At 38.8% G+C, this 276,576-nt stretch overlaps 7 protein-coding genes across 17 annotated transcripts; 2 read left to right on the top strand and 5 right to left on the bottom strand.

The window, feature by feature from the left end:
• Window positions 1-4,075: 4,075 nt before the first annotated feature.
• GTF2H2 (general transcription factor IIH subunit 2) lies at window positions 4,076-33,004 on the bottom strand. 4 transcript variants are annotated; one of them, XM_072606297.1, is made up of 16 exons: window positions 32,888-33,004; window positions 25,212-25,307; window positions 24,904-24,981; window positions 23,598-23,634; window positions 23,297-23,383; window positions 20,627-20,677; window positions 20,164-20,218; window positions 17,697-17,802; window positions 16,161-16,251; window positions 15,938-16,025; window positions 15,490-15,597; window positions 10,588-10,651; window positions 9,744-9,847; window positions 8,843-8,945; window positions 6,669-6,708; window positions 4,076-4,392 (listed from the first exon to the last, which is right to left on the bottom strand). In XM_072606297.1, the coding sequence occupies exons 2-16, from the start codon at window positions 25,265-25,267 to the stop codon at window positions 4,273-4,275; spliced, it is 1,188 nt and encodes a 395-aa protein (XP_072462398.1). In that variant the 5' UTR covers window positions 25,268-25,307; window positions 32,888-33,004; the 3' UTR covers window positions 4,076-4,272. The 4 variants fall into 4 exon arrangements, with proteins under 4 accessions (XP_072462398.1, XP_072462400.1, XP_072462399.1 ...); XM_072606299.1 differs by lacking the exon at window positions 32,888-33,004 and adding an exon at window positions 32,693-32,758; XM_072606298.1 differs by lacking the exon at window positions 32,888-33,004 and adding an exon at window positions 32,235-32,298.
• A 9,711-nt stretch (window positions 33,005-42,715) lies between these two features.
• OCLN (occludin) lies at window positions 42,716-98,238 on the bottom strand. Of its 3 annotated transcripts, none has more exons than XM_072606293.1 (9): window positions 98,007-98,238; window positions 86,537-86,660; window positions 84,150-84,834; window positions 82,068-82,229; window positions 60,799-60,944; window positions 50,913-51,122; window positions 46,944-47,115; window positions 46,340-46,381; window positions 42,716-44,326 (listed from the first exon to the last, which is right to left on the bottom strand). In XM_072606293.1, the coding sequence occupies exons 2-9, from the start codon at window positions 86,584-86,586 to the stop codon at window positions 44,225-44,227; spliced, it is 1,569 nt and encodes a 522-aa protein (XP_072462394.1). In that variant the 5' UTR covers window positions 86,587-86,660; window positions 98,007-98,238; the 3' UTR covers window positions 42,716-44,224. The 3 variants fall into 3 exon arrangements, with proteins under 3 accessions (XP_072462394.1, XP_072462395.1, XP_072462396.1); XM_072606294.1 differs by lacking the exon at window positions 98,007-98,238 and adding an exon at window positions 97,833-97,927; XM_072606295.1 differs by lacking the exon at window positions 98,007-98,238 and adding an exon at window positions 97,382-97,469.
• Window positions 98,239-140,794: 42,556 nt separating this feature from the next.
• On the bottom strand, window positions 140,795-167,029 carry MARVELD2 (MARVEL domain containing 2). Its single transcript, XM_072606286.1, has 7 exons — window positions 166,813-167,029; window positions 163,056-164,207; window positions 160,170-160,205; window positions 147,722-147,870; window positions 146,312-146,483; window positions 143,778-143,828; window positions 140,795-142,761 (listed from the first exon to the last, which is right to left on the bottom strand). The coding sequence occupies exons 2-7, from the start codon at window positions 164,190-164,192 to the stop codon at window positions 142,639-142,641; spliced, it is 1,668 nt and encodes a 555-aa protein (XP_072462387.1). The 5' UTR covers window positions 164,193-164,207; window positions 166,813-167,029; the 3' UTR covers window positions 140,795-142,638.
• Window positions 167,030-167,233: 204 nt separating this feature from the next.
• On the bottom strand, window positions 167,234-190,020 carry RAD17 (RAD17 checkpoint clamp loader component). Of its 5 annotated transcripts, none has more exons than XM_072606277.1 (17): window positions 189,936-190,020; window positions 187,618-187,721; window positions 185,900-186,160; window positions 183,278-183,361; window positions 181,576-181,732; window positions 180,385-180,521; window positions 179,840-179,892; window positions 179,629-179,754; window positions 179,463-179,532; window positions 176,684-176,795; window positions 174,666-174,860; window positions 172,160-172,245; window positions 171,918-172,064; window positions 171,277-171,426; window positions 169,883-170,003; window positions 168,860-168,917; window positions 167,234-168,200 (listed from the first exon to the last, which is right to left on the bottom strand). In XM_072606277.1, the coding sequence occupies exons 1-17, from the start codon at window positions 190,018-190,020 to the stop codon at window positions 167,927-167,929; spliced, it is 2,220 nt and encodes a 739-aa protein (XP_072462378.1). In that variant the 3' UTR covers window positions 167,234-167,926. The 5 variants fall into 5 exon arrangements, with proteins under 5 accessions (XP_072462378.1, XP_072462380.1, XP_072462382.1 ...); XM_072606279.1 differs by lacking the exon at window positions 189,936-190,020 and adding an exon at window positions 189,529-189,650; XM_072606281.1 differs by lacking the exon at window positions 189,936-190,020 and adding an exon at window positions 189,438-189,553.
• Window positions 189,917-197,772, top strand: AK6 (adenylate kinase 6). 2 transcript variants are annotated; one of them, XM_072606284.1, is made up of 6 exons: window positions 190,247-190,542; window positions 191,141-191,233; window positions 192,505-192,563; window positions 192,984-193,129; window positions 195,028-196,728; window positions 197,593-197,772. In XM_072606284.1, the coding sequence occupies exons 1-5, from the start codon at window positions 190,341-190,343 to the stop codon at window positions 195,215-195,217; spliced, it is 690 nt and encodes a 229-aa protein (XP_072462385.1). In that variant the 5' UTR covers window positions 190,247-190,340; the 3' UTR covers window positions 195,218-196,728; window positions 197,593-197,772. The 2 variants fall into 2 exon arrangements, with proteins under 2 accessions (XP_072462386.1, XP_072462385.1); XM_072606285.1 differs by lacking the exons at window positions 190,247-190,542; window positions 197,593-197,772 and adding an exon at window positions 189,917-190,031 and having other exon boundaries at window positions 195,028-195,636.
• Window positions 197,773-197,890: 118 nt separating this feature from the next.
• CCDC125 (coiled-coil domain containing 125) lies at window positions 197,891-258,181 on the top strand. Its single transcript, XM_072606283.1, has 12 exons — window positions 197,891-201,984; window positions 220,941-221,269; window positions 226,974-227,035; window positions 227,793-227,879; window positions 228,910-228,987; window positions 229,698-229,783; window positions 231,121-231,203; window positions 240,332-240,444; window positions 242,261-242,368; window positions 248,223-248,397; window positions 251,906-252,024; window positions 253,352-258,181. Exons 2-12 carry the CDS (start codon window positions 220,981-220,983, stop codon window positions 253,709-253,711), a joined length of 1,560 nt encoding a protein of 519 aa, XP_072462384.1. The 5' UTR covers window positions 197,891-201,984; window positions 220,941-220,980; the 3' UTR covers window positions 253,712-258,181.
• Window positions 258,182-266,936: 8,755 nt separating this feature from the next.
• LOC140502013 (cytosolic non-specific dipeptidase) lies at window positions 266,937-269,182 on the bottom strand. The gene has a single exon (XM_072606276.1). The coding sequence runs from the start codon at window positions 269,121-269,123 to the stop codon at window positions 267,699-267,701; it is 1,425 nt and encodes a 474-aa protein (XP_072462377.1). The 5' UTR covers window positions 269,124-269,182; the 3' UTR covers window positions 266,937-267,698.
• Between the last annotated feature and the right edge of the window lie 7,394 nt (window positions 269,183-276,576).

Below are 276,576 nucleotides of genomic sequence, written 5' to 3'. Positions count from 1 at the left end.
AGCTGCTTACGTTGCTCATTTTTATCAGATGAGGAAAATTCAAGGTTTCATAAATCAAATCCAAGTAGATTAACTGCTATGACAGCTCAGAGACTTTGGAAGGGCATTGTAATGAAATAGCAGCAGTGCTTAAATCCTAGTGTATAAATCTTTGCTTCTAGCATGAAAATCGGTTATTAACTAATGTCCCGCACATTTCACTAGTCTAGGTACTAGGTGAAAATGAATTTAATAGAAACAGTTTAAAGGCTATATTTTAAGTCTGGTACCAGAAATAGCTTAGCCCACTGGTTACCTACAGGAAAATGCATCAGAGAGATTCTTCTGGAATCTAACATTAACATCTATAATTAGCTGGGATTAGCAAAACACCTTAGTTCCTTAGCTGCTTCTCATGGCTACATTGTTTTACTTAGAAACATTATAATCTACCGCTTAAGACAGAAAAAAGGCTTTGATGAGGAGAGTGGAGCAGAACAGAAAGAGTGATTCAAAATATATACTTAAATGTTCTACATAATAAAAGTTCCTAAATAATGGAAGAAATAATGCTCAAAAACTGTGTACCTGCTAAAATTACATAAAATGAGTCTTCGTTATACTCTTTTTCTCTCTGACTAGAGAATATGACAGTGTCCATCTCCAGGAAGGTATCTACCATGTTTTTCTTTAATAGCACTGAGCACTTTGCTATCTTCATCAATGAACCATCAGTATAAAACAAGATCCACAAGTACAAGGAGTATTGACACACAGATTTAAACGCTTGAAAGTTGAGTGAACTTCAATAGAATTTGTGAAGAATTTGTTGATGTCCAACGAAATTAAGTTTAGTATGTTGTCTAGTTTTTGAAAATTTCTCCATCCAGCCTCTAACATCGTGAGTCAACAAAAGAAAAATTTTCAAGTTTTTGGAAACCTCCATTGATTGGAACCTTGGATAAGAAAAAAAATTTCAAGACCATGGGGATACAAAGTGTTGAAAGAAATAACTTGCATGAGGAAATATAGTACAGGGAAAAGAACATTGACAGGAGTCAGAGGACCTGCCACTGCCTCAGCTGTGTGACCACATATAATATTAATAGAATAGAAATCTTCTCTGCCCATTAATAGGCCTGACATGGAGCCTGTGGTCACATGGATCTCAGACTGGGAGGAACTTGCCCAGGGGAGAGAGCGAGGAGCAGAAATTGAGAGCAGGCAGAGCAGAGAGAGAAGCAAGCTGTGAATGGACAGGGAGGAATTTGTCTAGGGGACCTTGTTTTTGTGGGGAGGCCTGACAGGTTTAAGATGTCTGCACTCCCTGGATTAGTGGTAAGTACTGTGTTAAATCTTACCTCCTGGTATTTAATGATGTCCTAGATATTTGGGGTTTGCCTTTGAGGAAGAGTTTATTATATTTTGTGAATTTACCCTGGAAATACCCATACATATTCATAGCTGCTATGGGTATCTCATTGACATTACACCACAGCCAACTCACCCTCCCTAGGACTTGTTTCCTTATCGACAGTGAAGGGATTTGCACTAGATGATCTCAAGGGGTCTTTCCCACCCAAGGATCTGTGATCCTGAGTGCAAAGTAACATTTTTGGTGGTGGGCACTGGTACCTTAGCAGGATCAGGAAGGGCCTCATGTAGGAGGTGGTACTTGAGATGGATGTTTGAAGGGAAATAGGGTTAGGAAATACATTAGGCATGGAAAGGCATGAAGATAGATACAAGAGGGCCAGCTACTAATAGTCAGCGTGCCAAAGACAGACTGAAATGGTTTTCATGCCAGATGGCTTATGTTTTATCTTGGAGGTAATAAGCTACCGAAGCTTCCGTCATACATTTATGAAATTGTAACTAATTAAAAAAGATGGCAGTCTGTTGTAATAGAGTCAAGGCTAAAAACACGAAAGTCAGACCAAAATGGAAACATGAGGAAACTAGCCATGTGCAATTTCACGGAGGGTTTTTGAAGCTTTTGTCCCTCAGGTTCTTTCCTTGTAGACAGATTGGCCGCCAGCTGTCCTGCTCTCACCATAACCAGGAGTCAGATTTCACTGGGATACATGTTCTTATGACCCAGACCACATAGGGAAGAGCTATCAAAAGTGAGTGATCTCCAGGGCTAAAGAGACATGGGGAAAATTAAAATGTGATTTTTTTTTTCAGTCTTTCTCAATGTTTTGTTCATTAACAGAAATGAAGTGCTGAGAAATATTTATATGCATATATGAACAGTTTTTCTATAGCTTATAACCTTTGTCCTTAGATATACCTTCCAGCTTTACAACTTTACTATGGAGAAACCCACAAGTCATAATTAATAGCCTTTCGTCTTCACAACTGCAGCACCATTGAGGATAAGGGGCTAGTTTCTCTCTGAAACCATTACCCTTAGCTTTTGGCTTACCTCGTGGACTTGCTCATCTCCAGTCCTTCTTGTAAGGTGGCTGGTTAGAAACGTTATTTTAAGGAAGGGATTCCATTTGCCCCAAAATGTGATTCCCCTTCCATCCCAAACTCAACAATTTTTCATTTTCTGTATGACTAGGTGACTGATCGCCACAGATAATATGTAAATACACCCTGATCTACAGATACAGGATTTGGGGAATAAAGCACACACCGGTCTTGCTCCAAATTTTGTCCCCACACACATATTGCCCATAGATTGCTGGGAACCTGAGCCCTTGTGAACAGGGCATAATCATCTAATGCAGCTTTCTCTGTGTAATCAGAATTGGTGGGACTGGAAAGGGGTGGGGAGATAGATAGGTATCAGTCTGAGAAGCATTTCATGGTAAAGACAAAAACTTTTTTATTCATCTCTAGAATATCTCCTTCAAATGGGGACAACATCCTTCATTTCCAAAACTGATCATGCCAGTTTCCATTGCATACAATATGCCTTGGATTGTAAAGCAACATAACTGGAAATAATCAAAAAAGGAAGTTTAGAGAGGGAAATGGTTTTCTTATAAACCATAGGACTTTATTTCTGCACTGTGTAAACTGGAAGCACTACCTCACATTCAGGCTAGCAGAGCAGATTTGTTTTAAAGCAAACTTCATTCAGACTTTATAAAGGGAAGAACTTGGAGATGAGGAAGCTTCAAGGACTGCTGAGTAATCTGTTTTGCTGCATAGTGTACTCCTCCCTCCCTAATGAGGTAGGATGAGTTCTTCTAGATTGTTTGAAAAAACTAAAGTCTGTGCTAAAAAAAGGAAAAAATTGTTTTTAATGCGCTTGTTCTCAGACTCTGCCAAAAAACCAATATATAGTGCTTCCCTTTTTCCCCTCCAAAATACTCTAGACTAGGAAACATAAGATGTTGTCAGACAGGTTCAGTAGTGCCAGTGGTCATGGCATGAATGGTGGCAGTCAGGAATGGAAGCCAATAGGAAATGGTATTAAATGGGCCACCATTAGGCATTTGTAGAAGTAGCCCACCTTCAACAGCTTTTTGAGCTTTGTCCCCCCAGATAACCTGTCAGTGAGATATTTGGGAGAGTTTAGAATTTCATCCATGTTGTTTCCCATCACCACTGTGATTTTAACCCCTCAGTAACTCTTCCAAAGTTGCTGTGGCCAGGAAAATCATCCTGTAGCAAATTAGGCCTTTCTGAACTGGCTTACACTTGTCCTTGGGCAGCAAACAGAGTGATTAGATGTGACAGAATCACGACACCAGAAAGAACCTAAGCAGCCAAACTCTAACACATTGTCCATAAAAGAATTCCCACAAAAACTTCCCTGACAAGTGGTTATCCAGGCTTTGCTGGAGGTCCCTCAGCAATAGGGAACTAATTTATTCTGAAGGCAACCTATTCCACTTAGAGGCAGCTGCTTTTACCAATCTTTTCCTTACATCGGAGCTTAAATATACCCTCCTCTGAACTTGTAACCTTAAATTGAGGTTAATGGAGCACCAATATCAAGTTAGCAATATTGGTAGTATTTGAACACAGGTCCTTTGATGGCAAATCTAATGCTTCCCCCACTGACACCAAGGTCTTCTCTGTGACTCAAAAGAAAGCAAATGAAATTAATTTAAATGGAGCAAAGATGAGTCAGAAATCATATAACAAGTAAAAATTTATTAAAAATATTAATTTCTGAACACAAAAATATTTTCTTTAAAAAAACTTACTTTATTTTCAAATTGTTCTTCACATTTTACTACAATCCATCTCAGAGCTACTTCTTAAGTCATGCTATAATGGACTGTAGTTTTCCTTTTTATGTAGAAACAGAATATGTAGAAAAGGATGATGTCATACACCAGAAGGAACTGGATTCTTATGAATACAGCCAGGGCAGCAATGCAGAGAGTCATGAATAAACAAGTCGCAGTCCACGCAGAATGCACTGTGGCACACAGCGCAAATGTAAACCTGTAACAAAGAGTGGGAGGAGGGGTGGAGAGAGAAAAGTTAAGACTGTCAAATGTTAAGTATAACACAACAAACAATTTAAGAGATAATTATGCAGAGCTAGCTGGGAGTGCTTCTCCCCAGAAGGGCACCAGTTATTTCACTCTTTTTATTTTTAATTCTTCTCCTATTTTAACTCATTCATTTTATAACAGTGATAATTGTTTTGCAATGATGAAATTACAGACAAGACTTTAACAGAACTCTTGCTGTAAAATTTTTCAAATGATTTTTTTAAAAAAAGTTTCCTACTACAATGTAACACAAAATAAGGCTGATTTTAAAAATCTTTATACTTTCAAACCAATTTTATTCCAAAGCTAACATTACAAAAACATGCTAAGAGATGGGGACCATTATCAATAAGTTTTATAACTGGGACCAATATTGGACTCAATAGTTCATCCAGAAAGCACCTCAGAATAATTTTCACTTCCTCTTTACTTGCAAGCCAATACTTTGCAGCTGGGTGCTAGCTATGAATTCAGAAGACAATTGTTTCAGCTGATCACATTTGCACTTTAAAAATGAGTATCTTGTCCGTCTCTTGCCCTGCTCCTTTGCAGAGCTGGGGGAACGTGGATATGCAAAACTGGATAGAATGTTAGCCTCTTCAATATATGCTGGTTTTGATAAACTTTCTTCAGCTCTTTTTTTATTCTTTATCATAAGGGATGGCTCTCTGGGAGGGGAATTCAGTGGGATTTAGGTGATATGAAAAAAGACAGCAATAAAAATTATTTTTAAAAAATGAGTGTCTTGTGCCTAAATTCAGTGTTTATTGTATTTCTATTTCGTCCTCTTCCCTGGCAGAGAGGCAGGGGACCACGGGGCAGAACATTACATTCAATGTCATATTGAATTACTGTATCAACTGTTTTTGATTTAATGTTTTTGTTACAAGGGGAAGGATAAGAATGTCCAAAAATGAGTGATATACAAATAAAAATATCAAATAATAAAGCTTACAAAAATAAATTCAATGGATTTTTTATGTAGTTAATGTTTGTTTTATAAATTGGCTTCAAAATTGTGTCAGAACCATGAAATCATTTTTAAAATTTGGTAACAGTATAGAAACTAAAAATCAAGACCACTAATGTGAACCTAAATTAGGGATCATTGCTGTCCTGTTTAAGTATTCAAACTAGATTCATACATGTTTGTTTAAACATTAGTTTTAATTATGAAAACATTTTTCCATTCTTAAACTGAACATACAAACATGTATATATGTGTGTGTGTATGCCTCTCTCCATCTTTGCCCAATTATCCAAAATGAAAATTAATACAAAAAACTTTATAACAAAAAAAAAATCTAAGAATACAAATACATTTATTATTTCACAAGGACTTTGCCAAGACAGACTGACAAACTATAATGCTTTCTGCATTAATAGGTGTATTCATTCAATGAATGAATCTATATCACTAAGAAAACCAACTCTGCAGTTCTGTGACTGATTCTTACCAATCTGTGATGGCAGCCCACATCAGACAACCTCATCCATTGTACTTGACTGACACAGAGCAAAAAGGATGGTATATTAGGCATTCTTATCTAGTACTAGAATTTTTTTTCTCCAGAGGCCCCTTAGATTACTTCACAGAACCTCAGGATTTTAAAGCACGTAGTCTGAGGAACGCTGGGGAATACTATTAAAATTCTCTATTTATGACTTTAAATAATTTTATAAGAGTCCTAATATGTAACATGAAGTAGAGCCTTAAATCTTACAAATTAAATATAAAGAAACCTTATTATACAAATTATGTAATAGCATAATTAGAGAATACTGGCAGCGTAAATCCCAAAAAATTAAACATGTAAGAGGCAATTTGTGAAATTTTTGTCCCATCTTTAAAAAGTAACTAAAGAATTCTACCATAGTAAGTAGCCAAATGCCATGAAAGTATAGCTCACTGAACCCTCAAAAATAACACACTTTTCTTCATCCTCTTACTAGTTAGTGCCACTTCAAACTGACATAAGAAATAGAAATCCCAGGTTTAAGCCTTCTCCTATAAAAATGATCAGGCCTCACTTCAGGAGAAATAGCTAGAAAGTCTTCAATGAGAGTTTAACCTCTGAAATCTCCATCTCTTAATTATGACCTCATGTCTGTTGAGGAATGAATCGTTAGCTCTGAGAGCTAGCTGGCCTTTAAGCACTTCTTTATCCTTTAAATGTTATCCTAATAAGAGAAGCATTGTAATTAGAAACCAAATGAACTTACATGCTGGTCTTTTAATTCTCCTAGGCATCCCTGACAAAATCTGGGGAAAAAAATGTTCTTAATTACTTTTTAAAAATATAATTATCTCTAAGAAGACATTTTCTACTAAGTTCTGTTATGGCAAAATTCTAACCACTGGAAATAGTGCCAGAAAAATACAATGAACTATAATAAATTGAGATCCACAATTAACCAGATTTTGTTGCACTTAGCTTTTAGAACAAAAACATGAATGGCGTCACTAGTGTCTGTCAAAAAATAAAAATAAAGGCCTTGATGTTGTTCTTTAAGGCTGGCCAAACGCATCACAAATCTTCACTTTAACCTCACAACAATGGTTAAGTACTATTATTATCCCCATTTTCCAGATGAGGAAACTTAGAAGATAAGTGATTTGTCCAGAGTCATCCAGCTACGAAACATCTGTGGTGAGACTTGAGCCCAGTCTTTTTCCAGGTCCAGCACTATCCACTGAAATACTCAGTGGTCTCGATAAGCAAGACACCCAGTCCCTCAAGCTGCAAGAACTACTTAGTATATGCCAGGTACTGTGCCAGGCTCTGCAAGTAGAAGACAAAAGAGAAGTAGTTTCTGCCCTAAGAAGCTCATATTCTAACAGGTGAATCAATATGAACATATATAGAAAGACACAAAAAAGATTGGAGGGAGCCAGCTAGGGAAAAGAACTAGCAAATGGGGAAGGGCACGCACAGAAGGCGGAACCTGAGCTGGGCCTAAAAGGAGGCCGGGGATTCTAACAGATCAAGTGAGAAAGGCAACAGTCCATACAAAGATACAGAAAACAGATGAAGCAGGAGGGGACGGCAAAGAGAAAAGGCCAATTTGGCTGAGGCATAGAGGGAGGGCACTTAACGTGTAATTAAGGCTAGAAAGGTACGCTGGGGCTAGGCTGTGATGGGAAAGTAATAGCTGGGAGAGGAGGAAGTTATGTTTGACTCTACAGGTAAGAGAGTATGACTGAAATTTATTAATTCATTCCATCAAAAAACAATCCCCAGGATTTTCAGCGTTATCACAGGTGGAACAACACAGCAGAAGGTGTGCAGCAACAGGAAGAAGGGCAGGTGATGCTGAAAATCACCTAAGAAAGGTACCAGGGTCAGGAGGGAGGAAAGGAGAGAATGTGGAACTCAAGTTTTTGAAATGGATGTTAGCCACCGTGTCTGGGCCTGGCTTCAGAAGGCTTAGAACAACCTGACTCTTAGGAATCTGAGACTCTCCTGTACTAGCTACAAATCATTTTTATCTAAATTTTGGATTTTCCCAGAACCTAGCATACTATTCTGTATACAGTAGGTGCTTAAAAAATATTTAACTGAAATCTTACCTATTCTTTAAAGGAGAACCTTTGAAGTCCTAACCAGGACTTGCATACTTTATGTTCCATCTATAAACATTTCTGAAAATAATTAAGCTAAGGTTCTTTTAAAATACTCCAAAATTCAGATTGACATTCCCCCAAATAAGTAAAAATTATTGAGTTTTTAATCACAACAATCATAAAATGTAGTGTGGAAAGATACAACAGCGATACTGTCATGACTTCGATATTTATTCTGGATGAGCAGACTTGGCAATCGCTATATTCAGATTTTTGAGTCTCATGCTGTATTACAGCAGTGTTCCAACAAGAATAGTATACATTAATTTAATATGTTATGGTACACAAAGCCCTGGCCCATGCAAGCTTTGTTAGATAATTAGTGCAACTGTTCAGTGAAAGAGTGTAAGCCTGAAGAAAGAAGGTGACTTGACCAGAGTGTATCTGTGTGTGAGACAGACAGACACACAGACACACAGAGGCACACACAGACACGCACACAGACTCAGACACAGACACACACAGATCTAAAGGTTCCTGAGAACATTTGATCCAATACTCTCTTTTTAGAGATGAGGAAAATGAAGCCATTTACATTCTTTTGAAACAAATCCAGCAGTCTTTCCACTGGACTCCACTCTCCTCATGTGAAGCATCTTATTTTCCTTTCACAAGAATTTAGACAAAGCTCACCTTCAGTACACCAAAATAAAAGGCTGGCCCTCCAAGGCTAACCTTGCTGTCTCTTCTTAACTTTAGGAATTAACAACCTATCCAAATATTTTTAGATTATTACAACTTGCTATATATTATAGTTATAAATCAACTTTACCTCTCCCCATTATATTCTTCCAAGGAAACTTCTTGAAAAGCCTCCAAAGGAAACAAATGATGGTAAGACCGTGCCAGATGAGGAGCAGATACCAACGTTAAACCTAACATTGAAAAACAAACAGTAAGTTTAATCACTGAAAATAAAGGACGATGACCAAAACCCAAAGTGATAAACTTCAACTAAGATCCTCCCTATCAGTTCCTGGGAACATCAATGGGCACATATCATAAGGCTTAAACAAAATCCTTTAACTGTACACAATAAATTTTTTCTATAGCCAGAAACTCACCATTCTTTACAATATTCCTTTTAAGAATGAAAAATCTGAAGATTTTTTTAAAATTCAGGACTATCTGACCATCTTCCAGAGCTGTCAGTTCCTTAGGTAGAGAAGAAAGGAACTTTCATTTCAAAACCTAATTTACACTTGAGCTCCAGGGGAGTCACCTCTTGTGACTGGTAGCTTTACTTTGCATATTTTTCTGTAAGTCCCTAAATCAACGCACAAAACCATTATTGGACCAAACCTTTAGGCAATGCTGGTTCTTCCCTGAGATAAATAATCCACAGGGAAATGCTTGACTCCACATATAACAGCAGATGTCAGGAGCTAAGTGATTATTATACAAGCAGGGTAGAGAGGAATCCTTTCTGCTGGGTCAGAGTAAACTCAAGAGATACAGTGAAGACTGAAGTTTGAGATTTACTTAAAACAAAATGACAAGGTAGTCTTAGAGCTTACCTAGTCCAATTGCTTCAATTTATCTATAAGGGAAGCAAGGTCCACAAAGGTAACTTTGCTTATTCAAGGTCATCTAAGAGGTGAACAGTAGACCTATGATTGGAGATCATTCGGATCATCAAAGTAAATAAAATGAAATGAGTAATGGTGACTTACCACAAATTTTGCATTCAACTGGAAGTTCAGAGTACTTTGCTCGACACTGTGGACAGAAGTACCCTCCTAAAGTAAGGCCGGGCTCAGCGCTGCTATCCAGGTGCCTTTAGGGAAAAGGTGTGAATGGTCACTTTTTTGAGTAACAAAGAAATTTTTGAATAATCAAACAAATGAATGTGAATGTGTGTCTTTTAAAAACTTTATTGCTAGCTTCTTTTTTTATATCATCTGTATTTCCCAATGCATCTTCCCCCTTATTTCTCCCTGAGTTAACTATCCTGAATAACAAAGAATAAAAAAGAGGGGGGAAAAAAGTTCAGACAAACTAATCAGCATGTCAAAAAACTCCAACATTATATTTAGCATTTCACACACACGGGCCCCCACCTCTGCCACAAACTTGGCCATTTCACCGAATTCCGTTTTGATAGTTTCTTATTATCGTTCTTTCCATTCATGTTGTTTTAGTTGTGGTGTATTTTTTCCCTGGTTCTATTTACTTCACTTTGTATCAGTTCATACGCCTTCCCATATTCCTCTGCAGTCCTCATGTCATTATATTGATGAATTATAATTTGTATTGGCCACTGCCCAACTGATGCTGCTGCTTGTTTGATGTAAGACATTTAAAAATGATGACATCCTTAATGTTCAGCTACTCAGATTTATCCACTTCAATTCCAACAGCAGCCAAGTATTTAGTAGCAAAATTAACAATCTGGCCAAGAAACTATTTTACATTAATCATTTTGTTAACTTTCATTGTCCCTTGTTCGTAATACATCACAAAGGATAAAATAAACTGCATTTCTGTCAATGAAAACATTTGTAAATCTTTACTTACGCCATGCTGAAAGAAGGTTTAGCATCCTGATCGGACAAAGAGGCGATGGTGTGCTGAGGGAAACCTTCAAGAGAGAAAACGTATTCATTTCTTTCTCTGAATCAAGCGACAAGTCTATGATTTACTTCCGTACAGCAGAACTCTGACAGTTTTAGTAAATTTCATTTCTCTGCCTCCTAGAGATCACGTCCTAGTAAACTGGGTCCATTTCTAACAAAACTGCAAATAAATCTAAGGCAAAAGGAGCAGGGGGACAGGTGTGATTCTGGACCCAAAGAGGGGAATCCTAGCTCCTAGGATGGGGGGAGCGGGCTAACAAAGGAAAGAGGCAAGCAGTTGTTCAATAATGAGTATGAATGGAATGGAAACTCATTTATCAAGCACTCACTATGTGTCACGGACTGTGCTAAGTTCTGAGAATAGAAACAGAGTGAGGCAAAATGAGACAATCCCTCTGAATTAGAGACACAACCCACAAAGGAGAGTTCATTTCAGGCTGATAAAAAAGCCAAGGGATATTTAGGTTCTGACTGAAGGAGCAAGAAAAATGGAAAGACTCCAAGGACTTTAAGAAGCAAAGGCCCAATGATCAAAAAAGGAGTCTAGACATCATCTTTCATGAAATTATCAAGGAAAACTGCCCTGAGATTCTAGAACCAGGGGGCAAAATAAATATTGAAAGACTCCACCAATCACCTCCTGAAAGAGATCCAAAAAGAGAAACTCCTAGGAATATTGTGGCCAAATTCCAGAGTTTCCTGGTCAAGGAGAAAATATTGCAAGCAGCTAGAAAGAAACAATTCAAGTACTGTGGATTTCAGGATAACACAAGATCTAGCAGCTTCTACATTAAGGGATTGAAGGGCATGGAATATGATATTCCAGAAGTCAAAGGAACTAGGGCTAAGACCAAGAACCACCTACCCAGCAAAATTGAGTATAATTCTTCAGGGGAAAAATTGGTCTTTCAATGAAATAGAGGACTTTCAAGCACTCTTGATGTAAAGACTAGAGCTGAAAAGAAAATCTGACTTTCAAACACAAGAATCAAGAGAAGCATGAACAGGTAAACAGCAAAGAGAAATCATAAAAGACTTTGTAAAGTTCAACTGTTTACATTCCTACATGGAAAGACAATATTTGTAACTGGAACCTTTTTTCAGTATCTGGGTAGTTGGTGGGATATCACACACACACACACACCTGCACCCCCCCACCCCACCCCCCACGGTGAATTGAATAGGATGGGATCATATCTTAAAAAAATGAAATTAAAGGGTGAGAGAGAAATATATTGGAAGGAGAAAGGGAGAAATGTAATGGGGCAAATTATCTCTCATAAAAGAGGAAAGTAAAAGACTTTTCAGTGGAGGGAAAAAGGGAGGAAGTGAGACAAAAAACATGAAGCTTACTCTCATCAAAATCGACTAAAGGAAGGAATAAAGTGCACGCTCACTTTGGTATGAAAACCTATCTTACAATACAGGAAAGTGGGGGAGAAGGGCATAAGGAGGGTGGGGGGGATGACGGAAGGGAGGGCAATGGGAGGAGGGAGCAATTAGAAGTCAACACTCTTGGGGAGGGACAGGGTCAAAAGAGAGAGTAGAAGAAAAGGGGGGCAGGATAGGATGGAAGGAAATGTAGTTAGTCTTACAGAACACGACTATGATGGAAGTTATTTGTAAAACTACACAGATATGGCCTATACAGAATTGCTTATCTTCCCAGTGGGAATGGGTGGGGAGGGAGGGATGAAGAGAAGCTGGAACTCAAAGTTTTAGGAACAACTGTTGAGTATTGTTCTTGTATACAAGTAGGAAATGAGAAATACAGACAATGGGGTATAGAAAGTTATCTTGCCCTACAGGACAAAAAGAGAAGATGGGGATAAGGGAAGGAAGGGATGTTAGAAGGGAGTGCAGATTGGTGACAGGGGTAATTAGAAAGCTCAGCGTTTTGGGGTGGGGGGAGGGGAGAGAGGAGAGATAGGGAGAAAATTTGGAACTCAAAATTTTGTGGAAATGAATGTTGAAAACTTAAATTAAAAAAAAAATATTAAAAAAAAAAAAAAGCAAAGGCGCATCAGATGGTCCCCTGATCAACAGGAAAGCGAGTCCTAGGGACAAAACTGAGATGGGCTCTGGGAAATCTCTGGAAAGATGGAGATGGAAGTGGGTGGTGTGTATGTGCCAGCATCCACCCAGAAGCAGACAATTAGTGCATAATGGGAACTGGAATATGAATTCTGGGATACGTATACTCTAAGGATACAGGGAATTTAATCCACATGTCAAAGAACAATCAGTGAACCATACATACAATTATTAGATGACTTTACTGATAACTAAAATAATTCAAGCAAAAATTGCTTGCCTTTCTTTGAATTATCTGGTTTGTGGGACACTAATGCAATACTGGTGGAGCTGTGAGCTGATCCAACCATTCTGGAGAGCAATTTGGAACGAAGCCCAAACAGCTATAAAACTGTGCATACCCTCTGATCCAGAAATCCCACTGCCAGGTCTATATCCTAAAGACATCCAAAAAAGGGAAAAGGATCTATAAAATATTTATAGCAGCTTTTTTTGTGGTGGCTAAGAATTGGAAATCAAAGGGATGCCCATCAATTAGGGAATGGCTAAACAAGTTATGGTATAGGATCATAATGAATATTATTGTGCTATAAAAAATGACAGGCAAGACCAATTTAAAAAAACCTGGACTTACATGAACTGATGCATACTGAAGTGAACAGAACAAGGGGAATGTTGTACACAGTAACAGCAACATTATAAGGTGAATAACTATGAATGACTTAGCTATTCTCATGCAATGATTCAAGATAATCAGAAAGGACTAATGATGAAGTTTACTATTCGCCCCTAGACAAAGAACTGATATTGCTTGAATACTGATGGAAGCATGCTATTTTTCATTTTTTCTTTCATTTTTAAATTTTACTTGAGGCTTCTTGTACAAAATGAATGATATGGAAATGTTTTACATAACTGGACATGTATAACCTGTATCTGACTGCTTACCATCTCAAGAAGGGGGAGGGGAGTTAGGAGTGAAAAAATTTGGAACCCAGAACTTCAAATAAAAATGTTAATACCAAAAAAAAAAAAAAAAAAAAGAATTCTCTAATTTGGCGAATAAGACCATCAGGAATTCACAAAACATAAAATGTACAAGTTCACTTCACTTTAGCTGAGTGAATATAAGAGGTGACGAAGCAAAAGTGATTATTACTTATTTTCTCAGAAAATTCTGTCAAAATTCCCCTATTATATTTCACTATCTTCATTTGAAGGCATATTTATGTAAAGTAAAATTTAAACCTCATATATAGTACAACAAATTAAGATTTTAGTTGTAATTTTTACTTAAAAATCAATATGCTACTACATTCATGCTTAATGTTTTTTAAATAAAGGAAACCAAAAAAACTAAAGCTCTTAATGAAATGTGTTAGCAAATGAGTCTGAAAAACAGGAAATTTGAATTTGCAAATTACTTGAGGGCTATAATATCACTTTATGCAAGTGAAAAACTAAATGGCTATTTTGGCCAGAAATACATTGGGAAAGGCATGTCACAACTGAATATTCTATAAAAGTGTTACCTTTACATTAGAAATCAATTTCATCAATGTGATATTATATTACTGTGCTGTCAGAATTAATAAAGATGAAGAATTCAGAAAAATAAGAACACATAACTCATACAGAGTGAAGTGACCAAAATCAAGAAAATATACACAACTATTTAAATGGAAAGAAAAAATACATGAAACTGAACATTATATTTATAATGACCAAACTTGGTCCTGGAAGAGCTGAAAATAGAACTTGCTTCCTTTCAATGCAATTATGAATGGGGCATACTGCAAATCCTGTCAAAGTTAGCTCTTTTCCTTAGCTCTGCTGAACTACTTTTTTATAATTCTTTTTAAATCTGTTACAAGGATGGCTTGCCGAGTAGGGGAGGACAGAGGAACAAATTTGAGGTGATGTAAAAATAAAATAAATCAATAGGAAAAAATTTTTTTTTAAGTTAAAACAATCTTTTGTTAAAACAAAAACTAAAACTGACATTTAAAAAATTGCTCATTTTGAAAAGTCAGTGTTAGATGGATTGTGGGACAGTAAGCACACTATTCCATTGTTGGTGGAGCTGGGAATCAGTATTAGCCTTCTGGAAAGTAATTCAGAATTATGCAAATAAAGTCAATAACACAGCTACACTTTGACCCGGAGATTGTACTGTAAGGACTGATCTATCAATCTCACTAACAGGGAAATATCCCACGGAAGCATAAAGTCCTCGTTACATCAAAATATTTATAGCAACACTTTTTGTAGAAGCAAAGAACTGGAAACAAAGCAGAATCCACTGACTGGGAAATGGCTAAACAAACTGGTGAATTAACATAATGGAATTTTTACTGTGCTATAAAAGATGGTAAGTATAATGAATACAGAGAAGCATGGAGAGGCATGAACTACGAGTGAGACAGGCAGTCAAGAAAACAATACGCACAATAATTATAACAATGTGAATGAAAAAAGTAACCATCATAAAACGATCTAAAATCAGTCTTGCAAAATTACAAAGAAAAAGCATGGCCTCAAAGGAGAGACGAGAAGACATCTCCACTCCACTCCTTTACAGAAGGGGAGGAGGTCTACTGGTTTGGAACACTGAATAGATTTTCAGAATTTTCTCAAGTGTTTATTGGGTTTGATTTTTTCCCTCTTTTTCCTCTTTTTTCCTTTAAAAAATATTTGTTTTATAGGATAGCTCTGTGAGAAAGGGTAGGGATACTGAGAAATTTTGGCAATGTAAAAAAAGATCAAAATTTATTTTTAAAAATAAAAATAAACTGAGAATAAAACTTACCCATACGAATAAGAGAGCATTCAGAACTTGAACTGGCAGGTGGAGGACTAACATGATGTGTCAGAAGTTCTTTATAATGACTTTCATCTAAAATAACATGGTATGTTCCTAAAAATTGGGAGAAAATATATCGCTACAATTATAATTTAGAAAGATGAAAGTTATAAAGAATCTTTTTCAATGACTTTACGTGGAAATTTTTCTTTTTATTTATGTATTTCAGCTTCTCTGAAAAATGCAAATTAATTATGAAAGTTTTTGCAAATGGATGATACATGATACCTCCACATATAAACCAACAATGGTAAAAATAAGATGGCTGCCAATATTTTCAGCTCAGTGCTATCTTAAACTGAATATCCATAAAGTATTGAATGACTTAAATAATGTAATTTAAGAAGTCATACATCTTAAATGGGAGGAGATGGTGAGTATTCTACATACTTACCACCAGTCTCACGGGCAAGTACAGTGCAAACCCGAACTTCTGCAGACAAGCCGATAACAGACACTCTAATTTTAGCTGCTTTTAAAGTCTTCATAAGAAACAAGAAAGAGGCAGTAGTAGAGACATTAGGTTATCACTTAACAAGTATATCAGATGTACAGAATACATCAATATGTCTTCAAAGCTGTAATTTTGTTCTACTTTTAAAGCAAATGAGAGTCACCTTGATTAGATCGTATATGTTAGATGGATCACAGGTGGTGAGACTGCTAAAGATGATCAGGACTTCTCTACTTGTGTGCCCTGGCATATGTCTAAAGATAAGACAAAATACACCATGATTAGAAACAGGAAATCACATTTCCATAACCTACAGCCAGCTAAAAGAGTATAGTTTAAAAATACAGCCACATTAAGGAATGAGGCATTCACTATGCGATGATGTCTCAGGGAGACACTGACATGGTTTCGGTTGTTCTGCTCCAGCACCAAATGGCTCCAAATTAATGTTTGTTTCTTAGGAGCTTTCTTTCTAATGCTTTGAATTCAGCTGTCATTTTATAGAGTCAATGGACCTACATATCTATTAGATTATTCAAATACACCATTTCTAATTTGCTGTACGCTGAGAAACCAAATAACCACACTTGTTAGAAAGGTTTGTAAAACAAGAAGATGTTTCAAGCAACATGTAATAACATTTATAAGGAATTCTGTTTCCAAAGTGATTTCCTCACAATAACCCACTGAAGTACTCCGGTGTTATTATTCTCATTGTACAGATGAGAAAAAGGAGGCTGGTGGTCACACGGCGAGTATATTAAGTGTCGAAGCAAGGTTAAATCCAGGTCTTTCTAACTCAATCCAGCATTCTATACGTTATACTGTAACGCCTATGGAATAAGGTCAGATGATTCCACAAGGAACTCCAACTCAATTAAGAGTAAACAATGATAATAATGATATTTCCAGAGCTCTTTAAGATTTAGAAAGCAATTTGCAGAAATTATTTGACAGTTAAAACAACCTGGCATAGTATGTTTTAGGTATTACCAGCCCTAATTTATGAAGGCGAAAACTCCGGCCCAGAGAACTCAAGTGAACTGACAGTGGCCACACAGCTGGCAGTGATGGCTAAATTCTGAATCCAGAATCTGTTCTTTCTGTTCTGTCACCAAAGCTTTAACAAACCTTCACTCGCCTGCTGCCTGCAGGGCACAATGCCCCAGGAATTAGCTTTAGGAGATGGCTTTTGTGAAGCCTATTTTGGTCATTCAGGGATATTTCTTACTGCCTGATAAATGGAAGACTGGACTGTTATGGACAGAGATGATGCCAGATAAGGCAAGTATATATGAGTTCTAGGCAAGGGCATTAGGGGAAAAGACCCATCCTATATTCAATGAAAGTGAAATCAAATCACCAATTCTTACACTGAATTTCTTACACCAATTGTTTTCAAGTAGTAATTACACTAAATGCAATTATTTTGAAATATAGTTAAAATAGTTAATAATTATCCACACATCTTTACAATGTGTCATTAATAAAGTGCTTGCCTCCTGAAACCTCAAGTGAAAGAAATAAAAATATTTTCTAATATCACCTCCAAATAGTACTACATAACACAAACACCCTTATGGTTCCCCTAGAAATTAACAATATTGTTACAACTATGATTTTACAGACCCAGTTTATCACTTTAACGTCTTTAATAATCTGCCCTGAAATTTAAATAATAAAACAGTAAAACACTGACTTTAATGTCTGCATGGCCAGGTTTAAGGAATTGTAGAGAGACGGTTCTCCATGGCAGGTCATATCTACTGCTTTCTTGAGAGAGGCTATATGCTTCCTTGGATTTCCTAAAATGTAAATGAAATTTTTTTATTTTGTACGCACACACACACGCCTGCCTATATACATCTACATACATATAGATGTGTGTATAGACACATATCTGTCTATATACATCTACATACATACATGTGTGTGTATACACATACACACACACATATTCATGTTTATTAGTTACACAATGAAATTCTAATAAGATTTCCCCCCCTAAATATCTATGTTGGTATATATGTTACTAATATGGCAAAGTCTTACAATTAACACTTTTCTCAGAAATGATCAACAAAATCCCATTTTTCTTTTACTCTGAAACTAGTTCAGGACTATTCTATTGGAAAAGCTGATCCCTTTGCCTGTCTATGCAAGGTCTTAACAAATATTCAACACTTGGATGCTGCTGAGCTGATGCCTAAACTGATGCTGAGGAGTTGTAATAAGTGGTTCTTTGAGCAGGTACTAAGGATGCTGAGGATGAAGGAAGTCTCGTTTGGCCAAGTTAGCCCAGTGTGTGGCACAGTTCCTTGGTATTCAAGTATTACAAAAAACAGCCCAGCTAACTTACTCATTAAGGATTTGTCTATCTCTCACAGCAGCTAGAATAGTGCTTTGTATTAAAGTCATCCAATAAATATTTTTGTATCTTCTGTCACTTTATCATTTCTAGCTTTTACAACACTTCACCTCTCAGAAAAATGTAAATGAATGGTGTTAACATAACAGAGTTCCTAGAATCATATCAGAAGAAAATTTAGAAATCATCCAGCCCAAGACTTCTTAACCTTTTCTATGTCATGCACCCTTTTTGGCATCCGGTGAAGCCTATGGATATCTTTTCGAAATGATTTTAAATGAATAAAACAGAATATATACAATTAGGAATGAAGTCACTTATACTGAAACATAGTTACTAAAATATTTTTTAAAAAATTAATGGGGACAGTAGGTGGTGCATTTGATAGAGCACAAGCCCTGGAGTGAGGAGGAACTTGAGTTCAAATCCAGCCTCAGATACTTGACACTTACCAGCTATGTGACCCTGGGCAAGTCACTTAAACCCCAAATGCCCCACAAAAAACAAACAAAAATTAATACATGCCAGATTAAGGATCTTTGATTCTACTCTTACGCACTTGTTTTATAGGTTAAAAAATGAAGACAGAAGAGTTAAGAGACCTGATATAGGTCTAGAGCTTAAGTCTCCTCAATCACAAACCAGTGTATACCACTAAAGTTACTATCCCAAACTGATCCTACAGAAGCTTTGTCAAGAAATATTCAAAAGTTATGTCAGAGAAACTTACTACTTAAGTGGATAGTGCATTTAATCCAAATAAAGTAGCTAATTACCAATAACTGCTGGTAAGTGCAATGAAAGGAGTCTGCATACAACACATAATTTCATCCACTCAAACATTCAAAGGTACCCAGGGTTCAACAGCGGGCAACCTGGTTTTACATAAACTGTGTACTGCATAAATATTCAATTCAGAGTCAATTCTATTATTCAGAAGTTCAGCTGCCAATCTTCTGAAGACATCACTGCTCTTTTTTCCTTTTTACCAAGGAAAGAGAAGAAATAATAGCATATTGGCCAATTTAAATGTAATTTAATGTAAAGAGATCTTTAAAAAATAACAACTAAATGTAATGCCTGTGATTTTTCCTGTGCTCTCTAACTCAAAAGGTAGATTATTTAACATTTAATTGATTTTTGAGCAGTTCTGCTGAATTTCTTTGCCTTTACTTAAAAAAAAAATTCTTTATTATACAGGAGATGATGTATACAAGGGGAAATGTAGGTAATCTAAAAACAAAACATGCTGATACAAAATCATAAAAAAAAACACAAAATTTCATCAATTTCAAGATAAGCAGTAACTCAAAAGTTCTTTCATATATACAAGGTTTCAGAGAACTTGAAAAAATGCATTAAAGTCACTATACGATCATAGTGACCAATGAGCACAATTCAGTCTAAGAGAGGCTCACTTAAGTATTTTGTCATAAAGTAGTTTCAGAGGGTACATTAAGGGCATGAACATAGCAAATGAGCAACGCCAAAGAGCAGGTAAATAAAGAAGCAAAGAACTTTAAGGTTGGAAGGAATCCTACAGTTCCCACAGTCTAATCTCTTCATTTTCCAGATGAGTACAGTGAAACCTAGGGAAACGGTGCTCTTGTCTCAGGTCATACAACCAGCACAAAAGCAGGGCTAGAGTTGGAATCCCAACCTCTTGCCTCTTAAACCAAGGGTCTTTCTACAGTATCATGCAAGAGAATGCTAGTTAATGAGTATGGTGCCTGACGTCTCCAAGCCCACGACCTAAACTAAACAGCAGTGACCAACACACGTGTAAAGCAGGACGTACCTGAGAGTTCTGTCAGCTTGTCAGCCCTCTTACTCTTAGTTACGATTATCCCAATCTCAAAAATAAATCAAAACCTTCTATTATTCTTACATATTAAAATTTTAGTAAGAACTCAAATAAAACAAGCAATTAATAACCAAGAGATCATGATTCATAGTGGGCATCTGCTTATAACACTTTAAAAAAATTTTCTGACATAATCAGTTATAAGACTCCACTCTATTTACTGTTTAGTTCCTAATATGCATTTTTTTCTTGTATTGCTCAGCTTAAGGCAAACACTTGGGATATTTACTAATCCAAGAAAACACAACTTAATTCATAATTGATTTTTTAATCCTATCAGAGTCTTTAAAAAAACACTAGAAACAACTGATAAACATGGAACTGATTTCATTTTGTCAAATACATTTGGCTACATTAATAGCAATCTAGTTTTACTTTCTATCACAGAGGTACATACCTGACTAATAGGATTCTGATCAAAATATTCCTCTACAAAGTATTCTAATAACTGTAAAAATAAAAAAATTTGCATATTAAGTAAAACAAATATTTCTCATCAAACGACCTTATACAGAACTTAATAAATGCTCACACTTTCTCGTCTAGTGTTCTGAATTACATATCACTACGTTCTTCAAATTTTTCAAATCGCAGTAATGTGATTTTTAATTCTAGTAGATTTGAAATACTGAAATATTCATAACTAATGTCAAAAAAATCATATTTACTAACTAGCTTTATTGTAAAGCCCTTAATTTTTTTGGCCCTTAATTTTTTAATCAAAACGAAATGCTACAAAAATATAATAAGGAAGCCTTGGCCCCAAGGAGACAAGAAAAACACTTCCCCAAGTTTCTCTGCAGTCGTTGGTGACCAAGAATATAGAAATTGAAGACAGACTCGCTTAATAAATTCAATTATTTTGTAGAACTTTTTCCCCCTTTCTTCTTTTAAAATTCTTTATTATATAGGATAGCTCTCTAGAAGGGGTGAGGAGAGCAATACATTAGGAAATGTTGGTGATACATAAACAAGAGATATCAATAAAACCTTATTAATGGGTCATTCCTTAAAGAGTTGCCCTCTGAAACAAAGAATAAGAGAGAGAAAAAAGGAAGAAAACGAGCGCACATATCAACTGAGTCTGACAACACATGTCATGTTCCCTACTTGGCAAGTACTACCAAGTACTTGCCACTACCCCCCTCCCTCCCCACGACTGCACAGAATTCTGTATAGGTTCTACATATACTTTCCTATTGAGTACATTTTCACTATAGTCATGCTATGTAGTCAAACTAAAATAAATGGAAGAAATCATATAACAAATCAAAACATGATACACAAAAACACTCACACACACAAACATGATTTGCTACAGTCTGCAAATGTGGAAGGCATTTTGCCTTAGAAAACCACCATTGGGATTTTTTTTTTAATAAGTTCTTGCGTTATTACGAAATACCAAGTCTACCAAAAAAAACTCTTGCACACTGCGGTCGTTGCTGTGCACAAAGTTCTCCTGGTTCTGCTCCTTTCACTCAGCATCAGATCATGTAAGTCCTTTCAGGCCTCCCTGAAGTCTTCTTGTTCATCATTTCTTATGGCACAATAGTACTCCATTACATTCATATACCATAACTTATTCAGCCATTCCCCAATTGATGGGCATCCCCTTGACTTCCAGTTCTTGGCCACCACAAAGAGTGCTACTATAAATATTTTTGTACATGTGGGACCCTTTCCCATTTTTATGATCTTTTGGGGATACAGTCCTAGTAGGGATATTGCTGGGTCAAAGGGTATGCACATTTTTGTAGCCCTTTGGGCATAGTTCCAAACTGCTCTCCAGAATGGTTGGATGAGTTCACAGGAGCTGATTTTATTAGAGGAACAAAACCCAACTACTCAAAACATAAAACTAGCTAAAGGGAAAGAAATTTGCAAGCACAACATTCCTTAATTACTGGGAGTATTTGACTCATTTGTCCTTGGCTTTCAGAAAGTAATTTATCATTTCTCCTCACAAAAATGAAAGGCTCTCCATTCCATGATTCTGTGTGGTCTACTGCGAACTGCTAAAGACTAAATTATATGGATCCTAACTTTCAAAGAAAATCAGATTGTGTACTTAACGGCAAAGTTTGACGCAAGACATGTTTCTGTTTGATTATATGAATCAGAAATGCATTATACTTTATTCATGAGCTTTTTAAATACTAGGATATATAATAGTATTATTTGCTGGGAGGCAGTGTGGTAATGAAAAGAACACTAGATATACTTATGTATGTGACCATAAGCAAGTCACTTCACCTCTTCAGGCCTCAGTTTCCTCATCTGTAAAATGGTAGTGATGACTGTTTACACTGTTTCACTCCCTGGATTATTCTGAGGAAAGCATTTTGTAAACTTGATAAAACAATACATGTGTTTTATCATTATTAGAACCCACGAAGCAACTCAGGGTTTGCGCTGTCAGGCTACCACACCAAGACATTCAATAAAATACTTCACGTTAGAGTTAGCAGCATCAACTCTTCCTGAATTATGAGTTTAAATCAAAATTGTGAATCCAAAAGTTGGTAAGCTTCCTTTGATTTCTCTCTTAGCACACAATATAGCCCTCCAGTATTTTAATTTCTTGAAAGGTTATTTCCTCAGATGAATAAAGTCTTATTAATTGAGGCTCTACTAATTTGGAATTCTGGATAAATTACATAAGGGTCTTACCTAACTTTACCTTTGGACTACCAAATACTTACTATTTGTTACCAAATATTACATTTAGCAAATATTACTGTGTTACCAAACCATTACATTACAATATTTACTAACCAAACAATTAAACAGTAATGCAACGGAAAAGTTTAGCCTCCTTCAGATAATAAACTACTTTCAATCAGGTTAAGAACACATATTTCTATACTAATATTGAAAGTTCTAATTAAAGGTAACTTTATCTTTTGATTAAAATAGGGTGACCTTCACTTAACAACAATGCTAACCATAAATTCAGTTGCCATATATACATAAAACAATAAAATTATATTTATTAAAAATAGTGAGCAATTAAAACTGTGTCTAAACTCTATCTTTTAATCAGTTTAAATTAGAGATGTTCTACCTTTAAAGTACATGTCAGTCTATTAGGCTTCAAGTCTTGGTCCTCCATAGTTCTTGAACCGTCTACAACTACATAAAGGTGTCTCATCTGCAAAAATAAATGGAAAATTTTTAAGGATAAATTCTTAGCTTCAAGAAAGTTGGTATTTGATACTCACACTAATCCCATAGAGCATATGAGAATTGTACTTTTAAAAAAACATAACTTAAAAAGTTTGTGGCCATGTTGCTAATTCTACAGGACCATCTGTATATTATAGACAAAATACCTACAACAGTATGAAAAACAAATAAAAACATACCATTCCAAGTCGAACTTGTCCATGGTGTTCAAATACTCTGTTAAAATAGGTATTTCAGTAGAATACAATGCATTACCGTAACATTAATACTGTAATTCTATGAAATCACAAAGAAATATGCCATATTTTAAAAATCAAATAATGTATAGTTAACACTTTTATGACCTCTCATGCTAAAGGAAGACAGAATATCATAACAGGAAGAAATACTGTATTTGGTATCAGAAGAAAAGCTATGTGATCTTAGGCAAGATGCTGAGGTACACACTCTTTGAGCTTTATTTCACTTATCTGTGAAATAGGGATAATATTGTACAACAAACCTACCTATCTACTACTATACTAAAGTTCTTATGAGAATTAAAAGAAATAATGTACATAAAGTTATTTTATGACTAAAAAGTACTATTTCAATGAGAGCTATTACTCCTATTATGTCCTCATGTTAGGATCCCCATTCTAGCTTTGAGGGTTCACTGGGTCTTCCCCCTTGCTCAGTAGGCCCTGCAGTGGCTTCTTTGAAACATAACAGAGGTTAAAAACAAAAGATAGAGGAAAGAAGAGGACCTTACTTTAGCATATTCCCTTGAACTCAAAAGAATAAAGAGGAAGTAAATTAGAGTTAAATGAATTTTAATCTCTAGATGGTCTAATTTCCATGCTTTAAAGTTAACAAACCAGAATAGTTCAGTTCTGGCTTTAAAAGAATTGAAAAAAAAAGGAAAACATTAAGAGCAATTTGCTAATATCTTCTGAAAAAAATCTGCCAAATGGAGTATGATGCAAAGGCAAATGCCTATTTTGTAACCTTACGTTTATTTTAGCACCACATTTAATAGCCGAAGGGTCAACTTCAGTAAAACACAGGAGCAAACGAGTCTTAGCTCATCTAGGGAGCTCTTTGCAGACTGTTTCTCTAGATGCTAAGAGTCAAAGCAAAAGGCTGAAAATAATGGAAAAGAGTTACAAGAGGAAAGAAAAACACAAACACAGGGACAAAGATTTTATGAAGAAAATCTTAGAGCCCAGAGAAAAGCCTTCTGTAGTACTGAACATCCCTTTATCTCCTCCCAGAAAGAGATCTCAAAATTCACACACTGTCTCCAAAAATAAATCTAGGTCAGTAGCAAACTGCATTACAGATACATCATGCAGTTCGATTTTACACAAGGTCATTTTTAAAGAGAAAACACTGACTCCAGTGTCTTGTAAGGGACAGTAACACTTGCTTTCTTAGCTATCAATAAAAGGATGATCTAGTAACTAGACTCTAAGCTGAAAACTTTTAAGTCAACTCTTGGCTTACCTTTTTCTCTTGGCCTTGAAGAGAATGTCTTCGATGGTAGCTTTAAGTGATCCAGACTCATCTTCTTTAAGAATTTCCCTAAAAGCAATAATTAATTGGATTATTTGGGGGGAGAAAAGGAAGAAGGAAGGAAAAAAAGAAAGGAAAAAGTTGAAAGGAATAATGATGCTTTCACCAAAAACAGATTAAGATTGCTTGCCGTCTTGGGGAAGGAGAAAAAATTTGAACTCAAAATCTTATAAAAAATGAACGTTATTTATTTTTTTCAAAAAAAAAAAAAAAGCAAAACTAAATGATATTGTATTTACCATGTTCTCTCATAACCCCCTTCCCAGCGTTTTGTTTTTTCAGGTTCTTCATCCATTTTTCCTTTTGTGAGTTTCAATTATCAAAAAGCAAATATCCTATAAGACAAAAACATTTAATTTTTATTAGTACATTTTGGATGTCCCAACACTATTTGCTATTAAATACATCCAAATGGAAAAAAGATATTCACAAAGAGAAAAAACCTAGTAAGTCATATTTAACTGAGAAAATTGAGGCCATCTGAAATAAGGTCAGCTTCCTTCCTTTACAACCCAAAAGCTCTTTTATTTTCATTTCCTCCTCTTTTTGTCTGCTTTCTGAAGTTCTCTTGCGCACCTGATCCCATCTCAACTGAGACACTAATTTGTCAATCATCAACTTTTTCTCAAGCACATTAAATTTCCTTCTCTCTCTAGGCTTCTTCCCTTCCAGCCACAAATCTGCTCAGGTTTCCTCCTGGAAACAACAGAAACCTGCCCTTCGCTCCTCCACCTCCTCATGCTGTTAGTCTCTTCCTCAAACTAAACCTTTGATCACAGATTCGAGGCCATCTGGACGAAGGGTTCTTAACCTGGGATTCCATGGAGAGATTTCAAGGAAACAGATTCAGGGACAATGTGGAATGGGGGAAAAATGACATCTTTATTTCAATATAACTGGTTTCCTATATAATCCTATGGACTTTATTTTAGGCATTTAGAAATATTATTTTGAGAAATCCATGACACAAAAAAGGATAAAACTTCTCTAGGGCCAATTTCATGTGGCACACAAGAAAAATGTGGTCCTAAGAGTTTAAAGGCTTGCCCAAGTTCACGCAAATTGTAAATTACAGACCTGTGAATGGAACACGGGCCTTCGGACTCCAAATGCCAAGTTCTTTCCAAATGATACTAATAAATAGAATATATACACAATGCTTTTTTTAGTGCCTTTTGTCACTATTTTCCACTCACTTGACAAGTGGCTTTTGTTCTATCATTAGGAAAATTATCTTCTTTGCACCTTTTTTTTAGGCTACTTTCCTTCTTGATGTTTCTGTGTTATTTGATATTGTGGCCACAAAATACTTCTCAATCTCTTCCTCTTAAATCTCTGATCATTCTCCTCCCTGACCTGGAAACACACAGGCACGCTCCGAAGCTTTGTCCTTAACCTCTCCACAACCAACCTCTTTCTTTAGGTGATCTAATCTACAACTCCCAGATTTCTATCTTCAGACCCCTGTGTTAACTCAGCATTTCCAAATGCCATTAAGCATCTTCTTCAACTCAACCAGTTTAACCATGAAGCTCGGTATGGTCAAAACAGAATTTAATCTTTGCTTCACATCTGCCCTCTTTAGAGAGAAAGGGAGAAAGAGACAGAGAGAGAGAAATGGAGATGAGAAGGCCACAAAGAACCACAAGCAAGGTAATTTTGAAAATTACATGTTGAATTTATTATACACTTAAAAAAGGAAAGAAAACTTTATATAGTAGAGATTCTAAGTTTCATATTCAATCCTTTCCTTCTGTTCTATTATATATATGGAACTGATCATTTTTATCTGGCATTTAAGTTCAGAATTTTTAAAAGCTTAAGAAAAAAAGTTTAAAAAAACCCCAAAACTTTGACCCTCTCCTACTTGCCTGACTCCAAACCTAGGAATGATCTTTGCTCTTCTCTCTCCTCCCATCCCTATCAGTTCTGCTAATTTTGTCTCTTCAGTTTCTCTTTAATAATTAAAATTCTCTTCCTGGCTACTGTTTCCTCCTCTTCTAATACATCCTACATTTATACATACATACACATATATGCAATACACACATATATGTGTACACATGTGTTTACACACATGGGATTATATATCGATATATAATATACATATCTATATCTATATATATATCCTATACCTACTGTCAGAGCAGTCTTCCTGACTAATGTATATATGTCTGCTCTAAAACCTTTAATGACTCCCCACATGGCTACCACGGGCTGCACTGGTTTGCAATATAAACCTCATTATACACCATAAAAGATGCAAGATGATTATAAGCAGTACAACCTTTGAAAATAGCTGAACACTGAAGGAGAAAACAAATCTGCAGGAAGCTTGGTTTGAAATCCAAATAAGGTTATCTCAAAACTGTTTACACATCAAATAGGAAGGTTAACAGATGGAAAATATGTAACATACTTGCCAGTATTCTTGCACAAAATTATTTTCATTACTGACAAAAGAACCATAATATTTAGAATAAATCACAAAATAAGGAAGTGCAAATAGCTCTTAATAAAATTAAAGCTGGATTACTCAATACGTCTATGTCACAGAGGAAACCTGTGGCGGAGGAGATACAATTTTAAAAGCACTGAGCAATCAATATATGCGAATAGATTTTTTTTTTAAAGGGCAATATTATCACAGAAAGATAATCTAGAGAACATCAATCACTGCTCTTTCTTCTCCACAGGATTTCAGGAAAATCATTTAAATATAAACATCGGAGTATCCTTGATAGAAATAGGAGAAAAAGCGTGACAGGCATTTGCAACGACTTTCTTGACCTCCGCTATTACAGAAACTGACTGAAGAGTGTAAGGGACGCAAGTTCTCACTTTATTATTACAAGAACTCCCCCACAACAGACTCAACAAAGATAATACAGCCTTAGAGGCTGTCAGCCATAAAAGCAATGATGAGTAATGACGAGTTAAAGGATCAAGCACAAAGCATGCACTGGTACTACACTGAGATCCCCACAAGTCACTTGCAAATGTGAATTCACGTAAGAAACCTAAACCCGGATATTTTATTTAGTTCCAATAATATATGCAGGGAAAAAATAGGTGAAAGCTGGTTTTCTACATTTGCTGTATTAAAATCAAAATGAAAAATACTGAAACAAGCTGAATGTGGGACCACAGCCAAGGCTGAAATTTTCGTTCCTTCAATCAGACTGTAAATACCAGAAAACTGAGAAACACGACCATCTTATCCCATGGGGATGGGTAGAGGAAGGGAGACTGACAGACTATTCCTGGCCCACAGTTTGGGAACTGCTGATGTAGAATGCTGCCTCCAGGAAATTAGGTAGATCCTCTATGTAGGGAGAAAGGATGGACAGTCACACAGACTGAGAAGGAATGTGGATGGACAGGTTGTAATCCACACCACAGAAGCTTTGTAATGAGAATGGAAGCAGCGAGGTGGCACACGGGATGGAGTACCAAGGTCTGGAGTCACGAGGACCCATCTTCCTGAGTCAGAAACTTACTCAGATCCAGGTACCCCGGGCACCTTGATTTGGTCATCTGTGAAATGAGCTAGAGAAAGAAAGGGCAAGCCACTCCAGTGCCTTTGCCAACGGGTCCAAAGAATCAGAAATGGCTGAACTAGAACAGGTTGACCCTCCTAAGTGTATGTTAAGAAGTTCTTTCAGGAGGACGCTACCCACAGTAACAGCCACACGAGGCAAAGACTAACTTTCACAGACTGATCTCTTCTCAGCAACCACAAGCACCTGCAAGGACTCCAAAAGACTCATGAGGCAATGCTGTCCGCATCCAGAGAGAGAAGTAGGGAGTGTGAATGCCCATAGGAGCAGGTTATTCATGGTCTCCTTTTTGTTTCTTCTTTCTCCTGATTTATTCCATTGGTTTTGATTCTTCTTTACACCAGGACTAACAAGAAAACAGGTTTGATATGAATGTGTACTTGAAGTCTATACCAAATTATTGATAAGCTATTTTGGGGAGGGAGGAAGGGAAAGAAGGGAAGAAGATCTAGACTCCAAATCTTATGGAAGTCAATGTTGAAAAGTAAAAATAAATAAATTTATTTTAAAAATTTTATGTAAAAGCAACACTTCATATAAAATAGGAATATTTTAGCAATATCCATAATTTTCCAATTCTCCAGGCAGCTGCTAATATCAAATCAATGCCTAGGTTAGTTTTCCTTTAACAAACAAACTATGGTGGGGCGGAGCCAAGATGGCGGAGTAGATAGACACACATACGCTAGCTCCGAACCCAGCGCCCATAAAATATCTGTAAAAAAGAACTTCCAACAAATTCTGGAGCAGCAGAAGCCACAGAACAACGGAGTGGACAAGATTTCTGTTCCAGAGAGCCTGAAAACCTCTCAGAAAAGGTCCTCGCGCTGCGGACCTGGAGCCCAGCCCTGCCTTGGCCATGCGGTGCCAAGAGGAGCAGATCCAAGCAGGCTTCAGGGACGGGATCTCCAGCAGCCGTGCGGGTCCCTCCACCCACAAGTGACAAGGGTCGGTGAGAGACTCTCTTTGGGCGGGTCGAGAGGGGAGTGGGGTGTCCCCATGGCTCGGGCCCCCTCGGGAGGCAACAGCTGAGGCGGGAGCAGACCAGGGCTCCCCAAGCAGGCAGGAGCCCTGATCCATTGTTGAAGGTCTCTGCATAAACCCCCTGAGGGAACTGAGCCCGTGAGGCGGCCCTGCCCCCCACCTGAGCACCTGAACTTAATCTCACACTGAATAGCAGCCCTGCCCCCGCCAAAAGCCCTGAGGCTGGGAAGCAGCATTTGAATCTCAGACTCCAAGCACTGGCTGGGCAGATCTGGATGCATGGTGGGTGTGGAAAGAAAACTCAGAAGTCAAGTCACTGGCTGGGAAAATGCCCAGAAAAGGGAAAAAGAATAAGACTATAGAAGGCTACTTTCTTGATGAACAGGTATTTCCTCCCTTCCTTTCTGATGAGGAAGAAAAATGCTTACCATCAGGGAAAGACACAGAAGTCAAGGCTTCTGTATCCCAGCCCACCCAATGGGCTCAGGCCCATTGGAAGAGCTCAAAAAGGATTTTGAAAATCAAGTTAGAGAGGTGGAGGAAAAACTGGGAAGAGAAATGAGAGACATGCAAGCAAAGAAGAAAAACAATTAAACACCCTGCTAAAGGAGACCCAAAAAAATGCTGAAGAAAATAACACCTTGAAAAATAGGCTAACTCAACTGGCAAAAGAGGTTCAAAAAGCCAATGAGGAGAAGAATGCTTTCAAAAGCAGAATTAGCCAAATGGAAAAGGAGATTCAAAAGCTCACTGAAGAAAATAGTTCTTTCAAAATTAGAATGGAACAGATGGAGGCTAATGACTTTGTGAGAAACCAAGAAATCACAAAACAAAACCAAAAGATGAAAAAATGGAAGATAATGTGAAATATCTCATTGGAAAAACAACTGACCTGGAAAATAGATCCAGGAGAGACAATTTAAAAATTATGGGACTACCTGAAAGCCATGATCAAAAAAAGAGCCTAGACATCATCTTTCATGAAATTATCAAGGAAAACTGCCCTGAGATTCTAGAACCAGAGGGCAAAATAAGTATTCAAGGAATCCACCGATCACCACCTGAAAGAGATCCAAAAAGAGAAACTCCTAGGAACATCGTGGCCAAATTCCAGAGTTCCCAGGTCAAGGAGAAAATATTGCAAGCAGCTAGAAAGAAACAATTCAAGTATTGTGGAAATACAATCAGGATAACACAAGATCTAGCAGCTTCTACATTAAGGGATTGAAGGGCTTGGAATATGATATTTCAGAAGTCAAAGGAACTAGGACTAAAACTAATAATCACCTACCCAGCAAAACTGAATATAATACTTCAGAGGAAAAAATGGTCTTTCAATGAAATTGAGGACTTTCAAGCATTCTTGATGAAAAGACCAGAGCTGAAAAGAAAATTTGACTTTCAAACACAAGAATGAAGAGAAGCATGAAAAGGTGAACAGCAAAGACAAGTCATAAGGGACTTACTAAAGTTGAACTGTTTACATTCCTACATGGAAAGACAGTATTTGTAACTCTTGAAACTATTCAGTATCTGGGTACTGGGTTGGATTACACACGCACACGCACGCGCACACACACAGAGCACAGAATGAATTGAAGAGAATGGGATCATATCTTAAAAAATGAAATCAAGCAGTGAGAGAGAAATATATTGGGAGGAGAAAGGGAGAAATGGAATGGGGCAAATTATCTCTCATAAAAGAGGCAAGCAAAAGACTCTTTAGTGGAGGGATAAAGAGGGGAGGTGAGAGAAAAACATGAAGCCTACTCTCATCACATTCCACTAAAGGAAGGAATAAAATGCACACTCATTTTGGTATGAAAACCTATCTTACAATACAGGAAAGTGGGGGATAAGGGGATAAGCAGGGTGGGGGGGGATGATGGAAGGGAGGGCAGTGGGAGGAGGGAGCAATTTGAAGTCAACACTCTTGGGGAGGAACAGGATCAAAAGAGAGAACAGAAGTAATGGGGGACAGGACAGGATGGAGGGAAATATAGTTAGTCTTACACAACATGACTATTATGGAAGTCATTTGCAAAACTACACAGATATGGCCTATACTGAATTGCTTGCCTTCCCAAAGAGAAGGGGAGGGGAGGGAGGGAGGAAAAGAAGTTGGAACTCAAAGTTTTAGGAACAACTGTCGAGTAATGTTCTTGCCACTAGGAAATAAGAAATACAGGTAAAGGGGTATAGAAAGTTATCTGGCCCTACAGGACAAAAGAGAAGATGGGGACAAGGGAAGGGAGGGATGTTAGAAGAGAGGGCAGATTGGTCATAGGGGCAATCAGAATGCTCGGTGTTTTGGGGTGGGGGAGGGGACAAACGAGGAGAAAATCTGGAACCCAAAGTTTTGTGAAAATGAATGTTAAAAGTTAAATAAATAAATAATTTTTTAAAAAAAGAATGCAAAAAAAAATTCTTAAAAAAACAAACAACAAAAAACAAAACAAACAATGTGGGACTTTTCAAGAATCATGAGGTTTAGGGTGAGGACAGATCATAGTTCATAGTTTTAAAAGAAGAAGGGACCTGAGCTGGAATTAATTCCCTTATTAAATTAATTAATGATTAAGTATGAAATTCAAGTCCCTTATTTTAGGGATTAGGAAACTCTGGCTAAGAAAGGCGAAGGGACCTGCTCCCAAATCTGAGGGACCATCGTCCAAAACGGTAAACTGAGGCCCAGGGAGGGTAGACACGTCTTCTTACTCGAGGTCGTGGCCCTTCCGGACAGAATGTGCAGCGAAGGTTTACCAGCGGGGGATCCCGGCCCCCTGGGGACACCCCGACCCCCTGGGGACACCCCGCCCAGGGGGCTTCGGCCACAGATGGATGACCCGAAAGAAAAGGAAAGCCTGGGTCAGTCTACAACAACGACGCTAATTAGGCCCGCGCGAGTTCCCCGGATCCTCACGACCCCCCCCCCCCCCCCCGTGTTTACAGAGCGCAAAACCGAGGCTCGGGCTAAGCGCCGTGCCCAGGGTCCCAGTGCCAGGGCCTCAGTGCCAGGCGCCGGGCTGGGCACCGGCCTCCGACGGGCCTCACCGCCCTTACTTGGGGATTCTACCCCAACCCAGTCCTCCCCTGTCCGGTAAGACCCCCCCGTCCACATTTAAATGACCCCGGTTCCCACCCTCTTCCCCCCCCCCCCACTCCTTCAGGCATACCTTTTCCGGTTCCGGGGGCAACGCCCCCTCCCCTCCCCGCCCCGCCCCCGCCCGCCCCCAGGCTTCGCAGTCCTCCGCAGCCCCCTCAGGCCAGGCCCCTCCCCGGGCTCCGGCCCGCCCCCCTCCTCCTCCCCCTCCTCGTGCTCCCGCTCCCCTCCTCCCACGAGCGCCCCAGGCCCCGGCCGGAATACTGACCGCGGCGCCCGGGAAGGTGGCGGGCCCCAGAGCGGCACGGACGGCTCCGGCCGCCGGGTCCGATCGGAGCGCGCCGAGTGCGCATGGCGCAGGGCGCTCGGCCCAAAGCCTTCCCCGCCACGCCGGCTCGGCGCTCCGGCGAACAAACGTTCCGGCGGCGCAGAGAGGGCCCACAACGCCAGGGGGCGCTGCGGCTGAGCGCGGCTGCGCGCGTTGGGGGAGGGGGAACCGGGAGAGCTCGCTCCTTGGCGCCCCCCAGGGGCGGCGGCCTGCCGGTGCAGTGCAAAGCGTTCCGGAGCCGTCACGGCGCCTTCTGCGTCGTTCCTCCTCGGGTCCCACCGCTCGTCGCCTCTCGCCGGGTTTTCTTGGCGAAGATGCTGGAGTCGTCTTCTCCGGCTCAGTTTACAGATGAGGAAACTGAGGCAGACAGGGCTAGCACGTGCCCAGACCGCAAGGCGTCCCCACTTTACTGGTAAGGAAACGGAGGTGGCTGCTGAGCGTCTGCGGCTGGATTAGAACTCCAGACCAAGCCCACGTGCCGTCTGCCCAGACCCAGAAAGCCTGGGCTCCTCCGCCGCCGGGGTGATGGTCGTTTAAGCCGCCGGCTGCGGCCCCCGCCCCTAGTCCTGGGGTGGGGCCAGCGCTTGGTCCAGACGCTGCGCCAGGCCCAGGGAGAAGGAGCGGGGCTGGGAGCGCGCGGACAGACGTTACGTCATACCTATGATGTGTAATATACAAGAGCCTGATACCTGCAGGCTGGAGCCCCCCTGGGGAGAGTGGGGCAGAGTGGAGACCCGGCTCCGCCGCGGGGGATTGCGGACGAGTCACCCACGTTCTGATCCAGGATTTATGTCCAAAAAGGGGGTCATCAACCTCCCAAGCGGCTCAGGAGCAACCGCTTATCCTGTGCGTCCCTTGGCAAGTCACACGGCTTCCGGCTGCCTCAGTTTCCCCAACTGTAAAATGGGAATCATTACAACGTTTCCTTCTAGGGTGGTTGTGTGGATCAAAGGCTTGGCACAGTGCCCGGTAGTGCCAGGAGCTGCACAAATGCTTATCCTCTTCTCCCACCTCTCTCCCAGGATGGTGGTGAGGTACCACATTTGTAAACGTTAAAGAAGCTGATCCAAAGGAGTTTCCAGTCTTTCTCCGCCACCCCACCACCCCAAGGTAGCCATAAATGTTGCAGAGGAGGGTTGGGACCTGCATGGGTGCTACTGGAGATAAAGACAGAAATAAGAATACTAGACCAGCCTAAGGCATGCCCAGACTTGGGGTAGGTTTGGGGAGAGTGTGTGTGTTCCTCCCTCCTTGCCAAAGAAGACCATGCCATCAGAGAAATGAGGACATGACTTGCACCTGACTTTGTTTTGAGTGAGGGAGGGCTGTGCAGGTCACCAGCCTCACTTCTCCTCCAGAGCCATCTGAATCCAGTGACCAGATATTCTTCAGATGACTAGAGATGACCCAGGATGAGGCAGTTGGGGTTAAGTGACTTGCCCAAGGTCACCCAGCTAGTGAGTGTCAAGTGTCTGAGGTGAGATTTGAAGTCAGGTCCTCCTGACTCCTGCACTGGTGCTCTATCCACTGCATCACCTAACTGCCCCTTTGGGGAGAGGAAGAGTAGGGAGGAGGGGAAGACAGAGCAGAAAAGGAGATAGATACCTGAAGGCACTGGGACTTGAGGATCTTGGGCATCTTTGCAAGAGCACTGCTTTGTCCACCTCATCTCTTTTCATCTGTCCTCCCTCTCATGTGTTCTCTTCTTGCTTTTCCATATCCTTTCCTTCCAGAGCCTGGATCGGTTCCATGGATGTAGCCTTAAATGTGTCAATTCTGTCTCATATAAATTGCTATTTTTTACATAACATGACCTTGTACATTTATGGTTCCTTCATTTATGAACACTCAGTTCCCCATAACCTCTTTCTATTGAAGTCTTTTACCGGCATGGATGTCGCTGAAGGAATGCACCTCTGGTTCCTGCTGCCATATTTAGGATAAATGTGTTCTTGAGATCTTTTCCCACAAAAGCAGTATTATAAATAGAGTATCTAGCCAGTATCTTGGATACTAGTGAATCAAGAAGCATCAGGAATCAGGAAATGTCTTCTGTTGGGTCAGGCAGCCTGCTTCGTGATGGGGAATCAAATACAAACTTGAGGTAATCAGTGCTCAAGAAGTTTCATATGATACTAGAGAGCTAGATGGTACAACTGATAGATTGCCAGGCCTGGAGTCAGGAAGAGTTTAAATCCAGTTTCAGACAATATGTGTGATCCTGGGCAAGTCACTTAACCCTGTTTGCCTCAGTTTCTTCATCTGTAAAATGAGCTGGAGAAGGAAATGGCCAACCACTCCAGACCCCAAATGGGGTCACGAAAAGTGAACAGGGAATTACATGCTCAGTTAAGTAAATGTAAGATACTATATTTAAGTAAACATAAGAGACTGTATAAAATACATATGTGTAAACTAAACATGAAGTGATGGGAGTTAGGGTGGGGCACAACTGACAGAATGTGGAAATGCCTCTGAAAGAAATGTAGCTTTAGCTGAATCTTGAAGAGAGCAAATAGGGTATTTTGTTTTGGTTTTGAGGCAATCAGGGTGAAGTGACTTGCCCAAGGTCACCCAGCTAATAAGTGTCTCAGGTCAAATTTGAACGCAGATCCTCCAGATTCCAGGACTACTGCTTTATCCACCGAACCACCTAGCTGCCCACAAAGCTAGCAGTTTTAAGAGACCAAAGTGAGAAGGGAGAACTTTCTGGATGCGCACAACCTGTGCAAAGGAGCAGTAGCTAAATATTTATTACGGAGTCAGCAGATTTTTGTGAGCTCATGTGGGAACCTCATCACTATGGACAACCTTCTTTCAACAGGAAGAATCATTTTCAAAGCCCAGCGATGCCTTCTCCGGTCTTCCGTGATCTTGGGGCCTTCCTTCTGAGATTCTCTCCAGTTTATCTTGTATCTGATTTTACCTGGTTGTTTCCATGTGTTTCCCCATCAGACTGAGCTCCTTGAAGGCTGTGACTGGCTTTGGTTTGGTTGGTTTTGCCTTTTGTTCTATGCCTGACACATTTTATTGTTGTCGACTCATTTCTGCACTTGTCCCATTCTCTGTGATGTCACTTGGGGTTTTCTTGGCTTGGCACGCAGTAGGCACTCAATAAATGCTTGTTGACTGACTATCCAAACAAACCAATTTATAAATAAACTTGCTAAGTTAGAGACTAGCTATATGCCAAAGTTCAGCTCCCTTGGAATGCCAGATGCTTCCCCCCGACCCCTTCCCTCTTGGTCATCAGCACCAGATGCATTGCAAGTCTCACCTAGGAAGAAGTCCTTCCTGACCAGCAGTGTCTCACACCTGTCACTCCTCAGTAATTGTGCTTAAAATGGGCAGGACTGAGTAATGAAAAATATGATTCAGTCGAAAGGACTTTCAGCTTGTGAAATGATTCAGACAAAGTTTGGAAAAAAAAATGTGAGTACTTTGTCCAAGAGACCCAGCCCATGAAGTTGAGAAACTTGAGGGACCAGCGTTACAGAGCCACCACCCAAGTACAGTCCTTCTTGACAACTAGCCCCCTCCTCTATGGTGGCTCTGCCTCAATCCTCTCCCAACTCCAGTCTATCATACACAGCCACCAAAGCACTTTTCCTAAAATGCAAATCTGACCATGATTGCCCTATTCAAGAAATTCCTGGGATTCCCTGTTTTCTCTGGGAACAAATATAAAGCATGTATTTGGCTTTTAAAGTCCTTTATGACCTTGTCCCTTGTGTTGTTTTTCAGCCATTTCAGTTGTATCCAATCCTTTGTGACTCCACTGGCAGTTTTCTTGGCAGAGATGCTGGAGTGTTTTGCTGTCTCCTACTCTAGTTTATTTTACAGATGAGGAAACTGAAGCAAACAGGGTGAAGTGACTTGCCCAGGATCACACTGCTACCAAGTATCTGAGGTCACATTTGAACTCAGGTCTTCTTGACTCCAGGTCCTGCACTCTCTCCACTATGCTACCTTGCCCCTTCCTACTTTTTTCTTGTTAGATATTACTGCCTTCCATCAACCTGCCCTCTGCTCTATCTTCCTGCCATATTGGCATACTTGCTGATTCTCCCAAATGTCATCATCTCTCCCTTCTCTGCCCTTTCACTGGTTATCCCCCTTCCTTAGAATCCCTGCTCCCCCCAACTGTTAGTGTCTTCCTATCCAAGGTTACCACATGTTCCCTTTGTACATATTACATGTTACATAGACATGTCTCTTTGTAGTAATGCAATCTCCTTGAGGGCAAGGACTGTTTTCTTTGTAGGATCAGCCTGTGCTTGGTACATTGTAAATGCTCAGTGAAGGCTTGTTAACTGATTGATGGCTTAAATACTCAGTCCCCTTTGATTTTCCTTCTTCCTCATTCCCAACATCCAGTCACTCTCAGAGTAATCTTTCTAATGCACAGGTCTCTCCATGTTATTATAAAACCTTCATTGGCTCACTCCCTATCACCTATAAAAAAATAAAACAGGAACTCTGTGATCTACCATTTGAAGGCTCTTTACATTCACTAATCAAATCTCAGTCCACCAGTTGTGTGCATAGGCATGTTTATTTGCTCACTGTCCCTGATACCCAGAATAAATTCTCCATCATCTCTGCCTGTTCAACAGTTCAACTCAATACATATTTAGTAAGCCTTTATTATATGTAAGGCATCTTGCCACAAGCTGAGAATACAAAGAAAAAAACTCTATCATAGAATCATAGAATTTGAGTTAGAAAGGACCATGATGGCCCTCTAGGCCAACCCATACACGAAAGGAAACCTTTCTATAACATGGAAATGATACGGTCCAATCTGTGATTATTTGGACAAGACAGATCTAAGAGAGGAGACTGGAAGCGAGATGCCAAATGGATCCGTTGAAATCTCGCTTCCTTTCTGACAGCTCAGATACCCCTTCCTCCATGAAACCTTCCATGAAGGCCCTAACTTAAAGTCGTCTTTTCTACCTCTGCTACTTATTTTTAAAATTATTTTTAGTTTTCCACATTCACTTTTATAATCTTTTAAGTCCTAAGTTTTTCTCCCCCTCCCCTCCCCCATTCCCAAGACAGCCTGCAGTCTGATATAGGTTATATACGTACAGTTACGTTACACATATTTTCACATTAGTCATATTGTGAAAGAATCAGAAAAGGAGAAAAGCATGTCCTAGCTCTGCTTCTTTTTAAAACTATCTAGACCGGGGGTTCTTAACTTGGGCTGTGTAATCGGGATTTTTTAAATAGTTTGCTATCTGTGTTTCAGCATGATTGGTTTCCTTTGTAATCCCATGTATTTCATACATTTAAAAGCACTGTTTTGATAAGAATTTTGCATTCACTTTTGGAAATTTTCATGTCATGGATCCTTTTGACATTCTGGTCAAAGTTCCAATCCCTGAACTTTGCCCTCAGCAGAGTCCATGTACCTTATTTCATTGGTGCCTATCTCATATCCCCTCTATTATACTGTTTCTTGGAGGAGGGAAATACTGTTCCCCCAAACCTTGCACATAATCAGCACTTAATAAAAATCTGTTGAAATAATCACATGTAAAATATTGTATACACAACCAAATTAGCAAAAAGAACTTAAGAAATTATTACATGTTGATAACTAGCTGGAAAAAAGCACTCATGATGGTACAGAGTGAAGATTCCTTCTTGGGGATCAGTTGAATTAGCCTCTGAGGTTAGGAGATTTCAGAGCAAGAACTAACCTGAAAAACCATCTCTAGCCCAACCTGTACCTGTGAAAGAACATTTCTACAATACAGTCAGCAAGTGAGTCACCCAGCCTCTGCCCGGAAACTTAGAATGAAGAGGAATTGTACCTTTGTGAGGACAGAGCAATAATAATAAAAAGTACTGCATTTTCAGTAAAAAGACCTAGGTTAGAATCCTGTCTCTTCCACTTGGTCTTGTATGACCTTTGGCAAGAGATTTAACCTCTCTGGGATTTCATTTCATTAGTAAGAGGCAAGGTGTTGGCTAGACCTCTGATGGAGGGACTTTTCCTCCCGATCCTTTCATCCAACCTAACCTTCCTTTTTGAAACTTCTACCCACTATTCTTTGTTCTGTCTCCCAAGGTCAAACAGAACAAGTAAAGAGGCTCAAGAGATAATAGTTTCTGGGTTACTTAATCATTTTATTAGCAAGGCCAGCAGATTATTAATAAAGGGACGGTCATTTGGCTGTCCGCCTCAGACGAAAGATTAATGAGGTTGCTGTTTATGTGCCCTTCAAAGAGGAAGTGATCTTGAGAGGTGCCTCTCCACTCTGATTGGTTAATCAAATGAGAAGTGGGCTATCTTGGGGTACATGACCTTGAGTCACTCAGATGAGGTCAGAGACATCCATTTCCATATCACTTATCTTGATCATAGGAAGAAGCAACATTTCCCCAGGATCTGTCTGAGCAAACACAGCAAGCAGTAATACACCCATTGGTCCAAGCTTAGACATTCACTCTAGGCCCCTCCCAAAATGAGGTGCTTATAATTGTACTCCAGACACAGTCTGTTAGGGAAGTCCTATAGCTGAAGACGCTGGGCTGGAATCCTCACCTGTAAACCTGAGACAATTCTACATGGCTATTGTGAGAAGAAAAGGAAGGAAACCTTACAGTGCTTAAGCACAGTTGTAAGGGCGAGAATACAAGTACAAGCGAAGAAGACGACCTACAAATGGGAGCAGAAAGGAAATGAGGCACAGAACGGGGAGGGAAAAGGTCAGCTGGCCTGATCCCTTCCCAAGCTATGGGAGGAACTCACAGGGTGGCTTTGCAGAGGGATATTCCAAGGTAAACACTCTGTCAGAGTGGTCGGGAGGCCCCAGGTGGTGGGGGAAGTTAAAGATAAGACAACAGGAGAGGTTTGGTTTTGAAACCCAAGTTAGAGCCAGGGCCAGAAGAGAAAATGAGGAATTTGGGCTGAGCTTCTTCACAAAATGGAGCTCTGAGAGGGACTCGCCACTGGAAGGAGGTAGAAACCTCAAGAGAGACTTGCCAGAAAGAGCAGACCGCAGGGATGACCAGATGTTTCAGGGGAAGGAGGCCCCAGGGGCTGACGGAATGAATTTTCAGGGTGAGAGAGCAGTAGAGTTTTGAAGTCCAGAAAGTCAGGAACAAGGCCAAGGCTCATTTGAGATTAAAATGTACACTTTTAGTGGCAGTACCAGGCAGGATTAGTCTTGTGACTCCCAGGTGGGAAAGGAACATTGTCCCTATCAGGGGCCATTCTAGGAATGCTAGATCCCTGGATAGGTGACGAGATGCTCTGACTTCACTAAACAGAAACCTTCTAGTTGACAGTTCTGCTTCACTTAATGCTTTGCATTGGTCAAGGATGATACTTCTCCCCAAGTACAGAGAAACATTCAGGAAAGAATTCAGCAAGAAGCTTGCATAAGAAATCTTTCCTTTATAAGGAACTCACTCCTTAATTCTAAGTATGGCTGCATTATTTTCTCTGAAGTATTGGGTGTAAGTTTATTTAAATAGAAACAAAAAAATTAATTTCCAAGTGAAAGGATCATTATCCATAATTCTGGAGTGGTCTGATCATTATTTCATTAGTTCGCATAATTGAAAGAGTTCACTGTTTATGTGAAGTTGGACTAGCTTCGTAAAAAACCCAAATAAACTAAAACATACAAGTAATATTAAAAAATATCATTTTGTGGAATTAATTTATATTCTAAAGGGGAAGTTTGAAATGATGAGGGTTTAAAAACACACTGATGCTACAGTGGCTGCAGAAGTAATCCTCACTTGGGTTGTATGTGTTTGAAAGGAAGAAATGTTCACATCTATGGCTAATGGGTAAAACTGTTAACGGAGAATATAGAAAAAGAAAACCGAAATTTTGACTACATAAAACTAAGTTTTTACACAAATAAAACAAATTTACCAAGAAAAGAAATGGATGGATTGGGGGGAAAGTTAATATTATTCCCCTAAATAATCAAAGAACAAGAATAGTTCTTTTGAAAAAAAAAAACAAAAACAAAGCAAAACACTCTCTCGATTTTCTTTTGGTTTGTTCTCCTCACCTGAACAGCGAGCCATTTCTTGTAATGAACAGAAAAAAGGCAGATCAGAGAACCGTTGTTGTTGATCAGTTATGTCTGCGTTTCATGATCACATGTGGAGTTTTCATGCCAAAGATAGTGGAGGGGTTAGGCATTTTCTTCTCCAGCTCATTTTACAGATGAGAAAACTGAGGTAAAGAAGGTTAAAAGACTTGCTCAGGGCCACACGTCTAGTAAGTATCAGAGGCTGGATTTGAATTCAGGAGGAGACTTCCTAACTCCAGGTCCAGTGCTTTACCCACTGTACCACTTAGCTACCCTCGTAACAAACCTAGTTATGAATGGTTTGATGATATATGAAATGACTAGTAACAGCATTTAAAAGAATTGCAAACTATCCACAACTATCAATAAACTATTCCAAATCACTAATAAAAGAAATCAAAATTAAAACCATCGAAAGCTTCATATTCTTCAAAATGGCAGATAATGTTAGAGGGGCTATGGGAAGGGAGGCATACTATTACTGCAAACGTCGAACTATGATTGGTTTTGGTGGTTCTGGAAAGGTTTCAAATTTTGCAAAAATGTCACCAACACTAAACTGTTCAGACTCCTCAATCCTTCTGTTGGGTATATATTCCAGTGAGGTCCAAGACATAAAAAACAGTCTGATCAACTAAAAAAAATACTCATAGTAGCACTTTTTACAGTAATAAAAAACTGGAAACAAAGTGAATGCTCATCAGTTAGTGAATGGCTGAAGGTGTGCTGTCAGAAATGACAAATGTAAAGAATTCAGAATCATGGGAAAACTTCTATGAACCAGGATCCAGAACCAGGAAACCCCTATAGATATATACAATGACTCTAACAGTGTCAAGTTGCAAATGTAAGGGGGCAACACACTGGACTGATTCTGAACCAGATTCAGAAATAACTGAGAAATATTTAACATCAATAAAAAAAACCCCAGTAAAACATACATGTTAATATGTGGTTTTCTAAGTCAAGATGCAGAGAGCAAGGATCCTTATGTACACTCTAAGGGTTCTATTTAATAATAAAAAAGGGTTTTATTGATAGTCTGTATCATACTTACCTCATGTTTCCTTCCCACCCCTCCCTCAGAGAGTCATCCCATATGACAAATTTTATTTTTTTTAGAGAGGGAAAAGTTAACACAATGGATCAATATGTTGAAAAGTCTGGAAATATATGCAAAAGACCTGGGGCACCCTCCCCTCCTTCATGAAGGGGTAGATGTGAGGTGTCTTCTCATAATCTCTTCATCTGAGTCCTGTTTTATCTTATTATTTATAATTACTTATTATTACTTAAAATTACTATATAGGGGCAGCTAGGTGCCCAGTGGATAGAGTGCTAGACCTGGAGTCAGGAAGATTCATTTTCCTGAGTTTAAATCTGGCCTCAGACACTTACTAGCTGTGTGACCCTGAACAAGTCACTTAACCCTGTTTACCTAAGTTTCCTCAACTGTAAATGAGCTGGAACTGTAAAATCACTCCAACCTTTGACAAGCCCCTCTTCAAAAAATGGGGTCACAAAGAGTCAGACATGTGTGAAAAATACTAAACAGCAAAAATAAAATTATAGGACTAGGAAAATGCACTTTCAAAACTCAATATGTATTAGAACACATGATGTCAAACAAATGTATTATTTTTAAAAAAATTAAGAAAAAGTAAAAATGAATTCAAGAGAAGCAAAACTCAATCCGATATCCAATGCAGTAATACGTTTTAATTAGTGAAAGTTTAAGGTATGGATATACCATTCTTTTGAGGTTAATAGACTATGCCCTTTCATATATATAGCACACAGAAAAATACAAATTTCTTCAATTTGAAGAAATTAATTCAATAACCAATATAACAGGATACATCCATCTCCTTTTACCAATGACTCATATCTTTGGAAATGATACTTCATCATTATCATTAGTAAGTCAAATTTGGTAAATGTCTTGAATGCACCAAAGATTAAAGCTGAATACTTGAGTCTTTGGATAATTTTATAAAAGCACACCACAGGCTTTTTATAAAAGCATTTCTAAACAATGGTAAGATGCACAGCAGTCAGCACCAGTTGAGCTAAATTTATTTGACTACTCATAACTTACGAAGAAATGGAACACACTTAGATGGAATGACACCACTGGAAATTTCTATTACATGAATTGCCATGTTATCTCCAGTTTTCACATAAATCTGTTGCCAATATCCAAAAACTCAACAACCTGACAATCAGCATAATCAACAACCAGCATATTGTGAACAGACCTCCTCACATGACTACCACCAGAATTACTACCATTGAGTATGGAAAGTTTGTCCATTATGTTAATATGATCACCACTCACATAATATCAAAAAAGGGTGAATTATTAACCATTGATTCATCAGTAAAACTACGTAAAGGGCTGAAGAGTTCCAGTAAAATATAGCTCAAGTTATAACTGTATTACAAAAGTAATTTGTTTTATTATACAGACCATCTAATTGGTTAAAAAAACACATGTAAACCATAACAGGTGAATGACAATCATTCAAAAATACATGACAGAAATTCTAACCTACATTATCACAAGTCTATATGCCCTGATTAAAAAAGTAAAATATATACACTTTAAAATTTCATTCACTTGAGATTTCTGCATAATTTTGGTTAAGTAGCATCAGCTGAAGAAAATAGTTCACTCTTATTATAAACAATTTTCAAGCTACTAAGAAGAAATCAATGGAGCTGTGGTTTAAGATGCAGCATACGTAGTATTTAAGGCAAAGACCTTCATTTTAAATATATTCAGTCTCTATATAGAATTCACCTGAACTGTGAGCTAAAACAGTAGCAACTCTATTGCAGAGAGAGCTTTTTAATGAGCTTACAAGTCCAGCTGAGAAGACAAAGGAGACTGGAGTGTATGTCATAGCATTGGTGACATTTGAAGTAGTCATTAAGGTTTAAATCTTCAAAACATATTTAGTCCTTAAACTAGTATGTCCAGATTTAAAAGACTAAAACCCTTAATGTCAGAATGTCAAGGTGAGCTACCACAAAGGATCAACACTGATGCCATCGAATTAGCTTTAGCTACCAAAACTTTATAAAGGTCACAAAGAGATATCTTCTCGTTGAGAGATATTTTGTCTTCAGATAACATTGGTTAAGTCATTTGCAGAGAAGGCAAGGATATACTCCACAGTCTCTCCAACCTTCCAGTCACTGACTCTTATGTTTTTCGTCTATCATAATCTGCAACCATCTTTTTGATATGAGACAATTTGCTTTTCAGCTGCTTGCAGTATTTCTTCTTATTCTTATAATCTGCAGACTGAAAAAAAAGAGGGAAAGAAAGAATTAAGAGAAAAATTATCCCAATGCCTTCTCTTTTTAGAGATCCCACAACATGGTAAGATGAATAGTGCTAACGGGCAAATAAGGATATACATTTTCTCTTTCATTGTTATGACAGTCAGAAATAAGATGTCTATTGTCTTTTGTTTCTCTTGGTCACCTACACTGCCAAAAAATTGTAAATAGTGACAACAACCTCTGATGATTCATATGAGAACAAATGAAACCATCTGAAAGAACCTAGAATGTGTTTCTAAAGATTTGAAAGTCAAAGGAAAGAAAAATGAACATCTTTGAAAAGGGGACAAGGTGGGTAACATATCATCACTATTGCTCACTGAATGTAATGAATTCAAAGAAGATGATCAGATTCCAGAATGCAACTGTTGAGTAAAAAGATGGTGCCTGAGATTTGGAGCCACAAAATTTGGATTTCTGCTGCACAGTTTAGGATCAGTGGATTCTTAAACAGGATGGAGCAAATTCAGCAGGGGCCAATAAGCCATATTTGCCAGTCTTGCAAATAAAATCAAAAGAGAAAGGGGAAAAAAACACTCAAAGAGCTCTGTCAGTTCTATGACAATAACTCCTCCATTCCATGATGCAAGTGCTATAGATAGTATCACCATTTTCAGATGAGGAAACTGAGCCTCAAAAAAGGTAGTGACTTTTCAAGGAGCATACGACTGATAAATGTCTGATACAAGATTCAGTCCCAAGATTTCTCAACTCCAAGTCCAGATATTTATCTACTATGGATACTGTTTCTCATCCAAATGGATTAAAATATATACATATTAAAAATGAAAAGAGGGCAAATAACTGAGGGTAAATAAAAAAATCCTGTGGTCTTCTAAGAATTTCATCAATCCATAATGAATTGGAGGCAATAAATACTAGAAACAAAAATGGAATAGGAAAGAAGACTGGCGCATCACTCCTCTCATCCAGGCAGCCCCCACATAAGCAAACTACTTTTCCTAATACCAGCAGCACCTTCTCTGCAACTTCATAGTCTCAGCCGGTGTGCTCGAGTACAGGGGTCAGATGATACACAATTCTCTAATGCTACCCAAATGAACTGAAAATGAAATTGGAGAATATTTAACAAAAATAAAAATACAGTAGGACGTAATGTTAATATATTTTCCTAAGTCAATATATAGCCCCCAAGGATCTTGATGTATGATTTAGTGGGCCCCATTTTCATGTGAGTTTGATATCAACGTGCTAGAGCCCAGAGAGGCTAAGTACCCAGGGTCACATAGTCAGTATATTCACTTCAAATGGGACTTCAAGCCATTTCTTCCTAGTTGTTAGAAAATGTATTTCTAAAGCTCTGCTCAGGAAAAGAGGAAAATAAGTGGCATGGGACAGTTATTCTAGGAGGACAGGATGGCAACAGATGACTTAAGAAAACTCAACTTCCAATTTCCTTTTGCTTGGGTTTTCTCTTCCACACTGAATAGTCTTTGAACTGGAAAGGGTGGAACATAAAATGGTAAAGAGGGAGAAGAAAACCAAGATAATGGAGAAAATGGTAAAATAACATCTAGTTCTCAGAAAAACCTGGAAAAATTTCCATGAACTGATGCAAAGTGAAATGAGTAGAATCAGGAGAATATTATATACAGTTACAGCAGTACTGTACAATCAATATTATAAGCTTCTCCAAAATGAGTTAGACTAGTGCTGAGAAGATTGATCCTCACTCTTTACTTAAAGCTTCCACCCTAGTTCTGAAGCAGCTTCCAAATCCTACATTCCACTGCAAAGGCATCAGAATGAAGGTTTACCATAATGCTACTGCTAATATGCATATTAAAAAAAAATCATCCCTAATAAATTGCAAGCCACTTGAGAACTGGGATGCTATACAATTTATCTTGTGTATCATACCTAAGGTCTGCAAGTGCCTTGTATATGATAAGACATTTCATAAACGCAGATCATAGAGAAATTAAGAAATTCCGGAATTGATAATACTTACTGCTTTCACTTCCTTTAGTCGATTATATTCATCAGCAGCAGCCTATTAAGGAGAAACACAGGCAAACATATGTTTATTGTGGCTTTATCTTAGGCATAATTATAATTATCCTCAAGCCCTCTAATTTACTGAGGCTTAAAACCCTGTATTATGTTTAAAAGAAAAAAACCCCACAGTGCCATGTTATCTAATGTCATTTCATAGATGGCCACATAGGCAAAGAGAAGCTAAAATGATGCAAACAGACAAATTCTGCTTACTTTATTAATTCCAACAGTCCCTTTTACATTTTACAAAGACCTCATAAGAGACTAGGGATTGGTGTCTAGATTGAAGACTTCTTTATGGAAATACCAGTCTACAGTATGACTCAGTTTTCAGAGGGAGTCATTGGTTTTTGCAAGTCAAGCCTCAGTCTGCTTGTCAAGGTAAAACAAAGGTTCCCAAAGTTTTGAAAAGGATGAATGGAAGATTAAATGTAAACGTTACTAATACCATGCAACTCAATCAGAATTTATTCTGTTCATTATCAAATCAATCTGTAGTTTTTAATTTTAATTTTCTGTAATTTTTGTGAAGGGGCGTTTCTCCTCTGGAAACTCACCATGTATTCCTCACTTTCTTCTTGATAGTCATCTAACTCTTTGTCCAGACGGGAGAGCTCTTTGTTGATTTCGTCAATTTCTGCTTGGAGGCTCTTGTATTCCTGTAGGCCGCTGTCAAAGTCTTTCTTATAAAGCTGTCTCTGCTGGTCTGAAGTTATTGGTGGGTACTCCCTAAATAGTAAGGAGAGAAAATTGTTAAATATCTTTGTTGCTGTCCAGTCATTTTTCAGTTGTGTCCAATGCTTGGTGAGCCCACTTGGGATTTTCTTGGCAAAGATACTAGAGTGGCTTGTCATGATCTTCTCCAGCACATTTTACAAATAAGAAAATGGAGGCAAACAGGGTGAAGTGACTTGCCCAGGATCACACAGCTAGTAAGTATCTGAGGTCAGATTTGGACTCAGGAAGATGAGTTTTCTTGACTCCAAGCCCAGCGATATATCCACTTGCCCACCTACTTGCCCAAAGAGCAGTAAGATGAGGTTCAGTTATAAGGAATGGGGTCCTTACTGTTTTTTCTGTCTATAGCTACCCATAAGCTAAGTTAAAAGAAATTTGCTGGACCCTCAAGACTATATATATAACCTTTCTTCAATATAAAAAGGAACAGTGTAAGTTTCCTCTTCTACCTCTAGCTACAACAATATGATATCTATAACTTCTCTAGATGCAGTTGGTGGAGCAATGGATAGAACTGTGGCTCTGGAGTTGGGAAGACTTCAGCTTAAATCTGGCCTTAAACATTTACTAGCTGTATGATCCTGGACAAGTCACTTAACCTCTGTTTGCCTCAGTTTCCTCAACAAAATGGGGATAATAATAGCACTTACCTTGCAGAGTTATTGTCAGTATTAAATGAAATAACATTTATAAAAAGCACTTAGCACAGTGCCTGGCACATAGTAGGCACTATGTAGAAGCTTATTCCCTCCCTTACTCTACACTGTTTAACAGATGATCTTTAGGAGTTCCTGGCTGAATAATTTTTCACCCTGGGGCCAGCCTGGTGATGAGCCACTCTGAACTTGGGTAACAGCCATACACTTGATCCATGGGTCAGCTCAAAGATACTTTAGTCTAGGAGCATCTGCCCAAACTTGGGCTCCAGTGGCAGGCAGTTGAGAAGGTCTTATATGTATTTCTTTTCTTACGTAAAGAAAATGATCTTCAATGTTTCAAGGGCTGCAATTTCATCAGTGGGGATAGATCACCATTCCTCTATAACCTAGCATATAGTTTTCAGGATGTTATTTCTAAATGATGTTTTTGGTCCCAAAATTCATCACTCTGTAGCCAGACTGGTGATGGTCTTCTCCAAATTTAGGGTCACCAATTTCTGCTTTTATATTCGTGTGATGACAAACACAAGGGCTGTCATCAACCCTGTGATGGAAGCCTTTTCAGTTTATAAGGGCAGATCAAATGTTGCGCTATGCTGGCAAAATCTTTGAGAAGGCAGGATTACCACTTTGCCACAAAGACAGCATCCCATCCTAGGACTCTTGTAAAATATTCAAACTTAATAAAGGACAATCCAACAAAAAGTACCTAAATGCATAATAGTGTACTTAATTTAGGCACGAAGATCCCATCATATGCCACAAACTGTGTGCTAGGCAGTGCTGGAACTACAAATAAAGGGGACAGTGCCTGCCCTCAAGGATCTTACTTTCTACCAGAGGATACAGTATGTTCACATGTCAGTAAATAGTGGAGATAGAAAATGTATTACTTTGCAAGAGAGGGGACATGTACTAAAAGAGGAAAGACTGCACGGTGTTAGCATTTGGGGCTGAGCCTTGAAGGGAGTTAAATATTTCAAAAGGCATGAAGGTGGGAGATGGAATATCTTTCTCTGGAGAATACCAAGATTGTCTTGCTTGAAAGCTTAAGTATGTTCCAAGCAGAATAATTGCCATTGGTAATCACCATGGGAAGTCAGAGGAGGGGAAGGACTTTGAAAAGCCAGGAGTATTTCAACCTCAAGGCCAAATGGAGGATGACAGAAACTGCCTTAGAAAGAGTTACATACTTACAGCTGAGCTTAAGGAATATTAATTTGGCAACTATATGGAGGATGGACTGGCAAAGGGAGAAAGAAACTTGTCAGAATACTGTTGTCGTACTCTGGGCAAAAGATAACTACGTTCTGGACAAAAGTGGTTGCTGTATGAATAGACAGGGAGAGAAGTGGAAGAGATGGGACCTCTTGATGACCAGATGTTGAGAGCAGTGAATTAAAGGGTGATTCCTACAATGATTCAGTACCTTTCAAACCTACATGACAGGAAGAATAATGCTGCCCAAGACAATCCCAAAGGACTCATGAAAAATGGTATCTACCTCCAGAGAAAAAAACGGATGGCATGTGAATACACACCAAAGCATGCATGCATGCTTATTTCGTGTTTTCATTTTCTTCCACAAAATGACTAATACAGAAATGTTTTACAAGATTGTGCATGTATATCATTCTGTTCAGCATCTCAGGGAGTGGGGAGAAGAGGGAGAAAGGGATAGAATTTAGAACCTAAGAAAATATTAAAAATTGTTTTTAAACGTAATTGGGGAAAAAATATTTTCTACAAAGCAAAAAAGAATTGAACTGGGGGGGTGGATTTAGAGAGATAGATAATGAGTACTATTTAAACTTGTTAAGTTTAAGGTGCCTATGGGACAACCAGCAGGTTAAGGTTCTTGATAAAGAATTATCAAGAAGGTGGTTGAAGACATGGAATTACACATCAGGAGAGAGAAGGCTGGACAAGTAGAAATCTGCTTGCCATGGGATTCAGGAATTGTTTGGGGGGAAATTATCTGTTTTCTTTTGTTCAGAGAAAAGTATGCAAGGATAACCTAACCTGCAAATTATTTGGTTGATGTCTATATGCTCAGATATTAAACATATACTTACAGTTTTAGATATTTAAAAAGCTTAAAATATCCAAGACTTCAAATTAAACTTGATAACTGAGTATGAGTGGTAAAAAAAGGGCATTACAGGATTGCAGACAGAGAGTTCTTCAAAGATTATCTAGTTCAACAAGGAGATACATTGCACATATATAACTTATTTCAAAATGCTTACCACCTTAGGGAGGAGGAAGGGGAGGGAAAGAGAAAATTTTAAACTCAAAATTTTGTTGTTTGGAATTTTATTTTTTCCATTATATATTAAAAAAATTTAACATTTGTTTTAAAATTTTGGAGTTTCAAATTTTCTCCCTTCCACTCTACCCCACCGCTCCTCATTGAGAAGGCAAGCAATACCTGTGTAGCCATGCAAAACGTAAAATACTGGTTTTTTAAAAAGAGAGACCATCTAATCCAAACCTATCATTTTAAAAATGAAGAAGCTGTGCCATAAGGAGATGAAACAACTTTCCTAAGATCACCTAGACATAAAGAACTACATCCAGGAATCTTTCCACACATGAGCACTTATATGTGAACAGCTTTTTTTTTCCTGTTTGTCTACATTTAATGAATGTTTGTTGGTTTTTTGTTTGTTGGTTTTTGGGGAGGGGGGTTTGGGGAAGGAAGACCCAGTTCTGTGATTTCCTTCCTATAGTGAATTTCTGGTAAGAAAACTCTCTATACAACAAACACCACTGGCTGTGTTGAACCTCATCAGTCTTAGAGAGTTCCTTGTGGCTCTGCGAGGGTAAATGATTTGTCCAGGGTGTGGACAACATCAGCTAAGCAGGTTCCAAGTGCAAATGAAAACACAGGTGGTCTCAGCTCAGAGGCAGATTTTCAGAAATCATTCAAATACTGCCTTAATCAACATTAGGAAGGTTGTCCTGAAAAAATTCAAAGCAGGCAACTAATTATTAAGTTTCTCCCAAAATATCTGTGGCATCTCTGAGTGAAAGCACCCAGGGCCCTATTTAGCTAACAGCAAGGAGCTTCCAGCATTGTTTTGGTCACCCGTCATGGTCTGTGTTCTACAAATGCTATCTCCGTACCTGTCCCAGTCCTCATCCAGTTCTTCACACGATTCCCCTCCAGTGGTATAGTCGGTTTCATAGTGGTCCTGGTCAGTTCTTTTGGAGGTCCTTCCTTTCCCAAGAGATTTCTTTGTAGATACTGCTAAATTACCATTGCTACTGTACCGAGGTTGCCTGAAATCATCCACGGGTGAAGCTACTGGAACTGCCTTAACCACTTCTGGTGTCCTAGAAGAAAACAGCATCATCAACGTCAGCGGTCAGTGCAGAAGCCAAAACCAGGACTCTACACAGAATGAATGGTCTGCTCAACCAACTCAACCCCAGTCCTTCCCCTAAAATCCAAACAGCAGCAAGAACAAATGCCAGGAGACCACAAAAGTCCTGTGTGCTCACTCAGTCAAGAAATTTATGCACAGTCCACTGGACAGAGCCCTGGAGTTTGGTATGCCCAGTGTGGCAGCCCTTAGGATTTTCTGATGCATGTAATAGTTTTTAGGTCCTGAGTTAAAAAGTCTCTCTTCAGCATTTCTACATAAAATAAGAGCATTTAATCTTAGCAAAATTGAGTTCACTCGAAAGGTTATATGTCAGTCATTTACCCTGCACCAGTCCAGTTGGGGGAAATCTTGGACTTTTCTATTCTACAGGTTTTTAAAGCAAAGTAGGGAAGGGGAATATGTTACATATATCCAACTCTGGATGTTTAAAAATGCACATGAAATTTCTTTGGATTCAATGTAAAAGTATAATTACTCACGCCTCAAGGTACACTCTTTTTAAATCTGGAGGTGATTAAGCTTTAGAACATAAAGATCCTTTCAAACTTTTGGTCACATATCAGAAAGAGTGCAAGGGGGACAATATATATTTTTTCCAAAGGCATTGCTTACTATTGCAAAACTATTTGATTTCATAACCACCACTACCCCCAACTAAGGAAGTAAAATCACTTATTACAAGAAAATAGTAAAACAAGGCCCCTTTATATAAATGCAACTCTGGAGTAGAACTGGGAAAAGGCAATAGAGTATAGTTAGTGGAGAATAGTCAATGGAAGGGAGGAAGGTTTAAGAATACACAAGGAGGGAAATTTTAAAAGGGCCAACAGAGGGCAAGTTAACAGTGGCTTTTCAGCTATTGGCTTTCAATTCAGGGAAAGGTAGGGGATGTGGCCAAAGCAAATAAAACATTAAGCTAAAGAACCCAGGGATCAATTTACATTTTAATCAAAGCTTCCTTAAATCTCATTACTGTAACAAGTGCCTCAAAATGATTTTTGTGAACCCAAAGACTCTTCTAGGATAAGAACTCACTATTTGACAAAAACTGCTGAGAAAACTGGAAAATAGTATGGCAGAAATTAGGCATAAACCAGCATCTCACACCGTATATCAAGATAAGGTCAGAATAGGTATAGTGACGGGTGAAACCATAAATAAATTATGGAGAAGGGAAGAATTTATGACCAAATAAGAGATAGAGAAAATTATAAAATACAAAATGGATGATTATAATAAAAAGTTTTTGAACAAACAAAACCAATGCAACCAAGATTAGAAGGAAAACAGAAAGCTGGGAAACAATTTTTACAGAGTTTCCAATGAAGGCCTCATTTCTCAAATATATAGAACTGAGTCAAATTTATAAGAATACAAGCCATCTCCGAATTTATAAATAGTCAGAGGATATAAACAAGAAGTTTTCAGATAAAAAAATTAAAGCTATCTGTAGTCATATGAAAAAATGCTTTAAATCACTATTGATTAGATAAATGCAAAATAAAACAACTCTGAGGTAACACCTACCAAATGGGCTAATGTGACAGAAAAGGAAAGTGATAAAAGTTGGAGATGTGGGAAAATTAAGAGACTGATACATTGTTGGTAGAGCTGTGAACTGATCCAGCCATTCTGGAGAGCAGTTAGGGACTATGCCCAAAGGGAAATCAAACTACACATACCCTTTGTTCCAGCAATACCACTACTAGGTCTGTATCCCAAAGAGATCATAAAAAAGGGCAAAGGACTTACACGTACAAAAATATTTACAGCAGTTCTCTCTGTGGTGGCAAAGAATTGAAGATTGAGGGAAAGCCCAATGGCTGAACATGTTCGGTATATGAATGCAATGGAATGCTATTGTTCTAGAAGAAACGATGAGCAGACAGATTTCAGAAAAACCTGGAAAGACTTACATGAACTGATGCTGAGTGAAGTGAGCAGAACCAGGAGAAGACTGTACACAGTAATAGCAACATTGTAACAGTAATAGCAACACTGTCCACAGTAATAGCAATATTGTTGGATGAAGGACTGTGAATGACTTTGCCCTTCTCAGTAAGACAATTCCAAAAGACTCATGATGGAAAACGCTATCCACATTCAAAGAAAGAAATATGGAGCTGAATGCTCCATATTTTTTTGGTGGCTCTTCCCTTTGATTCTGAACTGATGGGGAAATCTATTTACATAATTGCACATGTATAACCTGCATCATATAGCCTGCTGTCTTGGGGAGGGAAGATGGGAAGGAGAAGAAGTTTAAAACTTAACATCTTATAAAAATAAAATGTTGAAAACTATATTTACATGTAATTGGAAAAAATAAAATACTATTTACAAAAAAAAACAAAAAACCTCCAACAAACCAAATACTTCTACAGCACCCTCAATAACCAGAAAAATACTAATTTTATAGTTTTTTGTGTAATTTGGTGAAAGGTTTTATATTCTTCCATACAGGGTAACTGAGCTTCCTCTAAAGAAGTCCCTCCTTCGAGGACATCATCACAGGGCTGAAGAGGCCCTGGTTTTCCACAGGCAATTCTGTCAGGACCTACCCCCAGGAAATTCAGAAAGGCTCATCCCTGAGGAGGTGGGCTATGAGGATATCAAATTTTTTTTGCAATCAAACTAATGGCAACCTTCCAGGAGTTATGACCAGACTCAGTGAAGGCTTATTTTCACCTATGAAATCACATATTCTTCAAAGTATGGATGTTCTTCCATAAAAAAGCCAAAGAGAATGTACATTTTATATTTTTATCATGTCTTCTTAAAAAAGTTTGCTGAAACTATTCAGTAAGTTGTTTTCCAGTCATGTCTGACTCTTTGTGACCCCTTTCGGGGGTTTTCCTGATTTGCCATTTCCTTCTCCAGCTCTTTTTACACAAGAGGAAATGGAAGTAAACAGAGTTAAGTGACTTGCCAGAGTCACAGAACTAGTAAGTGCCTGAGGTCAGATTTAAACTCAAGAACTGTTGGGGGTGGAAGCTCAATTCCATGTGGACAGTCTCGGGCGGGTAAAGGTGAGAGCTTCTAAACCTTAGAGTTCTCATGAGGCCCCCCAGGAAACAGCAGGGAATTGAGGAGTGAGATCTCGTGTATTTCCGCCTCTTCCCGTGAGAACGTGATGGGAGAGAGCATCCCCGCCCGAGACTGGCCCGGATCTGGGCACACCTATTGTTATCTAACAGACACGATATTCAGGTGCAAACTACGAGGCAGGAGAGCTTAAGTAGGGTCAGGAAAGCCCGAAGGCGCTCTTAGCGCTGAGGGGCCCTTACAGGACAGAAGGCCCCTCTTCCTTCTCTTCTCTCTTCCCTCCCCCCTCTCTCCCCACTTCCACTTCTGCTTTCATTCTCTTACTGTAAGATCTTTGCCTCCTTGGGAGATTTCTTTCTCTCTCTCTCCTAAGGAAGAGTTCCCCCTGCACATGTAACCAGGACCCTGAATAAAGCCTAACCCTTGTTCGACTCCGGAAAGTCTCTTCTCTCATACGTTTATCCGGTTTGGCCAGCCGAAGACCTGTGATAGGTAAGGTAAGACTCGGGTAGCCCTCAGGCCTCTAGGCCTGGCAAAGAACATAAGTGTTCCTGACAGTCTTCTAGCTGCCTGTTAAGACTATATGGATGATCAAATTTGCTTAATAAGATGATTTATATTAATATAAATTTATGTTAGGGATGCCAGAAATGCCATTCAGTAGAGGTGACATTAAAGGTTGCTTGTAAATAAGTAGCAACAACCACAGTGCATGAGGATTTTTTCTGGGAGACTTAGAATTTCATTGCAATGCACGGACATTATACACAGTAACAGTCACAGTGTGCAAGGGCTGTTTCTGATAGACTTAGCCCTTCACAGCAATGCAAGGACCTAAAACATTTCCAAGAGATTCTTGATGCAAAATGTCATCCACATCCAGAGAAAGAACTATGGAATTGGGAAGACAGAATGAAGCAGACTATTTTCTTTTGCGTTATGTTTTGTTTTTTCTCATGCTTTCTCCCATTCATTTTAATCCTTCTATGCAACATGACTAATGTGAAAATGTGCTTAATAAGAATGTATGAATACAACCCATAAAAGATTGTATGTCATCTTGAGGAGGGAGTGGAAATGGAGGGGAAGAAAATTAAAAGCTTATGGAAGTGATTGTTGAAAACTGTAAACAAATAAATTAATTTAAAAAAAGAAAAAAAACACAAAATAAATAATGAAGAAATTGAAGCAGATGATCTATAAGCATTACCTGTTTGTTTCACCTCTCTCCTCAGAGTTCTGCACATAAAAGACTTTAATAAATGCTTCTGGATGTACGTCCCTACTTGTGAGCAACAAAAAAAACCTTTATCTTTCCCTCCCCCACTCTTCACCTCCCTTGAAGATCTTATTAATAGTCAAAGGAAGTTTTAAATTAAGCTTTTTAAAGGGATGAGTTTCTGGGTGTGTGTGGGTTGGAAATGGATATGATTTGGCAGTTCCTCTCCATTCTAGTTTGTTATCAAGCTTGAACACCTGCTAAGCTTGCTCCACAACTGAATTCCTGCACATTTCAATCACTGGCTGTAGGAAGACGGAGCAGCCAGGTTTTGTCCCAGGAGTCATTAGAAAACAAACTTTCCAGATGCTCTTTCCAAAACTTTGTTAGGGTAACATACAGCATGCCTAGACTCTTGCTTTGAACACAGCTTTGAGGGGCAAGAATGACAACATAAAACCTTCAAAACAGGCTGAGGTTATCAGGGGAAAGCCAACAGAAAAGGAACAAACTCAATCACTGAATTTTCCTAGAATTCTATTTACAAGTTTCATGGAAAGTTCATGATATCAGAAATCTTTAGTATCACAGCTTAAACTGTTCAACATTCATAATGATGAGGAGTTAAGGTTGGCCATCTCCAGCCTTCTTAATCTTTATCTTGCCACTGGACCCAGAAGGCTCTGAAGGAGAAAGTGAGGCTGGTGACTTTGCACAGCCCTCCCTCACTTAAATCCAATTCGCCTGCATGTCATGGAGTCACCTCCCTGATACCATGAAGGGCAAACAGCAGCAGCAAGTTTAGCATTCAACTTCAGCTTGGACGTTTTCCAACTGGATTCTCCCCCACATCTTTTAAATACCACCACACCTTTTTTTTTTTGTCCCTCCAGGACACTTATTCCAAGAGTAAGTGTTGAGTTCATATCCATTTTTCCTCGTACAAAGATTATCCGTATCATCACAGGTGAGTTTAAGCTATTTCATTTAATAGTTGAGGCTTATGGTAAAAACTAGTAGCTGGCATTTATGATGCACTTTGTTTTATCATGCTGGTTCCTTACAACTCTGGCAGGAATTATGCCCATTTTATAGATGGTGAAACTGAGGTTCAGAAAGGTTAAATGACTTGGCTGGTGTCACATAGCTAGTAAGAATGTATGGGTAGCATCTGAACCCAGGTGTTCCTGACTGAAGAGCACTGACGTTATACCACTCAAATGACTGGTTAGCTGACTAAAACAAACTTTCCTCATTTGCTAGGTGATATCACCACCACTATCAAGTTAATAAAAAACTGAATTCATTCTTTCAGTGACTCCAACCTTACAAACCACCATATTTTCTCTCCTGGTAGACTTTCTGTCCTATACACTCACAATTTCCAGAAGGCATTCAATAAAGAGGAGAACTCTTCACCCCCTTTTGCAAGATAGGTACAAAGAGACAGATGCTGATTAGCTGGAAGTGGGAACAATTCTACTTCTGGCACTCCAAGCCTCCCAGTCTGGTTGTAATACGTATAAAATCTCTACAACATCAGTTTAATAATGACACAAGACTTGTGAAGTAGACACTAGAAGTAACATAGTCCCCATTTTATAGATCGAGTTTGGCAGAAGAGAATACATGAAGATGGGAAATAGGAGAAGGCTAGAAGTGGAAGTGAAGCCAATCTAGGGAGAGCCTTGAATGCCCCAATCAGGAAGTTTGACTTTATTTGGTAAGTAATGGTCATTCAATAAAGGTTTTTGAGAGACATGACAAAAGTAGTGAGAGCCATGATAATAACGCTACACTTGTTAGGAAGGACAGACTGGAGAAGAACTAGACTGGATTCAGGAAAACTAGGTCAGATGGGCCCTCATTAGAGAATTTCTTATTTGCTACATCAGCTTTCCCAAACTGCAAGACAATACTGTCATTCATATCCTCACCTCATAAACATCTAGGAGATAGAGACTAGGGACTACCAGGATGCTGCTACCCATGGAAATTTTACAGAGCAACCATCAAACTTTTCCTGTCCTGCTTTTCCCAAACCTGGGTGTGGGGGAAATAACTGGGAGTGAGACCCATTTAAGATACTCTTAGACTCACTTAGCAAAGGTAGAGTCATCTTCAGCTAAACATCTTCCTGTCTCCCAATCAGGGTATTTATTTACTACACTGAGTCCTTGTGTACCTGAGTCCTAGTTCTGCTACTAACATTAACAAGAGATTGTGTGACCTGGGCAAGTCACTTACCAACATTTGTCTCAGTTTCTTCATTTGTAAAATGACCTGGAAAAGGAAATGAGGAACCACTCCAATATCTTTGCCAAGAAAATCCCACATGGGGTCACAAAGAAATGAACACAATTGAAATGACTAAACCACAACAAATAATCAGACCAGTCACTTGTCTTCTTGGGGACTTAGTTTCCCCATTTGTAAAATGGGAAGACTGACCCAGGTGAACTCCACATTGCCTTCCAATTCTAAACTTCTCTGATTCTACATGCCTCAATATCAAGGGCTAGAAGTGTTGTCATTACCTAATACCAGTAGAAATGAAATAGGTGTACAGTGAAAAGGGCACTGGTTCTGTAGTTAGGGAATGGGTGCAAATCCTGCCCCTAATGCTAGCTATCTGTTCTAGAGGAGGATCATTTAACCTCCGTGGGTCTCAGTTTCTTCATCTATAAAATGAAGGAGATCCATGAGGGGCCCTTTGAAGCTTCTTCCAGCTCTAAATCTTTGATCCCACGATTTTATACAGATCCAGAATTCCCCCATCTGATATTATTTGCTCCTGTGAATCCTCCTAGCACTTTGTGCCTCTGTCAGGGCCCTTAACATGTACATCTAAGCTCTACTACTAGACCAGAAGATCCCTGAGGGAAGAGGCAATGAGGTCTTCACTTTTGTATACTCCTCCAAGATTAGCACAATACTTCACACATACTAGGTACCCACCTCCTACACAAAACCTTATCTTGGTAACCTTACCAAGAGGCAGCTAGGTGGCACAATGGATAAAGAACTATTAACATTTAAGAACATTAAATGCTTATGTGATATTACTGTGCATGCTAACATATATGTATACACATGTGTATGTATAATATACATTATATGTGTATGTGCACTTGCGTGTGTGCCCATGCACTTGTATGTGTGTGCTGGACATAATTCTTTAGCTCCATACTGCCCTACTTGATAGAATCTCTTTAGAGGCATTGATTTTTTTTTTCTTTGAACCTCCAATACTCAGCACAATGCCTGGAACACAACAGCTCTTAGTAAATGCTTTTTCCCCCTTAAAACCTTAGAAAGTAATGACATGGTGACTGCTCATGCAGCTGAAGGCAACAGTGACCACATGATGCAAAATAAATGAGCTTTACAAGCTTGAAAGTCATGCAAATGGCAATGTGTAACTTTAAAAATAGGACCAATTACCCCATGCCCTGGTATTAGAAAGTGAGGCCAGAAAGAGGTTTCCTAGGAAAACCTTCTCAAATATGCCTACTTTGGATCAATACAGAGGCAGCTACTGAACTTACAAGTAAGGTCGAATGCAGGTCTGTTTGATTTCCAAATTCCATTCCATTCATTATAATAAAGTTCATTGTTTCCAATTGGACCCCATAATTAAAATCGGCTTGGCAGTGTAGGATTAATGGTTCCAGCACCTCCTGTGCTCTGAGAATGGCCCTTTATATGACTCCTCCATGCTGAATGTGGGGCAGGCCGCACCATGTCAAAGAAAGAGGCTTGAGTCTGGAATCAGAGGCCCCAGGGCCAAACAGCTCCCACCCACCTCCTACCCCAACTATTGTGACACTGGAAAAGCCAATTTTACTTTTTCAAACTTCAATTTTTTCATTTGCAAAATGATGGTGCTAGACTAGACAAACTCTAAGGTTCTATCCGCTTCTAAATCTCTCATCAGTAATTCTGTTAGAAAATTCAAATTAAGAGATGTCAAATATGATTTTTCCAAAGTGAAAGGAGGAAATGTAGGTAAAGTTGGTCATATTAAAGAATTAAATGCAATGAGTCATCTTGCCATCCCCTATGAATATGGCAGTCAATTCCTCAAGGATCTTTTTGCACCACTTGTTTGCACCATTTATGCACACTATTTGCTACATGAGAAACAGGTAACAAAGGCCAAGGTAAAATACAGATAGGTAGAAATAACATAGAATCATTGGACTTAGATCTAGAATAGACATGAAAGATACTCTAAGACCTCTATTTTCACAGGTGAGTCCCAAGAAATCAAGTGACTGGCTCAAGGTCTACACATACAGTTCGGACAAAGATACACCCCAACCCAGTTTTCCTACCCGCCAGGGCAGTGAGCTCTATTTCACACAATTTGGTATCAGGTCTATGCAATAAACACGGCTAAAGCAGAACTCAGTATTTTGAATTTCCTTATCCACAAAATTAAGAGTTCCTTTCCTCTCTAAATCCTATGAATCCTGCGAAGTTCCAAAGGGAAAGAAAAATGAAAAAGAACCTATTTCCACTTATGTGACCTATGTAACATAGGATACAAATAATGATTTCAAAGTCAATTTTATGTTTTAAAAATATTTTTGAAGGGTAGTCAATATACAAATTTCTGAATCTCATTTTCTTCATCTATAAAATGAAAGTGTTAAGATCAGGCGATCTTTAAGGTCCCTTCTCAAAATCTTGTAAAAGGTATAAATCAATAAGATTATCAGTTACAAGTAACCTAACAAGTGAGAAACACTGCCAACAACAAGAATTTATAACTCCATGTGATACTTCACAGAAATTACCTGATCTAATTGTCACAAAAACTTTGTGAGGCAGGGAACAACATAAGTATTTTCATTCTCGTTTTACAAAGGAAACAACTGAGGCTTAAGGAGGTTAAAAATGGGACCTAGCATGGTACAGCTAAAACAGTAAGAACAGTAGACTCGGCATCAAAGCACCTGGGTTCCAATGTTATCTCTGCTACTTCCTACCTGTGTGACCTCTCTGGACTTTAATGCCCCCATCAGTAAAATGAGACGGTTAGTCAGATGATCTCTAAAGTCTCTTCTAGCCCCTTGCATCATGGGGTCCTATGACTTCTCTGAGGTCACATGATTAGCAAGTGGGTACCTGAACCCCAGATTTGTCTCCAAGTGCTCTTTCCTCTGTTCCACAGTGCCATGCAATGGAAAATACATTGGCGTTCATGAAGCCAACATGTGTGTCATATGGTTATACAAAGTCTTTGGAGCCATTATATACACCAGAATTCATTTCTAACCAAAACATCATGTTGATTTATATGGCACAATAGTTAGTGAACCAAAGCTGGGTGTGGCAGATGTTGGTTACTTACGGTGTTGATTTGTAGGAAGAGTCAGGGTATGGTCGTTTGTCATTCATTCTGCCATAAGAGGAATATGCCATGGAACTGTCAACTCTATCCGCATACTCAGATGGAGCTGAGGGTGCTTCTTGTGTATTTACTGACACATTCTTCACCTAAGGGGATAACCCCATCAAGAAATAAGTACGTTAACCAAGTCATCTGAGACCACAGATGTGAAAATGCTGTAATATAAGGTTTTCTTCCTAACAAGATACCCTTGGATACTCAAGAGAAATGGAAGTAAGCCCATCATATATAAACACTGATTATTCTGATACGCTTTGCTATAATAAGCCACGATTAACCAACATCCACTCTTTCAGCTGTCTGCATCACAGGGGAAGGGAAAGGATGGAGAGCTAGGCAAACAGTTCTAATACTGGCTCTGAGCCTTGGGAGCTTGTGTAAGTTAAAGCCTCAGCTTCCTCATCTATAACATGAAGAAGTTCAACCCCATCTCCTTGGAAGCCCCTTTCAACCTGCAATTCTACTGTGCATCCTGGCTCCACTGTAGCTTTTTCCACCTAGGATAAGTCAACCAACTCCTAAGAGCTTGTTTCTTCAGCTGTAAAATGGAGACAGTATTTGTGTTAGTGACCTCTAGACTGCTGTGACAGAAATAATAACAAATAATAAAGCACTTCCGATGTCCAGGTGTTTATTATCTCATTTGATCATCACAACAACCCAGGGAAGTAAGGAGGTGCTATTATTATGCCTCATTTTACAGATGAGAAAACTATGGCAAATGAAGGTTAAGTGACTTGTTCAAGAGTCATACAGCTAGTGTCTGAGGCCACATCTGAACTCAGGTCCTCCAAACTCTAGTCCAGCTCTCTACCTACTGCCCCCTTTGAAAACCTTAAAGCACTATTTAGATGATCAACCTTTATTATTATTCAGGTTACGAGTACTCATGGTATTACTTCATGGTACTCATGAAATTAAATTCAAGAACACTTTTTAAAAAGGATTTAACAAAATGCGAATCAGGAGGAAAAATGAAAAGTTCGGCTTCTCTTTTTACTACAGATTTTAAATGGCTTTGTTTCTACCTATGGTGGGCATAGAAAAATGGTCCCAGTTTGTTTAATTTTCTTTCTTCCCTCCCCATAATCTGGAGGTAAATTCCTTCTATACAGATGTTCTTCACATACCAAGCTTCATTATTATGGAAATCGGCTTAGACCACAGGAAATGGTGAGAGAAGAATATTTACATGTCAAAAGGACAGAGTAGGATCCTCCCAAAGGACATCTGGCATATGGGACAAAGGAATTTCCATGAGTTTTTGAAGACCAGAATTTCCTTTATCATTCTAAGTCTAAGCATTTATCCAATCCATTACTCTTGGGGACACAGAGGTACCAGTTTACGTCTATTTGAGTGCTAAATTTTCCGCTCCACGATGTAAATTCACTCTACCATACATAATTATGTACAGATACGCCAGGGATATTAGTGCTGCCTGTGGTACTGGAGTGGAGGGGAAGGGGAAATCCTTGATTGTTTGCTGTTCTTGAGTCAGAAAGGAATGAAATATTTCTACTGGGAAGGTGGATTTTTGGCAGCGTTTGGGAAATCAGTGGGTGGGAGTTGCCAGGGAGTGTTCTTCCACCCTGCTACAAGGGAGGAGGAATGGGGACCATTCTTGGCTCCTCGTGAATTTCTCAGATCCTATGTTCCTTCCTCTGGGATAATGATTGAGGTCAGAAACCTGCCCTTTCTCTGGAGGCCTAATCAGGGATCAGGAGGGTCTCCCACTTGTTAAAAAACACAAAGCATATTCTCCGAATGTTTTTACTTCCCATAGAGCTACATCTTTACAACTTTATCACAGATGAATTTTTGGTAGGCCCATAATTTTAAAAATCAATGACGCAAATGTCTAAGCACACAGACAGAAAGCAAAATGTCCTTTATGCCGCTCAAAGTCCCCTGGCTCTTTCCCAATCAGAATTTTATCTCTTGGGAGTCCAGTCTGTACAATTAAATGTCTTCCTTACCACTATGGGCCTTCTCCAACATTAACACAAGTCTCCCTTTGATTCAGTCTTTCCATAAGGAAGATGAAATATTATTCAATCCCAGGAGCAATTATTGAGCTCCTAATTATAGGCCAAGCACTGCAGCACAGGAAGACATGCCCTGCCCCGAAAGAGCTTCAATTCTACTGGCCAAAAGTACACAGGCTGAAGTCAATACCAAAATGTATTCAAGGTAAATACAAAGCAATCTGGGCAGTAGGAAGAACACTAAAAACTGGGAAGATGGAGGAAAGAAATCATGGGAGACTGCATCTGCTTGGAAAGAAGAGAAGCACTCTAGCTTTGGAGATTCAGGTGAGAAGGGATCAAACAAGCGAGCCCTAATCTCTACACTCCAGATAAACCGGAGGTGAGATCATGTCACTTCATAACTATATTACATTCAAATCCTCCTTCCCTACTCTGGCCTTATCCTCTCTTTCCAGTCTTATCTTGAATGAAGCTAACCCCTTGAGAGCACAGAGATGGTCTTCTGCCTTTACCCTCAGGCTTAGCACAGTTCATCGTTTTCTCAGTCATGTCCGACTCTTCATGAGTCCATTTAATGTTTTCTTGGCAAAGATGCTGGAGTGGCTTGCCATTTTATTCTTCAGTTCATTTTACAGAAGAGGAAATTGAGGTAGACAAGGTCAAGTGACTTTCCCAGGGTGACCCAGCTAGTAAGTGCTTCAGGCTATATTTGAACTCAGGTCTTCCTGAGCCCAGGTCTGGCACTTTAGCCACTGCACCATGTAGCTGCCTTTGGTATATCGTAAGAGCTAGCATTCCTAAACCATTTTGAATTCAGCATCTGCCTTTAAGAAGAATAATTTCTGCCCTCTTGCTAGGTCACTTATCAACCTCTAGGTTGATAAATACATTACTCCTATGAAGAAGTGAGAAGGAGGGGTAGGGGGGCAAGACTGGAAGGGAAAACAAAAAGAGAAGTTGAATCTGGCTGTCAATGTAAAATTTTCTACCTCTTTATCACAACATCTGATAAGACCGAAAATCAGTACACAGGCAGGTGCTGTAGTGGATAGAACAAGTAATTGTGTGATCCTGGGAAACTCCGTTGAACTTTCAGGGCCCAGGAAATTCTCTGAGATACATGATCTCTATCCCCGGGCAGTTTCCACACTGAAGAGTTTCCCCTTTCTAAAGAAATTATAGGCAGAGCTTTAAGGGCAAGGAATGAAATTCACATCTGAAGGCTGAGTATTCTTAAGAAAGATAATTTATTCCCTTGCAGTCCTCAGCATAGGTTCAGGGAGAGACAGGGTTTTATTTTGTTTTTTTTAAGCATGCTCAAAGGAACCTAAAACATTCTTGTCTTGCCCCTCTGTTGAAAAAATGAACAGATTTTGTTTTCCCATCGTATTCATTTCTGACTATATCCCTACACCATCCAGGAAATCATCCCTTGAGACAAAGAGTTGGAAAAGGGCTGAATTATTTAATAAAACCAAAACAATACAGCAAACAAATCTGATAGAAGCTATGACATTCCACAACACAATTTTTCTTGTGGACAGCTTGGTCATCATACTTTTACAGTATGAAGGTATTTTTTTATATTTTTGCTTTCAGGTTTTTTTTACTACTTATTACTATTAATGACATGTAGTCATTATACTATTTTCCTCAATCCCTTCATCTTTTGAAAAAGCAAATTTTATTTTTTAATATCAATTTTATTTCTCAGTGTATCCCTCCCAGAGAGTCATCTATTGTAACAAATAAAAAAAAGAGAAAATAAAAGTCTAGTAAAAGTAAACTAACACACTGGAAAAAAAAAATCTGTCATTCTATGTAATAATCCATACCTCAGTCGCCTCACCAAGCCCCCAAAAGGAGAAAAAGATTTTTTCTCGTCTCCTCTCCAGGGCTAAGCTGCATGGTCACTAAAATTACTCAGCTTCCAGCTATGGGCTGGTTTTTGTTGCCCATTCCATTTATGCTGTTGTTTTGGTAGTCACTATCTATACTGTTTTCTCCAAACCCTTCATTTTTACCAAGAAGGAAACAGACGGCCAAAGAGGACAGGTGACTTACACAAGGTCACTTTTTTTGGTATACTTCTAAGGAACTTTTTGGATTATCTCAGGAGTGTGAATGAAAAGACCCAAGGAGTCACACATCTCTTGATCTCTGGTTTAAATGGGGAAAACAAGTAAATTGAAAGAACCATAATAATTATAATATTGGGATTATTTTCAGATTCAAGGAGGAAAAGAGACGATGTCTTTGCTTGCGCAACCAAGAGCCTACACATTTATTTTACTTTAGATGAGCATTTTAACATGAACAGCTGTTTTTTGATATATTCATTTCATGTCATATTTTCAATATAGGATTCCAAGAAGTTTACAAATGTTCACCTAAATTTTCAGGTGTGTCAGTTATATTTTTACCTCATTATTTTTAATGGATAATCTACAAATGTGTATTTAATGACAATGTAAAATTTTTATGAATAAAAATGCACTTTACATGCCTATATTATCAAGCTGCCACCAGTCTTCAAGTAGCTGGATTTTCTTTGTCATATTAGCAAATTTTAGTTTCTTCACATCTTTTACTTGAACCACAGTAAAGACACTCCTGGGCAGCTAAGTGGTACAGTGGGCATTCAGTACCTGGCCTGGGGTCAGGAAGACCTGATTTCAAATCTGAACTCTGAGACTGACTAGCTTTATGATCCTGGGCAAGTCAATTCAGCCTATTTGCCTCAGTTTCCTCATCTGTCAAATGAGGTGGAGAAGGAAATGGCAAACCACTTCAGTATATTTGCCAAGGAAACCCCAAATGGGGTCATGAAGAATCAGACACAACTGAATGGACTAAACAAAAAACAAAGACATTCCTAGGTACTACCCTGAATGAATTATTAATGTTCCAAGAATATGGTCTTTGTGGCCATATTTTTATTTCTACACTTCTGAGGCCGAATCCTCTTTTTGAATATTCCTTCCTCCCTCGGTTTCAGAGCTAATGTATTCACATGGGTTTACTCCTGTTTTTCCTAAACATGCTCCTTTTTTGTCTCCTAATTTTCTTCCAGGCCCTCCAGGTTTCTGCCTTAGCCTTGGTCTGATTTCTGTCTATTGGCAGTCTCATTCATTGCCACAGCTCAGCTATAAGCCCTGCTCAGACACTTCCCCAAACTAACCCTAGCCAATCATCTGAGTTCTAGACCCACATCTCCCTCCTTCTGGAGAGCTGGCAGGTGCCTAAAACAGAGCTGGTCAGATCTTTCTCTAAACCAGCTTTGAACTTCCCTTTTTTTCAGGCTGTGGGACTTGTCAGCTTCCAGAACCTGAGGGTTATCTTTGACATTTTTTTACTTCGATTACTCAATCAGTTACCTGCTTTTGATTCCCTTCTCTTTATTCTGATTTTTACCAGCCCAATAGAGGTCTTCATGACCACCACCTATCTGAATTGCTATAATAATCTCCTAGGGAAAACTAGGTGGTACAGTGGTTACAGCACCAGGCCTGGAGTCAGGAACACCTGAGTTCAAATATGGCCTGAAACTTACTAGCTGTGTGAGCCTGGGCAAGTCACTTAACCCTGTTTGCCTCGGTTTCCTCATCTGTCAAATGAGCTGGAGAATGAAATGGTAAACCACTCCAGAATCTTTGCCCCAAAAAACCCTAAAAGCAGTCACTTAGAGTCGAAGACGACTGAAATGAATGAACAACAAACAATCACACACCAAAGTTCACTTTTTTCTATGCAGCCTTGTTTCAAAAATAATTTCTCCTGGACTTAGCTTTGGGTCATAGGATCTATAGATTAATGAAGTGGATAGAGATCATCGAGTACAAGCTTCTTATTTCACATTTGAGGAACTAAGGCCCAGACAGGGTACGTAATTTCTCCAATGTCCCACAGGTAGTAAGTGGAATGTAGTGTTTGAATGCAGGTTCACTCTTTCAAACTCAAAAAACACCCTGTGCCACTATACCAGTGCATACAGGTTGAATCTCTATCACACCCAAGCTATGAAACTCTCACTGAGGTAGACACTAGCGAAGTATTGCCTAGAAATCTACTATTTGAATGGAAAGTTTTCTCCATAGAAAATTACTACTTACATCTGCTTCAAACATTATGTGCCTTTGTTTAGTCTCCTGGGCAGGCCAAAAGGAAACCAGGATGAGCTGCTCAGCTTGGCAATTAAAATAGCTGAGCTTATGGGGTGCCAGAGGGTGGAACACTTTAATCTCAAAGTATCATCTCTAATTTTATAACCTGAATGCCCCAACTGCCTTCAATGTCCTTGTAGCACAAGTTCTCCAACCAGTAAGTAGCTGAGCTAGTTTTTCCAGTTTTTCTGATACTTTACACCTACAGATGCTCAACCTGTAAAGGCCAGGAGTCCAAATTCATTCAATGTTTCCTTCAGATTTTTCTCTTCATAGCAGCATCTTTGGTCAAATAACAAAGTGGTTTTTAAACCTTAAGGAAAGAATAGGCGAATGTCAGCTATTATTAATAATACTTACTGTAAAGGTAGCTGTCTCTCAGGGTCTGCTAATATCTGTCCAGCTACCAGCTTTCTGAGCAGGCATGAGTAAGAGAGCTAACTGAGCTTTCCCATGGAGAAGTTTGTTTCTGACTGGATGTGTAACTTCACCATCAAGGAAGATCTATACTTTCTCTTGATATATTCTTAGAAAAATGCTAGAGGGCACTGAAAAGTTAACTGATTTATCCCGAGTCACAGACAGGAGGTGTTAGAAGAAGTTCTGAGGCTGGCTCTCTATCCACTATATCTCAAAGTTACTGCTAATTTAATCAGGTTGGAACATAGTAAACTATGGGGAGAACTGCAGGCAGATTGGGGTACAGTTAAAATCAATGCCAGATTTCAATAAAAATCAGAAAATACTACATTGATTTATAGCTCCTTCAACCCAAGTAGCTAGGTGGTCAAGTAGATAGAATACCTGGCCTGCAGTCAAGAAGATTCATCTTCCTGAGTTCAAATCTGGTCCCAGACACTTCCTAGGGAAAGGTAGGTGGTACGGTGGTTAGAGCACCAGGCCTGGAGTCAGGAACACCTGAGTTCAAATATGGCCTGAAACTTACTAGCTATGTGACCCTGGGCAAGTCACTTAAATCTGTCTGCCTCAGTCTACTCATCTGGAAAATGAACTAAAGAAGGAAATGGCAAACCACTCCAGTTTCTTGGCCAAGAAACTCCCAAATGGGGTTACTAATAGTTGAACACGACTGAAAAACATCTGAACCACAAGATCCAACCCAATGTGTTTCAACCCAAACATTTTACTCTGAAAAAATGGCAACTAGCAAAAGCAATGACAATGAGTCTTTCGACATCTTTAGAGAAATTTAACTATGCAAAATAGAAGGCACAAAGAATAGGCAGGAAGATCCCAGAAAACAACTGAGCTAAACACACCTGATCTCTCTGGAAAGCAGAGGGACATGGTAGCCAAGGGCAATGATGGTTACAGTACAAGCTAATTTGCAAAACATCAAGGAGAATAACAATAGATAAACAGGACAGCTTTATTTATTTTTCAGAGACTAGAACACTTTTAATTAGGAGCACTCAAGGTGAAGAAATGAAAACAGATAAAGATGCCATTAGCAGGATCTTCCCACAATCCTGTACTTGCAGCACCAAGATGCTTTCTTTCTTTTTAAAGAAATGCTTTATAAAACAATGAATAGTAAATAATAAAGAAAATGAATCTGTAGAGAGTTCTGCTTGAGATCCCGTTAACATAGATCAAACAAGCGAATTTGTACATAAACTGGGGAGGCAAATAACAAATAGGCAAAATGAAACTGGTCTGCCAGTGTTTTCATAGTGATCTAGTCTCATCAGTGATAACAGTAAAGCCAACAAATCTGACCTCTAACTGTACAATATGAAAAGTAAGAAAAATTAATAATGATGCTTAAGAATATGAAATTGGGGAGAGTGGTTGGATCTGACTCAATGGATACAGAAGAAATCCATTCTAGAAGTGGCACAGTTTTAAGGGCACACAGGGATCAATTGTCTTTCTTTCTTAAATATACATTAATCTGTTTGATACTTATCCAACCTTGCTGGGTAGTTATTACAGGTATCATCATTCCCATTTGGCAGATTAGAAAACTGAGTCTTAGAAAGGTTAAATGAATCCTCTGTGGTTATGCAGATAATAATAATGATGCCAAAGGTAAAAATGAATTCTAGACAAGGAACTACTATCTAGAATATTCCCCTAGTTTGTTAGTCTAGTAAACCTATCAACTATGAAAGGGCAGCTAGGGGTGCAGTGGATAGAGCACCAGCGCAGGAGTCAGGAGGACCTGAGTTCAAATCTCACCTCAAACACTTGACACTCATTAGCTGTGTGACCTTGGGCAAGTCACTTAACCCCAGTTCCCTCATCCTGGGTCATCTCCAATCATCCTGAGGAATATCTGGTCACTGGATTCAGATGGCTCTGGAGGAGAAGTGAGGCTGGTGACCTGCACAACCCTCTCTCACTCAAAACAAAGTCAAGTACAAGTCATGTTATCATTTCTCTGATGGCATGGTCTTCTTCGGCAATGAAGGATGAACACACACACATACATACAACAGTGAAATGAGATTGTCTATTATGATGTTTTTAGTTAGGTTTTTGTGACCACTCTTACAGATGTTCACTAAAAATCTCAGGGATCAATTTTCAAAATTGATTAAGTTATTTTCTATAGGAAACCATATTGCCACAGCCATGCAACTGACTGAGAAAGGTGGTGGTGTGTGTATTTTGATTTGTTTTTAAAGCCTGTGGCTCAGGAGAACAAAATCCAGCCTTCCAAGGCTTTCCTGCAACAAGGTGTCTGACTGCTCTTCAATGGCTTCCTCAAAAACACTTCTGTTCTGTCAAGGGGAAAACACACATTGTCCAGATTGTAATAATCTGGCAGCATTTCATGAAGTCCATCAGCATGAATATGCAGGTATATTTGGAGAATGAGAGAAAGACAAAGACAAGAATCACACAGGATGGGAAGATACAGAGGTAGCACTCGATGTTAGTGATGCCACAGATCTAAGCATAAAAAATCAGGGAATTTTATTTCACTCAGCAATGATTTGCTTATGTATCACCCTTCTCTTCAAGACTCATCATCACTCTAGAAACCTCCCTATAACTGGAGATAATATCAACAGCACCAGGCAAAAAAATGGCAATCACCGTAGCGCCACCTGCTCCTACACACCACTTTGACACGCATTTGCATGTCAGCCATGTGGTCATTTAAAAAGAAGGAAGCCAACATGGCAGAGTTCTCGCTTTTGATCTATTTCTGGACATCTACAGCACAGAGCTCTCTTCCATGTTGCACACAGTTAATGCCCTTCCTTGTTTCTAAATGCAGCTATCCCGCATTTCTAAAGCCCTTTTAGGTTTATAAAACACTTTCCTCACTACAGCTATGGGGAAGGATTAATACAAGTGCTGCCATCATCATCCTCACTTTATAGCTAAGTAAATTAAGACTAAGTAAACAAGTGACTTACTCATATTAACAAAGCAAATCTGAGGAAGGGTAGGAACCCAGGGCTCTTAATGCTTGGCAGCTAGGTGGTACAGTGGGTATAGAGTGCCCAGCCTGAAGTCAGGAAGACCTAAGTTCAAATCTGGCCTCAGACACTTACTAGCTGTGTGACCCAGGGCTAGTCATGTTACCTTGTTTGCCTCAATTTCCTCATCTGTAAAATGAGCTGGAGAAGGAAATGGCAAACCACTTCATTATCTTTGCCAAGAAAATCTAAATGAGGTCACTTAGAGTCAGACATGACTGAACTCTTCATGCTGCCTCTCTAAAAAACTAGTGATTCCTATTTTGAGTGGTGGACATCCAAAATGATTCATTTTCATGTAAAATTCTTTAGTCTGACCATGGTTCCTTCCGGCACGTTCTCTCCCTTTTATCAGAGCCCAAAGCTGTTTGAGTTGACATGGTCCGTTGTACTTTAACTGTGGCTATCTGACAAAACAAGCCAAATAAAATAAACAAATTCTGCCCTTTCATTTTGGACCTAAACACAGACGCCAGTTATCTTTTTTCATTAGAAGGAGCGATATGCTAACACGGTGGCAGCCCAAGCCTCAGGAGACCACACACAGGGGAATGGTGGTGCAGGTTCCAAGACAAAGCCAGCCCCACTTCCCGCTGATGTCTCCATTCCCCATCCCCCCAACAACCAGCTCCATCCCTCCCCTGCAGCCAGCCCCGCCCACCCCACCCCACCCCATCCCCCTCTTTGGAGTTTAGGCAAGAATTTGCTGTACCTAAGTTCCTGCATATGTTTCAAGATGAGATAATGTTCGGGGGATGAGAAGAGTCTCAGACATTAATTTTTACTGCTGTTTGTACCTGTCTAGCAAAGGGGCAGAAGGGGGAGATGAGAGAAACTTGTGAGAAACATGGAGGAAGGTTGTTAATTTTACTTTTAATTTTTGCTCCACCCATCCCTCCTGCAAACTCAACACTAATTTCGAAATAGCACCTGGTTTCAAAGGTATAAAACATGATCTCCAGTGAGATAATGTAGGTAAAACACTGTGTAAGTGGTGGCAGAACAGAGCATGGCTACTTGCAGACCATCAGAACCTAAGAGACTTTCTGTGCCCAGCACACCAGGCTCAGCCAGGGCTCCACCAAAGCTTTGCTTTCCCCCAACCTCCCTTTTTGGGGCACTGAAAGTCAGAGTTCCTGTAGCTTCCTGAGCAGGGCCTTTAAGCCCTGGGGGCAGCCACCAGGTAAATGTTGTTTCATACTAATCACAAAAGATTTTGAACTTTCTAGAATGAAATTACTTTATTGGAGAAGCAATTAGATTGGCCACCTGCCACCTACTTAAAAATAACAAGAGGAGCACGTTTCACAGCTTTTATTCCTGGGTTTGAAACACATGGGTCAAGGGAGTCCAAGGCAGGCCACTCACCCTTTTCCAAATGCCACTTGTTTCTCTAGGGAGGGTTGGGGGCTGGCGGCCTCGAGGCCACATGTGTAGTCCTCTACGTCCTCGAGACCCTTAATAGCTCAAAGGGCCTAAAGTGGCCTCCGGGCCGCTGGCTCCCCACCCCAGGGCTAGCTATTTCTGTGGTGGTGGTTTTTTTTTTTTAAATAAACTATGAAGAGTAATAAGAAAGAAGGGAAAGGGAAAATATGAGGAAGAACAAAGAGCTCTGAAGTTGAGATCCAGAGGTTAGAAGGGGCCTGTTTTTTTAGTTCCTTCTATATCACACATTATCTGTGACCCTGCAGACATGAATTCACCTCTCTAGATGGTTTTCTTCCCTCTGTCAAATGAAAGTTAAACCAGTTTATCTTTAAGTTCCCGCTATTGCTGGTATTTTGGAATTCCTTTATACTATGGAGGTAGGTTTGCAGCTGGAGTTTATACATCTTCCCGAATACTACCTAGGATGTATATAGTATGGCTGAATATATCTAACATATGTATAGTATATTAAAATTTAAGGGAGACCTTCCATGCATTTCACCACCTCCTTTGGTCAACACAACAACCACAGGCCAGGAGGCAGTCAGAGCAGATACGATGAATTATCCCCATTCTACATAGCAAGAAACTGGGGCTTTTTAAAGGAGGTGATTACTCATGGCTAGTCGCATAGCTAGCCAAATGGCCAGCATATATTAGGAACTAGAATCTGGGTCTTCTAATACCTAAACAAGAGTTGTTTCCGTTATACCACCTTACTTGTCTTTTAAAAAATATATTCTTTAACATTCATTTTTTAAATTTTGAGTTCCAAATCCTCTCTCTCTCTCACCTCCTCCTCACCCATTGTGAAGGCAGGCAATAGGATATTAATTATATATATAAAGGCAGGCAAAACATTTCCATATTAGCCATGCTGGAAAAAAAAACCACAAGAAATGAAAAAAAGAGCACGCTTTCATCTGCACGTGGAGTCCATCAATGCTCTCTCTGGGGGAGGATAGCATTTTTCATCACAAGTCCTTCTGAACTGCCTGGAATTATAATACTGATTTAGTGCAGCTAAATCTTTCCCCCATGATCCCTGTACAATATTGATGTACTAGGTACAATGTTCTCCTGTTCACTTCATCCAGTATCAGTTCATGGAAGTCTTTCTAGGTTTTCATTTCTTATAACATAATAGTATTCCATCACAATCCAACCACAGCTTGTTCACCATCCCCTCCATTTCCAATTCTTTGCCACCACAAGAAGAGCTTTTGTAAACACAGGTCATTTCCCCCTTTCTTTGTTCTCTTTGGGATACAGACATAGTAGTGGTATTTCTGGCTCAAAGGGTACACACAGTTTTAAAGTCCTTTGGGCATAGTTCCAAATTGAATTCCAGAATGGTTGGATCAATTCACAACTCCAACATGGCATTAGTCATATCGCCTTTCTTAAAGTCATCTACGCATACAGGTTTTATAATTCAAGGATAATCTAACCTGAACCTCTCCTTTTCTACTTAAATGTGTCTGTCACAATTTCAAAATGGTTCTACCCAAGGTGGATGAACTTTCATAAACCTTGATTTTTGAAATATGAAGGACAATCATGGGATTGTTGATTTAGATCTACTTCAATCCTTTCATTTTACTGAAGAGAAAAATGAATTTACGTGACCTGTTCAAGGTTACATAGCTAAAAAGCCCGATGCAAGTGAGATTCAAACTCACATCTCGATTCTGAAACCATGCTTTTTCCACTCTATCATACGAGTTAGCTGGATAGAGCTCTGAACTTGTCTAGTCATTCCAGAAAGTAATTTGAACTAAGATTCCAAAGTCACTAACCTGCGCATAAGCATTTGACCCAAGAACATCATTGCACAACTTATGTTCCCAAAGTGATCAAACAAAAAGGAAAAGGAGCCACATGTAGAAAAGCACTTACAATCCGCCTGTATCATTAGCTACTCATTAAACTTCAGTGCCTCCTTATGAACTCCACATCAGACATAAAATCCTCTCTAGCTTTTAAAGCTCCTTGTAACCTAGTTCCTTCTTACTTTCCTGGTCATCTTACTCTTCTTACACTCTACAGTCTAGCAGCATTGGCCTTATTTGTCATTCCTTGCAAAGGACATTCATCACCCAACTCCATGACCTTTCAGTGGCTGTCCCCCACTGCTGGAATGTTCTCCTTTCTCACCTCCATCTCCTGGCTTCTATTAAGACTCAGATCCAATTCACCTTCTCCCAACCAAGCCACTGGGTACCTTATCCTTCTCCTCCCATTCCCACAAAGCACACACACACTATTACTGTCTTCCTACTAGGATCAGTTCTCATTTTCAGGTTACATATCTCATTTGTGCACCACAAGAAGAGCTGCTATATTCTGTATGTAGTCTCTTCCCATTAGAATGGAAACTCCTGGGGGGCAGGGACTATGTTTTTAAATTTTTCTTTATATCTCTAGCTTTAAGCATAGTGACCAGGACACAGAGAGCACTTAATAAATGCTTGCTGGTTAACTGACTTTGTGAGGGACAGATATATGAATGAAGACTTAAGAAGGGAGACCAATTAGGAGTTTTCTGAATCATAAAGGCTAGAAATGATCAACTATGATGGCTATGAACATGAGATATGTGGTCAGAAAAAGAAACAAGATCTGGCAGTTCTAAAGAAACCACTGAACAAATCTAACAAAAAACTGCATGTTACACAATATACGCAATGACTAAAACAAATAAATCAGCAATGCAAGACAACAAAATTGGTCAATAACAAAGGTACTGTAGTCATATTGTCAAAGTTAAAGGACACAGTCCCCTTGCCCCACCCCCACTCCAACCTCCCACTGTAATAATAACATGGATAAATTAATTATTTTGTCAGGAGCTTTATCTGGCATTTACTGGAAAGTTTGTTTCCAAGCAGAAAACCCCCTGTTGCTCAAAATGAGGTTTTGGTTTTTTTTTTTTAGAGGGGAGAGAAAGTACAGTGGATTTAGCAGGAGATTTGAGGCAATGATGAGAACCAGCTGAGATAAAAAAATTAGTTATTTTATGCAAAATAAATTACAGTCCACCGTTTTTTGCCATCTGTAACAATTCTGAATTTGGGAAAACTCCCTTCAGGTGGTACCTGCAAAGCCAGGAACTCTAAGAGGCTTTCCCTGTTTGGCAACAGAAAAAGAAAACCCTTTCTTACCTCCCTCCCTTTCCACTCTCTAGGGCAGAAATCTCCAGCAAAGACCGAGCAGATAGTTTGATATATTTGGTGGTTTCCTTGTTAGGTAATCAGAACTAGCAAGGTGAGGAAAATAATTTCTCTCTGATAAAGAAAACATACAAAAATGTTTAAAGCCCATAGAGTTGGAAAAGGCCAGTTCACCTGATACTTTTGAGGGTTTCTGATTCTAAAAAAATGTTCAGAGTAGGTTTTCAAACTGATTATGTTTGGGGTGAAGCAGTAATTGTCCTTAAGTATTCTACTTATTTTCACTCTTACTATGAAGTGAATCTGTGTTCACCTCTTGTGGAAAAGAGTGAACTATTTTCCTGCTTCAGTTCCCTCCTCTTTTTGATCCATCCCCCAAACAGATGTTATGTCATTGTACACCCTCTCTGGGCCTTGGGTTGCTCCTTTGTAAAATGGGAAGTGGACCAGATGACCTCTACAATACTATTATGTTCATTTTTCAGATTCTACAACATTTGTCCTTATTCTTCATAGCTGAATACTACAGATGCATTTCCAATAGCACCTCAATACAGAAGAAAGTGTTAAATTTAGAGTTAAGTGATAACTGCTTCTGATACCAGTTGTACAGCCATTTGCAATTTATTTAACCTCTGTGAGCTTCAGTATCCTCATCTGAAAAATCTGGCTAATAATACCTCTCCCTCACAGGAACTGTTGTAAGGAAAAGTGCCTTGTGAATCTTAAAACATCACACAAATATAAACAATTACTCTCATAAAAGGTAGAAAATTAATACCCCTTTTCCTGTACAAACATTCAGGCACTTTGCTACATTTCATTAATCTCCAGTTAATGAATGCATTCCCCACAGTGCCTGTTTCAAACCTTTTCCAATCTCCTCAAGGCCCTGAGTCCACCTCCACACCACCAACACTGCTCACTCTCAAGAGATGGTCTTGTCTTCCACTTTAGTAAAGATACTGAGCTTCTCCCACATTTTTCACATAAAATTTCTCTCCCTCATCAACTCTGAAATCTCATAATTTCCCATGACTTTAATGATCACCTCTGTGTATATGACTTCCCTCCTCTCCAACCTCTTTCCAGAGCACTGGGTCACTGATAATGTTTCCTCAGTGTCAACCAGCGTACCTATTTGTATATGCTGACGAAAGTTGAGCATTTTGGGGGGCCCTCTACCTCCCTTTTCACTCTTTCCCTTTCCCCATTGTCCCTCTCTCTCTCAGACTTCAGTTCTACTTTTCTTATGATGTGATTGACAACTCCACTGGGGTGTCTGTTACTTCAAACTAAGCATATTCAGACCAAAAGCAGTAGGGCACCAACAGCCTTCCAGGTTTACATGTCGGCATCATCCTCAGCCTCTAACTGTTCTTACTATATGCCTATCCATTTGGTTACAATACTGTCCTTTCTTTCTCCACAATAGCTCTTGTACATTTTCTTCTCTCTGATAACACAGCCATCACCCTGGATGAGGTCCTCAAAACTTCTTGTCTGAACCAATAGCCTCTTTTAATTTTTTTTTTAAGATAATCCACTTTAATTGACTTGCCCAGGGTCACATAGTATTTGAGGTTGCACTTGAACTCAGGTCCTTGTAATTCCACTGGTCTATTCACTGTTCTACCTAGCTGCCCCCAATAGTCTCTTATTGATCATCCGGCCTCCTATATTTCTCTACTCCAATGCTTTCTCTACACAGAAGCCAAACAGACCTAATGATCTGATCATGTTACTTACCCACTCCCCTCAAAAACTCCCTATTACTGGCATTCAAGCCAGTTTACAACCTGAACCCTTCCAATCTTCTAGTTTTCTTGTATTTTAATCTTCTTTATGAACTTTATAGTCCAGTCATATCAGCCTAATTTCCTGAATGTTCTTCTCCCTTCTCCCTCCCTCTCAGAATTCCTGGCTCCCTTCAAGAATCAGTGAAAGCAGCACTTTCTGCAGGCAGTCCTCCCAGGGGCTAGAGCCTTTCCCTCTAACGTTACTTTGTATTCCTCTTAACTACACCTAGAGCTATACAACATATACACGTCTTCCCAGAGAGAATGTAAGCTCCTTGAGGGCAAGGACTATTTCTATTTTAACTTGGTATCCTTAACACAACACAGTACGTGGCACACAGCAAGTACTTAACGTAAACGTTTGCTGATTGACTGGTTCTGCTCAAAACCAGTTATTTCTTCAGTTTTAGCTACTTTTTAAAAAATTAATCATGATACTATCTCATCACCCATGCTCAGAACACTGGAGTCACTTTTGATTCTTCTTACCTAATTCCATAGTCAATCAGTTAAAATTTGGGTTAGCCCAGCCTCTGTAATACCTTTCCCACCAGTGGTTTGTTCTCCATCCCCTCGATTTCCCCTATGGCAGTCAGCCATTACTAACTGCATGAACTATTTAAGGGAGCGCTAGACTTAGAGCAGGGAAAATCAAAGGTCACATCTGAGCTGATAGTGTAATCTTAACTCCCCACCTCTCTGGAGGCTCAATGCCCTAATCTGTGAAACAGGTAAATCACTAGCAATAATTAACTCATAAGGTTGTTATGAGGTTACAATGAAAAAATTTATGTAAAATATTTTACAGATCTGCAAACGCTATTTAAATGTCGGCTATTATATTACTGTTTCAGCGGTATCACCAGGCTTTTTCCTTTCTGATATGACCTGTATACTGCTGACAAACTACTCTTCCTAAAGCATAGGTCTTAAATCACACTGGTCACTTCTCCAAACCCTACCCACCAAAGAAGTATCCATTTTAAATGGATCCCCCATGCCCAATAAAGGACCCTTAAGTTCAAAATCCTTTGTAATTTTACACCAACTTACCTATTCACCTTTATCTTCACTTCACATGTCATATGATCAAACAAAACATATTTATTACTCCAAGTCCCCTAACCACGGGGTTTTCCATTTCCATATTTTTGCTTATTCGGTTTCTTCAGTCTAGAATATTCCCCCTTCCTTAACTTTTCATCAGTCTGTTGTAACCAATGCCTAGTTTATATGCTATCTTCTCCATCAGGTTTTCCTTAACCCCCTAAACTCTCATAGCATATTAAAATATTTTTTTAATAATCAATATATTTTTAGTTTTCAACATTCACTCATTTTAAAATTTTATTGCATCATCACACTCTGGTATTAAAATCCTTTTTGTGTGTATGTGTGTGTATATAAATATATATGATATATAATATATATGCATGCACACACATATATACACACACACAATTTCTCTCTTGTACTAGACAGTACTTAAACTCTATTTAATACTCACAACAATCCTTTTAGGTAAGTGCAATTATCACTCCCATTTTACAGATGAGAAAAGACTCAGAAGGATTAAATGACTGGCTCAGAGTTATTCAGCTATTAATATCCAAGATGGACACAAAACTAAGTCATCCTGACTCCACATTTAGCATACTATTGACAAATAGTACAGTCTCTCTTGCAAATATGGAGATTCCCAACTTTATTTTTGTTTTAATAATTACAAATACTTTTCAATACCAATGCAGTAATTTTCATTTAAATGAATTTAAATATGTAAATTTTTTACTAACTTTTCAATAATTTTCTAAATTTCCAACAGTGTGATCTGTCCATTCATTCTCATTCACTTTTCTTCTTACATGATCCTAAAGTACATTTTTTTCCTATTAAGATCTTTTCATAAACCTTTCCTTATTTCTTTATATTCTTATACTTGCTAATCTTTATTGCATTATAGTATTTTATTACATCAAAATACCACAATTTAATCATCCCTCCCATTGCAGGACTTCCCAGAGTTGCTTTCAGTTGTTTTGTTATTACAAATAAAGCTGCAGCAAAAATTTCTGGATAATTACCCTTTCAATACATCCTCAGATTATATTCCCAATAATGAAGCTATCAGATCCCACCGTTCTTATTCATTTTTACATAGTGCCTACTATACCACCTTGCACATAGTATATACCTTTGCCAAATATTTGTTGAATGTAGTATTATTTTCACTTCAGAAACCAACAAGTTGCCTATATCTATTGCAGCACTAGGGCTAAAAGAGGACTCTTCTGCCATTTCAATCTTGTCTAACTCTGTGACCCTATCTGGGTCACATACTGACAAAATACTGTCAATTGTCATTGAAATTTTGACAAAAATAAGGGAGTGGTTTGCCATTTCCTTCAGCAGTTTATTTTATAGATGAGGAAACTGAGGCTAACAGGGTTAAGTGACTTGCCTGAGGTCACATAGTAAGTGTCTGAGATCAAATTTGAACTCAGGTCTTCCGGCCTTCAGGCCCAACTCTCTATCTACTAGGCCACTTAGCTGCCTGAATAAAAAACTAGGCCACATTAACAAAGGAGAGCAATGACCAATCTGAAATTGACAAATTTACAAATAAGTAAAACAATCCAACAAAGAAAAGTTTTGAGTTTAAGGAAATTGACTTAATTTGGATTGTAAACATCTCTCTCAATCAAGATACCTGACACAAAAATTGCAAAGAAACTAAAATGTTTGTTTCAAAGAGGCTTTTGTGAGTGAGCCAATCAATAATCACTTCCCACTGGACAAAACAAAATAGAAACGATTCTCCTTGTGTGTAAAATGGATTAAAACAACAGCCCCCCCAACCTTCATTTCTTGTGCTTGAACCAATCTGCCAGAGTCGTTGTGAAGACACTCACTTAAAATTGCATTTTAAGGTATATACATCGATTTATTTCCTGATAGCCAGGAACTCTGCAGCACACCATAAAACACATTCTCTCTAACGTCACTGGAAACCTATAGCCTACAAATTTGTTAAAAGTAATCTATCATCACATGCAACTTTATATCTTCCTACACCCATCTTTCACTCCATTATCTTAAGCACTTACAATTGATTAAAACCTCAAGACAGTAAAGCCAGGTGAGCGCACAAAGTTCACTGAGACTTCCATGCTCATTATGGAACTGGTCTCCCATACCTCCCGAAACCAACCAGCAGTAAACAAACAAGACACACCCAGAAACTCTCACCGAAACATTGACTTCATACACTCACTAGCTGCAGCTCACAATAGTTCCTCCTATTCCACTTACAGGTGGCCTTTCGTAGAGCTAAAGGGCAAAAAGAAAAGTCCCTGGTAGCTTTATATTAGTTTCTCTATAAAAGAGGATAAGTTTTTATAGCAAATATGAGAATCGAAAGGCAGGGGGAAAAAAAGTGTTTCCAAGTGGGTTTTCAAGTGCTGAACAGAGGGATGAATTAAGAGGGAATTTTTTTTTTAAATGCAGAGAAGAGAGGAAGGGTAAGGCCACCCACAACAGGCTTAGAAGACTTCCTCATTCATGTTGTACCACAAACTAGCAAAATCTCCACTTAGGTTTCAGTCTCCCTTTAGGAAAAAAAAGTTGACTGAATCAAACAGTTTTTGAGCTAGGAATTTACTTCAGTCCAACTCTCTCAGTACATAAAGGAGGAAATGAGTCCCAGAGTGGTCAAGTAACTTCTTCAAGGTGATAAATAGTTACTACCTGGGCTGGACAAGACCTTGAATCTCTTGACTTTCAGACTTCCGTTCTTTCCAATGTAGCATACCACCTTTCTCCGTCCAGTGACAGTTCTCTGCCCCTCTGCCTTTCCTCAGCACTCTCTCTGTTCTTCGCACTCCCCAAGATGCCCAGTTTTTCCTTGTGCTAAAGTTCCACCTAGGTCTGTTCTCTTTGGGAATATCCTGTCCTCCAAACTTTCCTTTCCTCTTCATACTCCTACCAAACCTGACCTATCCTGAATGCCTGAAGATCTTAGTCTTGACCAGTTATGAGAAAAAACATTTCCATATACTAATCCCATGACATCTGTTTCTTAATAATGAAAAAGTTTTTGAATTTGTTACTTTTTACGAAAAGACCGGACTTGAATTCATCTTTATATTGTTCATCACCTGCCAGACTTTTTACCATATTAAAAAGGAACAGGAGGTTCCAGAAAGATGTTATGGCCCTGAATTGTTTAAGCTGTGCCACAGGCTGAAATTCTGTTTCCCAATAAAGCCTGTGCTGGTGTCTGAAGTCTCTGTTAAGACTATAATTCAATGCTAGTTCTTCCTTTAAAAATGGTGACAATAAGACAATAAATACATTTGTGTCCTCGTCTCCAAAACATGAGGAAGGATTCAGGACATTTTTCACTATAATTCCATAATGTTTTACACACCAAGCAGGCCAGCTGCCAATCTGTAGGGTCAACAGACAAACTACTAACTTTTTATTCTGCCCCCCTTCTTTTTGTAGACCATCAAGTTTAGGAAAACTCTACAGGCAGAAAAGCAAACATCTTGGTGCTTAGCATCCAGCAACGCAATCATAAACTTGAAGTTCCAAGAAATATTGTCTAAAAGTGAAATTTCAGGTATCAAAAGGCATAGGGGTTGGGAGGAAAGGAACACATACCACAAACACATACCACATGGTAGCCACCACAGACAAGACAAGCATTGCTGTTCTTCAATGCACCTAGAGGAAAATAATGAAATCCTACCCTCAAAACTCATCCTCCCCAACTCCCATCTGCAAAATGGCAACCAACTTACATGGAGGCCCTACATGCACTGCAGCACTGTTTTTTACACTGCTATGATTTTGTCTGAAATTTGTAAAATTAAATGTTTTATAAGCTGGCAGACATTTTTGCAAATAAAAGGAAAAGAGAAAAATGAAGTTTTCTGCCATGTCCAGATAAACTGAAGTTATCTGTTTCATTTGGAAGCATTTTTCTAATCACTTCATAGATGTATTCCTTTATAAAAGGAAAATGAGAATCTGGATTTTCACATCACAATGAGGTTGTCACTGCCTTTTCAAAGGATAAAAATTAACTTAGGTTTGTTATCTTACACAGGAAAACAAAGTCACACTAAGGGTCAAATAAAACACTGAAGTCAATAGGGTCACCAGAGTAAAAAAAGTGTTTGTCTTTGACACTTACCCATTCCTCTACATTAGGAGGCTGTTCTTCATAGACACTTTTCTTGTCCCATAGAATGTTGGATTTGTCATACATGTCCATCTTACTTCGGGTTCTCACGGCAAAGAATATCATTAAAGCAAAAGCTGCAATAACCAGGAACCCCAGCACAATAGCAATGGCCTGAAAAGGGTTAAAAGACAGTCACACATTAATTGTCTGGCTGTTTAGCAGATTTAAAATAAGCTATTTACTTTCCATAAAATAAGGAAATTCACCTTTATTGATGTGCTAAGAACAATGATAAAAGTCTCTAATTCATACTTACTAGTAAATGTTTGCACATTAATTTCACCTACATTCAGTAACTCATAGGACCTGCTTTAATGAATGCATAAGACTATGTATGTAAGTAGTCCTTTAGTAATTTGTAAATAATCAACAATATATACTTCTAAAGCTTATTTTCCAAGTAAACACCCTTCACTCATAATTTTGTTTATACTGTTTGCTTAATAAAGTCATTCTTTATAGATGACAAAAAGAACCAGCCAATCTATGAATGATCGAGAATTCTTCAACAATATAGTCTCATTTGGTCTTACTAATTAGGCAAAAGTCTATTATATGAAGATCCAAATTTTAAAAATAGAAAGAAAAAAATCTGCCTCATTTTTAAATGGCAGGACTTTCCAGTTTTCTACCTATGGAAAGAGGGTGTCCAATTGGGATAATCTTCCTGCATAAGCATTCCTCCTATTGCAGGTACCCTACACTGAAAAAGACTCAATCTTTTCACTTTTCAAAAGACATGGAAGATATAGCTTAGATTTAAGCAACTGGTTAAAGGTGCCAAGTTCCCTACTCAAAACTCAGCACCAAAAAGGCACCCTCTCACTGGGGAGAGCACTAGTTCAGTACACCTACATGGCCCCATGGTGTCCAATAGATATGTTTTTCAGTGACCTGGGCAGCTAGGTGGCATAGTGGATAGAGCGCCAGGCCAGAAGGTGAAAAGTCTCATCTTCATGAGTTCAAATCTGGCCCCAGACACTGATTAGTTGTGTGACCTTGGGCAAATCACTTAAATGTGTTTGCCTCAGTTTCCTCATCTAGAAAATGAGCTGAAGAAGGAAATGGCAAACCACTCCAGCAACTTTGCCAAGAAACCCCAAATGGGGTCAAGAAAAGTTGGGCAAGACTGAAAAATGTCTGAATGAACAGAGTGGCTATAGTCTTTCAATAACATGTCTGGTTTGTAAAAGGTCAAAGATTTAGAGATGGAAGGGAACTCAGAGGTCATCTAACTGAATCACCTCTTTTTACAATTAAGAAAATTGAACGCTAGAGAGGCTGAATAACTTGCCCAAGGTCACAGAGGTTGTTAAGCATCAAAGCTCGGATTCAAAAAGAGTCAGGGTTTGCCTAGAAGAGAGAGAACTGGCCTCCAAGCCATGGACACTTAGTTTTAAGTTCCATCTATAACACACACTGACAGTGTGACCCTGAGAATGTTATTTAGATGGTCAGTGCTCAGATGGTCAGCAACTCTGTAGTCTAGATCTTAAGTTACAGAAAGGGTGTGTTGATCGCCACTGGCCAAAGAATTCATCTTATCAGTGAAATCAAAGGTCCACCCCCTATCCTTTTCCATTTTACCATGTATCTGTCAAACAAAGAGGCTAGTTACCTAAATAGAGAGATCAGGCATGAGAACTTCTGGGCAGAAAGAATGGGTACTGAGATACTTCTAGGACATCCAATCATCCAGCTGCTCTGCTATAGCAGACCTATTCCTGACTCATAAGCAGCAGAAATAAAACCCCTATTACACAAACATTTTATTTTTGAAAACAATAGGATAATACTGTATAGTTTTGCATGTTCATATTCCCCTCCCTGAACTTCTTCCCTTCCTCAAAGCCCCAAGTAAATAAAAGAGTGAATTATTTAGGTGAAAGGAAAGGTGGGAAATTTCTAACTGGAAAAAAAGAATTGGAAACACTGTATACATCACCCCAAAAACATGCATGTTAATTATGTTTGCTAATAATTAATGACTCATGTAGGAAAAAAAACCCATACACTCATTTGTACTCATACCTCTTGGGGATCCACCACGCAGAAGTGATAGAGATATTGATCCACATAGAGTCCAGTTGCTGTAGGTGCATAATACTGGTTGCAGAGCGCATATATCTGAGCTGAGTACATGGACCCAGAAGGCTGTGCTGTTGGATTGACTGCCATTATGTACACAATGGTGGCAATGAACACCAAAATGCCAAGGATGGCACTTACAATGATCACCACTAAGAAATATGTTCTTGATCTGGATATTCCTGATTTGATAACACTGGTCACAAATATCACCAATGAAGCAATGAAACAAAATGCCGTCATGGCCAGTAAGAAACCTTTGGCAGCCCTTGGGTCAGTATAAGTTCCTCCGTAGCCATAGCCATAGCCATAGCCGTAGCTGCTACCAAAGCTTCCAAAGCCGCTGCTTCCTCCATAAGGATAGTAGCTGCCTATACCGCCTCCCAGAAAGGGGCTTCCATAGCCACTGTCCCAGGCAAGTGTGGAAGCCACACAGGCAAAGATGGCTATACACATCACAATAATGATCACTGACAAAATCCTAATCACTCCCGGAGGGGATGTCCACTTGTAGAAATGAAGTATTTCATCTTCTGGATAGTAAGAGTAGGCTGGCTGAGAAAGCATTGGTCGAACATGCATCTCTCCATTGTATAAATCATTGCTTGGTGCATAATGAGATGGTTTGCTGAAATAATATTTTTTTAAAAAACATTTTTTCAGTTAGAAGATTTATGGCAAGATCCCAGTTAAATCAAACAGGAAGGAAAGGGACTGGAAGGAATACCTACATGAAAACCTAGATCCAAAACTATCAAAGGCAGATTTTTACTGTTCTCTTCAAGAACACAAAGTCTGCTCAGAAAGAGCTTAGAGTATACAAAATATCAAAAGAATAAAAAATATTTCTAGTATTGAAAAAATGGGTACTTTATATATGCATAACCCAGTTGGCTGGCTCACGGTCCTATGGTGACCGATCCATAATAATTCAAATTTTTATAACATTTTCTCTTTATAAATCATTTTGTATAGTTGTTATTTGGTCCTCCCAATAACCATATCTATGAAGTAGGTCATGCATTAGAAGTTCTATATCACCCCAAAGAGATTACCCTAAAGATTTGTACCCATGTACAAAAATTTTTTTTTGGAAGCTCTTTTTGGAGTGGCAAAGAATTGAAAACTAAGGGGGTGTCAATCACCTAAGGAATGGCTAAGCAAATTATGGTATATGAATATGGGAAAACAGTATTATGCTACAAGAAATTATTAAGGGAATGGTTTTAGAGAAACCTGGGAAGACTCAAAGGAAGCATTTCAGAATGAAATGAACAGAACCAGTAGAACAATTTATACAGGAGCACTGTAAAGTCAAATAACCTTGAAAGACTTAAGAAATGATGGATGCAATTAGTGACAATAAGGAGGACCCATGAGGAAATACAAAATGCATCTCCTGAAAGAGGTGACAGATTTGGGGTGCAGACTGACATTTACAACTTCTGGATGTGACCAATGAGGAAATTTGTTTTATTTGGCTACATATTTATTTCAAAAAGTTTGTCTTTCCTTTTCCAATGAGGGCCATGGGGAAAAGGAAGTGGATTTCTGTTCATTTTTTTTTTCAAAATTTCCATTCTAAAAATGAGGCTCACTTAGTAGGATCATACAGCCATTAAATGGCAAAGCTAGGATTAGACCTCAAGTCTCAAGACAAGTCTAAGATTCTTTCAAGTTTAATTTTCACACAAACTGGTACGTTTAAGCAGCCTGTCCGATCTATACTTTTAAATCTACAGCTATTCCTATCACAAACAAGGGTCAATAATCAAATAAATAAAGAGAATCAGGAGAAAAATAAGTAGGGAAAGTTACCTAACATCTGTGGGCCTCAGTTTCTTCACCTGTAAAATGAGGGGGTTGATCTAGTTGACCTGAGATGCCTCTTCCAATTCTAAACTTACAATGCTATGAACTTTTCATGAATAAACCCAAAGGAAAAAACAAAACTAGCAGAAAAAAGGAAATCTTAAAAATTCCACACGTGTTAAATGGCCAGTACAAATCACGAACTATATATTCTCAGAAATAATTTGGGGTATTATCATCATGTTATTGCTCCAGTTTCCATTAGGAAAACTGTGTAACAATCCAATCCCACTCAATGAATAATGATACACTTAAAGTCACAAATAATATAATTAAGTAAATTCATAATAACTTTAAATAGAAAAGTTATTAAAGGTATTATCTTATACCACTGCCAAAAACCTAAGTGCAAGAGGCATACTCTACTGACCAACTATTATTAATCCCATAAACAACTCCATATCCTCACTCTCTATGGAGACCCCAATTATGAAGAAAAAGATCAGAAAGATATTTACAATTCATCTGGTCTGTATGGAGGAGGACTTTCGAATGGTCTGGATGACATTGTTGATATCAATGGTCCAGGAAACTTCAAAATAAAGAATTCTTCGCAGCTTCCTCAAAAATAAGACTAACAACCTGGGAAGAAAAATAAACAAACAAATAAGTAAATGTATAAATAGACAACTTTGAAGAAACTGGGTTAATGTCATTGGCTCACCCTATTGTTAATACCAGAAGCTTAGCTACATGTCCATCAACTGAAGCTAAAGAGCCAAGAAACCAACTATTCTAGGTCTAAGTTTTTTGAAACTGTAATTCATCTGTAACAGCACTGACTGTTAAGAGCGCTCCCACCAAACCCAGCCAGAGACCTGTAAAAAATGGCTCTAAACAAATACTGGAGCTACAGAACCCACACAATGATGGAGTGAAGCAAGACTCCAGCCCAAGACAGCTGAGAAGGTTGCCAGGAAGTGTCTATCACACCACGCTGGGAGCAGAACGCAGTCCTGTGTGGGCTATGAGTGCACAGAAGGGACCTGAGCAGGCCTTGGGGAGACTGAATCTCTCACACCTGTGGTAGTTTCCAGACTTCATAACCCCAAAACGCTGAGGACAATTTGGAAGGTCAGTGGAGAAAGTCTGTGGGACTAGTGCAGGAGGGTGGAGTGGTCTGGCCCCAGACCCAAGGCAGCAGAGAGGGGAAGGGGCAGAGGAACCCTCAGCAGCCACAGCAGGAGCAGGGGCAGCTGCAGCCACTGTTTCTGGAGCTCTAGGCCCACAGACTGTGGAGGAATCAAGCAGCTGACAGCACACCTCTCACCCTCCCTGGAAGCAGAGATCTACCTTGACAAAAAGCTCAAAAGTCAAGTAAATGGCTGGGGAAATGAGCAAAACCCAGAAAAAGAATCAAACTACAGAATTTTACCTTGGTGACAAGGAAGACCAAAACATGCAAACAGAAGAAAACAAATTCAAAGCTCCTCCATCCAAAGCCTCCAAGAAAAATATGAATTGGTCTCAGGCCATGGAAGAGCTCAAAAAGGATTTTGAAAATCAAGTAAGAGAAAAAGGGCAAAAACTGGGAAGAGAAATGAGAGTGATGCAAGAAAATCATGAAAAATGAGTCAACTGCTTGCTAAAGGAGACCCAAAAAATGCTGAAGAAAACAACACTTTAAAATATAGGTTAACCCAAATGGCAAAAGAGGTTCAAAAAGGCAATGAGGAGACGAATGCCCTAAAAAGCAGAATTGGCCAAATGGAAAAGGAGATCCAAAAGCTAACTGAAGAAAATAATTCCTTAAAGATTAGAATGGAGCAGATGGAAGCTAATGGCTTTATGAAAAATCAAGATATTATAAAGCAAAACCAAAGGAATGAAAAAATAGTAGAGAGTGTGAAATATCTCACTGGAAAAACAACTGACCTGGAAAACAGATCCAGGAGAGACAATTTAAAAATTATGGGACTACCTGAAAAGAGCCTAGACATCATCTTTCACGAAATTATGAAGGAAAACTGCCCTGATATTCTAGAACCAGAGGGTAAAATAAATATTGAAAGAATCTACCAATCACCTCCTGAAAGACATCTGAAAAGAAAAAATCCTAGGAATATTGTAGCCAAATTTCAGAGTTCCCAGGTCAAGGAGAAAATATTGCAAGCAGCCAGAGAGAAACAATTTGAGTATGTGGAAATACAATCAGGATAAAACAAGATCTAGCAGCTTCTACGTTAAAGGATAGAAGGACTTGGAATACGATATTCCAAAAGTCAAAGGAACTAGGATTAAAATCAAGAATCACCTACCTAGCAAAACTGAGGAATAGTTTTGAAAAAGAAATGAAATAGAGGACTTTCAAGCATTCTTGATGAAAAGACCAGAGCTGAATAGAAAATCTGACTTTCAAATCCAAGAATCAAGAGAAGCATGAAAAGGTAAACAGGAAAGAGAAATCATAAGGGACTTACTAAAGTTAAACTTTATATTTCTACATGGAAAGATAATATTTGTAACTCTTGAGACTTTTCTCAGTATTTGGGTAGTACAGACAGAGGGTACAGAGTGAGATGAATAGGCAGGGATGATATCTAAAAAAATAAAATGAAGGGGTGAGAGGAATGAATATATTGGGAGGAGAAAGGGAGAAATGGAATGGCATAAATTATCTCTCATAAGAGATAATAAAAAGCTTTTTCAATGGAGGGGAAAATGTGGGAGGTGAGAGGAAAAAAGTGAAGCTTACCCTCATCACATTTGGCTTAAGGAAGGAATAACATCCACATTCAATTTGATATGAAAATCTATCTTACACTACAGGAAAGTAGGGGAGAAGGGGATAAGTGGGGTGTGGGGGGGGATGATAGAAGGGAGGGCAAATGGGAGGAGGGGGTAATTAGAAGTAAACACTTTTGGGGAGGGACAAGGTCAAAAGAGAGAACAGAATAAAATGGGGCGCAGAATAGGATGGAGGGAAATATAGTTAGTCTTTCACAACATGACTTTTACGAAAGTCTTTTGCATAACTACACATGTATAACTTATATTGAATTGCTTGTCTTCTCAGTGGGGTTGGGTGGGGAGGGAGGAAGGGATAGAAGTTGGAACTCAAAGTTTTAAAAATGAATGTTAAAAATTGTTTTAACAATTTTAACAATGGGAAATAAGACAGACAGGTAATGGGATATAGAAATCTATCTTGCCCTACAAGAAAATAGTGGAGATGGGGATAAGGGAAGGGAGGGGTGTGATAACAGGGAGGGCAGATTGGGGAAAGGAGTAAAAAAGGCGTAATGAGAATGCATGATGTCTTGGGGTAGGGGGAGGGGAGAGATGAGAAAATTTGGAACTCAAAAATAAATTAATAAAAAAAAAAGAAAATTCAGCTATTTAAAGCAATACCCAAACTCTTAGCCTTTCTTATTTGAATCTAACAATAAATATGGTTTAGGTACTAAAATGATTTAGAGAAAATCAGATGCATATTCATGTAATCTCAATCAGCCTTTAAGACTGAAGTACTACTTGGAAATATTCTACAACTACGGTTATGTTTTTGTTTGGTTTTGCAGCTGCTTATTACTTAGATGTTCCACATTCACTATTTTGTGTCAATAAAATGTAAGCTCCTTAAAAAAAATGTAATTCATCACCTCCTTTCCTCAACTACTATTAAAGATTCAATGGCAAATTCTAAGTGAACTGTTGTACTTCTTGATTTGCTTATGATTTCACAAAATGATAATAAAAGCTGCACACATTTGTACCATATTTTAAATTACTTTCCCCACAACAACCCTGTGAGGGAGGGAATAAAGTATCATTATTTCCTTATTCTCCATTTTGCCATGGGTTGGGACAGGGCTGGGGACCTTCAATCCATCAACAAGCATTAAATGGTGATAGGCCAGGCACTGTAGACACAATCCCAAGTTCCCTTATCCTCAAATAACTTACACTGTATCAGAAAATGTGAGCATTGTTTTATATTTTGCTGTTAGTGAAAGAAATTGGAAAAAAAAATGAATAAAAAAATTCAATAAAACTTTGAAAATTTCCAACAGATAAAATGCAGTTTTATGCATGCATTATTCTAAATAAATCATGTTTTCAAAAATGTATACTTCTTTAAAGATTACTTAACTTAATCCTAAAAAATCTCTATAACATAATCGACAGTAAAAAGAATGTTTTTCTAAGCAAATGAACAAGCTGGTTAAAAAAAAGAAGCAATGAAATATTTCCCCATAAGTCTGAGGTTTATGCCACAAATAAGCATAGGGAACATTCATGGGGAGGTACGTAAAGAGAGAGCATGTGCAAAGACAATAGATGTAGAGGGGCACACACATCATAAAAGGAATTTTTAATTTTTATTCATGCATTGAGTGCCTAGATGATGCTGTTAGCAATGCTCTAGGGGGCTTCTACCCCATTGGGACACCCACCCCATTGGGACACCCATTCTAGGTGCAAAGACAAAACTAACTCACATATGAAAGAGGAACAAGTAATACAAGGCAGGATGGAATCCCAAAGTGGAAAAGAACATCGTGCTAGTCTAACCCAATCTAAGAAGTGAGTCCTTTCTATAACATGCCAGAAGAGTGGTCTCTTCTTGAAGAATTCTAAATCTAGACAAGCAAGAACCAGAGCAATGGTAGTCCGGTCAATGTTCAATAAACTCAACAACCCAAACCACTAAGAAGATGAGGTAGATTTATTAAGCACTGTCAGGCAAATCAGAAAGCGGTAAATAATTATAATTAAGCGTTTAAATGGCATGATACAGATTCAAAGGATTATGGGAGATCACAACAAGACCAGGTAAATGAAGTTTAGAGTCACCAGGGAAACTTCATGTAAGAAATAAAACAATGGCTCAGTCTAAAAAATTGGGAAAGATTTAATTAGACCTCAAGGAGAGAGAATATTTCCTGGCAGGAGAAAAGAGGAGGCATGATTTGTTTGTGGGGCAACAAGACTAACCTGAAAGAGCCCAGGGTGCATACTGGGAATAGTAGGAAGTAAGTTTGGACAGGGAGGGAGAGACCAAAAAGTCAGGAAAAGGAAGTCAAATATGATGCAACAGGAAATAAAGAAACAGGAAAGGTGTTTGACAAGGGAAGGGCATGGGGAAAGCAGTGATAAAGGAAGATTAGCCTGATGTGGTGTGATGAAAGTGTTGAAATCAGGCTAAAGAGCCTGGATTCAGGGACAACAGGCTGCTGCACTAATCAGGCTGAAGTGTTAAAAGGTCCACAGTGCATGGAGAACAAAGTGCTAACAATGGGAAAGGATAGCTACAAGAAACTTCTTGGGAAAAAAAACTAGTAAGATTTTTTATCTAGGTACAAAGGATGAAAAGTTTAAATTAAAGATGACAATGAGGCTTTTAGCACAAGTGACTGGGAGAAGGGGAGTGTCACAAACAGAGAAGGGGAGTGTCACGAACAGACTCCAAGTAAATAAAAAGGAAAAAAAATAGCATGGTTGGAAGGAATAAGTTCAATTTCAGACATTCAATTTAAGGTGACAGCAAAGCATTCAAGTGGAAACGTCCAAAAGACAAGTGTGTATATGAATTCAAGGTAGGAAGATTTGAGTAGCAATAGGGATGAGAGATAAACATGAAAATAAAGTTATCCTATAGAAAAAGCATAAAAAGAACAAAGCTGAGGGATTGGGGAAAAAAAAAGAGCCAGGATAAGAGGCAGAAGAACAGGAAAGAGCGGAATACAAAAAAAAGTAGTTATAAGAATGGGAACTGAATACAAGGAAGCTGGTCACAATACCAGCCTCCTTCAATAATGCCCAATAATTACTGTTGATCCCAATAATTCAGTTCACTGATCTCCAAGTTTTCTGAATCATTCATCAAGGAGCTAACCAGTGCTCCTCTAGTTTACATCTTGACCAAAACGTTTGAAGTCAAGAGAATTATGTTGATCCATGCCTTGTGAAGGTGGTACTTTCAATGCCTCAATTACTAAGATAAAATATTTGAAGTCAGGTTCACAGCTGGGGACACCCACTTGGGTAGGGATGCCTTTCTAACAACCAGAAGGCTGATCACTTCATTGAAGAGCTCAAATGCCAGTGTATGAATGAAATCTATGAGAACATGAGAACACTGTGAACTCGCAAAGTGTATCGAGTACCAAGGCCAATATCGAGACTGACTCCCCTTATGAAGGTATCAACTTCTTTGCTTCTATCACCTGTGCCAATTTTGAGGAGTTGAATCCTTCCATGGCACACTGGAAAAAGCTCTAAGGGATGTCAAGGCAAATAAGTCTTGTAGGTGTGTAAATAGGTGGTTCCATTCACACTACCAGGATTCAGAAATTTCCACAGAATATCTTCAAGGGCAAAGAGCTAAATGAGACTACCCATCCTGATAAGGCTGTTGTTATGGGCAGCTGTCCAGGACTGGCTGTAGTTGGATGTCATTCTTCAACCTGGTTTTGAAACTGCTAGCAGAAACACAGTACCACCATCCAGGGGTGTGCTGGTAAATGATTAACTAGTTTTTCGTGGAAAAAAATGCTCACAACATATTTTTCAGTTTGATCTACATATTAATATTTTCTTGATGATTTCTTAAATCCAGGCAACATACAAAACAATAAGTCAAGCCCTAATTTGTTGCATTTGCCACTTTAATAATCAGATGCACATGAGAGCTGATCTGAGCTGATTGCAGTATATCCCTGCCACCCATCCGAAGCAGACAAAGACTTTTACACTAGCCTGATGTGCTAATTCAGAGGGAATGATGACAAAGGATACAACCTACTAGGTGAGTCTGAGCTCACAGGAATTTCCCTGCCCCTAAAGCTATTTCTCTGATTGAAATAATCTTTGACATCAATGCAAACGGCATCCTTACTATATCTGCTATGGATAAGAGCGTTATCATCACCTGAGCAAAGAAAACACTGAGCACGTATGGTCAAGAAAGCTGAGAAATACAAGGGTAACAACAAAAAGTGGAGAAACAAGGTAGCACATACGAAAGAGGAATGGAGGGGTCTTTGTTTGTTTTTTTGATACTGGAGGTCATAGGGAGGAGGACTGCTTACGCTTTCAACATGAAGACTATGGTGGAGGATGAGAAACTCCATAGCATCACAAGTGATGAAGATAAATGTAGAACAGTGACAACTGCAAGGAAGTCATCATTAAGCACCTGACTGCTGAGAAGAATGTCTCCAACCTTATCAGAACTAAACTAGACAAGAGTTCAGAGAAGAGACATGCTTGGTGGATGCTCAGGTAGTTTGGTGTCATGCCTAACTCTTCACGACTCCATTTGGGGTTTTCTTGGCAAAGACACTAGAGTGGTTTGCCATGTCCTCCAGATAAGGAAACTGAAGCAAACAGTTGCCCAGGGTCACACAGCTAGTGTAGGAGGCTGAATCTGAACTCAGGTCTTCCTGATTTCAGGCCTGTCACTCTATGCACTATGGCTCCACCTAGCTGCCCCTACCACTCAGGTGGACCCCCCACTGAGGAAGTTCATGCATCCAAAGAGAGGGCATTCCGCAAAGCTTTTCAAAATGGAAAGACTCAAATCTGTACACAAGGCTTAGTACAATAGCAGTTTAACATTTGAGCTCCTGTGCAAACCTGGGCAATCTGAATGCTTCAAAGTGTGCAAAAGGAGAGAAGTCAAGAATACTGTACTTTATCAATGTGGTAGACAAGAGGTGATGCAATTCTTGTCCTGAAGAATAAACATCTAACATCTATTGAAAATGGGCACCATTTTAAAAAAGAAAACAGGTGGAGTTGAGAGATGTAATGTTTTGTGCAAGGAAGCCAGTGTCTCTGGGTCAAATAGTACCTGAGAGGAGAGTAAAGTGGAAGAAGCCTGGAGAGGTAAGAAAGGGCCAGGTGGTGAAAGGGTTTTAAAAGTGAAATCAAAAGTTTTTTGAGGTGGCTTTTTTTTTATCCTCAAATAGAGAACCATACAAGTTTACTGAATACGGAGGAGGACTGACATGGTCAGACCTGGGTTTTAGGAAGATCTCTTTGATAACTGATCTAAAGAGAAAAGAAAAAAGTACCTGAATGCCCTTTATTATCATAAATTATTATTTATTATCAAGTCATCTGGTCCAGGTAAACTACATTCTTGGTTCTGAAACAAATGGCCTATGATATAGCTGTGCCATGTTCAGTGATATTTGAAAACTCAGAGCAAAGGAGAAGTACCACAGGACTGGAGAGACACAAATGTGGCCCAAATTGAGAGAGAGAGAGACAGACAGACAGACAGACAAGACAGACAGAGAGGAGGGGTAGAGAGGGAGAGAAAGAGAGAGAGGGAGAAAGAGAGAGTCTGAAAGAGAGAGTCAGAGACAGAGATAGAGAGAATGGAATCTCTAAACTAGAGGCTAATAATGAGTTTGACTTTAATTCCTAGGAAAATGTAGAACATAATACTAGAAAATTGGTTAGTCACTATCTAGAAAAGGAAGCAGTGATCATCAAAAGCCTGTGCTTCTTTGTCCAGAACGGGCTGGACCAACATTTTTTTTGACACAGTTGCTAAACTGGTAGATCTGGGCATGCTTTTGATAGAAATTACCTAGTTGCAGCAAAGCGTTTGATAAACTATGCCACACTATTCTTATGGAAAAATGGAGAGACACAGGCTAAACAGGAGTACAATTAAATGGAACTGGTTGAAGAGCTGGATTCAGGGAGTAGTAATCTTCAGTGGATTGTCAAGTATCCATCCTTGGCTCTGAGATGACTAATATTTTTATCAAAGACTTTTGAATGCAATTTGATCAACAAACTTATCCAATTTATAGATGACACAAAGCTAAGAGGGATGTCTAAACCCTAGACTATGGAGTCAAGATCTAAAAAGATATCAGGCCAGAAGAGGAGGCTGAATTTAAGAAGATATTTAACATATATACAAAGAAGTTATTTAAGAATTTATTTAAGAAGGATTCCTGCTTGAAATGAGTATTTTTCCAACTCTCTTAACTTATGGAATCACTTCAGCTCCTCTGCCTTCCCTGATCAGCCCTCCAGGTCAAAGCCTAATTCTCAACTTCTCACTCAGATCCAACTGACTGCCCAATCGTATTTCAACTTTCACGCTCCTCATTTCCACCCTCCTCCTAGTTCTGGCCTTCCTCACCTCCCACCTAGACTACAGTAACTGCTTTACCATTGCTATCCCTGCTTTCTATCTCTCTCAACTCTAATTCATTTTTTACTCACTTGACCAAATGACTTTCCTAAAGTGTAGGTATCTGATACTCATTAAACTCCAGTTACTCCCCTTTTTCTAAATCAAATATAAAGTCTTCAGGCATTTAAAGCTCTTCACTACTGGACCCCTTCTCTAACTTTCCAATCTTCTTAAGATTTCAGTCCCCTCCACATTCTCTACAATCCAGTCACATAGGCTGACTAGCTGTTCAAGGGGCAAGACACACCCAACTCCCATTTCTGCCTTTGCTCTGAATGCCTCCTAGGCCTGGAATGGTCTCTCTATTCACTTCTATCTCATGATTTTCCAGACTTAGTAAAACTGTCACCTTTTGCAGAAGGCCTTTTCTGTTGCCTTCAGCAACTAGTGCCCTTCCCCTATGAGATTATCTTTTATACTACACGGACTGATCTATCTCTTGTAAATACATAGTCATTTCCATTTAAGTGACTGTTTTTTGCCTGTGGTTTCTTGATTCTGCCATAAACTACAACTACAGTCGTTAGGTGCTTAGGGTTTTGGTTGGTTTTTTTTTGTCTAGTACTTTTTAAATGGTGATTCAAATCTTCTGTGAAAATTACAGTGAAAACACCATATACCATAATGGTCTATGTATGCACGTAAACCACTACTGAATATTGGCTACACCTCTAAATTGAAAAATATATATAAATACATGTGAATATGCTGAAAAATTAACAGATTAGAACTCGAGTTATTAACATTCAAGTTTTATATCAAGCTACACTTAGTGCCTAAGTTTCTACCAATATAGGTTATTTCTATGTCAATTCGATTTTGGTTTAGAAGAATCTTCTCTGTACCACATTTATAAGTATCTCAGATTTACAGATTTCTGGTGGAGCTAAACTGTTTCTCAATGTTGAGGGATTTAGAAGCCCCAAAGTGTTGAGCAAGAAGTCTTTCCTGATTCCCTCACTTCTAATGCCTTTCCTCTGATACTAACACCCATTTACTATCTATCTATCTATCTATCTATCTTGTATGTTACATTAGTTTGCATGGTCTCTATTAAAGTGCGAACTTCTAGAGAGTAGATACAGTCTCACTGCTTTTCTTTGTACCCTCAGAACTTTGCACAGTGCCTGACAGATAATAAACAATAAATGCTTAAAGGGGCAGACGACAGAGGGGAAACACTCTCCTCCCATCACCTTAAATCAGAAATATCTGAGTTTCCCAAAATTTCAATCATCGTGCCTTAATGCCCATATCAGCAGAGAAAATCTCTTTTCCTTCCACATAGATCATTTTAAAATGCACGGCCATTTATGTGGGGAAGACCATTTAACTGAGAATAGGATTACTACGTGAGTGAAGAGGCCATTTTGGGTAGTACTTAACCCCTCAACCCTTTACTACAAACCTCCTCTGGAAGACAACATGTCTGATGGTTGGTTCAGGGCCCTGACCTAGAAGTCATACAAGAAGCTCTTCCGAGCTAATCCAGCCAACCTACTAGTGAAAGCTGATCAAGGATCAAACTACAACGTTTCTAATACTAGTTCTTCCATCTGCTTTAGAAGTTCTATCTCGGTAACAGAGACAAACGTAATCTTAACCGTTTGTACAAATAAGGTAAAAGAAAAGGTGACTGTCTAATAAAAGATCTTGGTAATAAGTGGCGGAGTATGCATTCCCAAGTCACATGCACATATGTTCCTCTCTGCTCTCCGCAAGAGTTTACTATGAGTCAGGTACTGAGGACACAGTATCTACGCCCAAGTGATCAACTAACTGTATGAAAACATATTCAATCTCCTTTCACACAAATTAAAAACCAACATAGCAATAAACACGCCGGGCTTCAGCAGCAAGGAACCGCAACGATCCCAAACATTCAATTACTAATCAATAGCCTGATTCGATATTTCCGAGGTACTGAACTGGGGGCGAAGCTTTTGTAGGTGCACGCCCCCACCTCCCCTACCACAGCGGAGGGCCCAGGGACCGCGCTCCTCCAAAACAAAAAGCGGACCGACAGTCCACACCTAGTCCAGGCTCGGCAAAGCCCTCCCGGGCTCCTTTCCACAAGTTTGGTCGGCGTCCCTACAAGGGCTGAAGAGAGAGAACCGGGCGCTGTCCCTCAACTCACCCTACACTGCCCCCCTGGGTACCGCGGCTCGGGAAGGCTCCCAAACAAGACTCAGAGCGGCCACAAAACCGCAGTCATCCAGGAGACGCGAGAAGTTTTCGGAGAAAAGACTGGGAGTGGCTTTCAGCCGAACAGAACAGGCTTGCTCTCTCTCTCTCTCTCTCTCTCTCTCTCTCTCTCTCTCTCTCTCTCTCTCTCTCTCTCTCTCTCTCTCTCAGCACCGCAGGGGGCCAACCCAGCGCCAGGTCGGAGGTTCCTCCACCTCCCCGATCCTCTCCCGCCATCCCCACCCGCTCCGTTGAAGCCCCCAGCCTCTTCAGCTCCCCCAATCCCGGCCCCCGATCCGCTCCTCCGCCGGTTCAGTCCCCGCTCCCAGTCCCCGTCCCGGCTCCCAGCCGCGCCGGACGCTCTAGGGGCGCACCGGGAGAGCGAGCGCACTTCCCCGGCGCACCTGACTCCGGCTCGTCCTGGATCTTCCTCACGCTAGGACGCGGCAGGAGAATGGGCTCGGCCGCGGCCACCGCCTCCTCCGGCCCTCGCCCCGCACCCAGCCCCCGGGCATGCGCAGCACCGGCTCCTAACCTGGGGTTCCCCGGGCTGGAGCCCCCCACGGCGCAGTTCCCACCTGTGACCCAGTCTTCTCCGGGCGCGCGAGGCTCCGGGGAGCGTCTCCGCTAATGCAGCAAAAGGAAGAAGGAAGGGAAGGCAAGGGGAAGAGGAGGGGGCGGGAAGGGGCAGGTGTGGCGCCGCCGCCTCCAGTGACCCATTCACCTGAAACTCAGGGGAGGGGGGAGAAGGAGGGGAAGGAGGAGAAGGAGGAGAAGGAGGCGGGCGGGGACGAACAGGTAGCTCTCTCTGCGCATCAATCTGGGAGCTTAAAGGGACAGGGCGGAGTTTCGGCGGGCGGAGCCCATACCCTCGGTCTCGGCGCGTCTAGCTCTGTGGTAGGGGGCTTGGGGTACTGTAGGCATGATCGCCCACGAGCCCTACTTTGCCTGGAAGGGTGTGAGCCTCCAGAACTCTCGGGTCAAGCCTGGTACATGCTTTGGTAGGGAAAGGGCTGCTCTCCCAAAGATTCCCCGAAAGGTAGTCAAAAAATTGTTGGCAAAGACAGAACTATTGAGCTGGAGGCCAACTGTGTGAAAGTGACGCACCACATGGTGGAAGAATCTTGAAGGGAAATTATTATTCTTAAAAATAAGAACGTGATCGCCGTTGTGAGAGGTTCAGCTTTTCTCCCACTTACTGAATTTAGGCAAGTCACATCATTTACTTGTAACTCAGTTTAATAATCTGTAAACTGAGGGGGTTGAACCAAATTTTCTCAAGTTCTCATTCCTGTCTGAAATTCTCTAGTCTGGTATTACCTTCTTCTGAATTGGAGGTGGAGGGTTGTGGGTACTTGGAACCTGGGAAATGAAAACGATTTAACTTGTGTTCGAGTGATACAGTTGTTTTAAGGACCTAAGAGGAAAAAAAAGCTACGATCGTAGACTATTGCTAATAAAAAAAAAGTGAAGTACCATTGGTGCTCCTCCTTCCATCTCCCCAGTTTTTGTGGGTGACACCATGTGTCTTTCTAGGCTGGAAACCTAGTAATTGATTCTTCCCTTTTACTTCCTTTCCCTTGCAACTTGCCAAGTGGCATAGATTTCTGCTTCCACAACCTCTTTCCCATCTGTCCCCTCTTTAATTGCCCAGTTTCCACTCTTGCTCAGTCCTCTCCGTACTGCTTCTTTGGGGCTATTCTAATAGCCTCCTGAACTCCAAGGATTTAGAACTGGAAGAGACCTTAGAAATCATCAACGAGCTCGTTTTAAAGATGAAGAAACAGCCCCAAAGCGGCTTGTCCTGTTCCACACAGGTAGTATAGAAAGGGAGCCAGAATTCAAAATCGAGTCTTTTGACCCTAAATCCGGAGATCTTTTCACTATATTTTTCTTTCCAGTTTAGGATGCTGCTTTCCTTTCTCAACCCTCCGCTCAATCCTTCACTCTGCTATCAAATTATCTTCCTAATTAGAGTTCTACTTTTGATATATTCCCTTGGCTCCAAATTCTTCAGTGGCTTCCCATTACCCATCCCTCTCCCTATGTCTAGCTTTGAAAGCCCTTTACAATACTGGCTCCAACCTACTCTTCCAACATTGCTTCACTTACTCCCCATTCACACACTCCGATCCCTTCCTTCAGTCTTCCACATCAAAGTTTTTAAACCTTTCCCTCCCCACCCCACTCCCCCATTCACTCTGTCTTGCTATGTGCTTGTTGAAATGTGGAGTGGAAAAACTTCGTCACAGGACCTGAATTTAAATGCTCACTGCAGCTTACTTGTATGTGACCTTGAAAGTCATTTAACTTCTGTGGAGCTCAGAGTACTCATCTGTAAAATAAGAGAGTTGGACTACATGATGTGGCTTTGATCAGGACTCAACTCAGATACCACCTTCTTTGATCAATCCTCTCCCCAGATGAAAGTGATTTATCTCTAGCTGTCCTTTGCTCCTATTATAGGGTAACTTTTGTTATTCTTCTCCCTGTTCATATCATATCGCCCCTAGTAGATTGTAGACAACAGGGACTGGGTTGTTGTTTGTATCCTTGTATCAGTACTGGTCTCACTGGTTGGTAGATCTGAAATGATCTAAGAGAAATGGCACTTAATAAATGTTTGTTGAATCTAATAAAGGCCATGGAATTGTATTGAATTACTTCAAGTCCTCCTCCTTTCAAATAAGATCCAATGCCTCTTGTTTGCATTACCAATATTCACCCATGTAACTGAGAGGTCTCAGGTGCTATTTCTTATCCTATATGATTTTACATATTCAGTAACCCTTCCTGTGGGGGAAAAACCCCAGCAAAACTTGGTTTATTACAATTCTTGTCATTTTGCCTGCTTGCATTGAGTCTGGAACTTAAATTTCATAAATTGGGCTTCACTTCCTGCTTCAAACTTTAAGGTTTGTATTGCTAATAATTGTCTTTCCCTAATACCACCTAGAAATATACACATTTCAGGGCAATCTTTATGGCATGTTGTGATCTCTCAGGAAGTATCACATTGTGTAAAATATATATGAGGATCTTTAAATGATGACAGTGTTACTGGGTAATTAATTTCATTGGAAATCTTTTGCATTAAAGTCATTACTGCAATTATATTTTTAATGCAGGTGTGTATTTTTCAGGAAAATGCAGGCTTAATTGTTATTATTAAGCTAGAAACTGTCAAAATAATCCTTGAAATGGTAGCCTTAGGATTACTTTAATCATCTCCCAACATTCCACACAGTTTGTATAATTAAGCACTTGTCTCAGATTTATCACCTGTCTTTTTAAAATCTTAAACTTTAATATTGTAAATACATATGCTGCATAGAGAATAACTAGAGGACCTAAATTGATTTTTAAAAATTTGTATCTTTTTAGGAACAAAAGAATAGTTTGTTAATTAATTTAGCTGTTCTGCTAACATGTTCTATTAATTTAATCATTCAGTAGTCAAAACTGAATTGAATTATGACCCTTTAGAGAGAGGTGTCTAGGAAGATCCTCCCTCCTCCAGAGATCTGTCATTGTTCCTGCTGTTTTGAAATTTTTTATAAGTGCCTTAGAAGTATAGGTATTAGATATCATCCTTATCAACGATGTTGGAAAAATGGAATTAGGATTCAGAAATATGTTAGGCTAAGAATGAGGAACTGAATTTAATAAGATAAAATTTCATAGAGTTAAATATAAAGTTATGTTTGGGTTCAAAAATCAACCTCATAAAGAAGCTATGGCTAAAAATACTTCATGTGAAAAAAAGACAATGGGTGTGGAGAGATAAACATATTGGAAACTTAAAAGGAGTCAGCTGTGTGACACAGAAGCGAAAAATACTGATTTATCTAGGTTACATTATAAAGGCACTGTTATCTGAACCATGGAGGTGATAGTTGCGCCAGTATTTTTGGAGTATTGTGTTTAATTCTGGGTGCCATATTTTAGGAAGTGTTTTGACAAGGCATAGCATGTCCAGTGAAGTGCAGGTTTCAAATGTACCACAATACTCATAGTAACACTTTTGTGGGAATCAAGAAGTAGAGCTAAAGTAAACGCCCATCCACTGGAAATGGCTAAACAATTTGTGTTCCGTGAATATGATGGAATATTTATTATGGCACTGTAAGGCAAAAAGAAGACATAGGATAATAGATTTAGCTCTGGAAGGGACCTTCAGGGTCATCTAGGTTACCTTTCATTTTACATTTTGGGAAACTGAGTCACAGAGAGGTGAAGTAACTTTTCCAAGTGTCCAAGCCAGGATTTGAACCTAAGTTCTAGGACTCCAAATCCAACATTCTTTACACTGTACAGGCTGTATCTTATGTTGTGAATGAAGTAAGAAGAACTAGGAAAACCTTATACACAATGACTAAAACAATAAATGAGAAGAATGAAAATGTCACCTGAATATTGCATAATTATAATGACCAAAGGTTGGCCCTGGAGAAGAGTTGAAAAATACATCTTCCCTTCTTTGTACATGTGAGGGACACGTCATGCGGAATACTGTGTATGTACATCAAGATGTTTGATGGTTTTTTGGTTCTGGTAAATTAGTCTTTTTTTTCCTTTTTTAAATTCTTTGATGCTTGCAAGAGAAGATAAAGGGATGTGTAAGAAATAGAAAAACCAAAAAAGTAACAAAAATAAGTTTCAAAATTCTAAGGTTTTTCTGACAGTGGATCTTTGTAACCTTTTAATGGAGGAAAGCAGAAGATTTTCAGAGGAAAAGAGAAATGTGTTAATAAGTAGCATGTTGTTCCATACTGTTATGGTGTAAAGTCAGGGAGATGAGAAAGAACAGCTTCTCATGATCCCATCTGCCAATGTGAATAGAATGGCTGGTCATTGCATCTCAGTTCATGCATATCTTTGGAAGTCACATATAATAATAAGTAGGGAGTCTCCTGAAATTGTCACAGTTTTGTGCACCTATGTATGGAGAAACCAGGAGGAAATAATTTGTAAGAAAGGGTGATGAAATATGATGAGTAAACTTTAATTATTCTTATCCCTGGGAATAACCAGAATTTCATGACATACAGTAAATGTATAAGGATTAGGATGCAGGTGTAGCCTGTTTCCCATTCAACTCTGGATTCACATAGATTATGGCTCTATTCAAGGCAGTATTTTGTATAATTATATCCTTTGGTTTTAAATAATTTTCAATTTTTACCTAGTTTGCTGAAAACTTTTAGAGGTCATATAAATTCAACTAACCTTTTATTAAAAGATCAAAAATGAACCATACACTGAAATAAAAAAGTTGATCAGGACCAACTTGTAAAGCAATTGAAAAAAAAACACTCCTTGTTTGAGTGCAATTTCTTCACCAGTTCCCATCTGGGAAGAGTAGCTTGGAAAAAGGACTTTTCTGGGACTCACAGCTTTGAAATGAATTAGTAAAAGATGTCTCTGTCTCTTTCTGTCTCCATCTTTCTTGGCCTTTCCCTCTCATTTTTTCTCCTTCTTCCTCTCTCCCTCTTGCTCTCTTGGTGTCTCTTTTTCTGTTTCTTCTTCTCTCTGTATTTCTCAGGAACCAGAATGAGGCAGGTAGCACACTTGAATAGAGGTGTCTTTGATATTCTTGAAAACAGCATCTGCCAGTTATTATACTTTTCTGGTTCATTTCTCCTCTCATTCCTAACAGAAATATGTTAGGACTCCCAAGTTCTGTGCCATCACCATTTCAGTCTTGGAACTCCCTCATTTCAGTTCCTGAACGCTGTGCCTTCCTTCCTCCCAGAGCCTTCCTTCCAATTTCTTCCCATGATATAGTTAGCTGGCACCATGGGCACACTCATGTACAACAGAGCCCTAGGGACTTTTCTCAAATCACTCTCTAAGTGTGAGTAGTTTGGGAATTCAGTCTATTTGCCACCTTGGGCAAACCTGTTAAATGTCCTCCTCTCCGTTGAAAAGAAAATGTGCTGTCCCTGCAAATTATACTGGATATACTTGTACAATTTGAGGCCCATATCTTAAAACATTAATTAATGTGCTTGGAGTGTTGTAAATTTATAGGTTATGTGTAAGTATTTTGTATGTAATATCACAAAGCAAATTGTGGTAGACCAAATAAAGATCATATACTATTATGTAGTTTATCAACATCACATGTTGAGATTTTATACAAACTAACCATTGTGTAATCTCCATTAGTAGGAGTCCAGGAAGGTCTGTTCATATTTCTTGTGCAAAGCTATCCCAGAAAAGTGCCAGAGAGTTCAGTCCTGATAACCCCTGTCGGCTGTTGGTTCTCAAGCTCATGCCTACAGGTGGGATCTTTGAGAGCCTTTTAAATGATGACTTCACAGTTCTTCCCAAGTTTACAGTAGTAGTCATGTGCTGAAACCAGTCCAGTTCTCAGTGATTACAGCCAGGGAGTGAGCGACCCTGCCTGTTCAGGGGCCTTTCCTAATCATGTGCTGTACCAAGTTGCTCTAGAATTGGGACTTCCAATTGGCAACCTGAGGTCAGTGTCTCGTAGCCTTTCAGGTTTCTTCAGTCGCCTATCCACATATCCATTCAGCATCTTTTCAGATAGGATGAGATCGTCCATATGTACTGTATACCGAGAAACGACCAGCATGAAGAATCCACAGAAACATGGTAAGATATATGTAAGCTGATACAAAGTAAAATAATCAAAAGAAAATCATAAAAAGTAACTGTAATATAAATGAACAAAATCATGAAAAGGAAGTGGAACTCTAAGCAAATGAAAAAACATGAGTGAGTGTGTGAATTAATAAAAGAATGATTGAAGTATTTTTTATGGGAAAACACTATGCTAAGTGCTAGAAATACAGATAGAAAAGGAGACAATACAGATAGAAAATGCTCTCAAGGAGATCGCATTCTAATAGGGAGAGACAACACATAGCCTAGGTTTTCAGCTTCAGTCCAAGGGAAGGCCCTCAAGGTCTGTAAGAGGCAGCAGCAAAGCATTTTCTTTCATTTCGTTTCCAGTGATCCAACTGTATCCTTTTCTGATGATGTGCCATTTGGCAGTGCAAGGACTTTTATCTGGAGAAACTTCTTTTCCTGGTCTTCAGTAGCTGTAACTGCTGAGGGGGCAGGGACTGTAGCAGAAGCAAGTTATCAGGTGTCACATCTTCTCTTCTGTCATGGTGGTTGGGGCTGGAAGCAGGGATGGTGATTTGGATACTACTCTTTCTAGGATTCTTAGGCTGTCTTCAGCAGGGTTTAAGGGCGGGTGCAGGCAGTGGTTTGACTCACCTGGTCCACTCTGCCTCATGTTTGATCCTCAGCATCTTCAAAAACTGCCTCCTTTCTGATGACTTAGTCAAGGAGACTACTTGGTTGGAGTGTTATATACATTGCTAAATTTGGCTAACTACATCAAATGCCTGTTTCACTGGGTTTTTTTGTTGTTGTTGTGAGATGAGGTTCTTCTGAGGAAATGGGTATTTTTTTTAATCTCTCCAGAAATAACTGTGATATATGGATGAAAGACAGCAATAAAACATTTTAATTCCATATTGTTAAAATTAAAGGGCAGTGGCCTGCCTTGGGAGGCAGTGGGCTTTGCTGTGAAGTCTTCATTGGAAAGAAGGCCAAAGGAATGCTTCCTGGGGATGCTACAGATTATATTCTTTTTCAGAGGCAGATGAAACTAGATAAGGGGATCTTAATTCTGTGTGTGTGTGATGGACTCCTTTGCATGTAGACATAGATGGTAAAGTCTTTGGACCATTTCTCAGAATGATGTTTTTAAATAATTGAAGGAAATGCTAAATTTTAGTTAGAGGTTAATGAAAGTAAGATATGTTTTCCCTTATTCAAGTTCATAGACCCCTTAAACTCTGCTAACATGACCCCTTAAAGGACCCTGAACCCCAGATTAGTACACCTGGACTTCATGGGCTTGAGGTATCATGGAAAGTAAAAAGAGGATTGGACTCAGAATAAGAAGAGATCTGAGTTGAAAAAATTGTGCTGTTTGACCTGAGCTTCTCAAAGAATCTGTTTCCTTATCTGCAAAGAGGGGACAATAATATCCTCTAGGATTGTTATAGAAACTAAATGAAATCATTTAAGTAAGGATTCTAACTTTGAAAATCTTAGAGCACCTTATAAATGTTAACTGTTATTCTGAATACTAAGGTTGTGGTATAAACGTTCCTTAGAATTTCCTTATTTTCCACCAAATATAACACCATTCTCCTGGGTTTTACAACCTTGGAGTCATCCCTCTCTTTTCCCTCCCTATTGCTCCCTGCCTCCCATCTACGAGCAGTTGCCACATTTGATCTATTCTACCTCTGTGATGCTTTTCCCATTCATCTATTTCTCTCTGCTCATGTTGCCAGCAGCCTCATTACCTCTCCCCTAGTCCCAATTTAACAAACTACCTGGACCCCCAGCTTCTGATCTCTTCCATCTGCCGTTCACATATGACTTCCAAAATAATCACGCTGAAGCATAAGCCTGACTGTACCCTGGCTCTTCTAAGATAAAAATTCCTCACCTTTTCACTTAAAGTCCTTCACAGTCTGGACCCAGGTTTCTTTCCTAGGTTTATTGCTCCATATTCCCTTGCAGAACTTGACATGCTAGCCAGACTGGCCTATTTACTGGTTCTCAAATTCACATTCTGTATGTACCCTGCCTCGGTGCTTTTATATATACTTTTTCCTAGTCTTGGAGTGCCTGGCTTCTCACTTCTGCCTTTTAGAATCTTTACTTTCCTTCAAGTCTCTCCTCATGTGCACCTCCTGTGAGAAAGCTCTACTGATTTCTTCCAACGCTCAAATTATTATATGCATACTTATATGTTTATAGGTTTTATTCTCTTTGTAGAATGTAAGCTCTTTGTGAGCTGGAATTTTATTTCATGTCATCTTTGTTACTTCTTGAAAACTCTTTGCTCTATATCTTTACTCCTGGCACAAGTGTTTTACATGTAGGTCTTTAATAAAACTTCATTCTACTTCTGGGATATGTGACCAACAACATGGAAGACTACATATTTTTTCTGATTCTTAGGACCTCTCAAACTGTTCCAAAATAGGAGTTATACACTAGAAATAAAGGAGTTACAGCTGTCTATACAATCTAAGAAAACAAAAAATATAAGGAGTTAATGAGTCAATGAACTAACAGAGAAGGCTAATCTCTAATTCCTAAAGTACTCTCTTGGTACTGTTTCCTGAGAGCCAACTAGCTCTGGCAGGGCTGCACAAGCCAAATCACCACCTTGCAACAAAACTCAACTCTGCTTTCTCTCCCTGTAACATGGAAAGCCAAAGGCCAGATGTTTTCTCCACCTACGATATGAGCAGGACAGCACAGGTGCTGTAAGAGTGCTGAGGCAGAGAACTGAGAAACAGAGGGCATAGGGGCAGGGTACCAGCATGTGGGGGAAGCTCTATCAACCTAAGCAAATGGGACTGGCATCCAGTTGAGACAAATTCTGTCCCCCACAGAAGTTACTTGTGGAAGATACTGAGGCTGATGAAAAGTGAATTATCCACCGTAAGAGGCGGCAGTATTAGCTGTGAGGTCTTGCCTCTGGAGATCCACCATCAAAGGAGAAGGAATCAGAAATTGAACAATAAGTAAATACAAGGAGAAACACAAAGTTACCAAAAATCTAAGAAGAAAGAAAACTTAGAGACATAGCACAAATAGGACAGAAAAGGAAAATGATAAATGTTGGAGGTTATATGGGAAAATTGAGACACTAACGCACTGTTGGTAGAGCTGTGAACTAATTCAACTATTATGGAGAACAATTTAGAACTATGCCCAAAGTCCTATAAAATCATCCCTATCCTTTGACCTAGCAATCCATTAGGTCTGTATACCAAAAGAATAAAAAACAAAAAGGAAAAGGACATATATGTACAAGAATATTTATACCATCTCTTTTCTTCAGAAAAACCTAGAAAGACTTATATGAACTGATGCTGAGTGAATTGAGCAGAACCAGGAGAACATTGTACGCAGTAACAGCCACAGTGTTTGATGACTGATTTTGATAGACTTAGCCCTTCTCAGCAATACATGATTATTTTGGTAGCCATATGTGAATGGCAGGTGGAAGAGATTAGAATCTAGGGGTCCAGGTAGGTTTGTCAAATTGGGACTAGGGGCGATGTAATGAGGCTGCTGGCAACATGAGCAGAGAGAAACAGATGGATGAGAAAGGCATCACAGAGGTAAAATAGATCAAATGTGGCAACTGCTTGGATATGGGAGGGGAAGTGCAATAGAGAGGGAAAAGAGAGCCATGATTCCAAGCAAAATAATTCCAAAGGACTCATGATGGAAAATGCCATCCACATCCAGAGAAAGAACTATGGAGTCAGAATGTAGAGCAAAGCAGACTATTTTCTTTCTTGATTTGTTTTGTTTCTTCTTTGTCATGGTTTCCCCCATTTGTTATAATTCTATGCAGTATGACTAATGTGAAAATGTGTTGAATAGGAATGTGTGTGTAGAGCCTATATCAGATTGCATGCCATCTTGGGGAGGGAGGGGGAGAAAATTTAAAACTTACGGAAGTGAATGTTAAAAACTAAAAAATAAATAAATTAACTTAAAAAATGACAAGCAGAAGGGTTTCAGAAGAACGTGGAAAGACTTACATGAACTGATACTGAGTGAAGTGAGCAAAACCAGGAGAACATTGTACACAGTTGTTACATCGCCATAGTGTGTGATGATCAACTGTGATAGATTTAGCTCTTCTCAGCAATATAATGATCCAATACAGTTCCAAGACTCATGACAGAAAATGCTATCCACATCCAGAGAAAAAACTATGAAGTCTGAATGCAAATCGAAGCATACTGTTTTCACTTTTTGATTTTTTTTTATTTCTCATGGTTTTTCCCTTTTGTTCTGATTCTTTTTTTCCAACATGACTAATGTGGAAATATGATTAATAAGATTGGTTATGTATAATGTATATCAGATTGCTTGCCGGCTTGAGAGGAGGGGAAGGAGGTAGGGAGAAAAAAAAAGATGTAAATGTTGAAAACTTGAAAAAAATTGTCTTTATATATAATTGGGGAAAAATAAAATATTATTTTTAAAAATAAATAAATTTTCAACTTTCCAAACCAAAAAAAAAGAAAGAAAGGAGTGATAAGCAGAATGCTCTCAGAAAAACCTGTGGAGACTTACATGAGCTGATGCAAAATAAAGTGAATAGAACCAGGAGAACATTGTACACAGTGACAGAAATATTGTAAGATGATCAGCTCTTCTCGGTGATACAATGATCCAAGACAACTCTGAGGGACTTATGATGAAAAATGCTATCCCTCCCCAGAGAAAGAACTGATGGAGTTTGACTTCAGATTGAATCATACCTAAAAGAACAAACAAAAAGATAAACAGGGAAGATATTAGTAACAAAAGAGAGTATGATTTCTGTATCATCTAAATGAATCCAGACATCTGTGAATAAATACTGCAAAACAAAAGAAAATGAATTGGGGGCAGTTAGGTGGCACAGTGAATAGAGCACTGGCTCTGGAGTCAGGAGGACCTGAGTTCAAATCTGTACTCATTCCCTTGACATTTATTAGCTGTGTGACCCTGGGCAAGTCACTTAACCCCAATTACCTGGGGAAAAAAAAGAAAATGAATTGACACTTGAGGAGGCAGAGGCCCCTGCGGATTCCCAAAAGAGCATGGAGCCACAGCAGGATGTTGCTGAATGGTTCATTAAACAAGAATAGTAAAAGCAGAATTTGTGGGATGTGCAAGCAGAAATAATGAGCAGATTAGAAAACATTGGATCCATGTTGGCAAACCTCACCAAAGAAACAAAAGAGAAACAACTGAGTGGGAATGTAAATACACAGAAATAAAGGGCAATATGGAAGAAGAGAAGCAACTCTAAAAAACATAATGGTTAAATTTAACAGTTCTGTTGATAAATTCTGCAGATGAGCAGAAAGAAGACATTGAAATATAAAGGAAAGAACATTCAACTAGCAGGAGACTGTGTTGTACCCACTAGAAACCAAAGAAGAGAATGGAATAATGTGCTCCAAAGGAGCTCGAGAGTGACATAACCTTGTGAACTTGAGCCTCAATGAAAAAGAAAATTTGTGGTCAATAAAAAAAGAGGCATTTGAAGAATTCCCACAAAGAAAATCAGACCTGAGCAAATTATTTGCTTTGCAAACACCCCAGACAAAAGAAATACAAGAAAATTAAACAAACGAGCAACCAAGGAAGACACATGTAATAAAGTAAACTATCCTTCCTAAAAGGAAATGCTTCTTGGAATGGTTTACAATGGGAGTTGGGGGAGGGAACAAACCTTTAGTACAAACATCTTTGACATAAGACTTTGAAGAGTGTCTGTGCCAGGATCAGACTTCTCTTGCTTAGTACTCTCGTCTCAATAGCTGGTTCTTCTTATTCCCTGCGGTCTCAGGAACATGTCCAGGACTCCTGGATTCCAGGATTTTGGCACTGCAGTTTAAGAAACCTCTACACATAGGGTCCTGGGCACTAGTTTTTCCTCTTCTTTTTTGAGTCCTTCCCTTTTTTATCCTACAATAAATCACTCAGTGCTTTAGGCACACAGTTTAATGGGAAATGCAGTGCTTGGGATTTTTATCTTTTTTAAAAAATAGATTTTATTAATATCTTTTGCTTTTATATTAACCAGATTTTTGTCATATATATATATATATATATATGCATATACATCTTCCTACCTCCTCTTAGAGAGCCTTCCCTTAAAACAAACAAAAAAAATTTAAAAGAAAAGAAATTTACTGAAATCAACCAACACATTGAAAAAGATCTGACTTTATTTGCAACCTTCCACACCTCTTATTCTTGATCTCTACAAACTGGTGTGAGGAGTTAGCTTTGCATTTCTGTCCTTTGGATTAAATTTGTTCTTTATCATTTCAGGATGCTCAGTTTCAGTTGTTTTGTGATAGTTAGTCTTTCCATTTACAATGATGTAATCATTGTATGTATTATTTTCCTGACTCTACTTTGTATCAGGTCATGTAAGTCACTGCACAATTCTCTGTATTCATTGTGTTTGACATTTCTTAGAGCACAGTAATATTATATTCATGTACCACTGTTTGTCTAGCCCTTCCCCAGGGATGGGCAACTACTTTGTTTCCAGTTCTTTGCTATCATACAAAGCGCTACCATAAATATTTTAGCTTATATGAAGTCATTCTTTTTGTGAATGACTGTCTTGTGATACATGTCACAGCTGTGGAATCTCTGGGTCAAAGGTTATGGACAATTAATTTGCATAATCCCGAATTTCTTCCCAGAGTGGTAGTACCAATTCACAGGTCCATCAACAATGCACTAGTGTCCTTGTCTTTCCCCAGCTCTTCTAACATAGACTATTCCAGTCTCTTGTCATCATTATCAGTTTGCTGGGGGTTAGGTGAATCCTCAGTTTTTTCATTTGCATTTATTTCTCTTATTGTTAGTAATTTGTAGTATTCTTCTGAAAAACGCTTCTTCATATACTTTGACCATTTCTCTGATGAGGAGAAGGGCCCAGGTATTCTAGAAAATGCAGTCTGTTCCCCTGCTATTCTACTAATAGGAAAACTATTATGATACACCAGGCTTAGATATCAGCAACCTTTAGAGCATAGTCATTTTTTTAAAGTCATTAAGAAGTGTGGTCTTAGAGACCAACCAAATGATTGGAGACCTTATGTTTTAAGTATTTTTGTGCCTTCCTAAAGATAGGTAGATAATCTCCTCATCTACACTTTTTATGGTTTAGTTATTTCAATCACATCCAACCCTTCATGACCCCATTTGGTGTTTTCTTGTCAAAGATACTGAAATGGTTTTCTATTTCCTTCTCCAGTTCATTTTCGAGGAAACTGCATTAAGTGACGCACCGAGGGTCACATATTGAGTAAATGTCTGAGATCAGATTTGAACTCAGGTCTTCCTGATTCCTGGCCCAGCACTCTATTCACTGAGCCACCTAGCTAGCTACCCCACATCTACACTGCAAAAGTAAAAATTGGGGGCAGTTATTTGGAAAATTTTATTACAGGGAAAACCCCCTCACTTTTCTCACTTAGCCGGTTAATCTACATAGAAGGAGTTTTTGCTTGAATTATCTAGTTATTTCTCTCCATTATCCATTTTACTTAGCTGACCTCAGAAGAGTAACTAAGGTGAGACATCTAGAGCTGTGGCTGGGTGAGCTAAAATTTAAAGTGTGCCAAAAGCATCTGCAGACTTTCAGCAGAATATAAACAACAGCACCTAAGTAGCAAGAATAATTAATAGGGAATTCTCATCTGGCCCATTGGAGGGATCTCCTCCTTGCCTACACGCAACAGCCTCCTCAGCGACAACTTTGCACCAGTATGTTGGGATCTCTGTCTCTACCTCTTCTGTCAAAATGGGGTGGCTCCCCCATATACCCTGTCAGCTGAGGACACATTTCCTACTGTTGGCCCCAGCTAAGGTTCATGGTACTTTCCCTGTGTGCAAAAATTCCTAGCTCCAGCTCTGGATCTTCTTGAATGCTCCTCAGATAGAGAAAGGGAAGACTTTCTCCCCATGCTAACCTATCTTCCACTATGCCATTAAAGTAATTTCCCAAAAGTGTAGGTCTGACTGTGCCACCTCTGACCCCACCGCCACTCCCTCCACACTCAGAAAACTCCAGTGGTTTCCTTTAAACTTGAGGTTCGAATATAAATCCTGCTGCTTGTCTTCAGAACTTGACCCATTCTTATTTTTCCACTCTCTTGGCACGTGATTCCGTTCCACACACTCTTCCATCCAGCCATACTGACCTATTTGCTATTATTTACCCATGATGCTCCATCTCCCCTCCCTGCTTTTTCACTGGTTGTTCCTCATGCCTGGAATTTTGCGTCTTAGAATCCCTGGATTTCTTCAAGCAGTAGCTTCTTCAGGAATCTTTTCCTAGCCCCCTTTCTCTCCCAGAGGCTAGTTCCTTCCCCCCAAGGTTACTTTTCATCTGTTCTGTGTTTACTTTGTGCGTGCTAATTTATGTTTATGTTGTCTCCCACAAGCTCCTTGAGGGCAAGGAGCTTTTCCGTTATGTAGTTAATGCTCGCCACAGCAGACAGCAAAGCGCTTTTCGAACATTGAAGTAATAGACAAATGGTTGCTATTACAATAAGGGAGAAAGCAAAGCTGACCCAAATGTCAGCATCCTGTATTGTCTGATCCAATTTTAACTCTCATAGCCCCACGCCGAAAGGACTAAAGTCTCTGATCCCTTATCATTGAGAATCCTGATCCCATCATGGCATTTGAGCTGGGTTGGCTGAAACTGATACACTTTAAGCATATTGTTAAAGCATCTTTATTTTCAGGTTTTTAGGAGGTACTTTCCTTCATATTAGTTATAAATACGCAAAATGAACTGGCAAATATATTTTATTCGCAGATTGACCCAGTGCATACATAGGTAAATACACTGTACAGCCTTCATTGTTTTGTTTATTAATCTATACACTCAGTAAGTGACCTATTTGGAAAGTCTTAGGTTTTGTTTCAGGGCTATTAAGTCGTACCTGACTGCCTGAGGGTTTCCAGTGAAAAGGAAGGCAGTAACATCTATATAACCTTATATGGCAGAGTTTTTCTGTTGAAGATTATAGATTTCTATGGTTTTGTCACCTGTGGATGTCCTCTGTTCCTTTGAAGGATTTTGTAACAGCTACCATTTATTTTAAAATGACTCCGATAAAAAAAAAAAATAGACAACCTGAAGAACTGGAACAGGGGTCACCTGAAACCAAGCAGATAAGAGCCTGAGAAAGGCAAATTACCCCCATATATCCCTATAGAATATTAAATAGAAAGAGCTACCTTACGATAAACAGCCATGGGATGGGGGGAGGGGAGGAGGTTGTATTCTAATTCCTGCTTTGATATTAGAAATTCTATACGTAGTACCCTATCCCCATTAGCTCAGTCTCCTAATCCCTGATCACACTGGCAGGGTGGGTCCCCCGGAAGGTGACTATTTCTTTCCTCAGGATTCTAGGACTAACCCTGAGGGTGTCTTCTAATACTATTACACATTAACCCCATCTGGTATGTTTCCACCAATATTCATCAGCCAGTTGACATTTTTTTATAAAAAGACATTTACTGAGAGGGGATGGCAAGACCAGATATTACAAACCGAGGGCACCTTCTCCCCTCATATACACACATTCTTTGGGGAGAGTGGGCACAAGCTTAATATAGGTAATATAAATATGATGAGGCATACATATAGAGAAAATATGAAACCAAGGGGTAGCTCAAAACTCTTGCTCCTGAGGAGCTTCCAGGTGGCATAGTGGATAGAGCACCAGCCCTGGAGTCTGGAGGACCTGAGTTCAAATCCTACCTCAGAGACTTACTAGCTGTGTGACCTTGGACAAGTCACTTAACCCTGATGGCCTCAAAAAAACAAGAACAACAACAGAAAAAAAAACCTCTTGGTCCTGGAAGTTCTGTTCTTCCTCCACAGAGCCCCACGAAGTTCACTTTGGGGTATATCAGGACATAGATGAGTTGTTCCCTTGCTTAGCTGAGGTGGCTCTTTCTAGGATGTGCTCTGATCAACCAGGTCCCTCAATGGCTATGATGACTGCGGCGATCTCTTCTATTGCTGCTTCTTGTTTAAGACACCTCTGACTCCTCCAACCTGGTCGAGTTCATTAGTTCATAACCTGGCTAATTCCATCCTCTATACTCATTCATTGCTGATCAGGAGAGAATGAACCCAAAAGAAATAGGCAGTGTGCTTTCTCAGATATCTTGTGGTGGGGTGGGAGGAGTGGGTGAATATACCTTGTCAGTTCTTCAAGCTCTTCAGCTGAGCAGAAAATTTTTTGTCACTGTAGTAGTAGCCCCTTAAATCACTTTTAATTGGAAGAAGGCTCACCAAGTCTTGTTGGATGGAAATTAGGCAGGAAGTGTTGCGTATGCTCTGTGTAACCCACCAGATAGGGCATTCATGGCATCCTCTAAGGACCTTCACTGACCAGTCTTCCCATTCCGTGTGGAAACAGTCATATTTTTAATCTCCATAGTCTACTAATGACTTTTGTCTCCCTCTCCAGCTGGCGCAGGCCATTTGGTGTGCCTGACATACTCACTGCTACACTTCTTAGAATCTCTTAGCTTCCGTTAAAGCTGAACTATGACAAACCTCCCCATCCCTTTTGAATACTACTGTCTTACGTTATCTTGCATTTACTTAAATGTTGGAATGTTTTATCCTTCCAGTAACCTATAAGCTCTTTAAGGGACTATTTCTATTTTTGTCCTTTTCTCCCTTGTACCTAGTATTGTGTCTGCCACTTATAAGTTCTTTTTGAATTGAATTGATTAATCCACAAGAATTTATTGAGAATCTACTAAGTGGGTGGTACTATGTAAAGGCTCTGGAAAATATAGAGAATATGTGGGGCAGCTAGGTGGCACAGTGGGTAGAACACTGTTCCTGGAGTCATGAGGACCTGAGTTCAAATTTGACTTCAGATGCTTACTAGCTGTATGACTGGGCAAGTCACTTAACCCTAATTTCCTCCGAAAAAAAAAAAAGATGCAGAGAATATAAGGAGCTGACAATTATATTGGAGAGATGTAGGATATTGAAGTGAAGAAATTAAAAAAAAAACAAACAAATGGTAATCTATGATGAGCTTCCCTAAAAATTGTTTTCCTTTATTGATCTCCATTTTGTTGCCTCCACCATCTTCTAAGACCCAGGGACTCTGGTCCCCTGCATTCTTCCTTCCATGCCTACCATTGTACTAAAGCTGTTTTTCCTAAAGTTGTCAGTGGCCTAATGTGTTAAAAGTGTGTTTTGTTCTGGTTCCTCTGACCACTCTCCTCCTCTTCAAGTCAGTGTAGTAAGTTTATAATTAGCCTGTATAAAGTAACAATAGGAGGAAGTAAAATTGCAAAAGGAAACCTAGAAGTCACATACAAAGTTCAAAGAAATATAATTTGCAAATTGTATCAAAACTCACATCCTGAGAATCCATGCTAAGTCCAGGGAAGCCCTCTGGGTCATGCTGTCAGAAACTTTCAGTCCTATGAGCTGTAGACCTCCCATAAACTCTACAAATCTGTAGTAAGACCAGTAGAGCACCAAATGTTGCTGATGATTTTAATGTGCTGTGGATATATTAACTTTAAAGTTTTACTGACAACTTAGGAATGATTTGCATATGTTAATTAACTAATCCCCAAGGTAGCACGGTTAAGAGTTAGTCTGTCCTGGACTGAAACCCTCTAAATGAGTCTTCAAACTCCTGCCCCATCAGCTCTCCTTCATCTCCATCAAGTCTGCAGCCAAGCGCTCCCCATGCTAATCCATGGTTATGTGAGTGACTTTCTGTGACTTTCCCCCTTTCATCCTCTTCCCCACAATGTCCGCATTTTTCCAGCACCCCATCCCATGTCTCCACGCCTTTTCCCAACGTACCTCGCCTTTTTTTTTGCCCTGCTCCTACTGTGCCTGATTAGAGCATGATTGCAGCCTCACTCTCTGCCACCATCTTGTCTTTTCCAGGGAGTACCCAAAGAACCAGGTGTATCTACCCCTATTTCATAATTCCATAAATTAATTAGCAGCTCACCTATTTACCAAGCCTACTGGCATTTTCTCAGGCCTTACCTCTACCTCTCCACAGCCTTGTATTTATTTATCCCTTTCTCCTCCACAGGTAGACATTGTGCTTTTCAGGGTATCTTCCTATTTAGCTATTATTTCTCTGTCTCCTTCAGTTGCTCCTCTTTTTTCTCCCAAACCACATCTCTAAAGACTTTGCAACCATTTTTCTTCTTTCTATGTAATCTTTGAGTGAGCTTTGAGGGTCTCTGAATCCACAGGCACATTCATCAATTATCTCCTCTTATTTCCCCCTATTTCTGATTTTTTAATCCCCTTTGTTCCCATGGCATCAATGATCTCTTCGGTGCCTGTTTGGCAAAAGTCTTTATCTTTAGCCAGACTTCAGTCCAATCTTGTATCTGTTCATATTTTTTTATATTTTTATATTTATCTATCCATATTTTATATGGAATTTAACAACTGTCATTTCCATAACCCTTCAAGGTTTGCAAAGCTCTTTTCATATGTCATCTCATTCGATGCTCACAACAGCCCTGTGAGGTGGCTTCGTTCAAACCCATCATTTTAAAGATGAGACAGTTGAAGCCCAGTGATGGAAAGTGACTTTTCCAAGGTTACATAGAAAGTAAGAAGAGTCAGAATTCAAACCTAGATTCACTTGACTCCAAATTCAGCCTTTTTTCATGCTATACATAGTCTACATAAGGACCATGTTAATGCTGTTAATAAGGTAAAGGTAATGTCCAAGGAAAGTGGAGATGGGTTGGAGAGGAAAAGTGAGTCAGAAGCTGAAGTCGTTGAGGAAGATGGAAATGGGCCCCAGTGAGTGGTAGTTTACAGCTGGAAAGATGTGGTATTGAGGTAGGAATGAAAATCCTGTCCTTCTAATGGAGTGAGTAGATTAGTGGTCTTGAAGTTGCACTGGGAAGCAAGGAGCAAGCTCCTCTGTGCTAAGTTTAGGGAAGAGAGAAAAAAATAAAAGTCACACTTGTAAAGACCAAAGGGCAGCTGGAGATATGCTATTATCCCTTGCTATCAGGGATGGGATTTAGAGAAAAAAATGGGAAATTATCCACAAAATATGGGTTCAATGTGATGTAGGAGAAGGTTGGAGTAAGGGAACTGGGGAGGGCAGCAGTATGGGATAGGAACAAATTGGACAGGTATAGGAATTCAAGGAAAGTGGAAGAAGCGAGAGATATAGAGAACAGAGAGTAATAAAGTGTAGCACTTTTTTTTTTTTTTTTTTTGCTTACGAGTTAGAGTAGACATTGGAGATGGATGCTCCTTGGTTAGGACAGAAATCATCATAATCTAACTCAAGAAATAAAGAGGCTGTAGCTCCTTAATTCTAAAGAGGAGGGAGGGTAAAACTCTTTTGGGAGGCAAGAAATGAGCCAGTTCAGGGGGTGTCCTTCACCCAATTCTGAGAGCACTGTGGCTAAATTCTCTTAGGCAAATTTATACTCTCTTTCTTACTGATTGTCTCAAACCATGCAACTTCCAATTGAAACCAAGTTTATGTCTCAAACTTAGCAGTAAATATCCCTAAGTATAAATCAAAGGATCATTCCTTGGTCAGTGCCTGGGAGGAGGAGGTTGAGGGGGAGGGCGTGTGAGATGTTCCAGATGGGGTGGGGCCCTTGAGATAGAAGTAACCTTCAGATTTTGGTCGGGGGTGTTTAGTGCTAAGCAGTGCTAGGAGCAGCCCTCAGCCACTTTATTGCCAAGATACCTTCTCACCACAAAGCATTTGGCTTGTTTCTTTATGTCTCTCTATCGCTCCAAGTTCAAAAAAGCAAACAACGGGGTGTGATCTGATTCCTCCAAGCGCTCTGGATTGTTCTTAAGAATGTCAAATAAGAACTCTGATCCATGTCATCCCCAGCCATGATTCCAGAGGACCAGTGATGAAGCATCCTACTTACTTCTTGACAGAGAGGCGATGGACTCAAGATACGGAATGGGATGTAGGTTTTTAGACATAGCCAATGTGGAAATTTGTTTTTGCTTGACTATTAGGCATGCTTATTTGTTAATTTTTTTTAAATAAGGGGGAAAATGACAAATACTTTTTCTGCCCTTTCCTCCATCCCTCTTTCCCCTCTCCCCCGCCAGCAGCCCACTCTGAGAAAAATCTCTCTTCATTGGGTTTTGTTTCCTTCCCTCCATCCCACTCTTTGTGTTCACTTACTTATGTTTGTTAGCCATCTAGGCCTTTAAAAAATAACAAATAAGAATCAGAAATTAATGAATAAAAATTCCAAATATTAGCTAGAACTCCCTCAACACTTGGGGCCTTCTCACCCCAGATTATCCCTCCAGCATGCCAGCTCCCTTCTCCTATTGGTGAGTTTGTTTCAGGGGACCTCCATTTTGGGGGCAGGCCCATGTTGATCATATTTTATTGTGCTCAAGCTATACTTTTAACTCACCAGACTATACCATCATGCCCCCAGTGGGTACCTTTTTTCTCTCCACTCACACCCCATGTTCCCTTTAATATGTTGTTCTCCCTCATTAGACTATAATTTCCTTGAATGAAAAAAAAACAACTTTATTTCTGTTTCTATTTGTATCCCCAGTACTTAGTGCAATACCTGGCATTCGGTAAATACTTCATAAATAAAATGCTTGTTGCCTTGCCCTGTGCTGCTTTGGCTGTAGCTGAGATGGGGGGAAGGACAAGGAGCAGTAGAGGATGACTTTTCCCAGCCAACATACAACCCTTCTCCTACTCCCACTGAGTGGAAGGGAAACAAGAAGTAAATGGTGAACATGTAAGAAGAAAGCACCTTCCTCTCTGAGGATAGAAGGGAGAAAAAAGATACTGTGCACTGAGTTCTGAGTTGGCTGGTTCTGTTTGCTTTTACCCACACCCCCATCATATCATTGCCTTAGCTCTAATCTAGTCTTGCTGTCATCTGGTCACCAACTCTGGTCTAGTCTTGGCCTGTTCCCTTCCCCACTCTTCTGTATTCCTATGTCCCTGTGCATATAGGCAAGCAGGAAAGATCCTATCCACCATGGATACCAACCTATATGGACTTGGCAAACTGCCCCCCTTTTCCTTCGCCAATCTGTCTGCCACCTAGGTTTCTGGGGCAATTGGGAATATTTGTTCTGTCTCCAGGCTAGCCTTCAGTAATTTATAGATGCACAGTATTTACTTTTGTGAGTTAATTAAATTGATCTACCCCTTGTTATGATGACTGAAGATATGAGTAAGGATGAAATCCATAGAAAGCATATTTGGAACTCAGAAAGTAACTTCACTACATGGTGAAAAGCCATGGTAATTGGAGGAACTCAGAATAATGCCTGACCACCTGCTGTTCAACACTTCTGAGTCATCAAGTCTCCATGGGAACGACTCTAAGAGACGGGCATTCTGTGCCAAAGCAAGGTCTACGTTCCAAAAATTTCGTACATTGTAAAGAGAAATATTTTCTTTTTGAGCTCTCAGTGTGCATTCTTGGGCTTTCATCCTGAGATAGTCCCTACTCTTCCTTATCCTTGGCTAGCATAACAAGAAGGGGGCAGAGAGATTTTATTTACCCATAGTATTCAATAAATACTATGCATCTACAAACGCCTACAGGCTACCTCAGCATTCAGAGCAGAAGGATTATTCTAATTTGTCCCAGGAATGTTCCTCAGCAACATAATCTTTTCCCTGTTACTGTATAGGCAGTCCTTTAAACATGTTGTTTATGATAACGAATTAATTTAAAATATTTCCTTAACTTCTCTCTCGGTAAAAATGGAGGAAAAAATAACAGGAAACCACTTCATTGAATACAATGAAGAGGAAAATTATAAATATTCATTCCTTTCTGCACACCTGGGCAGAATCATGTGAAGTACCGTCAGTAATTCCTGTTAGCCATCAAACAAAGCTGAGATTCCGCTCTCCACCTCTGGAGAGAGAAGTGATACACTGAGTGCACATTGGACCATAGTTTTTTCACATTCTTTATTTTTCTTGCTTTTTCTTTTTTTACAACATTGCTAATGCAGAAATAGATTTGGCATGACACTACATGTATAAGGGATGTTTTCTTCTCCATGAGTGGGAGAGGGGCTAGAGGGAGGCAGAGAATTTGGAACTGAAAAGAAAAAGAAAAATTAGAGGAAAGTAAAGACTATTCTTTGAGCTTGAGGTGTTCCTAATATAAGGACTTGGAAAGTTTACCTGTACGCATAAAAGTGGAAAGAAGGTATTCAATAGGCATTTCGTTTAGCTGGACCTGTAGAATAACCAGGAGGTTGCCAGCTAACAGTTTAAAACTTGCTCCATCAATAGTGCTATGCCTTTTGAGTTTTGGGAATGAGGATTAAAATCTCATCATGGTCTCCAGAACCTGGGACAGTAGTTTGATTTCTATTTCACCTTACAACAATTTCCTGTAAAACAAGCCACCCACCCTGAGAGTAGGGTTGTACTACCAGGGCTAGTTCCTAGCAATTTGTGAGAGGTGATTGTTAAATATTAAGTATGAGCAGTTTTTTCCTTGGGAATTGGGTTTGGAATCAGGAAGACCCATCTTTCTGAGTTCAAAACCTACCTCAGACACTTACCAATTCTGTGACCCTAGTCACTTCAGCCTGTTTGCCTCAGTTTTCTCATCTGTAAAATGAGCTGGAGAAAGAAAGGGCAAACCACTCCAGTATATTTGCCACAAAAACCCCAAATGGGGTCACAAACAGGACATGACTAAACAACAAAAAAAAAATAAATTAGGGCTTGATTGTTTAGACTTAAGAGGGTGATGGAAAAAATGTTACATAGAAGACAATAGCACTTCATCACTCACCATCTTTTGAATACACCCTCTTCTTTACTCTGACACTGCCACTACTTTAGTGCAGCCCTCATCACCTCACTATAGCAGTAAACTAGTGCTGAGTCTGCCTGCCTTCAGTCCCTCCCACCAAGATCAGTCCTTCCTTCAGCCAGTAAAGTGATTTTCCTAAAGCTTGGGTTTGATCATATCATTCCCTCTTACTCCGCCCTTCAGTGGCTCCCTATTTACTCCAGAATCAATTACAAAATGTTCTGTTTAGTTTTCAAAGTCTTTCATAACATAGGACCTCCACCTTCCTAGTCTTCTTACACCTTACTCCCTACCTCTTACTCTATGACACCAGCCTTCTGACCAACACATTCCATCTCCGGCTTCTGGGCATTTTATTGGGTTATTTCCCAAGCTTAGAATGTTCTTCCTCTAAGATTTGTACTAATGCCCTGATTCAATGGCCTTCCAAGTGCAAAGTCATAAACCAAGTGTGGGCAGCTAGGTGGTGCGGCGGATGACGCACCAGTGCAGGAGTCAGGAGGATCTGAGTTCAAATCTCACCTCAGACACTTGACACTCACTAGCTGTGTGATCTTGGGCAAGTCACTTAACCCCAATTGCCTCATCCTGGGTCATCTCCAGTCCTGATGAATATCTGGTCACTGGATTCAGATGGCTCTGGAGGAGAAGTGAGACTGGTGACCTGCACAGCCCTCCCTCACTCAAAACAAAGTCAAGTGCAAGTCATGTCATCATTTCTCTGATGGCACGGTCTTCTTTGGCAACAAAGGATGAACACACATAAACCAAGCAAATGGCATGTTTCTTTCATATATAGTTATGCTAATATCTTGTGTAGTCATGAATCTCACTGAGTGGGTTTGACTGTCAATGAGCTTGATTGCTACTAGTTGCCTCAGGAGCTAGGCTAGTCCTAGTCCACCCAGGAGGTCTGAATGTGCTCCACTAAGTTGCCATGCTTTCTATGATTCTGAGATAACTGACATTCAGCATCCCTCAGTCTCACCTTTCTCTACCAGGTGGTGCCAGCTCATTGTTAAAGATGTGTGAACCTACCCATTTAGAACTTAGCTTTTGGGCTTCTACCTGTTTAAAAAAAACACACTTCCTTCACTGATTTCCTTTATATCAGTGAGCATCAGTCAAGTGATCTTTTTTTTTTAATTTTTTTTAATTTTTAATGTTCTACAATCACTACCATAAAACTTAGATTTTTTCCCCCTACCTACTCCCACCACCCCCGTCACTCCTCAAGATGGCATACAGTTCTACATAGGATCTACACATACATTCCTATTGAATACATTTTCACTATAGTCATGCTGTGTAGAAGAACTAAAATAAATGGGAGAAATCATATAACAAACCAAAACATAACACACACACACACACACACACACACACACACACACACACACACACATACAAAATGATCTGCTACATTCTGCAATTGAATTCCATAGTTCTTTCTCTGGATGTGGAAGGCATTTTGCCTTAGAAGACCATTGGGAATTTTTTTTTTTTACGTCCTTGCATTGCTATGAAGATGCAAGTCTACCAGAAAAAGCCCTCGCACCCTGTGGTCGTTGCTGTGCACAAAGTTCTCCTGGTTCTGCTCCTTTCACTCAGCATCAGATCATATCAGTCTTTCCAGGGCTCTCTAAAGTCTTCTTGTTCATCATTTCTTATAGCTTAATAGTATTTCATTACATTCATATACCATAATTTATTCAGCCATTCCTCAGTTGATGGGCATCCCCTTGATTTCCAGTTTTTGGCAACTACAAAGAATGCTACTATAAATATTTTTGTACATGTGGGACCCTTTTCCATTTTTATGATCTCTTGGGGATACAGTCCTAGTAGGGATATTGCTGGGTCAAAGGGTATGCACATTTTTGTAGCCCTTTGGGCATAGTTCCAAACTGCTCTCCAGAATGGTTCCATGAGTTCACAGCTCCACCAACAATGAATTAGTGTTCCAATTCTCCCACATCCTCTCCAACATTTATCATTTTCTTCTTCTGTCATGTTTGCCAATCTAATAGGTGTAATGTGGTACTTCAGAGTTGTTTTGATTTGCATCTCTCTAATCAAAAGTGATTTAGAGCATTTTTTCATATAATTATAGATATCTTTAATTTCTTCCTCTGAAAATTACCTGTTCATATACTTTGACCATTTATCAATTGGGGAATGACTTGTATTGTTGTACATTTGACTCAGTTCTCTATATATTCTAGAAATGAGGCCTTTATCCCCAAGATTAGCTGTAAAAATTCTTTCCCAATTTACTATATCCCTCTGAATTTTGGTTGCATTGGGTTTGGTTGTGCAAAAACTTTTCAGTTTAATGTAATCAAAATTATCCATCTTGCACTTCATAATGCTTTCTATCTCTTCTTTAGTCAAAAATTCTTCCCTTCTCCATAAATCTGATAAATGCATTATTCCTTGCTCCTGCAATTTGTCCATGGTATCAATCTTTATACCTAGATCGTGTACCTATTTGGACCTTATTCTTGTGTACAGTGTCAGGCATGGGTCTATACCTAGTTTCCGCCATACTGTTATCCAGTTTTCCCAGAAATTGTTGTTGAACAGTGAGTTCTTATCCTAGAAGCTGGGGTCCTTGGGTTTATCAAACAGGAGGTTGTTATATTCCTTGCCTACTGTGTCTTGAGTACCTAGCATATTCCACTTGTCTCCCCTTTTGTTTCTTAGCCAGTACCAAGTGGTTTTGATAACTGCTGCTTTATAATACAATTTGAGATCTGGTAGCTAGGTCACCTTCCCTAGCATTTCTTTTCATTAGTCCCTTTGATATTCTAGACCTTTTGTTCTTCCAGATGAATTTTGATATTGTTTTATCCAGCTCTAACAAATAATTATCTGATAATTTAATTGGTATGACACTAAATAAGTAAATTAATTTAGGTAGAATTGTCACTTTATTATATTGGCTTGGCCTACCCATGAGCAACTGATGTTTTTCCACTTACTTAGATCTGACTTTATTTGTGCAAAAAGTGTCTTGTAATTGTGTTCATATAGTCTCTGGGTTTGTTTTGGCAGGTAAACTCCCAAATATTTTATAGTGTCTACCCTAGCTTTAAATGGGATTTCTCTTTCTATCTCTTACTGTTGGACTTTTTTTATTAATACATAGGAATGCAGGAGATTTGTCTGGGTTTATTTTGTAACCTGCAACTTTGCCAAAGTTGTTTATTATTTCAAGTAGTTTTTTACTTGAATCTCTGGGATTCTCTAAGTATATCATCATATCATCTGCAAAGAGTGCTAACTTAATTTCTTCTTTGCCTATTCTTATTCCTTCAATTTCTTTATCTTGTCTAATTGCTACAGCTAATATTTCTAGCACCATATTGAATAATAGTGGTGATAATGGACATTCTTGTTTAACCCCTGATCTTATAGGAAATGCATCTAGCTTATCTCCATTGCATATAATGCTTGCTGAAGGTTTTAGGTAGCAAGTGATCTTGATATAATGGTGCTAAAAGCTTGAGCTCCTCTAGCTCTCTTTCTGTATCTGTCATTTAGTGTTTCTGTTTCTTTGTGATCCCATGGACCATAGCATGCGAATACTGTGCATGAGGTTTTCTCGGCAAAGATACTGGAGTGGTTTGCCATTTTCTTTTACAATGGATGAAAGTAAGCAGAGATTAAGTGACTTGCCCAGGGTCACATAACTAGTAAGTGAGGACAGATTGGAACTAGGTCTTCCTGATTCCAGGCCAAGCACTTTATCCATTGCTCCATCTAAGCGCTTCTTTTCTCTATGTAGGTATAAGGCAAAAAATAACCTCTCTAAGCCCTGAGTCTCCTTTCTGGCCCTTTCTACAGATATAACTGGGATTACCAGAGTCCTGTTGATGAGATTCAAATGGAATGCTCTATGAACAGCACATTATCTCAAGTACCACTTAAAGTTACTTTGGGAGACAATGATATTCAAGTAGGTTGGTCAATGAAATACCAAACTAAACCAGGGCAAATGGGCTGAACAATGGAAGACTCTTGTGCCCTATGGAATACTGTGAAGTACCCTAGCCCCTTTGCCTGAATGTCCTTGATTACCTCACCCTTCCTGTCCATCTTTCTATCCCTGATTACCTCTTCTCCCTGCCAAAGGTAAATTTTCCTCTATAAGAATCCCTAACTGCCAGAGGTGGGGAACCTGCACCCTAGAGGGTACATGTGGCCCTCTAGGTTCTTGGATGTGGCTCTTTGAACGAGTCTAAATTTTACAGAACAAATCCTTTTATTAAGGAGAATTGTTTTGTAAAGTTTGGATTCAAAGGGTCACACTAGAGGACGTGGATGGTCTCATATAAACTTGAGATCACAGGTTCCTCACCCCTGCTCTGTGGAGTCCTTCCTGTAAAGCACTTTTAAAAAATGTTCTGCTATAGCCTGACATTAGAATGACTGAACAATTAATCAACAAGCTTTTTTGTGTCCAGCTCTGCTCTAGGTGCTGGGGATACAAACCTGCCCTGAAGGAGCTTGTGTTCTATTGGGGGATACTAAATGTACACACATAATTACATACAAAACATATTCATAGTAGAACAAAATTTGGTAGAGGAAATGAAGCACTCGCAGCTGAGGGTTTGTGTAAGATGGTGTTTGAGCGAGGTGAGGAGTGGTGTCCATTCAAGGCAGCCACAGAAAGCTTGTGTAAGGGGCTCAGGACAAGGGATAGGGGGCCTTCCAGTTTAGCTATGCACCAGGACACCAAGACCTTAACCAGCAGTGGCATTTTGCCTTCCTGCTTAAGGCTGCACAAAATTCTCATCCCCTTCTCCCACATTTCTCTTTCCCCAATTTCCATCTCTAGCTCAAGGAAAAATAATCAAATAAATTCAAATCAGCATTACTATTGTTGCTGGAAAGGGTGTGACTTTATTTTTTTCATGGAGCTGTGAGCTCCACTCCTGTATTTGTGACTGTTTGGACCAAAGCTCCCTCCCCTTGCTATCACTCCCCAGGGTGTGTTGTTTCCCCTGCTATAACATTAGCACCTTGAGGGCAGGGACTGTCACTTTTAAATTTGTGACCCTAGTGCCTGGCACGGTGCCAAGCATGAAGGAGGCTCGTAATAAATCCAAATTAATTGTTCTTTCTATATGAAGAGCAGTCAGTGGGTCACTGTGACTAGAATGTAAAATTAGTGAAAAGGAGTAATATATAATTAGCCGGGAAAGGTTAGCTGGAGTCATATTGTAAATGGCTTTAAATACCTCAAGTGGTGTTTTTATTTTATTTTAGAAACAGGAGGGAACTCAAAAGTTTTTTCAACAGTGGAGTAACAGAGTCCTACCTCTGCTTTAGGACTCTAATTTTGCCAGCTTTGTAGAGGATAGATTGAAAAGGAAAGGTTTTGAGGAAGGAGACCAACAAGCAGGTTATTACTATAGTCGAAACAAAAGATGATGATCTGAACTAAGGTGGTTGTGGTATCAGTTGAGAGAAGGGATGTGGAGGTAAAATCAATGAGACTTGATTGTATATATGGCTCCAAAGTTGCAAACCTGTGAGACTAGAAAGATGACGGTACCTTCAACAAAATGAAGGAAGTTGGGAAGAGGGATGGCGTGCTTTGGGGGGACATAATTTGTTTTGTTTTGCACACTTTAAGTTTGAGATGCCTACCAGTGGAAGACAGTGAATGAGCAGTTGGTAATATGGAATTGAAGTTCAGGAGAGAGATAGCTGGCTGCATAGGTCTGGCAGCTGACCTTAGAAAATTGACCATTGAACCCATGGTAGCTGATAAGATTCCTGGGAGAGGGAAAGAGAATTTCCACAAGATAGCTTTAGTATACCTACAGTTAGGGAGTGAAAACTGAATAATGATCCAGCAAAAGAACATAGAGACATTGATATATAAGGATAGATATAGAACCTGTGGCTCATGGAGATGAATTGACTTGCCCAAATACATGGAAATAGGTAACAAACATGAGAGAGAGGATTTGACCCTGGATTTCCTCAGTCCAGAGCCAGTACTTTTTCTCTTATACAGTGCTATCTGCTGAGATGAAGAACTAGCCAGAAAGATAGCTAGATAAAAAAGAGAAAAGTATCATGAAATCCCCACAAGGAGAGACTATCCAGGAGAGTGTGGCCACAAGTTGAGCCATTACTTTTACACTGAACGTCCCTTCCTGATTTTCTCTGGAGCCTAGAGGTGGCAAGGATGCAAAGGAAAAGAAAAACCCAGTCCATGGTGTCAAAATATTAAAAACATTTAAATTTTTTAAAAGAAAATTTTAAAATAATATTTGTCCAACTGCATGTAAGACATTTTTTAATATTCACTTTTAAAAATTTTGAGTTCCAAATTCTCTTTCTCCCTGCCTCTTCTCCCCACTCCACGAGAAGGAAGCGATTTGATAGGTTGGATGTGCCATCATGCAAAACACATTTCCATATTAGTCGTATGTAAGAACACACAGACAAAAAAATCCAAACGATTTATAGTCATATGAAAAAATACTCTAAATCATTATGGATGAGAGAAATGCAAATTTAAACAACCATGAGATATCAGTTTACACCTATCAGATTGGCTAAAATGAGTAAAAGGGAAAGAGAAAATTGGGATACTGAGTCACTATTGGTGGAATTGTGAACTGTTGCAGCCATTTTGGAGGAATTATACCCAAAGAGTTATTAAACTGCCTATGCCCTTTGACCCAGCAATGCCACTACTTGGTCAATTTCCAAAGTGAATAGGGAAAAAAGAAAAGAACTTGTATGTTCTAAAATATTGATAGCAGCTCTCTTTGTGGTGACAAAGAATTGGAAATTGTGGGGAGGCCCATGAAAGAATGACTGAACAAGTTGCAGTATGTGATTGTGACGAAATACTACTGTGCTCTAAGAAATGATGAGCTTGATGATCTTAGAAAGAAGTGGATAGATTTGGATGAAATAATGGAGCGCGAAATGGGCAGAACCAAGAGAACATTGTACATAGTAACAGTAATGTTGTTTTAAGAACAACTTTGAACTTTGAAGTCATTTTAACTTTTATAAATACCCACATTAATTACAAAGGACATACGAAGGAAAACGCTGTCTGCATCCAGAGAACGAAGTGACAAATGGAAGTATGTATAGAATGGTGCTTACGCGTATTTATTTATTAATACCTACTTGTGTCTAATGGTAACTATCTCTGGGGAAGGGAAGTGAAGAGGGAAGAAAAAAGGAAAAAAAGAAATTTATATAATAGATTGCTATCTCATGTGAAATCAATTTTTTTCATTCTACTCTGTCACGGAAATGCTTGTTTTATTTCATAAATTAAAAGTAAATAACAATTAAAAAACACATGAAAAATACAGAAAGTGAAAAACAGTATGCTCCAATCTGCATTTAGACTCCAGCAATTCTTCTCTGGATGTGGACAGCATTTTTCATCATGCATCCTTTGGTATCATCTTGCATCATTGTATCACCGAGAATAGCTAGTCATTCATACAATATGTTAATATGTTGCTGTGTCCTTTTTTATTTAAAAAATGCTAATTTTTATGTTTCCATGAAGTACGGAATGAAAAAGCATTTGATTATCTTTATCTGCCTTTGTCATAATGTTTTTCAAGTATCGTCTTGCATTCTTATCAGCTCAGTTTTTATCTTTTTATCCTAGAACCTGGGTAAACCTGAATCCCAACTAGGCAAAAGTTACCTGGAGAATATAAACTCAGCCAAACGTAGCCTCCTATAGTAATCTCCTAGACTCTAATATGGTTTTAAAAGGAATGTTGCTAAATTGACTCTGGCCATGAACTTGAAAAGTCACCTGTCAGGCATTTTGGGCTTCTTCTAATCCAGCAAGTTTCCGAATATTATTTCCTATAACTCCTTTGGACACGATTAAATTTCATGTTCTTACACACAATGCATATATTTTTAAAAATAAATTTTTTTTGTTATTTTCTATTTCTTATGTCACCATAGTATTCCATGCATCCTTTACCCTCTTCCTTCCAGAAAGCTATCTCTTACAACAAAAAGTATTTTTTGGAGAGAGGAAAAAAAAGTCAACATAACTGATCAACACTTTGAAAAAGTCCAAAAGCCTATGCAATATATAACATCTGAGGTCCTGCCAACTGCACAAAACGGTAAATCGGGGAGTGGCTTCTCATATCTCTTCCTTCTGAGTTCTGTGGAGCTTTATAATTTTCTTACATTTACTTTTAATTTTCTGGTGTCATTGTTCTTTCCATTTAGATTTTATTTATTCTGTATATTGTTTCCTTGGCTCTGCTTCCATGCTTCACTGTATTCATTACATACATCAGTTCTTACAGCACAGTAATATTCTATTACATTCATGTATGACAATTTGTTTAGCCATTCCCCAACTGACGGGCATTTATTTTCTTTCTTCTTTCACAAAGAGTGCTGCTGTAAATATTTTGGAGTATATGGGGACTTTTTTCTTATTGATTACCTTCTTAGAGTATAAACCCAGAAATGGCGTTCTGGCTCAAAGGTCATGAATATTTTAGTCACTTGGTTTCCAAAATTCCAAATTGTTTTCCAGAATGGTTGTACCACTTCACAACTCCATCAACAATGTATTAGTGTGCCTACATTTCCACATATTGACTGTTGTCATTTTTTGTCATTTTTGTTCATTTGCAAGGAGTAAAGTGAAACTTTAGGATTGTTTTGATCTGCGTTTCTCTTATTTTTAATGATTTGGAGCATTTTTTTCCCATGTGGTTATGAATACTTTGCAGTTCCTCTTTTGAGAACTGTTTATTCATATCCTTTGGTCCTTTATCTAGGAGGGAATGGCACTTAGTTTTATGTTTGTATGTGTATGCATATGTACACGTACATACATACATACACACACATAGTTTATGCATGTTAGATATGGGACCATGAGGTGGAGCAGTGGATAGAGTACCAGATCTGGAGTTAGGAATATCTGAGTTCAAATGCAGCCTCAGGCATACTTAACCCTATTTGTCTCAGTTTCCTCTTCTGCAAAATGAGTTGGAGGAGGAAATGACAAGCCACTCTAGTATTTTTTAACAAGAACTGGCTTTTAGTTTTATTTAGCACTTCTCTGGTTTATTTTTGTTTGTTTGTTTCCAATTTGTTTCGCCTCTAATTTTTAATATCTCCTCTTTTGTGCTTATTTTAAGTTTGTTTATTTTCAGAGTTGCATATTCAGTTGATTAGCTAACTCTCTCTTGGAATAGTCTGGTGTTATTTAAATATCCTTTCCTTTGCACTTGAAAGTCTTTCTTCAGATGAGTAGGCTTTTTGTTTTGTTTTCTGGAGGCAACATGTGAATTCTTTCAATGAGAGTTTCATCTTTTATGTTCAGAAGTTGTCTGTCATTTTCTTTTATTTCCATCATTTTAGCATTAAAGGTTTTTGAGCTGTCATGTTCTTCTGGGATATCATTAATTTGTCTGTACCCAGCCAGTCTTCTAGATCGGTATATCTAGCGATCCTTTTCTTTTAACATGATTAGTTTTTGCTTCTAGGTTGTCCTTCACTTCTGTGTATTTAAATTCCCAATCTGTTGTTCTTTCTTTTATTTCTTTGGTGAAGTTTGCAGTTGCAGATTCAGGTTTTTCTATTCTGTTCATTATTTTTACTGTGCAGAACATAAATTCTGCTCTCATAATTCTCATTTTTCTTTTAAACTGCTCAGGAATACATGTTGTGGTTGCATATTCTCAAATCCCACAGGGTCTGACTCCTAAAGTGTTGGATCATTTTCTTTTATTTTGCAGTATTTATTCATATTTGCCTGAGCTCGTTTACTAGATCTGGAGGCCATATTTCCTTCTGTTGTTATCATTTTTCCTGTAGATTTATCTGTTTATATTCAAAGTCTTTGAGTTTTCTTCCTGAAATCTTTGGTAACTTTAATCCTTTCCTTCCCTTATTTTCCATATCCCTCACTTCCTCACTCTAGTTTCCTTCCCTGCTTATTGTGATTTCCTCAGGGCTAGATTTTAAAGTATCTGTAATTCATGGTTCACCAGTCTAGATCTCAGTCTGAATTGATTTTTGGGTAGTCAGAACTGGCCCCAGCTGGTGTTGTGCTCCTTCCTTGAGGCTTGGTGGAATGCTGCAAGTCTCCCTACCCCCATCCCTGATATACACACATTGTGTTCTCTCCTGGTGACCTATACCACTCCCTCCATTCCTCAGTGCTTTGACCTGGCACGACCAGTTCAGAATTTTGCAGCACTAGTGCTTCTGGCTTGCAATCCCTCAGCAATCCCTAGAAAACTGTTGCTCCTGAGGGGTTGATGGGGGTTCAGGCTCTGGGAACCCCCCAGAGCTCTCCTTCCTACTTGCTCTGGAGTTCACCTGAGGCCATAAGCCTTTCATTTGCTTTCATTTCATAAACTTTGTCCAATTACCCCTGATTGCTTCCCACCCTTGATCCCATCAAAATCTCACTCTCTTGGTTCTGACCTCTAGCCACTCCAGTCCCATCAAGATCCTCCTTAGACTCCTCCTCAAGACTCTCCCTAGACCTCTCCTCCCAGACTACTAGAGCACTCCTAGATCCCTCCCATAGTCTTTCTATATATAATTCTTTCTTTCTGTATATATTCTTGTCTCCATGAAGGTCCTCAGATTCAATATAGCTCAGATTCTATCTGTCCCGCTTTCTTAAATGTCACAAATGGTGAGACTTCTTAAGAGTCAACCCAAAATGGCGGATCTTTAATTTTGTTTTTCTTTGACTAAAAGAAGGCTTGAGTTGTATTCATCTGAGCAGGACCTAGGGTGTCAGTATTTGGAGGTCCCAAGCACCCTCAACCTCAACAGGGTTGTTGCCAAACCAACTGTTGGGTCTACTAGTGTGGTTTTTCTCTTGGTCATTCAGAGGTGGGGGAGGGGTGCTGAGTGGGCTTGGGTCAGTGAATGCCAGTTTCTCCCCTTTTTTGTTCCTTCCTCTCCCCTCCTCTTTGCTTCCTCCCCTTCCCTTCCTTCTCTTACACCCCGCTTGTCCTCCAGAAGGGTTGCTGCCAAGCTGGCTGTTGGGTCTACTGGTATGGTTTCTCTGCTGGTTATTCAGAGAGGTAGAGGTGCTGAGTGAGCTCCAGGTCAGTGAATGGCAGCTTCTCCTCCTCCGCTCCTCCTCTTCTTTTATTTTCTTTTGGATTGTGAGTGTCCTAGGCTTTAGAGACAACCTTATGTTCCTTTATTTTTATTGAATCATTTCTGTTTAGAAGAAGTTTGAGAGACCACGGGGATTGGAGAAAATGTCTAGTCCACCACTTTGTTGCTCACATCACCCAGAACACTCAATGTGTATTTAAAAAAACTTGTGTTGTCCATGATTCATGATCAACATTTCTAATCCTTGACTACTAATTCCCTTTCACTGCTTCCCTGCTCACCCTGCCCCAAAGTGATTAGAAGTAAAAATTCCTTTTCCTATCTTTCCTCTTGTACTACTGAGACCTCACCAACAAGATCCCTGAATAAATCACCACAAATCATTACATTGTCCGATTCCAGACTGGAAACACAAGTAAAGGGTCTCCAGTTGAAAAATGCCTTATTCGGCCCACCTCCTCAAAAAAAATTATAATGCATTACAGCCCTACTCCTACTTCCTATACAGTTTAAGGACATCTGGACTTCAAAAACATGAACCTTGAATATCACAAAGTAACTGAGGAGAAAGTCATGTTGATGACACGGTTGATTCCCCTCTGCTTTTCCTTGGAATGTTCGGGGAGAATGAACTTTTAGAGAAGAGGTCTTAAGATATGCCTTCTGTGGCTATTGAAGAGTCTGAGTTTTGTCCTACAGTAAAACCTGTTGTTTTAGCCTGATTTAATTTCTCTTGCATCTAAGCCTTTAAGCTTTATTAGGACTCTGACCATTTCAATTTGCAGGTGAGGAAATGGAAGTCCAGAGAGGATAGGAAACTGTAGCTTTGCTGCATCACTCTCATCAGTACAAAACAACTGTAACCTCTGGGCTTTGTTATCTTGTAGTGGCCACTAACTAGCTTTATGGCTTTGGACAAGCCGCTCAAGTATCAGCTTTCTTAACTGTAAAGTGAGGCTTTTGGATGAATTTGTCTACAGGATCTTTCAAGTCTCTCTGGGCTCTAAGATTTTATGATTCTGCAGGTCATTCTCTATAACAATGAAATCACAGGTCCAGTCTATATCCTGTCAGATGAAATAAAGAACAGGGAGACATATTTTCAACCAAGGAGCTTTCCACTGTCATTAAGAAGTTCCAGCAGAGAATCAAAGCTCAAGGGGTATCCTCTGTAGATAGCAAGATCCTTGAGATGCTTCTGTTTATGTTGGATGTCTCCAGTTCTAGGATATTTCAATACTTTTTGCATAAGATCTATTACTACTTATAAAAGTTTGGCTTAACCATCCACATAGGAAAAACCAAGTGGATGAAGAATGCCATGACATTAGACAGATGATGAATACAGCCTGTTCATCAGTATATATATTTTGAGCAAACACTGCAATTGGATGAGTTGAGCCTGGCATTAAACAGAAGGAGAAAAACAGAGTGGGTTACCTTTAGGAAACAGCACAATTCTTTAATAACTCCAAATTTCTCCCTGAAACAGAGGCCAATCTTTTTAATATCTCTATTACATAGGTAATGTTAGTGATGAAATAATATAGTCTTTGAAGAATTAAAGATAATTGGACATTGGACATAAGACAAGACATTGGAAAGACATTATGGTAGGCATAAGCAGGCTACAATTGCTTCTGGCTCTTTGATCTACTTTTATATTTTTAAGTTTATTTGAAGGAATTTCAATGGTGATTATTTTTTATATTCTTCCCTCAAAAATAACAAAATCTGGGAGTTGGAGGGGACCTTAGTGGCTCTCTAGTCCAACTCACCCTGGAAAGAAATCCCCTCTGTAATATACCCAACATGTGGATATCTAGCTTCTACGAGGAGACCTCCATGGATGGGGAACCCAACATGTCTCTGGGCATCCCATTCCACTTTGGGACAGCACTCATTGTTTGGAAGTGACATCAAACCAATTTGCCCCTTTGAAACTTCTGCCCATTGCTTGTGTATAGGAGGGGCAGGGTCAGAGGTGCATTTTGGGAATTTGGAGAGCTGAGGAGAGGATAGACAGTGGGGAGACAACTGAGGCGGAGAGAGCAATCAGAGGGTTACGGCAATGGTCCATGCATAAGGTGATGAGCATGAGCACCAGAGCCACAGCCTGTCAGAGAAGAGAAGAGGCTGTCTGTGAGAATGGCAGCAGGACTTGGGAGAAGGCTTCGCTGACAGACTAGTTATGTCAGGGTGAGAGAGCTGAGAAGTGGAGAAGGACAAGTCCTGAAATGTAACTCCTGGTGATTCCTCCACACGTGATTATGACCTCATTTGCCTAAAATGGCATCTTTGTTGCTACATGCCATCCAGGCTTATTTTAGGAATCCAGAAAACATTAGGATTAAAAGCTTACATACCACAAAATTATCTGGAAAGCAACAGTTCAAGCTGGCAAAGCTGCTGCATTGGGCCACTGAGTCACGTGGTAGATACCTCCTGAAAGCCAGGGCAGATCTGTCTCAGCAGTTCAGCCTGGGCTGCTTATCTCCCTCTGGCCCTTCAGGAACTATAATCCCCTGGTTTAATACAGGCCAACGAGCTGCTTTGCCCCAGGGGCTGATGTGGTAGGGTGGGGCAGCTCTTCCCCACGATGGTTCTTGCTCTAGAGAGAAAAGTCCTCTCTTCTACCCAGTCCGGGACCTGGACCCCAAACCCACGGCATTTGGTCCTAATAATAATAGGATTAGCATTTATGTAGAGCTTTAAGATTTCCAAAATACTTTACATATGTTAACTCATTTGATCCTTACTACAATTCTGGGAGGAACCTGCTGTTATTATCCTCATTTTACAGATGAGGAAACCGAGGCACAGACTTTAAGTTATCTGCTGAAGGTCACATGGTTTGTGGTAGTATTCAAACTCAGATCATCTTGAAGCCCAAATCCTGAGCCCTGTCCTCCTCTTTTTGCCTGCCTCCCCCCACAGACTTGTTGTGGCCATACCCCACTTTGAAAGAGAGCGCCTCTGAGCCTGGGAGGATGCCTGGGATCTGCTGAATTTACTCCTGGTGCAAAAATGTCAGATTATGCCCCGGGATGGGAAGGACTGCTGCTTTTCATGAATCAATGTGGAATTTCTTTCTTCAGTACTTGGGTGGACTCATTATCATTTCATCCCAGGGAAGCCTCCCACTTTCCTATAGTTGATACACTTCCTAGGCTTCCTCATCCTATGCAGGTTTTGACCACGTGTTTCCACAAATCTTTCCTAAGGGATCTTAGAGACACTTTTCTAGGTCTTTTCCTATTTCATGGATACCAGTACACCATTTGGTTTAGCCCTCCATCATCCCTCACTCTTGCTCTGCCCATTTTCTCTAATCTTTATATATAGGTATGTAATCTTTTTATATATCATATATCTGTCATCTTTGATTCAATTCAGCAAATTATTACATAGTTTCTAGGTAGGTGCTGGATCCTGTGCTAAGTGCCAAGAAAGTTTCTGCCCTCAAGGAATTCCTATCCAGCTCAGTGGAATACCACTGCTCAATGCCAATCAGCATGGGTAAGTTGTTCCAGCTGGCTCACAGTCTTTCCACCACCCTTTGGGTCACTGGCAATTTTGATTCACGTGACTGTAGCATTGCACAATTCCTATCTATGCTGCATCATTTGGAAGCTATTGATACTGAAAAGATAATTTTTTAAAAGCTTTCTATGTGTAAGCGATGGAAATTCTTACCTCTATAAGGAACAAGGTGTGGCTTAAGATATTTATACAATACTCATGCTTTATGTAAGACTTTGGAAATCCATTTATTTGTGGACTGTTTTATAAAGGGGAGTGAAATAATGAAGAGGGAAAATCATCAATAAATAACTTATGAGTGTTAGAAACTGGCTTACCAGTGGTGATGGTGTCCTGTCACCCAGTCCTTAGATTAGAACCCAGTCCTTGTATCCAAGTAGATCACCCTATTCAGGACACCGCTGCCTTTCTTACGGTGTCTGTCAGACTAGATGTGAGATGTAATTACAATGTCCAAGACTTGTAAAAAGCACAAGCCCCCTCCCCCTCATCATGTTTGGGGGCCACAGGTGTGGAATACTGCATATACAGCAAGACATAATGTGTCCTCCTCGCTGTCTCCCCTCACCCTCATTTGAAACACCTTTGTAACAAAGGCTAGCTCCCTCAGGACTCAGGAGATAAAGGGAGAGGGCTCTGCTCAGAAATGAACGTCATCCTAAAGCCAAAACAAACAAGAGAAGACTTCAAAAATAAAACTGTAAGAAGGAAATAAGACAGGCTATGCGCCTGCATCACTTTTCACCCAGTCTTCCAGAATGGTTGCGTTTGAAGCAGCACTCTCAACAAATATGGAGAACTGTAATATTACTGCGATAGTTAACATTGATATATGTGCTCCTCAGACAACAGGGTAGTTCTCACTTTATGACAGGACTGCATCCCAAAAGTTGTTTGTAAATTAGCTGTCTGGAATTTGTAGCATATTTTCCCATACAAATAATCTTATCCATGGTGGTTAGGTATCCAGGAAGTCCACAAATGTCCCTTTAGCACAGCAGAGCTGAACTATTGTACTAATAACACTGCAAAGTAACCATTATTTGCAACATTGTTTCTATGAGAAAAAATTCCCATTTCCATTTTGGGATACTAAAAACACATTTTCTCCTGCTTGGGGTAAAGGGTAGGAGGCTGGGAGCCTGTGCATTCTTGTCCTAGTAGTGTGTTCTTCCCCAGCTCACATGTCTACAGTCCCTGTAGTAGCCCGTGCCTACTATGTGCCAGGTACTGTGCCAAACACAAGGGAAGAGATTCAAATAGGAGGAAAGTCCCAGTGTGTATAACTGTCTTGCCTACCAGATGTCCAATAATTTTAAAATTGAGTTTGTATGTAAAAGGTGTGCTGTTAGTATATTGCTTTGTATCAGCAGAGGGAGTTTCCATACTAGGAGTTTCCCAAACCCCCAAAGTACAGTTGTACTCCTCTTCAAAGCCCCCCAAAATTTATATTGCAGAAAAAAAAATTAGTGTAGGTGGCTCAGTGCATAGAGCTCTGGGCCTGAAGTCAGGAAGACCCAAGTTCAAATCCAGCTTAGAAACTAGCTGTGTGAACTTCAGCAAGTGACTTCACTTGTTTGCTTGAGTTTCCTCATCTGTAAAATGAAGATAACAACACCTACCTCCTTGGGTTGTGAGGATCGGATGAGATAAGGTAAAGCATTGAGCACAGTGCCTGGCGCATATGTAAACGTCAGCTATTCTAATTATTAATATTATTTTTGATAGCTAGCATGTATATAGCACTTTGCAAAGCCTTTTGTACATCTCGTTTGACTTTCCCAATGACCCTGGAATAGCTATGATTCTCATTCCAGAGATAAGGAAACAGACAGAGTTTAAGTGACTTCTCCAGGGTCACAGCTGGCTAACATCAGGGGCTGGATTTGACTCCAGGTCCAGGGCGCTATTCAGTTAAATAACTATCTAATTAGCTCCTCCTATAGGTTTTGTTGTTTAGTTCTGTCCAACTCTTTATAACCCCCCCCCCCCCCCGCCCCCAACTCGTGTCCATGCTATTTCCTTGGCAAAGACACTGGAGTGGTTTGCCATTTACTTCTTGAGACAAACAGGTTCAGTGACTTGCCCAGGGATACACAGCCAGGAATTGTCTTAGACTGAATTTGAACCCAGGTTCCCAATTCCAGGGCCAGTGCTCTATCCACTCCTCAGGACCAAGAGTTTTGAGCTATCCCAGGTTCCATATCCACCTAGCTGCCTCTACTATGGGCTTAGTACTATACAAATAACCTTAGTATCTTTAAGACATTTAAGTCAATTTCCATCCATTATAAATAAATGGTTATCTCTTCATTTAAGGCCATAAATAAAATTGCCATTAATGGTAAAGATTATTGGCAAGTAGGGCGGTATTCAAGAAAAGTCACGCACTTGGAAGAGTCCTGGCATTGACATTCATTCTCTCGTTTTAAAAAAAATGTATTTTTATTTTGGGGATGTGATCACAGTTAAGTGACTTGCCCAAGGTCACACAGCTAGTATTTGTCAGAAGTCAGATTTTAGCTCTGGTCTTCCTGACTCCAGGGCTGGTGCTTTATCCACTGCATCATCTAGCTGCCCCTATTTATTCTCTGTGATCAAAATACCTTGAGCCTCAGTTTCTCAGTTAGCATCTGCATTATCCACCACACAAATTTATAAGGAAAGTGCTTGTAACATCTTAAAGCTCTATTAGACAAGTGAGCTAAGATGACACTGATTATCAGCAAATTCTAGAAGTAGTACTTAAAAGCCAATTACATTATGAGTTTAAAAAAATACAAACAGGAAAATTGCATTGTTAGTGGAGTTGTGAACTGACCCAACTGCTGTGCACCCACATGTAAAAAAATTTTTATAGTAGCTCTTTTTGGGGTGGCAAAGAATTGAAAATTGAGGGAATGTTCATCCATTGGGGAATGGCTGAACAAGCTGTGGTATATGAAATACAATTGTGCTACAAGAAATGATGAGCAAGATTTCAGAAGAACCTGGAAATTCTTCTATGAACTGGTGCTGAGTGAAAAGAGGAGAAACAAGGGAACACTGTACACAGTAACAGCCGCATTGTGTAGACTTAGCTCTTCTCAACAACACAAGGACCTAAAACAACTCAAAAGACTCATGATGGAAAATGCTACCCACACCCAGAGAAAGGACTATGGAGTCTGAAGGCAGATCAAAGCAGACTATTTGCTTTTTTTTCCCTTCTGGTTTTGCTTTTCTTTCTTGTAGTTTCTTCCATTCATTCTAATTCTTTAGAACATGACTAATGTGAAAATGTTTAATAAGAATGTCTATGCAGAGCCTTTATCAGACTGCATGCTCTCTTGAATGGGAGGCAGAGAAAATTTAAAACTCAAAAGCTTATGGAAGTAAATGCTGAAAACTAAAATTAAAGAAAAAAAGGTGTAATATTATTGCTTTGTAAGAAATGCTGAAGACGATTCCATCACAGAAACATGAGAAGATATGTATGAACTGATGCAAATTAAAGTGAACAGCCCCAGGAGAAAAAACTATGACAAAAATGTTACAGGACAAGCATTTGGAACGGATGAAAAGAGTGAGCAACCACAATTCCAAGGCTCTCATAATGAAACATGCTGCCCACTTTCTTTCAGAAAGATGATGGCTTCAGAGTGCAGAGGCATCCTTTTTGTATGTGGCCAATGTAGGAATGTGTTTTCTTGACTATACATGTTTGTAACAGGTTATGTTTTTCTTGTTTTCTCAATGGGAAAGGGAAAGGTGAGTGGGAGAAAATGTGGACCTGAAAATAAAACTTTACAAAAAACCACAAACTACATGAAGATGAACTAGTGGAAAAATAAATAACCAAGCCCCAGGCCAGTGGACTGACTCCAGAACAATGCAATGTTTAATTTTAGAAGCCCTTAACATGTAGTTGACGTCTCAGCCACCTTTAAATGCCACACACACTTCCACCACTGAAAGTGCAAGTATTGTATGGTGCCCTTTGAAATGTACAGATTACCCGTAATTATATATAACCATTTGGACAGGACTTGCTCAACTATCGTCCTGTTCCATTTAAGAAAACTACAGTCACCCAGTTTGTTGCACATCTGATAACTTTGATTTCTTCTTACCTAATAAAGTAGATGGTTTAAAAAGATTTGTCGTTAAGCCACATCCAACTCTTTGTAAAACCCCATTTGGGGTTTTCTTGGCAAAGATACTGGAGTGGTTTGCCATTTCCTTCTCCAGCTCATCTGACAGATGAAGGAACTGAAGCAAACAGGGTTAAGTGATTTGCCCAAGGTCACACAGGCAACATCTGAGGCCAGATTTGAACTCGAGTCTTCCTGACTACAAGGATCTAAAAAGATTACAAGTCATTAAAAGTGCTCACAAATCAAGCAATAAAATCTCAAGGGGCTGATCCTTATGCTTTTCATCTTTCGATGAAATTCAGTCAAATTCAGAGGCAGCTAAGTGGTGCTGTGGGTAAGAGCGCTGAGCCGAGAGCTAAGAACACCCGAGACAAAAATCTGGCCTCGATACTTACTGGTGGGACCCTAAACACTTTGTCATTTTTGTCTGCCTGTTTCCTCATCTCTAAAATGGGAACAACAGCGCCTACCTCTCAGAGCTGGAGGATAAAATGAGATATCTGTAAAACACTCTGCAAACCTCAACGAGCGACAGCCGTGCTATCAAGTTTCCCTAACTGTGAAATGGGAATAATGAGAGCATCTGCCTCCCTGGGTGGGATCAAATGAGACAATATTTGGGAAGCTGAGCCCAGTGTGTGGCACAAAGTAGGTGCTTAATAAATGCTTGTTTCCTTCCTTCTGGCCATTGGACGCTATAAATCACTGCTCTAGATAGGCACCCAACAGTCATATATGTCCATGCTCATCCCTCAGACTTTTTGGAGGCAGTTACTACAAATACGTCAGCATGTATTTTAATTTTTAAGTCCTACAACTGAACACTTAGTGGGAGAAGCAGAACCTATTGACCAAGCAAGGTGAAGTGGGAGATGCCCTGATGGAGGAACCTTATTAACAGACAGAAGGTGGTTTTGATGGCAGTTTCACAGGATGATGAAGGCAACAATAAATCTGGTGACGAAATCACGGGAGCACTTCGGAGATTCCTCTTCTAGTTCTTTTTCTAATATACTTGTTTTTCCAAGTAGCAGAACACCCAATAAACAAAAATGTTCTAGATAAACAATGAAAAGGTACACATAATGTAACAGATAACTAACATTTTAATACCTTGAGGTGTGGACGTGTAAAAAAAGTTACAAAATTAAAATAGACTTTCATAGGTTAATATTTACAAGTGTAATAAATTTTTATCAAGTTAATTTTTCTAGTCCTTGATTTTATTATCTAATAAGTTTACATTTCCACAGAATATTGACGAATAAACACTAATGATTACTTTGTTAATAATGAAAAAGGAAACTCTTTAGGACAACTAACACACTTTCTAGATGTGCTTTTTTTCTCCCGGCAGTAATCTTGACATTCAAAGTATAAGGTTAAGTGATAAGCCATATAAAAAATTCAATCTGACTAGTATTTTTTTCAGTGCCTACTCTGCGCAAGGGGCTACTCACACATGGCCAAGTGCATGGGGCAGGTAGGGTCACACTGGACTTGAGTTACTGCTCAATACTGGTCAAATAATAATTTTTAACAGTCCAAAAGCTCCCACGATTCACCTTTTATGCTTTTCCGAAGAATGTCAAAGTTCTCATAAATGAAACAATTTCACTTGTTCCAAGTTATTTCATTCTGACGTACACACACATGTGTCTGAAAGGAATCAGAAGAACCTTTGCTACTTGGAAGATTTCAGATGAAGGTGAAAACATGGACCTTGAGATATCACAGACTACTGGAGGTATATGGAGGGAGGAGCAAAGTATTCATACCCAAAGTCTCTCTTTACAACATAATGCCCATAGGGCCACTAAGGATAGAAAGCAGTCTGAATTGGGAAGACCAGGTGCCACACATCCTTCCTCTTCAATGATTTTAACATCTATGAAGCACCCATTCTGGGGAAGGCACTGTCCTAGGCAGGGGTAATATGAAGACAGAGACCCTGCTCCTCAGGAGATGATTTTCTAATAGGGTGAGAGAACGAGGAGAAGGTCACATGTACACAGACAAATATACTACAACATATACACAGATGAATAAAAGGTAGGACATGATGAGGGCAAAAGAGAGGGTCAGAAAAAGTACTCTAGTTATCAAAGGAAGGTGAGAGAGCACTTTAGCTTGAGGGTAAAAGGCTGGTGTTCCAAACTAGCCATTAAACATGAGGATTCTCGGGGGGATAGGGGAGAGGCACATTACAAGTCTGGGGAATGTCTTGTGGGAAAGCACAGCTTTCAAGAAATAACAGCTGAGTGTGGAGAACGCTATTCCAGTTTGGCTGGCGTGCATGAAGGAGATTTATGTGAAGTCAGGCTAGAAAGAGAGGACCTCGCTAGCTGAAGGACATAACATGAGGGATCTTCTGCATGGCTCCAATGAGCACAGGATCATGGGCCCTTTGTTGGCACCACCCCTAGAGTAGGTGAAAGGTTGTTTTTGTCTCTGCTAGATATTGAATATTTTCTTGATCTTGATATTAAGGCCTAAGATCATAAAATGGGAATTCATAATATTGGAGCTTTCTAGTTGGCTACTTAGGGCTTGCTGATTAAGGAACTTTGTAACAAGGATGCCTTGTATTTCTTCCACTCAGGGAAGCAGATGACAACTTTGTCTAGGAAAAGGAAATTCATCGTTTTAGGGAATAGAAAACCTGAGGGATAGCAGTGTGACAATACAAATACTACTCCTATATCACTTTCTAGAGAAAAATAAGCATAATTTTCTTCAGAAATGATTTCATTCTAAATAAAGGCACATACTGAATTTGAAATTAGAGGTATCTGAATGGAAACAAACCTTTTAGCACTCATACAGATTAAAATGGCCAAAAGCTGGTTCCCAATAGCATGAAATTGGTAAAGATATGGCAGTAAATAAATATTAAACAAATTTCTTTATAAAAATAGTTTTCAGATAAGGTTTAGGAAAAATCTTGTATATTCCAATTCATAACTTTATCATATTCCTGAATTCTTTGTTTTATATGAGAAAGTTTATTCTTCAGGTATTCACAACGTTCCTTTTTTTCCAAAAATGTAGGGTCCTGTAAGAAAGATATCAAATATTTCATGATTAAAGAAATCTTTTTGGCTTCTCTGAGACAAGAGAAGATAAAAGCAAATGGAATCATACAATGATGTGTCTGGAAAAAGACTTTTGAGGACAGACTTCCTAGAAATGCACGCCAATGTCTTTCAAAGACTATTTACAATTTACCTAATAATTTTTGAGCTACCTGCCTTTTGTGAAAGGAGAATATAGTCCAATGCAAAGAACAGCGGACGAGGAATCAGGAGACCTATATCCAAGCTCAGAATTTTGCTATTTACCACCTTATGAGTCTGGATAAGTTATTAACCCCCTCTGGTTCTCAGTTTCTTCATCAATAAAATGGAGATAAGATCATAAAGTGAGCTCTCTATATATTGTAGAGCACCATATGCTTACAGGCTATTATTCTACATATGCCTCAAAAACATGAAGAAATATAAGAGTTGATAAAACTTCTCTCTACTGTACTATGAGAATAAGAAGGGGATAGAAGAAGAAGAATGACTCAGAGCACCAGAACTTCACTCTTTTTAAAAAAATTTTGAGGTCCATATTATATCTCCTCCTTTCAGCCCCTCCCCAACCCATTAGGAAAGCAAGCATCATGAGATCAAACATGTGGAGTCATGCAGATCATATCTCTATATGTCGCGTTGTTAAAAAAAAAAAATCAAGAAAAATAGTTCATCCATTCCCTCTCTGGAGGTGGATAGCATTTTTCATCATTAGTCCTTTGGAACTGCAAGACTTTCATTCTCATAAGGAAGAATGGATAAAGAACTGGCCATCAAAACAAGTTATTCAACCAGGATACGCTAGAATTTGGCTAAGAAAGAGATTAGAAAAGAAGGTATTGAGAATATACTACCTGCTTCCCTAAATAATTTGGTTTTAAACCACATACAAATAATTACTCTACCATATAGCCATTGTTGCCCTAAAAGCTAGGGTACTTGGCTACTCATTAACAGTAAAATTAGAGTAGTTAAAAATTATAGATATACTTACATTCTTTTTCTTCTTAAATTCCTGAAGAATTTTTGAAATTCTTTCATGTTCCTAAAAATATGATTATAAAACTCAATATGGGAACTTTCTTTTACTCAACTCATAAACTTCCCAAAGTAAGGTGGAAATTAGAATTGAAAACATCTTTTTCTACCAAGGTTATATAACAAAAGCAATTGCATGACATCCCTTCCCCCAACCATATAATAACATTAAGTGAAAAAATGAAATATAAACCTTTAGTTTTAAAAGTTTTCTAATTTTCCTGCAAACCTTTATTCATAAAATACTGAACGCATACTGACTGTGGTTAGGGTAAACTGTGCCTAGAAATACACCTAAGAGAGATGCCCTGCCTTTGGAGATTGTTTTGTTGTTCCATAATTTTTCAGTCATGTCTGACCCTTTGTGTAGGGTTTTCTTGGCAAAGATCCTGGGGTGATTTGTCATTTCCTTCTTCCTGCTCATTTTCCAGATGAGAAAACTGAGTCAAACAATGTCAAGTGATTTGCTGAGGGTCACATAGCTAGTATCAGAAAGCAGATTTGAATTCAGGAAGAGGAGTCTTCCAGACTTCAGGCTGGGCACTCTGGGCACCACCGAGCACCACTGAGCTGCCCTTTCGGGAATATATAGTATTCTGTGACAATCTTCTGCTCTGTTGTCACATTAAACTTTTTTTTTCTGCTAGAATTTTATGAAGTAATTTAAAAAAAACAAGGATGATTCATCATCGGTATACTATGTGTTGTGAATTTTTTCCTAAGTTATGTGATGAATTTGATATTTCATACATAATCTCTGGTGTAAAACTTTGTTAAGATGGCTAACTGTTGGTGGTGGGGGGAGTAGGGTGGTTAGTGAAGAGATCAGGGATACTGTCTATGGCTAAATCCCTTGACAAGACTTTCTCCAATTAAATATTTCCTCTAGAGAAAGGCAGAAACAGCGTAAGATCTGATCTGACAAAGTAAGCTGATTTGGAGGAGATTTTCTTAAGTTTACATATGTCTAACTGGGACTACTTTTTAAAAATGATATTTATTAATATTAGTTAGCAGATGGGAAATTATCCAAGTTTAGTAAAAATAAAATAAAAACAAAGCAACTTCTTGCAAAGTGGCTTTTTCTTCAGAGATAATTTTCAGTTTGGTTCCTCCTCTAAGGAATCTTCAGTGACTGACTGCCTTTAGGATAAATGATACACACCTCTGCCTGGCATTTAAAGCCCCTGACAATTAACTGACAGTGTCCAATCTGCTTTTTGAGGCTAATTCGACAATATCCCCTTCATGCTTTCTGTGTCCCAAACTTGCCTCCATGAATGCCATAGATGATAACTGGGTCTTTTTGCCAGCACTCTCCCATCCCTGGAATGTTTCCCCTCTTCATCTCTGCCTTTTAGAAACCTCAGCTCCAGGAACATATCCCTCAAGGTCTTTCCTGATTCCCCCAGGCATTTATGACATTCTGCTTCCCCTCATTATTGTGCATTTATCTTGTATAAATCCTGTGTTTACTGATCTGTAAATATGCCATATGCCATAAGCTCTTGGGCACTAGTAATATCTTAATTTTGAAGGACTAATAAAAGTCATGGAAATAAGCCATGTTATAACGTTTCTTGAAACAGTCATTTCCTGGCGAAAGAGTCTCATCTGTACCCAAAAGCCTTTCCCTCATGGTAGAGGTTACCAGAGTTTCCATGTCCCTGGCACAGCCTTCAAGGCTCCAGGACTCAAAATACTCCCATGATACATCAATATAGGATTTTTTGTGCAAAAAGCATGACTTTGTATCACCTCCCTCCCACCAGGACAGCAGCTGGCACAAAGAAAGCACCTAATAGGTGCCTGGTGATGGACTGATGAGATTATTCTCAATTTTCTCAATATACTCTCCATTTTTCTCCCTTGGTACCTCCATTCACAGAATTTCCTCTAAGCCACTGCTCACCCAATTCCTATCAACTACAATCTCATTCATCCTTTACAGTACAGCCCATATGTGGTACCTTAAAATTCCTTTAAGATTTTTGCTTCTCATTCACAAATGGATGTGACCTCTTTTTTCTCTGTATGCTCACACTACTTCATATCCTTCTCATGCACTTATTATACTCTATTTATAGGGTAGTTATATGGGTACAAGTTTTGTGTCTCACTACTGGACCATAAGCTGTTTGAAGGTAACGATCTCCGCATCTACAACACTAACTAGCAGGGACTTGCACAAAGTAGGCTTTATATAAAAGTTTGAATATTTTTGCAACTTAATTAAATGGAGAAATGAGTGTGAATTACGCTGGATAACTGACAGAAAACATTTTAGTAGACTTGGCTTTGAGGTCAATCTTGCCACGTGACCTTACAATGTAGTTTGAAAACAGATCTTGATTCCCTACACTACATCAAAAAATTCAAATGATTTTCAACTCAGAGGCCAGAACTAGAAATGGAATGTTCCAAAAGTGTGATTTGAATTTCTACCTCTAATCACTGATTTCTTTCTTCAGATTGCCCACACACACTTACCTGCCTGTTTTCTGAGTGATGTGGCAATCTGCTCATCACCGCATCCAACTCGTCAAATTTTCTGAGGACTGCTTGGACTTCAGCAGACAGTTCTTTGTATTCTGAAAACTGGTCTTTGAACACAGCTTTATAGCGTTCTCTTTCATCATCCGACTGAATTGCAGGGTATTTTCTAAGGGAAAAAACCCCATACATCTGTAAATCTACACCAAGACAAGTAAAAATGGTAGCTTCAGCCTGCTCTTTAATAATTTTTATTTATGCACCTTAAGCTTAAGGAAAAAGCTAACAAATTAATATCCAAGTCAGTAAAGAAATGGTGGAGAAGGAAATGAAAACCACCAAATGGAAATTCATCATAATTCTAATATGAAATATTTCCTTTTTTAAAAATTAATTTAATATTTTATTTTCCCTCAATTACACGTAAAAACAATTTTCAACATTCATTTCTAAAACTGAGTTCCAAATTCTCTTCCTCCCTTCCCACTCCCTTCATGGAGAAAGCACGCAATTTGATATAGGTTATACATGCATAATCATGCAAAACATATTTCCACATTAGTCAAGTTGTAAAAGAAAATACAGAGCAAAATAAAAACCCAAGAAAAATATTCAGATTCTATCATTTCTTTTTCTGGGATGGATAGCATTTTTCACGATATATTAAGTCCTTTAGAGTTGGCCTGGATCATTGTATTGCTTAGATTAGCTAAGTCATTCACAGTTGATCATCTTACAACATTGCTGTTACTGTGTACAACGTTCTCCTGGTTCTACTCATTTCACTTTGCATCAGTTCATCTACGTCTCTCCAGGTTTTTCTGACAGCATCTAGCTCATCATTTCTTATATCACAATAGTATTCTATCACAATCATATACCACAAATTATTTAGGCATTCCCCAATTGATGGGCATCCCCTCAATTACCAGTTCTTTGCCACCAGAAAAGAGCTGCTATAAATATCTGGGCGTAGTTCCAAATTGCTCTATATAATGGCTAAATCAGTTCACAATTCCACAAATGATACATTAGTGTCTCAATTTTCCTACATCACCTCCAACATTTATCATTCTCTTTTTCTGTCATATTAGCCAATTAATAGGTGTGAGATAGTATCTCAGTATCATTTTAATTTGCATTTCTCCAATCAATAGTGATTTGGAGCATTTTTTCACGTCTAGATTTGATTACTTCTTATTTTGGATCATTTGTCAATTGGGAAATGGTTCTTATTTTTATAAATTTGGTTCACTTCTCTATTTATTTGAGAGATGAGGCCTTTATCAGAGCAACTTGCTTCAAAAATTTTTTCAGTTATGGATGCTAACTGTAATTCCCTCCATCCTGTTCCCCTCTCCCCGTTTGTTCTATTCTATAAGGGATATTTCCAGAAAGAGAACTCACGCCACATAATCTGGCATCACTATGGGTTTGGGAATGTGTCCAGATGGGATGTGGCCACTGAGGAGCTCAGGCTTTGCTTTGGTTGCTTTCAGTTCTTTGAAATCCACTTCCGAGTCTCTTTGTCTTTCCTCGCTGCTGCGCATTTCATGCTGAAATTAAGATTATGACAAATATTTTCTTTAAAGCAAGAGCACTTAAGGAGGAATTCATGCTCAGCAGAAAGCTGAAGGAAGAGGAAGGGGCAAAAGAAGAGTTATGATGCCTTATTCACTTAGCAGCCAATTGTTCACCTTCATCACAAAACAATCTTGAAGATTTAAAACATAGATCTGTATTAGACTTGAAATTCAGTGAGAGTTCACTGTGTCCCCACAAAGTGACTGTTGAGTGGTAGAGGTGGATAGATAGCTTAAATAATTTTTAAAAATTATTATTTAAGATTTCTATCCTGCCTACCTCCAAAAGAATGAGGCAATTTCCAAGATTAAACATTTAAGAAAAAACAGAGAAAGTACATGTTACCAGGCACTTGGGATGAAGTGATTATATACCTGGGTCCAAATATGCTATCTGCCACCTGAGGTCAAATGGCATACCAAAAGAGATGAGACATAGTGATTTATGTAACTTTTATCTTCTGAGTAAAAGATATATTAACAATCCACTGGATGTTAAATATTTACATATCTGAAGAGAAAGCAATGCTGGAACTCTGCAGGTCAAAATGATGGATGTCTTAATATGTTGAAATATAACAGGTATATGACTCTATTGAGAATGTGATATGGTGTTTGTTGGCAGGGTTGGGGGGAGGGGGAAACCCTTCCCCACCCAAGGCAGGTTAATGCTGTTGGCTCAGAACTGGAGTTGTGAAGAGCACAGTGGTTTGGGTTGGTTTTTTTTAAAGTAAAATTGTACGCTCAGAAAAAGGATAAGGATGGATGGATGGAATGATCCAGAGTGACTCTGGCTGGCAGAAGCAGTTGGCTGTAAAATGATAATAGCTAGGATTATATAATGCCCTAAGTGCTTTATACAATTTCTCTCACAATAATATCCATTTTACATCCATTTGGTCTCAAAATAATATCCATTTTACAAATGAGGAAACTCAGGTGGAGAAAGGCCTTGCCTCTGTATCACACAGCTAGCCAAGCGTGTGAGGCAGGAGTTATGTTCAAGTCTTCACAACTCCAACTCCAACACCTTAATCAAAATACAGCACCTAAGGAGAAGTCTAATTAGAACAAGGAAACAAGGAAATAAAAAGGAAAAGGAAAATTCAGGGCTGTGAAAACTGTAACTGCTGGAAAAGAAGCTTCCATCTAAAACCAAAGGGGTCTGTTAATCTTGAGAGTAAATGACTCTACTTCTACAGGGACTCTGGGTCCCTGAAAAGGAAGGCTCAGTATCCAAGGATCTAGATGGAGGGGAAGGGCTGGCATCTAGAACAAGAGTTCTTAATCAAGAACCTGGTTTTAAATTTTTTGATAACTATTTCAACATAATTAATTTCCTTTGTAATCTTGTATATTTTATTCTACTCATTTAAAAAACATTATTCACCATAGGGGCTCATGATGCAAAAAAAAAGGCTTAAAAAAATCCCTGGTCTAGAAGGTATTATAATGTTTTAAATTTACATCCAGCCTCAGACATTTACTAGCTTTGTGACCTTGGGCAAGTCACTTAACCTGTTTGCCTTAATGCACAGGAGAAGGAAATGGCAAACCACTCTAATATCCTTGCCAAGAGGACCTCATGGACAGTATGGTCCACAGGGTCATGAAGAATCGGACAAGACTGAATGACTGAACAACAAAAATCCACGTCAGGATAAAGGAATCGCTGCAAGCTCACATGTACAATTTATCTCAGGACTAGCTTATCACTGAAAATTTCTTCATACCATATTAGGGATGAACTAGCCACTTGTGCTAGAAAGACGATGGAAGAGTAGAGGACGCTAGAACCTCAGAGGTGACTGTGATTCTCACCTGCTCCTGGGGGAAGACATTCTCCCTCTCTTCCCTACCCTATATTCTTTTAGTGATAAAAGTATAAAGTTTAGTTCCAATTTTTTTTTCTCCCACCCTCTCCAAGCAATAATAATAGTAAGTACAGGTTACACAGCTACAATCATATTAAACATATTTCCACATTAGTGATGTTCTGAAAGAAGAAAAAGTGTAAAGTTTATTGGAAGCCAGGGTGAGGGGGAGAAAGAGTAGTATGATGGAGGCTCAAAGAGCACTGGATTCGACTGGAGTCAAAGACACCATGTTTGAGCTAGGGTTCTCCTGTGGGTCATACCGGGTTATCCCTTAGTTCACCTTTACTTGGCCATAGTACTTTACCTCCTGAGACATCAGTTTGTTCATCTGTAAAATGAATGAGCTGGCCAAGATCATCTTTGCAGGTCAAAATTTTATAAACTAATGTATGCTGGTTGCTTGGGGGAACCTCATACAGATTAGTGGTTATGATGACAGCTGTCTAAAGATTCTGCTCCATGATTTCTTTGTATACCTGATATGTTAACATTAGCTCATTCAAAAAGCCACTAGCTATGACCAGTCAAGAGGCAACACCACAGACTAGATGGCTCAGGACAAAATGCCAAGCTGAGCTCTCAGACTGGCTCAGGGGAAGGTTAGGAAAAGGGGAAGCATGAGTTTTGTGGTAGGGAAAGGGAGGCTAGATCCTTTTGGATGGAAACTGACTGCTATAGCTTATACGCTATGGGCCATAAAGCAGTGGGACGCGATCACAGAGAAGAGGGTGCTCTATAAACACAAGACAGGGAAAGGAACATCACTATAGTTAAAGACTTACAAATCTGGTTTGCTACATACAAGCCATAGAGATGTTCTTTAAAAACGTGTTTTTTAAAATTACTCTCTGTACAACCAAAGGTATAACGATAACTCACTATTTGGTGAAGGTATTTCTCTGGGGAGCTGAGACATTATCATAGGGTTCAAATACATATTTTTTGATAATCTAACTAAATACAGAGATAGGACCTGGTGAACCTAGAGGAATGCAAAGCTGATGTACAATGGCTTGTTTCTCAAATATCAATGTTTTCCCTTTGATCCAGCAATACCACCATTAGGACTGTATCTCAAAATGATTTTAAAAAGGGGGAAAGAACCTATTGATATAAAAATATCTATGGAAGCTCTTTTAGTGGTGGCAAAGAATTGGAAATTGAGGGGATGTCCATCAATTGGGGGATGGATGAACCAACTGTGGTATAAGATGATGATGGAATACGATTGTGCTTTAAGGAATGACAAGGATGATTTTGGAAAAACCTAGAAAGCATTAACTGAACTAATACAAAGTGAAACGAGATTCTGAGATTCATCTACATGAAGATGAGAATTAAAAAAGAGGAAAACTGAACTCATGGGATGATGATAAGGTCACTGACTGAGATGGTACAGAACAGGGTTCTAACCTTTGTTGTCACACGGACCCCTTAGACAGTCAGTGAATCCTATGGAACCCTCCTCGGAATGTTTTTAAAAGGACAAACTAAAAAAAAAGCATTAAAAAGGGAGTTGATTGTACTGAAATACAGTTATCAAAGTACTAAAAAAAAAAAAATAATATCACTGTTCCCAGGAAAAGAACCCCTGGTGTATGACAAAGAAAAGGGACCTGGACAGAACTTTAGAAGAAACCCACAGAAAGAAGGCATGATCTGCTGAAGATCCAGCAAAGGAAAGTGAAAGGGAGACAGGTAGTGACAAGCAGGAGGAAAACCAGGAACCTATACAGCAGTATGATTAATACCTAGGCAGGAGAGATTATCTGAGAGAAGAGGGTGATTAACAACGTCAAAGGTGGCAGAGAGGCCAAGGATGAAGATGTGAAAAGACCAGTGGATTTGTGCATTACTTGATAACTTTGGAGAGAGTATTTTCTTTTTTTTTAATTAATTAATTAATTACTTTAACTTTTAACATTCATTTTAACAAAATTTTGGGTTCCAAATTTTCTCCCCTTTTATCCCCTCCCCCCCCAAACACCAAGCATTCTAACTGCCCCTATCACCAATCTGCTCTCTCTTCTATCATCCCTCTCTGCCCTTGTCTCCATCTTCTCTTTTGTGCTGCAGGGCCAGATAACTTTCTATACCCCTTTACCTGTATTTCTTATTTCCTAGTGGCAAGAACAGTACTCGACAGTTGTTCCTAAAACTTTGAGTTCCAACTTCTTTACCTCCCTCCCTCCCCACCCCTTCCCTTTGGAAGGCAAGCAATTCAATATAGGCCAAATCTGTGTAGTTTTGCAAATGACTTCCATAATAGTTATGTTGTATAAGACTAACTATATTTCCCTCCATTCTATCTTGTCCCCCATTACTTCTATTCTCTCTTTTGATCCTGTCCCTCCCCATGAGTGTCGACCTCAAATTGCTCCCTCCTCCCCATGCCCTCCCTTCCATCATCCCCCCCACCCTGCTTATCCCCTTATCCCCCACTTTCCTGTATTGTAAGATAGGTTTTCATACCTAAATGATTGCGCATTTTATTCCTTCCTTTAGTGGAATGTGATGAGAGTAAACTTCATGTTTTTCTTGGAGAGAGAATTTTCATTTGAATGATCAAGTCTGAATCCAGACTGCAGAGAGCTGAGAAGCCAGTAAGAGGAAAAGAAACAGAGACATCTAGAGTACATGACTTCCTCAAGAAGTTTATCAGAGAAGGGGAGGAGACAGAAACAATGTGTGCTAGCAAGGAAGGCTGGGTTAAATGAAGTTTTAAGCAGGATCCACATGCTTAAGATGTGTATTTGTTAAAGGCAAGGCTGACTGTCCGTTTTGAACATCTAATAACCTAATTCATATTTCTGTCTGGGCAGAAGGCTATCCTTCCAAGAAAAGGCGGGCTAGAAGGGTACTTGTCTACCTTTGTGCAAGAAAGGAATTTTGAATCTGCTTAAGCAGAGAGATAAGTACTCCAGAGTTCTAGACCACAAAGCAGAGTTAAGCCTATAAAATTTCATGAGTAGCTGTTATCGAATTCATCTGCCTTGAGTATAAAAAACCTCTAGAACAGTCTCAATGGAAAGTCTGATTTTATGTAAGACTACATTCTGATTGGCCCACTAGGATATCCTCATTTTACAGATGAGGAAACCAAGGATGAGCAGAGTTAAGTGACTTGCTTACGATCACAAATCCACTCAGTGGAAACCACTTGAACTCAAGTGTTAAATTCCAAATCTAGTCATCAATCCACTGCACCATGATGCAAATGTTAAAGATCGTTGGCCAAATAAACCAATTTTAATTTTAGTACAGTTGATTATAGACTGACTGCCCTGACAATAATTACCTAGTACTTGAAATTATTTCCTTTTTCCTCTTAAAAAGATGTAATTTACCAATGCCTCTTATTTTTACCTCCTCATAATGATTTCTGAGGGAAAAACACCAATTTTTAAATTCCCCTGACTCCAGATTGAACCATCTCTTGGGCAAAAGAGAAACAATAAGCACCACTAATACCATGACCATGACTAATGATGGAAACCACTTTCTGTCCCAGAAGCCTCCATGCCTCCATGCTATGAGAAACAGGATTCATTATCTGTTGCCCCTGACCTTCACTGTAAGAATGACACTTTTCATCCCACTTAAATCCCATATATTAAGCATCCCACCCCTACTACTCCCCTTGAACTCACAAGGTTCAGAGAATAAATGGTACTAGAAAACTTTAGGGAAATCTCTCTTCCTACTTAAATGGTTGTTATTTCATAGTTTCTTTCTTAAACCATACAGCTAGGTGGTGCAGTGGATAGAGGAATGGATCTAAAGTACAACCTGGGCAGGTCACTTATTGTCTGCCTCAGTTTCCTTATATGTAAAATGGGGATAATAAGAGCATTTACCCTCCAGAGTTGTTGTGAGAATAAAATGATATTTGTAAAAAATGGCTCTAAACAAATTCTGGAGCTCCAGAATCCACAGAATGACAGAGTGAAGCAAATCTCGAGCCCAAGACAGCCTGGAGGGTCACCAGGAAGTGTCTATCACACCACGCTGGGAGCAGAACGCAGTCCTGTGTGGGCTGTGCGTGCACAGAAGGGACCTGAATAGGCCTTGGGGGGCCTGAATCTCTTGCACCTATGGTGGTTTCCAGACTTCATGACTCCAAAATGCTGAGGATAAATTGGAAGGTCAATGGGAAAAGCCTGTGGGACCAGTGCAGGAGAGAGGAGTGGTCTGGCCCCAGCCCCAGGGCTGCAAAGGGGGGAGGGAACAGAGGAACCCTCAGCAGCCACAGCAGGAGCAGGGGCAGCTGCAGCTGCAGCCACTGTTTCTGGAGCTCGAGAGGCCCACAGACTGAGGGGGAATCAAGCAGCTGAAAATATACACCTTACTCCCACTGAAAGCAGGGAACTACCTTGATAAAGAGCTCAAGACTCAAGTAAATGGCTGGGGAAATGAGCAAAACCCAGAAAAAGAATCAGATTATAGAATTTTACTTTGGTGACAAGGAAGACTAAAACATGCAAATAGAAGAAAACAAAGTCAAAGTTCCTCCATCCAAAGCCTCTGAGAAAAATATGAATTGGTCTCAGGCCATGAAAGAGCTCAAAAAGGATTTTGAAAATCAAGTAAGAGAAGTAGAGTAAAAATTGGGAAGGGAAATGAGAGTGATGCAAGAAAATCATGAAAAATGAATCAACTGCTTGCTAAAGAATAGCCAAAAAAATGCTGAAGAAAGTAACACTTTAAAATATAGACTAACCCAAATGGCAAGAGATCCAAAAAGCCAATGAGGAGAAGAATGCCCTAAAAAGCATTATTGACCACATGGAAAAGGAAATCCAAAAGCTCACTGAAGAAAATAATTCCTTAAAGATTAGAATGGAGCAGATGGAAGCTAATGACTTTATGAAAAATCAAGAAATTATAAAATAAAACCAAAGGAATGAAAAAATAGCAGACAATGTGAAATATCTCATTGGAAAAAACAACTGGCCTGGAAAATAGTTCCAGGAGAAACAATTTAAAAATTATGGGACTACCTGAATGTCATGATCAAAAAAAGGGCCTAGACATCATCTTTCATGAAATTATCAAGGAAAACTGCCCTGACATCAGGATAACACAAGATCTAGCAGCTTCTACATTAAGGGATTGAAGGGCTTAGAATATGACATTTCAGAAGTCAAAGGAGCTAGGATTAAAACCAAGAATCCCCTATCAGCAAAACTGAGTACAATACTTCAGGGGGAAAAACAGTCATTCAATGAAATAGAGGACTTTCAAGCATTCTTGAGGAAAAGACCAGAGCTGAACAAAAAATCTGACCTTCAAACACAAGAATCAAGAGAAGCATGAAAAGGTAAACAGGAAAGAGAAATCATAAGGAACTTACTAAAGTTGAACTGTTTACATTATATATATATATTTATATATAGAGACAGAGGGCATAGGGTGAGTTGAATAGGAAGGGATGATATCTAAAAAAATAAAATAAAGGGGTGAGAGAGAAATATATTGGGAGGAGAAAGGGAGAAATGGAATGGGGCAAATTATCTCTCATAAGAGACACAAGAAAAAGCTATTTCAATGAAGGGGAAAAGGGGGGAGGTGAGAAGGAAAAAGTGAAGTTTACTTGCATCACATTTGGCTTAAGGAGGAAATAACATGCACACTCAATTTGGTATGAAAATCTATCTTACACTACAGTAAAGTAGGGGAGAAGGGGATAAGTGGGGTGTGGGGGGATGGTGGAAGGGCAGATGGGTGAAGGGGGTAATTAGAAGTAAATACCTTTGGGGAAGGACAAGGTCAAAAGAGAGAATAGAAGAAATGGGGGGCAGAACAGGATGGAGGGAAATATAGTCAGTCTTTCACAACATGACTTTTATGGAAGTCTTCTGCACAACTACGCATGTATAATCTATACACATGTATAATCTATATTGAATTGCTTGCCTTCTTAGTGGGGATTGGTAATGTGTATTTCCTTGTTATCATAGTGGAACTGCATTTATGGCATCTAAATAAATATTTTGGTTCCATCTTTGAGGAAGAGAGTTTATGGCTGCTGTGGGTATTGCACTAGCACTACACTAAAATTTTTTTTTAAATTAATTTTTATTTATTTATTTTTTAATGTTCTACAATCATTACCATAAGATTTTAACGCCCCCCCCCCCACACCTACCCCCACTAATCCCCTCCTTCCCCAAGACGGCATACAATTCTGTATAGGTTCTACATATACTTTCCTATTGAATACATTTTCACTATAGTCATGCTATGTAGATGAACTAAAATTAAAATTTTTTAAAAATACATTTTAAAAATGTCATTTGTCTTTAGTCACTTGAACTCCCCCCATCTTCTTTTCTCATGAAAACAATTAGAAAACAAAACTCGATATAGGGACATGAGCTGATAATGCATACAATGTTCTCTTTCAGTTGCTCCCTAATTCTCTGCAATGAGGTATCAAACTTGACAAATTCTGAGAAGGGAAGGAGGCACTGATCAGGAGCATCTGTCTCTCTTGATCTCTCCTTGCCCCGCCCCCCCCACCGCACACACAATTTTACGGAAAGCTCTTTCAGGCAAGTCTGCATTTAGAGACGGAAGGGACCTTAAAGGTCATCTTGCTCATCTAACATGAAGAAAGTGAGGCTTATCAAGGTTAAGTGACTTGCCCATAGTCACATGGGTGGTGAGTGGCAGAACTGGGATTCCAGCCTGGTTCCACCATTCCAGGCTGCCTTGAACAGGTGTGTCATCCTGTCCATCTGACTTCTTGATTCAATTTTTTTTAAATTAAATTATTTAAAAAACAGTTGGGATGATCTTAAAGACTCAGAATATTTTGTGCACATCATTTTCCTTGACTTTTGATTTTATTTGGTTGTTGTGTCTCCCACATAACTACAAATACATATGTTCTACTTTTCAAGTGCTCCTCGTTTGCTGTTAATTAGGAAGAGTCAAGTATAAAATAGGTCTCCTGAGACCCGACACATACCAGGAAGTTAAAATGGCTTCAAGACCTCTACATAGGAAAATGCTATTTATGAACTCCAGACTCTGAGATATGAAGGCTTAGAATGCACACCAAAAAAATGAACAGGATCTGAACCACAGATGGGAGGCTCGATACCGTGTTTCTTTACTTTAGCAACTCCCTCACAATACAGTCTTGTCAGCAAATACCAGAGGGGCCACATTCTGAGTGGAGACAAGCTGCTAAAAGCAAAGCACTTAAATAAATAAATTCACATCTTGCCTTGTTGGCTTTTTTTTCCTTTCGGAAAGCAGAGGAAGCAACGAGAAGAATGGCTGTTCTGGACTTTACTCTAAGAAGGAAGAGCTCAGAAGCGTACAAGTGAAAGAAACTTCTGGAAAAACTGATTATATAAAATAAAATACATATAATTAAGCCAAATACTGTGCTAAGCATTTTACATACATCATCTCATCTGATCCCTACAACTATCCTGGGGAGTAGGCGCTATTATGTCATTATTCCCATTTTATAGCTGAGGAAACTGAGGCTGGGAGAGTTTAAATGACCTGCCTATAGTAGTCTTTCTGCCTACAGGCCCAGCACTCTAGAACAAAAGGAGATGTATGAAAGACAGAGGGAGGGGCATGGATCAAAAGACAAACATAAGACGCTGGTATGAACTGGGGAGAATAATACTAGGAAACCTAAAGGCAAGAATGACCTGAGGTTTCCAAAATGTGCCAAGAATAACAAGAATAAGTGGGGGCGGGCCCTAAAAAAAATTACGTTTGGCATCCCAAGAACAAAGAAGGGATGAGTTTTCCTGTGTGAGAACAGATAGCATAATGATGACAGAGAACTAATTTTCTGTTTCATTTTCCTCGATGGAAAAAAAGAACTTCACTTCCTGTATAGGAAACAGTAGGACAAATATGGTCTTAAAGGAATGGAAGCCCAATGCAGGTATAAAATGGGAGAAGAAAGTACTTTTCTTTGACTCAGATCCATGACCTCACTGATGCTGGGTGAAGAAATCCCTGTACCCACACAGATAGCAACTGTCCTGCAAGTTAGTCTTTGAGAAGAGGTTTTAACCTGGAATTCATAAAGTTGTCTTAAAAAATATATGTTGATATCTGTTTCAATAAGACTATTTTCCTTTATTATCCTAAGAATTTTATGTATTTTTTCAAAGAGGGACCATTAAAGGCCATCTTAGTCTACACAAAATTCCAAGTTTTATCTTGGGGCATTAACAATGCCACTCACCTTTTAACTTTAATGTTTACACTCTCACTATCCCTAAAGAACATTTTGCCGAGCCCTTTTTCTGATATGATGAATACAACGACAGCACTATGCAGAAGATCTCACACTGTAAAGTTCATCCAGTTCAACTCTCTAATTTTACAAATGTGCAAAGACAACAAGAAAGACTGTGCCTCCCCCAAAGTCACATCATCTAAGTGAAAGAACTGACCCTGGGACCCCAGACTTTCATCTTCTAGTCACGTTTGACATTTCGTACCCTAGAAAGAATGTTAGAACTCAAAAGACCAAGAGATCAGAAGGTATAACAGATAACAGAAAAATCAAGGAAGCAAAGGTGTTGGCCTGAGCCTGTGACCTTCCCCTTAAGTCTGAGTAACTGAATGAAAACTGAGAGAGCAGATATCAGGAACTGTATTCTGATAAAGGAGTAAAATGTTATACATTCAGTTCTGATAAGGATTTAGAAGAGAGAAGGACCTTAAAAGCGAACCAGCTCCTCCCCCTCCTTTTACAAATGAGAAAACTATGACAGGGAGGTTAAGCGACTTTTTCAAATTACTAAGTACTAAAAACCAGAGCAAAGACTCCAATGTGGGTCCTTCTAAGTCCACAGCCAGCATTTTTCCAACTATAGTATGTGGCTTTTAATACAAATAGAAGGCTCTAAGTACCAAAGAGATGGAGCTGAAACAGCAAGTTCTTGCATGGAAGCCCCAGGTCCATCCAAGGCAGCATCACAGCAGTGAGGGCTGAGGGTTTCCCAAGAGGCTTCTAACCAAGAGAAGCAGTCCTATTTTAAGGTTCCATTTTCTCCCAGAAAAAGCGGAGAACTTGTTTAAAGAGTATTTGAAAGTTAATTGTGCACGTATCCAGCAAATATTCTTCTTCACCTTTGAGTTGTTGGGGTAAGTCTGGTTGTCTTTCTGAATTTTATGCATTTAAAAGCATTGTCCTGAGAAGGGATTCACAGACTGTCTCCAGGAGCTTGCCAAAGGGGTCCTCACAAACACAAGGTGAAGAAAGAAGCAGCCTTATCTTAGAAAGCTGCCTGGTGATTCCTCAGGCCAGCATGAGTCAGAGGCAGGGCTTCAAAGCAGGCCTTCCTGATGCAGAGGCCGGGTCTTCAGGTGCCTTTCCTCCTCTAAAAGAGGAGCTAAGATTCTTTGAATGAGCTTCAAGTTTCATGAAAAATGGGTATTATATTTGCTTGCCTTCTCAATGAACGGAAGACAGAGAGAATTTGGAACTCAAAATAAATGTCTAAAATTTTTTTTTTTAATTTAAAAAAATTCTGAAAGTGAGTTTAAGTTTCTAGACCTAAATGAATCCCTCGACTATTAAAGGAACTTGCAAGAAGAAAGTAAGAAACAAGCATTTATCAACAAAAGAAGGAAAGAGGCATTTATTAGGTTCCCACTACGTGCCAGGTAGTGTCCTAAGCACTTTTAAAAAAAAAAATGTTTATTTATTTTTATAATTTCCTAAGCACTTTACAAATATGATTTCATTTGCTCTAGCAGGGGTGATTAGGGAAACACTATCAGTTATCTTTGAGGAATTACGGAAAATAGGGGAGTGTTACAAGACTAGAGACGGCCCAGCAGCCCAGTTTTAAGAATGAGGAAAAGGTGGATTTTGGAACCTAACGTTGATTTCTGGAAAAGTAACAGATTATTAAACTTGTGGAAGAAGATGCAGAGGTCAACAGAAACCAGCAGGGCTTCATGAAAACATAGTTTCCTTTTCAGATAAGGTCTCTGGATTGGGATTGGAGGGAATGCCTTAGTCATGGTGATTTCAACAAGACTTGCTGAACTTGAACCTGATTTCCACTAGACACCTGACAAAAGCAAATGGTGCTAATCTAGTCACTTTCATGACACCAACATTCTCTTGAACACATCAAGAATACAGGTAACACTTTTCTCACCTTTTCATTCCCTTAGGCCTAAACGGATTCATCTTTCAAGTATAATGAGCTGAAGTTAATTCATTTTTGCATTAAAAAAAAAAAAGCTGAGAATCAGTGTTATTGAAAGGATTAAGAATAGAGAAGATTTCAGTACGATCACGCAGGAGGTAAGTTCATAGTTTTTAGAAAGAGCATACTGTATACCCCCCTCTACTTCTGACATAAGACATGAAATAAAGTGATTAACAATTCTTACCGTTGCTCTTTTAGACGCAAGACAGGGTTCGCTCATCTGAAAGGAAAAGAGCAAGAACAATTTTCTAAAGTAATGTGAAGACATTCTTTAAAATGTTTATTCAGAGCTCAACTTCCAGTTACTTAGAGATCAGTTATCTAGTTCAGATCAATCATCTAGTTCAATTATCAAATTCAAGTAGAAATGGATAGCTATGGCTACATACAGACTAAGAAAATCACAAATTAACATTATCTATGCTGTACTGTATTTTCATTTATTTTGTATTATTTCCCAATTACATTTTAATTTGGTTGCCTATGGACTAGGAAGGGTGAGGATAGGGGGCCTTGAGTTTGACACCTCTGATCTAGTTTATGGATTCTCTAGCTATCACAAATTGTAAAAGGCATTTCTTGGGTATTTATTACATGGTAAGTCCTGGGGACACACATGCAAAAGCAAAGATAGTCCTTGTCCACAAAGAGCTTACCTTCTAGTGGGAAGAAACTCAAACAGGGGAATGCAAACCGAAAGTTACAGATAGAGTGAGTAGTCTGATACACTCTATTCAGGAACAAGAACAGAGAGGATCTGATTATGGTTTTCTAACTGGGAAAAGGCTGTGAAGGAGACAGTCTGAGTCAAGTGAAGGAAGCAGAGTATGATGGCTGGATTTTTTCTAAAATAATGGTCAGGGAGAGGCAGTCACCCACTAGGATAGCAGGCATCCAGGGCAGAAGTCTCTGTTAGACTTTAAATTCCTTGAGCATAGGGCCTATGTCCTGAGAGAAAATTTGGGACTCAAAATTTCTGAAAAATCAATGTTAAAAATTATAATTGGAAAATGAAACATTTAAAAGAATTAAAAATGTATCTTTACCTGTTTCCTCAACTCATAAGAGACTGTTCTGTACACAGTAAAGTGCATTTATTAAAATGTTTGCTGGAAATTTGAATAAATGAACCAAGTGCCTTTTTTACCTTTTGGCATTTCATAACTGCTGAGAAAGCTGGAGGGGATGACAGGAGGAAGTTTCCATTTGACTGTTTGTCCTCTGAATCACTGTGTCTGTCTGACGTTAAAGTGAAAATGACTTAGCGGAGACAGCTGACCACATTAACTACATTTCCTCTGAGGTTCTTTCTGGCTATATGTCTAGGATTCTACAATCTTCTTTTTGACTTATAAAAATCAAGTAAATTCTTAGGAAAATACTGATACCCAATTTCTATCCTAAGATTTGAAAATCTAACTTTCTGGCTAGTTTAGGAAAATAATTACTTTGAATAATTTAGTTCAGTTGGGAAGTTAGGAATACTGACAGGAAGGGCGGAACGGAGGGTTTTTTTTAGGATTAACTACAGGCTTCAATGATCAATGCTATTATTGGCTTCCATTACTGCAAATAATTAAGAGTTTGTCTAGATTACACAAGGAGTCAACAGAAAAAAAAATCTTCGGGTCATTCCATACACACATGAGCACAAACGTGAGGGCGAGGCTTAGGACAGTGGAACCCAAGCTTCACCAACAGTCCTGAAACATGGATTACAGGTCTGGTTCTACTGCCTGTGTGACTGGTAAATCCCTTCTGCTTGAGTTTCCGTTTCCTTACTAATAAAATAAAGAGTTCAAATTAGACTTTATCCTCCAGCTCTGTGAGTCAGTATAAAGAATGAAGGTAACAACACTTGTTTTGGGGAAAGTACAAAGTGAGTTCAAGCCCTGCCTCGAAGTAGGAGCCTACACTGTGAATTTTGTATCGATAACTTAAGCAGAATAATCTGGAAAAGAAAATGTATTTTGAGGTTCCTCATGTTACACAGTGATTATTTTCAAATTATTCAATTTTTTTTAGATGAAGCTACAAATCAAATAAGATGTCTGTGCTAGTGTCTTAATGATAACATCCCAGGCATCAATTTTCACTTGATCAGGTGTAGTGTAGCTCTAGCTATACTATGGCATCTTAGTGCAGCAAAAAGAGAATCCAAGGTTTTGTGGCTGATTGAAATGAAGATAAATACTGACCCTTTCATTGGCACAGGAAATTCCACTAAACACACTTCCTTAGCTTAAGAAAGAAAAACAGCAACTTGTTTCAGTTTAAAATGGAATTTATAAAAGTATCCCTTAATATTTTTACTGGGGTTCATTCATTTAAGGTAATTTCAACAAAGGATTTTGCTATATGTTAATTTTCTGTTTTCAAAAAAAGGGCTGCCAGAGTGCCTAGTAGATATTTTCTTAATGTCGTGATATATGAAAGCAGTTAATGGAGTAATAAAAAAAACCCAACAACACATTTCTAAAAGTTTTAGATGCAGCGGCCCCAGTATTATTTCAGTAAATACATCCAACAACTTCATAAACTATAGTTAACTGACAGCACACGCATCGATGGGTTTTGATTTAACTCAATGAAAAGAAAAAGAACTTCCCAATATGAATTAGTTATCAGTATTCTTTCAAGAATCTGATTTTAATAATTCAGAAATAAGATCATAGGTTTATAGATTTAAACCTGGAAGGAACCTCCAAGGGCATATAATCCATTTAGTTAGCAACCTCAAATTCCCCTCCAACATGGAGAAATGACAAACAATATATCAAGAAGTGCTGTCCACTGGTCACAGTGGTACAATGCTCAAAAACAAGAATCAAAGGGAAGTCACGACATTTCAGTAGCACAGGACATGGATTTCTCCACTCTAGAAAACAAAAATGGTTTTCTCCACATTAACAGATTTATTCCTTCTGCCGTGTAGGACAATAAGGAACCGAGAAGTAGATATCTTGGCACAGGAATATTTACTGATAACTGAAACACAAAAGGCAATAAATAAACAAACAAATAAAGGATGACCGTGATCAGGTTCATGGCCAGCGGCTTTATCACTCACCCTCTGCTGCTCCATACACTCTCTGTGTCTCCTTGCCGCTTCATGCCTCCATAACTTCAAGCACACTATAGCACTAATGAGATAAACAATCATGGTGACGAACAAAAATATCATTGCCGCTATCTGTCCTCCTTCCACTCGGCAAAATGATGCATTGATTGGTGTATTAAATAAAGGGTAATAGCAGAGTCCACCCCGGTTGGTGTCGTTGACATAGACTATGGCTGCAGACATATACAAAATGAAGAGGGCGACGTTAATTCCAAACTCAGTTAAAGGCCACCAAGTAGAGTCCAAAAGGATGGTCCGATAATACATGGACATGCCAAGAACTAGAACAATGATGGTTGTAATCCAAGCCAGCCCAGCAACAACAAGTATAAAGGGAGTTTTGGGGCCACTGTAGTAGTAGCCTCCATACATGCTGCCCAGGCTACCAGTGCCCATCCCATATGGCTGTGAATAACCAAACAGGTTATACCATTCATTGTCTTTGTGTATATAGGCTGTGACACAGGCAAAGACCCCTGCCCCTAAAAGCAGCTCCACAACACCAAGGATTCTCAGCAGTCCTGCCCATGACTTCATGTAGGAGTATCTCTGATTGTACTCTTCCACCTTCTCGCTGTAAGTCAGGGCTGTTCGTCCTAGGGATCCATATGAATCCTGAGGGAGAAATGCTTCAGTTTCTTTCCGTGAACTGTAAGTTCCACTGGAGTCTTTGTATGGATCTTTATGGTCACTGGGGTAATTTGATCTTCCTGGTGAGGCTGGTGGGGAACACTTAACACCATCGGAAATATACCGAATGTCAGACGCAGGCCGGTCCCATTCCGGATCGTTCCTTTTCCCTTTGAAGAAGTTCTTCCAGGAGTCTGGAACAAACCTCCTTACAGGTTTGATATCTGGAGCTAGAACTGGTTCTTCTGGGTCACTTGAATTAAAGGCTGGGCCAAATGGTGGCTGTAAGGGGAGAGGTGGAGGTGGCAAAGGATCTGCACTCAGAGCTAATTCACTGTCTCTAAGGCTCTCAAGTGTCCTCATTGTGCCATCTTGATAGGAGGAGTCTACTGGAACATCATCATAAACCCTGCCTGGGTTCCTAGATCGCTCAGACACCACACCATTTGACGACATTTGTGATTCTTACCCCTATTTCAGAAAATTAAAGTTACATATTATGCACAGTTATACTCTTAGGTTACCCCTTCCTCTTATACAAGTAGTAGCCAAATTTCTCTTTCTGTTCATATTTTGAGGATCAAAAATTGAAATGTCTCATTATCAGAACTGAATATCTGGCAATTCTATAAAAAAGACAGCCTGAGATGCAAATTTCATTGCCCAATTTTAAAAGTAGTTCTAAATTTCAAAATATCATTTGAAATATTATTTATTTGCACGTGTGTTCTCTGTAAAACAATTTTAAAAAAAATCTATGTAGAGATTTTTTGTAAAAAATGAAAATAACCTTTCTCAGATGAGCCTTAAATACTACTTTAAAAAGAATCCACAGATAAACTCTTGTTCTCAGATGCTGAAGCAAAATATTGAGAGTATGATTATATCAGTAATTTGATGAGTCAGGAAACAGGACTCTCTTCAGGTGGCTCACATTTCCTGGCAACCTTAGGGGCTATTCATAGTACAAGGAATCAATTTTATCTTAATTAGGAAAGCTAATTATGGGATCTCCCTACCTTAACAGAATCACAGGTTTGGAATGAAAAAAGCTAACTCAGTATAACTGTTCAGTATAAAACAGGAAAGATAAATATTTGACACCTCAGATTTTCAAAACTGTATCTTTGGTGACAAATCACCTCAGAATTAAAAAAAGGTAACAATTAAAAAAAACCAAAAAGCACATCAATCAAAATTACACTTTTAAAAATCCTGAAGGTTAGAACAAATGGGGCTGTGTTTAACCAGGAAAAGGAAGTTCCACCCCACAAAATACATTACTTTCCTAAGAGCTTTTGGTTGATCTTCAAGAATATTGCTTCAGCCCCTCTCTCTAAGCCTGGAAAATGTATTTCAGGAATCAACTGAAAGAATTCACATCAGCATTTAAGTTTTGTTAGCAAGTTGCCATAAAAGTTACAAGGTGGATTATTTCTAAGTAAATTTCTTAACTGAAATTAATCAGCTGGACCCATGTTCAGAAGGAGGAAACTGTCTGCCAAGAGAATGTCTAGGGGAAAACAGTTCAGTTTTTTCCCTCCCAAAAGTCAGCAAATTATTTGTGAAGGCATAAGCGACTTGTTCCATTAGACACTGTACAATTCACAAAGGTTACGTGGAGGCTCAAAGAGCTTAACGATTTTAAATTCCCAAGACAGGTATAATAGATCCATGACTCAATGTTTGCTACGTGCTGTCCCTAAACCACAGGGGTTACTTACTAGTCACTTTCACCCACGCATCTGGTTCTCCAGTAGCAAGCTGTCTTGTCAATAACATCTTACCACCATTAATATAAAAAGTATCGGAGCACCAAGGATCTCCAGAAAGCACCTGGTTTGATCCCCTCATCTTACACAGGGGACAAGGAGACCCAGAGACGGGAAGGGACACGGTCAAATCACTGGGATTTGGAGAAAAGTGGCCCAACATGAATTAAAAGATTTCGCTGGATATTTTCATTGTAACAGAAGTAAAAGATTTAGCTGGATATTTTCATTGTAATAGCTACCAGAGACGTTAATTTCTTAACTGTGTGTATCCCATTTGCTCTACATAAATGAAACACTGTTTCCATTCCAATTTGGTTCAGGGACTATTCTGGCGTTCCAAATGAACATTTTTTATTTTGATTCAAGCTTGCAGTTTAGTGTTTTTAAGAACAGAGTCACTAGGATCCTAGAGACTGACTCGGGCTTTTTGTTTTTGTTTTGGTTCACCATGTGTTCACATTCTCCTCGGAAAGGGAAGGTTGGCTGTGCGTAATAATGATGGATAACTGCATTATCACTTGCTTATCTCACATGAAAGTCTGCCTCCTTCCTCCAAAACAACACAGACAGACCCACAGATTTCAGTTTAAATGTAACCAGGTAGTTTGTTGGTCAATATGAAACACTTCAGACTTTGCAGTGTCCCAGCGTTCCAGGACAACATATTTTGTAGTTTCTGGGCTCAAAGATCACGGCTGGAGGACTAGAAGGACCTTCCTTAGAGGTCATGCATCTAGTGAGGTGGTTCTACAATTGTGGTTGGGGCACGACAGTATTTTTATAGCAATACTTAAGCTATCAAAATTCTTAAAACTAAGTATCAGTAGAGATGATTTGGGGACGTGCAAAGTGGTCTCGAAACCAAAAAAGTCCCATTCCCCTCTTTTTAGGGAGGGGCGACTCGAATCCCAGGGAGGTTAGGAGACTCGCCTAAGGTCTCACGGCCGGGATCGGTGCCCAGGTCCGGCGCCTCCCACGGGGCTCCTTCCATGACATCATCCCCACTCCAAAGCAGGTGTGTTCGAATGCACAATCTCCTTTCTGCCCAACCCTTAGGTCCAGCTTCCGCACGCCCCAGGGGGCAGCGGGCCCCTGAAGGTAACTTCCATCGGAGTCGGGGCCGGGCTCCCCACGCGGGAGACGGCGCTGCCCCGGGCCGACCCTGCCCTGCCCCGTGCCCTCGCCCGCCCTCGCCCCCGGGCAGCTCTGCCTCTCTCCCTGCGGACGCGCCGAGCCTCCCGGTCAGCCCCAACAGACCCTTCTCTCTCCCGGCCTCGCGCCGGCTAGGCTCCCTCACTTACCGGGCGGGCGGCTGCGCGGCTCCGGCTCCAGCGGGCAGCGGCGGCGGGGGTAGAGCGCCAGTCCGGTCGGGGGCCGGTCCCGCCCAGCACGCACACCTGGCCGCCCCGCCCCCTCCCGCAGGGCCTCTCCGGCGTCACGTGACACCCTCACTAGTTTCACCGTGGCCTGGTAGGAAACTCACCTGGGCGGGGGCGGGGGTGCCCGAAACCCCGGGCCGAGTTCCCGGGGCGGGGCCGGAAGTGCCGGAGCGCAGGTGGGGGCTGCGGGGGGCGCGGCCCCGAAGGCTGGGCAGCAGCAGCGCCCCGCTGCCGACCCTCCTCCGACCCTCCCCGCCCCCAGGCCGGCTCCCGGCCCCACGCTGGTCCGGCTTTTAAAAACGGGGAGGAGGTCACGTCGCCATAACGAAACCCGACATAGTGATGAAGTAGAAAGCATTTAATGTTTTGGTTTAAAAGTATTCGATACATTAAAGCAGATATTTGCATAATTTATGGAAAAATCATAACAAGATTTCACGTTTTAAACATTTATAAAAATATAGACAGGTAAAAGAAAATTGTAACAAGGCTCTAAGTTTATTTACATCTGGAATAGTTTACAGGTGAACTGCTTAGTTTTACGACGTGTATGTACAATATTCCCCAATTACGCATTATTAATTCACATTTTCTGTATTCAGCATAACCTTCACATGAACTCGCTCGTAAATGCTGACCTCTCCACTGTACACCACCTATAGAACTAAATAAATACTAGTGGAAAACTCTTTTAAAATAACTTAAAAGGTCTATTTATTTACTAATTGCTTTGTTTCAAAACCTTCATAACTTTTCCATAAAAATACTTGTCTGTCTTTTGATTATCAACACTCCTTAAAAAGGTTCAGATTTAAGCGAAACGTTTCAAGCCTGATTGAACTGATATATTTTCCTTTGAAAGGTACAGCTGGTCCCATAAATGGACTTGTGTAGCAGTACAAGTGGACTTTTCAGAGTACAGTCATCTCAACAGCACTGAAAGCCTATTAACTTTATTCAAGTAACTTCATTTATCACTGAATAAAATTAAAATGAATCTGAAAAACAGCACGTGACCATCAGGTAGACTACTTGGCTACATCTCATCACTGTCATATTCCTCTATCGTGACCTCTTCCTCCAGGAACCCTTGTGCTGTAGCAGGCTGCGGCTGGCTGGCAGGCAGATCTGTTCCACTGGTCTGACTTGAAGGAAGAAATGAGGGGGCTTCTGGATCAGTCTCTGAAGCTCTGATTTTGCCCAGGTGCCCAAGCAGCTTTGTAGGTGGTGCTCCATCAAAATTAGCCTCATCGTCACTGACAGAGTCCGTCATTCCAGAATCTTTATCAGTTAGAGCTTCCATTTTCAATCTGTTAGAATTACATCACATCTATTAATAACAGACTGGTACAGTTCTTTGAACTATGCTATAATTATGATAATTGACAAGACTACTCCCTTCCTTCCTCCTCCTTCTACCCTAAATGTGTTTGAAATTATTTTAGGCAGTAGTCTCCTTTGATCTACCTTCAATGAAACATTTCTCTCCACAAAGAAAAACATGAATGGTAACAAGACAAAACTCGTGGCCATAATGGAAGGAGGTACTGCTGGTAAAATCCCAGTTGGATGTGGATCATATACCCACCAACTGCTAATCAAACAATGACTGAATGCTTCAGGAAACTGAAATCCAGCTGTATATCAGCTAAAGAGTGGGAGAAATTTGACTCCCTTACCCAGGGAGCTTACAATCAAAAGAATTATTAATGATTTGAAAAGTATAAATAGCAGATACTACTAATAATCTTAAAAATCTCAATTGCTTAAATCAGTTTGTCAAGGAAAGGAAATTTATATAATACTGACAGTGACTTCTTATGATAGCATATGACTAATTGCAGATATTAACAGCAATGAAGTGAAATATGATATATAAAATGTATTTCTTGAATTTGATAGGTTTGCTGATATATACTATAGTAAAATTGAAATAAGGCAGGGAATAATGTCCAACAACTCTGGTTACCTTCCAAAAAACCTCCTCAGGGGAAGCCTTCCAACATCCTGAATAAAAGCAATCTGAGCTGAAAAGGGAGAAGAAAAAAGACAATTTCAAACGAGATCAAATATATACAGGGTACACAATTCCTGCTTTTCAATACAATTAAGAAACATTAACCTACATTTATGAATTATCAGCACGCTGCCTTATCTACCCAACAGTTTCCTAAAACTATAGTTAACCCATTTCGTCTTTGCCCCTGGTACAGGCAGAGATTCCTGCTTCCCCTCTCTGGGCAGCACACTCTGCTGGTTCACAGTATGTCTTCTGCTTCAGAGGATCATTGTTTAGTTTTCAAATCACTCCTTATACACTATAAGTAACAACAAGACACCAGAGAACACATGGAGAGTGCTTTCAGAGAAACTCTCTGTCCTTCCAGCCATGGATGTTTGGGTTCTGCTCCAGTCTCAAGGGTACAAGGGAGAGGATGCAGGAGTGTCAATAACAATTTACTGCAGATGCCCAACATTCTATGAAGTGTGAGTCATTCCTAGTTTAGAAGACCACTGGGAAGCCAGTTTTGATTTTAAGGCTAATTTGCAGGTCCTATATACCTATTGTGTATGGTTTCTGATCTGGTTCCTATATACCCCAAATTCCATATCACACCCACAACTTAAACTAGGCACTCTTGGGGTCAAACTTGACAAATTATGATTTCTAGCTGAATTAGTTAGACTGCTTTTAATGCTAGACTATCATTTAAGGGTAAGGTACTATTATTAATATACATTTGTAAAGAAGGGGTTAAGAATTCACTAATAATTTGAGGGGAATTCTCAATAAGCTGCTCCCCTTTTTTATAGCACAGTCATTTTAGGGTATTACCCTACCCCCAGAAATGAACACCCTACCCTTATAACAAATCAGAACAATTAAGGAAAAAACTAACCAACACATCTGATAACGTACGTATGCAACACTGTCCCCTTTTAGTTACCTCTCTTTCTACTGACTTAATTATCTGTTCTCAGGTATTATTACCTTGATTTCTCATTGGATTAGTTAGCATAGCCAGGTATGGCAACAGCTGTGTTTGAAGGCACAAAGGGGGTAAGCAGAAACTGGAAAAGAGTGACTTTGCTGCCAGGCAATTTTCTCGATACTATTTAGCAAAAGGAAGAAAAATAAAAATTATTAAATTCTGCCAAGGAAACTGTACAATTAAGTGCTTCAGCATTGCCTTAAAGAACCCTTAAGTGACTTATTCATGTCATATGTGCCTATCTATGCCTTTTCCATGTATCAAGAGAAGGTCTAGAGTTAGGAAAATATATCATTGTAAAATTAAGGAAATTTTATTTATTTATAAATCCATAGCCTAAATTACCTTAGATCCCAAATCTAAGTACATTATTATACTTCATTTTCTTTATAGCCCCAATGCATAAAAACTTTCAGGGTTTTGTGATGTATCTTCAGGAAGTACCATTTACACATTATTTTATTTAACATATAAAACTCTCTTTAAGTCTGGACTTCAAAGAATTTTCTTGAATCATAAGAAAGATTCATTCTGAATTGTGGTTGCCTTGACAGAGCTATTCTAAGAATTCCTTACATGGATCACAAAGAGGAATTCGATGCAAATGCCTGAGGGGCTCCTTCATTTATAATTTTAAACCAAAAAATGACCGATCTTACCTTTTTATTCAGCCAACTAAGCCTCACATTTTTCTGTGAACGCTGCTTCTTACAATTCCTCATTTCCTTCAATGCAGGGCTCAGATGTCACTTTCTCTAACCCTTCCAGTCATTAGTACTCTCTGTCTCCTGAGATAACTTTGGTGATTGTGTTTACTCATCTGAATACATGACAAAAGACTCACCCATAAATGCTACTTGGGGATATGACACTTATTTCTTCCCCATTAGAATGTCAGCTTCTTTTGAGCAGGCATTGTTTCATGCATTATATTTGGATTTCTAGGCCTAGTACAGTGCCTGGCATAGAGCAGTAATGCTCACTGATTTCTTGATAAATTGATCCTTGTCTCTCTTAGGGGACTGAGAGGTCACTGTCTTGTCACTCCTCCAATGTATCCAAGGTAGGCCCTGAATCTGGGACCTTTTAGGCCAAAGTGGCTGCCAGAACCCTGGGTTCTCCAAGACTGTAAATGGAAGAGCAGGTGTAGATCCGTGCTGGTAAATCACAGGTTGGATACAAAACAAAACCAAGATTTACCTAGGGCCGAGGAGTACGCTACACTGAGATTAAATGAATACCTAGAATAGGCACGTGATCTCAATTAAGGTATTTTTTTTCAAATCCCTTAAAAACTAATGGATTCAACATTCAAAATGGTTGCTTATGTTTTAGTTTGTTTCTAACTAAAGTGGGGGTCTTGACAACTTTTTATCTGTGATTGCAATATTACCTTTCTGTTTATCAGAAACCACTGAGGTTTATGCAAGGGTCGAAAACTTGCTCCTCCTCCGTGGCAATAAGCAAAACCTCTGGATGTGTTGGAATGCATCACACCTCTTGTAGCAACAGATGCACTGTACTCCCCGAGTGTAGTCCTTGACTAAGAAATGAAATGATACGCAATTAAATGAGATAATGGATATAAAGTGCTTTCTAAAAGCACTCATGATATAAAAGATCAATTACTATTGCGGGTGTATGGTATGGCCACATAAAACTGAAAAAAGTTTTCTAAATTCTATAGTATTAAAAAGAAAGAAACCTTCAAGAACCACTTCGAAGCATCCAAAGTAGTTTTTCCTAGTTTTCACCTTATAGTGACATACTTCAAAATAGTTACTGAAATTTCTTCATCTAAAACTGAGATGCTAAAAAAAAATCTTGGTCAAGTATAAAGAAAACAATCACTTGATGACTGTGCAGCTTTCCCAGTTTTAGTGTTATTGTTGTATTTTTGTCACAAATGAAATGAGACAAAATTCTAAAACTACATTAGAGTTTGTTGATGTTTTACTCCAAATGACAAAAACAAAGGCATACTGTACTTTTTCCTACACGTAAGGAAACAATCAAACGAAACATCAGCCTTACATTCCAGTCACCACGAAAGATGTCAGCAACACTCATGTATTCACTGGCTCTCACAAGATCCTCTATTTCAGTGAAGAAATCGACATAGTTCTGATGAAGGTATAAATTAAACAGCTCTCCAGGCATGTGTGACTTTTCGACAACCTCCTAGTCAAAAGAAATACATATGTAAGTACACTAATACAAAGGGAGTGGTCAAATTTTTTTTATTTTAAATCAATAATTTCACAAAGTTTCATTACCTCAGGTTCAACAAGTAATGTGTCCCGTTCATACTCTGACAAATGAGAAGGTAACTGAGGAAATTCTAATTCCGTTAGAGATGTTCCTGAAAATAATTTCCATATTTACTAAAGATGGATTAAAATGGAGCAGCATTTGTTATGTGTCAAATACTGTGCTAAGTGCTGGAAATACAAATAGGAAAGTGAGGCAGTTCTTGATCTCAAGGAGCTCAAACTGTAATAATAGTAGACCTTGGGAACCAAAGGGAGGGCAGATGGTCCCTGAGGCCCATACTGGGGTGAGGCTCAAATCAAAGAGTCTAGAAGTGAGGAATGGAAGTAGCACCTTGTATTCTCACAATTAAAAACACACACACAAAGTCTAAAGTAGAAGATGAAAACTGGGGATCTGAGACAGCTGCCCAGAAGAAAGCATAAAAACCAAAGATGGACAATTAGATCCAAGCTGCTTCTGGGTACTGACATGGTACCAGACTAACATGAAAGCATGTAGCATGTGCCTGCTGTAATTCCCACGCTAGAAAGCAAAGGGTTTGCTTGGCAAGAGGGAATAATCACTTTGGTGGCCCCTGATGGTGCTTGCCCATTGTCTAAGACATACGTCTTAGACCCTACTCACCCCAAAACAACAATCATCTGGACAGAATCTATAATGGTAATTTAGGAGACAGATTGGCAGAACAGACTAAGACTATTCATTAACTGTGTGATCTTGGGGCAAATCACCTCATTTCTCTGGGCCTCAATATCAAATGGCAGAAAAAACAAGTAAACAAATATGTACAAATAGGCTATATGCAGGATAAAGAAATAATTATGAGAAGGAAGGCACTAGAATTAAGAGGGGTTGGGAATGACTTCTTACGGAAGATGGAATTTTAATTGGGACTTAAAGGAAGCCAGTGGAGGAAACAGGTGGAGATGGAATGTGCCCACCATGGGAGACAGCCAGAGAAAATGTACAGGGTTAAGAGATGGGGTGCCATTTTCATGAAACAGCCAGGAAGTCAGTACCACTAGATCAAAGAGTATACGGTAGGGAGTAGGGTATAATCAGACTGCAGAGGTAGGAGGGAGGTTACGAAGAGCTTTGAATGCCTATCAGAAAACTTTGTACATGATCCTGGAAGCAACAGGGAGCCAACAGAGTTTTACTGGAGGGACTGGGAGTAGGGAGATGTGATTTAGGAAAATCACTCTGGTAGCTGAATGGAGGATGGACTGCAGTGCAGAGAGATTTTCAGGCAGGCAGAGCCATCAACGGGTTATACTGTAGTAGTCTTGCTATTGGATGACAAGAGCCTGTACTAGAGTGGTAGCAGTGTCAGAGGAAAGAAGGGAAAGTATTCAAGAGATGGTGCAAAGCTGAAATCAACAGGCGTTGGCAACAGATTGGATACAGGGGTGAGGGACAGTGAGGAGACAAGAATGACCCCTAGGTTGGAAGCCTGAGGAACTGGAAGAATAGTCTGCCTCTAGAGTAACAGGGAAGACAGGAGGTAGGAGAGGTTTTAGGAGGAAAAATAATGAATTCCATTTTGGACATGTTGCTTTCTACAGGACATCCGGTTTGAGATGTCTGAAAGGCAGTTGGAGAAGTGAGATTGGAGTTGGTAAATCATCAGCACAGAGATGGTAATTAAATCCATGGGAGCTGATGTGATTACCAAGTGAAGTAATATAGAGGGAGAAAAGAAGAGGGTCTACGACAGAACCCTAACCCATGGTTAGAGTGGAGATTTCTGTTTATCTGTTAGACATGGGAGGAGGTAAGAGGGGTACGGAATGGGCGAGGGACATTTAGAACCAGGTTCTACCCCCAGAATATCTACCAAGTATAATCTAATAAGAGTTTAGATGACAAGGACTTTTAAATAAATATCATCTCCTTGTAGCTATTATTTATACTGCACTGTCAATTACTTTATTCGGATGTTTAAATTGATATTTTTCCTAAAATGAGAGGCCGGGGAAGGAAAGAAAATATGGGAGGTGAAGAAAGACAAGTCCAAGTAGAGTTCTGAAGTGGTGAGTCTTTGGAAAGTCAAAAAGTGGCACAAGAGCAGTGAATACTGGGCGGCACTGGATGAAAAAGGAGTATAAAACAATCAAATAAGATCATTAAAAATAAATGATGCTGAGGACTCTGGTAGCAAGCCATTTGTCACTAAAATTGCTTAGTTAGCTAAACAAAAACCATCTTACCTAAATGGATGACCATTTAACTATCAAATGACTATAAGCGTAAAGGTCCTATGATCCACTAGGAACCTGTTAGCGTTTAATTACTTTTGCAGAAAGTAAACTATTTTTTATAGCTAACATTAATAAATGTTTGTTCCATAAACAAATGAAAGCTCAGCCAATTCGTATCTGTCCTCTGTCTTCTTGACAGAGACTAACAAGTTCATCTAAATGCCACTGTAATGTGTTTATATAAACCTAGCATTTTATTAAGGAAACATTCATGACTTCAAATAAAGGATAAAAGCTTCTTACTTACTTTTACAATACAATATCTTTCCCAAAGCTCTGAAGAGAAAGAGAGAGGAATCTTTGCCACCAATTGCCTGGACTTCTTGACTTTCCAAAGTACTATTAGGTCTCTTTCTTTGCTTTGCTCTTGACAACAAAGCATCTGATTTTATTGAAGATATACCTTTTTTCCTTGACCAAAAATCAGTGTCCCCTGAATTACCTGCAATGAAGTAACCAAAAACTTTGAAATATGCAGAAATGATAGTCCATTATAGCTGATAACTTTTCAGCAAAAAATAAAAAAATGAATACAAACTAAGCCATCAATGTGAGTACTCCCTCCATTCAACACATCTATAGAACTCTTGTCTGCATCATCTCCCCAAATCACCAGCTGGGGGAGTATTCTTCTAGATCTCTTGATGTTGAATGGACACCAATGGTGCATGTAGGTTGCACAATGGATATTTCTAGTTCTTGCTTCAAGAATAGTCCATTTCCTTTTCTGGTCATATACTTCTCTTAATGTTATTTCTTCTGTACGTTTTTTGGTAGGTGATATACTGCAGCCTACTCACACCCACCGTGAACTTTTCCACTGCCCTTTGGGTGGCCCCCAATTTTTTGGAGACTGATATTTCATAACTCTCAGTCAAAGTATCACCAGAAAATGCTGATGTTAAAAACACTCCCCATCCCCTAATCCCTGGAAAAAGTTTGGGGTCACTGAAAGTACAGCATAAATGACCTAAGGCAATCCATAAGATAAATAAGTTTCTAGACAAAAGGTGTCGTTTCCCCACCCAGCTGTTCCTATATGGAGGATCAGGCTGGATTCTCTTGAATGATTAAGTCTCTCACTAAGGCGATCTACAGTGTAGATCAATGTAATCAGTACGATATCACCTGCAAATAGGAGCATCTGAAGGACCTCACCACCTACAGGGGATCTCTCTTCCATTTGGACTATCTTGCATGGCTCACCCATCCATCTGTTTTTCATACCTTGATGGATATTGAGAATTTTTTAAGTTAACTTTTTATTCCTTCGACTTATACTTAGGAGATACCACCTTTAAGGTGACATTTTTCTCTACAAAATCAAATACTTCTTATGGTCATCGAATAAAAAGGTCAGTAGGGTCTTGTATTTTCTAACATCCTTTAGTCAATTACATATATAACCTGCAAGATCTGTTTGATTATAAAATATCAACGCCCATTTCCTTCTAATCCCTTCATTAAAGATGCCTTCAACCATGTGTATACTTATAAAGATATTCTTTCAGTATCTTTTATCCCCAGACCTTCCTTTTTTGTTTCCTTCTTAAAATATTCTCCATGCATATAAGTGCTACACTCAAAATTTATTTCTCTAAAAGTGTAGAAAGAAAGTCTTTATAGAAAAGAATCAGTTTTATGCTGGAATGACTCTCACTGGGAGGTACTGAAAAACAATAACAAAAACCCACCCAAAAGTTCAATATGTAGAGCTCTAGGATCTTTTCCAATATATTTTTGAGGACTTACAAAATTCTCTAAATGGTAAAGAGTCAGAAAGAAATATGATTTAAGGTAAAAAAGCTAAGATATAATTTCATTTTGCAGTCAAATACTAAATCATTACTTGATGATCACGTGCAGCAGAGATGAATTCAATCCAACTTTCTTTTTCTAGTATGTATAAAATGTGCTGGTATGAAAATACACTAGTATGTATAAATTTTTTTAACAATTCAAAATCATTAGCATTTCTTAAATTCAAAAAGGAATTCAATAAAATAAATTGAAATAAAATACATCATTATAAAAAGTATAGATTTAAATAAAACAATGATTTCATTTCCCTTTATCTTACATTGTAGCTGCACGCTGGACATTTCCACTTTTTAAATGAAAAAACTTTGGGCTATATTTCAGTTGTTTAGGGACTAAACAATACCATTTTAAATTGCTACAAATATTTTATTTCACTTCATTATTGACTAAGAAAAAACCATCTTCACTTACATAAAACAAAACAGATTTATCACCCATATTTACCTTTAAAAGAAGAAAACTGGAGACTGTTTATTGCACTTCTTATATCACCAGAACATCCTTTACAAAGCACTTCTAAAGACGGCTTGTCAGGGACAACAATTTTTCCTCCATCCTTAAGCAAGAAAGTGAAAAACCAACATTATTTTCTGAACTAGTGAAGAAAATTAGGGGCACACTGGTACACTAGAAAAGACTCCATCTTATAGGATTAACTGCCAAGATTTCATTCAAGTGAAAATGCAACAGTGCTTTACCATTAATTAGTAATCATCTATTAAGTTCACATTGAATTTAATATAAATTACAGAGTATGAATTGTATTTATCTTTGTTGCAGTTTCGCTATTTTAAAACTATCCTGCTGCTATCATATGGAATAATAGAATAGATATTAATAATTCCCTACACTAAAGTTTTCAACAAATTTATCTATTCTCAGTACTAAGAAGCCACAGAGTGTAAACTTTTATGGTCCAAAATTTCCTCAGAAGCAAGCTCAGAGCAAAAACCTGAATCAGAGATTCTTAACTTAGTGTGTCATAGGCCCCTTTACCTTCTCAGAATGATTTCTCTTAACTGTATAAAATATATAAGGAAATCAAGTAAACCAAAACAGTTATCAACACATTAAATGGCCATTTCACTCCTGGTTCTACCTCCTCACTTGCAGCCTTTCCATCTCAGAGATGCCCCTATTCTGAGGCCTTGTGATGGCAAGCAAAATAGGGATCTTTTTGCTGTTTTTTAGTATAATCAAGTGCCTCTGATTGAATCTTGCCTTTATCAATCAAGAGTCTTTACTAGCAGTAAAGTACAGAAACAAAAGTAGAAAGAATCTGTGTTTGTGTTGTTAATTTTTTTAATGTGATTAAAGATGTTCCCCACCCATTAATGGGTCTGCCCATTAAGGGGAATTTGATTAGGGAAGATCTGTGGGAAGGCCCATGCCTTTTGTTAATGAGGCACTGGTTCTCAAGGGTTGTGATGCCCTCTGGCTCTAAAACAGGTATAAACACTCTGAGCTGAGGCTTTACTTTAGGGCTTAAGGTTTGAGTGCCCAGAAAGGACTCTGGGAATCTGCTAAAGAAGCCTCTCAGCTTTGAAAACTCAGTGATTCCCTCTGGTAACTATGGTCAGACAGCTGGGGTCCATTTGTCTGTTGAATTCAGGCAAAGGAAGCCATGTCTGTTGATCTTTCGATTTCTCTGTATTTTTTTTGAAGTTCAGGGTGCTGACTCCCCTGAATTAGGTGAATGATATATGTGCTTGGTTACAGGAATGATACATGATTGTTAACCCCTCAAAAGCTGCCTTTCCTTTTATGAATGCACATCTAAGAACCTGTGATAGCAGGCCTCCCTGTGTATGCTGGGGTGCTTACTGATACAGGTTCTCTCCTGACTGGTAAGTCCTTGGCTCAGACCACCAACCAGAATTCAAAGAAAGGAGAGATTAATTCTGGCTGAGCAAATCAAGTATTAACACAGGGAAGATGAATAGTACAGTTTTTCTATCACAGTGTTTCCCAACACAACTTCATAAGAAGATTCCGTCGTAACTTAACCAATTAACTGCTAGACATTCATGTCAATGTCCAAAAGGCATCTTGAGTTTAGCATGTTAAAAAAATGGAACTCATCTTGTTTTCCACAAACCCATTCTTCCTTCTTCTGAACTTCTCTATTTCTGTTGGGGCACTACCAGTTTGCAACCTTGGAGTTACCCTCAATTTTTCACTATTCGTCATTCCCCATGTCAAATTAGTTTCCAAATCTTGATGATTCTACCTTCACAAAACCTTTCATATTGTTCCTTTCTCTCCATACCAGCTACCATTCTAATTCAGGTCATCATCTCTCACTGGGGCAATAGCCATCCAACTGGTGTCTTGTAGTCCAGTATCCCTTCTCCCAATCCATCCTACTCAAGAGTTGCCAAACTGATATTTCTGATACACAATGTGACCATGTCATTTCCCCACTTCAAAATCTTCAACGACTCCTTATAACCTATATGACAAAATTCTCATCCTGCCATTTGAAATCCATTTATTATGTAGTTCTCATCTACTCCTATCCAGTTTTATTTCATAGAATTAATGCTCTTCCCTACAAAACATTTCATCTCTTGCTTCTGTAATTCGTCTAAGTGGTTTTTTTCAAGCCTAGAACATACTCATCATCTCTGCCTCTTAGAATCCCGAGTTTCCTTTGAGCACAGTACAGTCAACCACCCCTCCTAAAAAGAGGCCTTTCCTGATTCTCTTGGTTGTTTATACTCTTTCTCTCTTGGAAATGAATTTCCTTTTTATTTAATTATCTGTTGAGATAGGTAGAATGTAAGTTCCTTAAAGGCAGGTACTATTAAGTTTTTGTATTTGTTTCTTATTACCTAGGATGGTTACTTAAGAAATGTCTGTTGGTTGGCAGGCCTATATGCAAGAGATTGTATGTTACGTTGTGACAGTTCATCAACTAACCTCCAATGTATAGGATTTCTGACACTTTTACTGGTAGAGAGCTGCATTAGTAATCTGTTTAATGGGGTATAAAATGAGTAGTTAAATGACTCTCATATTCACAGAGTATGTTGGCAGTGAATCCAAACTTCTAAGTTACTTAAAAGCAAGTGCTGAATTCATAGTACAATTAATATAATGGCTATAATTTATAACACAGCAGGCCCAGAAAAGAGAAATTTAAATGGGAAATGCAAAGTTTACTAAGGAAATCCTTTAAAATGACATTACTACATAAATGTCATCAATGTTTGAAACTTACCATATTAGCTTCTAAAGCTGCTATTCTACTAAGAACTTTCATCATAATTGTTGGAGCCACAGGGTTGAAACTGTCAGAAATTTATAAAGAAAAACAGTAGTTAATGACATTCTAAAGATGTGATCTTTCTATGAATGCTATAGGAGGTGCAAAGAAATCATCTTACCTAATATTCGATATAGAACACTCTTCTTGAATTTCTTTGGGGAACAGTAATCTCTGACTACTGTCTCCACTGAGACTATCAGAAATTATAAATACAAGAGAACATCGCCCTAGCTGCACAAATCTCCTAAAATGACAGAGAGCAAAAGTTAAGACATTACAATGTTGTCAATTATTAACTTGGAGCTTTAGTAAATGTCACTGAAATTTACCTTAGTATTTCATGTAAAGTACTTGGATCTCTATAAAATTGATTAGGCATATCCTATGGAAAACACAGTATAAAAATTAACATAATTTTAATTGCAGACATACTTTTTTTAAACAGGCAAATTACCAAGTAAAGCCTCTCCCCAACTTAACTTTTTTGTTCCAACTAGGAGAATGCAGGATAATTTAAAGTATCCATCAGTCAACAGGAATCTCATTTATTAACTACTATTTGTAGAAAACTACTAAACTAGATGATTGATAACAAACTATCGTCACAGAAAATAGTAAACTGTTAAAAATGCACATTATGTCTTCCTATAACAAAATTCATTTAATCTTATAAACAAGAGATTTGTGTTTCTCAATCCCACATCAATGATAAATTACTTAGAACTCCTAAGTATGATGTAAGTCTAAGCAATATTTGAATATTATTTCTGAAATATGTCATAATTCCAACATGACAATGTCATCATTATCAGATAAGACAGAAATACCCAAATTTTGGAGGTAGGTATAGCTTTTCAAGATTTTTTTTTTTTACCTCAACCAAAATAATCTTCTTATCAGTGTGCAGACAATCACCAAGCATCTGTAGTTTGTTATATTTATTTGCTCTCAACAGAAACTCTTGAAAAATAGTCACCTGAGATTGACTAGGAATCATATGGAAATCTGATTCTGAAAAAGAAGCATTTTTCTTGTCAACAAGTCAGAAAACACATAAATGATCTGTCTTTTGTTTAGGATGGTTGTTCAAGTGTTCAGTAAATGGCTGTCAAAAGACATTTACTATGAGTCCTAGCTTCTGGTATACTACTTGGCTATATACTTGGGGAAAAAAATCACTTAAATTCTGTGGACTTCAGTCTCTAACCCTGAACATGAGGAGGGGGTTAGACTAAATGATTTTTAAGGTTCCTTTTAGCTCTAAGATTTTCTGTTGCCTCTCCTAAGATACTCAAGTACATTTGAGAACTTTAGCTAGACTTATTCCACCCCCACAATTACTCATTTGTCTTTCTAGCCATCTATTCATGTGGCTAAGGAGGGAAGATTGTTTTTAATAACTGAAAAAAAAAAAGCCTAAAGCAAATCTTACCTATAATGAATAGAAGAGTTAATGCAGGTAGATTTCTGGATATTTTAAAAACAATACTAACAACAGTGAAGTCTTAAATCCTCCAAAAGGCCCTTAATCCCCAGTCTACTACAAGAGAGAAGTTTCTTGCCTCAGTCAAAATAATCTCTTTAGTATGGTGCAATATTCCATCTGGCTGTCATACTACTTACATTAAATTCTATGATCAAATAAATAGTGCTGAGAGAAAGGAAAGCACAACTCTAGCTTGCCCTGGCCATTACTATGATCCTGAATATGTTGGGAAGATAATAGAGTTGGAAGAAACCTCAAAGACCATCTCATTCATCACCCTCTTTTTCACATAAAGAAACTAAGATCCAAAGACAGTAGCCAAAGTCCCACAAGTGAGTCAGCAGTAAAGCTAAGATTTGACCACCTCCCCATCCTCTCTTCCTCTGACTCAAAATTCAAGTGTCTTTGGATTCCAAAGAGGAGTGTGAGCCTAGCTTTGGTGACAACTCCTAACTTCACACCCAAGGAAATTTTTATCCAGTAGCAGCATCAGAGACTATGTGATACAGGATGAACTTCCATCTGCTTTCAATACAGAAGTACCCCTCCCTCTCTTTTTGAAAACAAAATAAATCTCACCATGATTAAATCCATCCTTCATATCATGTTTTCTGGAGTCTAGAAAAACAGGGTTAATCCATTCTTGTACTTCAATACCAAGATCCTTAACTAGTATTTGTAGAGTTGCTGTTTTTCCACATCCAGGAGGACCTGTAATTGTTAGAATAGATCCGCCCTACAACAGACAAATATTATACATTAAAAATGAAAAATCCTAATGAAATATGCCAGGATAACAACTTCGTTAATTTTACTTAGTATTTTTCTATATTAACATAATAGTAGAACTTTCCTATCACAGCAGTTGGTAAAATGAAAAAGTCTTTTAATTTAATAGAAACCTCTTGAATTTTATTAAATAACCCTAGATCAGTTTGAAGACATCAATCCTCTATAAGACTTTTTCCTTCCACTTTTAATCAGCTCCTTGCAACACAGTTCCACTAGAACATGATTAATAGAAGTGTAACTTTACCAAGAGATGGGGATCTCCACGCCTGGAGTGAATTGTCTACATCTCTCCCTCAACAGATAGATACTCCTGGAGGAACAACTGCTATCAACTAGATTATGACCTATGAAAGACTATGCCTATCCTCTTGTCTTTGGAATTTGAGTTCTTACTAGGAAACAGAATATCTATCATTGTATATATGCTAACACAGTGAAATTATAGGACCCCAAAATTGGGCCACCCATTTTATTTCTATTGAGAGAACGACCATCACTCCATGCATTTAGGTTTGCAAACACGGTGTAATCATCCATTCCTCACTCTCCCTCACCTCACAAAGACTTCCATCTCTCTATACACATAGCTACTATATTTCAGACCTTTATCAGCTTACTCTTAGACTACAGAATATATAACTATCCTAAATGGTCTTCCTACTTCAAGTGTAAACCTCACTCCAATCCTTCAATCCATCCATCACAGAGCTAACAAAGTGATTTTCTTACAAACAAACATGTCATTCTCCTACATGATAAATTCCTGTAGCTCTCTACTGCCACTAGGATATCAAATATAGACCCCTGGCTTTTAAAACCTTTCATGATACATCCCCAACCTGCTGCCTTATCAGACATTATGCTCCTTCACGTACTGGAAAATAAACTAATCTTCTTGTTGTTCTTGTGTCAGAAGTGTTGAATTTGGCTAGAAGTAGCCCACAAAACTCCCAATGAAACCCAAACCAGATTAAAATGTAATTGGGAAATGTTTAACAAAATAAACAAAACACAACAGAGCATAGATACTATTAATCTGTGGTTTTCTAAATCTCTATGTAGCCCACAGGGTTGTTTTTATTTGAAACTGATACCACAGTCTCACATAACACTCTATCTCCCATCTCTGTGCCTTTGCATTGGCTGTCCTCCATCCCTGGAATGCTCTCTCTTCTCATTTCCACCTCTTAGAATCTCTTATGTCCTTTAAATTACTTTGTAATTAGTTTGTATATATTCATAAATACATGTTTTGTCTTTCAAGATAGAATGTAATCTCCGTGAGGGCAGAGTGTTTCATTTTTGTCTCAGTCTCTCCAGATACAGCCTTGGGACAAGGTACTTAGTGAATTCTTATTGATTCCCCAGATCCAACAAACCCTTTTCTTCTGAAACAGTGACATATATTTAACTTCTGACTACAAATTGCAAAGCAGTATTAACATTTACAAAGCATTTTAAAATGATATTATGACTAATTTTTAATTACCAATTTTGGTTGCTTCTCAAAAACATGAGCTTTTAACCAGGTTTCAAGTTCTTCAACTTTCTTCTTATGAACAGCAAGTTCATTCTAGCATGAAAGATGAAAGTTTAAGAATTGTTAAAATATATTTTGATTTCAAAGTAATAAATAATAAGTCACATTTATATGGTACCTAAAGATTTTACACTTTCTTACACTGGGAAGTAGTGTATGTACTGAACACTTCAAAGTTAAATGAAAACAAATTTAGTACCAATGCTAAACAGATAACAAAACAGACTAGTAATAAACTGACTAATAAACAAATGGTCAAAGGACATAAAGTTGGTGTTTGAAAATAGGATTCAGAATTCTAGATCATTACTTACAATATAGGGTTGGAATACACCCTACTATCAGGGACAAGAGGAGGATAAGAATTTATCAAGAAGGTATCTTACAAATAGAATCTAAAAAAGATTTTAAGCTAAAAGGGACAGGAGATAGAGAAGAATGCCTATGTCTGTCCCTCAAGATATGTATTAGAGAGAGTAGCCACAAGGAAGAAAGTATAGAGTTGGGACACAAAAATTCACAGGAGACAAAAATCAAGGAGAGGAACCAGTAGTAAAACTCAAGGTGTCAGGTGTTCGTATGCAAATGCCCAAGATTTAGGCAAATATATGAGAGAAAAAAGAGGTCCTACAGGATTCAAAGAGGTAAGTTTGATCTACTAGGTATCCCTGTGACCTAGGCAAACAAAACCCAATGACGGGACAATGAGTCTGAATAAAAATACTTCATTCAAAAGAAAAAGGAGTTGGGAATAGGGTAGCATTATATATTAAGGGGGTATGTACTCAAGGGACTAGGTGTTCTTGTAGAGTGGTTGAACAAATTACGGTATATGAATGTAATGGAATACCACTCTGCTGTAAGAAATGACCAAGGGGCAATTTCAGAGAAAACCGAGAAGTCTTGTGTGTGAACTGATACAGACTGAAATGAGCAGAATCAGAACAATTTTGACAATGACAACACTGTGAAAACAAATAATTTTTAAATACTCAACTCTGATCTAACCAGTAACAATCCTACCTGAGCAGTAATGGAAAATGCTACATATATTCTGAAAGAGAGGTGGTGGAATTAAGTATATGTGTGTATACATATACATGTATACATATACATACACACACATATCTATGTGTATATATATGTATATATATATATATACATATATATACACACACACACACATACATATAGGTTTGGATATGATAAACGTGGAAATTTGTTTTGATTATGAGTATCTGTTACAAGTTTTTTGGGTTTTTTTCCCTGCAATGGCTTGGGTAAGAAGGAGGGAAAGAAAATAAATGGTTGTTAAATGAATAAACAGAACTTAAAGCCATTAATTTAAAAAAAAAATCAGTTATAGTCAATCCAAGAACCAGAGAAGGGAAGCAAGACAGAGAATATTTGAAGGTCAAAGGAGAGAGAAACAAGTGTATTCATCATTGGGACATACTACAGAAAACCTGGATAGAGAAAGGAAATAAAAGAAGAATTCAGGGAGGAGACCACATCTGTTACAGAGGCATGATACAGTGTATACTGATGGAAGAACTTCAATTATCTAGACATCTGCTGGAGTTTTCTCTGTCAAAAGCAAAACAACCAAGAACTCCTTGATTTTCTTTAGTTATAATGCCATCCTTCAAAAAGAACCCCACAAGGGGAAATATTTTTCTAGCACTGGTGGATTAAGTTGAATCCTAGGAATCTTGGGGAAGAACTAAGCCTTCAAACTTAAAAGTTTGTGATAAGGAAGAAACACAGGCATAGTCTGAAATGTGCCCTAGATTTTTGAAAAGTAGATTTTGAAAGAGTTCAGAGCAAAGACAGATAAGATCCCAGGGAATTTTGACTTCATAGGAAGTCAACCTAAGAAGGAGATGAGATCTCAAGAATGAAAATTTAAAAACACAAAGGTAAACAATTCTAATGAGGAAGAAAAATGGAATTTGTCCAGAGACCATTATGGAGACATAGGGTACTCAACATCCAACAATATCCAACTTAGATTTTAAAAAGAAATGTACAGAAAATTCAGAAAAGCCAGTTAACTTATAATTAATATAAAAACAATGATCCTGTGAAAAAAGCATGAGAAGGACTTGCAGATGCCACCAGATGGAGTTCATAGTTTCACCGGTCTGCTGATGCTATTAAATCATAAGGCTTTAAAACAGTTCATAACAGAAAACGCATCACCAGAAATGAATTGAGGTTTTATTTTTTCTTCTAACTCATCATAAAAGTAGTTAAAATTAAAATTAAGTTGGGTGAAGAGGGAGAAAAATTGCTTCTTTTTGTAGTCTGAATAAATTCCACATTTAAGCTAAATCAAGATTCATGAAAAGCACTAAGGAACATATATTGTATGGAATTACTAACTGAAAAAAAAAGGGATAGAGATATCAGTGTGAAAAAAATTATACAAGCAAAACCCATAAATTCTGTAGATCATTTAGAAAAATTAAAAAAAGAAATCACATTGTGAAATGCTTCCACAATCTCTTCAACTGGTGTCATTTTCAGTTCCCTCTTAAATTTTACTGCTTGAAAATAATGATTTTGTACCTGAGTTTCTGGTTTGTATTTATCTACCCATGGTTCATTTTCAGACAGATCTTCATTTAAATTTGATTCAACATTATTCTGTTTTGAGGAAGATGATTTTCCTTTTTTTCTAGTTGGAAACTTGCTACTTTCTAATATGGAAGACAAATCTTTTCTTCTCTGATGAAAATTATTTACTCCCACAGATGCAGTTGTAAGAGCAGAAGAGATGTCTGTGTTTCCAACAAAATCATCAAATGAAGGCTCTACCCAGGTGGTTATCTGGGGGGGAAATCAATGTAAATAGTATGACTATATCATCTTTTCCCATCCCTAACACAGTATATAAGTTTCTAGAACATCTAACAATCACAAACTTACAACACTGACTTGTAACATATTTACCCACAGTAATGAAATAAGGTGGGTTTTTTGTAGCTATGATTTCCATCTAGCAATTATGGTGAGACAAATCAACGTTCTCTGTAGCTGGCATCAATGTTAACTAGAGTAGTATCATTTCAATTAGCTACATTACCTTTAAACTTATGTGAACAAGAATAAACATTTACAAGTTTACACATTGTGTAATTACAGCCTGATACGCCTCTTCACTGCACAGAACATCCACTATTTGAGTAAATAAAAGACAGGTAGAGTTTTAAGGAAAACTGAGATTTACCCCTAATAAATGAAACGTTAAAACAACCCAACAAGTAGTTAGTTAGTTCCTATTATGTGTCAGGCATTGTGCTGGAGACACAAAGACAAAAATTAAATGTGTACATCTGCCTCCTTTATTTCTCTTTTCTGTAATTTTTTATTTATGCAACAAACATTTAGAAATCAACAGTAAGAGAGTTCAACTTGCAAACGCAGCATGAGTATTTCAAGAACTAAAATTTTTAGGATGAATTTCTTACATCCTAATCACAATGGTTACTAGCTATCAATACTTTTAAATGTAGAAAAATCTATCAAAATTCAGCACCTTTGCCACCTTTGGGTAATCTGTTCAAATTGTTTGCCTCTTGAATGCGGAACTTTGTATTAAATACTGGCTAAAAGGAATGGGTAAATCAAGTTTTCTTTAAAAAGTATTTTATTATTGATTCTCTAACATAAAATACAGAATTTTTATTTCCATCTTATAGGAAATATTTAAATGATTTACTTAAAATTACAGTCAGTGGTGAAGTTAAGAGCTAACACTAAACCCAGAAAGATAAGCAGGAATTTCAACAGCTCTACCTCTGTCTTCTCATGTCTTGCTTTGTTCCTCAAACTTAAAGCCAAAGTACAGTTATCCCTTTCACACAGTGACTTTCCCATAAGAAATTAAATGGAAATTTTAAGGGAATTTTGAGGAAGCCAAAGACACATGCCTATGACCACATACTTAACCCAAATTTTACAATACGGGACTGTAAAACATCCCATAAAAGAAAAAGGAAAAATTCAGACTTCTTCTATGGTACAAAGGGAGGGCCAAAAAATTTTATGTGCATTTTCCAGATCGCAGGGGCACTGTACACCTAACGGAGGTGTGAAAGGGATAATTGTATACCCATGCAGAATAAGGTTATGAGATTAACTACCAGCTCTGCTATACAGCTAAAAATCCACATGGTCTCATTTTAAGCTACTTCTGTATTTTGTGAGATGAGCTGAATTACAGCCATTGCTGTATTAGACTTTATTTGTAACCAGTTATGTTTATTTTCAATAATGTTTCATACCTTTGTGGAAGATACCTTTCGTCTAAGGGAAGTTTTTGACATTATAAACCTTGATAGTTCCCATCCGTAGTATAGAACCTGCAGTACGTTAAAGTATAAATCACCTGAAAAAGAAAGAAAATAAATTTATGGAAGGCTGTCTCTTCTCCCAAATTAAGAAAACTACAGACATGAATATTAAGTTATAATTAACGTAGGGCTCAAAACCAGGTATTTATCGTATTGATGTATTTGTCTTCTAAGCTGTGTGACCATGGGCAAGTTACCGCCTCAGTCACATTTTAAAACAGGGATTAATGGTATATACACTATCTACCTCACAGAGGCTTAAATGAGATAATGGATTAAAATGCTTCCTAAAATAAAGACAGTACAGTGGATAATGTCAGACTTGGGAGTTAGGAGGACCTGAGGGTTCAAGTCCTGCCTCAAACACTTGAATAATCCTGGCCAAATCACTCACTCAATTTGTTTTCTCCTTTGTAGAATGGAAGTATCGCCTACCTATCTCCTAAGATTGTTGTGAGAATCAAATAAGAACAAGCCTAAAAAGCTTGGCAAGCTAATGATATAAATGCTCGTTGCTATTATTTACAAATAACAGTGTGACGGAGGAAAGAAGGAAAAGTTACAGATTTTTTTTTTCCGTTGGAGTTAAAAAGCTATATCACGAAATTAATGTTATTGTCCACTGCAGCTGGGCCAACGGATTCATGTGCGGCTTTTCATCCACCGTAAGCAGAACGGCTTTATAAGAAGTCAGAGTTGGTAAACTGAGCGCACTCTCCAACGGTGGTGCTGGAGAAGACTTGAGAGGAGAGCCAATGATACTTCTAAGAAATAATTCAGATTGTGCATCGGAAGGACAAACACCGAAGCGGAACCCTAAATACTCTGGCCACAGAAGGAGAAGACGAGACTCACCGGAAAGGACTCTGGTGTTGGGGAAAGGGGAAGGGGGAGGCAGAGGATGGGAAGGATGGATGGTGTCACGGACACCCTGCAGGAGGCAGAGGACGGAAGGGCCCGGACACAAGAACCATTCACTAAGCACCCCTGGAGCGCCTACAGAGGCTCAACGGGGCACACAAGAGGAGGGTAGTTTCCATTTTAAAAGTCCTGAAGGGAAAATTTCAAATCAGAGTAAAAGTGCTTAACTCCCCGGAAAAACAAAAGCCCATAAAAATCCAACAGACGTGTCTAGGTTATCTACAGGGCCTTTATTCCTTAAGGCATTTGGCTTTCCCATACTTAAAAAAATGCATTTTGCGGAAAACCTGATTTTTTTTTTTCTCGAAAGAGTGCGCAAACATCCTGCAGCCTGGGCCCGGCAAGTCCGGCGGCCAGTCCTGCGTGGGGCACACAGAAGCTCCAAACCAGACCGAACACAGCGGTGGACGGAAATCACACCTGCAGACATCTGGTGCATTTTCCAGCGGGGCGGAACGTCACACTTCCGGCCTCATACAACCTAGACAGCCGGCAGGCACCGTGAAGGCCACCGACCAAGAGACCCCGGGGACAGGGCGCTCACCCCCTCCCTCCACCGGCTCACTTCTCCTGGTGAGGAAACAGACAAGGGCACTTCCGGTGCGCCCCGCCGCAGGGGGCGTGCGGAGTAACGGGCAGCGGGCTTACCGAGAGTACCCCGGATTCCTTTTAAAAGCCCGGGCGGACGAGCCTTCCCCGTCCGCAGACGCCCGGCTCCCACCTGGGGCCGCAGCCCCGCGGAGGTCGCTCGCTCGCCCGACGCTCGCTCCCTCCCGGCCTCCGTACTCCTCCTCCCCCCGCCCCGCGCTAGCGGCCGCTCGCGGCCGGACCTCGAAACGGCTCCGGGTCATCGTGGGGCCGCAGGGAAAGGGTCAGCCACCAGCGCGACGGGCAGGGGCTCCTTCCTCGCGCCGACCTCACCTGCGGGCAGCGAGCAGCGACCCTGCGGCATCCCCCCCCTGCCCGGGGGAGGCGGCGGCTACGGCCCACGTCCAGAAGCGGCAGCCAAACGGCACTCCGGGGGCCAAGCTGGGAGCCCACGCTGAGGCCCCGCCTCTCGGCTGGGGGGGGGCCTCCCACGACTGCTGGCGCCTAGGCGACGGCGCCAGAGGGCGGGGGGAAGAGAAAGAGCGCCGTTCGGGCTGTCCTGGGCATTGCCTGCGCTGGCGGCGCGCGGCCCGCGGACCCCTCGGCTCGGATTGGCTCGAAGGCGCTGTCATAGAGGGGCCGCTGACCAATGGGCGGGAGGGGCGGGGCGCGGTGATGCGTGCGGGAGTGTGCGCTGAGCGGGTGCTCGAGGACCCTGGGCCCGCCCCCTCGCCTCCTACCTAGGCCCCTCTGCCTGTTGCTCCCTCGTGGAGAGCGGAGACCGGGGCGGAGCCGGCCGGCCGCGACCATGAGGCTGCCCAACATCCTGCTCACGGGTCAGGGCCGCGGCTCGGGCGGCGGGGGTCGGGGCTGGCGGGACCCGGCTCTGGGCGGTGTGGCCGGTGGGGGGCGGGAGACGTTAACGCGGTCGGTCCGTCCCGGATCCCCCGTGGTGTCCTCATCTTCCCACGCGGAGATGGAGGAGGGAAAGCGTCGGGGCTGCCCGCGTCCGCGGGATGTGGAGCTGAGCCGGTCCCGTCTGGAGGTACCCCGGGGAAGCCTGGGGGGCCCCCACCCCCAACAATGCCCACGAGACCAGAGCCCGGCGTTGCCAGGGTCCGTTGGGCTCGGGGTCTTGCTCAGTGATGCCTGGTGATGGGGGGGGGCTTCGTCCGAGCTGGGGGCTGTCGTGGCCGCCTTACGGTCATGGCCTTAGCGTAGATGGGCCGCTCTCTGCCTCTGAAAGCCATCGGGCTTCTGTTGAAGCCTTTGTAAAATGCCCGTGCCCGTGGGTGAGACCCCGATGTTCCAAAGGTTCACCGCCGAGATCAAGCCGGGGCGTTACGGGTTGGTGCCATCTACGTATCTTATGGACCTTTTGGGTTACGCTAGTAAGGAGTTAACCAACTGGAAGCCTTCCAGGACTACCAGAGTTGTAGACGAGGAGACGAGAGTGGCATAAGATGGGAGAAGACGCTGGCCACTTGGCTTTGGTGCCCTCCTTAAGCGGTCAGGCTTAACAAGTAAAGTTCGCACTGGTTTGGCAGGCGCATTTGTGAAAACTTCTCCGGTCACAAGAACAGCAGTCTGAAGATGGTATATGACAGTATGGGACCCCAGCATCTATGGGCACTGTTCATCCTTCAGAAAAAGGCTATGGTATTACCGCATCTGGCCAGTGTTTGACAGCGTGTAGCTTGGAAAGAGCTGAATTTAGAGTCATAACACTTGGATTTAAATCCCAGCTTTGCTGCTCAGTGACTTTGCCACTTTTGTGATCTGGAGCAAGCCCCTTCATTTCTTCATTGTTTCCTTATCTGTAAAAAGAGGAGTAGGAGCCAGATGACCTCCAGTGTCTCTTTTAACTCTAAATATATGGTTCTTAAGAAGGTGATAACTTGTCTCTCATTTTAACCTTAGATATCTTTTATGGATTGTTTTATAGGTACCCCAGGGGTTGGAAAGACCACACTAGGTAAAGAGCTTGCGTCAAGAACAGGACTGACATATGTTAATGTGGGCGATTTAGCACAAGAAGGTAAATTTTATACTTGTCAAAGGGAACTTTGTATCATAGATGTGTTGTGTTTTCAATAAATACAACACGTGACAGTGTAAAGGCATAATGAAGAGATTGACCGTACTTGATTCGGTGTTGGGTAGTAGTAGTACAGTGTCTTATCTTTAGCTAACCAACTCCAAACTCCTTTACATGGCCCTTGAAGCCTTCAGTAGTATTATGCCACCTTACTTTTTCCAGCCTTATCTCATTTCATGTCTCTTCCTCTAAAGAGACTTCGTCATCCATAGATAGAATTGTCACTTTCTCCTAAGGCAGCCAGTTGGAGTCACTGGACAACTGTAAAGTTCTTTTCCTGTTCTGCTTCATTATAACTTGATCCATGAATCCTAGTTTTGACTTTTACTTATAATGTCATCTTCCCTTTCTGTTGGGGTCCCCTAGACCATTTCAGGGATCCCTAAAACTCGACCCAAGGCTCTTGTCCAGCAAGAGGCCTTGATCTAGTGAGTAATGAAATGAGGCAGGAGACAAGGTGGTGAGAACTCCGTTTATTCTAGCTAGCTCACATGCATATATACTCTTAATTATGTGAACATTCCTAAGCCTATACATTGAACCTATTATCTAACACTATTCCTTACATGGGTGTCTTCTCCACTGGACATCCAGAACTGGACAAAGAACTGCCACATTGCCAACAAAGACAAGACCCTTCCTCCTGAAATCCATCTAGTTCCACCCCTACTGACAAGCCCCCAGGTTATTTTAGGCAGGCTCTCAGTGTGGCAGGTCAGCTCTAATTTGTCCCATTACACCTTTCAACATTTAAACAACTGTTAGGTCTCCTTTAGTCTTCTAATGAGGCTAACCACCTGTATTTCAAGTGTTCTTTGACTTGATTTCCATATCTTATGTTGGTTCACCTTTTCTGATTTAAACATGTTGTCCACGTGGCATTTAGCTAGTATAGTTCCATTTGTACGTGAAATGCCACTGAAACCCTCTGACTTAATTGATAAGTTTTAGGGAAATGACAGAGGGCACAGCAGTTGAATGATTGGGCACATAGCTGGTGTCAGAAGTGATATTTCTTTCAAAGTCTACCTGACTCCAAGCCTAGCATTTCATACTACTCCATGCTATTTGTACATCTAATAGTAATCTAATAATTAGTTATGAATTAGGATATCTTTGTTTGGAGGGGGAAAATAGCTAAACTTAAATTCCAAATATCTGCTAATGGCATTGGAATGATTTGGAATGATGTAATGTTTCTTATTCTTTAGGACAGTTATATGATGGCTTTGATGAAGAATATGAATGTCCCATTTTGGATGAAGACAGAGTAAGTATAAGATTATTACTTTTTTTTTGTTTAGAGTTGTAATTTCATCATTATGGGGAATTCCCTACCCCAGTGTTGAGCTGCAACTCTTGTGAAATTTATATTCTTAGAGAATTGCTTGGGGGCACAAAGAAGTTGTACTACTTAGCCAGAATGGAAAAGCTATTCTGTGTTGGAAGCAGGATTTGAACCCAGGTCTTCATGACTCTAATGCAAGTTCTGTATCCACAGCATAATGGTTATTGTTGCTGCTTATTTATTATTGGATACATCACTATATCGAGGTTTTATATTAATATAATTAATGATCAGTAGCTTACTTTATGCCCTTTATATTTAAATATTTCCTCACAATTAAAAAATAAAATGTTTCTTATAATTTAATGGAAAACATTGATATTTATTATACTTTTTTAACAGGTAGTTGATGAGTTAGAAAATAAAATGAAAGAAGGTGGAGTTATTGTTGATTACCATGGCTGTGACTTCTTCCCTGAACGATGGTTTCATATTGTTTTTGTTCTTCAAACAGATAATTCTGTATTATATCCAAGACTTGAAAAGAGGTAAGAGAAAATGAATGTTACTTATAGTGCATTATTTTACTTTTTAAATTAAATTTTATTTTCCCTGTCATATACTGTCTCTCCTCCCCTCCCACTCTGAACCCTTATTGAGAAAGTAAGAAAAACAGAATCCATGTGACATTCATGTAGGATCAAGCAAAACAAATTCCTGCATTGAGACCATGTCAAATAAAAACCAAATACCACACATCTCAGTCTGTATTCTGTGTCTTTGGCTTGTCTATCCCCTCTGTCAGGAGTCCTCTGGAATTCTGTTTGATCATTGTGTTGTTAAGAGTCTTTCAAAGTTGTCTTTTTACACAACATTGTTATTGTATAAATTGTTCCCCTGGACTGGTTCTGCTTGCCTTAGTCTGTATCATTTCATACAAATCTTCCCAGGTTTCTCTAAGATATCTTCCTTGTTGTTTATTATAGCGCAACAGTATTCCATCACATTTGCATACACCATAATGTGTTCAGCGGTGCCCCAGTTGATGAGCGCCACCTCAGTGTCCAGTTCTTTGCCATTACAAAAAGAGTTGCTATTAATGTTTTTTATGGATGGGTTCTTTCTTCTTTCCTCGATCTCTGGGGGTGTAGGCCTAGTAATGGTATTGCTGGGTGAAAGGGGATGTACCTTATATGGCATTTTAAACCTTTATCCATAAAACTGACCAAGAATAATAGAACAGGTAGTTAATCTTTACTATTTTATAATAATTATAAAAGCTCCTGTTTACATATCATTTTCTAGTTAGAAATCTTTTCTCATAATGACTATTTGAAGTAGGTAGGGACAGTAGTATTCCCACTTTACAAATACAGAAATGAAGCCTAGAATTGCTAAATGATTTGCCCAAGGACTTGCAGCCCCTGAATGTGGAACCAGGATTTGAATTCAGATTTCTTTAGCACTGACTTTCTTGACTTTTTTCTTTCTTCTACATGTGGTTACCTTACCATTGCAAACTTCGTCTATGTAGAACAACATTCTGATTCTAGATTAAAAGGATTAGTTAAGATCTAGACAATATTTTCTTAATGGATAGACTCATCTGACAGGTCAAATTGAAAAATTTTTATTCTTTCATGGTTTCTCCAGGCAGTAAAACCTTCCTTTGACTCACAGGTGCTTGATAAGTACTTTCCAAGTGGCTAATTGGAACATATCTTGTAGGAAGGCAGCAGACTACTTCTCTTTTCTCTCAAATAAAAAGTTCTAGGATTTCAATAAAGAATCCTTCTGGGTAGAATATTAGAGAATAGTTGCATCAGGGAAAATGTTTGGAATGCAGATATTGAAAAATGTGTAACTGAAAAAATTAACCAGTTTCTTAGCAATCTGTTGAATTGGAGATTTAACTTTTCAGTTAATTGATGCTCTCAGCATTTTTTGGAATAGAGAAATAAAACTATTATCTACGTGTGAAAGGAGGTACATATCTTCTGCTGTTTTCTTCAATTTTAAAATTTAAGTTTAACACTTGATAATAAACTAGTTGTGGTTATGTTTTCTCCCTCCAACTAGATTATTCTCTCTGCTCTTTCTGAACAGAGGTTATATTATATATTTCTCTACATGTAGCACCATAATAGGCCCGTACATAACAGTGCTCAGTGTAGTTGGGGAAACTGAGTTATGGGCAGCCTGCAACACAAGTCATGTTTGAACTTGTGGACTGGTCTCTCAGATTTGAGTTTTGACATTCCTATCTAGATGCCTCTCAGATTCTGATACTTCTAAATTGTTGTTTCTGGTTTTAAAATGAAAAGTTTAGAAAATATTTTTACATCAACTTTCAGCAGTTTTTTGGAGGGAGGGTTGGTTCCTAAACAAATACTTGTTCCATTCAGATTTTGTATATGTGTGTCTAAACCCCAACTTTGTTTTCTAGGGGATACAGTATAAAGAAACTGCAGGACAATATTCAGTGTGAAATTTTCCAAATTCTTTATGAAGAAGCCATGGCCTCCTACAACCATGAAATAGTACACCGGCTGCCCAGCAATGTACCAGAAGAACTAGAGAATAATTTAGATCAGATAATGAAATGGATTGAGCAGTGGATAAAAGATAATAATTGAACCTTGAGGACAAAGCATGGACTTTTCAAGGTTTTCCACATGATGGTTTTAAAGATCTTCTTGATGATTTTTCCTTCCCCATGCAGTAGAAATTAAGACAACAGACACTAAATTTTATGATCCAGGATTGTGCTGTAGAAGTAGCAGGTGGACAGTATATTAAGTTGAGTGATAACTAATTAATTTTTTTCTCCATGAGAAAACTGAAAACCCCTCAAATACAATGAATAAGATATTAAGGACTTTTTAAGTTTAGGAATATTCAGCATTCTCATTTACTTTGGTTAACTGCTAATGAATAAGCAAGTTTGAGAAAATAGGTGGAAATCTTTAATACTTGACATGAAAAAGAAAATGAAGGTTAGGAAGAACTGCTGACTTATAAATAAAAGAGTCTAAGGATAAAGCCATAAGCATTACATTAAGTCTTCTATTGGTGGTGAATTGCTGTTATTTTAATTTTGCAAGTTGGTTATAAATTAGGATAGTCATAAAATAAATGATGAGATCTTTGAGAAAATAGCATATTTTTTTTTTTTAGTACAAGAGCTCACTGAGCTCTTTTGCCTATAAAATCACTGCTGATCCTGGCACTGATAATTGTGCCTGCAGAAGAGTAAACCCATCACGGTTTCCATATATAGAAGGGCCGTGGCAAAGGTCTTCTGTGCAGCCATGAAAACCGCAAATATTAATTTATTGGTTGGCTAATTTCAGTCTTCCTAAGTTTCATGAAAATTCATGTGATAATGCTTTGCTACCGTATAGGTGGTGATAATTGTTAGGTAAAAATTTTAAAATACAGTGATTGTGTATTTCATGAAGATGTGTTTAACATTGATAACTATCACTTTTCCCCTCTTAAAAGTATATTTCTGTGCCTTACTGATGTATTTTTGGACTACCAAGCAGGCTTTTTTTTAGCCTTGTTCCTTTAGCTATGCTACTCTGCACTCCTTCCTTTGCTGAGAAATAGTGCTTTCAGAGGTCACCAGTTGTAAGTCTTGGCTGCCTACAACTTCAGTCAGAAAGTGATCAGTTGGTGTTTTTGTGAAAGGAAGTCAGTTTAATTGTTGGTAAGGACCTGAATATCCAGCTTGCCTTTAGGGCGTCTCCACTTGGACATACTATTAGCTTCACAGATTCAGCCAGCCCAGAGAGCACCAGATTGATAGTTAGTAGAAACCTGAGTTCACTTCTTGTCTGATATCTACCAGCTGTGTAACCCTGGGGAAGTTATAAGCTCTGAGCTTCAGTATCCTCTTATAAAAAATGGTTACTGTTAGCTGCACAGAGATACTGTGAGTAAAGTGATTTATAAACTTAACAGTGACATAGAATTGTGGTCAGTTATATTCCTCAAACTTGCTCCCATTTCTCACTTTACTATTTTTGTCTGTTGTGCCACAGTTCACCCTCTTTTCAGTGTTCATTGCAAAGTTTCACCAGTTCTACCTCTCTGACATCTCTTGGATCTCCCCTTCTCTGTACTTACTCAATTAACATCTTAGGTAAGCATGGGCCACTGCGAAAAGCCTCCTGCCTCATCTCCCTCCTCTTGGCATTATTTTTCTCCACATGTACCAATCCTACTTCCATACCATACCAATGATATTTTAAAGCATGGGTCACATTATATTGCACCTCTGTTTGTTGCTTTTTATATCAGTATGAGTTCTTTTTGACATTTAAAACCCCTCATAACCTGACTGCACTTTAACTTTCTGGCCTTATTATACATTCTACAGTCCCCTTCCCAACCCACGAAATGTGCTTTTTCTATCGACTGTCCTCATGCCTTGAAATATATTCCTTAATCCTGGTTCTTAGTCCCTAGTTTCCTTCAAAGCTTAACTCAAGCACAGTATTCTACCTGAAGCCTTTTCTCTTTCCCCAAGCTGCTGTTGCCTTGCCTTCCCCACCTCTTCAAATAACTTTGTTTGTATGTCTTTCCCTCAAGAGAATATAAGCTCCTTGAGGGTAGGGCCTCTTTCATTTTTGTCTTTGTGTTCTTAGCACCTAGCACAAGTGCCTGGCATATAGGAGTACTTAATAAATTCTTAATGAGTATTTCGAAACGTTGGTATTCAACTCTTCCCTCTCCCTCATGTTATATCTAGTCAGTCAATTCTACCTTCATGTTTCTTAAACTTGTCACAGTTTCCCTTTTGTTTCCAGTTACTCCCTCTCTATAGGCCCTCAAAGTCACTGGTACTCATTCTGCCATACATGCTCAGGTCTCCCCAGTTCTGACAAAATGTGCCTTCACTTGACCCTTTTTTTTTTTTATCCAGCTATTTTCCCAACCTGTGCCTTGCTATCACTGACAAACACATGCTTCTGCTTCATCACCACCCGTTCTTTTCTTCTTTTAGGATTTTGTCGCAACATTCTCCTGAACATCACCAGTGATAGTCTCACGTTGTGATCATCCCTATCCATTGGAGCAGCATCTTCATGTGACTTTAGAGACGATACGACTTTGCTTGTCCTCTTTGTCAGTTACTTGGTCTCACTATATTTTTTCTTAAGTGCTTAAAGTGGATATTCCCCAATATTCTGACTGGCTGCCTTTTCTCTCCATATACTCTCTTGGCAATCTCACTTGCTCCTCTCATTTCAGCAATTAGCATATTACTCCAAGTCTGTATTCCCATTTCCAGTTATCTGTCTCCAGTGCCTGAGATACCTCCATATAGATGTCCCACCAGCACTTGAAGCTCAGTATGTCCAAGATCAGCCCCTCGCTTGTAACAGAATCTCATATCCGAAGCTTTGCCGTTAATAGTAGAATGTAAGGTTCTGAAGGCCAGAGGCTGGTTTTATGTCCATAGCACAGGATGACAGAGTTAGGAGATGAATGGGACCTTAAAACTCATCTAATCCTAACCCTCATTGTAGAGATAGGGAACTGGTGCCCAGAGGGGTTAGGTGAGGCTATTTGTTCTCAGTTATACAGATAGTAAGTGGCAGAGACCGACTTTGAATTCAGATCCTCTAACTCTAGAGCTAGTACCAGTACTGTTTCTACTTCACCAAAGTTTACTTTGAAGGAAAAAGTATGAGTTCAGCTTTTATAAACACCATCTGAAATTCCCTATAATAGTAAAAAAACTAGTAGGTTTTCCTGTCACTGTTCTTTGAAACATTACATTCTATAATGCTTGAGAGCAGTATGACCTTTTGGGATTTGCCAGGGCTGGATGTAATTACTCAGACACCCAAAGGCTCCTCACCCTAATCTGAAGCACTGGAAATATTTTCTTTCATGTTCTTGGGAACATCTTTAACAAAATAACCTTATGTGTAAAGGCAGCAGTACTTTTAGAGCATGAACAAGAAGCAGTACCTAAATGGGATAAACTTTTAAATTATATATAGTGGTAAAGCCAACTTCTAAAGAGTTTCTAGGCAGTCCTGAAAATTGTTTAGGAAGCTATGACTGCCACTGAGGCTTCTGGATTCAGTGACTAATGTTGGTCAGATCTTCTCCTTGCTTCTCTCAGACTGATACATCCACACTACCTTCCGCATCCACTGCTTCCCTCTCTGTTCTGTCGTCACTAAATTAGTAGTACAAGCTCTCATTATCACTGGACTCTTAACTGCTGCAATAGTCTGCTTTCTCTGAACCATTTTCGTACTACTCCCAGAATTATTTCCTCTCACACATAAATCAAGTTGTATCACTACCCCAAAATAAGTGACATTGTCTTGCCTCCTAACAAATATAGTGAATATTTCTTAAGCACTTGCTACTTCCCAGCTATCTTTACATTATGTTGCCTAGCTCCACCTAGTACTCTAGTTTCCACCCTGGTGTCCTGATTGGTGTTCTTATCTAGCTCTCGCCCAGCACACTACCTTTTGCCCATCTACACACTGAGCCTGGCACCCTTCTTACCTTTCCCTGCTTTCTGCCTCTAGTTCTGAAAACTAATCAAATCAGTTCTACCATTCCTAGAAAGGACATGTTAACCAACTGACCCGAGACTTTACTCACCCATCACTTTGACTCCCAAACACAACATCCTTCTCTGGCCACCACTCTTTTAAAAAACTATTTTTAGTTTTCAACATTTACTTCCATAAGTTTTAAATTTTTCCTCCTCCCTCCCCAAGACAGCCTGAAATCTGATAAAGGCTTTACATATACATTCCTGTTAAATATTTTCACATTAGTCATGTTGTGTAGAAGAATTATAGTGAATGGGAGAAACCATGAGAAAGAAAAAACAAAAAAAAGAAAATAATCTGCTTTGCTCTGTTTTCAGACTCCACAGTTCTTTGGGTGTGGATGGCATTTTCCATCATGAATCCTTTGGAATTGTTTTAGGTCCTTGCATTGCTGAGAAGGGCTAAGTCTATCAAAATTAGTCATTGAAGACTGTCTGATGTTCTGGTTCTGCTCACCTCAGCATCAGTTCATATAAATCTTTCCAGGCCTCTCTGAAGTCTGCCTGTTCATCATTTCTTATGGCACAATAGTACTGCATTACATTCCTGTACCACAGCTTGGTCAGCCATTCCTTAATTGGTGGGCATCCCCTCAATTTCCAGTTCTTGGTCTGGCCACCACTCTTAAAAGTGTCATCTTCCCTTATGAGGATGTAAGCAGGGACTATCTTGTTTTTTAAGTAAGTGTGTATCCCCAGTACTTAGCATAATGCTTGGCATAGAGCAGAGTGGTTAATAAATGTTTTTTCACTCATCACATTTTAGGCAAAAAGGTAATGTGATGCCGTGGACAAAGGGCTGGCCTTGTGGAAGACCTGTGTTCAATTCTGTTTCTGGCACTAGCTGTGATTCAGTCACTTAACTGCTCAGTTGTCCTGGGCACCTCTGAAACTCTTTGTGATAGTTGTTACAGCGGTAGTCCCCTACACCAATTAGAGCTCACATTCTACTAGGTGTTAAAATTCCTTTGTACAGCATTAAGGCCCTTCATTATCATTCCTTTTCTACCTTTACCTTATTCTTCATAAACTAAACTACTGCACTACACTGCAAACATCCCGTAGCCTCCAAACTTTTCTGTCTTGTGCTATTTATTGTGCTGGAAATAATTCTCTCCATCCTCCACTGAATTTCTAGCACTCCCTTTTGTGGTCACCTCCAAGATACTAATCTCTTTCACCTTCACTCTGAAAATGGAAGTGAAGGATCAGATTCTCAAAGCTGGTCAGGTCCCCATGAGCTATCTAGTTGAACCAATACATGAATAAAGATACCCTCAACCTCAACCACAAACCAGGTGAGTCTTGATCCATCATCCTTTGCCTGAAGACTGACAGTGACCTCCTCTGACAGCTAATGCATTTATTGTGTAATACTGCCATCTGGTATGATCATTGGTTTTTGTGTCTTGTCCCCATGATGGCACACAAGCTCCCTGATGGTAAAGCTATCTTCCCCAGTCCTAGCATAGTGCTCTGCATGTGGTAGGTGCATAATAAATATTGAATAGCTGTTGAATGTTATAAATGTCATGCAGTATTTTGGGGTTGGGGTGGGAAGGTGCTGATGGTGCCAGAAGCAGGAAATTAAACCATGATAGTTTTTCACCCCCTTCCCCCAGTATTAATGTTCAATTGTTTTTCAGTGGTGTCCCACTCTGCATGAGCCCATTTGGGGTTTTCTCCATCTTCCCACAGTAACTCTCCATTAAAACTAAACTTGTCTTACTGTCACCCAAATATAAGATTGAAAGCCAGAAGGGGTCTTAGTGTTCACCTGGCCCAATTCCTTTATTTTTTCAGATGCAGACTTTAAGGCTCTGAGCCCTTAGTTAACTTCCCCAAGATCACACAAATAGTAAGTAGCTGGCTGGGATTGGAAACCAGCCTTGGATCCAAATCCATTGTACTTTCTATTGCATGCCTGGCACATGCCTGCTTTCATGTCCTCATCCAAATTCTATCTCTCCTCAAGACCCACATGTACATGTATATGTAAAGCTTCATGTGATTAGAGTCCACATTGCTTCCCATTGTATTCAAACTCCCATGCTACTCACCTATATCTCAAATGCTGGGACACTTTTTTACACATTATTTTAGTACGTTATATTCCATCATCATAGGTTTCATGTATGTGTATCTTGACCCCATGCTATCTCCTACTGCAGTAGTGCAAGCTCCTGGGGCATGGACACAACTTGTGTTGTACTTTGCAGCACAGAGCCCAGTAGGACACAATAATTACCGGTTAAATTGGACTGAACTCCACATGGTCCAAGAATCATTGTTGAAGCAAGAGTGCCAGACAAGCCACTGCGCCTCAGACATGCCGACTGCCGAACTTATGAGCCAGAATTTAGCATTGAAACCAAGAGTCACTTCTTATGGTGGCCTACGGTGATCCTTATTTTTTTTTTTTTTTCTGATCAGAACCCCTTCTGTTCTGGCCTGAGCCCTTTGCACCGAGCTCGGCCTCCTAGCTCCATTCTCCCTGCCCCCCCCTCACATCCCAGGAGCCTGATGTGCCCCTAAAGGAAGGAAGCCAGGGTGCGAGGGCGGGCAGGGAAACGGGAGAGGAAGCTGTGTGTGCACACCCTCTCTGGCAATACCAGTTTATCTTCCTGCCACCTCACCTTACCTATCCTTGCTCAACGTCCCGGTGCTCCCTAGGCTGAGGGCGCTGTTCCGGTCGAGGGGCAACTCTCAGAGCGAACGAGAGTGGGCAGCCTCCAAGCAGCCCCTAAACAGCCGCAGCCAAACCGGGCATCTGGGCGGCACCGCCTTCTCCCACGATCCGTGCGTGCCTAGGTGAGTGCGGGCGTGGCCGGGGGGCTAGCCAGGAAGGGGTAGGCTCTTGGGGGACTCGGCTGCCGAACCTCCTCTGCTTCCTCTCTCCCACTCCTCCCTGAGGGCTGGTGATGGAGTGGGGGGGGGGGGGGGCGGGGAGGGCAGGGAGTGGAGATCGGCCAGCGCCTGGCCCAGGTCAGGTGGGAGCCCCTAGGGAAGCGAGGCCGAGAGGAGAGGGAGGCGGGGTCCCAGGAAACGGCTTGTTGGATTAGAAAGAGGTGAAGGCGCGGGCCTCCCCCACACCAGGTCCTCGGTGAGAACGTGGGGGAGAAACCCCCTCTTTGAAACTTGTTAAACGTAGGAAACGAGATGGTTCCGATGATACGTAGCGCTGCTTCGGAAGGCCCCCGAGAGCCCTGGGGAGGCAGCTTGAGCTGGGAGTTCTTGCATCTCCCCCACCAGTGGCCGGGTAGCACAAACTTTCTTTTTCCTTTCTCTTTACACGCTCGTAGGCTGGATATCACTCTAGGGCAGTCACAGAGGCTCCGGGATTGCCCATAAAGTGAAACACAAGTTGGTAGTGGCTTCCCACCTTAGGCTGTGAGCTCTTTGAGAGCACCTTTGAATCCTCAGCATTAGTACCGAGCCTGGCACATAGTAGGGGCTCAATAAACACTTGTTGCCTGACTGGCATTTAAGACCCTTCCCAATAGGACTCCAGTCCTTGACAGTCCCTTCCCCAGGATACCGGTTCAACCAAAAAAGGCCTGCTCCTTGTCCCCCGACTCATCACGTCATTTCCAGTCCCCTTGAGCAGGGCAGGTTGTCTGTCCTCCGTTCCAGGAATGTGGCCCCTTCTGAGCTTTTCAGAATCCTTTTCTTTCCCGGAGAACTTCCTTCAAAGCACTATTTCCTCCATGACGCCTTCACCGATCCTTGCAGCACAAAATGTTTTTCCCAGAAATTTTTTTAAGAGTTGTTTCGATCTCCCACTCTCCCCCACTGCACTCCGACTCCTATGTGCTTTACATGTATTTAAATGTTGTTTACACGTGGTATCTTGCCCTAGAAAAATATTACCTTGAGTGAGGGACGGTATCCTGTGTCTTCATATTCCCATTGCCTTGCATATAGGAGGCATTATATTTGCTGAACTGGTATGTTTTTTCATGCAGAAATATCTTTAAGTAGTTTTCCAAGTATGCATGTGAAATGCCCTTCATTCTATCCCCCGAATTCCTGGAGAATTTTGGTAAGGATGACAGTGCAACATAGTGTCAAGTTACAGACATGAAATGTTGGTGTGACAATAGAAACAATTCAAGTGTGTACATGTAACCAGTTTAATCGTTTGCCTAGATGTCCCCTGATACCATAAATGTGTCAAAACTGCTGCAGTCTAAAACAGACCTGCCCAACTTGACAGGAGGTAGGAACCAGAATTAAAATAGGCTAAACTTCGAGTTGTAGATTGGTTAAACTAGGGAAAGACGGAGGATGGTTGGTTGCCATAGGTTACATGACAAATAAGAGTGTTAAGAGACAACCCTACATTTTTGACAGGCCACCCAAAATTCTTTGACAGGACAGGACACAGGTGTGCAGGCCTGCTCTAAAAGGCTGGTATTTTCTTGTTTTATAAGATCCATAAAAGGGTGAAAAATGAGTAGTACAACAATCTTTGTGGGCCCAGAGCAGTTTGTGCCTTGAATCATGGTTGATTCTGTCAAATATTAAGTGCCTGTTGCATGCCTAGGCACTGAGGGAGATGCAAAATTTACTTAAGTAGTCTCTGTTCTAGTGAAGTTTAATATTAGAGGACTAATCCCTTACAAAGACATTAGTACAGATCAACCATGTTGCAACAGGCAGTGGTAACTAGCATTTCAAAGAAATAGTTCTAAGCAAAATTGTGAAGTTGTTTTTGGGTGTGTGCCTATGTCTTTCAGCATCCCTCTGTCTTTCTCTTTGATTCCCTCAGCCCCAACCTCCACATACCAGTGCCCTCATCATACTCTATATTTGTTTAGAGTCACTGTGGCAGCCCTTGCTTGGGACCTTTGCAGAGTTCCTTTTAATTTGGATTCCTTGTCCTCTACGGCGTTCCATCAAACTTTGCTTTCTGTTCTCATGTTGATCAATAAAAATGTTACCCTTTTAGATCACGTTTTTATCCATTTTAACCAGGGCCTAGAGTATCTCCAAAGGAGTAAGTTAGAGACTCAAACCATTGGAAGAACTTTAGAAATCTTCTGTTCTACCCCTTCCCCTCCATATCCAGACCTCTGCTTATTTTTATTATAATTGTTGCCTCATAAAGTTGTCCATTCCTTTTCTTAAAAGCTCAGTTAGAAACTTCTTTATTTTGAGCCGAACTGTTTCTTCCCTATATTTTCTGTCATTCCAAGCACTGTAACAAACATGTGGGAGTTTCTTTGGAGTATCTCTCAAATCATTCACAAGGCATCATGGTATCATGAATCAAGGTCTAGTCAAGGACTCAGCAAAACCTAGGTCCAGGTCCTGCCTCTGACCCAGCCTGGCTTCATGACCCCTGGACAAGTCCTTTAACCTCTCAGTACCCTGGGCAACTCTCTAAGACTAAGTTGCAGAACAGATGCAGATCTACATTTGCTGAATGAATGAATAAATGAATGAAAGAGCATTTAATAAGAGGTAACTATGCCAAATAGCATCCTAAATACTGGTGAAACAAGTGGAGACAGTTTCCATTCTCAAGATGTTTATATTTTAATAGGGGAGACAATGCACTTTGGTTTGGAAAGTTACAAGGCTAGGGAGTGGGGTCATAGGTCGAAATATTCCAGGAATGGTAGTATGGATTTCATTACTATTCCTGGAGCTAGAAGTGGAAATCAGGGCAAGAGACTACTGGCAAGCAGGAAGGGGAGGAAGCAGAGCATGAAGATAGTTGAAATGCTGGGTCTGGGCTAGTTGGTTTCTGGACCTAATGTCATGGCTACAAAAAGATTCTCAAGGAGATAATTGACTAGTGGGTGAGGGGAAGCATGACTGATGACTGCCTGAAATAGTGGGTAAGAGTTTTCTCACTGAGAGTTCCTTATACCAATGCAATTTTAAGTTTGGGAGGAAAGTAAGGCATGTCACATGAGAAGGGCCAGCTTTGAACATGGATTTGTAATATATAGTTAGTTCTGAGTTTATACAAATATGTCCCACTTATGTAACTTCCCTTTTCATAATAGTGGTGGCAGATGCCACAGGAACTTGATTTCTTCTTCAGAAGGTGTGCCTTCTGCTATCCTTTCCCCTCTTGCCCTTTCAACAGCTATAACATAGACACACGTGCAGCTATCCTGGAGCCAGCGCATACTGCTGTAGAGAGCTAATAAATTTTCATTGGTAAAAGCTATAAATCAGGGTTTTATTGTTTTGTTAATTGTCTGAAAGTGATGGAGAAGATGTTAATAATACAGATTAAATTTAAAAGTGTATCCAGCTTACATTTTTTCCCCAGAGAGCCAATTGTTAAACATTTACCAGCATACTCTTGTAAACATTCCATCTTCATTTAGGTTCTGTCTCTCTATTCACCCCCAGAGCTGATCCAGACTGACCATAGGTCTGGAGGTAAGGAAGGAGAGATTTGATCCAATGGCTAAACTTTGATTTCCTCTCCAGGGCCCCTGTCCTCCTTTTGACCCTACGTCTACTGCCTTTTCCCAGAGATTCCATACATACTCCTTGCCTGTGCAACAGTTTCCTCATCTGTAAAAGATTATAATAATACCTACCCCACAGGCTTGTTGTGAGGATTAAATGAGGTAATATACATAGAGTTTTTAAAACTTTGAAGTTTTATATAAATTTCACATTTGTATAGAAGCTAGTCATTATTAGTAGTATTGTTTATAATAAAGGATATGTACACCATCCTCAATGTGCTTCATGTAAAAAAGGATTTGTCTTTGTCTTCTGTTTTCAAAGAGGACCCTGACATCAGGGAAATGATGACATGACTTACACTTGACTTTGTTTTGAGTGAGGGAGGGCTGTGCAGGTCACCAGCCTCACTTCTCCTCCAGAGCCAAGTGAATTCAGTGACCTGATATTCATCAGGATAACTAGAGATGACCCAGGATGCACTGGGAGACCTGGAAGGTCTTTTTAAGTACTCACTTGAAGTAAGGTAATGACCATTCAGGGAATAGGCCTTGCCTCTTTAAGAAGTGAGTCAAGGGATGGCCTCTTTAATTAGAAAAAAAAAAATCAAGCTGGGTGGGGAAGACCCTCAAGGTTGCTGTTTCAAAGAGAAAAGAAAGAAAAAGAAAGAAAGAAAGAAAGAGAGAGAAGGAAGGAAGGAAGGAAGGGAGCAAAGAGAAAAGAAAGAAATGAAGAAAGAAAAAGTAATCTAGGCAGTGAACCCTATCTGTGCAGCTTCTGGCCATCAAAATTTACTTCCCTTTGGAGAAGAGGAGAGGGGAGGGAGAAGATGAGTTGAGTTACCCAGCGCTAGCTGGGTCTCCATTCAGGAAGCTCAGGTCTACTCACAGGTTGTATTTGTCCTTCGTTTTAGAAGACCATGACATCAGGGAAATGATGACATGACTTGCAGTTGACTTTGATTTGAGTGAGGGAGGATTTATTTTTTTTAATTAAATTATTTTATTTGTTTTCAGTGTTCTACAATCACTTCCATATATCTTAGATTTTTTTCCCCTCCCTCTCCCAACTTCCTTCCCCCTCCCTCCCTGAGACAGTGTACAATCTTATATAGGTTCTACACATACATTCCTATTAAATATATTTTCATCTTAGTTATGTTACATAGAAGAATTAAAATGAATGAAAGAAACTATAAAACAAAACAAAGCATAATACAAAAGAAAATGGTCTGCTTCATTCTGCAATCCAATTCCATAGTTCTTTCCCTGGATGTAGAAGGCAAAGTTTTGCCTCAAGAGTCCACTGGGAATTTTTAAAGTCCTTGCATTGTAATGAAGTACTAAGTCTACCAGAAAAATTCCTTACATACCTTGGTTGTTGCTGTGTACAAAGTTCTCCTGGTTCTGCTCCTTTCACTTAGCATCAATTCGTATAAATCTTTCCAGGCTCTCTGAAGTCTTCCTGTTCATCATTTCTTATAGCACAGTAGTATTCCATTATATTTATATACCACAATTTGTTCAGTCATTCCCCAAATGATGGGCATCCCCTTGATTTCCAGTTTTTGGTCACCACAAAGAGAGCTGCTATAAATATTGTGGAACCCTTTCCCATTTCTATGATCTCTCTGAGACAGTCTCAGAAGCGATATTGCTGGGTCAAAGGGTGTACACATTTTTGTGTACACCCTTTTGGCATAGTTCCAAATTGCTCCCTAGAATGGTTGGATCAGCTCACAGCTCCACCAACAATGAATTAGTGTTCCAATTCTCCCACATCTTCTCCAGCATTTATCATCTTCATGTTTTGTCATGTTAGCCAATCAGATAGGTGTGGTGGTACCTCAGAGTTGTTTTGATTTGCATCTCTAATCAATAGTGATTTAGAGCATTTTTCATGTGACTACAGACAGGTTTAATTTCTTCCTCTGAAAACTGCCTGTTCATATCCTTTGACCATTTATTAACTGGGGAATGACTGGTATCCCTGTACATTTGACTCAGTTCTCTATATATTTTAGAAATGAGGCTTTTATCACAGACACTGTTGTAAAGGGAGGATTTATTTTTAACAGGATCAACAGTCAATGTTGGAAGTACGTTAATCAGAAGTTAGTGCTTATAAAATAAGATTGAATTGGATTCTTTATACAAGTAGCAAATTCCAAGAAGAAAGAGGCTGATATTCTGTCAAGTGTTCTCCTTTAAAGAAGTATTTAAAAGGAAAACATTCCTTTACTTTTACTCACATTTTCTTTTTAATTGCTTTGTTGCTGCCCTTTCTCACCTTTTCCATCATTGCCATTTCCCAATGATACACTCTCACCCTCGTCTTCTCTAGTAACAGATGGTTGTTGTTCAGTCATTTCAGTTGTGTCCTATTTGGGGTTTTCTTGGCAAAGATCCTAGAATGGTTTGCTATTTCCTTCTCCAGTTCATTTTACAGATGAGGAAACTGAGGCAAAATGGGTTAAGTGAGTTGCCCAGCATTACACAGTAAGTATCTGAAACCCAATTTGTACTCAGAAAGATATCTTCCTGATTCCGGCACTCTATCTCCTGTGCCAGTTAGCTGCCCTGTAGCAGATACATGCTGTTAAAGTACAAAACCAGTCAGAGCATCAGCCATGTCTGGAAATACATGTCTCATTCTGCATTTGTTATCTGTCTCCTCTCTCCTGAGAGGCAGGAGCTATGGCTCACCAATAGGATAGGATAGCTTTCCAGTTCTCCTGTATATGATGTGGTATCTTACTTCATGCTTCAGGGATTCATGATTTCATCAGTGTGGGAAATCTTTTCATGCACGTAGATCACAATTCCACTAGGCCCGAGTGTTGCCCATTTGGTGAATTGCTGTAACCAAAATAATTCACTACCTTTTAGGGAATCTTCCAGTGATGAACCTCTCTGAATTTTGCCTAGGCTAGTCCTCAGAAAGTACATTCTAACCTTGGTAGGCCCTGGCAGTACTTGCACTTCCCTAGTACAGAATTCTAGCACCGAGGCTCAGCCACATATAACTATTTTAAACATGCATATTTATTTTTCAATGCAGAATGTCTGAGTCAGAAAGAATCTCAGATAGTATTAATGAAAACCAATTTCTTTGGAACAGAAGAAAACACTTAAAATTTTAAATTTGTCTTTTTTATTACTAAATTGCATAGTAATTTGAGTCAAAAATATGGTAATTCCTTAACATATATTAGATCACTTAATATTTTAGTTATATTCAATACATTAAAACAATTTTAAGCTTGCATGCAGCTTTATCACATACTTAGAACTTTCACTTATGTCACTTCATTTGATCCTCACAACATGTCTGTGAGGGAGACAGGGGAAGATTTTATTAGCCCTATTTGATAAAGACATTGAGGTTCAGGTAGAATACTATACCTGGAACTAGAACCTGTGTTCTGAATCTGCAACAAGAGCTCTTCCTACCAAAGTCCATGAAGTAATCCCTTTGTGAGGATCGCAGAAGATAAAATGAACAAGTGCAAAGAAGTTTCTTGAACAAATAAAATCTAAAATGAGAAAGGAATCAGGTAATTGAAGGGGGGAAGTAGTGCTTACCCAACCCAAATGACCTTGTATACGTAATAATAGGTACATGTACATTCTCCACCAACAAAATATGTGCTTCTTTAGAGTCCATAATTCATTTTTATCTTTGTATTCCCAGGGCCCGGACACATAGTATGTACTTAAATAAATGCTTGTTGATTAGTTGGTATGTGATGTGTCTTTATAATAAAAGGGAAAGGAACAAGGACTATACTAAATGCTTTACAAATATTCTCTCATTGGATACTTACAACAACCCTGAGAGGTGGGAGGGTGCTTTTATTATCCCCATTTTGCAGCTGAGGAAACTGATGCAGACAGAGGTTAGGTGGCTTGTTTGGAGTCAGATGGTTAGGAAGCATCTTAGGTCATATTTAAACTTAAATTTCCCTCACATTAAGCCCACTATTCTATCCACTGAACCAGGGAAAGTAGGTGATGATGGGATTAACCAATAATTGTGACATTTTAAGTTTAATATTTTTGGTCAATACCTGTTCTGGTACTTAAGTTGTCTGAAAGCTAACTTTCTGTTGTGCATCTAAGAAAACTTACAGTTGTTCCTGTCCATGGAGTTATGTTTTATATTCTCATTATGTCAAAATGAAGTATAATATTTGCAATATGTTATTCAACTTAACTCATGTTAAGCTTTTAAAATGTTAAGCACAATTCAGTTTCATTAGTGTTTTTGGTTCTTGACAATATATAGCATACCACTTTTAAAAAAATGCATAATTCATATGATACTGGTTTTAATGAACTCTACCAATACTCACAGGAAAACCACATTGCAACTGGTTTTTATATTACTAGTTATGATTTCGATCCTGCTTAAACAACATATGCAAAATTGTTTTATAAATATATAATCGGAGAAAAAGACATTATTTGTACAATAATGTAGGAAAATCCCAACTTACAAAGAGGTTTATATTCCAGTGAAAAATGAAACTGGATGCTGTATCGTTATAATAGCCAAGGTTGGCCCCAGAAATTAGGGTGCCTCCTTCCCTTCACTTAAGAGGCGGGAGATTATGGGAATGGAATGTTTCATGTACTATTAGATATAGTCAATGTGCTGATTTTGTTGAACCATTTTATCTTAAAAAAAAAAAGGAAAACATACAAGAAAAGGCTTGCCAGATGTGAAGGGAAGACATGTTCATAAATTAATGTAATGGGAAACATTTTTAAGAGACTGAAAATAGTAGGTATCAATAAAACACTAATTTAAAATTTAAAAAAAGAAGCTGTTTTCCAAAAGTGTCTTTGCATGTAAGTTATTTGGATCTCAGAACACATTTTCCCTTTGAAATGATGTTATAAATAACCAAATAACAAGAATCTTCCTGACATATAATTCAATTCAGTAGTGCACAGCACCATGGGAATACATAGGGAATGCAAAGTAAAAAGAAGAGTCCCTGTCCTCAAGGAGCTTACCTTCTGTTGAGGATGATTGCTATTTGTCCTTTGTTCTCAAAGAAGACCATGACATCAGGAGGCGACGCCATGACCTGCAAGTGAATTGGATTTAAGTGAGGCAGGGCTGGGCAGAGTCACCAGCCTCACTCTCTCCTCCAGACACATCTGAGTCTAGTGGCAAGTTATAGATCAAGATAATTGGAGATAGCCCCTGCTAAGGATGATACATACATGATAATACAAGCTATACAGTGCTAATAAATGCAGGGATTAAGAAAGACTTCCTTAAGGAGCTGGCACTTGAGCTATGAGTGACAACACAATTTGGAGTATGATAGGTATCCTACAAGAATGAGGTGAGGGGAGGCATGAGATGGAGAGGCAAGTCTGGAACAGAAAGTGGAGAAAAGGAAGAAGTAAAGTACAGAGGTATAAAAGGGCTTTGAATGCCAAACGAGCATTTTGTCTTTGCTCCTGGAGGCACTAGGAAGTCCCTGGAGTTTATTGATTAGGGTGGGATGAGCTGATATAATTGGTCCTGTGCTTTAATGAAATCACTTTGGTGACTGAATAGAGGTTGGATTGGGGTAGGGAGAGACTTGAATTTGGCAGATCTACTTGCAGGCTATTTCAATAGCCCAGACTTGAGGCAAGAAGGGCCTGGACTCGAGGGGTGACACTGTCACAGGAGAGACTGGAGCATATTGGAGACATGCTGTTGTTCAGTTATTTCCTTTGTGTCTGACTCTTTGTGACCGCATTTGGGGTTTTTTGGCAAAAATACTGGAGTGGTTTGCCATTTCCTTCTCCAGCTCATTTTACAGATGAGGAAACTGAGGCAAAATTTTAAGTGAGAGATAGTGAGGAGTCCAGGATGACTCCTAGGTTGTGTTGTCTTCTCCTTCCCTTCTAAACCCCATGCAATCTGGCTTTGTCAACAACTCAGACTTCCCTTTCCAAAGTTACCAATGATTTCTTTCAATTGTCAAGCCTAATGACTTTATCTCAATCCTTATCCTCAGTGATCACCTCTTGAATACTCTCTCCCTTCCAGGGTCTTTTTTGGACACTGTTTTCTCCTGAACTAATTAATTGTGAGTGTGCCTCAAGGCTCTGTACTAGGCGCCCTTCTCCTCTCTTTCTATACTATTTTCCTCAGTGACCTTATTGGCTGTCAAGATGTCAAGTATCATCTTTATGCAGGTGATGGGCAACACACCAGGTTGTCCTGGAGTCAGCAAGATTCATCTTCCTGAATTCAAATCTAATCTGGCCCCAGATGTTTCCCAGCTGTGTAACCCTGGGCAAAGTCACTTTACCCTGTTTGCCTCAGTTTCCTCATTTGTGAAAATGAACTGTAAAAGGAATTGGGCAAACCACTCGAGCATCTCTGCCATGAAAACCTCAAATGGGGTCATGAAGAGTGGGACATGACTGAAAAATAACTAAACAATAGAATGTAGATGATTCCGAAATCTTCATTTCCAGCCCTATCCTCTCTCCTCAGCAACAGTCATATACAAAGTTCATTATTTCCTCTCTAAACTTCTTCCCAACTTCCTTATTACTGCTGAGGGTACTACCATTCTCCCAATTGCAAAGACTCAGTGTCATCCTCTACGCCTCTTATCTCCCCACCTTCCTAATCTATAGCTACATTCTGTCATTTCTACAGTCACGGCATCTTTCCTATTTCTATCCTCTTCTCTTTTCAAACAGCCACCAGCCACAGGCCTTCATTACCTCTCAAAGGAGCCTTTGCAATAGTCTTCTAAATGGGCTTCCTGCCTCAAGTCTTCTCTCCATATAATCCGTCCTCCACTCAGATATTCTCCAGGCCTGATGCTCCATCCACTGGGCCACCTAGCTGCCCTTGTAATAGGGTAAATGTTGATAAATATGACACACATAAATAAAAACTCTTGGAGGGGGAGTCCTGAATAATTTTTATGAGGGTTCTCAGGCTAAAACAATTAAAAACTACTGGATTAGCCATTATTCTTTTTATCATTTGTAAGCCTTATTTTCAAGTGACTCCAAAGTATAGTTCAACTCCTTACTTCTTGACCTATGTCTAGTTGTCATGATATAAAAGATACTTAAGTTGTGGGTTGATGGCAGTAAAATTGCATTTCTTTGGAGTTCTGTCCAACCAGTTGTTGAGAGAGCTGAATATTTGAGAGAAAGCAACAATGCATTTTGTTTTCCCAGATTTTGTTGTATATCTTGAAGTTGATCACCTCAGTTGAATTCTGTGAACATCACCCAAAATACTCATCTTTTAAAAAAAATACATTTTATTTTGGTGTCTTGTGTCTTTACATCACAGTGGTTTCCCACCCTCCCTTGTGACAAAGAAAAACAATTAAGCCAAAACATCTGACACAAAAACCTTTTCTGACAGTGCATATTTGTGCCCTCTTAGGTCCCCCCCCAGTAGTCTCCCACCTCTCTGCAGTGAGGGAGGAGGTATGTTTCATCATCTCTCCTCCAGGCCATTCCTTCCTTGGGTTTTTCAGTTATTCCAAGTTCATCTTCCTTTTAGGGAGCTTTTTATTTACATTGTGGTAGTCATATGTTATATTCTTGTGGCTTATCTTTTTAAGTATATGCAAAAGTGATAGTTTTTTTAAAATACCAATTTGTAATCAGGTTGTATATTTGAAAGCACTATGGTACAATGGGACTAGAGTGGATTTGGAATTGAGGTGTGGGTTCAAATTTAGATTGTCACATACTGTGGACAAATCTCCTTTTTTGGGTCTCAGTTTTCTCATCAATAAAATAGGGATAATAATAATACTTGCACTAGCTGTCTTACACAGGGTTGTTATGAAGAAGGTACTGTGGAAACTTTAAGTCCTATAGGGATATGAGTTATGAAGAAAACCATGACTGCAGTGAAGTAGCTGGTTTGAAATTGCATGCACTTCATCCCCATTTTGCACAGGAGGAGACTTAGAATTTTGTTGCATTCTTTTTAACAACTACCCTTCAAAAGGTAGGAGGCAACAGTACACAAGAGGATGCTAAAGGGAAGTTTCATTCTCATTAGGGCATTTCGCTCATCAATTTTCCTTTAGAAATAAGGACAAGTAGTAGCATCACAGAATGCAGTGGGACCTTTCCCAGGATTGCAGGCTAATTGTTATCTGCTTTTGGGGGCAAAGGGGAAACATCTCAGAGGATTTATTTTGTTTTGTTTTGGGGGGCCTCAGTAGATAGAGCACAATGGGCCTGGAGTCAGGAAGACTTGAGTTCAAATCTGGACTCAGATGTTTACTAGCTTTGGGCAAGTCACTTAACCTCTTGCCTCAGTTTCCTCAACTTCAAAATGAGGGTAATAATAGCACCCATTTCCTAGAGTTGTTGAGAGGATCAAGTGAGATAACATTTGTAAATAGCTTAGCACAATGCTGTAGCATACAATGAGCACTTAATAAATGCTTGTTTCCTTCCGCCCTTCTCTTAACATGTATACATTCAAAGTGTCTGTTTTGTTGTGCTTGGCTAGAGACTGAACATGAAGTGAAGAAATGGGCCAGGCTTTGATTAGGAATAGTTGGGACTGGACAAAAGGATGTAATTTCAGGGGCACTGTGAGAAGTTATTCTCCTTGAAAATGCTTAGCTCTCTAGTCTCTACCCCCTAGATTCTTAGGATTCCACAATTAGAAATTCATTCCTTTTTGGGGCAGAGCCAAGATGGCAGAGTGGAAAGACCCTACTCTCGCTCTTCCCCCATAGCCCATAAAGTACCTGTAAAAAAATGACTCTAAACAAATTCTAGAGCAGTAGAAGCCACAAAACAACAGAGTGAAAGAAATTTCCAGCCTAAGACAGCATGGAAGTCTGACAGGAAAGGTCTATTGCACTGAGTGCAGAGTGGAGTGCAGTCCATGGAGTGCAGCCCAGCCTTGGTTGCACAGCACGGTCAAGGACAGGACTGGAGCAGGCTCAGATGCGGAATCCCAGGCAGCAGCTGTGGTTCCCAGATCCTTCAACCCACAAACTGCAGAGACAGCTTCAAAGGTCAGTGAGAAAGCTTTATCACCTGGGTGAAAAGGGAGCAGGGTCCTCTCTTAGTCTTGGCCTCAGACAGTGGCAGCAGCAGCATCTATTTTTGAAGTCCTCCACCTAAAGACCCTGGGGGAATTGAGCCATTGACCTGAGTCTCAGCCCTGAGTGATGGTCCTAGGGTGAGGAAGAGTGCTGGTGTGGTGCAGCTGGTGGAGGCTCTGGAAAGGGAATTCTACTTGCAGATCCTGGACAGAAAAGCTTTGGTAGCTCCCAGACCAGAGCGCAGGCCAGGAGAGGATTAAACTCCTGTCCTTTAACTGCGCCACCTTGGAGGAACTGAGAACTTACAGGTCCCCAGAGTATACCCCCCTCTTGACAAAGAACTCAAAAGTCAAGTAACTGGCTGGCAAAATGCCCAAAAAAGGGAAAAAAAATAAGACTATAGAAGGTTACTTTCTTAGTGAACAGGTATTTTCTTCCATCCTTTCTGATGAGGAAGAACAATGCTTACCATCAGAGGAAGACATAAAAATCAAGGCTTCTGCATTCAAAACCTCCCAAATAAAAATGCAATGGTCTCAGGCCATGGAAGAGCTCAAAAAAGATTTTGAAAATCAAGTAAGAGAGGAAGAAGAAAAAATTGGGAAGAGAAATGAGAGAGGTGCAAGAAAATCATGGAAAGTGAATAAACAACTTGCTAAAGGAGGCCCAAAAATTGCTGAAGAAAATAACATCTTTAAAAATAGACTAACTCAAATGGCAAAAGAGGCCCAAAAAGCCAATGAGGAGAAGAATGCTTTAAAAAGGAGAATTAGCCAAATGGAAAAGGAGGTTCAAAAGCTCACTGAGGAAAATAGTTCTTTCAAAATTAGAATGGAGCAGATGGAGGCTAATGACTTTATGAGAAACTAAGAAATTACAAAACAAAACCAAAAGAATGAAAAAAATAGAAGTGTGAAATATCTCATTGGAAAAACAACTGACCTGGAAAATAGATCCAGGAGAGACAATTCAAAAATTATGGGACTACCTGAAAGCCATGATCAATAAAAGAGCCTAGACTTCATCTTTCATGAAATTATCAAGGAAAACTGCCCTGGTATTCTAGAACCAGAGGGCAAAATAAATATTGAAAGAATCCACCAATCACCTCCTGAAAGAGATCTGAAAAGAAAAACTTCTAGGAATATTGTAGTCAAATTCCAGAGTTCCCAGTCAAGGAGAAAATATTGCAAGCCGCCAGAAAGAAACAGAGTATTATGGAAATACAATCAGGATAACACAAGATCTAGCAGTTTCTACGTTAAGGGAGTGAAGGGCATGGAATATGATAATCCAGAAGTCAAAGGAACTAGGATTAAAACCAAGAATCACCTACCCAGCAAAACTGAATATAATACTTCAGGGGAAAAAATTGTCATTCAGTAAAATAGGAGACTATCAAGGATTCTTGATGAAAAGACCAAAGCTGAATAGAAAATTTGACTTTCAAACACAAGAATCAAGAGAAGCATGAAAAGGTAAACAGGAAAGAGAAATCATAAGGGACTTACTAAAGTTGAACTGTTTACATTCCTACATGGAAAGATAATATTTGTAACCCTTGAGACTTTTCTCAGTATTTGGGTAGTTGGATTATATATACATATATGCACGTGCACACACACATATAGACAGGGTGAGTTGAATAGGAAGGAATGATATCTAAAAAATAAAATTAAGGTGTGAGAAAGAACGATATTGGGAGGAGAAAGGGAGAAAAAGAATGGGGCAAATTATCTCTCATAAAAGAGGTAAGAAAACTTTTTCAATGGAGGGGAGAGGGGGGAGATGAGAGGGAAAAAGTGAAGCTTACTCATCATATTTGGTTTAAGGGGGGAATAACATGCACAGTGAATTTGGTATGAAAATCTGTCTTATAGTACAGGAAAGTAGGGGAGAAGGGGATAAGTGAGGTGGGGGGATTATAGAGGGAAGGGCAAATGGGAGGAGGGAGCAATAAGAAGTAATCACTTTCGGGGAGGGACAAGGTCTAAAGAAAGAATAGAATAAATAGGGGGCAGGATAGGATGGAGGGAAATATTATTAGTTTTTCACAACATGACTACTATGGAAGTCTTTAGCAAAACTATACATATATAGCCTGTATTGAATTGCTTGCCTTCTGTGTGATTAAGGAAATTTATGGTTCAGATTCGCACCTACAATAAGACACATTTGAGAAGAAGAAGCTGGATATTTTATTGATTTACAGAAAAGGCAAATGCATGAACAGTTTAGAGCTACAGCAGAAATAATTAATATAGCCTAATACTAATATAATTATAGCAATACTAATATAGATATGAGGAAATAGAAAAGCATCACCAATTCAGGGAAGCACCAACACCTGAATTTTCTCAGCTGGGGAATCCCGGGATCCAGCTTTCAGGGTCTGAATTGGGAGCAAGTGGTCCTAGGCAGAGCGTCCTCTCCATGGGTGAGATTCCGAGGACTTACACTAAGCAAGGAGAGTTTATAGGGACCTAGACAAAGAAGGCTTTTTGCCAACGGCTCCGTACACTGTTCCAAGCTGGTCAGGCACATGGCCATGGGAATACAGGTTTTGTCCATCAAGGAGATATCATACGGGGGCCACAAGATATAAGTTAATTAATCATATACTGGGAGGATTAGCCAAATCTTCCAAGTATTATCTATGTGTTCCGGGAGTGGCTAGTTCCCGGAACATTAATACATGGCCAACTCACATATGTTATATTCCTTGAGAGGTCACCAAAAGGACAGAGTGAACTTTATTCAAGGGATATGAAATATTCCTTCACCTTCTCAATGGGGATGGGTGGGGAGGGAGGAAGGGAGAGAAGTTGGAACTCAAAGTTTAAGGAATGAATGTTGAGAATTGTTTTTACATACAACTGGGAAATAAGAAATACAAGTAATGGGATATAGAAATCTTTCTTGCCCTACAAGAAAAGAGAGAAGATGGGGATAACAGAAGGGAGGGGTGTGATAGAAGGGAGAGAAGTTTGTGGGAAGGGGTAATCAGAATGCATGGTGTTTTGGGGTGGAGGAGGGGAGAAATAGGGAGAAAATTTGGAACTCAAAATCTTGTGGAAATGAATGTTGAAAATAAAAATAAATTAATTTATTAAAAAAAAGAAATTCATTCCTTTGCTTAAGTATAAATCAACTTTGCAGAGGTAATTTATCAAGTTTTATTAAGAATAAATGGGATTCTGAGATTCTTTCTCCACTGGTTTTAATTGAAGGTAAGGAAGGGAGAGCATAAAGACATTCAATTCAGTAAGTATTTATCAAATGCCTACTATGTCCAGGCATAGGGGATGTAAAAGCCAAAAACTTTCCAAATGAGTCCTGTCCCCAAGGAACCTACATTCTTCTTATGATGAATACGTAAAAGGAATAAAAGAGTAGAGAAAGGAGAAACTGGGACAGGGAGGAATTTTCTTGCTTCACAGTTTTGTCAAAGACTAGCCAAGGTCAAGGCCTGTCTTCATCATTTAAAATTGAATTTATTCCTAAAACTTTTCAAATTTTGTGGAGTGCTTAGACGTTTGTAGATGATGCCAACTCAAAGGTTAAATTTGATGGCTATTCCAAATTCAAAGTAATCTGTGAATCCTCAACTCCTCAAACTATATAGCACATAAGCTCCAATTAATATATTTACCTTTCAATGGTCAGCCAGAATATATAATTAGCTTTAAGTAAGGCATTACTGAAATGGGTTGTATGAGGAATAGAAACAAAATATATCCCATAAACCTCTCCCACAAACACATCTAACATTAGAAAAGATATGTATATATACACACAAGTCATAAGGGGTGATTCACACATTGGGATCATGTATGGTCATGGCATGTTGGAAGGGGCATTTCATATTGCTAATATTCAGGATCATTGTTGTTCTTGAACTGTTCCTGATTGTATTGGTCTCACAGTCTCTACTAGATTATACTCCACTGGCAGCTGCTGCGTACTGATTGGCCATGGCTTCTACCATCTCAAGCTTCTGACTCAGCTGAAGTTTCCAGTGGTTCTGCAGTCCAAGTATGAGACTGCATAGGAGTCATATGGACTGGCTTTTTTTCTATCTCCAAGGATCTGGAAGTATCAGAAAATCCTTTCTCTAGAAGATACAATGCTTGGAACTCTCAAAATTAGGAATTCTTAAACTTGGATTTTACCCATGAAGCAACCCTTAAAGTAGATGCTGACGCTTCTGTGATAGTAGGCTGGGTTATATCTAGGGATCATCCACATAGAATGACCACGTACTTTCTGCTGTAAGGTACCATTGCTCATAGTGGGAGAGAAGAATTAAGAAATCCTCTTCCCCCTTGGTGCATTCTCCAATAAGTAAAATAAAATTATTAATAGGCTTGCCTGAAGTAGGGATATTTTAATGTTTTCTGAGAAGTTATAGGAGGAGGAGTCAAAATCTCTTTCAGCTGATAAAGCTTCAGAAACGAAAGCCACTTATATCTGTATAACACTTCACTTTCATTTTATAAGGGTCTTCCTTTAAATAAAACAACATTGTCTACCAATTTCTTTCCAACTGCTGAATAGCACTTAATATCAAGCTCTTTACTTGATATGTATTGACACCTGTAAAAAAGTTTTTAATGGCATTTTTAGGACTAGAGTCAATCATCTTTCTTTTTACAGTTGCATGTTCAAGAGCACAGAATGTAAAGACTGAGTCTTATTTCCTACTGTCTTTTTCTCCAGGCCTTGATACAAATACTGGCAGTAAATCAGAGGTATCAACTTGATAAAGTTGATATTATCACCGCTGTCATCCAACAACAACTGCTTTGTTTGCTCCATTGTTTTTGTCATTACTTAAGTAGGAGAGATTTATTTTCTTTTCTTCCTTCTTTCCCCTTTCTTTCCTCATGTATAGAAGACTCCCTTTCTGTCATATTAAAAATTTTAACTTCATTTCAATAGTTACTCCCAAACCAATAGTTCCTTGGAACTATAGTGACTATGGTGGTGGCTTCAAATATATTTGATCAGTTTGATGAGGTGAGACATCCTCTGATCTGAGGGAGGCAGAGTTGGGCAAGATCATCAGCCTCATTTTCTCCTCCTGAGCTATCAGGATCCAGTGACCAGATATTCATCAGGATGACTGGAGATGGCCCAGGATGTAATGGGAGACCTTGGTCCCTTTAGGTAAAGGTCTATTCAGGTACTCACCTAGGGTAAGGTAACTCCCATTCAGTAAATAGGCCTGTTTAAGAAGTAGTCAGGGGATGGCCCTTTTAATGAGCCAAAGGAAAAATAACTAAACCAAGCTGAGAGGGAAACAGCAACAGTTACTATTGATAATCACTCTTAAACCAGTAGGGTCCAGAAAACAGCCCTTAAGTGGAGCTTGGGCAGGAGTATAATCTATGGGTTTCAGAGTGTGGTAGGTTTAAGGTTTTAGGAAAGGGAAGGGAAGGAAATGGAAGGGGAAGAGGAAGGGGAAGGGAAAGGAAGGGAAGGGGAAGAGAAGGGGAGGGAAAAGAAAGAGAGGAGAAGAAGAGGGGAGGGGAAGGAGGGGAAGGGAAAGGGGAGGGAAAGGGGAGGGAAGGAAAAGGGGAGGGAAGGGGAGGGGGGAAAGGAGAGGAGGGGGAAGGGAGAGGAGAGGGAAGGGGAGGGGAAGGGAAGAAAAGGGAAAGGAAAGAAGGAGGGAAGGGGAAGGGAAGGGGAGGGGAAGGGGAGGGGAGAGGAAGGAAGAAATCTAGCCAGTAAACCCCAAGTTAACTGGTTATCTTCTGGCCATCCAAATTTACCTCTCTTTGGAGAGGAGAAGAAAGGGAAGGGGGAGACAGACAGAAGAGGAGGAGCTGAGTTACCAGCTAGCTGGGTCCCCATTCAGGAAGCTGAGTCTACGCACAGATTGTGTTCGTTGTTGTACCTCCTTTAATGTAACATAAACTAATTTATTTGATAATGCCCTGTCTTGCTGGAAGGGAGTGGGTTGGTTTGTTTCATCAGTAAGATGTTGAATTCAGAGGAAATAATTACTCTCAAATTTTCAACAGTTTGGAATCAGGAATTCTTAGGATTTGTATTTTTACATTTTTTAGTAACTAAAATCAGTATGGGTGGCTATATGATTTTTAAGTTTCTTGTTTGCGATGAAGTTTGTTGTTGATATTTGTGCATTGAGGATGGCATAGTCGCAGGTAATTGTTTAGAGTACTGGGAGCTTTCCATTCATTTTCCCTTAAATTTGACCTTTTCTATTAAATTCAAGTGTTATGACTATTTCTCTTATCTTTAGATAAGTGCGTTCCTCTGTATATTAAAAGCACATTTGACTAATGAGTGTGGTGATTGAATTGCCCCCGAAACTGGAGGAGGAAACCTTTGGAGGGGAAGATGACATGACAGATGGAGATCTAGGAAATGGACTTGGCAGAAAACCTGGTGGCATTTATGAAATAGAAGATTCAAATGCATCTAATTCCAGAAGACGATCCTTTCCTTCATCTCCAGAAAAGGGGGAAGAAAACAGCAGTACCATTTTTCATTATTGTAAGCATCATCATTCACATGGGACATTTTCCAAAAAGCATGGATTTGCAAGCTGTAAACAACAAAAGAGCACTGGTAAGACAAAGGTTCTTATTTTTTCCCTCCCTTATTCCGAATGATTATAGCAAATGACATTCTTCCTAACACTTTGATTGAAGTACTCAATTGTAACTTTAGAAATTCTCTTCTGGCTATTTCATTGGATCCTTGGTTATGAGCACTCACTTTTTCCCCCCACCACTTTTTTTTTTGCTAGCACCAAAGTGCTGCCTTAAATATTTTGGTATATGTGGGACCTCTTCCTTGATGTGCTCATCAGATCTCATGTGTTAAATGATCATCTTTAGACAGATGACTTCCAAGTTTATATCTCCATCCCTAACCTCTCTCTTCACTACAGTCCTCCCCCCTTAGCAACTGCCTCTTGGACTTCTTCACGTAGATGTCCAATAGGAACCTGAAACTGAACAGGTCTCCAGTGGAACTCATTAATTTATTTTTGTGGTGGTTGTTCAGTCGTGCCGACTCTTTTGTAACCCCATGGACCACAGCACACCAGGCCCTTCTATCCTCCACTATTTCTTGAAGTCTGTCCAAATTCATGTTGCCGTGATACTATCTGTCCATCTCATGCGCTACCATCCCCTTCTCCTTTTGCCTTCAATCTTTCCCAACATCACAGTCTTTTCCAGTGAGTCCTGTCTTCTCATTATGTGGCCAAAATATTTAAGGTTCGGCATCAGTATTTGACCCACCAGTGAATAGCTTGAATTAATTTTTTTAAAGTATTCCCACCCCTAAATCCCTCCCTCCTCCAAACTTCAGTTGAGGTTCACAGTCTTGGAGTTATCCTTGACTTTTCCCACTCCTTCAACCCCTCCATCCACTCAATGAAGCTTCGTTAATTATAACTCTATAATATACATTCCATTCATTCTTTGTGTCCTTGATTACAGTCTCTATCCCCCACTCATGTCCTCATCACTTCTTGCCTGGACTAGTGAATATCCTATCACTGCCACCAGAGGTCATCCCACATCCAGTCTTTTCCCTCTCCTGAGCTATCCAAAGAGAAGAGTTTGTATTTTGTCATAGAAGTAACAGTTAGATATTGGAATTCATTGGTTAGGGGAGTGATATGGTCAGACCTGAGCTTATGGAAAATCACTTTGGCAGTTTTCTTGAGGATGGATTGCTTTAAGCAGGGAAACCAATTAAGAAGCCATTGTAACAGTTAAGCTGAGAGGTGATGAGGGCCTGAGCTAAGGCGGTAACTTTGTGAGTAGGGAGGAAGGGTCTGATTTGAGAGATGTAAAGGTAAAAAAAAAAACCAGTATGATTAGATGTAGAGGATGAAAAAGAGAGAGAAGGCAAGGATAAGAGGAGGTTATTTACTCAGAAGACCAGAAAAATGATGGAGCTCCTCAGAATGAGAAAATTTGGAAGAGAGAAGTAGGTTTGGGGATAATGATAATGAGTTCTCTTTTGGACATGTGGAATTTGATATCAGGAAATACTGAGACTGGATATATAGATCTATATATAGGGAAAGATATACAGTCATCTCTATTAAGAATAATTGTACTCAAAAACTAATGAATAAAGAGATTAATTGGTCACACAGTGATGATCAGAGACATAATTTGAATCTTGGTCTCTTTAATCCCAGACTAATATGCTTTCTACTTCACCTTCCAATGTTGTAATACAACATACTGCACCAAGAGGGTGTAGAGGAAGGTTCTTAATTTTTTTTGTTTCATGGGCCACTTTAGCAGTCTGGTAAAGTCTGTGGACCCCTTTTCAAAGTAACATTTTTTGATGGCAAATATAATAGTAATAATGATATATAAATATATATTGGTAAGCCATTTATAGGAGCAGCTAAGTGGTGCAGCGGATAGAGCACCAGTGCAGGAGTCAGGAGGTCCTGAGTTCAAATCTCACCTCAGACGCTTGACACTCACTAGCTGTGCGACCTTGGGCAAGTCACTTAACCTCAATTGCCTCATCCTGGGTCATCTCCAGTCATCCTGATGAATATCTGGTCACTGGATTCAGATGACTCTGGAGGACAAGTGAGGCTGGTGACCTGCACAGCCCTCCCTCACTCAAAACAAAGTTGAGTGCAAGTCATGCCATCGTTTTTCTGATGGTGCGGTCTTTTTCTGCAACGAAGGACGAACACACACGTAACTTCTACATGGCTGCTAAATTAATAGACCTAAAACATTTCACACCTTGCTCATTTCACACTTCTTTCCCCCGGAAAAATCTTCAAAAACTCTCTCTTGCTTCTTGGGTAAGCCTGTTTGTTTGATTTTTTACAACCTTTTATTTAAATCCCTCCATGTTTTCTACCTATTTGTCTTAATAAATACTAGTTGATGGACTTCCCATCTTATTATCATATTGTTTCCCTTTCCATATTCTTTGTTCCAATCACACACAATTGCTGACTGTTCCCCATTTTATGATGTTCCATTTCTCTCCTCTGCCTTTGCACAAGTGGTCCCCCTCTCTGGAATGTGACTCCCCTGCCTCATAGCATCTTTAGCTTGCTTCAGAGCTCAGCTCAGGCACTATCCCCTATAGGATCTTTCTAGTTGTTAGCCCTATTTTCCTCTTGAAATATTCTTTCTGTATATGTGTGTGTGTGTATATATAGGTATGTTATATATATATATTTAATATATTTAAAACATATACACACCTATATTTATTTACTTGTGCATATATCTCTTCCTTCCCCTTTCCAGTAGAATATAAACTCCTTGAAGGCAGGAATAGTTTTATTTTCATCTTTGTACTTCCAGGTTTCTTCTGTCTTGGTCCTTGCAGTATATACCAGTAGTGGTATGTATTGCTGGGATTGTGGGTATGGACAACTCATTTACTTTGATCACATACTTTTAAATTTTTCTAAAGGGTTCCTTAATCAATTCATAGCTCCATCCCCTAACTGTGTATTAGTGTACCTGTTTTCTTGCAGCATTGTACTTCCAGCGTTGACGATTCCCATCTTTTATCATCTTTGGCCATTTGATTATTGTTAAAGGAAACTCCAGGGTTGTTTTAATTTGTATTTCTCTTATTATTAATGAATCAGAGTATTTTTTTGGGGGGAAAGCTGTTCATATTCTTCGGCCACTTATCTAATATGGAATCCTTTGCCCTTTTTTCTACTGCTTCACAATAGTCAATATGGAAGTGGAAGTCACAGAACTAAAGCTCATTGTTATCTATTTCATGGGTCACTATGGCTAAAAATTTCATTTTCTGACCAACCCGTTGGTGATGATCCTCCTGCTTAGTTAAGCTTGTCATCATACAGCATTCAGTCTCCCTGTAAAATGTGCTAAAGCTTATATTTTACTGACGTAGCCTTCTATGACCCAGAGTTACCTCCATGCTATAATAAAGCATTGGAGTAGGAATTTTCCAGCGAATATAAAGGGATCTGACACTAATAATGTTAATGCACATTTACATAGTACTTCTGATGAGAATGCTATATGTATGTGACCCTAAACAAATTAAATAACTTAATAACTTATTAAGTTAAATAACTTCTTAAATAACTTATTTGTTGTTGTGGCTTCATTTCAGCCCTGTTGGGCTCTTCATGACCCCATTTGAGGTTTTCTTGGCAAAGATACTGGAGTGGTTTACCATTTCCTTCTCCAGCTCATTTTGTAGATGCAGAACTGGGTCGAACAGGGTTAAGAGACTTACCACACCCACAGCTCTTAAGTTCTGAGGTCAGGTTTGAACTCATTGAGATGATCTTTCCTGATTTCAGGTCTGGCAACTCTACCCACTGAGCCACCTAGCTGCCCCTAGGGCCAAATTCTTTGGCCCTAGTTTCCCCATATGTAGAATGGACAATTGGTATGGTTAAGTTCTTATGTCCCTTTCTGCACCAGCCTCTAACGTTCTAAAAATATTGTTTCTTTTAAAACCATTTAAGATCTTTCTCTTTTGTCAGAACTGTAAAACTGAGGACTTGTATTACATGATCGTCTTTAAGGTTTTTTTCTAGCTCTAAATCCTGTGATTGGTGTAATAGCACTGTCCTTTTTTAACTGTGCCACACTGGCTCTGCCACTGTGACCTTGAGATATTCCACTGGGTTAACCCATTCTTGAAATCCTGTCACAAATGATCAAAGATTGTGAAGTTTTCAAAAGACATGCAAATGATACATGCGAAAAAATACTCTAAATCACTAATAATGAGAGAGATGCAAACTGTAAGGACTCAGATTTCATCCCAAATTATCAAAGATGATAAAAAGATGGAAGGAGTCAATGTTTGAACAACAGTGGAGAGACAGGCAATCAAATTCACTGTTGTTGATGGAGCTATGAATTGTTGTTACCATTCTGGGAAACAATTTGTAATAAATTATTCATACCCTTTGACTCTGGAATGCCATTGCTAGACATGTGCCTGAGGAAGTAAAAAACAGAAAAGTCTTGTATAAAGTTTCCAAATACTCATAGCAGTGCTTTTTGAAGCAGCACAAAACTGGAAACAAGTGTGGATGCCCATTATTTGAGGAGTGGCTAAACAAACTGTGGTCTATGAATATAATGGGATATTTTTGTACTGAAAGAAGTGACACATGAAGAATTCAGAGAAACATATTAAGACCTTCTATGAACTGATACAGAACAAAGTAAGAGGAACCGAGAATTAAACCAAAAATATAAGGAGAGCTGAGAATAATAAAATCCAAAATGAGCATGGTGAGGTAAAGGAAAATAACACTAAAAAATAAAAAATAAGTTATTTAATCTTGTTAGGAAAAAACTGAGAAGAGGTGAGGTATGGAATTTTCCTGCAGTTAGAGAGGAGGATACATCTATTTTGCTTTAATGGTAGCCTTTTCTTAAAAGGGGGAATTCTCATTGGAATTGGTTATTGAGAAATACTGATGATATGGAAAAAAAAAGAAAAAAAACCAAATAGTACCTTCCTAGAGCCTCAGGGAAAAAACCATGGAAATTGTACCTTAATTACTGACATTTTGGTTAATGTTCAAAATAGCAGTAAAGAAGAAAGCTGTATTAGTCATTTGTTACCCATGATCAGACATTCTGTTATTTAACCTCACTCAAAAGACTTTAACACTTTCTCCTTAACGGCTCCCTTGAAGGTTGGTCATTTGTGTTTTTCCATGTCATTGTCACAACAAAAATGAGAACTGTGGGATTCTTATCTCACTTTTATTCATGTAAGGCTAAGCTTTAGAAATTCCATACAAAATTGAACAGTTTCAGAAAGGGAAGGGGTGTAAATTAATTTTAGTCATTATTCTTGTGAAATTAATTATATGTAATATATCACAATATTCCCGACTCAAATATCCCTATCATTTTATTGATGAAATTGAAAGCTAGTGTTAGCACAGTGCCTGGCACATAGTAGGGGCTTAACAAAATAATAACTGATTGAAACCAAAAAGTATAATAAAATCAGATACTCACCAAATTACTTTTCCATTGGGTTTATCTATGGAGGTAATAGATAATATTAGATTAGAATCTCTGTCATGGTCCTTTCTTTATCTATTACAGAATGAATTCTTACTGTTGATCTGTATCTTTTTTTTTTTAATTTAATCTTAATTTGTGAATTGTTAGACTGAGTAGTATGTGCACCTTGGTTTGATTCACTTGTTTTTGGAAAAAGTGTATTTGATTTCTTACAAAAAAGGATATATTTTATCTTCTTAAATGTTAGAAGTACTAAATTAATGCATTTAATTTCATAGATTTTACTGATGCAGAATTATCAAATGAAGAATTAAGGCAACGACTTCATGATGTCTTACAGGTAGGTTCTTTGATCTTTGCTAGTGTGAAAGCTGTATTTGAATCCAAAATAGAGATTTAAGTAATATTAAAGGCATATGGAAAGCAAATGTTTAATTTTCTAGATGTCACTAAGTCCCAGCACGTTCCCTTTTTCGGGCTCAGAGTAATTGCCTTTTCTCTTTACACCCATTGTCTCTCAAAGGGATTATGTTTGGTAATGAACCCTTCAAGCCTCCTCTTTCCTAGCTCTCTCTTTAACAGTATAGCCATATGCACGTCCCTCATCTCTTTTCTCCTGTTTCCTGCTTTCCTTGAATGCGTAGTCTTGAGTAGCTTGCCCTTGAACAGCAAAGGATAGTTCAGTAGGATGGAAATGAACATTTTCATAAGGGCTGACTTCTGCAGAGAAGGAGGTCTGGAGTGAGAGCATTGAACGTGAACAAGTAGGTAGGAAGCTGTTTGTAATTTTTAGGTGAATGTTAGGTAACCACTGAGTTTTGGCTGCCCTGGAATGTCCTAAAACAATCTAATGAAGCAAGAGCAAAGTCTTCAAAATTCTAATCGTGCTGATTATTTGATTTGCGATGGGGCATTCAATTTTTAACCTGTAGGTCATTTATTTATCCTATACTGCTCTGAGGCAGTATATTATTATTATATGTTATTATTATATTGTATTTTTAAATATAAGCTAATTGAATTTATGTTTTTATAAATGGGTGTGTGGAGGAGGAAAGGGAGCCTCGCCTTACTTTTTCCGACTTTTCCTTGTTTAGGAAGTAGAGGTTCTACGAATTGAGCTCGAAGCATCACAAAGACAACTTGAGGGAAAAAGGGAAGCACTGAAAATTCTCCAAAGCATGGTAAAAAACTGACTAAAAAATAGTTGTAATCGTGTACACATGTATTGGCATGGTTTCCAATATTTAATGTTAATCAGGAATCTAGTTTTTTTAATCCTGTCTGCTTTTTGCTGACCCTTTATTTCTTTTTTAAATCTTTTAATTTATTCACTTCTCAGTTCTATCATTCTCAATCACTGCAAGTTGACTACATATAAAATTATTTCAGCTGTCACCTATTTATCATATGTACTCATAGAAATCTGCCTCCTCCCAAATCATCTTTGGTCTTTGATTTTCCTTTAAGAAATAAAAGAGATGAGATATAGGACTTGAGGTGGAATGTGTGAGACTATTTTGTTCTTTAAAAATTAATTTATTTTTATTTTGAACAAACACTAAATAAAACAAACATTTTCATATACATAGTAGAACAGAAGAAAGTGGCTTGTAGATGAAACTATGGATCTCCTATGAACACAACTTGCTTTTCTTTTTAATTATATGCTATATGGTTATAAAATATATAATAAATTCATCCTATAGTTTTCAAAGTTGTCCTATTTGTGATATTTTTTCTGGACTACCTTCTGTTAAGAGGGAAATTTTGACATAGTAGAAGTAGTTGGGAGATCTTCCAGAAATTTTTGTTGGGGAGCCTCAAATTCCTAGCTATGTCACTATATTGATGATATAATACTTCTCTTTTTAGCTATTAGAGATAAAATTTATTTAATTAGAAAAGTTCTTTGTCACACAGACATTTGAGAGTTGTCTAATGTGCCTTTAAGCCTTTGACACAAGTTAGCAAATTTCTAAGCTGGTATTAAAACAATATATTATAGAATATTGTGCCAGAGCTGTTTTATAATTTATTATTTTAGCTGTTTCAGCATTAACCATTGTGTAATTATCTATTTTATTTTTAAGTCAAATTTATATTCTCTTCTGTACCATGGTAATAAAAAAAAAAGAAAAACCTTCACTGTACATATAGGAATGATTACTGGTGAGCTTTAAGTGAATAATAGTTAAACTTTGTTTTGGTTAGGCGATATTTGGTAAAGCTACTAGCCATACCAAAGAAATACTTCAAAAATCAGAAGAACAGAAGAAATCTTTGGAAAAGGTAAGACCAGCTTTCAGAGTAGACTGTATAATACAGCACAACTTTGAAACGAAAGCCTACATTTATTACTTTTAATTTTTGAGGGCCCAGGTTTTGAGGCCTTTATCTTCCTCTTTCTTGTTTTTTTCTCCCTCCCAGTTTTGCATTTTGGTGAATAGTTGTTTTAATGGAACTTACTACATTCTGATTTATACTATATTTTTTCATCTGTTCGTCTGATAGATTCTTCCAGATTACATTCACTTGATTAGATTTGAAATAAAACTGGTATTTAAAATTCATCCGGTAAAAGTAACTTTCGATTACTGTCTTCAGGACTGACTTCACAATTAGGTGACACAGTTCAGGAGTTTGGTACTTTTACTGGATTTGTTTTCCACGTCTGTGCTAGAGAGGTTGTATTGTCATTGGGATCAAGAGGTAAAAAAGCAAAATATATGAACGTGACCATCAACAACTCCATGTGCTCATCCCTGGAGTTCACACAATTACAAACCACCTGGCATGTGTACATTTGTGTGAGACACTACTGAGAGAGGAATGTGGTTGTGTCAACTTTAAAGGTATGATAGCTAACAAGATATCTCAATAATCCTGAGAATATTTATCTCGTAATCAACTGTTTAACCAGTTATTTACATTAGATTAGATTGGGTTTATAAGTTGTTCCTTCTCATGAGACACATTTGAGGTTTTTTTTCTTTTCATAGGAAATAAATGCCCTGCAATGGGAAATTGAATTTGATCATGATAGATTTAAAACTGTAGAGGAATCTTGGGCCCAAAAATATGACAGGTTTGTATGTGGCACTGCTACATTTTTTGCTTTTCAAATCAAAATAAATCTTCAAAAAGAGTATAATTTAACTATATTTCTCCTTTCATGTTTTAATCCTAAACATGGATGAGTAGTAATTATGTGTTTTCATACCAGCAATTCCATGTTTTCCCATTAATGTTAGTGTTTTTTGATATTTAAATTTTGCTTTTATGAAAATACTTTTAATACATTAGAAAGTTTCCCCCCTTTTTTGTTATCGCTAACACATGGCATCTTTTCTTTGTTAATTATTCTCTCAGAATATTCATTCAGGTCCATTTGGGAAACCATGAAACTGACATACCTAACTGGTGCCTGATAACTATGCACTGAGTTAATAGTGGAAAGTGAATTAATTTGCTTTGTATTTGTAGAGAGAGCACGTTTCACTGAATTGCTACAATGTTTTAAACAATAGTAAAGACTGTTGCCATAAATTTTTAATGTGAAAGTAAAATATAAAACTTCTTTGTCCTTCAGCTTTCCTCTCCCCATACCTTCCCCCCCCCCCCCCCCGACTTCTTAGGATTTTATTTTTTTCAATTACATGTAAAGATAGTTTTCAGCATGCCTTTCTTTAAACAGATGGTTCCCAGTAACCCAAGAAACTTATGGAATGAGTATTCCAAGTTGTTTTCAATTCGAGGTCATTCACTAGGAAGTTTGCCTAGTATAAAGTGCTGGTCTTGAAGTCATGAAGACCTGAGTTTGAATACTGCCTAGACATTTACTAGCTGTGTGATGTTCGACAAGTCTCTTGCCTTCTTTCCTCAGTTTCCCCATTTGTAAAATGGGGATCATAATGTAATAAGGTTGTTACAACTTTACAAGGTTGTTGTGAGGATCAGATAACATTTTAAAGTGTTTTACAAAGCATTATTTAAATGCTAGCTATTGTTATTATCTCTTAAAAAGAAAAAAAGAAATAAGATTGTTCTTTTAAGATTGTGCTGGACATATGATTAATGTGTAAATGCCTATTAGATTGAATTGACACTATAGTAAAACAAAAACTTTAAAATGGGTCTGTGTGGAGAACTCAGAAGGCTCAGAGATGCTTCTGGAGAGAATTACTACTTGAATAAAGCAATTTACATAAATTTATGGGGAAGGGAACACTTTAAAATGACCACATTCCATTAAATTGTCTTTTATCTCAGTGTTACTCATAATTTAGAAACTATGTACTAACTACTTAAAAATAAGAAAAACTAGTTTTTGTATTCTAATTATCATGATGACAGTATTTTAACTCATTTGAAAGGATGGCATCATTAGTCATAATTTATAAAACAAAAATTTTTTTCCTCTAGACTATACTGTGAAAATTCAATCCTTAAAGAAACTTTGAAATTAAGAACGGAAGAAGTTAAAAGGCTCAAGTCTGAAAATGCAAGTGAGTAAAAACATCTTTTGGAGGATTCTTTGTTATAAATGTTAATTTAGTGAAAATTATGAACAATTATACAATTAAGAGAAATCCATTAGTGAAAGCTGTATTTTATGATTTTGCCAGAACCACAATTATTCCTATTGTTATCAGCATATAATTATTTGATATACTAGGAGATTAAAAACCCCAATGGTGAATTTAGTGATTTATTTCTTGAAATCTTGTATTGAGGTTGGAAGAATTGAATATCCTTAAAACTTAGGATGAATGTGATTTTATGGTAAAGGTCAAATTTTCCATATCACAAAATATCATTACAACATAAATCCTTGTATAACAAAAACATTTCCAACACAGCCAATGATCTACTTATTTCAAGCAATAGGGAGGCAATATAGTGCAGAATAAAGATTCTTGGAATTAGAGTTAGAAGCTCTGTCCCTTACTACATTGGGCTAATTATTTAGTCTCTTTGAGCCTTAAGTTTCTTCACCTATAAAATGAGAAGATTGAATAAAATCTTGACCAGCTCTAAAACTCTTACATTTATGATTTAATAAGCATTATGACAAAATTCTATTATAATAAAGAATTTGAATGGTAACTTAGACCCCATTTGCTTCAATTTCCTTATTTGTCAAATGAGCTGGAGAAGGAAATGGCAAACCACTCCAGTATCTTTGCCAAGAATTTCATGTTTGTTTCTTGTTATATGCAGGATATCTCAAAAATCTTAGTGCAATTTTAACCATTAATAGATTAAAACTACATTAAGACTTTTGGAACATCCTTTACATGTCATAATTTTCTATCTTGAAATTTCCCATTTATTTATGTTAAATATGTAAATCCTGTAAAATATTAAATTACTTCCTACCTAATGTGTTGAGAACACTTTAGTTCTCTTGACAATTGGTATGAATTCCAGTGAAGCATGTGAACGATCTATTGGTTATTCCTCAAGCTCTCTACATGACCAGTCCCTCAATTCTTCTGAGTATATATCTCCCTAATGATACCCTTTACATTGTTTTTTAAGTGCAATTCTTGACTTGTTTTGTGTTGTTGTAGTCTGCTCATATCCAACTCTCCATGACCCTTTGATTAACTCAATTTCAATTCTTTGGAGATTGTGGTTTCCCATGACTCGTGGCCATACGATGCCAGGAGAATATTGATCTTGGGATCATTAAAGGCTTTCCGTAGTTTCCCCAAAACAACTCAGCCTGCTCACCTCTTCCTCCTTCTCCATTTTGGGCCCAATATCTGTTTGTTGTAATCCTGCCACAGACAGGATAATAATGGCACCTACCTCGCAAGATTGTTGTGAGGATGAAGTGAAATATTATTTCTGAGATACTTTACTAACCTTAAAATACTAGCTATTATTATTATTATGGGGACTGTTTGTCCACGACACATACATGAATCTATTTGTAGTATCTTTGTGTGTGTGTGTGTGTGTGTGTGTGTGTGTGTGTGTGAGTGAGACTTAACCCCATTGACCTCAATTTCCTCATTTGTCAAATGAGCTGGAGAAGGAAATGGCAAACCACTCCAATGTCTTTGCCAAGAAAACCCCAAATGGGGTCACAAAGAGTTGGGCATGACCGAAAACCAATTGAACAAATGTGTGTATAGATCACTCCCGTACCCTCCCAAATATCCCATACATGCAAATGCACACACATGTAATACACATATACCAACACACATGCATATATCACATACATATATATATATGTGCGTGTGTACATACACACATATATACTTATGGACCAGCTTTCTGAGTTGTCTACTCAATGGCATATTGGATAATAAACATTCTTCATGCATGTATGGATAGCTAGGTAGAACTATATGAGTGATTTTGGAGTCTCTGTCACAGGACCTGAACCAATCAGTAAAATATCACCCATAACAAAAGAACATTTGAAAGGCTGCTTGGTACCCTGGACAGGGAGCAGACCTCAGAGTCAAGAACACCTGGTTCAACTCCTGTCTTTGACACATCCTGGTCATGTGACTCCAGCCAAAAATACACAAGCCCTCCATGCCCCAAACAACTTTCTCAGACTAAAAAAATTACATAAAAATTTCTGATATGAAATTGTAGAGGGAGTTTTCTTATCAGGAGTTCACCATTTCGCTGAAATCACAAGTAAGGACCAAAACAACACACACACACACACACACACACACATGTGCATGTACACACACACTGAGCATCTCAAGGGCCCCTCCACATATAGGGAATCTTTCTTTGATGGTGATTCGCTTCTGGTGATCTTCCAGGGTGATGGCAAGCCCCTTTGGAAAGCATGCGTTTCCCTGACTTATGCATTGTAAAACATAATTAATCAGAGTATATGGGTCAGAATCCTATTGTATCCTTCAAGAAATCTTGTGTAATTTTGACATTTGCACGAAAGACACCTTACTGAGAAGACCTTCAGGGTGATGGTTTGGAAACCATGTTTCTTTTAAAACATATAATTAATTGATAATAAAGCACAGTGGGATCTTGATTCAGTAGAATTTTCAGTCACTTTGACTATAAAGATGAAGGATGTAATATATTGGTTTGTGAAAGTTTGCCTGTTCCTTTCTTATGATTTCTGTACATATGTAGATTATTTTCATTTTTTTTAACAATGGGAAAGTGTTTATGTGGAGCAGTTGTTAATGGTATTCTCTTGATAGCCTACTTTTGGTCCTAAAAAGCTCTAAGACTTTTTTCCTCCATGTCTTTAGTATCTTCAGTTGTCTCAAGTTGCTCCTTTAGAGCTCTCAAAATTGTCACCTCCAGTGCAGATATTCTTCATGGGTAACTGCATTCATATATATAACAATTTAAGGTTTGCAAAGTGATTTACAAATATGATCTCATTTAATCCTCACAGCAATCTTGATACTATTATGATTCCCATTTTATAGATGAGAACACTGAGGCTATGAGATTAAGTGACTTTCCAAAGGTCACACTGCTAGTAAGTGTCTGAGGCTGAATTTGATCTCCTACCTTCCTGACTTCAAGTTCATGCCACCTAGCTGCCCTGTCTGTATAGTTGGTCTAGAACAGCTGCTTTTCTCATCTTTTATTTTATTCAGTGCCATTTCCACTTCCTTAAATAGCATATTCATTTAGAATTTTAATGTTAAAATTCAACTATAGTGGTTTTGCTCTTCTTGATAGGGAACAGAATATGTTAAAAATTATTTTAAACACCTTTTCCCATTTTTATTCTGTTGACTTTGAGATGACTTTTCCCAGTTGGAGTCAATCACCAGTCTGTCTGTAAATTTGTTTTTCCCTCCTCTGCTTCTCACTGTTACATGAAACAATTCTACTTTATAATCTGCCATCTTTCTCTGTAAGATCTACTGAAGAGGTTCTATTCTAGAAAAGGGTTGTTCTTGGCTGCCATGTTTCTCTGCTTAGCAAAGACATCAAGTATTGCTGGCTGGAATGGTTTCTAGATTCTTTCATTCTCCTTGTTATGATAATTAATTAATTTACATCAGTTAAACTTTCTTAGGAAATGATCTGTTAGGGTCTATTCCTCTATCCATTTCCCATTTTGGCATCAATAACTTATTTAAATTTGTGTGTTTAGAGTTGTTTTTAATTATACACCATATGTTTTTCTCATTTTTTTCTAGTTTTGTATTTTCTTCGTTTTTTCTTTGACAAGTTGATGTTCTGACTCTATAATGATAACTGATTTGAGAATGAATCTCCCATTTGAAATGATTTATTTTCTATTCATCAAAATTCATCAAAATCATTTTTTGTTGCATTATTTGTTGTTCATTGTGCCCCATGCCTCCTCAATTCCTTTCTTTTTTTAAATTTTGTTTTATTATTATTATTTTTTAATGTTTGACAATCACTGCCATAAAATTAAGATTTTATCCCCCCTACTACCTCCCTCCCTGCCCATGGCCGCATACAATTCTGTATAGGTTCTACGTATACTTTCCTATTGAGTACATTTTCACTATAGTCATGCTATGTAGTCGAACTAAAATAAATGGAAGAAATCGTATAACAAATCAAAACATGATACACAAAAACACACGCACACACAAACATGATCTACTACATTCTGTGAATGAATTCCATAGTTCTTTCTCTGAGTGTGGAAGGCGTTTTGCCTTAGAAAACCACCATTGGGATTTTTTAAAAAAATAAGTTCTTGCGTTATTACGAAATTCCAAGTCCATCAGAAAAAACTCTCGCACACTGTGGTCGTTGCTGTGCACCAAGTTCTCCTGGTTCTGCTTCTTTCACTCAGCATCAGATCATATAAGTCCTTCCAGGCCTCCCTGAAGTCTTCTTGTTCATCCTTTCTTATGGCGCAATAGTACTCCATTACATTCATCTACCACAACTTATTCAGCCATTCCCCCATTGATGGGCATCCCCTTGACTTCCAGTTTTTGGCAGCTACAAAGAGGGCTGCTATAAATATTTTTGTACATGTGGGACCCTTTCCCATTTTTATGATCTCTTGGGGATACAGTCCTAGTAGTGATATTGCTGGGTCAAAGGGTATGCACATTTTTGTAGCCCTTTGGGCATAGTGCCCAATTCCTTTCTTAAAGAAATTATGAGTATTCTGTGTAGTTTGAAGGCCTTTGGCCTCTCATTTCTTATTCATAAACAATTATTATCAAACATATTTTTCATTGTCCTTAGCTATTTGCCCCTTTGAATTCAAATCATCTCCTGTTTAAGTAGATTTTGATTTAATTTTTAGGGTCTTATCAAGTTCACAGAATTTCCCTGTGTCCTTATTGCTTTGTGACAGATTTTGTACATAAGCTACAGTTTTCACAGTTGTCTTCCTGCACACAATATCATGAGTACTGCAATATGAGATGACTCAATGTCCCATGAAATGTTTCTTATTGCCTTTGGATGTGTGATAAAACCACATCTGCCAACTTCCTAATAGGCATCTCCAAGGAGTAACGGTGAACCATTTAGTGGCAACTTCCTTTTTATCATCTGGCTTCATTTATAGCAAGGAATGTCAAGATTCATATGATTCAGCTTCTCTGGCAATGTGTTCTCCACTTAGTTATTGATCAAGGAGCTTACATCTCATATTTTAAATACCAATAGCCAATTTAATTTTTCATGACAGTCTAAAAATACATTATTCTTAGTACTTATGTCTCCTTTTTCCCTTCTACTATCATTATAATGAACGGTGGAGAGGCAGCATAGGACGGAGGACCATTTTGTACTTTTTTTTGTATCCTGGATCGTCATAGCCAAAAAATTTCCCACCAAAGGGCCAGCCTGTACTGGTGTTGAGCCTTTCTTTAGTAAAGTGGTCTGGTTTTGGAAAAACAGACTCTTTCTCTTGATAGGACTGTGTTTGAAATCTTTCCAAGGTGACAGAGACTTGTCAGTTTTCTCTTTAAATCAATCAATTGATTAAATTCATCAATTAATCAAATCAATAAATTACCCATATACTTGTTAAGTTCTTGACTCACAGCCACTGCATGATGAGGCATCTCAGTAGGCCTTGAGATGTGTGTGTATGTGTGTGCCCATGTATGTACTAAGAGAACTTCTCCATCAACGTATGTGGCTTATCATTCAGGATATATATCTTAGACCAGAGGTGTTGAACTTTTGGGCAACGGGCAGCCTGCAAAACTCACTAGTGTGGCCAGAATCAGATTAAAATCTAAATTGGGAGATGTTTAACAAAGTGAATAAAAATACCGTACAACACAGAGAATGTTAATTTGTAGATTTCTAAGTCCAAATGTAGCTTACAGGGATCAGTTCCTATTTGAGTTGGACACAACAGCCTTAGACGGAAACTGCCGATGGACAGACAGACAGATAAGCAGGCATTCCTAGGCAGAAATTCATGAGAAAATGTGGAGGTTTCATCTAATTAAAATGCTCCAATGGGTCTGCGATCTTATTCCATATGATGCAGGTCACAACCCTTCTATACCAGTTCTTCCTATATGATTCTTTTTTTGGCTTAAAATTTTTTTATTTATTTCATTTTTGATTTATGGAATAAAACAAGCATTTCCATGACATACTCTAATAAAACAGATGATTGCAAATGAAACTACAAATCTATTATCTACAACTTTCTATTCCTTTTAATTATACAATAGTTATCATATAAATTACTTTTTTTCCCTTTTTTCCTTCTCTTCTCCCGTCTCCATGTCCCTCTTGCTCCCTCCCCACCATGGCTGCCATTAAGCAGAAATATGTATATTTATGTAATAGCATTCTATACATACTTTTATTTATCCATTCTTTCTCTGGCTACAGATAGCATCTTCCTTCTTATGTCCTTTGTCATTAATTTGGGTATTTACAATAGGCAAAATGACTAATTTGCTCAAAGTTTTCCTTAAAACAACATTGCTATTACTGTATAAATTCCTGTGTAAGTCTTGTCCATATCCTCCCTATCATAAATTTGATTGAGGAGGCACCTGATGTGCTGGGACATTTCCTCTATTTCTTTTGACATGGTGAGAACAACAGTGCAGCACGTGGACCACACAGGGTTTATTCCTTGTTCTCCCCAAATTCCTGGCCCTTATTTTCCACTCATACATTTCTTTGATAACACTCTTTACTCTTTCTTCTTTTCTAATTTGTAATCACCTGTTGGTACGGCATTGTAGCCTGCTCACGTCCACCACACTCCTCTCTGTTTTGCTGTTTGGGTGATCCTTAATTTCAGTTTTTGGAGATTATGATCTCTCATTGATTTTCAAGAATGAAACATCACTAGAATAGTACTAGAGAATAATGTTGGAGTTAAAAAATAGGCCTTAGTTTCATAAGAAGAATTAGAACTTGGCACTTTCCCAAAGGAAATCCACCCTGTTCTCTTCTACTTGCTCAATTCTGAACCCCCACTCATTGTCCATTTGCAGAATCTCTCTGAGACACATGCCCTGATGTATAAGCTCTCTTAGTGTCCATTCCATAGTATGGACAGTAGTAGGCATTCTGCATCCACTGCATGGTGGTGGTGGTGGTGGTGGTTTTTTAAACTTTGTTTTTTCCTGCGTGGATAGCAAAGCCATCCTTTGGGTGATCACGAATCCCATTCAGAAGGCACTGCTATGAGTAAAAGATCAAAAGAGAATATAAAATTATATCCACATAGAGTTAAATCTATTAAGTCCTAATAAACTGCTAGGTTGAATGAAGAAAGAAAAGCATCTTAGTCTCAAGTTCTTACCATCAGGTCCATGGACTCCTATGTAGTCTGTGGATGGGAAAATTGCATTTTTATTTCAGTATAATTGGTTTCCCCTTTAAATTTATGAATTTTATGCATTTAAAAACATTCTTAGAAGGAGTCTGTAGGTTTCACCAGGCTATACTAACGGGGTCCATGACACAAAAAAGGTTAGGTATCTTTGAACTAAACCAAGGGAAACTACCAAGAAAGGAAATAAAAAGAGTAGTTTTAAACATTAAAATTCTCTTTGATTTATAAATCATGTAATGAAATTCTTATTATGTGCCTCAAGGGGAGCTCTGCTCTCACAGTTACAGTTGGGAGTGAGGTAGAGAAAATCTTCTTGAGTTAAAATCGTTCAAGGAACCCATTTTTTGATACAGAAGCTTTTACCTTGAAAAATAAACTTTCTTTAAGTTTCTGCCATCCAATGGGGAAATTTCCAGTTTCATCCATGTGGTTTATGAAAAACTGTGACCAGTAGGAAACTATAAGCAAGGTTGGCTAGGCTGACAGTTTGTCACCTGTACTAAGTGTGTATCTTAAGATTCTGTCATTAGCTAAGCATCAGAATCGTCAAATTCTGGTGAATTGCCCCCAGCCGTTTAAAATTCTGTGTTTTGAGGGATTTTACCTGAAAAATTGGAATAATTTTCCTAAGTGAATCAATTCTGTGGTTGGATAGTTAGGATGCATCCATATTGTTAACAGCCACAGTATTGTGCATTTATTTTGTGCTCTATGCTTCATGAGACCCTTTCACATCTCTTCTCTCATTTAATCCCTACTTCATACTTAGTAATGAGGTTGGTTTTCTGCCTAATGCCAAATTCACTTGTCCTCCACATCCAGTCAACCTCCAAAGCATCCCCTTTTGGGCAACCCTTCTACCACCTTCCATTCCCACTGTTACCATCCGAAGCCCTCATTCTTGATCTGGGCTATTGTTGTATTTACCTATCATTGCCTTTGCTCCCATAGAGTTTCCTTCCCCATAGTCCATTCTACATTCTGCTGCCAGGTCTGGCTCAAAGAACCTTTAATGGCTCCCTATTACCTATTAGAATTAAGTCCATAGTATATAAGGTTGTCCTTCCATTCTCAGACCTAAACCACCTTTCCAACCTCCTGTCCCATCCATCTCCTTTTGCATGTTGTGCTGTAGTTGAACTGGACTATTTACCATCCCCTGAGCAGGACTCATGCTTTCCTGCCTCTGTGCCTTGGTTCATCATCTTTTGTCTGAGATTTCCTTCTCCCCCATGATTTCTACCTGTTATAACCCTTCTCGCATTCAATACATGACTGACTCCAATGCCTCCTACTACATTAATCTTGCCCTGATTCTCTAAGCCAGAAGTTATCTCTCCCTCTTCTTCACTCTCATGGTACTTTTTTTCCTCTCTTCTAGTACTTAAAAATTATATTATAGTTTGTTGTGGCTTCCCCATTTCTATAACTAGAGTATAAGTTCCCTGTGGACAGGCTGATGACCTTTTTTTTAATCTCTCACAACGATAACAACCACATAGTGATCATTTAGTAAAGGTTTGTTGACTTGAATAATACCTTAGAGTGGGGCTGGGGAACCTGCAGCTTTGAGGTGCTTGTGGACCTCTAGGTCTTTGGGTGCAGCCTGTTGACTGAATCCAAGTTTTACAGAACAAACCATTTTATTAAGGGGATTCGTTCTGTGAAGTTTGGATTCAGTGAAAAGGCCACAGACAAGCACATGGAAGGCCACATGTGGCCTCGAGGCCACCAACTCCTCACCCTTGCATTAGAGTATTCATGTGACCTCTAAAGCAATGACTGTGACTTACGGTATGGCCTTGGCATGGCAATCTCATTTAAAGTCTTACATATTTTCTTCTCTAGCTTTGAATCAGCAGTGCCTGGAGTCTGTTGCATTGCTTGATATAAAACAGCAGAAGCTTGTTCAGGAAAGCTTGTGTCTCAAAGGTGGCTCCACAGAAGTTACAGGTCTAGAAGTAAGTATGTTGGAATTTTTGAACAGCATGGGACATGGGGAAGAGAGAGGAAAGCTTTTCCTTTTTTTCTTTTATTTCCTTTAGATTTAAAGTGCAGTGGCACAACATGATTAATATGGAAATATGTTTTGCATGACTGCACACATATAACCTATATCAAATTGCTTGTCTCCTCAGTGAGGGGGGAGCAGAGAAAGGGAGGGAGACAATTTGGAATTCAAAATTTTTAAAAAATGTTAAAAATAGTTTTGCATGTCATTGGGGGAAAGTAATATATTAAATAAGAGTTAAAAATAAATAAAGTGCTGTGGTAGTCTCGGGGCTCTCCCATGGCTTGTTTTGTCTTGAATAGATCTCACTGGCCTGTAGTTATTTGCAAGTTGTCTCCTCAGTTAGACTGTGAGATCCTTGCTTTTCTTTGTATCCTCAGCACTTAATGCAGGGTCTGGCACATATTAGGCACTTAATACATGCTTCTCGACTTGACTTTAGTCTCTTCATACTTGGGGTGAGAGAACAGCCTTGCTTATGTCAGGCAAACATTTTCTGCTTCTGTTACTGTTCTTACAGTCACAGCACCGTGATTTGAAGAGTCAGGTCTACCCCAAAATTCCAGGACAAAAGTGCTTTTGTTTTTATAATATATTTATATTTATTTATAATATAATGTGAATTATTTTAAATAATTTTGTTTCCCTACTTAGTAGTATTTTATTTTTTTCCAATTACAATGTAGAGTTTTTAACATTCACTTTTATAAGATTTTGAGTTCCAGATTTTTTTCCCCTTCCTTCCCTTCCTTCCTCCCTCCCCAAGATGGCAAACAGTTGGATATAGGTTATATATATACAATAATATTAAACTATTTCCATGTATAATGTGAATTCTTAAGAAAAAAAAGTTGAGTGTGTTTTGTGGTGTAGTTATTGTTAAGAAAGCTAGAAGGATAATAGGATTCTGGAATGTCTGTCGATCTATCTGTCTATATATCTATCTATCTATCTATCTATCTATCTATCTATCTATCTATCTATCTATCTATCCATCTATCCACACTCCCACTCACTCACTCACACACACATTGCCTTCTCAAGGAGGAGGAAGGAGAGAAAGGGAGGGAGACAATTTGAAATTCAAAATTCAAATTTTAAATTCAAGATACACACATATATGTATGTATAAAGTGCATATATGTTTGTGGGGAACTAGATCAAGCACCGAGGGCCCTACACAATTGGTGGTGGGGATCTGATGAGAAAGAGCATGAAGTAGTTAGGGCTTATCTCTTAATAGAAGGGGACATGGATAATTTCAGTACAGTGACTACTAAAAACTCTCTTCTATTCATATATAAAATGTATTTTATGGTTGAGATTTTGTGGTTTAGTTATGTTTTACATGAACAAATATTTAAAATTAGTTGGTAGTCACTTAGTATGCACCCCCAGTAGTGGTGGAGGTAGAATGGATATTGTTTGAATTAGCAGAGAAAAACCAGTACAGCAACTTAAGTTTATTGCACAAAGTAGAAATTAATAGGTAGAAAATTAAAAACTGATAATTTAATTAGACCACATTCCTTTTGAAGACATATAAGTACAGGAAGTTGATGTCAGTATTTGAAGATGTTGATACTGAAAAAGGGAGATAGATTTGGTTTTATTATGTTCCAAGTGAATAAGATTTTCTTCCCTAGTTGTTAATTCTCCCTATCTCGTGTATGTTTTATGTCTCTTCCTTTTTAGTGTCTTTAGATATGATTGAAAGTGATGTGCTGTGTATGACGTTTAGTGACGGGGGGCTTTTGAATTCACAGCTGGCAGTACTTGGTGCTTGCATCTGTAACCATCCCGGAGGACAACCTTGTTCCTGTGCTAGGACGGCTGCGACTGCTAGAAAACAGCTTCTTCAGCTGAAGCAAGAGGTGATGCTTAGTTTAGCCAAAGGGCCACATCTATTACTGTGGTTTATCTCTCCATTTTTAAAACAGTGGGATTAATAGGAAAGTCACACCTGTCAGGATAATTTTGTGGTGACAAATATTAATTGCTGAGATTTACTTGGTTTTCAGTAGTATAAGTGACTTACAAATTGTGGCATTAGAATTTAAAAAAAAAAACTGATCCTGTGATGTCACCAAGGCAGGTAGGCAGCACAGCGGATATAGCACCAGGCCCGAAGTCAGGAAGACCTGAACTCAAATCCTGCCTCGGACACTTACGAGCTGTGTGAACCTGAGCAAATCACTTCACCCTGTTTGCCTCAGTTTCCTCATCTGTAAATGAGTTGGTGAAGGAAATGGCAAATCATTCCATTATCTTTGCCAAGAAATCCCCAAATGGGGTCATGAAGAGTCAGACATGACTGAATAACGTGTGTATATATCTCAGTGCTATTTGTATATATATATTTCTTACATGTATGTGTGTGTATGTGAGTGTGCATTCATGTTGCCCCCTTTAGAATGCAAGCTTCATGGGGTCAGGGATTATTTTTCCTTTTTCTCTGTATCCCTAGCACTTAGCATACAGTTCTTGGTGGCATTTAATAAATGCTTATTGACTGACTGACATACAACCCTGATCATGATCTAGATAGATCCACAGGGTGCATGCACAAGGAGGTCTTTAATCAAACTCAGGGTTCATGGAATTACAAAATTTGGGAGCTGGAGGGGACCTTGGTGACCTTGTAGTCCAACTGATGAGGAAAGGATCTAGCTCATTTTTTAACAGCTTTCATTGCTAGAAATTTTTCCTAATGTCGAGCCTAGATTGACCTCATTGCTGCCTGATTCTGCTCTCCATGGCCAAACAGAATAAGTATGATTTCTCATTCACGTGACAAACCTCACCTACTTTTAAGACATCTGTTATGTCTCCCTGCTTTTCTCCCAGAGCTCTCCACTGCCAGGCTTCTTTTCTGTAGGCTAAACATGTTGAGTTCCTTATACCAAAACTCAGGAACTCAGTTATCTCGGTCGCTTTTCACTGGCCACTCTACTATTCATCTTTGTCCTTCTTACACTGTGGCACCCGGAACAAAATAAAATACTCGAAATGTTATCTGAGCATGATAGGATTATCACCTTTCTGTTCCTGGAAGTTGTGCCTTTTTAATGTAATTAATTAACTAATGCTCTTAATCACAGTTATTTTAGCTACTGCATCACATTGAGCTTGTATTCCACTAAGCATTATTAAAAAGATTTTTTTTTAGAGGATGAGTAGTATGTGATTAGTTAATATTAGAAATATAAACTCTGTTTTTTTTTCACATTATTATCCATGAGGTCAAAAGAGATATTTTTCATATCAAAGAGAAATTTGATTCAGAGGAGAGGGAATGGACAAGGAACTTAAGAAGGCCAAGGTGACATATCAACAGACAGAAAAGAATATTAAAACATAGTGATAATCATGTCATGGGGCACTGATACTTATCAGACGATATGGTGCCAATGTTAACCAGCAAAAATAAAACCGGAACATGTAATTATGATAGGCCTCATTATTGAACAGAACATTCCTGACATGATTTTAGAACAAAGTACTGAAAGACAAGGGTTTAAAATCAATGGAACAACAACATGAATAAATACAACAAAATAAAAATTAAAAGTCTCAGAGTATATTGTTATATGATTTCTTCAAGATCTTAAACCAATGGAAATACTTAAAATATTATCCTATATAAGCTTGTCAAATTTTTGTGTTTTAATGAGAAGAGCTGTATTTTTTTAAAAAGAGTACTCCTAGAACTTGCCTAGGGCAGCTAGGTGGCACAGTGGATAGAGTGCCAGGCCTAGAGTCAGATAGACTTATGTTTCTGAGTTCAAATCCAGCCTCAGACTCGTAGTAGCTGTGTGATCCTGGCCAAGTCACTTAACCCTGTTTACCTCAGTTTCTTCATCTGTAAAATGAGCTGGAGAAGGAAATGGCAAACCACTCCAGTATCTTTGCCAAGAAAACCCAAATGGGGTCACAAAGAATTGAACGTGACCAAACAACAACTAAACAAAGCCTTTGGGTAAGTTATTTTCTATAGAAGTAGACTCATTTTAGAGCTACATATTAAGTGTATGTTATAAAGATGAACTTGCTAGATAACTTTGTTCAAAAATCTGCTAAATACAGATATTAAGTCAGCAAGCAGGGATATGTAAGTAGATGTGTGTATGTAATACTGTTATATATGCAATATATATTATATAATACATGAAATATAGATCACACATAATATTAAACACACATATTAAATATGTGGGTAGAGTACCTACCAGTCCTGGAGTCAGAAAGAACTAAGTTTAAATCTGGCCTCAGACACCTACTAGCTGTGTGATGGTAAATCACTTTACCTCTGTTCACCTCAGTATCCTCATTTGTAAACTAGATAATAACAGTACCTACCTCCCAGGATTTTTCTGAGGATCAAATGGGATAGTAATTGTAAAGCACTTGGTCCTGGCTGCTAGGAATGCTCGTCTCATTAATACCAAATACAGCTTTCCCAGTGATGCTACATGGCTGTGAGTCAGAGAACACCAGGTTCCTACAGAATTAAAATTAGAAACAACCCAAAGGACCGTGGAATGACACATAGTGGGCAGGAACAGGCCGCAGTGTTCCAGCACTTATGACCTACAATAGGGATAATAAAAATTATGGCTAACATGCATGTGGTTTTTTGTGGTTTACGAAGCGCTTGCCCTATGTTATCTCATTTGGTTCTTCATAACAGTCCTTTGAGGTAGGTACTACAGGTATTATTATCCCCATTTTACAGATGAGAAAACTTAGCATTTATAATGATGCTTGTAATATAATAACAATGCCTGGCATTTATGATGGCGCTTATTGTATAATGATAATAGCTGGCATTTATAATGGTGCTTTTGGCACAATAACAATACCCAGCAGTCATAATAGTGCTTTTAAAGTTTTGCAAAGCACTTCACATATCTTAACTTTTGACTCTCACAACAACCCTGAGATGTGTGCCATTGTTATCTTTATTTTACAGATGGGGAAACTAAGGCAAGCAGAGGTTAAATGACTTGCCTGAGGTCACACAGCTAGTAAATATCTTAAGGCATTTGAACTCAGGTCTTTCAGATCTTGAGCTCTTTTCACTATGGTACCACCAAGCTGCCTCTGAGACATAGAGTGACTTGCTTATGTTTAGATACTTTTTACATATATTCAGAGGTGGGATAAAAAAACCCAGGTGTTGCCTGACTCCAAACATATTTTTTTGGACAGATCACTCAACCTCTCTGAACCTCAGTTTTCTCATCTGTAAAATCTGCATAGTCTCTCATTTGCAACTCAAATGAGATAAGTGAGAAAATAAATCTCTTTGCACACTTGAAAGTTATACTAAATTCCAGTTAATATTGCTAACTAGATACATTAGATAAATGACATTATAAAGGATGTTTATGCCCAACATATGTGGGCTGTATATATAGCAAGAGTAAGAGACAGTGGATGGCCCAGGATCCCCTCAGCACCAGCAGAGTAAGAGGAAGGCCATTAGCCTGTTGACTAGAACCTCAGTGGAGGTTTTAGGGGAGGATATGGACAACCGTTAAGCAGAAAGAGATGGTATGGAGAGCTTTTCATATCCATTGGTAGAGGGGATACACACAGTAGATAAAATCAATGATCTGTCTCAGCACAAAGTGGTCAACAGGGCTAAAATTGTACTTATTAATCAATTTATCTCCCAAGCCTTCCAATAACATGGAAATAATCCCTGACCATCTACAATTTTTTAGGTCAAGGCTGTGCTAGAAATTTGACTTCACTACAACAGTCAGAATATTTATTATGAACACGTCATTCATTGTCTATCAAACCCCTCCTAGCTGTGTTACCCTAGGGGAGTCACTTAACTGCTGTGCCTCAGTTTCCTCAGCTGTAATGAGACTGATAATAATGCCTGCTTCACAGGGTTGTTGTGAGAGATTAAATGAAATAATATTTGTAAGCACTTAGCAAAAGGTCTGGCATATAGTAGGTGCTTAATAAATGCTTATTTTCTTCTCAGTCCCCAGGGAAGGTAGATCACAGAATTTTAATAATCAGTTTGCTATTCAGCACTCTGCCTGGCATCAGGAAGACCCGAATTCAAATTCCTCCTCAAGACACTTACCAGCTGTTTAACCTTGGACAAGCCACTTACCCATTGTTTGCCTTAGTTTTCTCACCTGTAAAATGGGGCTAATAACAGCACCTACATGTCAGTGTTGTTGGGAAGATCAAATGAGATAGTATTTGTAAAAGAGGATTAGCACATTCCTGGCATTTTTATACTTCCCCTTCCCTTCTATTATTCATTACATTCTATATTTCTTCATTTGTTTTGATTTGTCTCAAACTATTCCCTGATTTAACTCTGACCACGTAATGAGAAATCAGGATGCAGTGGAAAAGACCCTGATGTTGGGAAAGATTGAAGGCAGAAGGAAAAGAGGACAGTAGAAGATGTGATAGATAGTGTCATGGAAATAAAGAACATGAACTTGAAAAGACCTTGAAAGATGGTGGAGGGTAGAGGGACCTGATGTGCTGTGGTTCTTGGGGTCACGAAGATGAACATGACTGATCTACTGAACCGAAATTCCCAGGTTTTGCTAAAGAGCTAAAAGTTAAACAAAATACATAATACCAATCATGTTGAAATTCTACTTTGTGCCAATATTTTCTCACTCTATATTTTATAATAGCTTTTTATTTTGTAATATTTACCCCTGTGGGTCCAATGAATCTTCGATTTCTCCTCACTCTCCCTCTCCCCTCAGTTCCTTCTCTCCTAATCTACCTGCTGTACCCTCTGAGGTCATAGAAGCTCATACAGAAAATTAAGTCAGATCTCTTCCAAATGGAACTGACTTAATTTTCTGCAGGAATATCCACCCCCTCAGAGGGTTCAGTGTGCAGCTTGGGGATAGAATGGGAAGAAGACACTTCTTGTTAATCAAACACTTCACCCTCTGGAAGCCCCATCTCTTTTGGGCCAGAGACAGGGACTTTTTGACCGAGTTACATGTTTCCTGTCTAAGGCATTTTCTCCATCCTCAACTCTACCTCCTTCCCCCTGAGCAAGTTTTTGTTTTTTGTTTCTACTAAGACACAGCTTCTCCTTCAGGATAGTGTTTATCAAAATTTCCTCTTACTAATCCTTCTACTAAAAAAAGATTCTTTTTAAACTGTTAGAACAGTATCAAATGGATGTAAATGTGGTACACATTTTCAGAATCTAGTCTCTTGAATTTTGACTAATGAACTTTCAGCTAAAATTCTTTTGCTGATTTTCGGTAATAAGCATAGCCAAGATGCCATAGGGGCTGTAAAACCCTGAAGGCTCAGATGATGACGTTTTTGAGGTCTGGCTTCTGCATACCTTCTTCTGAGGTTATGATGGAATTCCAGGCCTTGCGGAGAGGTCACGTCTAGTGACTCATTAAACAGTTAAAGTATTGAGCAGAGTCTCTAAAAAGTAGCAAAGAAAAGCAGTATGCAAAAAATATCCAAAAAAATCCCACAATAAGTGTTTGAACTTTTTCCTTAGTAACAGGATTTTGTTTTTCTTTGTTGTTATTTTTATTTAGAAAAAAGTAAAAGAAAAGTATAGAAAGAACATGTTATTTTCGCCACATCACCCTTTTATAGTTAGGCAAAATATTTCTGAGTCTTATACTAATCACTAACTGGAAGCAAGTCCGAATCAGCCTTCATGAAGGTTACTTACTAAAACTTTTCTTTCTCTTACAGTTAGACACATTAAAGAAGAGTAAAGAAGAAGCTTATATAATGGCAGACGCATTCAGGATTGCATTTGAACAACAATTAATGAGAAGAAATGAGCAGACCCTGAGATTGACACAAATGAATAAAATTTGTAAAAAACCAAACAAATGGCTGAACTGGAAACACCTTAAGGATGATGGTAATTATACATCAGTAAAACAGTGTCCATTTTTAGGGGTGTGGGTAATTCTAATAGATCACGAAGCATGCCAGTTTCAGTTGTGCTCTGTTATAATAAGGCTATGGCATATAATGTCTCACTCTTAGTTGTCTGGTTGACAAAAACCATCTATGGAAAAAACCCAACAATAGGGCTGTTGAAGGACACAGCTGCAAGTGAGAATCATGAGGTCATCTCACAAATTCCCAACAGATTTTCTCCTGGTTCTTCCATGTTCCTAGGAATGAATACATTTAAAAGAAAATGATATGCTATTTACTAACGTATAAAATTGCTAAAGGGAAACTATCAGGAAGAAATAATAGTTTGGACAGGGGCGATGAAAACCAAGTTGAAATGATGTTTTCAACCACACTTATGTTTTGCTTAACCTCTTCACGATGTTTGCTTTCTTCAGTTCTCTCAAATGGGTAATAAAAATTCATTCTCTGGTACAATACTGTATTGTGTTTGACTCTGAAGGAGGCTATTAAAAGTAGAGTAACAGCTTTCATTTCCTCAGTCTCATTTTCTTCTTCTATAAAATGAAAGGATTGACTTAGTTGATGTCTAAGGTTCCTGACAAGCCTAGATCTACCATACTTTGGCACTGTCTTTTAAAATTAAGATTTCCTTCCTAAAATGTCATGTTGATCATGTGAGGCTCATCTTATGTTCTTTATTTGTTATTTCTTGTTTATTGAATGTAATTTTAATTTGTTCACTATTTTCATTTAAATGTAATTTTTGTTTGTGAAACGTAATTTTAGTGATAACATTTTTTTAAAAAAAGTTGGCATTTAAGAAGTAGGATTAAATCAAGAATTATAGAATTCCAGAGTCCCAGAAATGTTAAGAGACCTCAGAGGTCTCAAAGATTAAATGACCAGCTACTTGTTGGCTGTGTTGAAGAGTTCTTGTCCTATACGGGTTGAACCAGATAGCTCCCGGGGTCCTATCCAAATCTAACTACCATGATTTCACAAACAAAAATTACATTTAAATAAAAATAGTGAACAAATTGAAATTAAAATTGTATGGACCTCAAAGGAGGAGAGGTCACTGAGTGATGGTGGTAGGAGGAGAACCTGAAAGTGCTAATGTGGAGTGGGAGACACAGAACATAAGGGGTAGGTAAGGTAGACAATGAGGTATTAAAGACTTAGTTGAACTATAAAAGGCTCACAATGAGCTAAATATCTATAAGGTGTGAAAAAATTCTCTGTTTGGAAAGCCAGCTATGGGAGAAAGGATGAGGGGCTGGGAATTTTTCTCTCCCCTCCCCCAACTGGCCATAGCATCTTTCAGTAGAGCTACTTGGCCAATTAAATACTGTGCACCCAGCCAGGAATAGGTCCAGAATTAAGGCAAGAGATAGTTACATGAAGTGTGACCTGTGTGGGGAGAGCCAATCTTGACTCTTAAAAACTGAGCTGCAGTGAGTAAGAAGTCCAGGGATCCTAGCTGAGCAACCTGTCTAGAGATGCTCCACCCAGGAGGAGTAGATTGTGGACATGAGAAAGAAGAGATCTAGGGGGTTCTGTACTGCCGGAAATATCAGTTGCCTGGTGTTTGGTCTACATGTAGTCCTTATGTGTGTGTCACTCTACCAGTGTGCCCTACGTGTTTGTTCTTTCCACTGATTCTCTGCTTTGTTGTGAAAGAGTGTGACTAAACTTTGGCAGGGCAGGTAATGTTCTATGACTGTTGTTTTTACAATGCTATCTCAGAAAATGCTTTCATCTAATTGTCTCTATTAATTAACTTTTAAAGGCAATCTATTATACCAATGGAGGGGCTTGTGAGATATAGATTTAGTAGTATGGACCCACAGAGTATGGTAACCACCCTTTTGGGACCTGTGATTCAAATGGATGGTTGGCCTGGAAGAGGAGGGCACCATATAAATGTTCTATTAAAAGCTTAACATCCATACAACCACCTGAGCTTGCTTAGTAACTGTAATTTCAGTACATCACAGTTTTTCTGTTACTCCTTCCATGTTCTTATTGGGATTTTTCATTCATTTTCATTTTCTAACTTTTATATGTTTGTAGTTAATATGTGGTCCAGTTTTGGGTTTTTTTGCAACTTTTATACCAAGATTTTGTAAATTCATAAACAAAACAAAACTGGAAGGAAACAGAACACATAAGTTTTGTTATTATTTTGTTAAAGTTAATTTTTAAAATCAAAATGAAAATGGAATTTTTCTATTTTTCTTTGGTATTTTATTCTTTATTTTGTTCGTATTCATGGATAGTGTTGTATTCATTGAAACTTAAAATAACACTTTATTTTAAAACAAAGCACTTTTTATTTGGCATTTTCCCCCTTTTAATCATTACCGTCTTTTGACTGGAATTTCTAAGTCAGGCTAAACTAAATACACAAGCTTTCATCTGACATGTAAGTTTACATTTTTTTGAGATGCATAGCTCAACTCCCCCTCTATAAAAGCATTTGATTAGAATACTATCATTCTTTTTTTAGTAAATTAATTTGTTCATTTTTAGTTTTCAATATTCACTTCCATAAATTTTAAATTTTCTCTGCCTCTCTTCCCTTCCTTCTCCCTAAGATGGCATACAGTCCCATATAGGCTTTACATCTACATTGTTATTAAATATATTTCCACATTAGTTATGTTGAAGAAAATACAAAATATCAAAATATAAAGTATCAAATTAACAGATTGATTTATTTCTACTAAATGAGTTATGAAGCTACATCCTCTAATACAGGTGTGTCATACCCTCATCTTACTAGAATACATTTGTTGAATAGGATTTTTTTTTAATGAGGAAAGATTTTGCTGTGGTAGACAGATATTCAGATGTTTAGGAAGCAATCTGTGTAGGGGAGAGAATGCTTGCGCAGGAATTAGGAGACCTGATCCTGCCACTTAATAACCTTGTATCCTTGGACATGTCATAAGCTCTCTGAGCCTCTCTTCCCTCATTTGCTGCTTATTTTTTTAATTGGATATGTACTTTTTAAAAATTTACTTTTAGTTTTCAACATGCGCTTTGATAAGATTTTGAGTTCTAATTTTCCTCCTCCCTTCTCTCCCCCCTTCCCAAGACGGCATGCAATCTGATACAGGCTAAACATGTCCGATCATATTTAACATATTTCTCCATTAGTCATATTGTGAAGAAGAATCAGACAAAGGGAAAAACCATGAGAAAGGGGAGAAAAGAGACCATTCAGACTCCGTAATTCTTTCTCTGGATGTGGACAGCATTTTCCATCATGAGTCTTTTGGAACTATTTATTTTTTTGAGGGTGTCGTATCTGTCCACTCTCTCAGATTCACCTCATAGGGTCATTTCAATTGTGGCTTAATGATCTTTGTAAGATGAAAAACACTGCTCAGTTCTGGGTTCTTTGTAAATCCTTAAGTTGACTGTGTATACATATAAATATGAGCTAGTATTATTTCATACTATTGTGTTTCACTTGGACTTCACATGTTTAATTTTAGGATGTGCATTACAAAAGAAGAACTTTGGACAGAGGCTAATAGGTATACTGGAAGCCAATTCTAAGAAAATAGAAGAGCTGGACAATCCTCAGGAAATGTTTCGGATCCTAATAGATTTGGTCAGTATCTTAAGTTTCTTTTGGGAAGTTAGGCACCTGTCTATTCAGCCTCATTTCTTGTAATTTCCTCATGCAGATCATCTGTTCCTGCCAACTTTATCTGCTTGTTGTGTTTTACTCCTTAATGCAATTTGCTCATCTCTGTCTTCGTGTCCATAATACCATTCAACCCATGGAACACCTCTCTCCTAGCTCTGATCATCCATCAATTCATGTCCTTCCCTAAAAACCTGGAGACTCTACTCATAATCTGCCCTATTATACTTATCATCCTCTTGAAAACTAGTCTCAGAGTGTTTCCTCATAAATCTTCCTTGATTCATGCCACTCAGTTCTAATTACTTCCTTTATTCAGTGTTTTCTCAAAACTTATATATTCTGATCATTTCAAAGGTATAAATGACATGGCATGTTGGTCTGTAAGTCACAGAATGCATGTATATATGTTCTATCTTTCCAGTTTCACTCCAGGAGACTCTGAATAAAGGATATTGCTTTGTACTTATTTTAACTGCATACAAAGGTTATATGCCATGGTTAGTTACTAAAAGTTTGGCGTTGGAAAATTAATGACCAAAAAATATGGCATAGTAACTTCTTATTCTAATGTACCATCCTTGAATATATTTATATACCATCTACCAAAGCAGTCTTGTCAAACTCAAAAAGAAAGAGGACCACAAATCTATATATAATGATTGGGCCATATGTTGACTTAATTTTAAAATGTAATTTAATGCTTTGTTGTATTTTTATTTATCATATTAAAAATTTCTCAATTACATTTTGATCTGATTTGGATGTCCTTTGGGAGTTTTGCAGGTCACATAAGGTTGGGGGCTACATGTTTGACACCTCTGTACCAAAGGTCTGTTCTAATGTTTTAAGGCACAAAAATGACCCAGAAGGCCATTCTATGGCCATCCCAGTGAACTCTGTCTGGGTGGCTTTGCCACATCTATGAAGGTTTTGAGTACAGGCTAAGCAATAGACTGTGCATCTGTCCATTTTAGGACAAGGCTAACTATGTGTAGAGAACCCCATATCCATTAAATAGGGAGTTCTGTGAGAAAGGAAACCGGTTTTTGCTTTCTTCTTATCCCCATTGTTTAGCACAGTGCCTGGCACATTGTAGACACTTAAAGCTAGTTGATTCACTGCCTGACACATCCTTAGAATGTTGACCACTGGATTTTGAATTCTTCCTTCATGGTAGTTGTTAAGAAGTCAACGGGAAGAGTGAGGAAATTACTGATGTTCCAAAGTGTCAAAGTCAGGCTTGGTATTTATTGCCTTAATTGTGCCTCTTTTATTTCCAAACATGCAGTTGAATGATAAAGAAGAAGCTTTAGCTCATCAGAGAAAAGTTAGTTACATGCTTGCTCGGGAACTGGAAGAAAAAGATGCTGGAAAGAAGAATAAAGACCAGGAACCTGAGAAGGAGGATTCTCCATCTGAAAGCCACCCACCCCAAACTTCCGATCCCCCTAGTTTGTTTGATCCTGTATGTTCAAATTGCCACATTCTTAACTCTAGGACCTGTATTTGTTCAGTCCCTAACCACAACATAGATGAGACTACCACAAGAACACTTCAGAAATCACATTCTTTGCCATCAAGGATCAGGTTTTTTGAAGAAAATCAAGTTGAAGAAACAGATGAAATTAGAATTGAAAATGGTTTGTAATGCTGTTTTTAAAAATAAGACTTTGTGCCTCTTACTGTGTTATGAGAAGTTTTGCACCTATGTTGCACTTTCTGAACCTTCCTAATTTTAAAACAATAATTTGGCCAATCTTTATGGGAACAATACATTTTTCTACAATTTAAAATTGTGATGACATATGTGCTTTAAAATATTTTTAGTATAGTATTTCATTTCGTGTTTATTTGTTAACATACTAAAACTAGCACATAAAATGATTTAGGAAGAAAATAGAAACATAATTATTCAATTAGATTATATAACAGGACCCTCTGTTGGCTAAAGGAGCATGGAACAATTTTAAAATGTTGCTCCATGAAAGTGGCATCCAGCCAATCCTTCCAATGAAGCACATTAACTATTTTATTAGCTGCTAAAGCAGTTTTTAATCTTGGCTTTTTCAGTGAACTATTTGATGTAAAAAGTTAAGAACTAAAAGTTCCATTTTGCTAGTTTCAGTCCAGAATTTCAGATGATGAAATTGTTCCTTGGTTGGTTTCTTTGGACAGAGCATGCAAGGAATTTATTGCTTAGGTCTGGAGGGGTCTTCAGAAATCATCTAGTCTAACTTCCTTCTTTTATACTTGAGGAAACAAACCCAGAAAAGAGTCCCACAGGAAGGAGCAGAACTCAGATCTGTACTTACGTCTTCAGACTCAAATCCACCATTTTTTTTCCTGTATCACTGCCTCTTAATGATCTGATCTGGACATTTTGTATAACTCAATGGCCCAAACAAAATAGGTACTCTGAAATCATTGCAGCTTAGGGAGTGTTATTATAAGAAGTGGAAGTCAAATTTCACCTAATTCCAATCTTTGGTGAAAAGGCAAGTTAGAAAGTGTGCAGATAGAAGAGACTGCACTGCAGTCTTGAAGTTAAAGAATTTGTGCAATAAGACAGGTGATGAAATAATAATAACTGATAATAACATTAGTAGTGCAAAGTGCTTTTGTTTATCCTATGGCAAAGTTTTTCAGGCCTCAGAAACTTTCACTGCTGGATTTAAGATGTTCAGGTTATATTTTTTTAAACTAATAAATTACCATGTTAGATAAGACTTCTCCTGAAGACAGACTTCACGAGATAGTAAAGGACAGAGGACCTGGCATGCAACGGTCCACAGGCCATGAAGAATTGGACACAACTGAGTGACAAAGCAAAAATGGCAAACGGTAATCTGGAAAATTGTGTTAATATTTATATAATTTATCACTGAAGGAAGAACATTTAGTATGGCGTTAAGGAAGTCAAGAAAAAACTGAGCTCCAGATGGAGATGTGCCCTTGAATATAAAACAAATATTGGACATTTTTTATATTTTATTCCTAATCTGAATAGTACAGACAAGCTGCACGAGGGGTCTTGTGACATCTTTCCTCACCAGCATTATGATGACTATAGGTAGTGTTTGTAAAATTTTTTGAGTTCTTCAGAGAAAGACGAATTTTTAGTAAAAGTAATATTTGACTTAGGATCAATAAACATAAGGCCCCGTTTCTATGTGCTGCATCACATAGTTTCAAACCAATTTGCTAAATAAACATATCAAGAGAAACATTGAAGGTATTCTATCTAAAAACAAAATTTTGCTTTGCTTCTGTGCTGTCTTCTAATAATTTGACATTTGTTGGAAATACTTTGCCATTTTAGTTACTTTTCATTTTCTTTTGCATTTTTATTGCCCACTCAAAAATATGAAATCTGGCTGATATCCTATATCCTGCTCATATAGCCATTTGCCTTTGATCATTTATGACTTCAGTTAATATCTTGTCTGTATATTTCTGAAAACTTGTTTAGACTTTTATTAATGTTTAGAGGTAATCTTTTAGTTTTTCTTTCTGTTTCTAAAAGTCTATAATATCACTGAGAGTTGTTTACATATACATCCCCATTTTGAATATAGTGTTACCCATTTGTACTGTATATTGGTACAAGCCAATGGTAATAAGTGCATTGAAGATTCACTTATATCAGGTTTTTACTGATAAATGTTGTTTTGTTCTGGAACTTGTTTACTCTGAGAATTAGCTGAATTTGGTAATGACAACCTGTATCATTTTGGGTTTCAATCCAACATCTTTCAAAGATTTAAAGTCCATCTTTACTGCTCTCTACACATCATCCGTGATGCCCTTTGGGTACCTTTCTTTATGCATTTAGCATCACATTTATTCTTTCTCTCAACATCATCCTTGGAGATTTCATTATCTATGTTGAGGACTTCAAAGTTTCTAACCCTTCATGACTTACAAACCTGACTCACTCTGCTCTACACTAGCCATCCATTAGTGGGGCCACACTTTAGTTTCATTTTCCAAAGATGTGGTCTTATCTCCGACTTCTTTAACTCTGCATTTGTTTCTCTCCCACCACAGCTTTCTTATACATCTCTGCGTCCTATTGTGTTCACCAAATTTTCTCCTTATTGTCACAGAGAATTTTTTAAATTTTATTTTTACCCAATTACATGTAAATTTTTTTTTAATGTTTATTGAGTTTTGATTTCCAACATCTTTCTCCCTCCTTCCCCTCCCCTCTCCTTGAGATGGTAAACAGTCTGATTTAGGTTATATGTGTGTAATCGTGTAAAACATTTCCACATTAGTCATTTTGTGGGAAAAAAACAAGAAAAGGAAGAAAGAGAGAAAGAGAAACAATATGCTTCAGTTGGTGTTCAAGTGCCATCAGTTCTTTCTCTGGAGTTGTTTCATCATGTTTCATCATGAGAATTTTGGGATTGTTTTAGATCATTGAACCGAATTTTAGATCATTGACTGAATATGTCATTTGCAGTTGTTCATTATACAATACTACTGTTACTGTGTACTATGTTCTCCTGATTTGATCATTTCACTCATCACAGAGAATTCGAAGTCATTCAACCTGCCTCACTTCAACAATTCATTATGTCCTTCTTGCCTGATTTAAACTTTCTTGCTATCCTGGTGTCTGTATGTAACAACTTCTCCAGCACCCTGGGTTCCCTAATATCCTAAATTCACTCCCAGATCTTTTACCAAGCTCTAAGCTCTTCATGAAAATCCCTTGTCCTGTATCTGTGCCACAATCTACTTTCTTTAATCTTCTTCTGAGATTATAGAGCATGCTTAGAAAAAGGTTCCAAAATCCTGCAAACCTTTTTCATCACACGTTCACGTAATTTAATTCCCAACTGCCCTCAATACTGGTCATTAATCTTTTTTTCCCTCCCTCATTGTCTTTCTAACACACTAATCATATTGTGATCATTAGTGAAAGCATTGGAGTTCTAAGGAACTAACTAAAGACTTCTTAATACTTTATGCCTTAATTTCCAAAAGAGGCTTTCAAGTAACATTGAGGGTTTGGGTATCTTAATTCCACAAGGTAATTTACTATAGGTGTGACCCTGAGATAAAATTATCTTTTAATACTTGAATATGGTTTTTTTTATTCAAAAATAGAGAAACTATACTATGTGTCAGCAATATTATTCAACATTGTTTTAGATCATTTAAAATAATTAGACAGTATGAAATACCTGAGCATATGCCTGCCAAAACAAATATAGGAACTATATAAACATAAACAGAAAATATTTTTTATACAGATAAAGTCAGATTTAAATAATATTTATTGTTCATGGGTAGGTAAAGCCAATATAATTTTTAAAATGACTATTTTACCTAACTTGCCTATTTATTCAATGTCTCCCTAATTAAATTACTAAAAAATTATTTTACTGAGTTAGAAAAAATAACAACAAAGTTCATTTGGAAGAACAAATAGCCAGCAACTTCAAAGAAACCAGGGGAAAAAAGATGTAAAGGAAGTAGATTCCCCAGTATCAGATCTTAAATTATATTATAAGGTGAGAGCATTGTTGAAGTATAAAATGTATGATTTCAATTTTTTTAATTGAAATTTTCTTGTATAAATAAAACCTATGTAGCCAAGAACAGAAGGAATGCAGAAAATTGGGAAAAACTTAATATTGCTTGTGATGTAGGAAATGATGAGCTGGTTGGTTTAGAAAAGCATGGAAAGACTTGGACTTATGAAGGAAGATGCTATCCACCTTCAGAGAAACAAATGACAAGTGGAAATAAGCACAGTATGGTCTTATCTGTATGTGTATGAGTGTATATGTGTATATATGCTTATGTTTATAGATATCTATGTATATGTATATATATCCATACAACTGTAGCCTTCTTTAGAATGGAAAGAGAGAAGGGGGAAATAAAGTAAAAAGTACACAACAGGGTGTGAAAGAGAACCTACAAGAGAGCACAGAAAAACTGGGCAGCTTTGAAAACAATGTGGAGTATTTATTATATAGGTTTTCTTGAAATGGAAATGTATTGTTTTACATTGAGTCCTCTCATGTTTTGCTGTGTACATGGCAATGTTTTTTTTTCCTCATTTTGTATTTGTTTAACATAAATTTTCAAAATTTATAACCTCCCTTATCCCAAACTAAGGAACAAGACTAGTTGAAGGGGGCGGGGGGAGGACAGGAAAGGGGAATATTGGACAAGAAGAGGAAATTGGGGTGAAGGGAAGGGAGCTAATAGGAACAGAGTCAGCTTAAAAGAAAGATTAAAGTAACCAAGGAACATAATACTGTGTCTGCAACAGAAGAAGGAACTTGAAACTGAAAAACTGCATAGTCAATAATAAGACAGCTAGAATTACAAGGGAAGTAATCAAATGGGAAAAATGTTGGTATAAAAATTCTCTGATAACCAAACTATATAACCAATTGAATACACATAAGACTAATAGCCATTCCCCAATACGTAAATGGTCAAAGGATATAAACAAATAGTTCTCAAAAGAACTGCATAGTATTCACAACCACGTGAAAAAATGCTCCAATTCACTAATAATAAGAGAAATGCAAAAAAGCAATCCTAAGGTTTCATCTTACATGCTGAAAATTGGCAAAAAATGACCAACAGAAAAAAGGTAACATTTAATGTTGGAGGGGTTGTAGAAAAATAGGTACACTAATACATTGTTGTTAGAGCTGTGAAATGATCCAATCATTTGGGAAAACAATTTGGAATTGTGCAAACAAAGTGAATGACATGTCCATACCCTTTGAATCAGACACTCCATTGCTGAGGTTATACTCAGGGAAGCAAGGCATAAGAAAAAAGTCCTCATATATTCCAAATTATTTAAGATAGCTAAGAATCGAAAACAAAGTAGATGGCCATCAATTGGGGAATGGCTAAACAAATTGTGGTAGAAGAATATAATGGAATATTACTATGTTGTAAGAAATGATGTATGTTGAATACAGAGAAGTATGGAAAGATTTATATGAACTGATGCAGATTAAGGTAAGCAGAGCCAAGAAAACAATATACGCAGTAATTACAACAATGTAAATGGAAAGAGTAACACACCAAAGCAATCCAAAGAAAATGATAAAATGATAAAGTTTAAACAGGACTCAAATGAAGACTTATGAGAAGACAGCCCCAATCTGCCCTTTGATGGCGGTGAGAGGTCCACAGGTGTTACACATTGCATATATTTTTGGGTTTTTTTCAATGTATTGATCAGGCATTCTACCTTGTTTTTCCTCACCAAAAAAATAGTATTCATCATGTGGAATGCATCTCTTGGAGAGGTGGGGAATATATGGGACATTATCATTATGTAAGGAACAGAAAATAGAAATAAAAACTTTTCTTTAAAAACAGTTCGAATTGGGATAGGAAGTCTAGGAGGTCCTTTGCCCATCAGGGGAAGATCCTGAGGGAATATCCACTTATATCTGGAGTCATATGTTAACTTTCCACAAGGATTTAAAAGATCCTGCAAGGATAGCCAGTTTTCCACACAACCAGGTAGATCCCTTGTATGGAGAGGGTAGCAGAACCTTCCAGCTGCTGTCTCTGGAAAGAGATGTTGTTTGAATTCTGTCCTCAAGACCCCAAAATGGTGCCTCCTGATGAGGGGACAGTTAGCAGATACTAAGGGAAAGAAAGATTAAGAACTAATGGCAGCTAGGTGTTGCAGTGGATAGAGCACTGGGCTTGGAATTTGGAAGATTCATCTTCATGAGTTCAAATCTGGCCTCAGACACTTACTGTGTAACCCTGGGCAAGTCACTTAACACTGTTTGCTTTAGCTTCCTTATCAGTTAAAATGAGCTGGAGAAAGACATGGCAAACCACCTTAGTATCTTTGCCAAGAAAACTCCAAATGGGGTTACAAAGAGTCAGGCATGACTGAACAAGAAGAGAAAGAAATCTTGAAGAAGACAAATAAGAAATTATTCAGTCACCTCCGAGATCCCAGGATTAGCACATTTAAGGGGCCAGGTAGGAAGTGGGAAAAGAAGATTGTTGCAGTAGCCCAAAGACTTCAGGGAAAGTCACTTCAAAGGGGAGTAGTGGAGACCCTCAGGATGATGATGGTTGTCCCATGTATGGGTACCACTCAGGTCTCCTCTTTCATCTGTTGGTCTTGCTATCCTATTAAGTATTTTGTCTTTTTGATCACAAACATATCCCACATAAACAAGCTTGTCTTAAGTCTGATCTTTACGCCAAATCAAAAAGTTTTAGACTTTTTTCTCCACACATTTCCACTCCACTGTAAGTGGGAAATTCATATCTGGCACTGGACCGAGAGTCTGCTCTGTTTTCTCTTGGTGAACAAGATTATTGATGCCTGTACTTTTCCAAAGACAGAAAAGTCTGCTTGGAGGGTTGGAGTGGCATATGTGCCTACACGGTCCCGTTCAAGAACTACTTAGAGATGAAATGTACTTTTCCATTTGCTTGGAATATTGATCTAATTGTTGATTTTTTTGGTCCAGAACAAAGCAGGATAGGGAGGGCCAGGAAGTAAGGGTCTGGAAACTGATGGTCCAGTCCTGCTTCCTGTTGGACTTCTCCAAGCAGTGTGTGTCAGTCCAGAAAGTAATTGTAGCTGCTTTGACTCTGGGTTTTGTTCCATTGAGAACAATGTTTTTTTTTTTTTTTTTTTTTTTTTTTTTTATTAATTTTTTTATTTTTTTTAATGTTTAACAATCACTGCCATACAATTGCGATTTTATCCCTCCCCACCCACCCCCCGCTACCTCCCTCCCTCCCCACGACTGCATACAATTCTGTATAGATTCTACATATACTTTCCTATTGAGTATATTTTCACTATCGTCATGCTATGTAGTCAGACTAAGATAAATGAAAGAATCCGTATAACAAATCAGAACATGATACACAAACAGATACACATACACAAACATGATCTGCTACATTATGTGAGTGACTTCCATATTTCTCTCTCTGAGTGTGGAAGGCTTTTTGCCTTGAGGTCCACCATTGGGATTTTTTTTTTTTTTTTTTTTTCAGAAATTCTTGTGTTATTACAAAAATCTAAGTCTACCAGAAAAAACTCTCACACACTGTGGTTGTTGCTGTGCATAAAGTTCTCCTGGTTCTGCTCCTTTCACTCAGCATCAGGTCATATAAGTCCTTCCAGGCCTCTCTGAAGTCTTCTTGTTCATCATTTCTTATGGCACAATAGTACTCCATTACATTCATATACCATAATTTATTCAGCCATTCCCCAATTGATGGACATCCCCTTGACTTCCAGTTTTTGGCAACTACATAGAGTGCTGCTATAAATATTTTTGTACATGTGGGACCCTTTCCCATTTTTATGATCTCTTGGGGATATAGTCCTAGTAGCGATATTGCTGGGTCAAAGGGTATGCACATTTTTGTAGCCCTTTGGGCATAGTTCCAAATTGCTCTCCAGAATGGTTGGATGCGCTCGCAGCTCCACCAACAATGAATTAGTGTTCCAACTCTCCCACATCCTCTCCAGCATTTATCATTTTCTTGTTCTGTCATGTTTGCCAATCTTATAGGTGTGATGTGGTACCTCAGAGTTGTTTTGATTTGCATCTCTCTAACCAATAGTGATTTAGAGCATTTTTTCATATGATTATAGATAGCTTTAATTTCTTCCTCTGAAAATTGCCTGTTCATATCCTTTGACCATTTATCAATTGGGGAATGACTTGTATGATTATACATTTGGGTCAGTTCCATTGAGAACAATGTTGACTAAAATTGATTTCTGTGTTTGTGTTTGTGTGTATGTGTGTATTTCTCCTTTGACTGTTTTATTTCACATTTGCTCAAGTGAAAATGTATTCGCTATGTATTGCACAATGATTGTGGTATCTTTATAGTATGGGGAAAATACTGCAGGAATCCAGAAAAAATGTCTGCTTTAGAAGCCTCCAGGATTTTCTCAATTGGTGAGTAATTTGTTCTCTGTGCTTTGTAATTATTTGAGAGTTAAATGGTGAAATAGTTCTTAGAAGTCCATGAAATATCAATCAGGCTTTCAGCCTAATTTGATTTCTGACAAATCCTTTCTTTGTACCAGCTCTCTCTTTCATAGTTTTTACTATCAGTCAACTGCTGAAATTCCTTTAGTATATTCCTGGGTTTTGGAAGGATTAAGGAGTTAAGGATTAAGGAAGCCAAAAAGAAAAAGTCAATGATTTGCTTTAAAAAAAAAAAAAAGTATATATGTCTCTCTCTCTCTCTCTCTCTCTCTCTCTCTCTCTCTCTCTCTCTCTCTCTCTCTCTTTCTCTCTCTCTCTCTCTCTCTCTGAATGTAAGCTACACAAGTAGGAAGTAAAATTCTTAAGACATACGCAAAAGCCATTGTTTGGTTCAGCAAGGATATCGTCGCTTCCTCCCTGAACCTGAACCATAAGTTTTCTAGATAGCTAATTTTCTTTTCCTGTCAAAAAAAGAAAAGAATGAACCATAGAATCCGAATACCATAGACACTAACTTCTATTTTGGTCAAGAAACCAGCTGAAATCTACATATTATATTTCCTTCAACACTTCCACAGCCATTAGTCCTCTGTTTTGTAGTCTTTACACTCTGTAAAGATTGTCTTTCTTTATAGATTATTCGCTACTGCTCAGACTCTTTGAAGGCTTCTGAGGCACTAATAGCTCTTTCCAGGAGGCGTATTGGCTCATCTATAACAGTGACCTTTTCTCAGCTCATGATATGTTACTTAGGAATTATCAGTTAAAATAACTTTTTCTTTTGACTTCAAAACAGAGAGAAATTTCTCTCTATTACATAAATGACTTGCTAACGGTTGGTATGTGAAGTGCTTAGGTGAAGTAGATTCTCCTCCCTTCACCCCAAATTGCAATGAAAATCTTCCAGAAAGGGCTACCCTTGGTCCAAGATACATAGATAAGCATCCCCTAAACCTATAGCTCAGAAGCCCCCATCAATGTGTTTACCTTTAAGAGTCAGGCAGAGATAGATCAAGCTCCAAAGGCTTAAGGTAAAAACATTTCATTTAATAAAATGGAATGCTAATAAAAGTAGCAATAAAAAAAATCCCCTAGGCAATCTAGGCCTAGTTTCCACAAATACATGCACCAGCAGTGAGAAGAGTATATACAGAAGACATGTGAAGGGGCCCATGTGTGGAGAGGCAGCTCATGCCTCAAACACTCCATGGGCAGTATTATTAGGCTGATTCCTGCGGTTCTTCTCCAGGTACCTACCTACCTGTCTATCTGTCTGTCTGTCTGCCTGTCTGCTTGGCTCTGCTAAATACTGCTGTACTGAATGCCACAAAACACAGGCCTGTTGGACATATAATATTTAGACATTATCAGTTATAGTAACTTCCTCTTTCCCCAGATTTAGAGCTAGAGGGGCCTCTAAGATCATCTAGTTCAGCCCATTTGTTTTATAGATGAAAAATCAAGAGTGGAACCTTACTTTCAGCTTCTGGTGTGAGCTGTTCTTTGGCTGTAGTAATATCTCTTCCTCCTAAGAAGAGTGAGCTCTGCAGCACTCTTTTAATCCAAAAGCCAGAGGCTTTTAAAATAGTTTCTTTAGAAAAGCAGCTACCTCAAACATGAACCAACAAAAACATTCTCTAGGGAGGAAAAGCTTGACTTTTCCCTCCTTATGGAATGACCTGTCATATCCAATTCAGTCTTAAGTATAGAGACTTCTCATTTCCAACAAGAGATGCTCAGCCCCAGGTGCTAAGCTCTTTAGAATAGACATGCCTAGTTAAGTAGTTAGTGCCTTCAGGTTTTCTCTCTTTTCTTTGGACTCAAATGCCTGATCTAGGAGCTTTTATGGACAATTTACTCTTGGTTATAGTGAGCATTCTCTATGCTTCCTGATTTTAATCTCTGAAGGTTAGAGTACACCAAATAATTATTCACAAAGAAATTTCTTGTCCAATACCTGCCAAAAAGCTATGAGGTTCTCAGACTTTCTCAATTCCAGCTCTCCCATATAGAAGATTAAGTGGGAGAAAAGCACAAAGAAAAACTGATAAAAAAAAAAGAATGTTAAAAATTGCCTTTATATGTAATTTTAGGGAAAAAACCCAAAATGCTACTTAAAAATTTAAAAAATAGCATTGTCATTTTACTTTTATCCAAAAGATAGGTTATTTTCAGTTCTATTAGGCAGTGGTTCTTCATCACTTCATATGTTTTTTTGAAGCACCCACATACCTACACCTCTTGTCATACAGATTGGAGGACACATAGATCTTCTGTTGTCTAGGAGGCATTCAGTTCCTCAGAAAGATATTGTTACTCCCAAGAATTTCTCATACTATGATGAGGAAATGACAGAATTCCTATCCTGAGTCAAACAGGACCAGGAAGAAAGGGACTGAGGAAGAAGACATTACAACCAAAGGCAGCCCACCCCATGTAATCTTAAGGGTGTACTTATGTAGGAATTGGTCAGCTTAGATGGCCCTTCCTTTCCCCTCCCATTCTGTAGTAGTTGCATTCTTCTTTTGGCCTTGGATACACATCCTCTTAACTGAAGTTGTGGTATGTGAATGTAATGGAATACTATCATGATATGAGAAATGATGAACAAGAGGACTTCAGGGAGTCCTGGAAGGACTTGTATGAACTGATGCTGAATGAAAGGAGCAGAACCAGGAGAACACTGTACACAACAACAGCCACAGTGTGCGAGGACTATTTCTGATAGACTTAGCCCTTCACATTAATGCAAGGACCTAAAACATTCCCAAAGGACTCTTGAGGCAAAATGCCATCCACATCCAGAGAAAGAACTATGGAATCAGAATGTAGAATGAAGCAGCCTCACTTTCTCCTCCTGAGCCATCTGGATCCAGTGACCAGATATTCATCAGGGTGACTGGAGGTGGCCCAGGATGCAGTGGGAGACCTTAGCCTTTTAGACTAAGGCCTTTTCAGGTACTCACTTAAAGTGAGGTAATGGCCATTCAGTGAATAGGCTTCTTTAACAAGTAGTCAGGGGGATGACCCCTTTAATAGAAAAGAAAAAAAATAGATAAATCACACTGGGAGGGACAGGAGCCTCACTGGAGAAAACATCTTCCCTGAAGCCATCAATTCCTTCAATTACTCTTATTAACAATTTCCCTTTTAACACATTCAATGGCAAATAACAAAATAACTCTTTTAATTATATTAAACAAAAAGACATCCCCATTCTTAGTTTGATACCATAAAATAGAAAAATTCTAATAATCTAGTGTTACAGAATTAAGATCAACACATGCCTCCCTCACTCAAAACAAAGTAAAGCGCAAGTCATGTCATCATTTCTCTGATGTCATGGTCCTCTTCGAAAACGAAGGACAAGTGCAACAATAATCCTTCAATGACCTACTAACATTCTTGTGGTTGTTTAGTTGTTTCAGTCACATCTGACTTTTCATGGCTGCATTTGGGGTTTTCTTGGCAAAGATACTCCTTCTCTAGCTCATTTTACAGATGAGGAAACTGAGGCAAACAGGGTTAACTGACTTGCCCACTTAGTAAAGTCACACAGTAAGTGTCTGAGGCCATATTTATACTCAGGAACGAGTCCTTCTGACTCTAGACCCAGCAAGCTATCTATTGTGCCACCAGCTGCCCTTAGTCCTTAGCCCCTTGTCCTTCCCACTCCTTTTCCTTTCCCCTTCCCAAGACAGCATGCAATCTGATATATGCTATACATGTACAATCATATTAAACATATTTTCACATTAGTCATGTTGTAAAAAAAAGAATCAGAACAAAAAGAAAATGGTATGATTCAATCTGCATTCAGTTCATGGTGGTTGTTTTTTCTTTTGGGTGTGAATGACATTTTCCACCAGGAGTCTTTTGGAGTTGTCTTAGATCATTACATTGCTGAGAGGAGCTAAGTCTATCAAGTTGGTCATCGTGCAATGTTGCTGTTACTGAGTACAATGTTCTCCTGATTCTGCTCACTTCACTCAACGTCATCCTGTGTCCTTCTTTCTCTTGGTCCCTGCAAATTGCTCCTAGTCATGAGACTGCCATTGTTCGGGTCTTGAGGTCAGAACCCAAATAACACCTGTCTCCCCTTGTCTGAGGCAAGATTTGAACTCACATCTTTCTGACTCCAGGGCTAGCACACATTCTCTATTCTCTACAGAAGGTTAACTATCTCCCATTTGTGCTCCAGTACTCTATTTCCTACCATGTAAGAAACATTGACATTTAGATGTCTTATTATCCCCACAATCCAACTCAACAAATATTTGAAGTATGTCCAGAATTAAAGTCATATTCTTTCTATCTGCCCTCTAGGGTGGAAACTTCGGCATCATCTCTGACTTTTAATTCTCTCTTTTAAAATATTTTTTTCTTCTTAACTAAAAACTTAATAAGCATCAATTATGAATATTTCAATGTATAAAGCAGGTCAGCAAAGAGGATTTTTCAAAGTCAGCTAGTCAATAAGTGCTCTATGTCCTAGGCATTATGCCAAGCATTGGGAATACAAAGAAAGGCAAAGACAGTCCTTGCTCTGAAAGAGCTCACAAATTCAGTGGGGGAGACAGTATGCAAAGTATATACAAATAAGACATATGCAGGCTAAATTGGAGATAATCACAGAGGGAAGGCACTAGTGTTAAGGGGAACTGAGGAAGGCTTCTTGCAGAAGATGGAATTTTATTGTGTTTGTCCTCCATTTTTTTTTTTTTAAGCGCCCATGTAATATTTTTATTTAGCAGCACATACATGAAAAAACAAAGGAATTATCCTGGCTAAGTTCAGCGTAGGTCTGTTTTCTAAAGACAGTAAAGTCCAATTGTCAAAATCCTGAAGAGAACTGATGACACAACGGCTATGCAGCGAGAGAACGAGATATTGACAAAGCAAAGTGATCACTTTAATTTCTATCATACTCTTCAATATTTCTCTTATAAAACAACACATTAGGTCAATCAGCTTAAAATAAGGAAGACAGAGACAAGGAATAAATATATAATAACCACTGCCCAATACATCAAGTCCTATTACTGAAGACAGCCCATCAATTAAATAACATTTCTTTTTGAGGACTTAATTTTTTTAGATCAGGGATTCTTCACTTGGGGTTCAAGAACAGATTTCAGAGGGTCTGTGACCTTGAATGGGAAAAAAAAATCTTATTTTTCATTAACCTCTAGCTGAAATTTAGCATTTTCTTCAATTATGACTGCAGGAAATAAAACATTACTCTGCTTCACCAGACTGCTCAAAAGGTCCATGACACAGAAAAGGTTAAGAGTTCCTGTTTTAGATGGAATATTCATTCTGGGAAAAAAAAAAAAGTAGTTTTGTAGCAAGTTCAGAAAAAGTTCAGCTGAGATAAGAATATGTAAACTAAGAGACCCTTGTCGGAGCTTGGGAATTAAATATAAATATTGGTCAGCCTTATGCCTTCCAGTGGTTCAATTTTTATATAACAGTGTACAGAACTCTGGTATAACAGCACATGTTCAAAGCTTTTATAGGTGCCTGCTTTTTTATGAAAGGAAAAGAGAAAAATAAGAGGTCTGCTATTAATTAGAAAAATGGCCCAATAACCAGATTAACCAACTTTCCATTTAGATATCACTCTCCAAAGTGGGGAATAAAGTATACGGCTCAGTCCAGTTGAGACACTTCATAAAGGTATGCACCCAGCATTTTGGTCCCTTCTATGTAGTTATGCCTGTTGAGTTTTTCATTTTGTGAATGAGCACCATCATCTGCTGATCCGACAGGCAGCAGCATTACATTTTTACCTGTGGCCTCTTGGAAGGTCAAGGTCACAGGAATACTGCCCCCTTCTCTGGTCAAGTCTGGTTCAACACCAAAAACTCTTTTTAGGGCTTTTCTCCCAGCCAGGTAATGAGGATGATTGAAGTCGGACACCCAGGGTTTTCCACCATGGCCCATGTAAGCTTTGAATTTGTTGGGGCTCTTCAGTTCAGCAAACTTTGTATTCAAGTAACTTATAACCTGTTTTTCAACAACCTCAGGTACCATATCTGGCACCAATCTTATTGAGAATTTGCCAATCACTTTCCTAGGAATCACAGTTTTAGCTCCTGTTCCAGAGAAGGCTCCTTCAATTCCATGGAGAGACAGGGATGGATATCTCCATCTGTGCATTAAGATTTTTTCCTTTGAATCATGTAGAAGTGTCTCTGCTCCTACATCTTTTGCATATTCTTCCAAGTCAAAGTCAATCTTTTCATATTGTAAGAGCTCCTCATCAGTAACAGGAGCCACTGCTTCATTAATACCAGGGATGAGAATGTGTCCCGTTCTGTCCACCAAGCAGCCCATCAGAGTAATGAGATCTGACATGGCTTCATGCACTGAACCACCATACACACCAGAATGAAGGTCTTTGTCGGAGCATTCCACCTCTATAAAAAAATAGCAAATTCCTCTGAGGCCATACGTAATACAGGGCTTCTTTTTCCCCAGCCAGTAGTTGTCAGAGATACAAACATAATCCACATCTTTGAAGAAAGTATCTTTCTTGGAGAAAATCAAGTCATCCAGGCCTTCAGAACCAGATTCCTCCATGCCTTCTAGACAAAATTTGACATTGACAGGGATATCCTGATTTATTTGCTGAAAAGCTTCCAGGGCATTTAGCCAGCCAAGTACTGGTCCCTTGTCATCAGTTGCACCTCTTCCATAGAGTTTTCCATCTCTTTCTACCAATGTGAAGGGCTCACTGTCCCAGCCATCCTCCAGAGCTGCTGGCTGTACATCCAGATGTCCATAGACACACACGGTTTTCTTTAGGGGATCTGAGCCCAGTGTGCCAAGTAAAATAGGAGGAAGAGGTATTTCTGAGCCGTCATGGAGCTTTTGTTTTCCAATGTCTATCAGCTCAGTGGTGCCACCGAGTTGCCTTATGTTTGCAGCGGCAACTTCCATCATTCGATTGATTTCTTCTCTTTTCTCTGGCCATGCAGAAATGCTCTGGATTGCCACCCATTCTGCAAGCTTCTTTATGTACTGATCCTGGTGTTTATCAATATGACTAAACAATTCAGTGAGGGAAGGCATTTTCTGATCCAATGAATGACTCTGGAAACTCCGTGCGCCGCCGCCTGTCCTCCATTTTTGAAGAGGAGCCCAACATCAGGGAAGTGATGACATGACTTGCAGTTGACTTTGTTTTGAGTGAGGGAGAGTGGTGCAAGGTCACCAGCCTCACTTTCTCCTCCTGAGCCATCTAGATCCAGGGACCAGATTCATCAGGATGACTGAAGATGGTCCAGGATGCAGTGGGAGACCCTGGCCCCTTTAGGCTAAGGCCTTTTCAGGTACTCACTTAAAGTGAGGTAATGCCCATTTGGGGAATAGGCCTTGCCTCTTTAAGAAGGGAGTTAAAGGTTGGCCCCTTTAGTTAAAAGTAGAATAAAACAAAACAAAACAAAAAAATCAAACTGGGAGAAACCATGAGAAAAAGCAAAACAAATTAAAACAGAACACAAAAGAAAATAGGCTGCTTCATCCTACATTCTGATTCCATAGTTCTTTCTCTGGATGTGGATGGCGTTTTGCCTCAAGAGTCCTTTGGGAATGTTTTAGGTCATTGCATTGCTATGAAGGGCTAAGTCTATCAGAAACAGTCCTCACACACTGTGGCTGTTACTGTGTACAGTGATCTCCTGGTTCTGCTCATTTCACTCAGCATCAGTTCATATAAATCCTTCCAGGCCTCTCTGAAGCCCTCCTATTCATCATTTCTTATATCATGATAGTATTCCATTATATTCATATACCACAACTTATTCAGCCATTCGCCAATTAATGGGTATCCTTTCATCAACTGGGGATTTTCTCTAATTTTTCTAAATTTGAATCAGTTCTTTATATACTTTGGAAATGAGATCTTTATTGGAGAAAATTATTGTAGATTTTTTACTCAGGCAATTATTTCCTTTTTCATCTTAGCTGCGTTACTTTTGTTTGTGTAAAACCTTTTATATTTTAGCCTCTTTGTTCATAGTTTATTTAAAAATTTTCATAAAAATATATTAGAGTTATTAGTCTCTAGTTTTCCTTCTCTGTTTTTACTATCCATGGATCAGATATCAAGATTATATTTGTAGTTGTTTTTAAAAACATTTTTTGTACCAAAATGAATTATCCATTTAACTTTAAATTAACATTTTTCTTCTTACCTGTGCCATAGACCAATAAAATACTCTGCATTAAAATTCAAATCTTGAAAAGTAGTACAGCATTATACATATATACATATACATTATATATCATTTCAGATATATTTAACCTAGGTTTTATATTTCCATTTGTCAAGTTAGAATATAAAAAATAAGCTTGAAAATCAACTTCAAAAAGCTTATTTTTCCTTCAAGAAAAAATCTGAAAATGATCAACTTAAATGAATAAAATATCACAAGAGTCATTTTCATTTTGTGGTTGCTAAACATACTACTCATTCCTGGAAATTACCGAACCGTCTAATGATGTGAAGCTAAATGATCTTTGTTGTCATCATAACTTTCATCACTGACAAACTTCATTCCCATTTTTATATCTTCTTAATCACTGGTTCGAGGTCATATTTATATCATAGACAAAATTTGGCAGGATCCTTTCTTTTGCAATTTTTGCAAACAATTTGAATGACAGCATTCATTTGCAAATCCATCTAGTTCTAGGAATTTTTCTTTGGGAGTTTATGGCTTGTTCAATTTCTTTTTCTGAAACCGGGTTGTTTAAATTCTTTATTTTTTCTATTCATCTGGGTGTTTCATAATATTTTGAATATTCACTCATTTTATTGACCAATTTTATCATCATGGATAGTTGGGCAAAATATTTTCTAATAACATCCTTTATCTCTTCATTTGTTGTGAATTCCCTTTAAAAAACTTTTTGATCCAATTTAGTTTTCCCATTTAAAAAAAAACTAAATTATTTAATTTGTTTATCTAGTTTGTTATGTTCTTTTTCCAAACAACGAATTCCTAGTTTTATTTATTCATTTATCTTGGAAATTTTTACTTGCCTCTTTCTCCTTGTCTGGCATTTTGTGCTAGATTCAGGTCTCTCTGCTCCTTCCTGAGCTCTGACACAGGTCAGTTAGATGTCCCTTGATCATTCTCTTGGTTTCTGAGACTTAAAAAAAACCCCAAAAGCAAAAAACCTCCCTGTCTCCAACATCTAACACAATGTCTTGCATGTAAGTGTGTATTAATTGCTTACTGAACTGAACAAGACCATGTGTACATTAGAATGTGGTGCACTGGAGAAGTAAAAAGGACTGTAAGAGCTCAGAGGGGGAAGAGGTTATTTCCAGTTGGTTCCTAACTAATTCTACTGCTATATACATTAATTAAACTAGAAAGCTTCAAGAATTGTTTTGAAAAATTAGGTGTGATTCTTGTCATTGTAAATATCAGTTGTAGCCCGTTGCTGTGTGTTCTGTGCAAGACAAGTTTAAGTGAAAACACCTGCATGTCAGAGCTATTCCTGAGGTCATTTACTTCAGAAAAAAACAAAGCAAAACAGTTGCAAAGCAATTTCTGTTCCATGACCCGTCAGTCCATTGTACTTATGATATCTCAATCCTAATATCATAGCTCTAGAGTTGGAAGGTAATTCAAAGACCTTTTAGTTCATTCTCTTAGTTTTTACAGATGATTTTTAGGGAGGTTAAGTAGTTGCCTAAGGTCATTCAAGTTGTAAGCATATCAGGTACATGATTTGAACACAGATTCTCTCAGTCCTAAAACAATGCTCTTTCCTAAGTGTTACCACAATATTTTCCTGTGGTCTTGATCTTTTTGTGAATGACAGATCAATTTAATTCCAGAGCTGTAACTAAGAATCTGTCCTCAGACAAATAGCATTAAAGGTGTTGTCAGTGACAGAGCTCATTGGACACCTTGGAACAATGAAGGCGAGGAAGCATCCTTGGTGAGAGAGAAGCTCATGCTAGCCCACCTAGGGACTAGGAATGCTGTTGGTGACCTCTAAATTTGATATTATTTAAATTCAATGCCCTGGCTCCTATAGCTACATCCTATTTATAGCTTTGCTTAATTCCATTGGTCCAGATTCTAATCCTAACCCAGACACAAAATCCCACCATGAAGCTTGGGAAGAGAATATGGTTTTATTGAAGGATCTTCTTTGTATCCAACTAAGGTAAAGTCTGGAAACCAGGGATGCAGAAAATCTTTAAGTCTGAGTCAGAAAACTGTAGCAGTTAGAAGCACCAACAGTGGTTTCCCAGCTATCCTTAGTTATCAATTAACCCTGTTACCCTCTCAAACTACTATTCTTTATCCCTTCTTCCTTTCACAGATAAATTTCTAGAAAGGGTCAGCTATGTTCATTGTCTTCATTTCCTTGCCTCCTACTTCCTCTTCCTCCCTCTCCTCTTTCTCCTCCTCCTCCTCCTCTTTTTCCTTCTCCTCTCCTTTCCCCTTCCTCCTCCTCTTCTTCTCCTTCATTTAATAAGTATAACAGATATTTAGAAATACATTTCAGTTTTCAGTTCCATAGTACCATAGTATGGCTTCTTTGTAGTCACTTCTATCCCAAGACCTGTTAACACTCTCTTACTCTCTCTGTTTATTGCTTAATTTTTGTTTGATTTTACTTTTTTTTCAATTAACAAGTATTTATTTTCATGAATGATTATTTTTTGAAAAACAGTTCAAAGTATGTGCTTTATCACTCCCTAAAATGTCATTTATGAAAATGCCATACAACTCCTTGTTGTTGGTTCTGTAATGCCAAGGACAATGTCCTGATTGTCTTTGTATCTCCCTCAGTGCCCACCACTGTATTTCATATACTGGAAGTTCTCCTTTTTTTTTTCTGAATGAATGAATGAATCTATGGTATCAGCTATGAAGAACCAACATATGTCCTCTACTCATGTTCCCTGTTCTGTAGCTTCTGCCTCCTCCTCTGATTGTGGGCTCCAACTCTTGTCCCTGGTTCCAACAGCAATCAGATCAACAACATCATTCCTGTAAAGGACCTGCCAATCACTTGTGTCTCCAGTGACCGCTCCCTCTGACTTTTCTGGTTGAAATACTCCTCTTTGGCGACGATTCCCCTCTATGTGTTGTCTTTCCCTTTTAGAAGACAAATTCTTTGAGGATAAGGGCTATCTTGCTTGATTGTATTTCCAGAGCTTAGCACTATTTAGCATTGGAGCTTAATAAATGATATTTCATTTATTCATTAATAACTTTTTATATTTTTGAAGTGTTAAGTATAATCCATTAATTCGTTAAGTATAATCTGAGCAGAAGGATAAGTTTCTGTTCTTTCAGACTGGTCAGAAAATGAAGTGGTTGATGAAAAATTTTTAAATGAGAATAATTATACATATGTACATATATGCACACACATACATATATGTATATATACCTATGTATATTTCTTAACTATGTATGCATAGTACCATATATGTGTGATGTATACATAGATATGTGCACCAAGTGTATAAATATATAATATATATGAAATGTATAAATGCTTTGCAAATAGTAAGCACTCAGATACTTGTTGACTTGAAGTGAGCTAACTATTTCATACATGTGTAGCTTGTGTGTTCTACCTTACTTTCTCAAGGCCATAAGGGCTACATATCCTCTTGGGGTACCAGGGTACCAGGATGGGCTTCGGTTGGCTTTTTCTCTATTGCCTTAAGCCTCTATCAGCTGTGTCCTCCTACTGTTAGGGCCCAGTGACTAGTACTCCAGTTCCATTTAACCACTTAACATCAATCAACTTTTACAAAAGAACATTTACTTCAAAGCCTCTGCCACAGGAAACATAAATACATTTCCCCCCACAATGTCAGGGGCATTATTTCCTCCATACCACCTCAGTTTCTAAGTGGGGAGTAAACTCAGTTTTGCTCAGTTCATATCCAAGGGTAGCATCTCTGTTCAATGAGTCTTAGTTTCCACTGAGTGGGTGGGTGGGAGCCCAGAGGTCCTCCCAAAGATTGCTCCTTTGTCTTGGGACATCAGTTCTGTGTTGACTACAATACATGGCCTGGGCTCTGACTCCCAGATTCCTGTAACTTACTCTTCTGACCTTTTGAAACTCCTAAGATTGGGACTCCATTCCCTTCACTGGATAGTAGGAGTGAAGGGCTCACCTGGATCTATGTCCCAGAAGTGAATGAAGCAAAGTGACAGTAGCTAAAACTGACAGGCCTTTTAAAATGCCTTGACAGTGGTTCAATGAGCCTCCTCTTCAATACATGGTTGGCCTCCTGGAACTTATTATAAAATGTTATACATGCTATACAATCTGTTTCTCCAACAAAGTTCTATTATATGTCATCCTGATTCTCCCAAAAGTAGGCTTCCCAGGAGATGCCGTCCGAGGTTTTTAATGCATGGCAGAACCCTCCTCCACCCCTCTGTTACACATGGATTTAGTCTTTGGAGAATTTGAATAATTTAACCTCCCTCAGCTGCTTTTTTCCCCCATTCAATTCAATAAATGCTTATTAAGTACCTCTGCAGAGGGAAGTACTGTGCTAGATTGTTGCATCTTCTATCAGGAAGCTTAATATCTACTTTTGTAAGAAATCATTAGGGACCAGTTGGAGCCAGTATGCAATCAAGTTTCAAAAAGCTGGTCTGGAAGAAGTCAATGGGACTAAGCCATTAGGAAAGATAACTGAGAGCTGCCTGTATAGTCAGCTCCCAAAAGCAAGGCCTAAACCTTTGTATCACTGACAATATATTGTATATAGTAGGTGCTCATCTAAATTGACATTTTAGATGATGTGGATAGTAATAAATCACAAAGATAACCTGTATTCACTTTGGTGTCTGGAAGAGATGAGAGAATCCTGTGTGCTCCTTCTGTCTCCTTCTTTGCTGTACCTTTTCCACATAATGCTTGCTAATCACAGGGATGCCCTCCCAAGACTCTGTCCTGGGTTCTCGTCTCTACTTCCTCTATATTGTTTCACTTGGTGATCTCATCAGCTCCCATAGATCCAACTATCATCTCTATGCAAATGAATCTTACATGTATTTGTCTGTTCTTAACCTCTTTCCTGATCTCCATCTCACATTTCAAATGCCTCCTGGACATCTTGAACTGGATGTCTTATAAAACATCTTAAACTCAACATGTTCAAAATTGAAATCATTAACTTCCTCCTTAAACCATTCCCCCTTCCAAAACTCCCTGTTAATATCCAGGGCATCACCATTCTCCCAGTCACCCATCAGCTTCTTCTTGTGGGAGCTTAGAGGGATGGATTAGATTTCCCCTTAGACCGTTCTATAGACCTAGGATTCTATAGCATAGAAATATAATTCACAAGAATTACATATCTATTCTATAATGTAGATAGAATATAATGTAATTCATAAGAATATAATAAAGTATCCTAAAGTCATGTGAAAGGGAAGGGAAAAAGGGAAAGAAAGAAGCATTTATTAAGTATTCTATATGTGCCAGACACTTTGCGAAGCACTTTACAAACATTGTCTCATTTGCGTGAAGCACAATTCGATCTTTCAAGAGTCAGGAGACAATCTAGAATGTTGCAGCACTTCCTCAAGATCATCACTAGAAACATCAGGTATCATGGCATGGTACTTGTACCTGAGTCTGTACTGGCTAACTTGGTGACACACAATAATGTTGTAATTTTTTTAGTGTTTCTTTATTTTTAGTTTTCAACATTCATTTCCACAAAATTTTGAATTCCAAATTTCTCCCCATCTCTCCCCTCCCCTCACCCCAAAATGCTGTGTATTGATTACCCCTTCCCCCAATCTGCCCTCCCTTCTATCACACTCCTCCCTTCTCTTATCCCCGTCTCCTCTATTTTCTCGTAGGGCAAGATAGATTTCTATACCCCATTAACTGTATTTTTTATTTCCCACTTGTATGCAATAATGTTGTGTTTTTAATGAATCCATGTGAAGCAGCAAGCACCCTGACATATATCCAGGATGGTCTGCTAGCACAGGTTCTTAGATCTGCTTTTCTAAAAGGAAAGCAACTTTTCAGCAATCTTCTTTAATCACATTCACCAACAGAGAAAATACAAGCATAGAAATAAAGACCAACAGACAGGGCTTCTAACTGTCTGACCATAAGCAATACGTACACTACAGATCAACAGACAGATTCAGTTGTATGACCATTACATACATACACAGTTACCATGGAGAGAAACACCAACATATGAGTTTTCAAAGCTGGGGTGGAGGGTCCTTAATGGCTACGCAGAGTCTCATCTGGTACACGAACCTTCTTCCAAAGAGTAAGCCCCAAAGCAAAACCTCACTTCAGAGTACATACACAGTTTTCAGAGTCAGAGGGCATCATGACCCTGATGCTCCAGTGCCTCATTAGAAATTAACAAAAGGCATGGGCCTTCCTACAAAACAAGCCTCCCCTAAACAAGCTTCCCTTAATGGACTCTACCTGAGGCCCATTAATGGGCAGGGAAGATCTTTAACTCTCATTAAAATAAATCCCA

This window comes from Notamacropus eugenii, chromosome 4 (assembly GCF_028372415.1).
Source record: "Notamacropus eugenii isolate mMacEug1 chromosome 4, mMacEug1.pri_v2, whole genome shotgun sequence".
Classification (NCBI taxonomy): Eukaryota; Metazoa; Chordata; class Mammalia; order Diprotodontia; family Macropodidae; genus Notamacropus; species Notamacropus eugenii.
Note: the sequence above shows the minus strand (reverse complement) of the source record. Positions and strands in the feature narration are given on the sequence as shown.

Bases quoted from the DNA above. Each gene is read 5' to 3' on its own strand.
- MARVELD2 (XM_072606286.1), bottom strand. From the start codon at position 164,192: ATGTCGTCAAATGGTGTGGTGTCTGAGCGATCTAGGAACCCAGGCAGG. The intron at 160,206-163,055 runs GTGAGTGATAAA...TTTTCCTTTCAG, and splicing joins AGTGTATGGAGCAGCAGAGG to ATGAGCGAACCCTGTCTTGC. The intron at 143,829-146,311 runs GTAAGTGTGTGT...TCATATTTTTAG, and splicing joins ATCACTCAGAAAACAGGCAG to GAACATGAAAGAATTTCAAA.
- GTF2H2 (XM_072606297.1), bottom strand. From the start codon at position 25,267: ATGGATGAAGAACCTGAAAAAACAAAACGCTGGGAAGGGGGTTATGAG. The intron at 15,598-15,937 runs GTAAGTATGTAG...CCCAATTTTTAG, and splicing joins ACTTGCCCGTGAGACTGGTG to GAACATACCATGTTATTTTA. The intron at 4,393-6,668 runs GTAAGTTCATTT...TCTTTGTTACAG, and splicing joins GAGAATTAAAAGACCAGCAT to GTTTACATTTGCGCTGTGTG.
- OCLN (XM_072606293.1), bottom strand. From the start codon at position 86,586: ATGTCATCCAGACCATTCGAAAGTCCTCCTCCATACAGACCAGATGAA. The intron at 82,230-84,149 runs GTATGAGTACAA...AACCCTTTTCAG, and splicing joins GCGTGGTGGATCCCCAAGAG to GCCATTGCTATTGTGCTGGG. The intron at 51,123-60,798 runs GTAAGTAACCAA...GTTTTCTTCTAG, and splicing joins TCTTCCTACAAATCAACACC to GACACCAGAAGTGGTTAAGG.
- RAD17 (XM_072606277.1), bottom strand. From the start codon at position 190,020: ATGTTGGGCAGCCTCATGGTCGCGGCCGGCCGGCTCCGCCCCGGTCTC. The intron at 180,522-181,575 runs GTGAGATTTATT...CTTCTTTTTCAG, and splicing joins GAAGGATGGATTTAATCATG to AATCAGATTTCCATATGATT. The intron at 168,918-169,882 runs GTAATAATACCT...CTCCCTTTTCAG, and splicing joins TAATCCAATGAGAAATCAAG to CTCAGATTGCTTTTATTCAG.
- LOC140502013 (XM_072606276.1), bottom strand. From the start codon at position 269,123: ATGCCTTCCCTCACTGAATTGTTTAGTCATATTGATAAACACCAGGAT.
- CCDC125 (XM_072606283.1), top strand. From the start codon at position 220,981: ATGAGTGTGGTGATTGAATTGCCCCCGAAACTGGAGGAGGAAACCTTT. The intron at 227,036-227,792 runs GTAGGTTCTTTG...TTCCTTGTTTAG, and splicing joins GACTTCATGATGTCTTACAG to GAAGTAGAGGTTCTACGAAT. The intron at 248,398-251,905 runs GTAATTATACAT...GTTTAATTTTAG, and splicing joins GAAACACCTTAAGGATGATG to GATGTGCATTACAAAAGAAG.
- AK6 (XM_072606284.1), top strand. From the start codon at position 190,341: ATGCCTGGTGATGGGGGGGGGCTTCGTCCGAGCTGGGGGCTGTCGTGG. The intron at 190,543-191,140 runs GTTGGTGCCATC...ATTGTTTTATAG, and splicing joins ATCAAGCCGGGGCGTTACGG to GTACCCCAGGGGTTGGAAAG. The intron at 193,130-195,027 runs GTAAGAGAAAAT...TTTGTTTTCTAG, and splicing joins TATCCAAGACTTGAAAAGAG to GGGATACAGTATAAAGAAAC.